This window comes from Antennarius striatus, chromosome 9, assembly GCF_040054535.1.
Source record: "Antennarius striatus isolate MH-2024 chromosome 9, ASM4005453v1, whole genome shotgun sequence".
In the NCBI taxonomy this organism is placed as follows: Eukaryota; Metazoa; Chordata; class Actinopteri; order Lophiiformes; family Antennariidae; genus Antennarius; species Antennarius striatus.
Genome location: NC_090784.1, coordinates 17461830 through 17747500, shown reverse-complemented (window position 1 = coordinate 17747500; position 285671 = coordinate 17461830). Strand labels below are relative to the sequence as shown.

Below are 285671 nucleotides of genomic sequence, written 5' to 3'. Positions count from 1 at the left end.
CGCCATTTTTCAAGGTGCGGAGCGCGAAAACTCCTCCTCCCCGGTCCCTGCTCTTTTGCCTCTTCCTCCCTCCAACCCATCTCCCCTCTCTTCTGAGTGCATATCTCTAGAGATATGGTGTGAAACAGGTCCCTCTCATCTCTCTCCACTCCTTTTCTCTCCCCATCCATCACATATTCCTTCACTATCACATGCTGTGCACTGTTGACTGAGTATGTGGAGTAAGGGTGAATCCTGGCATCTCTGAAACCAAATGGGCTTGAACTGATCTGGAAATGAAAGGGGAGCTGTGTACTTGGAGGGGAGGGGAGTGTCTGGCCCTTTAAGAGTCCATCCAAAGTGCACACCAGTCACATTTACGCACCATTACGCGCAGATACGCCAGTTGCTTTATGTATATGCATTAACAACTTCAATACTGAAGGGCATCAGATATAAGCCAGATGGCTTGACATCGTTTTTACCCTCATTCCACTGAACTCTGCAGTCCTTCATTGCGCGCATGGAGGACAGTAAACACATCACAGCTGCGCATCCTTCCTATCCTTAGGCAGCTGTTGCACGTCTAAGAAAAAGCCCAAGATGTACAGAACTGGATCTCTGTCACAGTGACACACTGAAGCCAGTCTGGCTGCTCCCACCATGCGTCCTTTTATTCCGCTTCAGCGCAGATAAAACGCAGACGGCGCCCCAGTCGGCACCCTCCCCCCTCCCTGACTCCACATCCCTTCTGCCCCTCCGTTTTCAACCGTGCAGCAAAAAAAAAAAAAAAAAACAGGCAGCAATGGGACAGATGTAGTTACTGGAAGTATCTTTTCCAACGGTGGTTACAAGCCTTGTTGTCTAGCCATGCATGTAAGTCAAACAGCACGGAGAATGAGATGGTCGGCATGCGTAAAACCGAGAGATTAATTCCTGATAAAGAATAAAGTCTAATTTTTTGGAACAGCGTGAATCAAAACGACATAAATTCGGCGTTTCGTCTCTCCCCTCTCACACGTTGGTGCTCCGTGCACCTTCTCTCTCCTATCTCCCCCTCTCCCTGCATCCACCGGCCCAGGAATCGATCTCCACAGGATCGATAAGTTGGCATGAATATTCCCTGCCTGCCGAGAGTCTAGTTGGGGAGAGACGGAGGCTGATACTCAGGCGCAGGCAGTGGAGGAGAAGGGAAGGATGGGAACGGAGACAGGAGGGAAAATACACGGAGGAATGAACATAGGCGGTGTGGAAATTATCCAACACACGAGTGGAACGGTGGCGCATCGCTCCACAGAACGGACTGCAAAAAAAAAAGGGACATTACGCAATTAATTTTCAATCAGTCTGGACAACACAACGCGCTCAGACAAGACATCTTTGATTCGAACCAGCGTCCCGCAAGTAAAGAACTCTGTTTAAGCCTTAAAAAAAAAAAAAAAAAAAAAAAAGGAGCCGGTGTGTGTGTGTTTGTGTGTGTGTGTGTGTGTGTGTGTGTGTGTGTGTGTGTGTGTGTGTGTGTGTGTGTGTGTGTGTGTGTGTGTGTGTGTGTGTGTGTGTGTGTGTGTGTGTCAGCCAGCAGTTCTCCCGGCTGCAAGTGCATCGGCACCGAGCAAGGCGGGGCGGGTCTGCATGGCCGAGTCTGACCGACATGGAGGACGTGTAGCAGACAGACGAGGGGGGAGAAGAGGAAAAAAAAAAAGCCTTACCGGAGTTGGAGCGCAGAGCCAGAGGGGATTTGAGACGCCAGGCGTTGAGGTCAGGGGCAGTTCTCTGAAAGACGAACGGCACCGGCAAGGGAACAAACATGGTCTTCCTCCGGCTTCTTATTTTGATGCAAATAATCTGAGAGAAGTACTGTAATAAACTCTGTCCTCTTCAGAAGCTTCTGTATCTTCTCTGGTAGACAGCTTTGGGGAAATATTTGGTGTGGTGAGCTCACAACATTCGCCGTTAGGTGTGTACACATGTAGCCCAGCTGCGCACTTTTATTTACATGTGTGGATGTCGACTGGTGGCCGGCTTTAGTTTTGGTGTAGATGTGCATAGAACTTATAATAAGATGGTCCCTTGAGTGCAGCGGTTAGCTCAGAGTTCAGACTAACGCACAGACGGATAGACAGGAGATCAGACGTCACTTCTACAGGATACAGCAAAAAGTTGATTACAGACCTAATGTATTAGTTTTATAATAAAAGGCTCTGTGTCACCTGACTATAATCGATGCACCTGTGTGTCTCTGTTACCTTTGCACTGTTAAAGCGTTCTCCTTGAGTAAACATAGAGGCCCGGGAGCTTATTTAATCCTCACCAGTAATGTTTTCCTATAGGTGCGAAAAGGCATGAGAACAGTCTGTAGGTTCCTCCTGGAGCATCAGCGACCGGGCTTAGCTTTGGTATCTGCTTTGCAACACCACGATAGAAATAGAAAGGCCAGCAGAGTTTAAAAAGACTTATTTGGATTTCTGTTGCAGTGCTATTTGGTTTGATCTATTGTATTTGGTCTCTAGCTGTACGCGCTGCCGCTCCTCTCTTCTTTGCATGAAGGCTGCATGCAAGACATTCATCCGCTCGCTCCAAAGCAGCGGATCGCGGCTACAGTTACAACAGCTTCATTAAAGGCTATAGTCGATAAATAATAATAATAACGATAGTAATAAAAAAGAATTTTTTTTAAAAAAAAAGTGGTGGAAAAGGCGACACGGACACACAAACACAAAGCGCGCGTTTGGCCCTGACGCTCCTCCTCCTTCGCGCTTGTGTCACAAGGCAATAATTAAAACGCAATCAATCGATAGGTAAATAAATAAATAAATAAATAAATAAATAAATAAATAACGAGCAAATAAATAAATAAATGCGGCGCGTAAATAAATAAATAAATTAAAATTAAAAAATACGACAACACAAAATAACGGAAACAAGAAAGCGCAGAGAATCCGGTTATGGTCTCCCGTTTTTTGTTGTTTTTTTTTTTGTTTTTTTTTATCGGAACACTTGCCTATCTCCGTCCATCCGTCTGTTATTCTTTTTTGTCTGTCTGTTTGCCCCCGTTTTTATTTGGGAACCCCAACAGCTCATTCGACCCGGCTCCCTCCAGGATTGTAGCGATCTGCCACTAGGCTGGCCGCAACATTGAGGCGAGAGAGGACCGGCTACTACTCACACATCACCACCCACCCCCGCACCTCCCTCCATCCATCCCCTCCCTCCAGCCTCCCACCAACCCACCCCCATCTCCCTCGTTTTCACTACCGCTGCAAAAGGTATCCTGTATTGATTTTCTGAACCCCCCCCCCCCATCCTCCTCCCTTCTCTTAATAATACCGGTTATAATGATACCAGTGGTGATCAGTGCATTACCATCGGCCTGTTTGAGAAGTGATGAAGACCCGAAATGAGGATCCATGGATACCTATAGGTGCTTGCAGCTCACCAGGGTATCCAGCGGGCTCACTATTAAGTTACTTCATCAGTGCCGTTTTTAATAAGCTGCTCCTGAGCTGACGGGGGCGGGTCATTAGTTTATTCAGATGTAAGGAGACAAGAGCGACCACTGCTGTTCCACATGTGGGAAAGAAGAAGCTGGTTAGAAGCTGTTTCTAGTGTTTACATTTAAATTTACATTAAACGCAGCGTTTTTGAGTTTGCATTTGGAACACGCACTAATTTTAAGTCAAAACACACCACATGGCCAAACTCTGAATTCTCGGGTAACCAGAGGGGATCACCACCTCTCTTCTCTTCTCTTCTCTTCTCTTCTCTTCTCTTCTCTTCTCTTCTCTTCTCTTCTCTTCTCTTCTCTTCTCTTCTCTTCTCTTCTCTTCTCTTCTCTTCTCTCCTCTCCTCTCCTCCTCTCCTCTCCTCTCCTCTCCTCTCCTCCTCTCCTCTCCTCTCCTCTCCTCTCCTCTCCTCTCCTCTCCTCTCCTCTCCTCTCCTCTCCTCTCCTCTCCTCTCCTCTCCTCTCCTCTCCTCCTCTCCTCTCCTCTCATCTCCTCTCCTCTCCTCTCCTCTCCTCTCCTCTCCTCTCTCCTCCTCTCCTCTCCTCTCCTCTCCTCTCCTCTCCTCCTGCCCTTTCATAGCCCTGTGCCGACATGTTATGCGCTGTCAATTACATGCCGGCATCAGTCAACGCCGGGCGCTTACACACCAGATTATTGTCGATATAGATTTTTAAATAGAAAAATCTATATCTTAAACATCGCAGTCAATACGAGCAAATCAATAAGAACGAGCGTAGCGCTCGCTCCTACGGGCCTTGAACGCCTCATACCGCAGGACAGTCACTCACTTGGTAATTAGGACAGTTTTAATGGAAATTGCCCATAAATAAATGACTTTCCCATCATCACCGGTCTTGTCATTTTCTCCGTCATCAACAGGCAGCCATGTTGTCGAGAAATGTGCGCTGCACACTAAATTGGCATATTCTTAATTATGAAGAATGTCTCATCTTCTATAGTAGTGAAGCAGGTTTTATTGTCCCTCTCCCTCCGCTTCACGTATGACAGATGACATCCGTGGGTCCAATGAGAGAGGAGGGGGGGGGAGAGAGAGAGACAGAGAGAGAGAGAGAGAGAGAGAGAGAGAGAGAGAGAGAGAGAGAGAGAGAGAGAGAGAGAGAGAGAGAGAGAGAGAGAGAGAGAGAGAGAGACAGAGAGAGAGAGAGAGAGAGAGAGAGAGAGAGAGAGAGAGAGAGAGAGAGAGAGAGAGAGAGAGAGAGAGAGAGGGGAGAAGAAGAAGAGGGGGGGAAATTAAGGGAGACAGCCGGGAGAGAGATGAAGGGTATAAGGAAGGATGGAGGGAGAGGAGGATGCTGATAGAAAGGAGTAAGTTGCAGGAAAAAGAGAGAGAAGGAAGGAGGAGAAAGAGGGAGGGAAGGGAGAAGTGACTAGTTGTCCTTCAAAGACCCCCTTCCATCCACAGAGGGATCCATGTGCGCCCCCTTTCCCTCCTCCCTACACTCCTTCCAGACAAAAGCAATTATTTCTTGTAGAATGTAGTGTGGTTGTGTGCGTCTGTGGAAGAGAGGAATGGAGGGAGGGTGTGTAAGATTGAAGGAGGGGAAAATAAGATGGTGTTGGAGAGGTGGAGGAGGATGGGGAGGTGAGGAGGATGCATAACACCTACAGCATCCATCCTTTCGTCCTCCACACATTCATCTAGCCAAACTCGCCTTTTTTCCTCTATCTAACTCAGCCACAAAGGCGACATAACAGAAGTTGGAATTCATATGCATAAAAAAAACCCCACAACCCATCAAAACACCTGAGCAAAAATTCCAAATGAATTCAGGCAGAATTTACGTTAATGTCATCCTTTACAGAAGATGTGAGACCTGAAACTTTAAAGGTGGAACCAAACTCACCTTTCTCCTCCTCTGACTGGCTTTTTGTTCTCATGACTGAAATATTCACTTTGCAACAGACTAAACACGGCAGCTTTGATACCTGCTAATGACATCCCTCTCCTTTTTATTGGATTGTGTCCATCTGTCCATCTGTCTGTCTGTGTGTCTGCGACTGCCTCCCTCATGTGTGCTTCTTGCCTGGTGCCTATAGGGCCCCCACAGCGAAACGGCTTCTACAGTTTCACTCCCCAGGGACCTGGAGAGACCCATGGGTCCAAAGAGACAGAGAGAGAGAGAAGAGGGCTCCCCCTGGGGGGCCGCTCCACCCAATAACCCCTACTGGACCAGTCTCATCAGGGGCCCACAAAGTCCTGATTGTCCACCTCCCTCCCTATCAAGCCTCCCAATCCAAAAAGAGATATATAGATGGTTCCATTGTTTTCTGGGCTATTTTCCCCCTGCTGTATCAAAAATTGTTCCTCCAAAATTCTCTCTGCCCCCCCCTCTTTCTTTCTACCTCTACCTCTCTCTCTCGCTCTCCTTTGCTGTCGTTTTCCTCTATTTTTTTAGATAGTGAAGGAGAAATACTGTAATTTATGTACTTTAGAGGATGATTATACTGTATGTACAATAAATACTTTTTAAACACATTGACATTAAAAAATACATCTCTACTGGACGCCTTCATTGAATCTGTACTTTTTTAAACTGCAGATGATGGTTAAGTTATGTTTCTTCAAATGATGCTGTTCTAACACAATCATAAAGGCTGTTTTAAAAATTACAAAAATGTCAGTTTGGATCTTTTTATTAGCAAGTTGGATAATGTTGGAAGAGAAACTAAATTATGTTTTAATTTGCTTATACTGTAATAGAAAATACAAGGTGCATGTGACGCCATTTTTCAGGACTGTAAGAAAATGTGTATATTAAGTTTTTTTCCTTAAAGTTTTAAATACAACTACGAAATTACACAGCAGTCGGAATTATCTAAAGAATTCTGACCTGCCTGACCCACACAAAACAAAATGAGGAACCTTCAGAATCACCTTAAAATCATCTTAACAATAAGGACTCAACAGGATTTGTAGAAAATTAAATATATCAAAATCCACAACAATATATTTTGTTTAATTGATGGAGTAAAATTTTGTAAAGCAAGAATATATAGTTTGTTAGATGTACTTTAAAAAAAACACCCTTCAGAGTCTTATAAAATAATATTTCCATTGTAAGTACAAAAATATTGGCAGAAAATGGAAAATATGAAAAGGCACAATATCACAATTGTTTTGATTTGGTAAAACTGAAACATAAAATTTACCAGATATCAACATGACCACCCTTTACCTTAAAAACCACTTCCTGACCAAATCAGAAAAATGGAAAATTAAGTATATTCTAAATATCAAAAGGCATAAATACTTATCCTTATGGTTAATATATGAGTGTGTGTGTGTGAGTAAGTTTGGTCATGACAGAATGTGGAGCTCGTGAGATATAAAATATTTTATACCCTCTCATCCATATGTGGTTCGGGAGATTAAAAAGTTAGTTTTTCTTTGGTTTTAATAATCAGTAATTAACAACATATTTATTGTTGTGTACTTATTTCATGTTGGTGGCAGTTGCCCAGCAACGACCATATGCAATTAAAACACTGTAAATAGATTTTGCTGTTCAGACACTTTTCAATTTACACTTTTCAATTTACACGTTACAATTCTTAACTTTTCTCTGTTCTCCTATTTATCTTACATTTTTAACCTATCTTTTCTTAACTTATCTTATTTATCTTATTTTATCTTATTTATCTTATTTATCAACCGGGCTTACTGGGACCTTCAGAGACATATTTCGTACTGTCATATGTAAACATGTGTCAGCATGACAATAAAGACTCTGATTCTGAAAATTTTAAAAAATGTGATAACATGGAGGAAGTGGCGTTAACCTCCCAACCTGAACATCGTCTTTTTGCAGACGGTGGTTATGGTGAGGATTTCATCTCCTGATCTCGTTACAGACAAATCTAATTGACAAAAACAATTTATTACATACTTCACCACAACACAATTGTTTTCCATGTCATGTCCTGTAGGTCAGGATGTGGAATGAAATATTTATCCAATCAGAAGGAGCCAGAAGTATCCTAAGGCCATACATTAGTCATAATAGGGGTCATGCATTAGTCATATAGCTTATTGCACTTCTGGTAATTGCCTGTTATTCAGTCTGAATGACTGATTTGGCTGGATGAAAACATGAATATTGAACAAACGTGTTATTTTTATTGTGAATGGTGGAAAAGAAAAAAAAAAACAAATACAACAGCAGCAGCTTGTAAATGAGGAATGAGTCTAATGGCTCCATGAGAGAGAGTTTATCTATCAGTCTGTGTGTGTTTGTGTGTGTGTGCGTGTGTGTTTGTGTGTGTGTGTGTGCGTGCGTGTGTGTGTGTGAATGAGAGAGACAGAGAGAGAAAGAAAGCTCTTGCAGTTGACTATTGTACACCTGTCTTTGTGTGTGTGTGTGTGTGTGTGTGTGTTTTCATGTGTGTGACCCAGCTCGTCGGCGGCTGTTCACATCCATGTCATGGTCGTAGTTAAATAGCGATGTCATGTTGACAAACGAGCTGGTTGAATTAAATTCTCACTCATCAATAACGCCGTCGGTCGGCAATCAATAGCAGCCAGCAGTGGCGTTACTGGCTCTGTCAGCCTAACAAGGCCCTATTAGAATGGACAACGCTCTCTGGCTGTCTCCCCATCCCATCTCAAGCCAGCAACACGAAGGACCAACGCACTGTTCTCATATCCTCTCTACACACACACACACCAGCAACACGCAGCAAAATGCAATATTCACACTGAGCCATGCTCTGACATGATGTATAGATTTGTCAAGATAATATGGATATGATGCATGGGCTTTTATGAGGTTTGTTTGTTGGTGTCTTTGCTCGTCTGTGTGTGTGTGTGTGTGTGTGTGTGTGTGTGTGTGTGTGTGTGTGTGTGTGTGTGTGTGTGTGTGTGTCTGGCTAAGCGTTGTTTGTGCATCTTGTTTAGTGGCAATGGCAAGGTTTGGTTCCCAACCACAGAGTTCAGATCCAACCAAGATTCAATCAATCCAAGAGGACACACATGCTGTAGAGAAAAAATGAAACGTGTGTGTGTGTGTGTGTGTGTGTGTGTGCGTGCGCGCGTGCGTACGTGCGTGTGTGTGTGTGTGTGTGTGTGTGTGTGTGTGTGTGCGTGTGCGCGTGCGTACGTGCGTGTGTGTGTGTTAACCTGAATGCTGGGACCACTTAGTCACAGCCCTTCCACAGAAGAAATAAAAGAACCAAATGTACAACAGGAGAAGGGTTTTGTTTTTTTTCTAAACCATGAAACAGAGGCTAATTTAGCATCAGATGACATACATTATGCTTTTACACAATATTTAAAAGTAAAGTAAAAGTAGTGAGAGTAAATAATGTGTATGTTCAGTAGAATTGCTTTAAAAATACTGTCTAACATTAATGTGACATAGACCACTAGCGGGCCGTAGATGACCCTGATCTCACGTCGCTACGACACCCTGCTGTTGTTCGTTGATTTGCCGTTTCGTCCTTGTTCAGGCACCACATACGCTCACCACATTACAGAAAGGATCAGCTAACTTTGAACGAGATTCTCACATCCTTTTGACCTTTCACCAGCCGGGCAGAAAGACGCAGGAAAACATGTCGCTAAGGATCAATCAAGCAAGAACACGAGACAAAACGATAACTTTCCTCCTCAGGTAGCCTCAGAACGATCCGTTTACACCGCAGCTGCTCAAAAACCCCGCACCACAAACTCACCCTGCTAAAAATAAATAAATAAATAAATAAAAAGCTTAGTGTGTGATAAAACTTACATCCTGACACACACATACATTCATGGACATAAATGCTGATATTCACATACAACCGTGTCCTGTCCTATCTTGTCCTTTCACTCTTGGCATCCCTCAACTTTCCCGTCTCCTTTTCTTCAGCCTAAAGCAGCTGATCCAGCTAAAGATCTTTTTCTTTCCGTATTCCTTGTCTTCTTTTTATTAGTTTTTATTAACTTCACCTCCTTTTCTCCGTCAGCATTCTCAATAATCAATGCTGATATATTGCCAATATCCAGCTCTGTCCCTCGTGCCATCTTTCACCAAGGCTCCGTTATTGGGGAAGATTGGCCCAATAATAATGATATTTATTATAGATATTTATTATCTGGGTTTGTGGCAGTGCTGTAGAGTTCGACTGCTGGAAACTTACATGCCTGCAAACTCACAGAGACACAAACACACACATAAGAACACAAATGTACACACTATGTCTCTGGGGCTCTTTAATTTACACTGGTAATATCAGGCGATTATTCCCCATACAGATAGTGTAGGGTTATCAGCTGTGGTAGCAGCGCAGCGGCCATAACCGCCCTTGTATTCGCTAAACATTATAGAGTCCACTGCACCTACGTGTGTGTGTGTGTGTGTGTGTGTGTGTGTGTGTGTGTGTGTGTGCGCGCTCAGGGCCTAATGTTCACCTATGGTAGCCTGCCGTTGCTGAACAGTGTTTAGGAGCCAGAGGAAGCTTGATGGGAGGGGTCAAGATTCAAACAGTGCTTGGTCAAGGGAGGGGATGCGGGAGAGGGGACTGGACAATCTGGCCCTTTGCCCTCCAACAACCCCCCCCCCCATCCATCCATGCACATACACACACACATACATGCAGACAATCTCCAAACCCCCCAGGCCTCATCTACACCCCCACCCACCCACCCCACCCCTCTAGTAGCCAGGGCCCCAGACGGTAATCCACCCCAGTGCTCCTCATCCTTTCATGTATTGATTTCCTCTCTTGCGCCACGGCTACATGTCGCACCCACGTCATTGGGTCCCGGCTGCTTCTGCTACCCCCCCCCACAACCCCCAACACCCACCCCCCAACACCATTTTCAACAACAACAACAACAACCAAGAAAATGGGAGGGGTGGAGGGGCAAGTGGGTATGAATAAGAGTGGGAAGGGGGGGCCAAAAGGGAGGAAAAAGAGGGTAGATAAAGCACTGCAGTATTTCAGCAAAGTAACCAGCATTTTACAGGGACAGAAACAAACAGGAGAGGATGGAGGGAGAAATAGCTGAAAAGAAATCTGCCCCAAGGGGGTTTCAGAGGATATTGTAGAAATTATCAGAGTGCGACACACACTGAAAGTCCATGGCGAGAGATTTATTTCGAATTTGTCTTTGACAGTGAAATTCATCACAGAGTAGGAATGGATGTGCTCTAAGACAACAGACACATACGGAGGAATACGAGCGGCTGTACTTCAGTTGAGTGAGAAGAAAATCTTGGATTCATTATCAGAGCTGCAAAAGGAGTAGTCAGTTGATTGGAAGATGTCAATTTACAATCAATTCTTTGCTGATATTTTCTAGAAATTTCTGCATTGAATCAAACTATACTACATATTATGATTATTAATGAAGGTAATGCCATGTTCCAGCTGATTCATAATGAAATACTCCAGTCGGCTAAAAAGATTTAAAAAGCATAGCTGGAATTTATAAAGTCAAGACAATCACCTACTTTTCCTCAAATACATCCCATCATCCAATACAGAGTTATAGGTGTGGTTTTTCTTCAAAGTTCTACAGTTTATGATAAAACTCTTGACACAAATATGGATAATTTTGCAAGGTTTTTGTTTTGTTTTTTTGTTATTTCTGGTTAATATTTGCTCACAACTGCGTCTCGGTCTATCGACGTACGGTATGTCGGCATCCTGGAATGAACAGATGCAGCATGTATGAAGCTGCAGCCTGAGCGTACCACAGGTCAAGGTTATGTTTTGAGTGTGTATTGGATGAGGTGTGAGTGTGTGAAAGGTGTCCGTGAGCACAAGGACCATGTATGGGCATGAGAGCGGCGCTGTCACACTATTGTGTGTGTGTGCGTGTCTGTCTCTTGATCATGCCTGAGCTGAGGAACATGCCTGTGTGTCAGATTTTACTGTGAGCGTATGTGTGTGTATGTGTGTGTGTGTGTGTGTGTGTGTGTGTGTGTGTGTGTGTGTGTGTGTGTGTGTGTGTGTGTTTGTGCGCGCCTGTGTGTGTGTGCTGAGTCTGCAGAGTCCACTACTACTCTCATCACTACTACCGACCATCAGGCGGTTGGAGTCTTCTTATTGTCTACGGGAGCCTGTGTGTGTGTGTTTGTGTGTGTGTGTGTGTGTGTGTGTGTGTGTGTGTGTGTGTGTGTGTGTGTGTGTGTATGTGTGTGTGTGTTGTAAGGTCATCCCTATCACCAGAGCAAACACCGGCCCCATCACTACAAGGTAAACAGCAGCTCAGGCCAGTGCATGCATTTTAAACACTCATCGTCTCACCAACACACACACACACACACACACACACACACGCACACACACACACACAAACACACACACACTCTGCAGCAAAATAATAAGTTACTTCACATTTTCTGCAGATGCAAAGAACGAATGCTTAATCAAAAGGCTTTTCTCGGCTGGTGTCATCACCGCCGTCCTCGCCAGCTTTTCCTTCAACTCGATAATGCAGCAATTAATGAGCACTTTTTAAAAGCACAACGTATTTAATGTCACTGCTGCACAGCGTCGCATTATCCCTGGTGACAATGGCAGCATTGAAGATTTGCCTCTTAATGTTACTGACAACAGTTTCTTTTTCTTGCTTTACATTTAAAAGCACTTATCTTGAGTGGATCTACAGAGAGTGAATTGTAATTGCAACACAGTAATGCTACATACGGCCCATATATTGTTTGCTGTGGTCGGCATTCAGCCGCATGCTGAGACAGAAATGCAGTAAATGACTTTCGAAAAGGTTAGCACAATTTGGTCAAGTACGGAGGCTATAAAAAGAAAATGCTATCAACTGAATCCAGAATTTGAGCCTTAACACTTAAGCTAAGAAAAGGTCAAATGCACAGACAGACAACACACACACACACACACACACACACACACACACACACACACACACACACACACACACACACACACACACACACACACACACACACACATAATACACAAACAAATGCAAAAACACATGTATGTTCCTTTTCACACATGTAGAGAATGATAGTTTAGTGTGCTTAGTGTTCGGCTTGTGCACATACAGGCACTCAGGCATGCACGGAGTTAACGCGCGCGCGCACACACACACACACACACACACACACACACACACACACACACACACACACACACACACACACACACACACAGGCTCGGATACAGCCAATTAGGTCCACCACCTTCTGAGAAACACCAGTGGGTATGTAAGATTCAGAGTCCAGCGGGCCTCTAAAGCCTAACACAGTCATAAGCCAGAAATAACACACGCATCTCCAGTAGGCTCTGCAGACCATGTGAAATAGCAAGGAAAAGACAAAACACTCCATTCCATCTCTGACATTTCCAATATCTGTCTATCCCTCATAAACCTCTGTTCACTCATAAAGTGACTCATTCTTCACAGATGAACATGTTCCATCCTGGCGGCTACCGGGGGCCGGCAACTCACCTCCTAATGCTTGTTATAATACCAAAATATTGATTCTCTTTACATTTTACTGCTTTTCGGTTGGGCTGCAGTCGGAAAAGTTAAAGATAAAAAAGCACAAGTGAAGAGAAGATATCGTAGGCTCGGCGTATCGACTTAAATTGCTTACTATCAACGCTCTTTTGTTTCCTCCATGTGTGTATTTACCTGGGAAGCCAACCCACCACTCACAGCTATAAACTCCATTGTCCCTCATCGCCTCTCTTCTTCTTCCCCTCTCATTCATTTAATTCACTACCCTGTGGCCGGTCAATGTATTTACCTAACACCAATCTCTTTCCTTTTCCCCTCTTCCTTTCTTCCTAATCCTTTTCTGCCCCTACAAACGGTGAGACCGTGTGAGTGAGTGCACTGGAGATTTAGAGCGGGGATCAATAAGAAATTTAAAAATCAATGCACTTAGCGCCAGGAAATCAATGGGCCTAATCGGGATGCCAATCGGCCCAGTCAAAACAATTAAGAGGGAAGAAAAATGTTTAACAACCTCCTCTCTCTTGCTTACATATAGACACAGGGGAGCGAAGGGAGACGGGGGAGAGAGGGAGGCCTAAAGAGGAATATCTGAGGCAGACAGAGAGGGATGAGATGGAGTGATATATGGGAAGGAAAGGCTCAGGAGGGAAAGCTCAAAGCTTAGACCCAAGGAAAGCAGGACTGGAGGGAGGGGCAGAGAAAAGCATGGAGCAAGGGACAGCAATGGAGATAAAAGACAGTAAAAAGGGAAGAGTATGACAGTCATGACGGACAACAAGAGAGGAAAGGAAGTCAGGCAGAGCTGGTTTTGTGATCCTCGTATCATATGGGTAATCTGGAATTTGTTCCAGAACAAAAAAAGGGGAGGGGGGAATGTCACAGAGTTTGTGATCCTTTGGGAAGCGGGTTCATCAAAACCATTAAAAACAACCAGCTGCTCCCTGTATGGTCACGCCCAGTACAGTCATCTTCAGGAGACAGCCAATCAGCTGTCAGCCGGATCGCAAACACCCAACACGCCCAAATCACCTCCATCGTGACGATGACATCTTTCTCACCGCCGGGGGCGTCCAATCAAATCCCAGTGTTTTCCAGTTCCGACCGTCCAATGAGGAAGCCGGGAGTAAGTGCGGGAACAGCAGAACGGGTTGGTGGATGGCGGCGGTGGTGGTGGTGGTGGTGGGAGGGGGGGGCTAATTTGGGGTCAATCAATAGATCTTCTCTCTCTTTATCTTCTGCCTGCTCACCACACTAAAATCAATAGGAAAGCCAATAGTTCCCCGCCCCAGTGTGGATTAGTGAACACACAACTAATCAGCCAGTCACTGAAACTGACATCTCAGCTATTAACCTATTGATACGGGGGGACACGTGTTGAACACACACACACACACACACACACATCCACGAGACACATTCCTATACAAACATCAGCTGTAATGACGAGACAAATTCCTTCAGTGTTGGACACACAAACCCACTGAAAGCTGTGTGTAATCGAAAAAACATTCACTGTCGGTTCCCCAAATGTCACGTGACACTACAGCTAATCCAGAAACGACACACTCCTTTGCTTCTATTAAACATTACATTATGGATGCTATTAAGAAAGGCAGCCTTTCGAGAAGCAGCGCTAACAATTAGGCTGACACACACCTTCCTCAATGTCCCCTGAATCTGTCAGGAGCCACTCAGATTTTTTTTTTTTTTTATCCCCAGCTTCACTCATCTCTCCAGGCCGACATCTCATCACATCACATCACATCACGTGCCTCATCTTTTCTGTGGGATCTCTGGCTTTAAGGGTCAGATCGGGGGGGTGGGGTGGTGCTGAAAATGACTCCGTGTGGATGCCAGCTTCGCTCTAATTCAGGTTTCAGCCACTGGTCAGCCATCACCAGGCTCCGTTAAGGGAAGGGGGAGCGTGTGCTGCAGAGAGAGGGTGTTTATTTGTGGCAGGGTGGCACTAATATATTGTGACTGATAGATAAATCTGACAGATAGAAGAGTTTTTTCGACCGAACGTCAATACAACCTGGTAAGAAATAGCAGAAATTTCTCAAAATTCCATGTGTTACCTGTTAATATAATTCACACAAGCTGATGGAAAAAAATGTTTCAAAGACAAGCTGATGAGTAATTTAAAATAAACCTGTCAAAAATCACATTAATGATGATAAATGGTGCAACTTAAAAGAAACCATGTGTGTTTTTGTGCCAGAAACACCTTGCTGAGTCTTCTCAGGAAGATAAAATAATATGTACCTGACTCTTAAGAGGAGCACCACAAGGATCATTTTTCAAAAATAACAACCTGACTAGCTTTCATCCTTTACTTTTGAAAGTCCTCTTGTTTTCTGAAATTGCCTCCCCTTCCTCTGTTTCCCCCCATCCTCACCCTCCCCTCTTCTTCCCTCTCTGTCTTGTTTTAGTTTTCATATGTTGGTTTTTGTTCTTCCTCATTTTCCCCTTGTGTAAAAAAATGAAAGGCTGGAATAGGATGAGTGAGGGGAGGCGACTGTACGTCAGTGAAATCACTGTCTGCAGTATTGAGATCAGTTTCTTCTCTTGGCTGACAGTTACGGACCACAATACAGGCCTGAATCCCATCCATCCATATACTGTACATCACACTCTGCAAACCAAAAACGTCATCCGCCAATGAGATGATGCAAAACAGTTCGCCCGGAGCTGAATTACTGTATACCAATGCGATATTCTTCCAGCATGACAAGAGGAGCAGCATTGATCAGCCACAGGCAGCTGCATAAAAAAACACCCTTTAAATCGCATTCAGACATACAAGACATCTGAAAATCTGAAGCCGGCCCATGCATGTTCTTTGAATTGGATATCAAGCATGCACATTGTAGTGTGACACGCGAAGAAAAGCGAGGATAACTGTCGAGAAGACAGACAGCTTCTTTTTTTTTTCTCCTCCTTGTTTCTCGACAGTCTTTCAGCAAGCCTTTTACACGTTAAACGCACAGAGAGAATGGAAGTGAAGTGGAGTGGATTTTGTTTTCTTGTTTGCCCTCTTTTTTTTTTTCCAATTTCTTCTCATCACACACTTTTATTTCCATGGTGGACCCGTACATGAGACGCAGCCAGTCATGGCTCGGCATGGCATGACTCTACATTTAGACCTAATCCACACCTCTTCCTCCACACTGTTGGAGGTTATGATGGAGATAGTGAGCGAGAAACTTTGTGAGAGAGAGAGAGAGAGAGAGAGATACATAGACGAAAAGGCAACAGAGATAGAAAGAGTGAAGTGGTATTGTTAAGATGTCCAGGCAAGTCTGGATGCATTGGTTCCGTATAACATTCCTATTCCACTTCACCAGACGGATCCCCGCCATTCTGGGAGAATGCAATCCTGATTTCTCGCTTGAGACCTAATATCTGCACAATACAAATAGGAGGATATGGTGGAAATGTGATACAGACTTGGAATATGGCTCTTTCTTCTTATCCTTCTCGGCCACATTGATGTTTTTTGAGCCTTTCACTGCTCAGCCAAAATTAAGTCTTTCAGGGCCAGAGCCAATGACAGATTAGGAAAACATATCCTATTTTGTAGAACATGACAGAGACTCTCTTGTTATCTGAATAATATGAGCAGTGCTGAGATGGCACGGAAACACTATTTCTGAAACGTTGTGCGGTTAAACTCCAGGGATGAAATTACCGAGCACTCTCACAACAAAAATGTTGAACCGTGGAAGTGAAAGTAGTTTTCGCTGTGGTTGTAACATCAATTTAGCTCCCCCCACTCCCACCCCGCCTTTATTTATTATTTTGCAGGGGGGGAAAAAATAATTACATTCATTAAAGTCATTTTGTTATATAATTGCTAATGGAAAAATCCATCTATGATTATGCTCCACTATCCACAACCACACAAAAAATTCACAGTCTGGAGGAAAGGCTTCGAGCCATACAGGGCAAAGCCGCCGCTGTCCTCGCACAACAGAGAAACTGATGGGCTGGAAATCACCGAGGCCAAATCACAGAAAATTGATCACATCCAACAAAATGGCTGTAGTCACTAAAATTGGTGTGAGGCCCGAGCTGGCACGGGATGGAGGAGAAGAATGTCTGGTATAACCGCAAGGTGAATGTATATACATATTCAAACAAATCTGAGATGCATATATTCTCACTTTAATTGTGATGGTGACATTTTAGGCACCAAATAGAGTCTGTGGTGGCAAAAAGAGGATGTGTGGATGATAACAAAAGAAAAACAACAAAGAGGAAAAACTGTTTCAAGAGATGACGGAAGGAAAATAAGGTGTGCTGCACTCATACGGAGTGTGTAAAGGGGTTATGCTGAGAGGTGGCGTGTTCACATGTGATAGACAGTAAGGAGGAAGAGGGAGGAGGTGGGCTCAGAAAAGGTTTGGGGAGAACAATTGAAAAGGGGCTATAGTGGAGAGGGAGGGAAGGAGAGATTTGGGATTAAGGAATGAGTGTGGGGTAACAGGAGGAGGATTAGGGGTTTTGGGTGAAAGAAGGACAAAGTGAGATGTGGGTGACATGGAGGAAGAGGAGGAGGAAAAAGAGGAGAAAAAGGGAGAGCAAGAGCCGCAGAATGAGGAGTCAGACAAGGCTTTTGACGGAGAAAGCGGGGATAAAAAGATGTATTTTTCCTGCTTCCTCTGTTGTCCTCGCTCTCCTCTGGGCAACTTCCCGCTGCACCCCCCCCCTTGCCCCCCCCTTCCTTCCTTCCTTCCTCCTCTGTCTGACACAGTGGGACGATAGGTAGGAAACCTAATGGAGCAGGACGCGCCGGCTGCTCTCTGCTGACACTCACAGGCGGAAGGTGGTCACTACAAGCGGTGCCGACAAGTCCGGCCGAGACCGACCTCACGTATCCCCGGCCTGAGCGCCCATCAATCCGGCCCCGCAGCCCGGAGGACACCGGGGGGAGATGGGATCAGAGATAGAAGGGGATGTGGTCCTGCGGTGCTTGATGGGTAACACGTGCCACAACACGGTCACGAATTAGGAACTTGATTCCTATGGGCATGTCAGGATTATATGTGTGCACTGCTGATGCCTGGCACCTCATGATCAATGTGGAGATGACCTGGTGTTTGTAATACTGGCTTGAAAAGGGCCTGATATGATGAATAACTCTTATCGCTCTCATAACCTTTACCACGACAGCATCGCTCGAACACATGATTAGTTATTAAATGATGTTATCTGTCAAGGAAATACTCAACGTGGTGGTTATTACAAATATGAAAAATGCAGTTTGATTTTCAGCATAAATTGCATTTGATTTTTTTGGGAGTAATTAGTTGTGGTTATTATAGTATAGTTTACCAACTAGTATCATATCAATTTGGAAACCAGAGGATTCAGATGTAATCTAACATTTCACAATAAAAGTTGCAGCTTGCGATAGAAACTGAGATAGAAACGGAATTATTTAAAATAATTAAAAGTTCATTTTAATTTTTTTTTTTGGAAAAAAAGAACTCAATAATTAAATCAAACATTAGCTGTAAAAGCTGAGATGTTTCGTATTAGATTTATAATTTTAAAAATGTGCGTTACTGGTTCGGTATTGAACTCTTACATTATGACAACAGATGTTTAACCAGGCATCTAGAAGTATTTTCATATTGTTAAGAATTTCTGTAAATGTAGCTGGTTTGCTGCTAATTTTGGAATATTTTAAGAGGTGAGTACGGTTAAATAAGCAATGGAAGCATAGCCATTGTTTCATATAATTCTATTTTTGTCTTTTATTGTGAAATGCTACATGTTATGCAGATTCTACATTTATGCTGACACTCTAATTCATTTTACGGGTGAAGAAACCAGACCGATTCAGATGTAGCCTAACGTGGTCAGAAGGGTACTGCTTGTGTCAGGATGCCACGATGTGGAGCCCCAAGTTCTGGCAGCGCCGAGTCTAGGCTTCATCCTACGGTTAAAGTGGATGAGGGTCAGTCTGAGGGGGGGAGTCTACCTCACTGGTCATTGTGTGGGGGAGGCAGTTAATTTAGATTGACTGCAATGCTTACATGTTGCAACACAGCGAGATGGAATTACATGGTGGCCAGATGATGAGCACAGGTCCTGTGGATATTTCATGCACAATGCATTGTTCTATTTTTACCCTCCATACATGAAGTAACTTTGTGTGTCCATGTGTGATTGTGATTCTGTGTTGCCAAATATGTGTGTCCAGGCCAGATAGTACTATTTGCTAATCTGGAGGGGGTAGGTAGAGGACGGGTGGAGGGTCAGAAGCCTGGGTCAGGTGTTAATTCGTTGCTTCAAACCAGAGCCAAGCACCAAAACCAGGGGAGGCTCCAGTGGAACAGATTGATGACAACCACCGGGATCTATATTTTCAAGGTCCAGCGTGGTAAACACCTGTCTCTCCCTCTGTCGATTTCCTCTATAGAGACCCTTTCGGTTTGACTTCCTTCCTTTGTGTCCAAAATTTCACCTCCTCTGATTCCATCTTTCCCTCTTTCTCCACCCTGTCTCCTCTCCCTGGCTGGTCCGGCGTGCTGCCTCCCTCCCCCAGCTGTTCCACTGCCCAAAGGTCAGCCAGTCTGCAGGGTCATCAGTCTGGGATGAAGCTGAACTCTGACCCCGACTCCTTGATGTATTCCAAACCACAAACCCGCAGACACACTCACATAATGGACATGTGTGGCCTCACAAGAGGCCCGTCTCATTGTGGTCATTTTTGATCAATTTATCACTTCTCTTTTGTCACTTATTGAAGTCCTGTCTGTGCTGGCCCGGCGTCGGTCTGTGAAGCCGCTCTGGCGGTTGAGCGATCTGGTCGAAAAGCATTGACCACAAGATCTTTTGAGATGATTAATCCAGCGCCATTTATCAGCTAATCGATGCAACAATGATCGTGAATTGTCAATTGATTATATTCAATAACCACAACTGAAACGTCATGGCGTGGGAAAAAACAGCCTTACATACAAACACACATGCACACACACACACACACACACACACGCAGACACACACATATACACAATACCACCAAAATATATATATTTTAAAGTGAGTATCACAATAAACGAGACTTTTTGGTTATCGTCGATGTTTCCTATGAGTCTGAATTAAATAATGTCTCCTATGTGACATATATCCAATAGATTTCATTTTAAAAATATCTTCTGTTAGTTCACAACAATATGTAAAAATTTTAATTCTAGGTAAACATATTTTTTTATTTGTGTATTCTTGTATTTGATAATATTAATCTACGTGTTTCTCAAAGTAATATTCAATAAGAAAACAGGTCATTTCAGATGTTATTGAGACCATAAGAAAATATCCTCTCTTTGAAAGCTATTCTCTTTCCATTTTGGGTTTCTCTGACGCCAGTCCTGTATCAATAAATCTAGTATATACTGGTCACTTCTGGCCCCTTCTTCTCACACAAACGATGCATCGTGCAATTGCAATCTTTCCGCCTTAATTGAGGAACTGGCCAAGCGACCTTTGACCTGCGGGTCATTACCGCATTGTGCACCGGCCGCGGAGAGCAGCCACACCATTTGGGAGGTGAGTCGTGCGCAGAAAATGGATTAATTTTGTATGGCCTGTGGTGCTTGATACGGACTGGAAGTGGCCGACAACAAAAATGTATAAAGAAAGCTTCATCAAAAGCCCTCAGAATCGGTCTCGCTTTATGACACCAAAAATGAGCCAATAAACGGTTTATGAAATGAGCTCTTGGACATAAACCATAAAATTGAATGTATCGGTCGTGTGGTCTGTTTCAAGTTGATAAGATCCGGGACAGTTTGTCAGATTCTGTTCAAAACGGTCCCGGCTTTGATCCGGGTTTCTCATCCGGAAAGTCCTAAAAAAATGATATTTTCCCCTCGAACACGGGGTTTTCAAATCCATACATGATTATTTGAAAGATAATTTTGCAAAGATTTTGAAACCAGCGTGTACTTTTAGAAAGCATATTAAATATGCGGTGTCAACTCTTGATTAATAGCCTGTCAGTATCCTGTTTGTTTGACTTGACTTTCATTATTGTAGAAACTTCATTTTAATCCTGACGATAAATTTAAGAGCGGTAGAATCTACATTTTTATACCTCCAATCTTTTCAAATTAATCCAGAGGAAATAAAAAGAAATTTTCGGTATGCATAAATATATTTTGATTTGACCCAAGCTTTAATCTGAAAATCGTCTCATGTTGAATATTTTTAGATTATGCAGAACCCCATATGAGCTTTGTTGTCTTTCAATGCGATAAAGTGTAACTCGAGCAGATTTAATGTTTTCTTTGTTCAAGTTGTGTTTCAAATTTTCTCGAGGACAAATAAAAACACTAGGAATATTTCCCATAAATAACATTTTCATTATCTTAATTGCTAAAGAAATGATCGGTCCACCAAAAGCGAATGGCTAACATGAATATGTGAAGGACGGAAAGGGCCTCTAATTTAAATACAGGAATAAACTTTAGGATTATTCCTCAGCTTTCTTACAATGGATTTTATAGAATTTCGAAATTAAATTAATAACAACCTTAAAATGTCATATCTGTTATACTTCCGGTTAACTGATGGCGCTACTGAAAGACTTTGTAAACAAATAAACATTTTTTGAAAAATTTGAATAATATGCATACATTCAAAAATATGCGTTTTTAAAGAAGATCTGCAATTTTAACGGCAATATATAAAACAATCGGATGACCTAAGAAAAGCCGAGATCAACATGTTTTTATATCTACAAGTATTTGCATAAATATTTACATATTCTCCGACAAAATTCAAAAACACGAAAAAATCGTCGATTTAAAAACGGAAATAATGTCTGATCGATAACTTTGGGATACAATAACAGATGTTTGATTGAAACAAGCTCAACAACACAGATTTAGAGTTTGTATGCAAAGCAGCGAGATTCAAAGTTCTGACCGGAACTACAATAAAACTCAAAGCCAACTCTTCTCTGATTTAAAGTGATTCAAAAAAATGATTTGAACCATTTGCAAGGAACAAATAAAGAATATTTCACGCTCAATGGTCTAAACACACACACACACACACACACACACACACACACACACACACACACACACACACACACACACACACACACACACACACACACACACACACACACACATATTTTGGAATATTGATATTAAAATAATCCTGAATGGAAATGAAGAGTTGCAAACATAAATGTGACGATAAATAGGACAACACACAAATTACTGGCGAACATCATCAATATTATTCCAAGAGTGAAAGAGACGAAATGCAAACAGAGAGTTTAAATCAAGTAGTTAAATTATTATTATTATTATTATTATTATTATTATTATTATTATTATTATTATTATTATTATTAGCTTCTTAATCTTATTATTCAGACATATTAGGGCGCCGCCTAAATTAAGAGAGCATTGTGTAATGATTGCGCTGTCACAAGAATATGAACCAGTCTGGTGGCTTTGAATTCGACCTCCCATATTAAGCGTATGTTTTCCAGATTCTAGGATTTGGTAGGGAGGACCACTATATATATATGTAAAAATGTTTTTCATAATAGAACCCCTTTAAAGAAGAGTCAAGAAATTCATTGAAACATATCATCGCATGAATAGTTTGTCTTTCGGCTTGAGTCTCAACGAGAACTGCTGTGTTTTGTGCGTCTTTCGAGGTTTGGAAAGTTTGATCCACACGTTGCTGCGCGTCTTTGCGTCTCTTGTGTTTCTTATTCATGTTTTGAGCTTTACCTGTATTCAAGGACACGATTACACTAATCAAACGAAACGCTCTCAATCGAACGCGTACGTGTATCAGATCAACCCACAAACTTGACAATCTCAGGTGATGGATGGACAATCCCGCCCTGTTAACAGACCTTTACATTTACCTCCTAAAATCCAAGGTGCCACCCGAACCCGGCCTGGTGGTGGAGAAGAAACTCTTTGAGATTTCGGAGAGTTGTCCATATGAGGTATCTGAACCTAAATGAATCTACTGTAATAATTTTAACAGCAAACTATGGTCAAGCACAAACTGACAGACCTGTTTGGAAGCCACATCCAAACCACCCCTATGACCATTCGGGGCCAATTTCATCTCTGATGTGCGCTTTTTTTTTTGCCAGATTTTGCGCAAATCCAATTGTTACAACTGTGCCAAGTGTGTTTAAGCGACATTCAGATGTAAAAACGACAGGACGTGAACACTCTGCTTTCACGGTTTGGAGGATGAGATGCTGTTTATTAAGGGAACATGGGGTTACAGCGCAGGCGGTTTCCACGGACAGCGGGAGCGCAGCGGCCAGAGGGAGGATGGCGCACCGGCAGGGAGGCGCCCTGCGTCCGCTCTGCTCCTCTCGTCTGCCGGTGCGAGCTACCCCTGTTCAGCCTTTAAAAAGCCCACGGATCCCCTCCTTTTAATTGATTTTCTCATAATTAACTCAGTCTGTCCATCGATTTCCCTTCGGCAGCGTATCAGCCCTCACTGTGCTGAGGTGTTATTGTGCTATCTGCGAGCGTCGGGATACCGGCGAGCCGTTATCGACCACCCAGATTAAAAGCCTCACAGCACATGTGAATTTAGCCGTAAACCGCTACAGGTTACATTATGCACAAATTAAGACACAAGGCGCCCGTTAGCGCACTGGTTTTTTACCCCCACCATTGAGTAAAGGGCTTCAAATCAGTCGTTACCGATCACAACTATCCATCAAACAACAGAGAGGGTAACGACTGCAGAGGAATCAGCGGAACAAAAGAGTCCAAATAACGTAAGTTTATTTCTAGTATCCTTCCTCCTATCAGACCAAACATCCCAGCTGCATGAGTGCTTGTCTTCAACCGATTGCGCACGAAATAAAAGCACTGGATTAACCAACAAACAAAAGCAAACACGTGTTTTATTCACTGTAGAGGCAAATAACGTGCATGTTCATATTCGCAAAAAGATAAGAGGGAACAATGCAGGTGCTGATGCTGATGCTGCAGCGCCACTTCCACTTATGCATACACACACAGCATATTCCGAATCAAATATTCCCGCGATACTACAACATGCAGAGCAGGCAAGAAGACACAACGCCATTCGTCCACAGTGCAAAGGAGCAAGGGAGGAAAGGAGGAAGAGAGTGTGGGGAGAGAGTGAGAGAGTCACAACACGAGGGTTGCCCCTGAATTAATTTCTATCTAATCAATAAAAGAGAAAAAGACCATCCTTACACCAAAAAAAAAAAGAAAGAAAGAAAGAAAAAAAATCATTAGAAGCGATATTTCTCCAGCTCCCTTTTCCCACTGCTTTTCCCCAGGATAGCTGCCGTCAGGACTGTCGGGCTCTCCCGCAAGAGCACTAAAATCTCTCGCTTTTTGAATTGACAGAACAGAAAGATTGTGGTTTGAGAAGGGGGAAAAAGACGGGGGGGGGGGAGTGTATGGTACACAGCTGAGGAGCGGAAAGAAGGGGAAAAGACATATGGAGGAAAAGAAGTCTACAGGAAACACATCTGAGCTACCTCTCGTGAGAATCATCTCCGTTTTTATGTGTTTTGTGGATGTGAGAAATTTACCAGTGCTTCCATCGGTGAACGTCTCCATCCCCGCCATGCGAGCAGCCTGTCTGGACAAGAGAGGGATGGAGAGCAAAAAAAGATGGGGAGAGAGCACGAGGGGGGGGCGGGCAGAGGTGTATGGACGAGGGACCAGTGTGTGGGGCGGCTGATCCGGGTTGGGGGCTCAGCATTAAACTGAGGGGTTAGAGGTGAAGGGGGGGTTTTGGGGGGCATATGGCAACATCCTAACCTTTCATGCCCCCCCCCTTCTTCCCCCCATCCTACTCCCCCCCCCCCCCCCTCTCTCTCTACCAGGGTCTCTCGTTGTCCCTCTTTCTCTATCTTTCACCCTCGACGTGTGCCTCTCATTGGTTTCCATGGCGACCCGGTGGCTGTGGCTGCTGCTGAGGAGAAAAGAGGCGCGTGCGTGAGGGATGGAGGGAGGGAACGAGGCGAAATGGTCGTTTGAAGAGCAACGAGTGGATCATGACACATCTGAGGTAAACGACTTTCAGCGGCATTTGTACCTGACATATTCTGCAGGTTAAAGGTGTTGGTGTTGTTGTTGTTGTTGTTGTTTTAGCAAAATGTCCCACACGTGACGTCAGATATGTATAAACCGTAAGTCCTGCAAATATAAATATGTAAATGTACAATCAGCTGGGGAAGGGTTTTATTCTGAGTTCTGTACCGCCATGATAGACATTTCTGACATGACAGTGGATCATCAATAGGAGGCCTCCTCAAATGGGTGTTTCATATGTATGCTGCCCCCTGCAGGCCGTACGGAGCAAGTCCCGTCCTGCCGCGAGGTGAAAACCCGCAGCTCCCTCTGCTCTCCCTCATAATTCAACAACTTGTGCATTTTGTGCAATGGAAAACAATGCTTTTTTTTTTTTAAATGAGCCCAAAATTTTTTACATTTTTCCTCACTTGTTGCCTCTTTAAAAATCTTGTTTGAGAGAACACTAGTTTCACAAGCAGACACAGTGCAGAGGTAAACCAAGCAAGGAGGCTAGAAGATCACCTAATCTAATTTTCTGTCTTCAATAAAAGCCGTAGAGATTCCCCCCATCAGACAGATGTACCATATGCTGCAGGGTATACATATAATAAAGGCAGCTGCAGTGGGGCGGGTGATGGCTGTACCGTCTATCGGGTAGATGACAAGTTTGGATAGGAGACTGATTTAGGCCCGAGTTACCCCAAGATGACTCACATCTCCAATCCAATCAAGAAGGTGCAAAGAACACCTGCGGACAGTGGAATAAAGTCTGCAGGAAGGTGATGACCAGAGTCATGCCACACAAACCCAGCATTACATTAGCCTTAGCAGCCCAATAAAATTTGGACCTTGGAACACAAACCTCCCTCTGATGTCTCTATGAAGCCTTTAAAGCAACAGAGTGAAGAGTCGCTTCACCAAATGTTCATAGTGACCCCATGTTACACCCTACTACTGCTACACAGAGTGAAAACACTGCAAACTGATCGATTCATTCCAAATCATCTAGCTTTATTATTTCCAATGCTGGCTCTCTTGTTTCTCTCTTGCCGTGGTTTCTCCTTGTTTGTTTGGTCTCCAGCCAACAGCACCACATGATTGCCACTGTCCTGCCTCAGCTTTGTTACCATAGCAACGGGATCTTTGACCCTGTCTGTGGAATCCTTGACCTGGATGTAGATCAGCGAGCTATCAAGGAAACCCAATTGGTTGAAAGCCACTGTGCAGAAACAGCAGAAGAGGGGTGACTGTGGCGGCGGTGATGAGGTGTGGGCTCTGGGGGTCAATAGCAGGCTGGGAAGATGGCAGGATCCTGGGGTTTGCTTTGGCTGACAGGCTTTATACCTTCAGACTTAAAACACGCCTGCAACTGCTGCTTCTTCTGCCTCCTTCACAGTTTTTGTAAAGTTCTTTAAGAAAATGCTCTTCTATTAAATAGCATGTGTGAAATAAATCAGAATAATAATAAATGAAACCCAAATAGAAGCTCATCAATCTGGCGAACTAAGCACTTGGATTGATTTTCTCTCCTCCATAGAGTGGCTGGGCAAACCCTTAGAGAGGGTGAAGAGCTCAGTCACCAGGGAAGAGCTCGGAGTAGAGCCACTGCTCCTCCGTCTCGAGCGGAGCCAGCTGAGGTTGCCCGGGCATCTGTTCCGGATGCCTCCTGGACGCCTCCCTGCGGAGGTGTTCTGGGCATGTCCTACTGGGAGGAAACCTCAGGGGAAACCCAGGACCAAGTACGACCAAGTGGATTGATTTTAAAAATATGAGCTTCTTTCTATGTTTGCAAGTGAAAAAATATTTGAAAGATGGAGAGCAAATTATAGTTGTGGGAGATGCAGTATCTGCAGTGTATCATTTCCCTACATTAAAACTCTTTTTACAACTTCATGAAAACCCAACTTGTATAATGAAAACATTATGAAGACTGCATTCATTTCCTATCCCTGATTCCTACACACTGGACCTTCAACCAGCATAACAATTGAAAGTGAGATGGAATGAGAGAATTGCAGAATTGATGCAGAGTCCAGGGTGAAAGGGTCCGGTTCTCTGAGCCTTATTGAAGACCCTGTTCCCCTGAGAGAGGGCAGCCTGGCCAGGAAAAGGGTGAAACCTGTTGGTGATGCCTTGTTCTTGGATATTTTTGAGCATAATGTTCTAAGCAAATTTCTCATAACGGTGGGAGAGTCACTGTTCAGAGGATGAATGTGGCACAATGCTTTGAGTTGGATCTCTATTGTCTTGCAGAATTTTCAGAAGGAGTGCCTCGGTCTCCCTGTGGGCATCACATCACTGGTCCTGCTTTAAGTTTGGGAGTGGTGAGGTCTAGGCTTTCAAAATCTCTGTTTTCCCCAAGGCGGTCCTGGGGCGGTTTAGCTGGCCATCAAACAAGCCATATTCTGAACAGGTTATAAATGGCCTTATCAAGATTTCAACCCAACGGATTACTTCCATACAAACTACTCTCCAAGATGGTGAGTCAAAAATTAAACTTCATTTATATATTTTTAAAGGATTGGTGTGATCGCTCTAAACCAGTTTAGTAATGGTTGTGTCTTTAAGTGACAAGAAGTAACAGTTGACAAAATATTTAATACTACAATGGAGGTCAGAAGAGCTCATACCTCCACCAAGGCTCAACTTCCTTTGAAATGAAACAAACCAAATTTAACACCCAAGACTGAGGGCTGGATATATTTCAGCTGTGCACAGATGGTATTTACAGGTTCCTTTTTCTTACCAGAGCTGACTAAAAAAAACTCTTGCATTTAAATTTAGTACATGTTGATTAATACACTCTAATAGATACCACAGTTCTTAAAAAATTGATGTCAAGATCAGTCTATGCTCCTCTGAGAAGTAAAGGAAATTACTTCTGTCTGTTAGGAGAACTGAACCATTGAGAGGAATGTCAATAGTTACAGCTTTGGTGCAAAGCATCGATGGCTACACTGTGTGTGTGTTCAATACATTAAATACATTTCATTAGAGACACTGCAGATCAGAATATTACCATGAAATTTGTTTTTTACAGTAAAAACCAAAAGAAAAAAAAAATCTCCCCAAGGAGATTACGAAAGGTCGATTCTTCTTCTTCTTAATAATGTTAAAATATAATTCATTTTTCTTTTTGCTATTTTCACATATTTTTGAGTCTCTTTAATTGGTTTTAAAAAGCCATCATGTTAGGCTGAGGTAGCTGTTGTTTGAGGTGAAGCAAAGAGGTTTCATGTAAATTACTAATAATCTCCTTGGATTCAATCATAGAATAGAAAGAGTTTATATCAATGCTGCTGCCCATGTCTTTGACTGGATTTTTCAAAATGCAGTTAAGACTTTATAATATCTAATTCACAATTACAGAAAAATAATACTGAGCGATCCAAGGTTGATTCACTTAATTTAACCCATCGCAGTGCCAGTACAGACTGTTGTCTTAGACTTCCAAGTGAAATGAGGCAACACTTCAAAGTGCCCTTTAGCCGACATTTACATTATTTATTCATGTGCTCGAGGACAGCGTTGATCTACATCATAGGATTTAATTAAGTCCGAAGAGGCCCAGCGATAAAGTCAAAGACCACACTCACTATTTACCACATGTATTTCAAATCAATATTTACTACAGATACTACACATATGGAATAAAATTCTACTTAATTGTCTTTGGCCTCAATGAATAGAGTTGGGGTGGGGTGATATTAAAAAATTGCATGAATTCTATTTTCTAGGCTAGAAAAGAGGCATATGATCTTGAACTTACAGGACTGGACTTAAACTTCAAGAATATTGGCAACATTAAAAAAAAAAGACCAAAGCTTAAAAAATATTGATGTAAAATCTATCTCAGAGGCTAACAGAGACTTCTGATGGAGGTTCAGCTGTGTCTCTGTTACTAAGTGAAGAAAGTAAAATGTCAAAAATATAATTAATGTTCTGATCTCACAGGTGCAGATGATAACATTAAAAATAAAAATCGTAATTATTTTACATTTTATTTAATGTTAGTAAACAATTCTTTGTGCGGATGTTGGTTTGTGATTGACATTGTTCAAAAGCCGTAAAGCAAGTGTTTGGTACAGGGACGGAATAAAGCACCAGAGCAGGTAGTCTGAAACGATGTTCAAGACCTTCTTGGGTTTCATCAGGCTGACAGCTTAGAGTAAAGAGAAGTAAAGATCTGATCTAAGGTGACCTGCATTCAACGGGCCTCAGCAGATCATTGGGGGCAGGGAGAGGGCACATCCCTGGTAATGCAAGTACTGAAGGTCGAAGACCAGGGAAAGCAGCAATTCAGAAAAGTGAGAAGAAAAAAAATAAAAACAAAACAAGTGCAAAATGTGAGAGAAAGCGATTTGAGACAAAATGGTCGAATTTCATAAGTGGAAAAGTATCAAAGTATTTTATATAATTTCTGAAATTCATATTCGACACAAATTTAAAAGAATTAAATGCACATTGTTCTAGAAATGTTTAAAATATTTTTAGATAATAAATAACTTTAAACCTAAAACTAACCTTTACTGTAACACGTCGACTGTCTTTTTCTGGCAACAAGATTGAATTTATAGTAATACAATCTATTGATACAACAAATAGTAAATTCAGTGAAAATGATCATAAACTTCTTTGGAGCACCAAACCTTTATTATTCACCAGAAATAATGCCCGACATAGAAAGACTTGGACAAAAACAATTGCCATGCCAATAACAAATTTTCTTTTAACAAAACATTTTGGTAACAGTTTCCTCCAATGAGAGCACATACATCAATAAACACAGACATAAACACAGAATATGAAATTCTCTCTCGTTGGCCCTGGCCCGACAGAACACTCGGCTTCAGACAGTAACGGGTCTTCCTGCTTAAGTCGTGCTTGTATGAGGGGACTTAGAAGAGGGCCCTTATTGATCGTCTTTTATGAGTGAAGTCCAGGCATTAGTTCCAGCAGGGTGAGGAGACAGCTGTCTGTGAGCCACTCTACTGGGCCTACATAGCAGGGCTGAGTGGAGCTGGGATGTGCACTTTTGATTTTGATCTCCCCAACATCACTTCTATTGACCGACGCACTGTCCTGTGCTTTACTTGCTGAGAGAAGCACTTGCCGAGGCCTAGCTGGAAGCCTGGAAACAAGCCTCTGCTGCATTATCCGGGTTGCTGTTGACAAGCTTTGGATGATGAATCTTCCATGGTCTGCTGAGACCTAGCCCTAATCAGTGCTGTCATCTGCTGGTACTGACCACTGCAATCACAAGTCGGTTATTGTGGTGCACAGAGCTCAGAATCTCAGTTTGTTATTTAGGTGTGTGTGAGTGGACGAGGCTTTCAGAAGTTATACACAAAGCTCAGTCCGTGCTGAGAGAAACCCACTTTTCACTCTGTGCTCTGTGCTCACATTTTTAAAGATCAGAAACTTTTCCGTCCTTATAATTAGTCAACTAAGGACGTGCCTGTTAGTATCCCATACAAGTCCCATAAATCACAGTAAAGTATGATTTCATGGATAAAGTACCTTTTTTGTATTTATTCTATATGTCAGTGTGTAGTCCTCATTTTTATCATGACCATTGTCAATTTAGTTATTTGAAGTATTTTCATGTCTTGCCACCTGCTTGCCTTAACCTTAGCCATCTAGAAGGCTTTGACACCTGCTTGCCTTAACCTTAGCCATCTAGAAGGCTTTGAGGCGCTTACCACACGGCCTTATGGCACATGCTTGCTTCGCTTCTTTCATCTACGAAGAAAAAAAAATCTTGATATACAGTGCTTCACCATGGAATCTTACAAAGTTGCACCTGAGCATAAATCCAAAGGAAGAGCACATTAAGCCACTATAAATCATCTCTCTCTCCGAAATAGTGCTAGTTTTTCAACTTAGAATTGACAATTCTTAAAATTTAAGGCATGTCATGAACATAAAGTAATGGTTAGTGGTGCCATCTTATGGCCATCACAAATATTGCATCAAAAGAAATTCAAAATTTGCACATAAGAGCTTTTCTTTCTAGACCATTCCTTGAAGTTCATACAATATACCAAAAAAAAAAAGTTTTATCAGTCTATATAGCTCAGTGAATCTCTCTGCGCCAATCTTTACTTGAAGATATTATTCCTCTACTGCTGAAAGCACTCAGAAGCTTTCTTCCCTGCTCGTAGTCGTCCTGGTCCACGCTGATCAGCAGGCGGACGCCCTCTGTGCCGGCTGCCATCCTCAAGGAGTCAGTGATGAAGACTCCCTTCAAGGCCTCCAAAAGATCTCCCTTCAGGTAGTCACTCCAGAAGGCATCGAGGTTGTCCAGCTCTGTGAACTTGATGTCGCAGACGATGGAACCCAGGTCTCTGGCACGAAGCAGCGAGTTGGCTTGGCTGAACAACTCAAACTGCCTCTCCAAGGGCTGCTCCTTGTCCGAGGAAACGCTGCCACGGAGCACCGACTCGTAGTCCAGGTATTCAGCCCGCACACGCAGGCGGACATCTGATAATGGGAGAGAGGAGGAAGCAGCAATGGAAAGTAGAGGTGACAGAGGGGTAGGGTAGAGTTTGGGGGTGAAAAGGATTACCGATCATGGAAAGGAGGGTGGAAAAGGGAAAAAATACAGAAGTAAAGGGTGAGGAAAGAGGAGTGAACAATCAAATTGGAGAAACCGACGCACCAGATAGAAAAGGAAAGAAGGAGGAGAAATGGGAACAAGACAAATCATCAAATGACAGCTCATTCAGCATATCAGTGTTGCATAAAGCTAGGGCTTCAAAAGGGAGCTTCAAGAGTACAAAAGAGTTACCAAAAGGAGAAAGTGATGCACGGCCGACTGATAACTGAACTGTACATAGTCCAGTATATTCTTTGTAGTGCGGCAGGGTGGAGCAAACTGCAGCTAAATCAACAAGCCTGTAAGCATTTTTGTGCTAAATATAGTATTACTGCAGTCACCTGAGGATTTTGGTGCTAAAGGAATTTGACGGTTTAAAAGAGTTGGAGAAAGACTGCAACTGAACTGGTAGCATAGTTAGCATAGCCTGGGAAGAAAACGAGGTAGCTACTGGTTCAGTTGCCGTCTGATTGTGAAAATTATAAATATATGGAAGAAACTGATAGGTGAGAATTTTCGGTGTGATTCCCTGAATAGCCTAAATAACTCATCACCCTGAGCAAATACCGTGGTGGCAGAAATAAAAGCAACTGAGCAAAGTCAAACACTGCAGTGGCATTTTGTTCCAGTCCCACGTTTCAAAACACTTCATTCACTCGTCTAATGCTGAATAGATGCTGGGGTTCCACAGTAACAGGATTGGTGGTCATGCAACAGCACAGCGAGAAAGATCAGAGGATACATACTGTACCGAGCAAGAGCACGGCTGAGATCGTCCCCCATGTCATTATTCCAGAGCTTCAAGTGGAAACCAGCTGCTGAAGACTTTTGCTGTAACAAAGACCCATCTCTCCCACTCAAGCCCCTTTAGCACAAGGTGAACAGCATTGACAACCAAAGACATCCAGTTTAGTAGAAACATTTCCATTAAAGTCTGTTGGCACAGGTGCTTAGGAAACCTTTTTCTGAACTGTCGTAAGGCCTTAATTTCATCATTAGCTATGCAAGGCCCGAGTCCGATGAAAATGTCTGCTGGTCCCCATCAAGTTTGAAAGAGAAATTTTGAGAATGCAACTTATGAGGGAACTTGTGATAATGTGCTAATAAGATGCCTTTAAAATGTGAGAAAATGAAACTATTCTGGAGGTATTACAGGGTAAAGAGTAGACCAGTGGAAAAACACTCAATCACTACTGCACCAATGGCGTGAACAAATATCAAGGTCCGCACCAGGTTAACCGTTAAATAGCTTTAATTCCACCGATGAATGATTCAGCTCAACAGTCAGGGCTCCTTGCTTTCCATTCACATTTAGTTTGGGGCTACTGGGAATGGCACAAGACTCGAGAGGGGTAAAGTTTGGAAAATGCCAACATTAGAAATGCAAATGTCGAATTAACACATTGATTTTGAATGTCTTAACATTTGTAGGAGACTGATAACCAAACACTGGCATTTGCATTCATGCTTCATAAGGCTCTAATTAATTACTATAAAAACAGAAGACTGGATTAAAAGGGACATTTAATCAATAAGGTTTAAATGTTTAAAAGATGCAGGTTTGGAAAGACAATCCAACTGAGAGTCAGACATCATTCAATTTACATTTTGGTTTGCTTATATAAGAAAATAACAGAATATTTTTTTCACGAGGGATCATAGTACAAGCATTTTAAAAACTGACATTTTACAGGTGTAAGACAGACTGATTTGCAAATTTTCATGTCTTTGTTTCATATTTTATCTATTATGTTTACAGTATTGACTGACAGTGGACAGTTATTAAAAAAACCCTAGATCATGAAGACAAACATTTGAAAAAAACTATTTCTGATTAGTCAGACAATGAGTACAAAAAAGTTATAAAACAATAACACCTTTGCTATAGTGGAAATAAATCATTAAATAAAAATGCTAATCTGTCATGAACATGCCACACAATTGAATTTTGGTACAAAAGATGTCAAGAGGACCAAGAAACAAGTGAAACAACTCTTGGGCAGGTGCAGAAAAAGTCAGGAAGAAATACAAATGACAAAATATCTATATGAATCATTAATAGTGATTTTACGTGGTGGCAAATCTGATCTGTGTGCAGCACAAGATGATCACCTCTCAAGAATAGAAATAGAAAGCCCACTTGCAAAGTGCAGTGCTGCAGCATCATGCATCTGTGGCGTTTCCCTGCAGCATGCCTCATATTGCTTGCGGTAGTAAAGAATGAAGAGAATGCAGCAAAAACAGAAAAGCCCTGCAGGAAGTAGCTGTTGCAGGGCAGTCACCATGACACAAATTTGCTTTTCAGCAGAACAATGTAAAAATGTGTTGATCCGATTCCACTTTGAAAGCCTTATCTATTAAATCAGTGTCAAAAATGCATCCGTACAAAGCAAAATAACACAAAAAATCCAGTGTGGAGTTAAAAATGTTGAGTATCCTTAAAAACATATTGACAAATTAGCAGTGACAGGACAAATCCATGTATTAATGTGCTTCAGACTTATTAGGTTAAGGCACATTTCAACCTCTTGGAAACCATGTGAGGGCTTTGGCTGTGATGAAAATCTGCCCTTCATGCAATTGCTGTCTTTATAGATGACTTAGACTTCTACTGTCCCATTTCATAGGGAACAGGATGGAGGTAGAGATATGGGCAAAGAAGAGAAGGCCATTTAAAACCACAGGAACACAATGATAGTCATTTTGTTAGGGTTACAGAGCACTTCACGCTTCATCAGACACAGAGACATCCACTTAGACAGGACATTAGGAAGCACAGCTTCCATTTTCTTTCTTTAAACACACCGGGTCGGTTTTGGCTTCCTCCGTCTTACCCCACCAAAAAAAAAAAAAGAAAAGAAAAAAAAAGAAAAGAAAAGAAAAGAAAGAAAAAAGTTTAAGTACCCATTTACGAGGAGTCACTTGGCACGGAGAACTTCAACTCTTTATCGATCCGTTTTTCTGCTGAATGACTGACCACGAGAGTGGAGAGTTAAGGGAGTACTCAGAGACAGGCAGACAGAACTCTCTTTTCCCAATAGACAAAAATCACTCTTTGTACCATTTTGCGTAGTTTGAGCATTTAGTGTTCGTTCTTTCCCTCTCATTGTGTGTAAGGAAACCGTTTTCCTGACACACAGGTTGGTCTGTTTAGAACTGCAAACACAGAGAAAGGAGAGAAAGAGACAAGTACAAGTGGGTTGGATATCCTTGGAGTTGTTGTTTCAACATTAAGCATGTCACAGCACTCACATCTCAAAGTTTTAATAAGATTTGGGAATAGCCGGACTCGTAAATTTACTGAGAAAGGCCTTCACCGTAGCTCCAACATTTACCACTGGTTATGTGCTTGTTTCTAACTGGGATGCCTGAGACCACTTTCACCTGGACCCCTCACTTTCACGTTATCTGAGCTCCATCCCTAACATTAACCAGATTTATCCACGTTAAAGCAGGTAAAGGCCGTCTCAAGTACACCATTTGCATAACACAACACTATTAGGGTACAAGCACCCCAAGGGTATTTGGAACAGCAGTCATCATTTTCAGAATTTAAATGACTCTTTGCTAAAAGTAATTTCAGGAATAAATTCTGACAATAAAGAGTATTGACGTCTGTTTAAATCTCACTGGACTGAACCGCCGTATCCATCTCTGCTCCCTCTTGATAATCTCACACCCAGGAATCACACAGGACACAGAGATGAGATACAGCTTCGTTCAGCAGAGCATTGTTGGATTATATTTCCTCAGAGCCGTTGTCATTTTTAAATAGCTGTATGCTGGCATCCATTTCAGATTACTTGAAATAGACCCCAGAGCATCCACAGTAGTATCTTTATAACTCCAAAGGTTTTATTGAGCCAGTATAAATTGATTGAATCTTAAGGAAGATGTTTACTACTTGGAATGAAGATAGCAAAGAAAGAAAGGAAAGGACTGATCCAAAATGTTCCCTGTGGTGAGATAATGTCTGTGGTATCTGGCACTTTCACAAGCATGACCAACATGTTTGTTCTATCTTCCATAAGATATTACTGTCGCCTTATTGTTCCTGGCTTAACTGGCATCCTTCACTGAGAGCCGAACCCTTAACATGATGCGATGTCAAATCTAAAATACAGATGACCTAAAATTACAGTTTTGTGTTCTCTCAAATTTCTTTCTTGTATTTTGTGACACATCCTTTCAGACCCCTCGAAAGCTGGACAGATCTCAGGTCAGTGTTATACTAGCATTGGCACAGATTACTGTTAAACTACTCAGTTTAACTCTTACAGCATGAAGTACGGTACTTCACTTGAAATTAAAAAAAAAATTTACAACATGGTTAAAAAAGGCTTCCTTTTGTTATTACCAATGCTACATCAATGGTTTTATTTTTATTATGTTAGACACTTAATTTTTTTTCTTTCAATTATTGTAGGAAACAATACAAATAAATTTTGTAAAATATTACTGAACTACTACATTTTTCCTGTAGGATCACAAATATTGAACTGAGAAACATTAGTCATATACTGTAATTCCATTTAGAATTTCTTCAAATTACAGTATTATATTACGTCTTGTGGTTGCCAAAATTAAGAGTAATACAGAATAATGTCGACACTGTGTACAACAGTCCTAAAGAAAAAGAGGCATTTTTGTTGGCCACATTTGTGAAAATGTACACAATTTACCAGATCACCAGTTATAACTATTATTATAGAATTTAATAGTTATATAACACTTAATTAACATGTATCTCCATTACCAGAGTTTAAGGGCTGATTTAAAACATAGTTTGTGCCGTCCACCAATCTTTGTCTCTTTGGAAAATGCTTACTGCTGAGGACTCAGTTTGGTGAAATACTTACTCCTGGGCAAAAAAAAAAAAAAAGTATAAAAGCGGTTGCTCAAATGTACATTGTCTTGTTGTGCATTTCAAAAAGACATAGCAGAACCTGCAAAGTTATGGTTTGAGAATCATTCTCTACCAGTCAGTCACCAGACCATGTGCTTCCTTTTTGCCCAGGAGTGTGCAGCACTTGCCAGAAATACAGAACAAATCTCAAACATATTACTTTTTTATCCCATAGAACATGACGGAATGTTTTTGAGAATAAAGTAGGTTTCCTGAGGGGGACGGGGTAGGGGGCAGCTACATGATGACACATAATCACTGAATAAGGAGCACAGTGGCTGCATCAACCACCAGTGTAACAGGGGCAGAGAGCCTCTTTTACCTTAGGCATCGGCCAAGACTTGTGAGAGAGCGCATGACTGACTCCAGCAGCCACACGGCAGTACGCATGGACTAAGTGGAGTGACAGACTTTATTGTTTTGTTCCTCAGTATCCCCCTCTGTCTCCATGATCCTTTGTCTTAGGTTACTGGATCTGAGTCACAATCCTGTGTGAACCTGGTGGAATCAAATGTGGAGTCAAGACAGCAACATGTTTATTGTCACAGATGCATCACTCATCCTGAATAGCAAGGAAGAGCTGTCTTCAGTGGTAGATGTCTTTGATTCTGAATCATTAATCACTGATTTTAAGTATTTTTGATCAACTGGAAATGATGAATTTTCAAAATAAATGCTTGAGAATGTGTGGATTTGTTCTGTCAAAGAAAACCTTACAACGAGGACATCATGTGATGTTAGGGTTATCTCAATTTCATTGAGAAAGTTGCACGGAGTGATTAAACACAGGCAAAAGTGGAAAAGCTGGACTAGAGATTGATTAAGGATTACATATTGCAGCTTTTAAGTGGAGTTAGATTGTTTCAAACATTGGTGCAGATCATCTCTCAACAGGAAACTTTGACAGCTGGCACATACTGAATTTTTGCATCAAGTCTGAAACTCAAAGCAGAATGGGGACTGTATGTGAGGATGACTGGATGACGTTCTTCAGATAGGCAAAACAAAAAGACATGAAGCAACCAACCAGTCTATTATAAGATATTATAAGCAGCATCTGAGAGTCCAATGGATTACAGAAAGGTAAAATAAAGGGAAATTAATGAAAATAAGGGTCAGATGGAGAAAACAACAAACGCTCATTGATGTTGCATGTTTAATAAGTTATGGACATGCCATGAGTCTAAAAATAGTCAACAAATTGGAATAGAACAGCGGGAGCAATGAAGAGAAGACAGCCAAATCTTGGGTACAAAAGCTGCAAATCAGAATGTCTTCCATTTTTAAAATGCAGAAGGAAAAGCTAGCATCTGCTGCCTCTGGAGCCATGAGACAAGGTGTATGAGCAAATGCTAAACAACTAAACAACAATCAATAACGTGCTGCACTCTGCAGTAAGAGAGTTAGATTTCAAGCACATGTGATAACAACAAATTTAAAGTTCCCCTTGACTGAGATTCTGCCGCTGATGTTTTTTAAAGCGCTTCAGTGGCTGTGAGTGACACAGACATAAAAAAAATCTCATGCAAAAGCAGGTGCGATTAGCAGAAAAAGCATGCTTGATATTTTACAAGTCCCTTCTTTGTATGTTTGACAGACTGTTAATGTGGCTTATTGACATCTGCTATTGAGAAGTAATTGAACTACTGTTCTTTTCAAATGCATTCAGAACAGCAACATGTTTCATAAGGGTGAAAGTAAGGATAGGGGGAAAGGATTACTAATTAAAGCATGGTGTACTGGAGAAGAGCCATGCATTCTGATTGCTTGCTCACTGCTGCCTGTATGCTCTCAGGAAACGTAAGTTAGTAAGATGTCAAACTATTTCCATTTGCTTTACATATATTTTCCTAAACAAAAAAATTTAAAATTTCACAGAATTATTGAAAGTACTATGAAGTTTTACATGGATGTTCAAAAAGAGTTGTCTTCTTTTTAAATGATTTTTTGAAAACATGAAGAAATTTGTAAAGATTCAGAGGTAGTATGCAAACAACTTAAACTGTGATAAAGTTCAGCTTTAACTCCACATCATCAGAATTTAGGAGACAAAACAGGAAATGAGGTGAAGCGGGAGAAGAGTGATGAATTGAAAAAGAATGCAGAAGTGGGATGGATAAATTATTTGACAAAAAAAAAAGGCAGGATGAAGATCATGGGCAAGATTAAAAGCTTAATGTGAAGCAAATTGTGAATACATGGGGGTTACTTACTGCAAGACACTTTTTGTGGTGGTGGTAATGGTAGCTGGCCTCTGTTTGCTTTCCTGGGCTTGCGGCTCCAGCCATTCCCCTTCTTCTTCCTAGGTCTCCTTGCGGATGTCCCAGGCAAAGAAGGACAAACACCTGACAGAATGTACATAAAATTAGTGCATAGATTTAAGACAAAAACAAAAGGGCACCAATGAGATCCTGTGTAAGCTTGTTGTTTAGGTGTTAAATATGTCTGTTCTTTTCTGTGTTGTTCATGTAACACTTCCATATAAGCTGTTTTGATCTCAACTTCCTTTTTAAGGGTTAACCACAAGCAGACATGTATCTTACTCAATAACTAAGAGCATTGTAATTTGGCCTGAAGAAACCACTTCAACTTGAAGAATGTGCATTCTTCACAGACATACTGTAAGAACTCTAAAGAATCTACAAAAAAACAACAACACTGGCAGTAATTTTAGTTTGAAGTAAATATTACTGCCACTTGAACAGAAAATGGGTTTGTGGAGACACCTTGGCCTCTACTTCCAGTGAGTTAAATAACATATTTCTCTTCACTTACCGTTTCTCATTTGCTGTGAAAATGATGGAAGGCGTGTTTCTGTCTGTCTGCAGCTGTGTTGCATTCCTGAGGCATTAACAAACTCTATGTTTTCCCTTCCAGAGCTGTGCCCAATTCTCGCTGGAGATACTGAAAAACAAAGAATGACAACCGTTAATCTATGACTACAAAGGCAACACGGCAGCATTGGCTCAGACATCCTGGCACATCCAAGACACAGACATCAGACAAGACATAAATGGCTGATCATGATTTATTCTCACCTGTCCTCCTTTTCTTATGAGTCACAAAAGGCAGCAGGTCATGACGAGTGAGCACTCTCAGTAGTTGCAGAAGAGGTTCCAGGTTTCCATCACTGACATATCCTCGTTTCTCCAGCTCTAACAGCAGCGTAAGACCACTTGTGGGTTTACATGAGGCCACTAAGGGAACTTGGGAGCTTTGAGGCTTCAGCCGCCTCCAGGCATTTGTCAACATAGGGTCTGGTGAGACCCTGTCATCATCAGGATCATCGTCATGGGGCTCAACTGTCCAGCCTGTTGGATCCAAGGGGTGCGTTACAGAGCAGGTTTCATTCAGAAGGAATGACAAGACCTCAACGTCTGTCACTGTCAGCTGACAACCAACTATTTCAAAAACCTCATGGAGAGACAACATCCCATAGTGGTTCAGGCACTCCATTTCTTCCCAGTAAAGGGAGTCCCTGCCTGGGCATCCTGGGTGATGAACTGCTGCCATGGGTCTGCCTAACTCCCCTCCTTCACCTTCCGACCAAAACTGTTTGCACTAAAAAAAGAAAAAACATTACATTTATCAACCACACAAACTCAAAAATGGCAGCTTGTGATTCTACTGTGGTGTACTTATTTTAGCCTGAAGAGACACGCAAACACAGGCAGCAATTAAATTATGCTGTGCACTGCACAACATACAACACGCAACAACAAATCTTATTTGACAGTGTTTTGTTCGTTGTTACAGCGACAGAAATTAGCGCGTTTCAACTATAGGCAGACACATATATTCGTCGAAAAATGACAAGTCAGCAAAAACAAAACAACAACCTCGTACAATATGTTCAGATTACTCTTTTGAGGGTGACGTCGAGACACTTCCGGGTTACGTACACTGTCTGGAACTCAATGTTCGAGCAATACGGGGCGACCCCGACTGGTCTAGCAACTTCAGTTTTCCGACACCGAATGAGTGGATGCCTGTCGTGACCTGTCGTTGTTTAGAAACCCGTAAAAACAAGGCGCTCCCCACATTAAAAAATAGGAACACAAAGCGTAGCCTAGCCGGGGATGCGAGGCAGGTTACGTAATGACGTGTTTCTGACGGGGGGGGTGGGGAGGGGGGGGGCAACCGTCAAAACATCGCGCTTCAAACAGCTGTTTAGCTAAAAAATTAAACACTCAACATAATAAAAAACTAACGAATAACATTTAATACTGTTAGATTATTACATGAATTCATATTAAAATCGTTAATTTAGTTTGAGTTTGTCATGACGTTAAATTTATAGTGCTACATACGCTGATAATGTTATGCTAGTGATAGTACGCTAGGTACGAGCCCCGAATGAGTGACAGCGATGAAAAAATGACAAAACGAACGGATGTATACATTCAGTGTAATCTCATCAATGTAAACAAGCTGTTGGCTTACCTGGCATTTAGCGTTCCCACTCGTTAGACAACCTGCCAACTCCCTCCGTGGCTTCATCGACTGACAGCAGCACAATAACACAGGAACAGGCTGAGCACAGGTATCCGCCCACCTGATGACGTCACGTCGAGTTTCGCTTCTGTCGGAAGTCAATCGGCTGTGTTCCTGTTTTATTGACATGCATGTTGTTTTCTTCCTTTCTCATACCTGCAGATAGCATAAAGCCCTTCTGATTTCTCTTTATTTGTCACAGGTTCCATCTTGCGTGTGAATGAAACGTGTTTCTGCTGCTGAAGGTAAATAAATAGAGATATTTTTAATTATTATTATCCCATTTGTTATGAACACTCTAAACATGTTTCTATGGCATACAAAGCATATGCAAATAATAGCAGTTAAAAATCTTTTAATTTGTATAATACTAAATTCAATTCAGCCATGCATATATCCATCCACGCTTCAGCCTATCACTGCTGCTACGGGGGAGACACCCCAACGCCTCGGGGGGCCTAAATTTCATCGTACATAATAATAATAATACGGACAAAACCATACAAAACTTCAGAAAAGTCTGTCAATATCTACTCATTGCACCTAAAAGCAATAGATCAATGATTGTGTGAAACTTTTAATAGAAATGCGTTATTTGTCAGGAAGTTATTTAAAACAAAATCTCACTTGTGGCCTGTGGTGGTTTTCTTCAGAATGTATCTGAGTAACCTCTGAAGATATAAAACATGATACCTGAATCAATATGGTTTTACCCGCAATTTGATCGGAGTTGCAGTTCTGTAGCATTATTTGTTGCCTCACATTTCTAAGTCGACGTACTGTATTTTATTTGTTAGTTCTTATGAATGATGGTCACTGATGTGCATTGTGTATTTAATGATTATCGATGTGTAATTTGATTCAGTGCATGACTGTAATCTCCTGATAGGTTCATGTAATTAACATTTTGTCCTGCCTTTGACATCTCTTCGGATGTTTGTCATTTTTTATTGATGGGACACGTTGTTTTTCCCTTTATCTTCACTACATTTCGCATGGGCGTAGTTACACAGAAAGCTTGATGTGGGGGGGAACTGAACCCCTGTTGACACTTAAATCACATTTTTATTGCTGAATGTCTTGTGTGTGTGTGTGTGTGTGTGTGTGTGTGTGTGTGTGTGTGTGTGTGTGTGTGTGTGTGTGTGTGTGTGTGTGTGTGTGTGTGTGTGTGTGTGTGTGTGTGTGTGTGTGTTGTGTGAAACGCGATAACCCATGGGCAACATGAACGACCACCTTTTTTAGCTTACTATTACTGCAACAAAGCACAGGTAACACTAAAACGGAAATATTTTAAATTATACCTTAATCGCAGTGTCAGCTACAAATTGATTTTAGCAGGATGTGCACGCAGGTAAGGAATGGTAAGTGTTCAAAAACAAACGTGATATCAAACATCTCGACAGAGGATGAGCGGTTCCTGATGTGGTCAGCAGGGGGCGCTGTTTGACCCCCAGATAGCCGGAAGTGATATCAAATCCGCATCACATCCGTGATCCAGGACAACCAGGAAGGGTCAGAGGCAGTCTCATCGAAGTTCAGCTGTAAGTGTTTTTGATTAATTACCGATTACCGAGCTGAGATTTTAGACAACGTTGTTCTCTTTCTCATAGTATAACGCATCTCCCCACAGATGTGTAAATTATACAGTATTGTAATAAAAATGTCATTATTACCAACCTAGATCTGTTTGTAGGTATTAAACGCTAGCAGAGAAGCTAGCTGTGAAAAAAAACTCGTAAAGTTGTCATTGGGACAAGTTATTTTTAGTCACTGCCCGCTTGCAGATGTTTTAATAACGCTAAAAACGTTACTAAATATTCGTTACGTTAATTCTGTGCTGTGTTACTATTTGCTGAAGGTGTTCTGAAATGTTGTGGTTAGGTGATGTGGCATCGACCGAGCCCTTTGCTGACACTGACGTATTCAGATTAGTGTCGTGTTCCGTCTCCCTTTCTTCACTCCGCTTTGAAAGTGATTAAATGAAATGAAATCATATCCAAATGTATTTATATATCGCCAAATCATAACAGGTTGACAAACTTGTTTATCACGACGTAATCATTCATAACTGAATAGTCTTTTAATGCAGATTTAATCTAACAGTAAGATGAGTTAAAAATACTGTATTCAATTTACAGAACACCAGAGTGGTCATTCATGTGTATTTTTTCTTACAGAATTACTCCCAAGTCACTACACTAGCCAATACATTTTTTATGTTTTATGTAATAAGCATCTTAGATGATGTGTTTTAATCTGAATTGAAAGTAATTAATTAAAGTTAATATTAGTTTACAATAATTTGGTTGCTGTTTTTGTGTGAAGTCGACTCAAAAAATAAATAAGAAGGGAAAATGGTGTTAGCGATGAAAATGTTACTAAACAGAATTCATTTTTCTGTTTGTGCTGTTACTGTTGTCTCATTGCAGACGTGCTATACATGTCATCCGGAGCTCCAAAAGGAGAGAACTGTCTTGTAGACATGGACAGCAAGGCTGGAGATCTATTCAGTGCAGAGGATGCTCATCCAACTGGAACTGGTGGAGCTGGAATATTGGCAAAGTAAGACTACATATTTATTAATTTTAGAGAGAGGTTCATCAAGTGCAGTAATTATGCTGTTATCAAAGGGGCTCATGTTTCTGTGTCTGAAATTACCTCGCGTATATCCAGTGTTAATATGCTGAAGTATTGTTAACTATTATTTATTAGTCTGCAATGCATAAAAATAAGGTTGAACAGTCCACTTCTGTAAGTTTTCAGTGTCTCTGTGTCATTTCATAGGCTGGGGCTCCCCAAAGGCTTCTCAGTTGGTATGGCTAAAGAGTGGATTGACAGGCGACGGGTGTCCATTCGACCGTGGGCCAGCTTCGTGGACCAGCGGAAGTTTTCAAAACCCCGAAACTTTGGAGAGATGTGCCAAAGGGTTGTTAAAAATGTGGAAATTTACAACAGCAACTATACCTTCATCTTCCTGGGCCTCATCCTCTACTGCATGTAAGGCTAACAGAGAGGAAACCACTTTTTCATTATTTACTCTTCCCACTGAAAAGCTCACCTACACCAAATACACAAACATACATAGGAACTTTAGTGGAGTGGTTTGGCAAAAGTAAAATATCCAATCATTTGAACTCAAATCTAAACTCCAATCTGTTTTTTCTCTTCAGAATCAGTTCTCCCATGTTGCTGATTGCTTTGGCTGTGTTTGTTGGTGCCTTCTACATAATTCACCTCAAGTCTCTGGAGTCCAAACTGGTTGTTCTTGGTGAGTATTGCTGTCAGGAACGCTTTGCAACCTATTCATTGTGTTCGTTCTCAAGAACAGCGAATTCTGAACTCACTGAGAACACCAGCACCTTAATGGTCATGTGTCTGAGAAGATAAATCAATCTCACCAGAAATATTTTGATTGATGCAATTTCCTACATAAATGCTTAATTTTACACTAGGAATTTGTGTGGAATTGGAATTTTTTTGCATCTTACCACTTGTACTTTTGAAGAGTAAATAAACACTTAAAATTATTCAACAAGTGTGTGTGTGTGTGTGTGTGTGTGTGTGTGTGTGTCATGTAAGATCATTAAATGTACTGTTGAGCTGTTGTATATGTATTTATTTCCAGTGATTTTTAGAAGATTTGCAAAGAAGAAACATAAAATGATTCAGATTAGTGGCAATATCTGTTTTTTGTCACCTATCAATGTCTTATTTTGGTGGATTAACAGGCCGGGAGCTGACCGTCCCTCACCAGATGAGCCTGGCCGGTGCCATGTCTCTTCCTGTATTCTGGTTGGCCGGCGCTGGAGCTGCAGTCTTTTGGGTCTTAGGTAAACCAAACCACATTAGATGTTTATTATTAATCTGGGCTTGCATTACTTTTTTTTTGTGGTGCTCATTAGGCTACAGTAATTTAAATGTTTGATGGCAGCTTCTATATAAGAATCACTTAAATGTTAACATATTGAAGTCATAGAGACATGGTAAGAAAACTTAAAAAAACAACCTCATGGTTTTTCCTGTTTTTCTCTCTTCGTCTGTTTTTGAAGGAGCAACGCTGTTCGTGATTGGCTCTCATGCTGCGTTCCGTGAGCTGGAGGCGTCAGATATGGAGGAGCTCCTCATGGAGCCTGTGTGAAGAGCAGGTTGAAGTCTCAGTGGGTGCTGGTCGACCATTGGTCATCACTTTGATGATGCAGTTGGGGTTGAAGAAAAACCTGCTCCCATAGCTGTTTTTAGCTACATGTTTATCCTGTATTTCCTATATCTTACCAATGCCATTGTATCACAAATATACCTTGTCTTGCCTCTCAAACTGTTATTTTAAAGTGCATTTCCTTTTTTAATCTCATGTAAATTTACAAATGCAAAAAATATTAATTTGATAAAATCAAGTACAATATCCTGATTATATTATATGCTTTCTCTACACATTTAAGTTAACATATCTGTCAGTGTATTATTCAGTTAGGATTATGTATTCTCTACTCTCTGCTGTAGATATCTTCAGAAATGACCTCTTCAGATAATCCATCCAAAGGTATTGCTCGACGTGTTTCTGAAAATACATTCACATTCAGCAGAACGACTTTTGTGGGTTTCAGATAGTTACTTGACATTGATGAGAATATTTAAAGGTCAGAATAAGGTTTTTCTTTTTCTTTTTTGGATGAGCCTGTACGCAGCTTACTGATTGAATGCATATTTGTCAGCTATAATTACAGTCAGGTATGGGGTTTTTTTCCTGCAAACATACAGATAATTCTTGATTCATTTGTTTACATTTTAATGTACGTTGGGTGTTTTTGTATTTAAATGACATTCTGAAGTGCAATAAATCCTATATGTAAAAATGGTGTCGCAGTGATATAATTTAGATTTTTTTTATGTAAACTTTTGCACTGAAGTAATTTTATCTACTCCATCAGAATTACTGTTGACTCCAGTTTGTGCACCCTTGGTAGCTCATGTGGTGAAGTCTCAGTAATTAGTCTGTATCCTCATTATTGTTACATACAAAACAAAACAAATACACGGTGGAATCAGATGGCTTCAATCTTTGAGATTATAAAGTACACCCAACACTGCAGCACTCACCAACCCCCTCTTGTCCCCCCCATAGTCCCACTTTTTTCATGTAACCCCTGTGACCTGTGCTCTGTGACAACACAGCAAGAGGACCCCATGCTCGAGTTGCCATGGCGATGACCTTGGAGGTCCCCAGTCAGACGCCACACTCTCCCACAGACACACTCGCTTACACACTGCGGCAAAGGCGAGCGATCGATATTCTATTATATGTGGGGTGGCGAGGTGGGGGGAGCGAGGAGAGTTGCACTGCAGTGAGCTCACTGCAGAGATGGGGGGGGGGGGATCAGAGAGAGGGTGAAAAGTGTCAGAGTGTTTGTCAGGGAGAGCGACAGGAAGTGTGCATGTGTGAGACTGCATTTGTGATCAGACAGTGGGGAGGAAAGTTTTTGTGTTTCTCTTTGTGAGGACACAGGATGAAGCAACCTGACCTCTCTGACCTCTTCATCACAGAAGAGCTGTACACTGTGTGATATATTGGATTTGTGTAGATGAACATCCTTTAAAATAACGTCTGTGACACAATTACTGTCTGTTTTCAGGAGATTAAATGCAAAGTACCTTTGTTTATTCACAGGACTGTAACTTCCTGGAATTAATGTTATTCTCAAGAGTAGCTTCTCCTTTGTGGTCATTTCATCCCTGTCTGATTTCTTTGGATCTGAATAAATGTGGTAGTGGAGTGTTGTGTTTGTCTGACAGGGCTGGCACATTTACAGAGTGGTTTGGTGCATTACGCTGGGCTGCTGCCAACTCTTCCTCCTATGCAGCTCATCGACTGGAGCGCGTATGTATTCACAACACTAGGCGGCATCCCATCCTTACGCTTACGCTCCTTCCTCCCTGTGCATGTCACTGACACGCTACACCTCGACGCACACCGGATGCAGTGCCATGTGCAGCGGATTGTGTCAGACCAGGTTTTTGAATAAATTAATGAACAAAAGGATTATATTGCTTCCTAGAACGGTAAAAAATAAACAAAAAAGAGAAAAAAATTTTTTATTCTTGTGAGTCAGACAGAATGTAACAGAGACAGAAAGACACAAAGACCATTCTAGGTTGTATTAAATGTTCTAGATGTTTTATTGTATTTATTTTGACACACATGTTCTACTAGTTGTGTTTTGTTTTTCTGGAATTTCAACACTTGCAGCCATCTGAGATAGACCCAGCCTGAGACAACTGGCCTTTCATTGGTCTCAAACACATACTGGTACACAGACCTGGTCCAGACCGGGCTACATCAGGTCCTGGCCTGAACCAGAGCTGGATCAGATCCGGGTATAGATAGATAGATCCCAAGCGTATGGCCTCATCACCACTCACCACATCACAGCACACTTCACATCATACTGGCACACCTGCAGTGAAAGGAGTCTGAAAGCCTTGGTTGGTGTTTTGTGTCTTTTGATAAAAAGACAACAGAAATCCTGCTCTGCCGTTACAGTTTTAGAATAGCCTCCTGAAAAACCATCAAAAAACTGAAACCAAACAACAACAAAATCAAAAAGAGACACGGATCTCTTCAAATTTTCTTGTCTCACCAATATCGCTGAAGTTTTTCGTCATGAACGTCTCTCTTGAGCTGTTTTATGTTTTTACATGTGTTTTTTTTTATTATTTCATTTAAATTCATCATATAATTATATAGATTTCCTAGAGCACACAGAAAGATCGAGTTGTATTTCACAACTTGGGGGAGGGGGGTACTGTAATATTAACAAGGACAATGATTCACACAGTGCACACAAACAGAGACAAACAGGGAGAGAGGGAGGGGAGGGGAGGGGTGTGCGAGACAGAGGGGGAGAAGTGGGTGGGGGGGGGCAGGACGTGTGTGGGGTGTGCTTTGTTAGACCTAAATGAGGACAAGCAGCTCTCACACACCCCTCCTCTCATCTTGGAAATAAAAAAAGACATGTAAAATAATTGAACCACCCCCCAGACCCACATATATATATATATATAAAAAAAAACCAACAACAACACTGGCCGTCGAGAACAGAAGAGAAGGAAAATGGATCCAACGAGAACATCAGGGAAATGTCCACTTGGCTGGTCCTCCACAGACAGGAGACGGAGGTGAGAGGTGGCGATCGAAATGGTGGCGGCGGTGGAATCTCACTGTGTGTGTTGCTTCTATTTCTGTGTGATCAGAGGACGAGCGAAAGGGCTGGAGAGGAGGAGACTAGAGAGGGGGATGGAGGCATGGAGGAAGAGGAGGAAGAGGAGGAGGAGGAGGAGAGAGCAGGAGAGTAACAGGAAGGGAAAGGAGCAGGATGGCCCTTTTTTGCAGAGCGTAGACACTCCCTTTGTATCCGTAGCTCATTCAATCTACATACACAATATGCAGCTGCCGTTTGGTAGATATATTGTTTTATGTACACAGCAGTGAGAGAACACATGCAAAGAGTATCATAGGAAATGGGAGGAAAAGGGAGGGGAGGCGGGGCCGATGTAGAAAGTTGTAAAGGTGCTTTTGCTGTTTTTAATCTTTGGGGCAGTTGTAATGAAAATTGCTTCAAAGCGATTTTTGTCTTTAAGAGGGGGCAGGGCGTTTGTAGGTGTGTCTTGCCGAGGATGAATTGACGGGTCAGGGAGGTAAGTGGTAGATGTAGGGGGTTCGAGCAAAGGATGCTCCATCGATCAATAGTAGGTCTCCTTTTCCACCCAACCTGGACAGCGAATGACAGACAGTGAAAGATTGGAGAATTAATTTAACAGCATTTGCACGTCATTGTTATCTAGAAAGTTTTACAATGAGATGTCATCAGTTAAAGGTCTGGTAACTTTAGGTCGAATGCTGCTGAGAAAATAAGTGACTAACCTCCAGGGTTCCGGCGGAGGAGAAGTTTTCGGACTTCATCATAAACAAAGATGAGAAAACTATAAGGGAATGCACAGAACCACCAGGTGGGCCTGTGAACAACACATGGGGAATAAAAATGGATTAGAACTCATGAAATAAACAGACAACAATCCATCTTAGTCTAACTCGCATCCATGCGATGGAGCTCACTTTAGAGGGTACATCCTGAGGGCCACATCCATGCCTGGGCAGTAAGACAGGAAGGCAGCCAGGGCCGTCTCTTCAAACAGGCCGAAGATCAAGATCTTATTCCTAGGATGAGAAAAAGAGTAAATATGGAAGATGGAAATGATATTGCTGAAATTAAAATACATGCATTATATTATGCTAATTCTTATTAGCAATAAAAGATCAATTAAGAGCCAGGACGCTGAGCAGCAACCGAGTCTGACTCACTTCATGCCTTGTTGGAACACAGAGTTACGTCTAGTCTTGCAGATGATGACATCAGCCCACTGCACGACCACAATGCTGACAAAGAAGGCCGTGTGGCATGTGAACTCCACGATCTTCCTCTGCTCGTATGTCTTGAGGAGAGGAGAAGACACACAAGTCAGGCATTAATATGTTCAACACAGCTATAAGTTCACTTGGACGTAAAACGACTCGGCGCTTACCCACTGCTGCCCATAGCTGTCCTCCAGATCATTGCAGGAGCGATCGTCCCAGTCCAGCCTGATGCCGACTAGTCGATTGGGCAGGAAACCGTTTTCAGCCAAGATAACAAAGTAGGAGAAAAATCCTCCCAGAGCTTGGATCATACCTGAAAACACAGAGATGAAGTTTATTAACTTCTAAAATGGATTTTTCCCACATAAAACAACAACAGAAAACCAAAACATTGCTTATAGCTCCAGAGATGACGTTGATACGTCTGACACAAGGGACACAGTCAACTTTATCATAAAATTACTTTCAAGCCATCAAGATCCAACTTTGATCCAGCTCAAATACAAGTTATAACCAGGATCGGTCATACACGTCTTCTTTTCACCCACCAATTTGTCCGTAGGCAATGCTGATAAGCCTCTCATTCACCAGCTTGTCCCTGAATGGGTTCCTGGGCTGACGCTTCATTATGTCGCTCTCAGCTGCTTCATAAGCCAGCGAGATAGCTGGAACCTGAGGGAGGACGATCAAATGTCGATTTTTATTACAGCATGATGTGTTGTATCAACAGGAGCTTTATTCACCGAGGCCGCGGCGCACAAACATAAAACAGTGTTTGTCATAAAGTAAACTTTTTTGATTAGCTCTCACCATGTCGGTTCCCAGGTCGATACACAGGATGGTGATGGTTCCCAGAGGCAGGGGGATGTTGACGATGATGAACAGCAGGAAGGGGGTGATCTCTGGGATGTTACTGGTCAACGTGTAGGCGATGGACTTCTTTAGGTTGTCAAAGATCAGACGGCCTGAAAGGTGGACAATAAAAACAGTCAGGTGTCATCATTGTTCTCGTTTGGTCTCCATCTTCCTGCTCGCGCCTTTTTGGACCATCTTACCTTCTTCCACTCCTGTCACAATGGAGGCAAAGTTGTCATCTAATAAGATCATGTCTGCGGCCTGCTTGGACACATCTGATCCCGAGATTCCCATGGCAACACCGATGTCGGCCTTTTTCAGAGCTGGAGAATCATTCACACCATCGCCTGTCACGGCTACAATGGCGCCCTGAAGGAGAAGGAAGGAAGAGATTGTAGCATCGATACTTACAGACAGCTGGAAAGACAAATTCTGTAACAAAATATGTCAACGTGAAAGATTAATACTCTTCCCTTATGTGAATGAACTGAATGAAATCAATACTTAAAGTATCGGTCACTTAAATCCACGAGCAACTCTATAGTTTTTGAATGAAATGAATTGAAATGCATTCAAATTTTACAAAAATATATAAATTTTAATCCTAATCAAACTAATATCAGACAATATTGCAATCGAGTCACCTGTCGTAACAAAAAAAATCGTGCAACAGACGACTAGCGCCCTCTGCTGCACTAAAAGTAAAATACACTTCAAACTACAGTTCCTGAACAAACCAGGAAATTTCAAATGTGTTCTCATGATGTCAAAGTAAAGCAAGAGGACAGAGCTATTTTGATTAAAGGTTCGGCCCTACTTGAACTATCTATCAGTCAAACATGTAAAGTCTAAGAGGCGTTTCCATCAGAACACCCCAGCTGTGCACCAACCATTCTCTGACAGCCCTCCACGATGATGAGCTTCTGCTGAGGAGAGGTCCTGGCGAAGACGATCTCTGTGTGATTCCTCAGGATGTCGTCCATCTGTTCCTGAGACAGATCCTTCAGGTCTGTGCCGTGGATCACACAGGCCTTGGCATCCCTGAAGAAGTGAAAACACAGGTTACTTTTGTCTGTTCGAGTATTGAGACTAGTGGTTTTTTTTAGAGTGGGGATTCTTTACCTGGGGTTCACCTGGCTGACAGGTATGTTGAGACGAGCTGCGATGTCTTCCACTGTCTCGTTGCCTTCTGAGATGATACCCACTCCTTTGGCGATAGCCTTGGCGGTGATTGGATGATCTCCAGTGACCATAATGACCTAAGCAGGAGAACAATATGAACTGTTTTCATGTGTACTTTGAAGCAGAACCGTATAAAACACTATAAAGAATCCAGGGGAGTTCAAAAAGCTCACCTTGATACCAGCAGATCGGCATTTGCCGACAGCATCAGGCACAGCAGCACGGGGAGGGTCGATCATGGACATGAGACCAACGAAGCAAAGGTTATCCGTCTGGAAGTTAACATCGTCTGTGTCAAAGGCAAAGCCCTTCGGGTACTGGTCCTCTGGCAGGAGAACGTGGCAGAAACCTGAAGGAAACAGAAATACAGTTTCATTTGATATCCCTGTCCTCACATAACATCATTCTGTACTCAGAATGTCACACTTTAATAGTGACCTCATAGATTTATGGTAATTCAAGTGTAAAGGAAAAAAATCTACCCAAAACTCAACTCTTAATATGAAGCTATAATCACAATGCAATGCAGAAAATCTAATTTCCTAATTTGATTTGAGTGATTTAACGTGATTAAGTTCCTTTTTGAGTTGATAAAATCCTTCTGACTCTTACATGAAGTAAACCATCATTTAAAAATTTTTTTTTAAAAAGTCATGAAAGCAGCCCTAAAATATTATAGATTTGTTTTTTAAGTAGAAGCTTTTAAGGATCCCATATTATGCTTTTTTAAATTCATTTCATTCAGCTGCCAGATGTCCACCTACAGTGTTTTTAAAATGTGTTGCCCCAAAGTGATCCGTGGTCCTCAATATCTTTGAATATTGCTCCCAAACGCTTGATGTTAATGGGGCGTGGCTCTCAGCTCCTTATCTCCACACCCTCCCCGCTCTGAGCTGCCTCTATCAACACCTCCATACTCCTCGCATTCACTTGCGTTTTGTTTGCATGAGCCACTTGAACGTGCACACTAGTGTTCCGTCTGGAACTTTTTTAACTTTCAGTAACTTTATTACTACGTATTTTGTTCTTATTTTTATGCTGTTTGTCTCTCTTGTTAATAATTGTTGATTTCTCTGCTCTGACCACTTTCTCACTCAGCTGAACGTGAGCCCGTTGTTCGTCATGTAAACACTACATGGGATGATCCTACTGAGACCGCCGGTAAACATCGTGGAGAATTTAAAACACACAGTGTTTGTTTACCAGATTCTAGGAGTTGGTCGGGTTAGGGAGGACCACTGAGTATATCTATAGGCCTGAAAAAATGTGATTTTCATAATAGGAGAGTTGAATTGAGGGGAAATAGTGGAAAGTCTTATTTTTCTGTAAAGAATTACTTCGTACTTCTCAGAATTACAATTTTCTCCTTTAGAATTTCAGGTCTTTGAGATTATCTCCCTCCATCTTTATCCCTATAGAGTTCAGTCCATCCTTACCCAAAACTCTCTCTCCCAGTCCTCCCAGCTCCATGTAGGCATTCTGAAAGGCTTCCTTCATCTCCTCATCCATAGGCTGCTCCTTTCCTTGTAGCAGGATGGTGCTGCAGCGGTCCAGAATCCTCTCAGGGGCTCCCTTCATCACCAGTAGGTACCGGTTATCATTGGGATCCTCTGTCTCATGCACCGAGAGCTAAAGATGAAAACAGGAAAGAAAATTACATTTATTAACATTTTGTGCGTATACGTGGTGGAAACATCTGCAGTCCCTGCTGTTACCTACCTGGTACTTGTTAGTGGAGTTAAAAGGAATCTCAGCAACCTTCTTGTTCCTGTCTCTCATGGCCCGGACCGAGCCACAGGACAGCTCTATACACTTCAGCAGCGCCGACTCCGAGGCGTCTCCGGCCACGTCCCGCTTCAGGATGGGCAACGACTCCTGTCCCGCTTTGAATTGGGCGCGATTGCACAGGCCAGCGATCCGAGCAAGAGACTGCCACGTCACCGAGCTCTTATCGAAAGAGGCACCTGAAAAAGAAGCAGGAAGGAAGTGCCTTCAGGATTCATTTATCCTACTACCCAGCAGCAGTGGTGTCTGCGTTCCTTCTCCTCACTAACCAGACTGGTCCTCAGTGGTGTCAGCCTCGTGGATCTGGTTGTCGAACCACATGTGGGCCACAGTCATCCTGTTTTGGGTCAGGGTGCCTGTCTTGTCGGAGCAGATGGTGGAGGTGGAGCCCAGAGTTTCCACAGCTTCCAGGTTCTTCACCAGACAGTTCTTCTTAGCCATACGTTTGGCGGTCAGGGTCAAACACACCTGCAGACAATCACGTTCAGCAAGTCAGACAATGGTGAAGTATCATTAATCAAGTATCGACAAAGAAGGTCTTACACCGATTTGTCTTTGGAACCTACACAAACTCATGGTATGATTACCGTTAATAACAAACAACTGAGTATATTTTTCATTTTTATAGCATTTGTTTAAGATAAGAGAAAGACAATAAAATCGAAACAAAATTAACAATTCAAGCTGAATTTTACCCAAATGGATGTATAAAGAAGGTCGCCACAAAATGTGCAAACAAACATTTACAGCACCTTAATTCAGGAGCCACTTACAGTGACTGTAGCCAGGAGCCCTTCAGGCACGTTGGCCACAATGATGCCGATGAGGAAGATGACGGCCTCCAGCCAGGAGTAACCCAGGGCAATGGCCAGGATGAAAAATGTGACGCCCAGGAAGACGGCCACACCTGTGATGATATGGATGAAGTGCTCGATCTCTTTGGCGATGGGTGTTTTGCCGGTCTCCAGGCCAGAGGTCAGAGTAGCGATGCGACCCATGACTGTGCGGTCCCCAGTGCAGATAACGATGCCACGAGCTGTGCCTGGTGTGGAAAAACAACAGGAGGAGATTAATCCCATACATGAAATGCATCTGTTAATATTATAATTTCTATTTCTAAGACCAACCAGACACATAAGCTAAAAAGCATGCAAACTATTACGTGGATGAACATACCTTCCACACAGTTGGTGGAGAAGAAAGCAACGTTCCTAGTCTCCAAGGGGTTGTCATGGGTACAGTCAGGTGACCGGCTCTGAGGTTCTGACTCTCCAGTTAGTGAGGAGTTATCAACCTGATGGGAAACAAAAGGAGAAAAACATGTGTTGTTGTCACAGGGAGAAGGAAGACATTAAACGTTAGTACGTATGTGTTTATGCGTGTGTGAGTGTGTGTGCCTACCTTGCAGCCGTGAGCTGAAACCACCCTGATGTCAGCAGGGATCCTGTCTCCTCCTTTCACCTCAATCAGGTCCCCGGCGACCACTTCCTCTGCGTTGATCTGAACCTTCTCGCCCTCGCGGATCACCAAGGCTTGCTGCACAAACACATCACATCACAAACACAGCAATTTTTTAAAAACTTGGTTCATTTAGAAATCAGAGATTACTGAATTCTTAATGAAGAGCTAGAAAATTCACAACCAGCTGCAATATAGAACATTTTTACATCATGGCGAGGGTGGAATCAGTCTGGTTTTACATCTGTACATGCAAATGCTTCCAAAAAACACCCCGAAAATTGTTTTTATCCTCAAGTCACTCCTTTCTAGAGATATTCAGATTAAGCTTTCACACTTCAGTTGGTTTATTTTTGGGAATGTATTCACCTGAGGAACCATGTTCTTGAAGGACTCCATGATTTTGGAGCTCTTGGCCTCTTGAAAGTACGAGAAGCAACCGGTGATGATGACGACGGCTGTGAGCACGATACCTAGGTACAACTGGAGAAACACAGTGTGTGTGAGTGACTGGCCAGATGTGATTCTGTGTGCGTGCGTGTGTGTGTGTGTGTGTGTGTGTGCTGCTCACATTGTCTCCTGCAGGATCGTCCTCAGTGGCAGCTTGGATGGCGTAGGCCAAGAAGCAAAGGATGGCGCCGATCCACAGCAAGATGGAGAACCCACCAAACAGCTGGCGACAGAACTTGACCCACTCCGGGGTGGTGGGAGGAGGCGTGAGAGCGTTAGGGCCGTCCCTCACAAGATACTCTGCCGCCTTGGCGTTGGTCAGGCCCTGGGGAGGGGCAGAAAGAGGGGAGGGGTGTGGAGGTGGGAGAGAAATGTGAATAATATCACGCATTCATGTTGTTGATGTTGATATTCTTGCAATCGTTCAACTGATTTTTTAAATCTGAGGGGCAGAAGCGCAAACAATCCACTGGAGATACATTAGCGCCATCTAGTGGCCAACCAGGAGAACAGTCTGAAAGCTTGGAGGTCATACAGAGATAAAATCAATAACAAAAAACTCACCTGAACAATGTCCGTCTGGAATTTCCTGCATACCTCCTCTACGGACATCTTGTGTTCCGTCTGAGAATAAAAAAAGATGCAGAAATAATCAGGAATCTGTCATTCAAGTCTTTTCTGCAGCTGACTTTTTTTTTTTCTTTGAGAAAACTTAAGATTATCCAAATCAGGCTTTTATTTACTCCATGCATGCGGTTCACCTGAGCGGTACGAATACCAGGGCAGCTAGATAAGGCGACCCAGGTACACTTTTCTTGTGCTGGGATGAAATCAAAATGACAACATCCTGATAACAAGTCAGACCTCTTACAGGCAAAGAAATCAATACTGAGAGGGATTTCCCCCTCTTTTTTTTTTCTCCAGAAAGTGTTAGTGGTGTTCCATAAACTTCAACAGGATGCTCTTCAAAATTAATTTTTAAAAAAATGTTTTCAAATAACAATGAATCTGTTTTTTGTCACACCTTACGACAACATGAAGGTCCACAGATATTCAGAAATAAGTGAAGTTTATACTCACAATGGGCACTTCCTTCTTCAGGTCATCCATATCCTTGGTTGCCCCCTTCTTCTTCTTGGGGGATCGGTCATCTTTGTCCTGTGTGGTGGCAACGCGGTAACTGTCTGACCTCCCATACTACAGACACACACACATGTTTTATACATGCCTTTGGACTAGATTAAGGAGATTAGAGCCCGTGTGCCTCTGTTTTCTGATCTTAACTGTTCAGGGCTCGTTCAGGTGGATTAGATAAACGTGAAGACACACTTTGTCTCTGCAAATTGAACATTTAAATTTTTCAGAGAGTCGATCTCGTGTGACATTCTGACAGGATTTACCATTCATTGGGTGCAACAGACATAAACTACTGGGCTTCATTGATTCGCCCTGGAGCTTTTCACTTTTCCACTATATAGTACACACATACAGTATATATATATATACAGTACATATAGTACATAATGTTATACCCCCATGAAGTGGCCTTGTGAAGGTCTGCATTTCTCGTAAAGCAAAAGCATCAATTATAGAAGTATAATAAGCACTTAACTCTGATAGATAGATAGATAGATAGATAGATAGATAGATAGATAGATAGATAGATAGATAGATAGATAGATAGATAGATAGATAGATAGATAGATAGATAGATAGATAGATAGATAGATAGATAGATAGATATAGATAGTTTGTTTATGCTTTATGTATATTTGAGGCGACGGTGTATTCTCGCCACAAATTACAGCAACGCATATAATCCGATCTGCTGCGTCTATTTGATCTCCACTGATCAAATAATTGTCTTTGTGATGTGGGCCTGACGGAACACGCCGCTACATAATACAGATCAGTTGATTCAACCTGGACGTTGAAGCGACCATTGAGCATTAAGGACACAAAGAGAGCAGACAGGGCAGACAACCAGACGTGATCTTCATCAAAGGCTTCCCATCAGACTCTGGTACATTAAACACCATTAGACCAGATACATCAGAGATGCTTTGATAGGAAAAAAAAAAATTAAATGACAAAATCACACATGCATAAACAGACACATGAAATGTCCTCTTCTTCACGCCTGTCAGTGTGGACACCCTCCTAACCTAAACCGCACCGCACAAGTGATTTTATGTGATCTAACAGGACATGCAGCGACTATTAATAACATGGCTTTCACGTAATAGTCCTTCAACTTCTATACCGAACTCTGAACTGCTTGTCTGAATAGAAAAGAAGCAGTGACACACACCGGTGTCTTGAGGCAAAAGGTTTTCAAGCATGACAGAGCAGAAGCGTCCAGCTGGTGTTCACTCATGAGTGACCATAAGCCTCATAATTTAAGATTAAGGTGTGCATCAAAAGATCGGATGATGGGTTAAAGGTTAAGATTTCATTTTGACCAATTTTTTTTTTTAAACTGCATTTAAATTCACTGTATAAAACTTTAACCACACCAAAACATACACGCATATAAACCTGCAGTGCAAACAACCTGCGACGGCTCAGATGGACTCGCTTTTAGCTGTGGTATGAAACTTGTGAAACATGTGATGTCGTGTTTCGTTCTCTTGTGGTTACAGAGACCTGTGTTTCAGGTTTGCCTTTGTACGAGCGAATGAAAAAAACAACAACATAAATATCTCATGAGGCTGCTGATCAGCCTCTGCTGAATGTGGGCGAAACAATTAAAAAACATTTGTTGTAACATGTCAAAGGGACGGACGTGTGTGTCGGGCGTACATGCAGCGTGAATTGTGCAACAGAAAGAACAGGTGAGACGATCTGTCGCTGCTGCAAGACCAGGCAGGCCTGGAGAGGACGAGGCTGCAGAGAGCAGACAAATACGATGGAAAAATACCGTCTCTCATCTCATCTGAGACAAATCCACTGTGTGTGTGTGTGTGTGTGTGTGTGTGTGTGTGTGTGTGTGTGTGTGTGTGTTATATTCATTCTCCTTCTATACCTTCTAATCATGTGTATGTTTGCTTTTTTTTTTACTAGTGTCAGGGCTGGTTTCTCTACTGGTGACAGAATACATTGCTATTTTGAGTGTATGTATGCAAATTGATTATATAAATATGGACTCACACACACACACACACACACACACACACCCATTGTTCTCAAACACATGGACGCACGTGACCAGACAATAGAAGTGTCTGATAAGGAAGTGAAAATAATCACGGTGATGGATGGTGATAGTTAGAGACACAACTTAAGAGGGTGGATGACATTAAGGGGTGGGTGGGGGGGGTAGGTGGGTAGATAAAGACAGAGAGAGAAAGAGAGACAGAGCTGTTGTCACCCTTCTATCATGCTTCTAATTAGATATTGACCAGCAGTCTTTGACCAGCAGTGACCCCTCCCTGACAGATTACACAACCTCAAATACATGAGCGCATAACTTCGAGTACGCATTCCCGTCTTTTAATAGACAACACTCACACACGAGTGTGTGTGTGTGTGTGTGTGTGTGTGTGTGTGTGTGTGTGTGTGTGTGTGTGTGTAAGACCTTGCACCTATGCAAAGTTGAATGAGAAGTCATCAGCGTGACTCACAGAGAACAGAGAAGCTGCTGATTTCTGGTTCCCCTGTGTTTACAATGTGTGCAAGAAAGACAAATCCACACCTGCTCGGCTCCTTCCTCTCGCCCCCGCCCCACCCCGCCCACCCCATGTGTGCTCAACTCGCTCTCGACGCATATCTGCTCTCGCCTCGTCTTCATTCGTTTGATTATTCAAGAGCGAAAGATGAACTTCAGATTGCATGACAAGCGTCCAATCTGCAGGAAGCATGGAGACGCGCCCGAGTGTCTGTGTGGACCGTCCAGCTGCCTCCTGCAGCTCTGCTGTAATGCAATAAGCTCCCTCTGTTCTGAGGAAGGAAACAGAGACTTGTGGCTGGAATTACAGACGCTCGCTCTCCTGCAAACACGCAGCCAAACAGACATAGTGTATCTATGACGTCATCAGGAACAGGAAACATCGGATGTTCCTCTACAGATTAAAAAGTTACAAAAAACAAAAACAAAACCACACATCCGGTCACATTCCGACCGAGAAAAATAAAAATCGATGTTAGCCCAACTAATCCTTGCATTTTGTCCTCCTGTGAAAGACTCCCATCACTTTTGCGTCTGCGTGTTTGCGAGGAACCATGGTGACCGCCACGGCTATTGGCATGGCGACGCAGCTCGGCGGCGGCCCCCGGGCGCTCTGAGTATCCCCGATGTGATCCAAGACGAGTAATAATGGATGCATCTGTAACTGGAAACTGTATTCACTGCAGAATAACCCTGGCATTCAAAGAACTCTCGTGTGCTTGTGTGTGTGTGTGTGTGTGTCTGCATGAGGAGAGGTGACTCATTGTGTTGGCTTTAGTCAGTACAAGCAGCGCCTGCACAAATTACAGCAGCGCCAACGATGGCCTGAATGAGATCAAGACGTACTGATTATGAAATAAATACAAAGACAAGACACAAGCTAAAAACCCCGACAGAGTCCGGAGCTGCAACTCCCCCCCATCCCCGAAACATTTCCTGTTCATGAAATACAGACCGACAAACGACAGCGTGTTTCTAAAATACCAGAAGACGACAATCGTTCATGTTGGTAAGACGTGGTATTTGGGCGAGTTAGGTCAAGAAATACCACCCTGACATAAAGTTCAAAATATGCATTTCCAAAGTGGTACATTCCAAGTGTTAGGAGTGGCATCTGAAAGAAATGTATTGTCTAAGGCGATAAGGAAAACTGCATGAGGCCTGAATGCCCGTTGATTGTGTTTGACTGGGATGTGGCTTTTTATTTGTCTTCCCCTTTAATTTGTGAATATAAAAAATAAAAAAAAACACACAAAAAACCCCCCCAGGCGGCTTCTGCTGGAACTCAGTTGAGGAAGTGGTTTGTAGTTGGAGGAAACATTGCAGTTCTTCACATGTTGTTCAAACTTTAAACTCAACAGCCGCCCTGGTGTTGCTCGTACTTCCTCTGCTTCCACGGTGCTCAAACGTCGCGCGTTTTTAAAGCAGAGATCAGTTTAAAAAAAATCCCTCAAAGCCTCACTGAAAGATGTTTGGTATAAAAAAAAAAGAGATGTAACCGTATAAACGCCTGTCATTTTTGCCCGTATGCTCATTTGTAATATGATTGTGGCGTGAGTACTGTATGTGTTCGCGTGTGAGTGTGTGTGTGTGTTCGTGTGACCTTACAAGGTCATTTGACCATCTGCTGTTTCTTACAGCAGGATGGCAGCGCTCTGGGCCATACTGGGGGGGGTGGTCTGGGGGGGCTACCAACGGACATAACTGTTGGATTAGTCAGACTTATTACTACTCTATGTCACTTCCTCTCTATTCTCTTCTGGATGCAAAATTCCCACTTTCAGTCTCCATATTTTTTCTCCATACTCCATGCTCTTCCTCTGTGGCGGTTGAATGAAAGATTCCATGAGTGACTGTGATGAACTGATCCAATTAAACAGAAAAACCTGTTTTGCTGAGGTGCAATTACAAAGACTGTGACTCACTGAGGTCGTTTTTTTAAATCCCTGAACCGCAAAGACACAGAGACAGATTTATTGTCTTTAACTCTGAAGCAATCTGTGTTGTGTGCTCATAAATGAAATTAAATACACACAAAGAAAAAAGCAAGACACACAAATAAACAACCCAGAACAAAAAGTTAAGTTGTAATCCCTCCTGGCCCCCACCACTTTGTTCCCTTATATCCTTCTGTCCATGCCGGCATCCCTTCATCCCACGGAGAAAGCAGCGGAACCACATCGCTCTGGTTCCCATTTGGATTGGGTTGTGTGTGTGTGTGTGTGTGTGTGTGTGTGTGTGTGTGTGTGTGTGTGTGTGTGTGTGTGTGTGTGTGGGAGACATCTGGGTTCACTGGGGCTTACAATGAAAATGGCGTCCTGTCACGATGTGCAAAAACGCACATAAATCCATAAAAATGCACTCAGCAGGGAGGAATCTCAACTAATATATCCCCTTACATGTTGGATCGTTGATCACGTGTGTTACCAAGGCGATTCCAAACAGGGATCTATTATTTCAGGAATATGATCTCGTCTACTCCAGGAATGTTTTGGCTGTGAATGTGATTCACGTTGTGAAATATCTCGTCGACGTTCACGAGCTTTTGTCTGCTCTAATGGCCTGGGGGGTCTGCATAGACATGTATATGCACTCACATTTACAGTCACACACACGTTTCACACACACACACACACACACATCTCCAGGACAACACCCTAAATTAATAATGCCGTTTTTAGTGCAGCCATCTAACCTCTCTGAATAGCTCTCATTAGGCGAAACCATCAACACGTTAATGTCGGAGACTAATATAGACTGGAAGTAATGTTTGAAGGAGAAAGCAGTGACCTTTACTTTTATTAGCGTTACACAAGCGTCCACCGAGCTCACGGCTCACACTTTGTCCTGCTTGTCTCACACTAGTAAGGAGGATCCTTCCAGGTTTTTTTGGGGTTTTTTTTTTTTTTGGGGGGGGGGTATCTGATTTTCTTGTGAAATCTTGTGAAACCTTCGGCGGTTCATCAGAAGGACATTGTCCTCATCACAGAGGCTATCTATTGATCGGGGTATCTTAAGACTCCTCAAGGTGACAACGGAGGTCTCGCCATATTGACCTTTCTTAACCCCTCGGGCAAAGGTCCAAAAAAGCCTAAATAAATCAGGGAATCCAATGCAGTTGGTCAGATCCGGCTTTTTATGGGCTGCTTACGATCTGCGGGACAAACGGGTTGTGCTCCGGTGCAGCTTCTCGCCGTCTGACTGCAGGTGCAGCGGTGAAGGATGAGCGGCGCTCTGCACCAAACGGAAGGCCTGGACTCTGCAGAGAGCACACACACATCCAGCTCCCCCACTACCTCCATCTAGATCCTTCTCTCGCTGCACACACACACACACACACACACACACACGCACACACACCCTGAATGCCCCACACCACATCCTGACATCGTCGGTCAAATTTTTCATCTCACAAATGACTCTTCGAACCTAATTTTAAGAGACAAGATAATTATCCACTACCAAGTTCGACGATCATTCATCGTCCGGTTAAGATCATCCACTCAACCGCGTCCCCCTCCGCTTCCTCCCATCTGTCACCTGTCCCCTTGTTAACCAATCCCGCGAGGCGCAGAGAGAGGAAACAAGAGCAGGGGTAACGTGAGCCTCAGGTCATTATCCTGTAACAGGATATACAAGCAAGCAGTCCTCCCCCAGGCATAGGCCTCATCCTTCATTTAAATCCCTCTCTCTCTCTCTCTCCACCTGCAGACCGGTCACTATTGCCTCTTTCTCTGTCTGTCTCCCTCTCTCTCAGCATTGGCGCCCCCCCCCCCCACCAAAACCTCCCATCCACCCACACCCATCAGCATCACGTGTCTGACAGCGATGCTGATCATGTGTGAAGCCCTTCATTAACATCTCACATTCCATTCCATCCATTGTCTCCACGGAGTCAGCGACGTTTAGTCGCCTTTAATGGAAGAGGCAGGAGTGAGAGGAGTGAGAGGAGTGAGAGGAGTGAGAGGAGTGAGAGGAGTGATCAGACCTCCACATCAGCACCTCAGAGCCTCTCTGTTGAATTTGGATCTGTGTGCCAGAGATGTGCTCTGTAGCATCACTGCTGCCTCTCAAAGCGCTCCTTGCTGCGTCGATCCTCTTTCCAGCCTATCGCTGCTCTTTATTGGGAATTTCCACAGCATAGACCCCGCCCCCGATTTGACGCAGGACGCACGTCGATGCCCCCAGCGGCCTTGGGAAAGGACAGCTGGCAGTGGCATCGCACATTTCGCTAGTGAGAAATTCTCCGATGAAAAACGGGAAGGAGACATGAAGAGATGTTGAGAGGTGGTCCAAGCGATGCGCGGGATCCACACACCGGGCGCTCGGATCCGTCGACTACCTCCGACTGTCTGTCCATCCTTTCCTCCCTTTCAGGGTGACCTCCTCGCGTACTGAATGGAACGTAAGGAAACACCCTTCACAAATCGCCATGTTCGCGCAGATTCTCTTTTATAACCCCAGTCTCCATGGAGCTGCGGCATCTTCCCCAAACGGTCTCTTCATATACTGCTTCTTCAAACTTCCATACGCCACTTCTTTATTTTCTCTTCTCTTCTTTTTTTTTTTTTTTTTGCACTCTCATGCGTTTTGACGCAGTGCCCACCGGTTTCCACATCGAGAACGACGCGCTCCGTCCCCTCCGTCCTCTCGACGTTTCTTGCGCACCGGCTTTCTCCGCCACAGCTCGGCATCACCCGCCGGTTGTTCTTGCGGATGTCACGTCACCATCAGACGATCCACGGTCGGTAATTCATATATACACACATATATATATATATATATAAAAAATTACAACTCCTTGCGCAGGATGATGATGATGATGATGATGGTGATGATGATGGAGCACAAATTGCGCAATAGTCACACGCAGTCGCCTCTGCGCCGTAGCGGTAGATCTGTTTTTTTCCACCAGCCTCCTCTGATTAATGGGCATACATAATGACTTCATCACGAAACAGATCAGAACGATGAATTTAACTTCATACATCTTTTTTTTTGGGGTGGGGGGGGGGGGTGGGGGGGGGGGGGGGGTGAGTTGGCGTAAGGCCTGCTGGACGCATTGCTCTCTTCATCTGCATCGTGTGCGTAAAACAAGTATTCACCGATGTCGGTTATCGAGCCCCCGTTATGTCACAAATTAAAGAGGAAATAAGCTGGTGAGGCGCTTATTCCCGGCGTTAACCGCATTATGACGCACGGGTCATCGCGGGTGCAGAGGACGAGGCTCCTGCGCCGCCGCCGTCCACCGGGGAGACGGAGAAAGCTCAGCATCCCCCCACCCTCCTCCCCCCCCCGTCCCACACCCCGGTTGGTTCACAGTAACCTGTCTAATCATTCGTGTTACTAAACCAGAGAAAGGTTAGTGCAGGCGATGTTAAAGCATGGGGGGGTGGGGGGGTGGAGGGGTAAAGAGGGCATGAAGGAGGTCACACAGAGGGTGTTCATCACTGGGAAAAGTCACAGAGAGCAACGGTGATAATTACGTTCTTGGGTGCGTTTCATTTGACAAAACCGGTTTGGCTGGAACAGAAAAGGTGTCTTACATTTGCACCCACCAGTCCACCCCCCCCACCCCCCAATCCTCCCCCTCCCCCTCCCTCACACCAGAGAGCTCTTGGTAAGAGTAAACCGATTAGGCCTACCATGGATGGCAAGGTTATACTCAGAGTCAGGCCTGTCAGAGACCTGAAATACATATGACACGCTGACCACACACACACACGCACACACGCACACACACTCCATTAATGACACCTTAGAATCAGTTTACAATCACATTCAATGTCGGAACCGGTGGGTTTAAAACACTCCAGAGCGCATTAGCGCAAATGGATGTGCGGCTGGTTTTCATCTCCAAAGCGAACCGGCGCTAATAGTCCGTCCGAATCGCGTCTCTGAATGCCGCTGCGCTCCTTTTAGGCGCACCACAGGCGCGACTGGCCGCATCCATTTGTCGCAGTGAGACCGGAGTAAAGCCCGGATCCGCATTGGAGTCAATGTCACTCCGACAAACGGGATTTCAATTAACGATAAAAAATGACACCGCGATCCGATCTGAAACATTTTTTTTTTTAAAAACATCTTAATCTCAGACTACTTCTCAGGGCCACTTCAGATTTGGGAGGGGGGGGGGGATACAAACGCAGTTAAAAAAAAGTTGGAATCATCAGTCTTACCCCCATGTTGGCGCAGTCACTCTTCTCCTCTCAGGTGATGCACAGCTTGAGAGGTGTTAGCACCTCACGTTGAGCTATATCAAAAAATAAATAAATAAAAAATAAAAATTTGCCTTGCCTTGGAAAAAAATAAAAAGGGGGGGTGGGAATGCGCTCAGTTGGATCTGGATCGTTTGACTGAGAACGAGCAGGAAAAGGACGTCAGGGGACGTTTACCCGATTGGTTTCCTTGGAGTCAAATAAACATTCAAACACATTTAGACTAACGACCGTTCCCTAGTGACACGTCTTTCAAATGAAATGCTGCGGTCTCAAGCGGAGCATCACGCCGGGATGCGTTTCCTTCCTGGGCTCTCTGATGCTTGCGGTGAAAGACCGGAGATACTAACGAGCCGAACAGCTACTTTTCCAACAGCGCGTCTCCTTCCGCGGCTCTGCCGCAGTACTCCGTTCCTGTATCTGCAACAACTCCGCCGGTGAAAGAAGCGCCGCCTCAAGCGGACGCGTAAACCGGTGGGAAAACCCCCACTCTCCCGTCGCTTTCCTGACCCGACCAATCACATCCAGGAGCGTCTGGTCGCGGATGACGCTGTTGACCAATCGCTTTAACCGATGCCTTCCAGTTGACCAATCAGAGAGCAGCCCTGCCCCTCCTGCTTTACTGCAGAATTCCGAGGCTTTTGCGGCGAGCGTCTCTAGACTGAAAATGTATAGAAATGGACGCACAAGGTTAGATTCCACTTGTCGTGGTTGTGTTTGTGCATCACGTGATGTATTTCTGTAAATGACAACAGTGGATTTGTTTGCGTGGCTGCATGTGATAAACACCCGTGAATGTCTGGTTGCTCGTGTTCGTCCCGTCATGACCATGTCGCTGCTCCTCATCGCGTCACTTCTCCTGTCGGGCCCGTGGGTGCAGCAGAGACGGACACACACTTACAGTCATTGTGTGTGTGGAAGTGTGAAAGAGAAGTGCAGATACCCGGGGGTGGGAGTGTGTGTGTGTGTGTGTGTTTGTGTGTGTCCTACCAGACAGCCAGCACGGCAGGTGGTCAGTTTAAATAATGCAAAGTCAGCAGTTTAAATTGATGTAGGAAGATACAGTGATTTTGAAGCTGCAGACTTATTTATTTATTTATTTATTTATTTTAGTCTTTGTTGACACGTGGGATTACCAGCATCAAGTTATTTAACAGCTCAGGTTACACCCTTAAATCCCAGACAGGAAGAAAATGACAAGACAGACCATGATGGAAGCATCTCTCTACCAAGATCAATGATAGTGTGGATGGAGAGAATATGAGGATGAGAGAAATGAATTTGTATGATGTATTTACATTAATGCCAAAGACATTCAATAATAGAATAAAAGAGAAATGAATAGATCATATCCAAAACCACGATGAAGCTGCAGCAGCAGGCCTCTGGTCACGTTTTTACCTCTGTTGCATTGTCTTCTGATGGGAAAATGCAGCAGTGACATAACACACACACACACACACACCGAGTCTTGAGAGTCCAATAAACACACCAACACAGACACTCTTTCACCTAAAGCCACGGGTGATTTGCAAGGCAAAAAGCTCAGAGTCACGCCTGAGATCTCTGCTGCAGATTGTTGCCATGCATCACCGACCTCACTGCTGCAGGCCCTGATGGTGATCAGTCAGCACCACGAAACCCCGGAGCATCAGAGCAGGGTTAGAGGACAGTCAGACGCATGCTGTTCTAGCATTCTGGGCTTTATTATTCCAGCTAATCTAAAATACTACAGATGACTAACAGTGCAAATTTGATTTAAAAAAAAAAAGTGAGTCATCGTGTTTGCGGTTATCGGATGTTTTTGTAACCCTCTTGAATGACCAGATGGGTGGGGTAAAGTTTCAAGTACACATTCTGTTCCCAGTGTGGAACATCCCACTCAATACTCACCAGGATGTGAAAGTGAATCACTCGCTAGTGTTTTCACCAGGGTTTATGAATGTGTGATTTTGCATGTAAATTCAGATGAATGTTTGCTCATGAGCGTTTACTGTCCATTATTCATCTTACAGAAAGTGAGCACCAAGCAGAAATACCGCAGATAATCCTAAATTCAAATTAAAAAAAACTTTATTTGTCTGAATGTTGATGGTGACTTTGTCAACCCGGTGCTGCTAATAAAGTTCATTTCAGTGTCTTTTCAACCAAAATGGCCACCAGTAGTACTCTCTAACTTCTGTCATCCCTCCTTGTCTCCCACTCCTTCCTGCATCACACCTCCCCTCCTTGCTGTACAAGTACAGAGGGGAGGGGAACCCCCCCCCACCCCATACACCCCCACCTTCCCACCCCAAATCCTGGTCTCCACAGCAACAGCAGTCAGACGACCTTGTCTTCAACTGTTTTGCTGAGTCAGAAATCGAGAGATGGGTGAGGGGATGGGAGGAAAAGAATAGCAGGGCGTAAGAAAAAGGGTGTTAGAGAGATGGGGGGGGGGGTAGAACCCATCGTTACTCTGACTGACCATCTCATGGACGCCGCTGTGTCAGACTAATTTACATGAAGCTCATTTTGTGTGCCGGTCTATGCAGGACTCAGCCAAGGCCGAGACAGAGGTTCCCGGTGAATGTGTGTGTGTGTGTGTATGTGTGTGTGTATGGGGGGGGGCATGTGTATTTGAAGTATGCCATTCTGTATGAGTCAGAGCTGCAGATGAATATCACATATCATGAGACTTATGAGCCGCAGTAAAGCATGTGTCTGTGTGAGCAAGATTGAAATGTGCAGCATGTGATAGTGCACCTATATATAAACATTCCCTAATGGACAAAAGTTTGTGGACAAGCTTGTGTTACAAAATGTTGTTAAAGACAACTTTGACTTCAATGGGAAGAATTTTCAATGGGAGCTGGTTGCAAGGGTTTGATCCCATCTAGGAAAACATCCGTGTTTGGTACTGATGTTGGATAATAATGTCTGATTTATAGTTTGCATTCCAGAGCATCGCAAAGGTGTTTGATGGAATTAAAGCTACAACTGTGCGGAGCAATTCTGTTTTTTTAGGCATTGCCATACTGAAATGAGAAGAGACCTTCCTCACGCTGTCGCTGTATAATCCAGAGGTCATTTTGTTCTTTAGCAATAAACATGATCTTATTTAGAATTTATAGGCGCCAAACCATGAAAAACAAACTAAAAATGCATAATGCAAAATAAGAAAATCAGATTGTTCACATATGTTTCTCCCAGTTGTCCATGAACAAAATTTATGTGTTGGTGTAAAGAGTAATTTGTATTTATGTGGGTGCGTGCGTGTAAATGCGCGTGTTTGAAGGTGATCCTAGCTAATCCGGTTTTATAAATGTCTGACATAATCTGTGTTCCACTCTCAGTGTCCAGAACAGAGGAAAAGAAACAGAGAAGACGTAGAGGGAGAGGAAGACAGATGAAGAGGGAGGGCTGAGATCACAAGGGATGGATGATGGATGGAAAGATGGAGTTTTGTAAGATGACATAACTGAGGCGTGAAAAGAGTCGGGGAAAACGGTCTGAAGGAGGAAAGAGGCAGGTGGGTGGAGGAAAATTCTTCTGGGGTAGTGACACAGGACTGTCACTGAAGGGTCTGCTATTATGGAATGGTAGACGTGATAAAGGACAGGAAAGAGTAGGGTAGATTCTATAATGAAATATTTAAAAGGAATGCAAAAAATCAGAAGGTCTAGCCTGTGTGTGTCAATATATTGGTTTTACAGATGTCAAAATCAATCAGCTGTGTTTGAGGGGTTAGAGCCACTGTCCAATTACTGGCGGGTCATTGGTTTGAGCCCCTGTAGTCTATAAGTACGTACTCTAGTGTGTGAGGGATTGTGTGAATGGATATCGCTTGGCACGCAAGGCCCCAACCTCTGCCATCACTGAATGACTATTGATCATGACAGTAGAATCTATAACTATGATAAAAATTTACACTGTTATTAATTTAAATGTTTTTGGTTTTTTTATTCCATTATTTAGCCAGAGATGTAGCTCAGTGGTAGAACGCATATACTGCTCTGGGTTCACTCCCCGACATCTGCAGCCCTACGGGGGCACAAGTCAGTATCCACTGCAGGGTGGTGCCAAACACAGATAAAAGCAGAGGGTTGCAGCAGGAAGGGCATCCAGCGTAAAAAACTTCACCAAACAAATACGAGCATTCATCTACAATGGAAAAAGAATGACACACTGTGGTGACCCCTAACGGGACAAACCAAAAGGGAATTTGTTTTTTATTTCATTATTTAAGATTTAATGATTAAATTAAATTAAATTATTTATTTTAGTCTTTTTATAAATATTTTAACATCCTGGCAACAGCTTTATCATTAAATACAGGAAAATAATATGCTGATAATATGATAATATGAATGACCATGTCATTTGATAGTCTAGTGAGCAAATCCAACAACACAGACAGCATAGGACAGCTCATATGAGTGTGTTATTAATCACATCTATGCTTTGAAAAATACCCATTTGGAGTTGATTAAGCAAAGAAAATTAAAAGAAAGGAAAAGGAATGGAAAGGAAGGAATGTCTTGTTTCAACTGGTGAAACAAAGAGCAGCGCAGCCGAGTGCACGCATACATGAATATACAGGCAGTCTATCAGAGATGTCCAATCAACCTAAAAGCTTGCATGATTTCCATTTGTCACTATTGTCAGTAATTTTATCTCTCGAGTCCACATGATTCTCAAGTACGTCCCCTCCTCCATCCATCCTCCCTGCCCCCTCCCCCTCCTCTGACAGCTGTTGTTTCAGCATCAGAGCAGCGAAACCCCTCTTTACTCACTCTTCCAATCTGCATCCCAGCTATATATTACATTAAATGAGTCATGTAAATAATCCCCTGAAGCAAATGCTGTACATTTATTTTTGAGGTGCAATTAGCATATTGGGGTGGCGGTAGCCCCAATTGAAGGATTGGCGGTTCGAATCCCGCTCCCCCAGTCATCTGTTGTTGAGTCCTTGGCCAAGACACTTCACCTTCCTTTCCTCCAGTGATGGCATTCACAGGTGTGTGTATAAATGTTCCGATGGTGGTCGGAGGGGCCGTTGGTGCCGATTGGCTGCCACGTTTCCATCAGTCTGCACCAGAGCCACACTTGTAGTCTACCATCACCAATGTGAATGAGGAGTGAATGAATAATGAAGCCATTGTGAGCACTTTGAGTATCCAGAAAAGCACAATGTAATAACTACTACTACTATTACTACTACTACTACTACTACTATTACTACTACTACTACTACTACTACTACTACTACTACTAATAATAATAATAATAATAATAATATGTTGCAAATGTGATGAAGGTGTGAAGTCTGTTATATTAACATGTCCGAAAAATAAACTTAATAATAAACTCAATAATAATAATAATAAATTATATTATTATTATTATTATTATTATTATTATTATTATTATTATTATTATTATTATTATTATTATTATTATTATTATTATTAATAATAATAATTAAGAGCATTTAAATGTTGACATTTTATTTTCCTTTCTGGTATGTTTTCCCACACTTGATGCATGCTGATCTTTTTTTTTTTTTTTAAGTCAGTGGATTCAGTAACATCATCAGAGCAATAACTGAAAAACTTCTGAGTCAAGAGCATCTCTCAGTCAGCAAGGCCATTACATGGAAAACATCCATCCACTTGTTTTTCTTTTATATAGCTCCCTTTTAGAGGGTGTTTAGTCTCAGTATGCACTAAAAGCACATTTACACTTGCATTAAGACCTCTTAAATTTTAATATGCCGATATCGTGCTATTAAAACTCCAAATGGCATATCGCTCACTCTGACTCTTGCAGGAATCTTTTTACAGTAGAGCGTTATTCAATATTTATATCATCTGACTAAAAATAATAAATATATTACAACCCTTTTGTACACAATAAAACTATGACTCAGTCAACTTTAATGGGTTCATCTTGTGGCGTCATCCTATGTTATTATCACTTCTCCACCATCCTAATCTTTTTAAAATTAATTTAGGTTCTCCGTATCACAAACTTGATGTTGTTTATTATGATTCCTAACTGGTATTTGTTTTTTGTGAGAGTATGTGATGCTTTTGGCCATCATCTACGTTTACGCCACATTTCACGCACCTCCTTTGTGGAAGGACCTTAGGTCCACTGTTCTGTAGATTGTGGATGTAGTTCGACTTTGGAGTCAGCTAACACACTCGGTATGCTAAAGTGTTTTCACAATGTGCTGTTAATCCTTACAGAGATGCTTCATATATACTTCTTTCATTGCACACATTGTTAGTTTCCCTCCTTCCTTTATAAATATTGTAGTTGTTTTGTTTGCAGTTGTTCATGTAGCTGACAGCACCAAGGGGGAGCAAGAAGGACCAATGGAAGGGAAGGAGAGAAAGCAAGATGGAGGCAGGAGTCAGGAAGGTGGATATGTAGTCAAGATCAGCCACAAGACAGCTACCTTTATGTATTATTGTGAAATATGAATTCACATCCACCTGTGCATTATGTCACAAATACCCTTTATCATTTACTAGCAGTTTCTACGTCATTTTTTATCTGCAGAAAATGTTTGCATGTGACTGTTAGTGCTAAAGGGGAGGAAGAGGATGGATGAAGATGGGGATTATAAGTGCAAACCTCTGTGTTGGTACTGACTTTAAAGACAGCATAAGAGATGGGAATAGATACAGCTTGGCTTGGTAGCTTTGGGCTGGAATTATCTTAGCATAGTTTAGCTTTAGTCTTGAAACAGGCCTGTTTGAGCAAAACAAAACCTGTCAAACAGCTTAAGTGAAATATAAAATCTTATTTCTTTTTTCCAAAACAAAAATCCAAATATTGAAAAATATGGTGTTCCACTCTTATTAGGAAAAGCATGTTCCTAATAATGTCTGATTATCATCAGCGGTGACAGTCAGATTTTCTTTAGTAATATTTGGACAGGGTAAGACTTGTAGTTGCACCATGCTGGCCGTCACTTTAAATTTGTAGTACAATTAAACAAAAGTGCATTTGTACATCAGACTGACATTTTGAGGTGACATGCCCACATCCTGCAAGGTTGGCAATTCTTATAAAAATTGTGTTTATAAGTAACTGCATTATTTGCATCTGATGTGTGCGTGGGATGCAGCTTTAGAAATCAGGTCACTAGGATGAGGGAAAAAGCTTTTAACTACTCTAGTTACTCAGCAGATTTGGAGATGAACTTTTCACCTTAGATGGGGACTGATGGTTTCTGGAAAACCTATTAACTCAACTTTTAATCTTTTTTTTTAATTTTTTTATTTTTTTACAATTGTACTCCTATCCATCCTCAAATCCTGCTTCTATTCCAGTCAGTACATTTTGTTCAAAATGTTTGCTGTGGTGACCATTTTGCTGAATGTCTATCTTCTCCAGCTGCTTTTAAGCTGTTTGCTTTGTGTTTTTCAGGTGTGCTGAGGTTGTCAAAAAGGTTTGCTTGGCTCAGACGGTCGCAGTTGTGTGTCAGTGAGGGCCAAGGATTTTCATCATAACCCATTTTGTAATGTATTTGAAAATTAACAACCTTTGTCACTCGAGTAAAAGACATTTGATGTAAAACGTAGCAAGCAACCCTAACCTTATATAAGAGACAAGACAATCTGGGAATGTGAGCGGGTCAGATATTTTTTCAGAGTCTCATGTTGGCTGAGTGTGTCTTTAGATTTACCATTATACGTACACCAGAGCTGCAAAATGTGTGTGTGTGTGTGTGTGTAAAGTACAGTGAGCAGTCTCAGCAGAGGTGGGAATGATGACAGCATTGTAGCAGCGTTGGAGGTGAGCCATGTGCTCCGTGGGGCTACTGGCCCTTTAATAGCTATCAGCCAATCAGACAGGGGATGCTGGGAGCATGCCGTCCTTGGAAACGACCTTGCAGGGGGGCCATGGGATGGAGCGTGTATAGAAGGGAGAGCACAGAGAAGGGACGGATAAAGGAGAGTGAAAGAGAGATTGGTATGGAGGGTATGGGAAGGATGAATGAGGCGGGAAAAGGAGATGAATATTTACACCAAGAGAACAAATTTAATTAATTTCTACTGCAAGGGTAAATGTACTAATAAATGAAGCAGCCAGATGGATATAATAAATAGATAGGTAGCTTGATAGACAGATGAGTAAAAGATAGATAGTAGAGGATGCTAAGAAGATTAAAAGTTGTGTCTCATTCCACCTCTTTGTCTCTTTTTCGCTGCAGCAGACATTATCCCATCCAGATTAAACTGACAGCATGCCTCACGCTCACTCTTGTGTAAGAATTTCTCTGAAATGGATGAAAGAGAAGAGGAATAAAAGGGCTCACAGCGAAGAATAGAGACTCAGATTTCTTGAAAGTCTTGCCAGGAACGTAAGGGACTATTTAAAAATGCTGTTAAATTTAAATAGGAGTTGCATGAGAGGAATGTTGTTACTCTAGTCCGTATGGAGCCAGGAGATACTTAGCTTAGCATAAAAATGGGAAACAATGGAAAGAAGTTGCCTGGCTCAGGACAGGGTTAAAAATAATCCACCCATCAGTGAATTTAAAGCTCGATTATTATACATTATCTCCATTATGTATTCATTCATACGCACTATTCCATCCCTATGCTTGCATAACCCATGGACACTACATATTCTTCATCTCTGACTCAGTGCATTATTTATCACATTTTTGAACATTGCATACATTCATTATATTTTATTGTGTGAGCACTGACACTGGGTCTCTTGGCATCTTTAAATGTTCTATGATTCCTTTCTTTGCAGGTGGACTCATGAAGATTTGTGGAAATTTGGGAATAGGCTTTACTTAGTCTTATTTTGAGGCTTATTTCTAAAATTGTATAGCACCAGAAATTATTTTTACCTCTGTGAGCTATTAGCCTTCACAGCCTCACGCAGACTTTTGAGATACTTCCTTCTTGTTTCTTAATCTATTTTCCCACCAAAAAGACCAAGGTCACTTTACAAAAAATCTTGGAAAGAAATGTTATACTGATTTTTTCTACATTTTCTTGGCTGCGATAGAAAATTAATTATATACAGTAAACCCTCCTGTTGGGCAATTTGTTTAAGATTTGGAGATTGCCAATATGGGTTTCTCCTCATTTTTTTCAGTCCTTAGCTTCCAAGCTGCTCATATTTCATATTTCTTGTCTGTTTCTCCAATACACCTAACTTTTACTTAAAAAATAATTAGGCAAAACCTTTTTAAACGACATGAATGATTTTTGCTTCAAAAAACATGATTAATTTCTGCATTTTACAGCTGTTGCTTTTTTTTAAGATCTCCACAGAAGCATAACATTATGTTAATTTCCTGAGTGTCAGGTAAGGTTTCCTGGCCTCCTCCAAATCTGGTGTCAGCATAAGACGCAGTGGTGCAGCGGTCCCACCAGATTTGTTGCTGTGCGTTTGGCCCCATTCTGTTCCAGATGACAGAGCGAGTGTATAGTCGTTGTTGTCTGCTTTAGTGTAAGTTATAGATAGCACCAAAGATACTGAGACCCTAGTGTGTCTCAGGATGTTGGAGCTGGTGCGTGTCAGCATTTTTTTGCATGCACTTTGTGCATCAGTCTGTTCTCTAGTTGTGGGTTTTATCTCTCTCTCTGTGTGTGTGTGTGTGTGTGTGTGTGTGTGTGTGTGTGTGTGTGTGTGTGTGTGTGTGTGTGTGTGTGTGTGTGTGTGCGTGCGCGCGCGTGTGTGTGAGACTGGGGGCCCACTGCTACTGTGCCCAATGAGTCAGTGTGATGGAGTATTAGCCTGACGCTATGCTAACTAGGCAAGTTCAGGGATGATTTCATCATCGGCGCACCCAGTCATCTCTGCAGTTGCACCCTGCTGGACCACGCTGATGAGAAGCACACACATTTTGCCTTTGCTTAGTGTGTGTCGTCTCTCCTGTCTCCTTGTGTCGTCCACTGCGTGTTTATTTATGTCCCTATCCTGACTCACACACCACACACTGCTGTGTGCTTATTACTATAACAGGCATTGTTCTCTTTTAGGACTGTGTGTGTGTGTGTGGGTGTAAGTTACTGGGTAGTAGGTTCTCCTCTGTTCCCTGTGTGTGTGTGTGTGTGTGTGTACTCACCTGTACAGTCACAAGCTGTACCCAGTAGGATGATGTCATGAGAGCCATGTTTCCCCCCCTCCCTACATTGCGTGCTCAAACTGTACTGTTGGTTCTCTTGTTCCTCCGCAGCTACAGAAGGTCTATGAGTGCAGAGTAAAAGGACCGCTCGCCTGTCAAGTGACCCGGAGACTGATGGAGGTCGTCCTGGCAACCATCAGACCTCCTCTATCCCATTCCCCTTTCATTTCACTCCTTATCACATTACTCATCTGTCACACACTTCACAAACACATCCACATGAGAGATGAGAGAGGGAACGAGTGAAGGTGATAATGTATGGGGCAAACTTCAGACATTTTTTTCTCCTTTTTCTTTTTATAAACGCTTGGCTAAACTAGAGATGCAGAGAAAGCTGCTCCATCCATCAGCCAGGAGACTCCAGCATCCTGCTATGAAACTAATGATAGCATGGGTTCAAACCCACTTTTCTCCACCAATCTTGCTGAGAAATACTTGCAGATTAGATAATTGCCACTTTGCCACATGTCCAAATAGCTAGTATGAGGTTACACCCAGGAGATAGCTATGAGAGCTTAGCACAGATCCTGAACACAAAGGGAAATAACTAGCCTTATGAAATAATATCTCATTTGTTTAATCCATATAAAATATAAATCATAAACAGTCAGTTTATCCTTAGCCTTGAACAGTAAACCTCACAAATAGTCTAATACATTATTCCATATATAAATTCACATCAGTAGGTGGGTTTTGTTAGCTTTGGAACATATGTACCTGTTGTTGTTGTCGTAATTTTTTTATTATTTATCCCTGTAACTTTGGACAGAGAGTTGATTTTCCAACCTGCTATCAGACAGATTTTAAGCTTTACTGCATCTCAACTCTGAGATTAATGTTTCTGTAGCTCTTTGTTTGGTAGTTCAGGCCTCGAGGGTCTTTATTTAATCTCCTAATCATTCTCCTAATTCTTCATCTAATTTTCCTTCTAATTCTTCTTCTCCTTCCTCTCATCCTTCACCCTTGTTATTATCATAAGAGGATAAATGTCAACTGAGCAGAAATACAACACAAGTACCAACAGCGGATAAATGCCTAAGTTGCAATTTTTCCCTTTTCTCGTTTCGTGTCCTTTCAAGACTTCTATATATTCCCTCATGCCTGCAAGGGGCTCAATAGTGAGTCTAATTTTAACTCTAAAACACCAGTGACATTCCACTTTTATTGCCCTAAATGTTTGCATCTGACATGCACATTTCCACGCAGGACATCTTCAGTTAATGTCTGCACAGCATGCGTGAACAGATGAGTTATTTGATGAGGAGTGAGATGTGAAGAGGGGGATGGGCAGCAGCAAATCTCCAGGGTCATTTGACTGGGATGACCCTAACAGCTGATTGGCTAATTCCTCGTCCTCTTAGCCATCCCATGATGCTTAGAGGACAGATAGCTCCCAAGGTTATGCATGCTAACACATAGGGCGAACGCACAGTTAGCAGCTACATACATACACAACACACATACACTCTCTCTCTCTCACACACACACACATTCACACATAGCCTTGTCCTTGGCAAAGGCCAGGGGACTGTCACATTTCCATTTAAACTGCCGTGGATATGTTATGACAGTAAATCACAGCTCAGAAGAGCAACATTGAAAACAGAGCGAGGACAGCAGAGCTGCGCTGTGAACAGATGCTTTTAGAGCCACACCAAACGTCTTTTTCTACATTTATTCAGTGTTGAACTAAAGCGTTGCTGAAACATCAGGCGCTGCCTCTTTGTGTGTTGTCCCATTGTGATAAAGATGACTGAGAATCTTACTTTTATGAAGCATTTTCACAATTCTCTGATATTTTATAGGCCTAAAAAAACAAAGGACATTTCTTCCTGACAAATAATAAAAATAAACACCCTAAATTAAAGTATTTTCAGTATGTCTTTGATTTTTCTTTGATTAAATATGATCTTAAAGTGATATACAGCTCATAAAGTGAACGTTTGCTTTAACTAGGCCACCATGCAGCACTATTAGCGGTGTCCAGTTGTTTGCTGTATTGCCCACATTATCCAGCCTGAGGAAAATGACAGAGGTCACCATGGATTAAGTTCTGCCATGCTGACCAGCAGTGGATGTGTAATGTGTCGAGGTAAAACTCAATCTGTTTGACAATAGAACTGAGGAACAGATTTAAATGTAATTTAGAGGAATATTGTTGTGTCCTTGTGACATCTGCTGAGTGTGTGGAGTTCATTCATAAATTCCAGCTCTGGTTTTCCTGAGAATTATGGGTATGGAGCTGTGCTTGATCATGTTTAGAACATCTGGACACATCCTGGCAGGTTAGCAGACCAGGAGACATACACATGCTGAAACTCCTAATTAAAATATGTAGTTAGTAGGTTATAGCATATTAAATAGGATGCGATAACATGTAATATTACTAAATCAATACTCACTGATAATATAAAATAGGGGACAGTAACGGGGGAGGGAGTTTGGGGGAGCGCCCGAGAGGCTCTTCAGATGTTGTGTCATCTGTCAGAAGTGAAACATCTGGTGTCATGCTGGCATTGAGTGACACATTTTACTCATCGTTTCACGCAGTCACAATAAAGTACAGATTAACCCAGCCTAATGAGTACACCTCTCCAGTCCTGATGAAATAAATGTTCAATTTTATTCTATTTTGAATTGAATAAATGGATTTCATCTGATTCAAGAGCCCTTTACTTTTGATTGCTTATTTATGTTTTAGTAGCAGAGGACAGATTGAAGGGTGACTACATGATTGAACAACAAAGACATACAGCACTTGTTCGCTCAACATTTTAATTCCTAACCTGTAATTTATCATCTATGCAGTATGTCTGGTTCCTCAGTGACAGATTTCCGTGTTTGCATAGAACACGCTGGATGTTTACATCACACTGAAATAACTAATCAATGTCAACTTTAGCTTTAACGTTTTCACTTCTGACAATCTGTAGACCTGCATTTATTGATGGATTCATTGTAGATCAATTAAGCATTAAGAAGAATGAGAGATTATTGAAGAAAAAAAAAAGCTCTGTCGTTTTAAACAATATTTGGAACAAAATCCCTCCATGAACAACTTTTCATTTTTACTGTGAAAGTCCTTTATCCCAAAATTCCATGATCTATGATCAGTGGATAATAAATTCCCTTCTTTCTTTAGAATTCTTTTGGAAATACATTTACTCTAACGGACAATTCACTGTTTAGGGAACACATGACAACAGCTTGTAACAAACTGTGGACTTTACCCTTAATGCTGAACACTGTAGCCGTGATGCTAACAGGATAACTCTGTATTGCCAAAGTTTATAAAGGCATTATTAACAAGCAGAGACTGTAAAACAGCAGAAAGAAGTTTTCCAATATGGCAACCATAAATACAACAAATGTCCACACTCAAGCCCTTATGTAAAAGTATTTTATCTCAGCTATTCACAAGAAAAAAATGAATGTGTGAATTGAACTATTAGCATCTTATATTCATTCATTCATTTCCTGAACCGCTTTATCCGCCTTAGCGGGTCAAGGTAGCATCTTATAGTTTTTCAAATTCTTTTAACCATTGCTAAATCATATTAGCATTCCTACCTCTTATGAAGTGCTATAATTAGTGCTGACTCAGTGCTGTTGGTTGAAATACAATTCAAGTGTGTTGGGTTTTATTGCATTTGACTGATCATCATAATGCAAGCATGAACCGGCACCAAGCACATTAAAGCCTGAAGGGTTTTATGACCTAATAATCTGGTGCCTCATCCTCCTGAATGAATCATACCCCCACCCCCACCCCCTCTGCTGTGAAGCATTTACATGAAGAAAAGGACTATATTTCAGCCCAGGCTTATAAACCTCTTCTCTCCTAATCTCCACCCCATCCTGTGCAGGTGGAGCGTTGGACTAACATCGTAATATCTGCATCTGTGTGCACCACCCCTCCTGCTGCAGGACCCAATGTCTGTGATTGTAGGAGGGAGAAGAAACACACCTGCTTGAATGGGCAAGAATGGAGGCTCAGCACAACGTGACCGGATTACGAGCACTCTCATGTTACTGCACGAGAATTGTGAACTGTGTTAATGGTTCTGCTAACACAAGCACAAAACATAAAAATGGATGACAAGAAAAAAGGAACATGGGGCAAAAAGTGATTTATGAGAATATTATAGGAGTAAGAATATGTATTAAAATTATCTCCTTGTTTCTCATTTTGCATCACATCCTCACAAACATTCAGGTATTATCACAGGAAGGATGCAGAACAATACAACATGAATTATAAATGAGCGGGTAATCATGATAATGACATAATTTGAGTGATTAAAGAGATTTCAGCTCCAAGAAAGGCTTTTAAAAGGCATGTTGGACACCCCACCCCTTTAAATTAGAAAATGTGGAGACAGATGAAGGGAATTACTCAGCAGGTACAGGAGAACTCAAGCCGATGGCATTAAATATTAAACATCATGATAAACCCACCGGCATCACGACTGTCCCGGGGAAAGAAGCTGTAAATGTCACAAACAAACACACTGCTAACCCACCACTGACAATACTGTGATGAATTACTAGTGTTGATGTACATTCCTCAAATTCCCACTTACGTCTTTCAACTTGGGTTAAATCTTCAATAAAATTCCCAATTCTTGCTTTCAAATGCACATTAGAGATTATTTTGTAATCATATAGTGTTAAAGTTGTAGCGTTTCACCACACAATTATATGTAGGGAAATTAAAAAAAAAAAAAAACAACAGGATTCCTGCAGCCATCTGGTGATTTGCCAGGAATGTAGAGAGAAATTGAAGAGTGGTTGTTGAGTCATAATGATAGTCGTTGAAACCCAGTCATATAGATTCCACCTATGGTTTCACCTACAGGTATATGATTGCATTTCCACCCCTCCCAGTGGGTTCAATATCTGGTACACCCCATCAGCTCTTCAGACCTGCAGAGGCCTCTTTGATGGAAGCTTTTCCTATAAATCCAGATGACTTGTTTCAACACAAAGATCTCTTACAGTTATGCTTAATAAGGTTTTGATCGCTGGACAAGCAGCAACATAACACTGCAACATTTAAACGCTCCTCTGGGGGATATTTAAGCCTTCGTTTGACCGACATTAAACGCAATTTAAGCTAGAACACCGTGAAACAGTAACATATGTGAAGCAATCCGTAATGAATCAGGCTGTTCCAAGCTAACCCAGCCCTCCACCTTCATCTCCACTTTAATCCCAAAAGCCTCTCTCTCCCCCTCCCTCCCACCTTCACCACTTGCGCCCCTTATCTACTTCACCCGCTCTATCAGTTTCTCTCTCTTTCCATTGCTCTCCAGAATCACATGCCTTCCCCGTTGCAAGGGCGCCTTGACTGTATCACTCACCATGCTGCCAGCATTCGTGCCTTCCTCATCCTCTTGCTCTCCTCTCACGCATTCTAGCCTTCTGGCCTGGTGTTAGCAGAATTAGCCCCATTGACAGATGATGAAGGGATGAAAACGATAGAAGGGGGGATGGGGAGAAATGAACAGGGAAATGAAATGACTACTGGGTTACTTTCTGGAAAGTGCAGAAAATGATCATGATTGCTAGAAAGATTTATTCTGCTTTAAAAACATCTATAGGTCATGGGCCCCTGGGAGTCCAGTCATGTTTGTTCCATCATCTTACAGTGTGTTAAATGTTCAGATCTACATGTGAAGAGACCGTTCCATTTAAACAAAATATTTTCATCTTATTGGTGAGGTTTAGATCCAGCCTTGACAAAAATGACTGCTTCAGCCGTTTAATCTGTATCTTTCCAGCTCTTAAAATAGATCTTTGAGGAAGGAGACTAAAGGTTTCATCAGACTTGCCAAGCTAAAACAGGCCTGCATCTGTGTGTGTGTGTGTGTGTGTGTGTGTGTGTGTGTGTGTGTGTGTGTGTGTGTGTGTGTGTGTGTGTGTGTGTGTGTGTGTGTACTTACCAACCAAGCCACCACCACACAGCCAACAATGCTCATCATTGTCATGCACATGACGAGTCTAGGAGAAGTTTGTCCATCAGGTCAGGCTGCTGGTGGCTCAGGACTAACATGGAGGCATGATACGTTTTTCTCTCAGTGACTTTAACGTGTTGACATGTGTCTGTTCGACACACAGTCAAGGTCACCTGATAAATCCCTACTCAAAAACTTTGGGAGCATATCCAGCAATTTTCTCCTATCCCCCATCTTTTCTGTCCACTCCGATTCTCTCAATCCTTTTCTTCTGCCCCTATTTTTAGCCAGCTTAGCAGCACTGAAGGCATGAGAGGTTTATTCTCTGCCTTCTCTCTCTCACTCATTACCTGGCTGCTGATTCACATAGTCTGTTAATCCCATAATGCTGGAACGGCACAGATCACTGCTAGTTTTCAGAAAAGCAACGCAGCGGAAGGTAAGAATGGCTTCTCATCAGGTAATAGTCTGTTACTTTCAACTATATGAGCCTTAATATATTACAGAACAACATTATTGAATGTTGATGTGTCAGTCTTGTCTATCTTTACATTTGGGTATTGCACTGATGGCGTGATGCATCCCTCTTTCGATCAATACTGAGAGCCATTAGAGATTCACAACTCCTGCATCATTCCCAGCTCATGCTTATTGATCCAGGTTTTTATAGAGCAAACACGTTAATATACACTGCAAAGTCATTATGGGACATGAAAACCCAACTTAAATTAAAAGTCACACTTTAATATTGAAGTTTTACTTTAATCATGGTTACTGTATTAGTCAGAAAGGTGTCAGTGGTTGTGCAGTGAGCTGACACTGGTGTGGAATATCTCTCAAAGTCTTTAATAGTCTTGCAGTCAGAAATAAACCCTTTTACTTAGAAATCCCCTTTTTCATGTGTGACAGGATGTTGATGGCCTTCTGGTCACGACTCTACTTCATCTGCAATAGCTAGATGCAAATCTGGAACAGGCCCGGCTCATTCCAGACACTGTTCTTACAGCATAACATGGATGTACCACAGGATGTGAGTCAGCACTGCAGGAAGGTGATGCACACAAAGCTCCTATTGTGGACATCTTAGCTTCTTCACTGCAGCCACTGTGCTGGAAATGAATCATTCTGAGCTAAATATTACCCTCTTCTCGAGCCAGTGGTTTTTCATGGTTTGGGTTTAAAGGAAATACAGCTTAAGGCACAAAGAAATGAGTCAGACAAGAGGAAATCAAGATGACAGCAAGTCCCTGTCACTGAGTGAGGGGTGCTAAAGCCCCGTTAGAGTGTCATTGACCCCCAACTGGTGCAGGTAAGGCAGCTGGACTCTCCTTTAGATACATGCAACCAATTCACAACACTAAGACTATAAAGGGACCACTTTGTCTTTTCCCATATTAGATGTCAGCATCAACTAATCACAGTATTACATCAGTTTGACTAAACCCTCCTTACTTCTAGTCCACGCTGCCACCACGTGGTGAAACGACAGAATTACAGATCTGCTTAGTCAAAGTTCAACTGTAGAGAATAAATGAATAGCTCAAAATAATTAACATAACTTTGTATTTTCATTCAAAATTTATTAAACTCAGGACACAAGTCTAAAAAAACCAAACAACTAAAGCAGAATGAACAGATAAACACCAACATCATTTATTAAAAGAAATGCTAAAAATATTTGGCACAAATACAGATTATACATCTTTGAGTTTACGATAGAATACAAAGTCTAAGCATTGCTGACTTTAACTTGTTTAACCCTTGCACCTTGTATAATCAATGGGCGTATCAGACTCTGATGGCCTCTTTTTAAATTACATTAGGAACAGCTTAATCTTTCACTATAGAGATAGAATTTATGGACATAAGCCAAGTTTTCAGTGTATAAAAAAAGTAACAGATATACCAAAAGAAAAACTGTCCCGTGTCTGTTTATCTTCTGAGTGACTGATGATTGTTTTAATAAGTAGTAAAAAAGGAAAACAAAAAAGTAAATGTTACAGTTAGAAGGCGATACGCAAATCAAGTTTCATCAGCAACAAGCTGATTTCTGCTCCCTTCCACCTGAGGTTTGCTCACTGTCACTGACTTCACGCGAGGAAGGCAAAGACCAGAAACAGAAGACATAAGAAGGCATAAAATCAAGCACAAATATAATATTGGTCAACCAGTTCACCTGCAGTAGTTGATATTCTCTTCACAGTTTGCGAGTCTAGCCTCAGTACGGTGCACGATAACTGCAACTGGCAGTGTCTCCACTGGGTGCTGGTAATACGTCTGACTAGGTACGTTAAAGGCTCCAAATCCGATAATTATAATTATATTCTGACTTTGATTTATTAATAACTTAAGTAATTTTATAATATTCCACTAACTGTTACAGGCATATGTGCATACTTGCATATGGTGGCTCGAGCTGAGCAGGGTTTTAAATGAAAACCAAAGCATAGCTGCACTCACTTATCTCCTAGTACATACCAGAGCTGAGGAGTCAAGTGTGCGACACCGAGACTTGAGGACCGTATACACGAAATGTCTAATTGAAGCTGATGTTTGAGATAAAGGAATCCTGCTGATACAGTGAAAGCTCATGCAATCCTTAGATACAGCTATAGATCAATACAACCAGACCGAATCGAATGCAGTGGCTGAAACATTCATCACAACCACAGAGACTTGATTTGGACTTATGATCAAAGATTTCAGACTTGACTTGGACTTCTAAAATCGACTCGATTTGATCATTGATAAATATTTGAATAAAAAGAAGCAAAAACAGAACTCTGTCACTGCTGCGCACATTTGAAAACTCACATCACAGAATAAAATGTTCACATTCACTAGTCATCAGACTTCACAGAGGCCTCTCTCTGTGACGAAGAAGAGAGAACTCTTCATCGAGTTATAACTTCCTATCAGCATGTGGGGATTTTCCCCTCTTGGATCATAATTCTCTGACATGCACACATATTTACAACAAACATGTTATCCTGGGTGGTTTCTCACACAAACATGGCCGAAGACACAAAACTATCCCCGCGGTTGATCTCGGGACCCCGGTGATTGTCCTGGGGGTCGTTGTCTGTGCGCATGTAAGGAGGCGGGACCTCGCTGTTGGCGGGGTCATCCCAGCCGGAGGGCGCAGCAGAGTAATAATGTGCCCTGTCTTCACCTGGATAATCCTCCTCCTCATCGTGATAAGTATCCAGGTCCTGCCAGGAACAAGACAACAGACAGTCAATGAATTTTATATTATTCTAAGACATTTGAGTAACTGTTGCAATAATATTTATGATGCATTTCCCTTATAGTTGGTTAAGATTGCTTAGTGGTGAAATCTGCAATGCATCACATGTTATAAAATAATCATGTGTTGGTTATATCCGTGTCCTGCGATGTATTTTCTAGTTATTCCAAGGGGGTTTAAAATAATTTAACTTCAGATAATGAAAAATCAAATCTATCAATCACCTTGAATCTGCATTGACAGGTACAGGGCTTCCATAAATGTAATAAGGTACTCTCCACCACTGGCTGTTGTGGATGTTATCCATTTATCTTTCAATAACTGAACTGAATGTAGCAGTGAATCACATCTCCGAATTGTGGCAGAACGTAATAAGTGAATAATTGCTGTTGTGTCCTTTGCAGACTAATGAGTGTATTTCTAGCCTTGATGCAGCAGACGGCATTACCTAAAGTTTAATCAAACTTGAGCTGGTGGTGTCTGAGATTAGAATGTTTCCAGACCTCTAAATTCACTACCCACAAATAGAGTGGAAACTCAATGGCTTTTCACTCTCCGGAGAAACAATGAGGTTGTAGCTCATCCAATTTCATTCTCGGGGACGGGATAATGAAATGGTAAAATGGAATAAATTAAACATACTCATCTTAACTCGCCCATGAATTCCCAAATTCAATACAGATGAAGTACCCATTAACCCTTTCAACCTCAAATTCCAAAAATTGCTTCAAATAGAATTCCTTCTAGTCCACGTTTTATTATGAAAATTAACCTCTAGATCACATTTCAGCTCATCTCTTGGAAATGATTTTACTATAGTGTTATATCATATTTTGAAGTGTTTTATTTTTCTGCCCACTGACGAAAAATTCTGCAGTTATAATCGCAAAAGTGTTGACAGACTGATGTAACATCAGACATCGAGTGAAGCTTAGCTGAAAATGTTGGATAAATAAAGCATGTTGGACTGAAGGAGAGTTGTATTTTCATTAAGTCATAGTAATATGTATGTATTTAGTCTTTTCTCACCGTGACTGGCTCAGCAGTCTGGGTAACGTAGTACAAGTTCTGTAGGGGCCTGTCCTCGGTCTCCGGGGCGGGAACTGTGTTGAGCTGCTGGCGACACACAAACCAGTCGGTGAAGTTGAGGAGATACGAAGTTCTCAGATTTACTCTGATCAAAACAAGCTGACGCAAAAATGTGTCTGCTGTTCAGAAATGTATGAATGATGACTCACCCTGTTGGCAGAGCTGGTGGTCTTCTTAGGAGGAGGGGGCTTGTACTTGGGTGGACCGCTGAAACACATACACACAAACAAACTGTGACTTTGCAGCTAATACAGAGAATAAATGTCAAAATAAATAGAAATGAAGTGGATTTGAAGGCAGTGAGTCAAACAGATACTGACTCTCCATTGAGTTTGTCGTTGCGGTGTTTGCGGTACATCGCTATGGCTGATCCGATGATGGCCAACAGCAGGATGACTCCAATAATGCCTCCGATGATGCTGCCTGTAGCAGGACCCTTCTCTGGAAGACGAGTGCCTGGGAAAAACCAGGGGAAACAAGGAGAGAGATGACACCGTTAGAGAAGATGTGTCTGTGTGTGTATAAGGAGGTCAAAACAGGACAAAGGTGTGACTTTTGATAAAAGTAAGTTGTGAATTAAGAAAAGAACGTGAAGTTAGGAAGACATTTGGCTAAGCCAGACGTGTGTCTGTTACCAAGTGTTCAAGACTCTCTGAGGCTTCTGCTTGATAAAAGCACCACCCATCTACTCTCTGTCCTGCATCATCCTTTATTCTGATCTTTAGAATTAAATCCCTTGAAAAAAACAGGGAAGGTAAAGCAATCAATTTGTTTTCCAACAGTAAAAAACAAACAACACTTAAATGGAGAGTTTGACATTTTGGAAAATACGTTCATTTGATTTCCGGTACAGATGGAGACAAGAAAATAAATACCTTCTCATGTCTGTCAGTTTAAAATGATTTTTTTTAAAAAGAGCAAGCAGCCTTTCAGTTCAGCACAAATACTTGAAATGGGGGGACAGGTTGGCTGATTGTCTGCACAGGTAACAAAACAAATGACTAAAGACCAACAGACAGATGGGAATGGTGTTTATCTGCTTTCATTATGCCTCTACAGAAGAACAAGATATCGTCTGTGGGATGCAGGTGGGAATAAGTGAACACTCAGCTCAGAATTTAAAGCAGGACATTGTGTGTATATATATATATATATATATATATACATACACATACATACTGTATATAACCCCAAACCTAAAGGCTAAAATTTAAGCCAGAGAAAGTTAGACTAACTATTTCTTTATCAGCACAATGATATTTGTCATCGTTCATATTTCATGAATTCTTAAATTTAATCCTTAAATCTAACAAATATTAAATTAAAAATACAAATCAATCATATATTAAATAATTAGAATCACTATAGTACCACAATACACATGTAAATTTCTCTTCAATGCCAAACCTAAGATCGTGTGTGTGTGTGTGTTCGTGTGTGTGTGTGTCCTCAGAGAGGGTCTTGATGAGGGTGTTGAGTGACACGTGTGATTAAGATGAACCAGGGGAATCTTGCGGAGGCTCCTCTAATGAACTGAGACCACGCTGAGCATGAACTGACCCACACAAAATCACACACACTCATACACACTCTGCATTTACTGAAGGCGCAACCCGACTCATTATCCCCCCCGAATTCCCTGGGAATTATGCTAATGAGGAGGCCGTAAAGGGCAGAGAGGATCTGAAGCTCATCTGATGAGAACAAACCCCGGTTCTGGTAATTAGGAGGGTCATGATCGAATGTTGTTATTCCTTTAATTACAATTCTCCTCTAACAACAGGGTGCCTGGAATATGTCTTATATATTTCATTCTTTATCACATCTGAATGTGTCCTAATGATCATTTCTTTTTCCTTTTGCTCATAACAATCCAGCACATCATCTTTCTCTGCTGACCATATATATGTCCCCGCACACTCTAGATTTCTCTCTTTAATTATGAGCGTTTCATTGTGGCAACTGCTTCATAAAGCCTGGATTGGGAAGTTTCCACTCAACTTACTTTGACTGTAACTCTTTTTTTTTTTGTGTCCTTTTATTAATTTTTTTATGGATTCTATTAAATAACAGACTTTTCCTTCACATAGCAGCGGTATTTTAACAATTGTTTTAGAATAAAATACTATTTGTTAAGTTTGACATATTTTCAGTAGATAACAAGTTAAAAAAAAGTCATTAAATTTGCTCTGTTTCCAAATATTGTGTTTAACCTCACAGGTAGTTCATGTATTTTAGTTGGATATTGTTTATTGTAATATAACCAACATATTTCTCCTCTTGAATAATAAAGTGAGAACAGATTACTCTACAAATAAGTCTCAGATAGTACAACAAAATTATATCCAAATATAATGCAGGAACTACACAAAATATAGTTTCATTTTGTCAAGATCACCTAGGAATAGATTCTAGGAATAGTATTCTTATATATCTTATATATCTGTTATAAGTAGATGTTATGCTGAAAGGAATGTCAGGCTGAGCTGCAGGAAAGTAAAAGCTATTCTTCATTCAACAGTGTTGAACCAGGACTACATAAAATTTCATTTTGCTTCAGCTCACCCATAAAACACACACTTTGCATGATAAAATAAATAAATAAATCTGATCTTAAAAATAACAATGCTCAATATCTTATAGAAGGACTGTCATAAAAGATGGTACAGAACATTTTACTGTGGTATTTTCAAAGCAATTGTATGCCAGAAGTTTTTTCCAGTTATAAAACCTTGAGATGAAAACAGAGGCGAATTAAAGGTCAACGTACTGAGATGAACAAGTAATATATTAGGATTCCTTCCTGATATTTTAGGTTTGTGAAGTGAAATCTGGCAACAGACACCACACCCATTACATTAAATAGCTTGTAATAATACTCTTCACCGCATGGGGGTGCTGTGTCTCTTCAAAAACCCATCATTCAACAGCTTCAAAGCAGGTTGATTCTACAGCCGATACCTGCCTGGTCTTTCAAGTGTGTTTGCTCCCTCATTCCAGTCCCTGTGTTAGCACACCGCCCCTCCTCCATTTTGGTTCCCAGGATTATTCTCGAATGCTATTGCAGAAACACCCTTTCCTCTTTGTCTTGCCTTACACGACCAAACTCATCGGTGTGGCAGGTTTAATGAAGAACCCTCTTCCTTCCCTTCAGGCAAGTAAGAAAGAGCTGCAGGTCGAGGTTTGTGTTGTGTTGCTCGAGTGAATGTGGCGACGTGAGGGCATGACCTCCACGTCCTTCACTGGTGAAGTATCCCAGACAAAAGACAGACGATGTGTGTATCGCTGATTTAAGCATCTGCTCGATCCTTTCGGTTCTATTTTTTCTTAAGGACACACAAGCATGGGCCCACACACACACATTAAGACCATACACACCTGTAAACACGCACACACGCAACCACACAAACTTGTACCAAAGAGCAGCTGGTATATTCTGCTGTAACCTCATCACTCAACACGACACATTTACACAAACACCCACTGGTCTGCAGCGTGGCCTTTGCCCTGCTGCCGTCTCATGCATACCCAAAGACACATCTACATACATATTTAAACATTAGGGTAGACACACAAACAAGTGGACGCACAAAAATTATTTCGGTGGTTCCCCCAAGGCGAGAAGCGATTCTGTCTCTCCGACCCGACCGTATGGTGTTTTCTATCTACTTTTTCAGTGTGAAGGAGGAAATGATCCACAGTTGAGTCTCAACAACAGTTAAAGGTCAGCACCATTCCTGTCAGCAGATCAATGCAGGCGACCATTCACTCAGATACCGATCCATCCCGTCCTATTTGAGAGCCCTCCATCGCTCGGTCGTGCTTGCCTGACCAGCCAGTCACCCGTAGACCGCCGCTGTCGCAGAGGGGGAATGAGGAAGAGGAGAGGGGGGAGGGATGGAGTGATGAAGCTGGACGGTTAGCTGAAACAGTCTGAAATTACCTCAAATCCACTTCAGCGACGAGCAAATGCCACCAGAATCTCTGGAGCTTTAGGCTGCGTGTCTGAATGCCGGCTGCAGCTCTGAAGCCCAGTTGTTCAGATATACTCTATTCTCTTCAGATTTATCTCAAGGAACTTAACGGGCACTAAAATTTCTGGTTTCAGCACTCCTTGGTAAACCTGGTGAGTATGACACGTCGAGTGTTAAATCAAGTCGAGACTAGGGTGTCCTAACGGTGGAGTGGTGGAGTGACATTGAGTCCAGAGGAGAGGGAATCAAAAGAGGAGAAGAGTGCAGGGTACCAGAGGAGTCGAGCGAGATGAAGGCTGTGATTAAGACACTCGCTTCTGTGGGATTTCCCGGCTGCTGCCTGCAACTGGCTGATCACACAGCGAGGGGATGAAGGAGCGAGTGGGAAGACAAAGATCTCACATCCATCCCTTTTTCACTCAATCCCTTGTTCTCTCTCCCTGCGCGTTTACGCCTCTCCCTGAAGGGATTAAGGTTAACATGCTGGCCTATCCTCAGCTTTCCCCATACAGGCCAGGCTTTTTTGCTGCATTTATCCCTGCCTCCTCCCTTTCTCTCCTCTTTTGCCCCCCATCATCTCCTCCCCCCCACTTCTTTCCTGTCATCCCCGCTCCGTAACCAGTGTAATTTGGTATTTGCTTGTTTGGCCCGGGTAATACGACTGCACAAATCTGCAGCGTCCCCCCTGCGCATCTCTTATCTCCTGTGCCTAACGAAAAGAGATAAGCCTGTTTTTATTACCTTCTCTTGACCTCTTCAACAAATTTACCACCAATATACACGTGTGTGTGTGTGTGTACAAACCCTGCATTTTCACACACACCTACAAAAGTTATGTCAACGTGGAATGCGGCCGAACAAATATGAAAAAAAAAATCGGAAACATCCGCGCTGTGGAAAAGGTTCAAGATTTACATGTGGCTGGTCTTGGTTTAAGAGATTAGCAGGCCACCGGTCACTGGAACAACAATCTGACTGCAGCTGATGATCACACTCATTCCAAATGGGTTAGCTAGACCTTTTTAAAAAGGGACAGTTGACCAAAAATATCCCCAAGCCTGAGGCGTCCTGTTGGATCAACGGCCCGCGTCCTCGACCATGTGGCGCTGATCTTACGGAATTGTTTCGTTTTTCTTTCTCACATCTTCACAGTCACTCTCAAGTAGGCTTTTTTTAGTAAAGTGAGAAACGACTGTTTAATTATACAAATCTTTGAAGGAGCAAACAGTTTTATTTTTTAAATTTAATACTCACTTTTAATACAAGCAAATTCCTTTGTTGTTTTCCGTCAGTAGAAACTTAAGCTTCTGTCCTTAATGTGAAACGGGACAAACTGGTTTTCTGATGAAATTGGAGCCTTTTGAGACACAAACTACAGCAAACCACCTCCCAGTATAGAAAAAAAACAAGGCTACCAGAGTCACAGCAGAGTGCCCAGAGATGAGATTAGGGCTGAATGAATTGATGGCCTTTGAAAGAGATTAAGATAAAGAACAGTGCATGTAATCTCATTGCTCTCTAAGAGAAAAGAGAAATCCTAGCCTTTAGATTCTGAGGTAAACTCACTAAAGCAAGTACACTCTGCGTGTATTGACGTATTTATTCAGGTTGAACTGTGTGCACGTCTGCCTAAGTCTCTGGTAATACAGTAACCCAATAACAAACCAGAGGTAACTGCAATGAATGGGCTGAGAAGAAGAAGACAGGAGGAGGTTGAGGAGTGAATGGAAGACGGCACATCGAGAGAATCTGACTCCCCCACCGCTCTGGAAAAACCTTGATTTGTGCTGATGTGGACAGACCATAACCTCCATTATTACACACATTGAAGTAAAAGGTGGGGATGTGGTGAGGCCTGGTCGATACCGATGGACAAGGGTCACCGGTTATGCCCCATTTGGTGTGGGCATAAAAAAAAAAAAAAACGAGGAATAAAAGTGGCAAGAAATGGAACAGGGTAAACCCTGGGTTGCACTGACAGAGTGCATGCATGAGCTGCAGAACTGACACACACACGCACACACACACACACACACACACACACACACACACACACGCGCCTAAATTATTCACGATCGATGCCAATGCTGCGTCGTTGAGTGCTGCGGCTACCTCTGACATTAATTTTATGATGGTTGAAGACCTGCTACACCCACCATCACAATCACCATCGTCATTACTGTCATTTACTATTCACTGCACTCGTAATGCCGTTACAATTCATTTCAGAACAAAGCAAATCATATTGAATTGATTGTTCTTGTTGGCAAAGCTCGGCCAGCTGATCGGCTGAGGGGAGGACAAACTGAAGGAAACGCTGACTCTGTGCGCCCGACTGAAAAGACGCTGCTGCCGGGGGTTCTGGTTGTGGCAGATCGGTGATGCTGGTCATTTCTAATCTGATGTGATTCTGGTTGCTCAGCGTCGTGCATCTGCATCTGCATGAAGAATAAATTCATGTCACCGACACCATCTGTGTGAGTGCGTGTGCCAATGCTTGCACATTGGTGTGTTTGTGCACATTTTGACATTTTAAAAAGCTGTGTGGTGGTATGGGAAAATGCTATATGCTTGGGCATGAGTGTGTGTGTGTGTGTGTTCTCCCTCAGTGGGAGACAGTGTGTTCCCTGCCACAGTGCATCAAAGCACACTCAGCTGCCTTGGGAGAAGGCAGGAACTCTCCATCTATTTTTCTCTTTCCATCTTGTCCCCCCTCTCTCTCCTCCCATGCCTCCATCGCCCCCCCCCCTCTCCTCCAAATTCTTCTTTCTCCATCTGACAAGGTCGCTGTTTGCCTCTTGCTGTCTCCCCTGTCAATATTTACAGTCCACTTTACACTGGCACGGAGGTGGTTGGCTGCAGCCAGCGGAGAAAGCAGGGTCGCATTAGCCAAATGTAGCTGTCCCCTCAGAACATGAATAATCTGTACTACTACAAGCAGCATGCTGGTTCAGCTTCCCCCTATCTCACCATCTCTCTCCCTCTCACACACACACACACACACACACACACACACACACACACACACACACACACACACACACACACACACACACACACACACACACACACACACACACACACACACCCGGTCAGATTCTCATTCCATTTATAAGAGCACACAAACGCAAAGTAAATTCTAGCCCTTACTATCATCACAACGGATTAATTATGATATATTACACAAAGCACGTTTTTAACATGAGAATAATGCAGAATAATTGCAATAATACAGTTTTAATTGTTTTTGCATTGTTCATAATGATCTGAAACCAAAACCATCATTTCTAGGAAATGAAACGTTTCTGATTACATCAGTAATGTTTGTGAAACCAAACCGTAAAACAAGTCTAGCCACCAGACAACTGTGCAATGTTCACAGATCGCTTACGCTATTATTCCACTACAACAACAAATCTCTGTTCACATTTCATAAAAAAGATAAAACAAAACTAATTTAACACTAATTAGCTTCTTTTTTTTCTTTTTTTTAACTAAAACTGAGTTTTAATCATTTATTTAAATGACACAAATCAGTTTATGGGATTTCCACTGAATGTTAAATAATCACAATATTGGTCGATTCCGTAGTCTAAAACATCTAGAATAGTTGGACACTCAAACACAAATTCACTTTCTTCATTGGTTTTGTTTTGCTGGAAAGCTCATTCTATTGTCATATCTTTATCTTTAGTACAGATGGAGTTGTGTGGTGATTAGCTTAGCTTAGCATCAAGACTGAAAAGCAGTAACAAACTGCTACCCAGGCTCAATCGGCACCGCCGGTGCTCAACTAATTAACATGTGGAATCTCATTTGTTTAATCTCCACAAAAACAGACAGGTAAAAAGATGTATTTCACTTGCCTCTGCTTCTTTATGATAAGCTAAGCTAAACACAGCCTGCTTCTGCAGCTCCATACACCACGCATATTTAAAAAAAAAAAAAAATCGGTTTGATCTGCTCATCCAAGTCTCTGGGAGGAAAGCAAATAAGCGACATTTTCTCCAAACGGTAAACTACTCCTCTGAGAGTGAAAGTGAGAAATTTAAAAAAAGAAAGCAGGTATGCTGCATTTTTTTTTGCAACACAGGAAAACATGCTTTTATGTAGACCTGAAAGGCGATTACTTATTGTCGCATCACATTTAAAAGGTAAGTAGAGGATGCATTAGAGTCTGACTTAAAGTAGCAACCAGGGTACGCAGTCGCAATTTAAGATAAATGTCGCACTCTGGTCATATCCAACCACCGCTTTTTACTTCAGAATGCCTGTGAGCCTCCCATCCATCTTCTTGTCCTGCTTTTTTCTGCCCCCCCCCCCCCCCCACACACACACATACACACCCCAACCCCCCCATCCCTTACACCACTCTCCCCCCCTCGACCAGTGTCACTGCGGCCTGGAGGCCAAGCAGTCAGGAGAGGCTGGCATGTTTACCTGCCCTCCTAACCACTGCTAACCTTTGGCTGGAAGGGTCTCTCACCTCATTACCCACCACTCAGCCACACACACAACCTCCAACTCTGCAAGCCTCTCAGACCCCCCCCCCCCTTTCAGTCAGGATGCTTCATTGTAATAGCCTCCGTGTGCGGCAATTAATTCAGAAGCCCGCTGTTAAGAAATGTTTTATATATAATGAGAAGTGAAGAAAAAAAAAAAACAGCCTCTAAGACTTGGCTACTGCTCCTTAACCCCCGTCTCCCTCTATTCCTCTCAACTCCCGCCGACTCGCACAAGAATCCTCCTCGTGTCGCCCTCCTACTAAGTTCCTCACGCAGGCTGCCAAAAAGGAAACAACACGCGGAGGAAGAAGCACAGATGACGAAGGTGGGTGGAGGGAGGAGGGAAGAGAGCGTAGTGCACGCAAGGGGAAAAAAATCCTAAAAACAACAACAACAACAACAAAAAAACAACAACTTTAGAACTGAGAGAATTGAAGATTCAAGCTGGAAGGTGGAGAAGTAGAATGAAGATGTGAGAGGAGGTTGGATAGGAGAAGGTAAAGTATTCCGCACAAGTAAGGCAAGCAAATGTCCCAACTCTTCTTTCAGCTTGATAACATATAAAACTAATGATCCTTGTAAGTCATTTGCTGTATTTTCTTTTTTTCTTCTTTTCTTTTCTTGGGAGGACGATTTCCTTGAAAGTGTTGTTTACTGTGCTTTTACCGGCTGCATTGTTGACCGCCTAGAAAAAGAAACCTCGCAGTGCTGGGAGTGCCGCAGCAGTAATGGGTCCCATCTCTCCCTCAAGCTTCCTCTCATCAGCGACTGATTAATGGCACACGGAGCCATTCTGGCCCCGCACGCGTTCCACAATTCATTCACTTTCCTCTTCATATCATGACCCTAGAGAGAGAAACCACAACAATGCGAGCTGTCGGGGAAATGAAAAAAACAAAAAACAAAAACAAAACTACGCTCTCATCGCACTCAGATTCAAACGGTCATTAAGAAAGATGCCTCTTCCATTGGCGTTCGGTCGCGGCCTGACACAGGTGACAAGTGGGTGGAAACAATGGAATGCAGAGGAGGGAGGAAAGTGGAAGAGAAAAAAACATTCAGAGCTCAATTTATCTGCGTGAGAATAAAGAATGATTTCATTAGTGTTTAAACGCGGCTGATTTGCTTCTTGGCATGGAGTGCTGGTGATTTATGCAAGAGTAAAAAGGATGGAACTAATATACCAGCACAAGATGCACACACACATCTACGCACATATTCGTTATGCTTCAAATATGTGCCTCTAGGTAGAAATTTGTAGGGAAGTGGATGGTTTTTGGAACCCATAAACGTGTAGATCACATGAAATCTTCAACTGTTGCTCATGTGTCAGAACCGCCGAAGGTCGTCAGCGAACAGCTCCGACGACACGTGGCACCATTCGGCCGTAACTCACCGGCGAGAGACGTAAAATTGGAAAGACAAGCACCTAAATACGAGTGTGCCTGCTAACAGGCATATACATTAAGGCTTTGCATGAGCAGGAGAGCACAAGCACGTACACGCATCATCATCACCGCAATGAGAAGCTTTCTAATGCATCCTCACTTCACCCATCAGGGATGAACGGTCTCTAACTGTCAGACATACATCAAACAATATTACAACAAATAGCCATTGTTAAAAACGCCTCAAAGCATCAATAACAAGTAAATCTAGATTTTCATCCCATGATTGCACTCAATGCAACGCCTCAGGTCCCGTTATTCCAAAGGTGAAATGAGCAGAGGTGCAGGATGGTTAATGAAAAAAAAAAAAAGAAGATCTTTCAGACAGAGTTCATCTGAATATTCAGATTACACCAAAGTCTTCAATCTCTTCCACATCACACTGCTACCGATTCAGATCCTCCTGCCTTTCCATCTGTGTGGGGGTGTCTGTTTGTGTGTGCGCCTCACAGCAGCACTATTTGTGTTCAGCATTTGAGAGTGTGTGGGGTAATCAATAGTGTTAGTGAAGGACACTTGGGAGCAGATTGGACCCCGAAACTGAGGCAGCATGAAAGACAACATGACAGAAACACTCGCTGCTCGACCTGAAGGGGCTCAATGTGACATGCAGGCCGTCTGCTGAGAGAGAATGCACACACACACGCACACGCACGCACACACACACACACACACACACACACACACACACACACACACACACACACACACACACACACACACACACACACACACACACACACACACACACACACACACACACACACACACACACACACACACACACACACACACACACACACACACACACACACACACGTTGACATGCCTGCGACTCCATGAAAGTGACTTCAAATGCAGTTAAAAACATTTACACACTGCTACAAAGCAGACAAACTAATGAGTTATTGACCGATGTGTGTGCACTGACGCAAACGTGCACACACACACACACACACACACACACACACACACACACAAACCCACACACACAATATACAACACATTGCAGTGCATCTACTCCCTTCATAACAAACGTGACTAGCGTCCTTGTCACAACTAAGCAGCATGCTATAATGAGTATTCGTGTGTGTATGCATGCGTGTGTATGTGTGTGTGTGTGCATGTAACTGTGTGCTTGCATGTGCTGTGTGTACACAAGTCATTATTAGGGGTTTAGTGTGTGCTCACCAGTCAGTCAGGCTCCAGTCAGAGGAGTCAGCTTAAGGGCTCATGGTAGCTCCCTGAGGAGTCACTAAATACCATCAGCCATTTAAATCCATCCATGACGATTTTAAACATGCAGCACACACTCATTCCATTTTTAATAAGGGCTCTGAGCAAGACAGAGGGAAGGGGGGGTGGGGGGACACAGAGAGAGAAAGAAGGGGGCAAACTGAACTTGAGGAAGAGGGAGGAATACGAGGGGAAAGGAGGGAAGCCGAGTCTGTTGCATTGATTTCTTGGCAGTCTTGGCACCGGCCCTGATTTGCCTGGAAAAGCCACAGATGTGTCAAAGCCAGTTAGGCACGCCAGAATAGATGGAACATGCATGCACACTCGACTCAGTTACACGCATGTACATACGCAACACATGCACACAACCACACACACACACACGCACACACGCACGCACATCTAGAAATATGCATAAATAGAAGGAGAGAATCTGAAGTGTGCACTCGAAAGTGTCTCAGAGAGTGTTGGGATTACAAAAGCACCTGTGTGAAGTGAAAGCCCAGAATGATGCAAGAGGTTTTGATGCCTTTTTCAGGAAAAACCGTGCATTTCTCTCTGAAGGCAGTCAGAAATAGATGCTATTACACACACCTAGATGGCCAGTGAAATTCTCCATAATCCATGTCTCAGCTTCACTCAAAAACCTGCTCTGCTCCGCTTTCAAAGCACACCTGACTTTATGCGAGGCATGCACAGTCCGGCGGAACAGTGGGCAGCAGTCGGATGTACGTTTTGATCCGAGGGCGGATGAAGCATTAGGATCAAAGTCGAGGGACTGGGGAGAATCAAGTGATATTAGCTCTGAATCCATGAGCAACCTGCGGACAGACTTCCTGATCAGAAAGGCATTTGTGGCCTATATCCAGCAGGTGAAGCCAAGCCTGGGGAAGAATTTTATCTATATCCTCTTTTACCTCAAAAACGGTGCAAACTAATGTCGAGATTAACGGTTTCATTCCACCGGCTCGCCTTCACATCATTCTGTGATGAGCTTTGAATAACACTTCCAGCAAATATTTGGTACATCTGTTGATGCATTGGGAGGGGGGGGAACCAGGTCAACAGGCGTTATTAAGTATGATGCTTTCCTATCTATGTACTGACATCTGTTTATTTATGGTTGGTATTTCTATCGAGGGAGACACTCTATATGTATGATACGACTGACAACAAGCAGTTAAAAGCGATGTGTTGCGGCTGGTTGGTAAAAGGATGAACCGGCATGCAGTGCCATTACTTTCATTTCATTGCAATCTATCAATATCATTAAAGAAAAAACCAGCTAGTGTTGATCTGCTGCATTATTGATGGTGCTATAACTCCCCCTGAAGATGCAGCTGTAGATATCGTCGGAAAGACAACATGGGTGAGAGTGAAGATAAGAAGCTCAACATGTAGCCGCTATTCTAATTACAGCTTTAATCCTAATTATTTCGTGTTAGGTTTACTGATATTAAGCATATTAATGGATATAGCTAACAAAAATGGAGACTTATGTTATTCTACATTTAAATATATTTTGATATTCTTTCTTTTTATAGCCTCAGACAGAAAAAAAAATCCTTTGGTGCTATATGACTCTGTTTATTACATCAACAGGAAATGCAAACAGCATCTCCACCACCTCTCTCTCTCTCTCTCCACTGGAGAGTTTTGCCTTAAGGGGTATTCTGGTCGACACAGCAGAGTAAACCCAGTGACAAACAGAACTAAACAGAATCCTTTTGGTGCTATTAACTCTACAAAGAGAAATCATTGCATTTATTTGATTAATGAGAGAAAACAAACAAAAGATTTGGTTTTGTGTTAATTGTCGGGCAATTTAGATCAAGTAAAGTGTAGACTTTGAACCTCAGTCTGTGTCTTCCTCAGAAAACACATTAAATTAAAGCTACCACAGCTATTTTCATTCATTATTTATGATTATTGGCCCAGCATTTCTTTATTCATTGATTCATGTTTTGCCTATAAAATTGGAGAAACTTTCCCCACAGCCAAAGCTGTCATCTCTAAATTGTTTGTTTCGCCCAGCAAACAGCCTTTAACTGGTGATATGTTTGTTATTCCTTGTAGTAAAACAGGAGGAACAGCAGAAAATCCCTATAATTGAGAGTCCAGAATTAAGCATTCATGTTTGAAAAACTGCTCAAAGTTCAGGATTAATTTTTATTTGCTACTCATCAATGACTTAATCATCAAATTGTAGATAAAACACGGAGTTTATGGGCTATAAACTCTGTACGGGCTTGGATTTGACAGCTTAAGTGGCTATTTTCTACTTTTGAAAAACAGGGAACGACGTGTTGTCCGTACACATTCACGAAGTGCTTCTCTTTCACCAGCATTTGAGTTAATGACACAAAGGAGGTGTGAGCTGTGTGCACAACACTCACCCTTTCAGTAAATCCTGTATGTCAACAGCATTCACTCAGCAGGAAATACAGAACGGTGGCTGACCTAACGCCAGTTCCAGTTTTGGACAAACACAAAGAAACATGGAAACACACACACACACACACAAATCGGTTGCTCAGACCCACTGGCTCTAGGTGACAGGTGTATCACAGAAGCATGGAAGAAACCTGGTGATTCCTGCCCGGCAGCGAGTCAGAAAGCCGTCTGACTCACTGACCGAGAGGATAAAAGCTCACAGCGGAAAAGCTGGTCTGTTTTGAATTTTTTTGAAAGAAGAAAATGGTGATGCACACATACAAGAGGAGCGGCTCAGACATACAGTCACATCCTGGCACCTGAGATGCAGATGAGACATGGTATGTTTATTACCCTCTATGCAACAAATGAAACTAGTCCCCAGACCTCTGTTCATTAGGATGTCAGTAAAGACACAATAGGACAGTCACACTGTCTTTGACACGCCACTCTGGAATGTTAATCACCCCAGAAACCCATTATCTTCACATCCTCTCATCCCCCCGCCCTCCATTTGTCTTCCTCTGCTTTTAAAACCTGACAAACTCAATGCTCGTTACTAGAAACTACCATTGTTTCGTGGAGCGCGCATGTAGACGCAGACAGAGACACGAGGCAGAGGAGATAAGAGGAGAAGCAGCAGAGAGGGGACGCCTGCCTGACTGCTGACATGAATTGGGGATCATAAAAAGTGTCGTCCTGGAATTAATCTGCAAAAAATGAATAAAGCGAAGTACCGCAGGGAGAGGAGTGTGTGTGAGTGTGTCTGTGTGTGTGTGTGTGTGTGTGTAGGTGCTTCCTTTTGAATCCATAATGAAGACAAGAATGGGAAGAGAAATTGTACACTATTTTTAAATGTATTCCTAAGGCTTTATGATGTAGATTCATGAGGATGTGTGTCTTTATACAATAAAGCTACTGTATAAGCTATATGTGTGTGTGTGTGTGTGTGTGTGTGTGTGTGTGTGTGTGTGTGTGTGTGTGTGTGTGTGTGTGTGTTTTAATGTGTGTCCGTGCCTCAGCTGTGACATACTCCTCCGTCCCCACTGCAGTGCCTACAGGAAGTGCCACATACATCATGAATTTTATGCATAAGGCTGAATGTCAACACTGATGCATAATTTTTGTGGTAAAACGCTAAATGTCACCAAACACCAGGCTCCGTTCCCACTGACGGTGGGCCTGGAATCACCAGAGGACGCGCCAGCAGCCAGCAGTCACCACAACAGACGTCACACCACGACTGAGAGGCTTGGACTGCGTGGCAGGAGTGGCAGAGCAGGCGACAAGAGATCAGGAGCAAAGGAGGGTAATGAAAGCAGATTTTAAATAAGATGGCAGTGAGACCAGAGATATTTTTTTTCTCCACATTTCTGTTTACAACCTACCTCCTAAATAAAAAGAGCAACATCCCCTGACACAAGAATTAATTCCTCCTTATATTTCCAGTTCCGCTTCTTCCCGCATGTAATAAAAGCTACACTAAATATCACGTAATTTTATTATATTAAAATTTCACTCATATATCCGGCATAAAATAATGTTTGAGCTGTGTTTTCTAAATGACTGGCCAACCTATTTGAGAAGGTTTCTCTGGGTAATTGGTATGGAAGCTCAATTCCCTCAAATGATTCAATATTGCTGTTTACGTGGAAGCAAAAAAAAGATAGTTTGTGTTTTTATTTGGCTAGAGGCAAAACAAAAATGTAAAGGGCAATCATCAAAATTTATTTTATTAAGGTTGATTGTGTTTGTCAGTCTGCTGTAACTTGTATTACCTGGATGTGAAAAATTGAGCAGAACAAAAATAAACAAACCACAGAGCGTAATTATAAAACCAATAATGAGAATCATATCTTTTATGATCAAATATTTTTATGCTTATAATAAAAAAAAGAGAGGTTTTGTCAGGTTTGTGAAGAAACACTGCTTTTGTAGTGATAGCGTGTGAATAGAGTGGATGAAATTCCCAGTATGACAAGTACTGTAAGCCAAAATCGATTCACAGCCCAGCGCCACTCCTCGGGACTTCAGCATGAAAAAACCGAAGCTTTGGTGACTTTGTGCATGCTGATGGATCTTTTTCTTAAGCATGTGGTCACATTGTGCATAAAAGTCTGGACATATAAAAAAAAATCTCAACCACAGTACATGCATAGCTGGATATCCTAAAAGTACATGACAATATTCTGGTTTTTTTATTGGGCTGAATGGACAATTTAACACTTTATGTCTTTCATAATGCGCAACAATACTTAACGGTTATCGGAACAAAAGAGAAGAGAAGCCACACAGACACGGAGTGTGAGAACAGAAGGATGAGAGCAAAGAGAGAGAAGGAGTGGCCAGTGAAGCAGACATCCAGCTTTAACTCATCCTCCGAGGCAGACCACCAGATGAGCTACCCTCAAAAACGAAAAAAAAAAGAAAAAAACCCACACTATTAATATCTATGTGGAAAATCTGGCATCAAATACTGTCAACGACACACGCAAAGCGACACGCGTGCAACAGTTACATAAAGAACTTTGATATTCTTGCGTTTTAAAAAAAAAAAAAAGTGCCAAGTTAGTGCTTGTGACCTTTAAGGTTGAAGGGGTGAGTAATGAGGAGTGAGGCGACTCAGCTAGGACCGCCTGAGAGGCTGCCGGATGAAGGACAGGGACGGAGAGATGGGTGAGAAAAGAAAGATGGAAAAAGAGGAAGTTAAAAAAAAAAAAAAAAAAAGAAATACGAGGGCGCTGTCATCACTTTTTTTTTCTCCCTCCGGCTCCCCCAGCTGTTGTTCTCTCTCTCTCCCTTTCACAATTACTTTTCACTGCCACTCATCCCTCCAATCACCCTTAGTCCTCCCCCTCCCTCGCTCACTCATTCTCTCCCTCCGCTTCTTTCCCTCCATTCTCCATCCACACAAATGACTCAGTGAAACAGGTCAAGTGTTACAAAATTCCCCCTGCAGCTCAACCTGCCTAATACAAGGCCTGGCTCATTGCATCAAGACAAGTAATACGCTGTCTACTCACTAAGAGGGAGGGACGGACGCACAAACACACACACGTCTGTACAATCAACATTAGTCGGCCTTAGTTAGAGCTTATTTACTTTTTGTTTCTATCATTACAGTGATGGGGAGTAAAAAAATAAATTTTCATTGCTTCTAGCAGTCTGTCATTAAAAACAGGATTTCTACATAAAAACATTGCATCTGTGTCCTGTAACAACCGATTAATCATTTGTCAGCAAAGAAAAAAAATTAAACAGTTTGAACAAATAGTCAAATTCGAAGATTATTCTGGATAAATGTGTACAACCACTAACAGAATACATCAGCTAATAATATCATAAATAAAATGATGTGAAGATCAATCAAGAATGAATATATTAATACTGCAGTAAAGCATACATAAAGACTGTGAGGAGGCTGCATTAAAACACGAGTCTCCGTCTGGTTCTACCTCTCCCAGCCATCCACGCTAATGAACGGTGATTGGGTGACATAAAACCCTTAGGCAAGAAGTAAAGTGGCATTAAGAGGAGGACAGCTGAGTAAAAAGGCCTTAAATAGGATCAACAACTGGGGCAAGTCAACGCACGCTTACCCTTTAACACACCTGGACACACACCGTGACAAACATTTTGGTCAACGCTTCAGTATGGAGGTGTATTTATTCTGCAAGCAAAGAATCGTGATATAAAAAACATAATGGCTCCATCTATCAGCATGGTGGGAACCTATAGAGGACAACAGCACCTGGACAGCGTTTGAAATACCCAGACAAATAACTAGGAGTCATCATATGATGACAAAAAAACTGGGCGAGAGCATAAAACCCACCACGCAAACACAAGACAATAAACAGAGCAGACATGAAAATCTGGACAAAAGTGCACACTTGTTTGTTAGAGAATTGTTTGCCTCAATCTCCCGTGAATAACAGTCATTTGGGAGGGTAATGGCCTAGGAAAACTGAAATGTACCGGAACATAAATTAATCAGAATGCGAGACCTGCATCTGTGTGCCCTGTGAGTGTTCAGTGCCATCTATTTTTGCAGCTTATATCCCATTGTTGGCGAGCAACAAAAGAAGTTCCAGCTATTACACACACTGAACAGAGCGTATTTCCACGGCTCCTGTTGCAGGCAGGCCAGGCAGATTAAAAGACCCGCGGCCGGGGGGATGAAGCACTTATTACCATCAATGTGACAAAGATCACATCAAATCCATGCCAGGGCGATAATTGACTTCTGTTTTCTAAACATTTCACGTACAGCCGCTGTAGTGCCGAAAGCCAAATTTGAATAACATTTAATTTCCTTTTGCTAAGATAAGACCTTTTGTTCATTCAAGACTATTTTATTGAATCATTGCCCCAAGATGACACTTAAAGTGGACAGGGAATGGTGCAGCGTGGCTGTGCCTCGCATGGTGATGATGAGTGATTTTCTGAACTCCCCCCCCCCCCTCTCTCTCTCTCACACACACACACATACACTGTAGTGCATTCAAATGTGAGTCATGACTGCTACCCATGATGCCTCAGCTGTGGGTTTGAATGACAGGTGACAGCTGAAATGGCTGAAGACAGCCAGGAGGAGAGGAGGGATTGTTGGAGGCCAAAATAGGTGCTGCACAAATCCACATGAGGACCTCACATGAATGCACACAGGCTCAGGAGCAGACAGCGTCTCTGGCAGTGACTTAACGTACAGCTTGGAACAGTCTGATGTCGCGCAAGGAGATTTATGTTTCCCAGAGCAATAATTAATGGTATAAATCAATAATGTATTTCCGTTTTTTTTTTTAAATGACCCTTCAGGGATCAATAGCAAGTGATTAGAGATCCGGAGTGACTGAAGATTTCTACACCAGGATTGACTGGATGGTTTTGGATGCAGAAGAGTAAAGGTTGCATATTCAGAGCTCCACAAAACACACTCTTACAGTTCCCTGACTGATTCCAGACGCTGTACCATTTAGTCTGCAGCAGACGATAAGAAGACGGGAGAGTCAGAGAGGAGGACGAGGCAGAAGAAGTGATTACAAGAAAAGATGTCCAGATAAGATGACAGACAGATGAATGGGAAGGCAGTCTGGATATAAAGGAGGAGCTGACACGGACAAACACACGCAGGCATCATTTTGAGAGGCTTCAGCTGCCTTCTCCTCACGACGGCTGTTATTTAATGTGAACAAAGAAAGAAGACTTGAAACTGTACAGGGAAACCGGCCAGAGGAGATTACATCACTGTTGACTCTGATGAAGGCATCCAGTCCAGTCCCCTACTGTGTGTGTGTGTGTGTGTGTGTGTGTGTGTGTGTGTGTGTGTGTGTGTGTGTGTGTGTGTGTGATGCCCAGGACTGTAGAGTTAAGCGATGACTCAAGATTGCCTTTTTTTTTTTTTAAAGATACCGCAGAATAATATTCCAAATTAAAAGTCTCATTAAATACACCGCACTGATCTGCTAAAGTGAGATTTTGCGATATCCTGACATTGATATTCTGTACAGTTGATCTAAACCAAAGGGTGCTGAAAAATAAAAAGAGAAATACACAAAATGTAAACACTGTACTGTAGCAATCAAAGCATTATTGTGGAATTACACAAGCAGCAACATGCAATGCTGAATTAATCAGTGACGTTATTAATACATAAACTTCAAATAGTCAATTCTTCTCATGAAAAACTTAATTAGAAACCTAAAAAAACCCAGAAAAACAAGATTATTGCCATTTTGCGTTTCATTTTGCCGGCGCTAAACATTTTCTATTCTTGCTGACATTTTTCATCCTGTGACATAAAGTATGATTCAAAGCATTTCCCATCAATAAACACACAATGGAAGCTGACTTCACAGGCTGGGTTAATTATAATATCATGGGTTGTGATATGATTCAATTTGAAAGGGAAATGTGAAACTTTGTGCAGGGAAAAAGAGTAAAGTGTTGTTCTGCAGCACTCAGGAAATATTGGTGGTACAGTCCTGCACAGGAGGAAAAAAAACCCAAACATTTGCATGCATGTTCCGTACCGTCAGGCAGACGAACATCTGCACAACAGTTACACGCACAAATGAACATGAACACAATCACTGATGATTTACTATAGACTTGGCAGTCCCCAGAAGTCCGTCTCAAGTCCCTCAGACCAAATATTTGCAGACTTATTTAGTTTTCATTTCCATATTCATGTCCCACTCTGTATGTATCTAAGGTTATGTGGACGTGCATGTGCCAGCGCGTGTATGTACTTTGTAAGAGCTGCCTGTTGAGATGGTGAATTAAACAGCAAGTGCATTTGATCTGCAAAGCACTCCAGGGCAAATACACAAAATGACACACACACACACACACACACACAGGCTTGCATATAGCATCAAAATCATTTCCGTCACAGAATCTATTCTTAGGAGCAGCATCAAACCATTCTTTCCCTGATATGAATCTCCTTTATTCATACCCAGCGCTACACACACACACACACACACACACACACACACACACACACACACACACACACACACACACACACACACACACACACACACACACACACACACACACACACACACACACACACACACACACACACACACACACACAGCTCAAAGATACACTCCTTGGTGGTCATAATGCCTTCACATAAGGCTCTTTGTTTTTTGCATCTTGGCGAACAGGATTAGTTCCAGGTAAGTCACAGCATAAAGACCTTTGGGGGTTTATTAATTCGCAAACATTCAAACACATAGGATGTAAGTTGGAGTGCAGTAGGGACTGTAGAAAACTTCTTTTCCCATCTCTCTCTCTGTCAGATAGCCACACTCTGATCTGTGAGGAGCTAAATCAACACAGCTGTAACAACTCAGCCCTCATCCTCCTCCTCTCACTCAAGCATCTCTGCTCCATCTGTAATCAGCTTTCTCCTCCCTTTTCAAAATACTTTTTGTCCTCTTGCTGCCTCCATCCTCCCCATCTCCTCCTTTCCCTCTTTCTTCCCTTGCATTCAATCTAGCATAAGCATCTATAAAATGTATATGCCGACAAAAGGCCTCAGATTTCCACATCCATCTCCTTACCCCTCCTCACACCATCACATGCTCTTTATTCTGCCTCCACGCTATTCCTCTCCCTCTATAACTCCAGAACCTTCACTGCCCTCCCAGCTGTTGGCCCATGTGCTACTCCTTGAGAGATGAGCCTCCCAAAAATGCACTGCACCCACCCAGATACTCTGAGCCCTGTCAGCAAGGAAGAGAGAATGTCTGAGTCCTCCAGGGGAAACAAGAGCTTCCACTTCCCTCTGTCTGTCTGACTGAGTCCGTCTTTATACGAGACTGTGTGTGTGTGTGTGTGTGTGTGTGTGTGTGTGTGTGTGTGTGTGTGTGTGTGTGTGTGTGTGTGTGTGTGTGTCCGAATGACCAGAACTCAGCCCGAGGATCAGATTTTATCATTTACTGCTTGAGGATGAGAAATGATACAATTACCAATTTCCAGTGATTATTTAAAGATATTACTTCTCCTTGCTTTCACCTTGTTCAACACAATAAACTTTTTAAAGACATTTGCTGGTCTGGTGCCGGTACTTTAAAAAAAGATACAGATTCTCATTATTATAATGTTCATTACTTTGACATGAAATCAATTAGCGGGGTCGAAACTAGGCAAAAGTTGTAAAAAATGAATATCTCCTCTCCACAAAACGGACACCAACAGAACTGTGTGAGGTGGTGCCACTAAAATATACATTAACATTCACAAACCAGTTTAGTCAGAAACCACATTGGTCAGTTACCCATGCTGTATCTCAAATAGTCAACAAACCCAAACTGGCTCAGATGATAAAATAATTATCCACAAAAGATTAAAAAAATATTAAATTAAATTATATTTGCCTATAGCAAAAGTGAGGAGAGTAAACAGATGTGTGAAATAAAGCATGGATCAGTGGTAACTTTAGTACAGCAGGTGGGTGCCTCCAATCCCAGTCATGACAAGCCTCCAATCAGTGACCTCAGTCAGAAAGCCGTCCGTGGCATTGCCCGACACAAAAGAACAAGAACGTCCACCAAGTAGGTGGCAGCAGCAGAATAGTGACAATCAAATAGCTCCACTGCCTCCGTCGCTGACAGCTAGTTCAAGCCAACAGCAATCAGACAGAAATGGAGAGCAGTCACCTAACAGAGCTGCAAACCGACCTGGGACTGATATGATCATCAGCCGCTGGCTGAAGGAGCTAACAGACCTCCTGTCTGAAGCCTGCACATCGCTTAGTAATAATATGAAAAAGTATTATTTTGAGACAACATGAACAACAGAGCCACACGAAACACAGGATGTTCATGTTAAGACAACAGCAGAAAGCAAAGAGAAATGAGGGATGAATTAAAAGATTGAAGGATGATAAAGGCCCATAAAAACAATAAAAAGACAATAAAACAGGGGACAATAAAAAAAGGACCACATCACATAACAGCATGTCAGTGAAAGTGACTTTTAGGAAGTAATTTAATTTGTGTGCGAGGCCTTATCTCCTCAGGCAGGTCGCTCCAAAGCCGAAGGGTCCTAAAGGCAAAGGCACGGTCATCTTCACATGAAAGCCTTGACTTAAGATCAACCACAAGGGTCCGTGTGGAAGATCTAGGCCTGCTGGTTGGCCGCCATGGTGTCAGGATTTCTGTTACGCAGCTGGGAACCAGATCCCAGCATGCTTTAAAATTGATCAGGAAAATCTTGAAATCAATTCTAAGATGTAGAGGCCGCCAGTGAAGAGACGCCAGGATTGGGTCGATGTGATGTCTGCGGGAACCGGTGAGAAGACCAGCTGCTGAACTACAGCAGCAGCAGGTGAGAGAGGGATTGAGCTTTATGCCAGACAAGAGGGAGTTGCAGTAACTAATCTGGAGAATATAGGAACATTAATGTTTTTGTTTTTCCCAAATCAGAGTGCAAGAGCACTGGTTTGAGTGGAAATGGTTCTTGGGTGAATAATGAGACAAATAAGACTCCAAGGTTTTTAGCAGTGGGTTTGTTGTGGGTGGAGAAGGGACTGAGGCTGAGGCTGATTGATATGCTTGTTTTTTGGTGGAAGCAGATTTTGTGTCATTCAAAATGTGGACAAACAGCATCGAGGTTTCTTCTATCTATATAATATATATTTTATATATAACATACAGTATATTCACACTAATAAATGAAATAGTAATTAATTGAGTGAACTGAGCAAAAATATTCCAGCAAAACAACACTTTAGCATGTTGATATTACTGTTTAAATCCGAGGGCTGCTATGCCAAAGCAGTGGAGTAGTAAACCTGCAAAGGATGGCTGTAAACCACTTGGTCTTATTTATACAGCAGATAAAGGAATGAAGAAAACAAATATGTTAAGTCAACCTTTGCCATCTCCCCTAGTTGTGTACCATCAGGCCTGTGCTGCAGCCATCATCACATCGGGGGACTTTTTTTTTTTCCTCAAAGGCTTTTCACCTTCAGTTTAGCCTCCAATAAATTAAAGCTGAGTTAGTACTGAGGTCACATGACTTGGCTACTGAAGAACATTTCACCATTTGTTCTGAAAACTGCAAAACCACTTCATTTGCATGATAATTGTCCTAAAAATTGAGGACAATCTACTATATAAAGTGCTGTGAGTCAAAGGATGTGCACAGATGTGCAGGACATGAATAATGAAGAGTTAATCACAGACGGTTAAGAATGAGCCATTTATAGGATATTGTGTTTAACTCAATTATTCCAGTGGATGTATGACTCACACAACCGAAGATCTAACGATTCACTACAGGCGAGAATGCCACTCATTTTAAAGTGACTAAAAATATGCAGGAACCTTTTCATAATTAATGTCAGAGGTAGGCACTAGCTTTAATCCCAGTGAAGGCTCCGGTTCCCTCATCTGTCACTCAGACATGCGTGTGACGCTTTGGGCCATTTGGTCATCATTCACTCTGGGATTTATTTGTCAGGTCTGGTGCTGAAGGTTGAGAGGTTAAATGAGGAGCATTGTTGTAGAAGTTATTAGCAGAAAGATGCCACAGTGGTCTGTATATGTGCACACACACACACACATGCTTAATCAACACTGCAGCTGCCAGAGATGGACGTTACACACACACACACACACACACTTCAGGTTGAAAAAACATTTTCACACACAGATATTGTATCAAAATATGATCAATTTATTTATTTATCCATTTATCTGTGTCTAATATATGCATACAAAGACAACACACTTGTTGTAAACAGGGCCACTAGCAGTCAATGAGAGTCAGACGGTCCAGGTTGTGTCACATCACGTCTAGTAAACGAAACACACGGAACACAGGTGTAGCTGGTGCTGGTTTGGCTCCACATCCAGGTTATTTGCTCAGAGCTCATAAAGCCGAAGGTTCACACAAAGTGGATATTTTATTAATTTTTTTCTTTTGCTGTGACAAACGCAGACAAAAATGCAAGTTTTGCACAAGCTGTTATTTCTAGCGAGGGCTTAAAAGCCTTTCTGCTGTGTTTGAGTCTTTCTTACATTCAGCTAGAAACCCAGGCAAGATTTTGTATGTCTGTGTGTGTGTGTGTGTGTGTGTGTGTGTGTGTGTGTGTGTGTGTGTGTGTGTGTGTGTGTGTGTGTGTGTGTGTGTACATGCTAGCACTCTATCTCAAGCCTCAAATCCAAAGCAATTAGAGAGGCCAGATGGTGGATTGGACTCGCAGTAAATAGCTGTGCATTGACAGAAAGAAGTGTGCAACAAAACCGAACTGCAACAAGGAGCCAAGATGACACATAGCCACACGACGCAATCACAGCACAAAGAAAACATGGAGGACACGCTGCCACAGCAGCCATAAAGCGAGTGTCATCGTCACGGGGAACTTGGCGACAGAACTTGATTGTATCATTTGGTGAGGACACAAAGACGGCACTTGGGTGCAAAGAAAATGTGGCAGGTGTATACATGAATTTACTCACATACATGAACCTACACACACACACACACACACACACACACACCTCTACATGTCCTTCTGTTAAAATTTGACCAAACCAGTTTGGTTGAGTCAGAGTTCAAACAATGCGGCCTTTGAGAGTCATTCCATTCACCGAGTTTCAGCTTGGCCGGCACATTCCCCCCCTGAAAACACAAACTGCCTCCCTCCAGGACAACCACTGAAACTACAGGACCACATTCCTCCACACTATCCTCAGCTCTGTGTGTGTGTGTGTGTGTGTGTGTGTGTGTGTGTGTGTGTGTGTGTATGTGTGTGTGTGTGTGTGTGTGTGTGTGTGTACAACATTTGCCCGAAAGGTGTGATTATACAGAATATTGTATGTAAAGAAAAAAAAGTGTGCATGTTGTGCACTTAGTATAATCCTGCTTCATTATGGAGAGAAAAAACATGTCCTTGAAACTACTATCAGTTACCAAGGCAGCAAGTTTACAGCAGCCAATCAGGACAGCTACACATAACCACTAGCACAGTTGAAAATCGACAAAATGGCTAGCGCAGTTCCTAATTCCCATAAGATTGCTATCACACCTCTGGACACACACACACACACACACACACACACAAAAGTAAATGAGAATGGGGAAGACAACATGAGGGCTGCGTGTCTAAATGGGTGACAAGGAACAGAGAGACCACTTCATATCCTGATCAATTAATCTATAAATCTAATCAGCGACGATCAATGACTTGCACCAAGACTCAATCTGTTTCCTCCGTCATCCCAGCCACCCTCAACGGTTAAAGAGACAGGTGGAGTAAAAGGAGAAAGAGACAGCACTGGAACATTATAAAAGTCAAGGAATCTTTAATAGCAACCAAATACGAAAGAATTTAAAAGACAAGACAAAATTGTGACAATTCTATTTCATTTTTTTTTCCATAGACCAAAAATTAATTCAAAAGTAAAAAAAAAAAAAAATACAAGAAGATTACAAAGACCACTCAATAATAAAAAGCACATTTTGGGGTAAGACTGTCATGTAGTGCGTACAGTTCATTTGTATAGAAGAAGCACATTTGCCAGTTTTGGCAGCAATCACAGCGCAGCAGTCAAGAATAAAGCACTCGGAAAACATAAATTATAAAGCACTGCAAAATAACAGAAAAAAGCAGAAACTGTAATAGGAGAAAATAAATCCTTCATGCTTGCTGTCACTGAGCAATACACAAATGTGACACCATAAATTAGTAATTCCTTTTCTCTGCTACATATTTATATATTTATACTATATACACACAGGAGGGGTTTTGCTTTTTTCTTCTTCTATGCTAGTGATATGGGAGATGTTAAGGCTTTTATTAGTCATCAGATGTTCCAAGCCAAAAGAAACAGCAACAATACGCAGCTTTCTGGGAGAAAAATGTGGAGCATTTTGATGGCCTAACCTCACGCTAGACCCCGGCCAGGATCATGGACTTCTCTAAAACCACTTAGTCTGACAAGCCTTATTTGGGTGCTAAGGTGGGTGGCAATGGTGTGTCTGCGGAGGCAGTGGCGGAGGAGGTGGGCGAAGTTGAGAGAAGTAGGAAAAAAAACAAAAAAAAACATGAGATGAGTAGGAAGTTGCAACTCTCTAAAAGCATTTTGTGGGATCCGGGAGAGGGAGGAGGTCAGTGCGGTGGCATTTTCATGAAAGCTATATTTCCCGTATAGAATAAAAGCAGAATGGAAAAGCAGTTTACTAATAAGCCCATTTCTCTAACACTGTGTGAAAGGTGTGCTGTGCCCCCCCCCGAAATGCACAGCCGTGTCTGATCCAAATGGTCATTGTTCCAGGAATGGGCTGGACAGTGTGGGGTATATAGACGCAGCTCTTTCTACAGTAGCAGGGAGCTGTATATGTCCTGACAGAGCCACTGAGCGAGGAGATGATAAAGAAGTGTTTTGTGTGTGTGTGTGTGTGTGTGTGTGTGTGTGTGTGTGTGTGTGTGTGTGTGTGTGTGTGTGTGTGTGTGTCTAGCTATGTGAGCGTGTCTGTGTGGGCTTATGTCAAGAGATGGCAGAGTTTGTCAGGTATGAGGTGTCTTCTGCAAAGTTTGGCTGTGGGAGGGAGCATAATGAGAGTGACTGAGGCGTGTTTGTGTGTGGGAGAATGTTTCTCTGCATTCTGCATATGCATATGTGTGTGTGTGTGTGTGTGTGTGTGTGTGTGTGTGTGTGTGTGTGTGTGTGTGTGTGTGTGTCTTGGAAATACACAATAATATCTTCAGTTTGCCAGTTCTCCATGGTGAAAAAAGGGGCGTCTCTTTGGGACACAAGAACTAATGGCAGAGGAGGATGTCTGTCCCTCAGATGTCCAAAAGACACACACTGGCACTCAACCACACGCACAAAGCTGAGTCACACTTGTGGTGTAACAGTCTACATGATGAATTCTGTATACTGTGGGTATTTTTGCTTTGTGCAAAGTGTCTGTCAAGGTGAAGCTAATAGTGCAAAAAAATGTGTGCTTATTATATGGGATAGCAGGCAATGCTTACTTCAACAGAATAATTATACAACATTTAGAATTTTCTTCCAAAGGCAAATTTACTCTCAGGTTTCGGGTAAACTTGGTTTAGTTTGCTAAATCTCCCAAACCACTAAAGTATTCATTAGATTTGATTACATTCTTAATGCCCTCTGAGATGTTTGAACTTTAGAATGAGCCTGGAACACATTCCTCTTAACCTCCTCAAGCACTGGCTCCATCAATATGATATTTACATTTTCATAAATATCCACATTTTCACAAGAAAAATAAAGATGCTTACATATATACTACATAGATACCTCACACCAAAATGTACATATAACAGTTTTTGTCCCTTATCGCCATTCTTATCTGAAAGTATCACACTCACATTGCTTTGTAGCGGTGACAGAAGTGCAAAAATATGTGATATTTTCATTTTGAGTGGACATGAAAAATAAGTTGTAAATGCACTTTAGCTCAGGTTAACAGGTGCTTCATTTATGTTTAAGGTAACGCTGTTAATCCTGTTGAACTCTAGACGTTTTTTTTTCTCTGAAAGCTGTCTTTCTGCCATTTGCCTCCCCTGCCTCTCTCCTGTTTAAGGTTTAAACTCGTCATTGTCGAGAAAGATTGACTCGCCCCTTATCGACACTTGTGCTGTTTGTGTTTCTCCATCAGTGGTTCAAGTTTAAAAAGCAGCCGTCTAAGTATGTGCAGCCATTCTTGCCCTCAGCAATGGGTCACCTTGCAGTTGACCTGAAAGCCCTGCAGCGCACTACATATAGATCTGAGCTGGGCCTTACAGGTCAGTGCAGACATACAAAGACGCATTCACTGCATTCTCAGCGGGTCAAAGGGGAGTTTGGTAGAAAGCAAAAAAACGCTCGATTAAAAGGGATGCAGTGGAGTTTCTCTCCAAGATTGTGCCTCACTGTCATCCGGTTACTAGAAATGCACAATGATGCATGAAAACACGCACCTCCTGAATTGTAAAGACAGCAATGCACGGTATCTATAAGTCATATTTGCCTGAATCAACCTCCAGCGGCTCATTAGAAGGATCCATTAACAGTCAGGGGACTATCAGCCATCAAGCTGCATCACAAAGAGCTGCTTCATTGCCTGAATCTTGTTAGTCAATATTGCTTCCGCAACTATGCCATGGATTCAACCTTTTATGCCGATCAATGCGCCACATTTAACGTAAAATCCGCCGATGGGAAGACAAATTAGAAGATCTCATTGAAAATATATCCAACCTAACCTTACCCAGGGAAGAGGTGGGGCCGCTGTGACATCCAGCCGTTTAATAAAGTATGGGAGAAGGGGGGCGGGGTGTGAAGGTGGCCACTCCAGGTGGATTAGGAAGTCCTGGCGTGTCAGGGCAGGCTGGGCTGGAATAGAGTAAGTGGGGCGTTTGACAGATCAGGAGCAGTAAAATACTCCCCCCGCTCTCAGCGACCCTGACCTCAACCACGGCCTGGATAAATCATAAACTCCCTACCAACACTGGGAGCAAGGTGCCGAAGAGAAGGAGATGGAGAAAAAGGAAGGGTGATGGGGAGATAGAGGTGGGTGGTGGTTGGGGTAACGCTACGTCATAAGCGATAAGTGGCGGCAATCTGTTGGTCCCGGCTAAGCGAGCGACTTCACGGCTCATTACCAATCAAGCTCCTCCTGTCAGGAGCGCTCTGAAGAGATGAGGATGAGGTAGAGGAGAGAAGAAGAGACGTGCTCCCCTCTCGTCATCCTACATCCGTCTCGCTATCCCTTGACCTTGTCAGATCGGCTACACCTCATTCTCTCGTCTCCCGTTTACCGTGTCTTACCTCCAGGCGAAGCGCAAAAGTTTTCATGAGTACTTTCTGCGGAACTTGATCTCTCTCTGCAAACCTACTTTGTCATATTTAGCTGTTATTGTATTTGTGCTGCGCATGAAGACTTAATGTTCTCTTTAAATTCTGTATGATTCATGAGTGTTTATAGTCAATCATTTGCAGAATCGAGGAGGGGGGGAGAGGGTGGGAGGGTTGTGTAAAAATGAGAGGAACACAGAGTGGAAATAAACCCCCCCCCCCCCCCCTTAGTCAACATGAGGAAATATATTGATCTCTTCTACAAATCATCTGATGGTGACTGTCAAAGCCTTAAAATGTTTTCAACGCAATCTACAAACTACCCACCGGCTGTCACCGCACAAACGCATTACCAAAATAAAAGCTTTCCCACAGGAGCACTGACAATGGCAGGCAACACATAACCGCTGTTTGGGTGAAAAGAGAAGTGGATATGCAAGTGAGTTGTCTTCTCTATACCAGAGCTCTTGTCATGATTTCATTCATCTACTTTCGCTCTACATAGTTTCTCTCTTTCAGTCTTTGTGTCAAGAGTCCTGGTCCTGGTCCCGGTTGATAGAGATCTCATGATCAGAGGTGGAAGGAGGTGAGTTGTTTCTTCTCTCCATTTGATTCTCAGTTCTTAGGGATGATTGCAATACTCCTTTGGGAATATCCCACCACCCTCATCTTCATTCAATCCATTCTTGGAGGGGAGGGGTTACACTGTGATTAATAATAGGTCGCCTTTAAAATTTATTTTCAAAAAATAAAAGTGGTATTATTTTTCTCTTCTCTATATCAGAGAGGGGCTGGAACCTGGAGCCGTAAAATCCAAGGGAAGGAATCCCCTCCTCCACCCGCACTGCTCTTCATCCTCCTCTTCCTCTATACGTAAACAGCAGTCCGTGAGATGACAGAACCATCCCGCTGGGACTCCATGTCATCATCCAGGTAATCACCAATAATATCGCCCTGGTCATGCGGTGGGCGAAGCTGGAGGATGGGGGCTCCACCGCTGAAGTGGTCGTACCTCTCCTCCTCCTCCAGCTCATCAAACTTCCTCCTTTCCGCATCATCCAATTCATTGCTTAGCAGGATATCTTGGGCGGTGGGTGTAGTGGCAATGATTTCAGGCCGGCCCCCCATAGTGAGTGGCTGGTGGTGGTTGTTTTTCTCTCCCAGACCCTGTTGGGATGAGCTATCGTAAACGTAAATAGGGCCGTTGTTGCTACCCCCCACGCCGCCGCCGCCGCCGCCCGCGCCTCCTCCTGTGCCGTTCTTACTGGCCTTCTTGCCGCCACCAAATATGCGTGTCTTCATGTCGCTGCCTCCATTGGCACGGTAACCCTGCTGTTGCCTGCGGCTACGGGTGACAAGCACACCGATGAGAGCGGCGACCAAAAGGAGAGCCAGCAGGGAGCCAATCACAGCTCCCGCCACCACACCGGCATTGGATGAGTTCACTGAGGGCTCTGTAGGAGGGAGGAGAGGCAGGGGGGGTGGGGCAGGGGGAAAAAGAAGAGTGTGAAACATGGAGGGAGAGCAGAAGAGGAAAGGGAAGAGAGGGGAAGGAAAGGGGAGAAAACAGATGACAGGATCACAGAAAGAAGGCAGGAGTTGATGTCAGCGGTGCTGGTCTAAACTGTATTTACTGAAGTGTGTACGAGTGCTGAGGTGTTGCTGTGTGTGTGTGTGTGTGTGTGTGTGTGTGTGTGTGTGTGTACTGAGGCTCTTTCAACACTGACATTTTCTCCTCTTCCTCAAAGCTGCCTCTGTCCCCATTCCCACAGTCACGTCAGAAGCAGCATCACAACCACTCACGTAACCCCCCTCCCCGTGTTGCCCTTCCGTGGTCAGGGTCCATCCGAGGCCCGCCACAAATCACACACAAACACACACTTTGAAGAAGCAGGGTACGGTATGTACAGGACAGAACAGGTGGAGGCCATGCAGAGGGGAGAGGGGGTGTGATGGATGGATGGATGGAGGAGAGTGGGAATGAAGAAGATGAGGAGGAGGAGGAGGAGGAAGAGGAGGGGGGTTGGTGGCAGAGTGAGTGAGTGACAAAGTGACACGACGAACTGACAAGTCTTCCTGGAAACCATGAATGTAGAGCGGGGGGAACGAGTTGGCACCGTTCTGTCTGGCCAGACCTACGTGAGTGTCCATTTTTACTCCAACACTACTGGTTTTTCTCACGGCTAGAACACACACACACGCACATGCACACACACACACACACACACACACGACAAGAACTCCCTTTTAAACAAAGAGTTTCTTGGAGGCTGTGTAGGCTGAGTGAAACTAGGGCTCCACAATTAAGTACACAGTATGTCTGTTTGTGTATCCGAACTCCAGAGAGGAAGTGGGATGTAAATCAGGGTCGTGAAGACATCCCATATGACTCCTCAGCCATTCAAGCGCTTGTTCTCTGAACTCACACTCCCCTACTCTCTCGTCACCCCCCTCAGCAGCAATATTAATGCAATATATTAAAGCAGGCACTTGAACAGACAACTGTTTTTGCAGGAAACGCAAGATTAAGCTAGGTTTCTGTTTGAAATGTTTCGATTTGCAGTGTTAATAAGAAATCTGGGTTCCGTGCCATCAATACCAAAACTACAGTACTTTCATAATATATTCATGTTTTAAAAGGAAAATCCTTTATTTCTATTTTGTAAAATCAGAATAGTAAAATGCAAGTGGTGCCTGCAGTCATCCAAAACTTTGCCTTAATAAAATGCCAACTAAATAGAAGAACTATGATTTAAAACAAAACACCTGGTTTAAAAAAAACAAAAAAAACTACACAGTGAGCCTGTCAGTGAGCCTGTCTAGTCATTGATTGTCTTGGACACATTTGAGGAGGAGCTCAAAATTATTGGGGTAGGGTTAGTTAAGACAGCACGAGTGAGTTAAGGTCTTCTGAGTGAACCAGGAGGTTGTTGCTGCCTGAAAATGCATTTCAGGGCAGAAGGATCAAGACTCTAAATGCTTTCTGGGAGTGTGACAACTCCCTTCAGTACTTGTGACCACTTTCCCCATGTGGTCATCATTTATAACTCAGTGGATATGGAGTATGGCAGTGACACGAGGGTCACCTCCACCCACATGGCTTGCAGTCGCTTCACTGTGTAGCTCATGGACTTAAAAGCCTCAAAATGACAAAGGTGACTTTACAAGGACATCTTTAAAGCATGACATATACAAAAACCTCTGAAGGAAGGAGAAGCACTTTGGTGGGATGGATACACGATGCTTGCTTCACAGGAACACACCCTCTTCAGAACTTTGGACAATATGCCTTAATTGAAAGGAAAACTGATGCATGGATGTAGCATATAGATATTTCCACTTTCAAATGCTTTAAGGCACTTAAAGTTTAGAAGTTTGATTTGTTTTATATTTAAAATTAAGATATATTTTAATGCTATTTCTACAGTTCTGTTCATTCAGGCGCCCCATAAGAAATACGTGACATTCTGTGGTAAGGAAGGAAGTTTGTGGCAGAAAAATAATCTCAATGCATTAATCTGGTTTTCATCCGTGATTAGAAAATTCTCCTTCGGATCTAAGTGCACAAGATCCATGATAAGGCTAAATTAATCCTTAGCTTTAACCACTTGTTGAAACTGATCAGGTATTCTCACCTAAGCCGATACACTTTTCCGCAGATGTAGCTTTCTTTTCCACTTCCTGCGCTTCCACCAGCCGCAGCAGCGGATTAACCAGCGCTGTCAAAATCCCTGACTAATGTTGAAAGTTGCACATTACCCCAATTCTTATTGTCACTCCTTTCTGAAATCCAACAGGAGCCGTTCTCTCTTGTTAAGTGAAAAGAGAGCAGACAGAATTACTCTTGTAACACTGATTCTTGTCTGGAGAATGGCGGTTAACTCCTGTCTGCACCTGTGCTCTGCTGTACTGCTCTTAATTTCTTCCCCTCTTCTCCAAACCTTTTCCCCAACTCTGCTATCGCCTCACCGATTGTGTCCTGCATGAACTCCTTTCCATTTTCTCCATATCATCCTTGCCGTTTCCATTCATATTTCATTCATTGTTACTTTTCTCTCTTTTCATCTCCTCTGTGCTTCACTGTAAAATAGGAGGCGATTTCTGGCAAGACTGCAAAGGAAGATCAGCTTCCCCTAAAATGTCAAAAACACTCAAATATGTACTGTTGTGTTAACATTTTAGTGACTACAAATGTGTAGTCAAGGCAAAACTTAGAATAAACCAGGGCAGATCAACACCTTAGATCGATTTGGTGTAAAAGTAACGGGTCTTTTCAGCTTTCCTGGTATGAAAACGTTAGACTGAAAAAATTGTACTGTTGGCCATGCCTCTTAATGGAACACTCAGGGATGTCTGGTCAAAATTGGGTTTTGGAGATCTGTCAAATTTTATGATGCAGGCCGACAATAAGCTTTCCCTCTTTGAAAGACCAGCAGCCTCCACTGCTTTAAATACATGCCTGGGGATAAAACTAAAAAACATTCTTTCGAGTATATTTCTCTTCTTTTATTTCACCTGCCTCCCTTTATACATTTTCTGGCTCCCCTTCTGTTACCCCACCCCAAGGCAGTGCTAAACATTTCTATTCACACACATGAGAGTGAGAGCTAGCCCTAAATGTCCACTTGCAACAGGAACACAAGAAAAGCATTATCACCTCAGGCTCCATGGAGTTCCATCGAATGAAACATGGCACCAAACACTAGCAGCTTCTGTTCTGAACCTGATGCCTCCACCGAAATTTAAATGCAAATTCTCTTTAAATTCCACTCATTCAATTATTTTGAACACATTGAGCGAGTTCACAACTGCCGCGCACCAGGTTTATGCTGGTAAAACCTGTGGTGGATGACAATTCATGTTTTATTCCAACCTTCTGGAAACAACAGTTGAAATATTCAAGAGATGGATGCAAAAGAGCCATCCCAGAATGCCAGTACCGGCCACTACAGACCCTGACACATCTTCACAAAAAACTGGCAGAATCTAAGTGGGTGAGGAGAGGACATCTTATAAACACATGCTGTTGGATGAGGCGGCAGGAAAACTGCAAAATGAATGTTGTGTGGATAACAGGTTGAAGGGAAAAAAACGTGAGTTAATACAGTAACAGCAGACACACACACACACACACACACACACACACAAACACTGCACACTGTGGATGCCAAAAAACAGCATGCTTCTCATGAAGTCAGGTCCAGCATGACCGTAAGCTCCAAGTGACCGCAAGTAATGAGGGAGATGGAGCAAAAGTAACAACTACTGCAGACTCCACAGAGACATGCATGGTCTCACACACATAGACACACACTATTATGATCATCAGTTGTCCAATGTGGGGCTGAGCTGGACCTAGAGCATAGCTGAAGAGTAGTTTCTGACAGCATATTAACTTATTGAACACAGCAGTGTGGCTACATGTGAGCACGAGTGTGTGATTGTGTGCACAAATGTGGGTGTGTGCTAATGAGAGATGGGCAAGGGGCCAGCTGCAGGCTGGAGGGAGATTTGGCTCCATCAGACCTGTTCTCTGGCTGGTTGTGCATGGCCGGCCAGACACACACACACACACACAATGGATGAAGATGGCCCCTTGCCCTTGAACTTTCTCCTTCGATGAGTCTGAATATGGACGTGTTTTTTCCATCGAAATGAAGATACCCTCAGCCAACGTGGGGAGGATTCAGTCAGGGACATTTAATTGTAGGATGCTGAGCCTCGTCACCGCTGTAAGCAATGATGGGGCAAACCAGAAACAGGACAGAAGATGGAGGATAAGCCATGCAAGAAACCCCCCCTAAGAAAAGAAGCTGAAATTGAGGGACGGATGGAGAGATAGAGACCACTAAGCTGTGATTAAGGAAGAGCTACTGGTATTTAAGTGTTAAGCTTTTTGAGAGAGAGACAGAATGCTGGGGGCACGAATGTCTTTGAGCAGGGAGATCAGCGCTAGACTCGCAGAAGCTGAGAGACAACCTGAGAGATAAGGAGGATGAAGAGAGAGAGCATATGCTAACAGGGAGAGATGCAGTGAAAAGAGCAAACTGAAGCCAGGGAGATAGCGAAGGAGAGATGAAGAAAGAAAAGACTGGACAGCAGGGTTATGACTAGTTTGTGTGCGCCCGAGCAGCAGGATGAGAGGACGAGAGGAAAGGGAGGACATTCATCTCTCTCACATCATCCGGGGGCAGGACAAAACTGAGGGGCAAAGAATACATGCAAACACCCACACAGACATGGAAGAGTGTGTAGTTTCCAGCATGTGTGTGTGTGTGTTCGTGTGTCGTGCAGCTGTTGGATAGAATGGTGGGGGACCTGCTATGTAACAGGTGCTGGCCATTTCACGCCTGTCGGCACCTTTTAGTCCTGTTTGTCTACACGCCTTCGTATTAGTCTCCACAGATCTGGATCACATGCCCATCTGGACTCATCCCATGTGTCTCTCTGCTCCATCTGAACCACCATCAACAGCTCTATTTTATTGGAAACAGTACCAGTATCACCTCCTTTCTTCCCTCCACCAACCTCCCTCACCATGACTCTTACTGGTTGCCTCAGTCTCCCCTCAACTGCCAGAGAATTTAGCTCACATCTTATTCTCCTCCTCCTCTTCTCCTGCCAGTGAGTAAGAGAAACTGTGGGAAGTTCAACACGAGCAGAGACTAGAAAGACCAGAAAGAAAAAAAAAAAAGAGAAGAGAAGAGACGAAGTGGGATGAAGAACAGGAGTGAAAGTGTAGGATGAAAGAGTGAGAAAGGAAGGGATTGTGGAAGGAGGAGATCCAGGAGCTGAGGCAGCAAAAGCTGACTTATCCTCTCTGAGAGGTTTGGAGACAGACACACGCTCTGCTGAGAGATAGTGGAGACCAATGGCAGTGGAGATGGGATGTGGTGGCACAAGATTCCTATGGGACTTTTAAATGCCATCAGCATCTGCTCTCTCCCCATCCCTCACGGCTCGGCTCTGCTCCTCTCTTAGCGTGGATGCTGGCACTGATTTATCTGGTGCATGTTCCCTGGCTTTTTTAGTCTAAAAGCAGCAGGCTCCATCTTCGTGCCTGCGCCGCCTGGATCTATGCATCTACTCGCTTGCTCGCTCATAGTACAGAGCAAAAGACGGTGACATCTTTTGTGCTACATAAGGCAGTTATAGTACTATGAAGCAGTACAGAATGGCCCCAGAGGAGTGGTGACAAATCCTGTGGCACCATAAGGAGCTAGGGGACTTGAAAGAAGACAGAGGGTGGGAAGAGAAGAAAGAAAATGAAAAGCACAAAACTAGAATGGTACTCATTAGAGCTCACACTACTGCCAAGTCCAAATAGTCCTGCACGGGTCTATCTCCCTCTTCAAATGGGAAAACAAGAGAATAGAAGTGGTTTTAGAACATACATGATTTCTCTTTAAAAACTAGTAGGTCATAAAAAGCATTCATGAAAGACAAATATAATAAATTGCTTTTCATTTCAAATTCATCTCTGTTAAATTACAGCTACAGAACAGCTGTAGATTAATATAAATGTTTATCCGCTACTGCATAATACAGACGTCTCATTATTAAAATCATGAATACAGATGATAGTTTACATCATGAAGGGAAAATAATTTAATATAAAGCCAAATAGATTTTATCTATATCTATCTGGATCGCAGCTACAAAGTAATTCCTTTTTTTCCGACCCATGCCTCGGATACTCCAAGAGGTTTTGTAGGAATCTGCTCATTAGTCGGTGTATTTTTCTGTTAACAAAGCAACATAAAAACAACAGACCAACAGGACACAAAGGTGAACACTTCACCTCCATACTGAAGGTAATAAGTAGAGCCTTCGCCAGAGGATAACCAAACGGAAAAAAGGAGCAAAAATGAGGGCATGAAAAAGCTGGGTTGCTCTTAAAATGTGGTCGCTAGAGAAGTGCACTTTTTCCCCCTCATAGCCGTCAAGGTTTAGCTCAATGTCAGCTGGAAATAACTTCCGGTAAAGTGCAGGCATATGGCAGAGCAGGTGGAGGTAGATGTATTTTCTATGAGGTGTAATGCAGAAGTGAATCTTTCTCAGCAACGCAGCTGAAACTATAGAGTGATGTAGAATAAGGGAAGGACGGATCGGGATGGAACCGATTGGTCTGAGTGGTTTAATGCACTCCAGTTGTTATGACGATCTACACAACACACAAACCTGACTATATCCACAGACATCTATCAAGATGCAGTTTAGAAGCGTGAGACCACTTTCGGCTAAACCTGAGGCAACACTGAAATCCACTTCATTCCAAAGTCAATGGTGTAGCTATGAGTGGAATGCATCAATTTTACTGATTGGACCCGTGTGTTGAATGGATTAACTAATGAACAACACTCATTTACTATGATTCAGTCTCTTCTATCAGATTGATGGCTAAGGGTGCTGAAGAAGAAGATACTCAGCCTCTTTGTGAAAAAGAATTTTAATGGCCGACCTGCTCTTCCTTTTATTGTAGAAAAATAGAGGGAAAAAGAAAATATTGCAGAGACGGATCATCCTGTCTGGCATTGGGCACAATGTGAGCTACTCCTGGGGACCTTGTGAAAAAACTATCTGGTTAATGTCCTGTGATGTGTGTCTCTTTCAGACAGTCCTTTATCTTTGTAATTGCACAGATGTGTCCTCAACACGGAGTTGTTCGAACATTTGAAAATAGAAATAAGTAGCATGCATTATTAGTAGAAAAAAGATGAAAGAAAGAGGTGGAAAAAGTTAAGTGAAGAGCCATGAAAGCACACAAAGGAATGCATATTCACACACTGTGAAGTCCCACACATACACACACACCACGGACAGAACAACTTGACCCACTAGCCCTGCGCTACACACCGCAGACAGACCTCAGCACAGAGAATGTGAGTGTGTGTGTGTGTGTGTGTGTGTGTGTTCCTGTGACATGTGAAGCAGTGCGACGTGCATCCCTAGGGACGATATGGTAACATAGCACACACCAGGAAATGTGTGGCATGTGTGATTAAAGTGCAGTTGGTTCCAGTTCATCAGTTCAGGATATAAATATTTCCACATACAGACCAGGGGAAGCTTAAGGTGATGAACGGTACCCCAGTGAATCGCAAATGTGTTTTTCTTTTCAATTCTGAAAGGTTCACTGCTTTGCCGACACATTTTCAGTGTTTCTGGACATTCGTATGTCTCACTTCATTTGTTTTAACCTGCTCAGAGAAGCAGATGGGGGAAGTTAGGAGGGACTGTTAAAAACAGAGAGTTCCGCTTAGTTGTTCCATGTGAACCAAGGCACTCTAAGCAGGTTAAAATAGGCTCTAAATGACATCTGAACAATACCATGAGAATGATTTTTGCACATGCGGTACACTAATCGATTTTTGGAGTGAATTTTGTGGTGTGTTTGATCCTGTTGTTCTACTCACCTCTTACAATGGCCGTCACCTGGTCCCTGCCAGTCCCAATGCGGTTCTTGACCTCGCAGACAAAAGTGGTGTTGACGGCATCGTCCACTTTAAGGACCTTCAGCTCTTTTCCATTGATCTGCACCGTGTCTGGCATCTCCCCTGACATACTGCGGGGGAAGCAGGATATCGACATGAGAAAGCAGGAAAAAGGGCAAGGCAAAAAAAAAAAAGATTATTTTTTTAATATAACGAGACAGTGCAGTTGTGATTTGTTTGACTTTGGGCACAATGAAGAATGTGCTCTATTGTGCAATGTCATCAAATTCTATTTATCTTGATGGCTGATGCAAACTCAATCAGTTTTCCCCTCCCTCAAAAGGAAATCCATTATCACACATTCGAGGAAAATACGATGAGGGCAAGGCGTAAATCAAATCTACTGGATCGAGGTCCAAAATCCCATTTTTTCCATTTACAATTTAAGACTTTTATACAAAAACAAAAAAGAAATTCCAATTCTGTCACAGTCATGTTAACAGTTGATAATATGGAAAAAGAGAGGGAGAGAGTCATATCGAGTTTCTCATTATACGCGGGTTAAATCTCGAGTCACAGAGTACATTATGAGAAATTATGTGTCTATCTCTATAATCAGAGTACAGGCCTGTAGTGGCAATAATAAAAGAGCTGATTACAGCGCTGTGGACTCGGGACTGATGGGTAAGACGGGGAAAAAATTAGGGGGGGAGAAAGAAATCCGGAGACATTGGTAAAAGATTAGAACGATAAAGTACCGGGGGTGCTGATACTCACGTCTTCCAAAGGACAGACAGTGGGACGGGGTTTCCAGTCGCCTGGCAGGTGAGTATCACATTTGTACGACCCACGTACCAATTATTGTCGTAACCTACTATTGTCACCTGAGGGGCGTCTGGGGGAAGGACAGATAAATGGCAGAAATGAGGAGATAAAAAGTAGCAATTAGTTCAATTAATTACCCTAATCACGTTGGAGCGTGAGCAGCAAAGGAATTTATGGAATAACAAGTGAAAGCTTGAGCGGGTGACGTCTTACATTGAACAGCTAACTTCATCGGGAAGCTCTCTGGTTTGGTGAGGGTCCTGTGATCCACAATGCAGCTGATGTCTTTCCCGTTGTCTTTAGCTGTGGGAACCATGCGGTACTCGCTGCTCACGGTCACAGTGTTGTCTATGTTTGTATTAGACACTGTTGTCGCATTGCCATTTGCTGTGGTAACCCAGCTAATCCGAGCGGGTGGACGGCCATCAACAGACTCGCACTTTGCCACGAGAACTGCCTGCGTGCCCGCGTCCACTGTCACGATGGAGGCCGAGTTCTGAGGCTTAGCTGATGGATGGATGAATATTGGCGGGGAGTGGAAGACAGAGGGAAGAGAGCAGATTAAATGATACAGAAATAGATAAAATGGAAATAAGACAGCTGAGGGAAAAGATAATATGCACCAGTATTGATAAACAATTTGAGTCAAGAGCATTGAAAAAAATAGCAAATCCAAAATCTCATTCTCTAAATGTGCTCCATCACCCCGCTCACCCTACTCGATTTTTTTCTCCGTGCCCACATTGATGAACATTTACGACCACAAGTGCAAAAATACACAATCCATAAATCTTTTTTCACTCTCCCTTCATTTCTCTAATCTATTACCTCTCTTTCCCCATCAACTGCTATTGACATTCAATTTCGCTGAGGAGTGTGGTGGCAGTTTGAAAATGAAAATTTCTAAACACACCTGTTAAGTGCATTTCCATGCACAAAAGTGACATTGCTACACAATCTCCACCATCCCCCATACGCCTCTCTACCTCATGCCTGCTCGCTCGCCCTCTGATACTAGTGTGAGATCAGAAGAGAGCAAGCCCAACAGGAACTGACAGCAGGCATGACAAGCAGCGGGATCAATAGAGAGCTTGAGGCGAAGGCAGAGAGGTATTATGCGCTAGAGGGTGAAAAGAATGGAGCAGAGGCACTGGTGTTGGGCCAAGGTTAGACTAATGGTTCCATTGCATTAACAAGAACACAATTGATCTGACAATACCACTTATAATAGCAATTAAGACTATCTGGACATGCTTTTAACCTGCACGCTACCTTTTGGGGGGGAGGGAGAGTTGCAGTCAGAGCAAGGCTTATGCATATGTACGTACACACACACACACACACACACACACACACACACACACACACACACACACACACACACACACACACACACACACACACACACAGGATTCCAAAATGCATCTTGGTTCTCTAAATGCTATTGGATACAAATACAAGTATATTAAAAAGGTAGACAGTTGGTCATTTAACTTATTGAAATGAGTCCGACCACTCATAGCATTCATCCTGTGAAAGTAAATGAAAAACTTTCAAACAGAACAGACTAGAGAGGATGGAGATGGGTCTGATTCCTCTGCGTCGGACAAAGAGGCAATGTGGGGTTGAAAAGCGGTAGTTATCCTTTTGGTATAATGAAAAAAATAATTTTGCAGGGAGTCTTTTATAATTTTGAAGTCCTTGGGAGGCACCCAAGAGCACAAGTTGGTAAACAACAATTCCAACAGCTTAGGTGTTAACCTTGACAGACGGAGCCATAAAACGGCAAACCAGTGTAGTGCGTAATATTTATAACCACTCCTGTGCATCTCCAAGGCCTGATTTCATAAGGTTGGGGGAATTTGTGCACACCAGACTGGAGCACATTGTCGATGTTTAATGGCAGCATGAGTATTTCTTGTTCCACGCTGCTGGAAATTTGGAATCAGTCACCTTGGTATATTAAAAAATAAGTACCTCAGATCTCACCAGAAGATCAAAGTGGGGCTCATGAGAAGCTTGTTTGGGATTTGCTCACACTTGAATTGTGTCATGAAGGTCGGCTTTCAATTTGGACCTTAAAATGCTTTCTAGCACTTGAGGGGGGAAAAAGAAAAACTCATGCAGGTCGGAGAGCCGGTCTGCATGCACGCTCTCATGTTTACATTGCATGGTTATACTGTTGCCTTGGTTTCCACACAACTGCATCCATTTCTTTCTGTTAAGGACCAGAATCTAAATGCAGAAGGTCTTCAACCGCATTGCATCCTTGCTTTAAATGTGTGAATTTGTGTGACTGAATGCCTTCACCTCAAAAAGTGAAATAAATAAAGCATTATTCCATCACACTGAACTCTACTTACAAACACAGACTGTTTTAATGACCTACCCAGTGTGACCAGGTATGTGATGCCTTGCTCGTTGCCACTAGGGTAGGTAGCATACTCGCAGATGTACTTCCCTTCATCTGTCAACCTAACATCTGTTATCTGGATGGATGGACTCTCCAGAGTTGGGGGGATAGTGGTGAAGCTGACTCTGCCTTTCACGGGTGAGTCCGGGTAGTTGGGGTCAAAGTTGGGATGAAACACGGCGATGTTGATCCTATCTCCATCCTTTGGCTCGTAGATCCACGTGACCTGCGGTGGAGAGGCACGGCAGACGGAATATAAAAACAGCAGGTCGCATTTAATGCAGCGCAGATGAGCATCGCGGAACAGCGTTTCAACACATCCACATTTTAAACACACAGCGACACAATAAATAAGTGGAGCATGTATGAATATGGATGTAGTGATTTTCAGGAGCAGTACCCTCTCTCTCTCTCTCTCTCTCTCTCTCTTTCTCTCTCTCTCTCTCTCACAGCTGCTCTTAGCAACTAGGAATGAGAAGTGTTTCCATTACCATATTCAATCCCCTGAAGCAAAATGAAGCTTTGCATTGTTTGTTTAGAGTAATAAAACATTAGGCCTAACTGTGATAAAAACCTAAGACTAGCCTTAGGATTATTTCTGCGGGCTATGATTTGCTAGATTAATGTTTTGTGTGCTACATAAACAAGGCACATGGACCTTTATTATCATTTAATGTTTATTTTAATTGCAATGTATTGTTCTTGTGCATCTGTGCAACTAACTTTCAAGCATCTGCAGAGCCGGGTCAACACATACCTGACAAATTACTTTATTTTACAAGAAATTAAAAACATATTTGAGTGTGTCTTAGCTTAATGTCTCTGGTCTGCTTGCTTTGATTGTGAAAGCAAATCCTATTCCCTTGCAATTACAACGAATTGTGCTGTGTCAAGTCAGCACAATGAGCAGTAATTTCAGTCTGAAACAGACATTTTTATTAGAATCACACCGCAAACCACATTGAGAGTTGATAGGAGAATGGGCAGTATACAGGAGTAATGAAATCCTAACTGAAATGAAAAACAATTGTGTGGTATAAGTGTGTGTCTGACCATTGTGAGGCTAACTCCAGTGGGATCGCTGAAGGCGCAGCGCAGGTTGACCGTCTTGTGCAGGAAAGACACCACCTCTGGTTCCACCTTCACCCGCTGACCCGAGGCTCCTGGGAAAAACAGAGAAAGACACGTTAATGTTTCCTTCCAAAACTCAAGGAGGGGCAAGTTAAACAGTGGAAGAATGGTGTTGGTAGGAAGCCTCCTGATGATAAATGAGGACAATGTGGAAGTGTCTGGTACAACAGAGGACAGCATTAGTGAACCTAGGCAAGTAGGCTAAGAGTCTGATATCTCTCAATGACTCTGTGTGTGTGTGTGTGTGTGTGTGTGTGTGTGTGTGTGTGTGTGTGTGTGTGTGTGTGTGTGTGTGTGTGTGTGTGTGTGTGTGTGTGTCAGAGAGAAAGAGAGAGAATTGGCTAAAAAAAAAAAGAGGAAAGCCTGCTCTCTTTGCGCACAGGTCATAAATCATCTGGATGGGTTATACTTTTGCCAGCCATTTGCTGTGCCGACACATTCCAGTGTAACGGCAAAGAGTCAAAATAAATATGCTTTTCATCATGTGTTGTCAGTGGGCGTGTGAGAAACAGTAAGACCAAGGTTAGAGCTTTAGAATGACAATCTGTCCGTGTGTTTGTCTGTATGTGGCTGTGTGTGTGTGTGTGTGTGTGTGTAATCCAGGTCTCTGTGAAAATGTAATTACTTGTATGAGTAAGCGCGCATTAGTGTATGTCAGCAAGATGGTACCTGTTTTAAGTATGAGTGGATTACATACGCATACACAACTTTAAATGTCTGCAGCTGGGGCTGTGTGTGTGTGTGTGTGTGTGTGTGTGTGTGTGTGTGTGTGTGTGTGTGTGTGTGTGTGTGTGTGTGTGTCTCCTGACACGTGTGTTTACCAGGAATCTACACACAGTGTTTCACTGGTGCTACTGCCTGTTTCCCTTAAGACAAACAATTACTTGCAGAACCGGTTCCACCGGTTTGTGCTGAACCAAACCTATTGTGTTGAAACTAATGTGATCTGGAGGCCTGATCAGAGACGCGCGCGCACACACACACACACACACACACACACACACACACACACATGAAAGCCATTGGCTAGGAGATAAATGGAAAGGGCAGTTCTGTCTTTCCTTTTTGGAGGAGCAATAAACGTCACACCTTCTCTTCTCTGGGGAGATCCAAGATCGCAACAGAGAACAAGACGAGAGCCGGTAAGGAACGACAGACAGGAGGAGGAAAACAGGCCTTTCCTTGAATAACACCAGCTCTCCAAGGACCAGCCCTACTCACAACCACAAAACAACCCCCTTGTAGCCACAGAGGAACCTCTGGACGACCACTAAGCTGCCTGAGTGAGCAGCGCACAGCATTATTGGGCTGGATGGTGGAACAAGCTTGCTATTTTTCCTGCTGCCTTGGGCACACATACTCACAGAAGCATGTCAGTGTGAAGAGACACAAAAATATCATCTGCACAAATGCATCTCCTGACTCTCTTCCTGTCAAGTTCCTGGCTCGTGATCAATCAGACATCTATAGTATAAGTTGAAGATAAAGTTAAAACTATTTGTCAATCCACCTGTACTAGTCCAACTCGTCGGACGGAGAGGTTTGGGAGTGGAAACAGGACTCTGTCAAACGATGTAGCAGAGCAGGATGTCATTGATACATCCGATCACTAAGTCAGCTCGACATGACACGGGTAGCTGCCGCTTGTGTGCGTGAGTAAATTCATTCCAACACAGGCACAGCTGTTGTCTCCGCACGTCATATAGGGGGTGGGGGCACAATAGCGCTGAGTTGGACTGGTTTTCTGTCATCTGAAGGCAATAAGAGGAAAGCCAGCACAGGTCAAGTCCTGCCAGAGCTCGGATGAGGGGGAGGCACGCCTTATGAGACTATACAGCCCCAGGGAAATGAATATGACACACAAGACATACCAAGCTTTGCAAGGCTTCATCTGCTATGATGGTCCCCAAACCCCCAGCTCTGAAGATTCTGAGCCTCCATGTCATTATTGCAGCAGAATCAGAGCAAAAAGTCAGCATGTGCATGTGTGTGCGAGTACATGTACACAACGGAATTTAGAAAATCCTGAGGCAAGAGGGCATTTGAAATAGTAATTGTCAGTATAAATATTTAGAGCGTATTGGTTATATTAAAACAGAAAGAGAAGTGAGGGAGGGAGAGACAGAAACAGAGAAGTCAAAGAGAGACAGAAACAGAGGCGGGGGGTTCATTCCCCTTCATTCTTGTTGGGAGGACTAAAATGAAGGGATTTAGGGAAAAGGCGGTTCAAGGGTAAGACTCAGAAAAAAAGCAGGAGCAACAGAGGGGGAGAGAGATGGTGGGAGAGAAAGGGAGGGTCGGAGGGGAGGAGACTGAGAACAGAAGCCTTGTGTCATCCCTGCTCTACTTTACAGTAGCTCTGCTGCCTGCAGGTGACACACAAGAAACACCACCAAATGTACACAAAACACACACACGCACACATATACAAGCTGCCCTCATCAAAATCCGTCAACTTGTCAGATGCCAGCATCATTAGAACCGTTGCCTATCGTTATGTCCTAAACACCCACATCATGTGCATGTGTGCACAAACACTTACTTTGCGCTGATGGTGCCGCGACAGCCCTGCCATATTAACACAGTGCTCTGATCCCGAGCCTGGCCTCGCTAACATTTCCATATCTCCCACCGTTCGTCTGTGAAGACGAAAATGAATCAGGAAAGACGAAGGAGGAGGAGTGTGGCAGGAGGATAGCATGATGAAGTGAGGCAAGGAGGGACAGCCTGGGAATGCCAAAGTGATGGAGGATAAGAGTGAAGGGTGGAGGGTGGAGGGGAGGATGTAAAGGAAAGTGGGGATGAAAGTGTGTGACCAGAAAGCAGTGCCAGGAATGAGAATGAAAGCTAGAGTGAAAAGAGAAGGGGGTGAGAGAAGAGGAGAGGAGGACTTTGAAAGGAAGTGAACAATAAACAAGGTTAATAGGAGATAGCTGGGGGGGGGGGGCGTTTAGATGAGACAAATAAAGAGATAAGGAGTGAGAGGGGAAGCACGTGAAAAAGAAAGATGTGATGGGAGAAGCTAAAAACAGCAAGGATGTGTGATGGAGGGAGGGAGAGGAAAGGAAGATGAGAGGTGAAGAGGAAGAGAGCTATAAAGCAGCGAGAGTCAGGGTAGACTCAACACCTGACCTTGTGCAAAACAGAGTGGCTGTGAATCGACAGATGGAACAACCAGAAACCCAGCCAACAAGCCAAAGAGCAGCGAGCAGGAAAAACTACAAATCCTAATTTCTCTGCAGCCCATTGGAACCATCCGTGGCTGAAACAACCAAAGACACACTTATGGACTTCTGTCAACCTACCTGATTGTTATGTCTAATGGTACCCATGTCCTCTGCCTGATCCTCCCTATAGTGGGAGAGAGCACTTCAAGGGGGACAAGGAAGTGCAGGCCATCACCTAAAATATCGAACGGCCTTCAGAGCTCACTGACTCTCTGCCATTTCATCAAGCTAGTGGTTATGCACTGTCAGGTGCGCTCGAATGAAGCGTGCCCATTCTCCATGTTCCTGGAGATTGCATCCAAAGCACATATGCACATGATTCTGAGAGTGAGAGAGAGAGGGAGAGCGACAATGTGCAAATTTTGAGAGGCCAGAATGAAAGGCATTCTGGCCTTTCATTCTGGCCTTTCATTATTCTTCCAGGACTGTGGGAGTTTCTGCTTTTGTATTATTATTCTCTAGTTGTTACTGTTGAGCCCACTCTCTCCACACCAAAAGAATATTAGCTTCTCTCAAGCACAATGGAGCGCAGAGTTGAGTGTCATCGTTCTCTCCTGACGGAATCAGCCTGACTTTTCTTCCTCGAACATAATCTTTTTCTTACAGGAGAATTAGAATGAGTTGTAGCCCACCTCTTAAACTTGATATGTCATGATGAGTTTTGGTCCCTGGGGTTGGTGCTTGTGATGAATGGGAATTAGTTTGGATTCTGAAAGGCCCACCTTGATCAGACTTCACAATATAAAGAACTTTTGTGCAGCATAAAAGCACCTCTCTAGACTTACTGCAGGTTTAATGAAGCTTATAACCAAAATAATGTGAGCATCTAATCAGCTTATAACCAAAATAATGTGAACATCTAATCATGTGTAAAACGTTCACCTTTACAACCAGAATAATGTGAACATCTAATCATGTGTAAAACGTTCACCTTTACAAACGCCTCTAATCCTGTTTGGGTAGATATGTGTGTCTGGATGAAATTACCACTTAGTACTCCACAAATAATGAATAATATCAATTTTTTTTTAAGAAAAAGGTTCTAGCTCTTGTTTTCAAAGGCCAATCCCTTGAAAGTGTTTTTACTTTTTAAAGCCAACAACACAAGAAATGCCTTCCCAAGCATGATAAAATTCCAAGCAGCGTTCACCACCTTATTTAACAATAACCAGACGAAACTGTAGGTTGAGGTCATCCTTGAACTTCCTCTATGCAAGTCCCAGCCTGAAGAAAAAATGGTAAAGGACGATCAATGAAATTAGTTTACTGTCATTTTTCAATCATGTAGGCTTTATCTCAATGCGACAGTGTCTGTTTGTGTAGTGGCCTTGGATACGAGTGGTTTGTGAAGGAAAGCTCAACTAATCTATCTTGGTGAGGCTTATGATGTGCAAACTCTTCCAAAGCATTGGCAACTGATTCAGTTCCACAATTATTACCTGGGCTGTTTTGTACAGCACAGTTTTGAGAGTATTGGATATTTTTTGTTGTTGTTTTAACTCTGTACTTCAGTAAATTGACCTGAAATGAGAATAATAGCAGAGATAAAAGAGCAACTTTTCAGCTCGACGGGTGTTTGAGAGCCTTTTCTAGGTGCAAAAGTCCATTCTTTGAACAGTGCCCTTATTTTTTTTAAATATCCTGTCCATCCCTGGTAAAGAGTACGATCACCTAATGTGGAATACTTTTACTTTCTCAATTACTGTCCACTGTGACAGATGCACCTGCAATTTGGATGGCAAAAATTGATCTCCTTAGAGCTCTTTTCACTCCTTTGTGCAGCTAAGAAAAAAACCATGTGCAGTCGGTCAAACGTGATTAAAGCTGACATACTCCATCTGACATTCTAGTTAAAATGGCTTGCCTGTGAAGCCTACCTTATAACAGTGAGTTCTGCATGATGTTAACATTTATGTGTCCTAACTGAAATAGGAACACTGCTGTGGCTGTGTCATGTCCGAACTGCTGCATGCTTTCCGCTGCTGCTACCCGACACTTGCAGCATTGGATGCTCTGACCTTGACACACACACACACACACACACACATACACACACACACACACACAGCCCTTCAATGAACGTGCATACGCCATGCGTGTGCACACACATTTAGATGTGGCTACTTTGGTATTCAGAGAGCAGAGTGGGAATGCAGCTTAGCTTTGACAGGAAAGGCAGTTTGACAAGCCAAGAATAAAACTAGGAAATGAAGACTTGAAATGTGTCTCGTCTTCTCATTGACCTTTCCTCTGGGCTCTCTATAAAGGACCGATCAATAGCAAATGGGAAAGCTACATTTAGAAGTAGCCACTGCTCATTTGGACTTCTCCAATGACATCCAATAATAAAACTTCATTCATGTTGTAAGTTTTAGTTGAGAGTCTCCAGCTTGATAAAGACTCCAAACCCTTCAAGGCTATCGCCACACAAAAACCACCCTAGAAGTTCAATTCATCTGGAAGTGCCACAAAGAAAAACCTGCAAAGGGGGCTGGGGGGGGGTGTTACAGGAAGGTTGCATGCAGGAGATGGTGGAATAAAAACAACTCCTGTGATGCAACAGGAGCAAAGGGGGAGGAAAAAGGTGAAAACAGGAGGGAGTGCTACATCTCACTTTGTTCACAGTGACATGATGAAATATTTGATAACTGTGGAAAGAGAAGGGGAAGCAGACATAGGGCACAAATGAGGGAGGGAGGTAGAAATGCATGAAATGTAACAGAAGGGGAGCGAAGGAGAAATCAGGTTTCGGAGGGAGGGGCGAAGGGAGACATGAACAGGCTTCAAAGTGCCAAGGAGAAATGAACAGCTGGAGGAGGAATCTGCATGGTGAGTTGTGTGTGTTTGGCTAGAGTGTATACATATGCAACTGTATACTGATGCATATTTAGTTGCCTCTTTATAAGTAACATGCCCCAAGACTTCAGTGAATATCATTTGCAGGGATAAGCAGTTGCCAATTCAATTAAGTGTGTCATCTTAATGGAGAAAGACCCAGCGGGGGAAGTTTAAAAACCCTTAGAAAATGCAGTTTCATACTCTCAAACTCTCAAAACTGAAAAATGGAAGAGGCATCCAAAGCAGGATGATGACCTCCTCTGTTGGAGTACACACAGCATACGTGAGTCAAAGCGAGAGAGGAAACGAGTCAAGTTAGGGAGTTCACAATGGAACCTCATTGATCTCATCAGGTATCTTCCATTCTCAGTTCTGCAGATACAACAACATTAACAGAGAGGTAGTTTCTAAAGAAACTTACAACCAACAACATACATGGCTCACTCAATCATTTTTACATCTTATGAGCTAAAGGAAAAAGTATGCAGAAGAGATAAAAATGATTTACAAAACTACTTAAAAGATGATGCATGTGTGGTCATGGTTTCCCAATGTGCAGTTGTGAGTGTAGGTAAAGCATAACCGCTTTGGAAACACACACTCACGCGCGCACACACATGCACAATCCCAGGGTAGAGAGGCACTCGTCTCCACGGGGTGAATAATTCATCCACGGGTAAGAAGGAAAACAGTGTGCTCTCCTCCTCCTCCTCTCATCTCTTCATTATTGATAAACGCCAACATCTACACTGCGCTTGACCTGGGGGAGGCAAGACGAAGGAGAACAAACAGGGGAAGTGACGAACTGGTCCTAAAGAAAAGACCCTGAGAATGAATGACTCCGGCTCTTGAAGAGATACAGCTGCGACTGTGTAAAAGTAGAGGCGCGTCGAGCTTTACAGGCAAAACGGAAAACGACCAAAGCTGCAAGACGACAGCATGGTTTATGACGTTGAAGGCTTTCGACTGGCGCTCGGCCAGTTTAGGGTCAGTAAAGTCTTGTAATATCCAGTTTACTGGCAGACAGGACACTATGACTGCTGCTTCTCTACTGCCCTGCTTCTTCCATCACTCCAACCTGCTGAATAAGTGACTGAATAACTTACTGGCTGGATGGCTGACAGTCACCCAACTCCCCTGAGGCTCGCAGGTCTGCTTTGTCTTTTCGGGATCATTCTACCTCTCCCAGAATTGCTCACTTTTTTTTCCCCTCCCCCCCCCCCTTTCTGTGCCATAGCCCTGTCCTGTCTTTTCATTTTGGAATAAATCCTTTTCATCCTTCTGGCTTATTCTCCTCTTCCTTGACTGCTTTTCTTTTTCCACTCTGCTAGTTCTTTTTCTGTCCGACATCTACACTGTAACCCCATGTGCCATCGCTCCTCATGGTAATTGCACTGGCCATGTTATTTTAGCAGACTGCATGTAATTTTGGGTCTTTCTGTCAGATGACCATAGTGACAGATCTGCAAACATAAAATGTAAATGTGAGGCTGTAGGAAAACATTTTTTCAGAGGGGTTTGGGGTCAGTGTCGGGTAAATGTCTTGATCAGTTGCCTATTGTGCATTGTGAGGCCTTGCGCCTATTAATCAGTTTTAGCAGCGAGCTTGCAAAAAACCTCCTTCAGACATCAATAGCTAAATGAATCTGGAAGTGCATGTGTGTATCTCATTTTGAGTCTGCCGGCTTCACTCACTTCAGAAATAACTGTGCATTAAAGGATCAGGCTAAGACAGAAGTTCACAGCTGGAGTAAAGTGCCCGGCACTTCTGCAAATGTCCGATGCAGGAAGTGTATGTGCGCATTTCACTCTTCATCCGTCATTTTGTGTGTGTGTGCTCACATCCGTCCCCCCAGTGTGTCAGCTGTTAACATAATGTGATTATACGTGCTATTTTTGCTTCCCTAACAACACTTGGGTGCGAGAGTCTACCACGGTGTCAGAGACGATATATCAGGCTGGGTGTGATCCTTTCCCAGAATTAAAAAACCGAGCCGCCTGTTACAGCGAGAGGAAATCCATGACAACCCCACCCCCCGGGCCCAAACACAGCTGCGTTACCAGGTTTTTCATCGTGAACGTTCACCTTTACTTCACCTTGGGTGGATGGAAGGGTTTTCATTACCCCACCAGATGCTCTTCCTACAGTGTCAGGGTTGCCACTCAGCTGGTCACTGATGGTCAACAAATGTGTCAACAAGCAGTTCATTCATAGCGGAGGCTTGAGAGACCAATCCAATTTAAATTACGTACACATTAAAAGATTATATATTAAACAATATAAGAGAGACGTCTGCTGTGACAATCAAGAGGATGAAAACAGTCACTTATAGTTATTTAATCAATGACTACCATATGGATGACAGTAGGTCAGACATCGCGGGATAACTGAGAAGGAAGCACACACTAATATTGTGATAAACTGATTACCATGTCAGTCATAACACCCTGCTGAAATGAATTACCGATGGTCTCTGCAGGAGCATAGAAAAAACGTCTGCAGGGAAAGATTTATAAGGATGTTCAAAAATACAGCCCATAAAAATCATAAAAAGTTATGCTTTATTATGATTGTGACTTATTACTAGAGAACACGACAGTATTTTTGCTCAAGAATATAGATAGCTGCTTAGTCCGCCTCTCTTTACAAAATCAGACAGCTTTTAAATTAGATCCTTTTTACATAACATGGGATGAGAAAATAAGGTGGGAAGATGGCAACAATCAGCAAACACAGGGAGGTGAGAAAACAGGTTGAAAATACAGTGAAAGCTAAAAGATAAGAAACAATTAAAAACAGAAAGAATGCATCCTTTGTTCGAGTCAGTTTCCTTCCTGCATATCTGTAGCGAGCTGTGAGGGTGGAGGTGAAAGAACCATTGTCTTCAAATCCGCCATACGAAGCAGGTAAAATGAAACTGCACTTCAACACATACGTCGTTTTGGTTCTCCCACAAAGGAGGAAGGGAAAGGTGATACCGAGGAGGGAGGGGATGCAACAGGAAAGGAAAAGAAAAGGCTTGAATCAGAGTTTCTCCCAGATACCATGAAGCAGAAAAATAACACATTGCAGGGATGCATTGGGGGTGCCGAGCTTCCCTTTGTACTTACAGATCAACTTTGATTACGCTCTGAATGGCAGTCGCAATGACACCTCGTCTTGGCAGCACAGCAGATTATTTTGATGCTGACAGACGGGTTGGATGCACAACTAACAGATCGACACACAACCCAAGTCAACAGATCAAAGAAGAACTGTTCCACAACGTGACATTTCTCTCTGAAGTATTTAATGAATAAAAATAAAATCGTAAAAAAGGTGTGGCGGTCCATACAGCTCCAGTCAAGACAAAAAAAATTAATAATAGGATCTCCCTGAGGACCAACATAGTGTATATAAAACAAAAGAGGATGGAAACTACAAAAACATGGAATTACAGTACACAAAAACTAACAATTAAAAATTAATCTGACAAGACAAATATTAAAAGATTTACAGTAAGTGAACAAAACAAAAGTGGCCCACAATTAGCCAAGAGAGATAAAAGGTACTTAGACAAAGCCTTAATTACTGCATCAAAAAAAGAAATGTGTCTCAGCACATCTGTGACGTTTAAATTTAATTTCCTGGTCACAAAGGAATCCGGTCCTATGTTTCATTCCAGTAAGTAAAGAGTCGTCAAGTCATTCCTGTCTCAGAGCGATAGAGAATACAAGCTGAAGATTACGAAGAAGGTCAAAAGACTTGATAGAAGATTGCAAAATGTGACGAGTTTTGTTGATTTATTTTCAGTGATTTTGGTCTTTACTGCCAGTTTAATCATTACTACAATTGTGGGATGCGAGAAATAGGAGAAAAAAAGATAGTTGGCTTTTCCAGGTCATCAGATCCCATCAACCTGGAAATGAACATCCACCATAAAAGATAAAATAGTGGTTCAAACTGAGCCAACAACTCAAAGCTTTGGTATATGAGATTCGACAATCGACTACTTTGTCCTGAATCGTTCACCTCACCTTTAACTAATGGATTGAACATCTAAAAAGACTCATTTATACCCAATCCCCTTAGAAAAGTAGAGGCGTCCATCAATGCTCACATACTTTTACACATCTTTGTGGCTTAAGAAGTAATGGTTTTGATCCACTTATCAGAAGGTCAGTGGTTCGATTCCCAGCCCCTGGGGCCTACCAAGCCAAAGTATCCTCAAAAAAGCAACATTTAATTTGCTCCCCAGGCAAATTGAAAGCTGCCCACTGCGGATCAAATATCGAATCCCAATTTCATGTGACGAAAAAGCTTTTTCTTCTCTTTAAGATGAGAGCGATGGTAGAAAAAGTTGTGATGAATGGAACCTACCTCGTCAATGAAGAGCACCAGGAGCAGAGGCGACGTGGACAGATTTGGTTTGTTTTTTTTTAACTTTTTCGCTCCCAGGAGTCATCATATGAAGGATCACAACAATTCACACACACACACACACACACACACACACACACACACACACACACACACACACACACACACACACACACACACACACACACACACACACACACACACACACACACACACACACACAGACACACAGACTACTTGAGCTGTCCCCTGTCAGGTCCTCATTACAGCTGGTTGGAGGAGCCTTTGTTTACCATCTACTCCCTTAGGACAGAGTGACACAAAGAACTGAAAAATGAGAGATAGGTAGCGGGGCTATGACCAGACACAAACGGCCCTGCCATGCTCTAGCGGCCAGCTTCAAGGACAGAAGAGTCCTTCAATATCGGAGCCTCCGTGTAATTAGACAACGCTCCGTCACGCACCAAAGAATGGCTCCTTCTTGAGTCATATTAAATTCAGTATGGATATCCCCAACTGTGCTTTACCACCGAGACCTAATAGAAAAGAGGAGAAAGGAGGGATTTGTTCCAATTTAATTATGTTCATAATTCGTCCATCTTTCTCGTGTTAAGTAAACCCACTTCTCAGAAAGCCATCCCCACCCTCATCTTGTCTAAGCGCTGTGTAATATCAGGTGCAGGATTGGAATCTGATTAACAGGCTGAAACTATCGGACCGAGAGTAAACATTTTTCTTTCTGTGCAGTGGTTAAATATTAACAGCTGTGCTCTTTCTACTGAAGTGCTGCATGTTCTGGTTTGAAGCAAAGTAACCCGTGTGTTTGTGAGCCTGTCTGCTGGTGTGTGATACGGTGTCTCCGAGGCCACCTGCAGTGTCTCCTGAAGGCAGGGAGAAATCTGTGTATGTGTGTGTGTGTGTGTGTGTTTGGTTCACACCTCACAGCCAAATGACGGCACAGGCAAGCAGCATTTTTTTTTCTTCTTTTTTTTTTTGACGAAAAGGGAAGGAGTGAAACAGATCAAACACAAGCCAACTAATCACAGACACCGGCTAATTAGCGCGGTCCTCAAAGGGGAACCAGGAATGAGTGATGATTCCCCCTTATGAATTTCCCAGTGACGCTCCACCGTATGCCACCATGAATAATCACAGGTCTGAGCGAGGAGGGAATCGCACGGGGGTAAAGTGCAGAGCAAGCCACCAGCGATCTGGCCTTACCACAATCTTATCACCTGAGAGCACAGTGGCACTCAATATCTCTTATCTTGTTTCAGTCATGTGCACACATTGCGCGTGCACACACACATATACACACCATTATTCCCACTACCTTACACACACACACAAAGTTTTATCTCGGCATCAAATTAGACTTCATGTAACGTTTCCCATTAGGGGATTTCTGGAACGATTAAATCCTGAGTGCAGCGATATTCCAGCCTTCACATCAGAGCACAGGTTGATATTCCTGAATGTGGGCTCTGAATGCTGATTAGCAGGAGGATATGCCACACTGATCCCTGATTTCCACAAGATCACAGGCCAAGCTGCAAGTGTGTCGGCAGCAGCTGGAGAAGCCAATTACAGATGTGAAGTTCTGTGGCATGCTTGTGCACACAGTTGCATGCGTAGGCCCACCACACACACACACACACACACACACACACACACACACACACACACACACACACACACACACACAGAAAACCACACACAGAAAACCACACACACACAACCGCACACCTGCCCAGAAACGGATTTCTCAAGGCTGAAGTCGTCAAAGTGACACAAACTCCACCCCAACCCTCCTCCTCCTCCTCTTCACACCCCCCCTCTCTTTCTCATCTCAGACAAGAGGGCACCTGTCAGAAGATGCTCTGTTAATCTATCAGCCAATCGGCACAGAGGAAGAGAGAGAGCCTATCGACACGGAGAGGACCAATGAGGGACTGTAATGAGTCAGAGGAAGCAGGGGCCACTGATGGGAGGGACTCAGTCTAAACAGAAGCTGCTCCTCAAGTGTCTAAATCCCATTTCATCTCCGTACATCAAACCGAACAGATTTTCTAATTCTAGCTTTGTATCCTGCTTTGAAAGGTTAGCGTTTTAGGAGCTCAACAACAACTCCTCAACAAGAGCAAATGCAGAAATTTGCATTCCTTCCTTTATGAAAAAAACAATATCCTTCCTCTATCATTGGCCAGCAGTTGTCTCACATGGTTACAATCTGACAGATGGCCAACCAGATTTACTAATCTTAATTTGCTTTGAACGCAAACTGTCGCATTAAGGAGACTGGGAAACTGAAACAAAGTGAGGTTGGTCAGGGAGGGGGAAAAAAAAAGATCTGAGAATGAAGATTAAATTAAACTCGCCAATTTGCAGTTGAGTAACGGCGTCTGTGAAAACACAATGCAGTGTAGTTAAGAGCATAAGAGAAATTGGAATTGGAGGGGGGGGGGGCGAGAGAGAGAGAGAGAGAGAGAGAGAGAGAGAGAGAGAGAGAGAGAGAGAGAGAGAGAGAGAGAGAGAGAGAGAGAGAGAGAGAGATATGGCGGGGGAGTGATGCTGCAGAACAGAGCAACAGCTGCTGTGCATCACATCTGCTCCAAGTGGAGTCATCAGCAAACAGACAGACTGGAACCGACCCACCGAGGCAAGCCCCAGGGAGAGGGAGGGATGGACGGCGAAAGAATGGAACCAGGGGAGGGAGGGTGAGGTGAGGTATTAAAAGGATGTGATAAGGAGGATACAATTAAAGAGATGGAAGAGGTGGACGCGCATAAAAAAAAGCAGAAAGCCTCTGAAACCTGTAACTCTTTCCTCAAACAGAGGGTGGGGCGGTTTGGTTGTTCATTTCGCAGGAAACGGATATTTCGCAGTCCTTTTCTTTCCCCCTCCCTCCTTTTACTCAGCACCCTTCTTGGTTCTCACCCCTTCCCTGGCATCCTTCCTGCCTCTCTCGTCTTCTTTCTCTTCGCTGAGACTGACAGAACAAGAGAAGCCTGTTAGGCTAAAGATGAAAGGCCTGTGATGGCAGTGGGTGTGGGTGTATGTGTGTATGTGTGTCTGTGGGTGTGTGTGTGTTTTGGAGGGTGGGAAGCGAATGAATGACCCCTCTTGTACCTCACTCACCACTAGAGTCATTCTGCTTTAACACAATAGCAAAAACACACACACACACACACACACACACACAAACACTACAGGGGCGGAGCAGAGGTCACACTGAGAGGTACATGAGTTTAGATTTATCACACCATGTGGCCACACTAGCATCACTGCCTCAACATAAATGCAAACTTATGTCTAGCATCACGTCCTGTAGTGTAATCCTCCACCCTGTGGAGCGGTGGGGACCGTGAGCCGTACGCATTGTTCATTCATGATCGCAGCAAGGCCAACCCCCTTAGCAGAGCATGCAATGTCATTTGGCAGCAAATGAGGAGGAAAGAGCGAAGCAGTTTACGCTAGCATCTCTCCAAAGGTCTCACAGCTAGCTCTAACATTAAGTTAGCCTGGGCGATGGACAAAGCTCAGTTTGTGTTCGAGCCTTTTTTGCAACGCCGAAGTCGAGAGTCACTGCTCCTTCACGGTTCCCTGAGCTCGCTTTTTCCCTTTCCTTTCATTTCTCCCTCCTACGTCGTCGTCGCCCGCCGCTGCCAAAAGGAACAATCTACAGACGCAGCGTGCCCTTCCAAAATATTTACCCCCATTCAGTCTTGGCTGAATACAAAAGCCATTGTCTTCCCCTTTTGCTCTGATGTCTGACTTTCAAACAAACCACACACACACACCCACATGCACTCGATGACACGCACCGGCTGACCACACCTGCTCTGGATCACGTGACGATGCTCTAACTGCACCACGAAAGTCCACACACTCTTTCCCTCCCATTCACATGTCTGGTCCATGCACGGCTTTGAGTGATGTTGAAGTTTGGTGAAGAGAAAGTATCAGAGTCTGCCCCCCCCACCCGTCTGCAGCAGGGAGTGACGCCGCCCGAACACAATTCCTTTTGCAGACTTGCCTTCACTTCCTCGTGTTCCTTTTATCTTTTACTATCTCAGTCTGCCACCTTGCTATCTCCCCCGGATGCCCTTTAATTTTTTTTCTCTCATTGCATCTTGTAACCAATTTTCAATTTCCCAACAGTTTATTGAGTGAAAACCCAAATATAACTTCATTAACAATGAGCGCAGAAATCAGTGGCAGCGTTCCAAAGCTCCGGCTTTTTCCTGGCTCCAAATTCATTAGCATATGTTTGAAAACCGAATAATCACAGCTGATGATGCACTACAGTACAAAATAAAATAAATAAATAAACAGGAATTATTCCTATGATGTGCAAGGGTGTCATTCTTGTTTTCAATGTGTTGCACTCATGATTTTTGTTTTTTGGTATTTAAAACGAGACACTCAGAATAGATGCAAATGAACCAAGAGCCGGAGACAGTCTGGTCGCCCAAAGTAATGACACCTCCCCAAGGTACCGAGTGTTCTCAGGTGATTGTTCACAAACTCCTATGGGAGCGTTAGTTCTAATAAGTAATCATGTACTATGAAAGTGAAATATTTCACTGTCTCTTTCGTCATGTAGCTCTGTGGTATTCTTGACTACAGTACTTTCCAGCCTTCCCCTCCATCTCTGACAGGGAATGTGATTCCATGGGCTGCACCTGTTTCTCATTACCACCACTGATGGTTCACTAACAGCCTCCTTTCTCCTCTTGCCATTGTGCTCTCACTCCTTTCCTCCCTAAAGCTACTGCCAACATACATTTACCTCTAAAAGTGTGGCCTGCACTCGCCTTTTCCCCATGCTTATCCCACTGCATGCCAGTCACATGATCTCTGCGGTGCTGCATCTCCTGATACTTCTGACATTACAGACTCAGCACAACAGGGGTTTGATTGAATACCTTAACGCTAGATTGGAGCAGGAAATAACCAAGAATTCTTCTGAACAGTCTTTCACTTGAGAGGGGATGTTTCCACCTTCTAATAGTTGTGCCCATGAAATATTCGTTACTGTTGGTGTTTGAATTACAGGTAATGTGATTCTGGTATTTTTATTATTTGAAAAAAAAACCCAAAACCCAACCAATTCAAGCATAGCAAATAACACTAAATTTAATTAATGATTATTTTGCCAATTTAAATGCTTACAGTCGGTTAAGAAATCTCACAATAGTGAAAATGCTTCCACTTAAAAGTTTTAAGTGACCTGTTCAACTTGTCTTGTGAATCAATGAGTCCAAAAGTCAAAGCAAGAAACTGAAAGTCAGAAATGTTCTCGTCTTTTTCCTTTTTTCTTTGCAACCAAATTGCATCAGCTCTTTCAGATATAATCACATTTGCTGATTTGGTTTAATTATCAGAACACTGTTTCAGAACAATGCTTTTAAAAAACACTTTGAAACCACATTTGGCAACAGCTTGCAACCTGGGTCTCTTTGGTGTCACTGAAAACTGTGCTAGATTCATTCAAGACTTTTTTTTGTCTTCTAGGCGCCTAAATCTGCGTCTGTTTTGTTTTGTAAGCATGCTGAGGTTAACTTAAATGAAGATGGCTACACCGTCTGACAGCAAGCATTAGGGAAATCAGTGCAATATTCACAACCACCGCCCTCTACAATGTCATGGTGCGATGACTTCCAGCTCAATACAAGATGTGGCGAAAAAGGAAAAAAATCAATTTTGCTTTCAGTTGTTCTGCTGCCATATGTGCCTTAGTGACTGTAGGCAGTTCCATGGTACATGACGACATGCAGATGCCTTCTTTAATTGCCCAATCAAAATATGCTCATTAAAACCTGTCAGTCTTAACTTTACAAGTGTGATAACATAGTATAACAGGGGGAACACTATAGGCACCATCAAGAGAATCTGTAGTTGGGCTCATTGAAATGATCAACAATGGTTCCTTTATACTCATTTGCATTAATGTGCATTAATGGAAATGGAGCATGGGGTCATTGCATATATTCAAATACAGCAAAGAGGTGATCATGATTCAAAATTTCTAATCTCTAGCATGAAATCACTGCTAAAGATTATAAAACTACATCCTCTTTCCTGATTGAGGTTGAGACAAACAAAATAAATATTCACTGTTTTGTTTATCTAAAATGTAAAGAAATTGATGATACATAAAAACAATTTTATTCCACCTATCAATCCAGTAAGTGAAATCAGGTGAATGTTGAACAATTATATTAACCAATAAAAAGTGTTTTTAGAGGGACTCAAATAAGAGCTTCCTATAAAAATTGATTCAGGTTTAGGACTTACATAAAAACGCTCATATTGAATTATGTATTCAATACATAATCAGATGCTTAGCTATGATATCATACCCTATATCTGATTTTTCAAGGCAGTTAATCCACCATCAGTATTGAACGATCAAGCAAAGCTCGAGTGCATTTGTTATGCTTGACAAATGAATACAGTATAGATGGAGATTACGAGAGTGTTCGAAAACACTACTGGTTAGGGGGGAAAAGCATCATTAGTACTGATGACTTCAGAGATAACTTGCTCCAGAATGTGATGACTTCCCAAGAAGAGTGGAGTGGAGTGAGTGGCTATAAACATTAGAAGATCATAGACAGGCTGCCTCCTACGCCGTGCATATTAATACTTCTAATGCTGCAAAGCTCAGTTTGTCACAAGTTGACACTGCATAATTATGTCATCTACAAGGGACCGGCTTTTTAAAGGGCAAACGAGTAGTGCAGTGTGTCTGTTGAATAGGCTCTACATTTTATAATATCAATATACACCCAAAGAAAGGCTTACTTTAAGCTTGTTAGTACCTTTAAGGGTACATTATGGAGATAACGTCTGATCTAGAGTTACCGGAAGGGCAGCAGCACTGAGAATGGCCGCTCTGGTGAATATCTTAATATAGCCAGTCATTCTTCTGTAGGAGGTCCTTTAACAATAAACAAGAAGCCAATTCTTTAAGTAGCATCCTGACTGACAGGAACACCCATCAAACACCCAGATCCCATCACCCATGGCCTCTCTCCATCTATCAATCCATCCTGAGCGCTCTACCTCCATCTCTCTCTGTATGCATAAACGAGAAGAAGATGGGAGGAGAGGAAAAGAGCGAGAAAATCAAAGTAGGACGCTCACACCTGATAAAAACAGGCCGATTCAGGTCCAGAGAGGAAAAAGCTGGGGGGGAGAAAGGCAGGAAGCAAACTCACAATGGACTGAGGTGATGACAGGAGAGACAGGAGAGAGTCATCTGGAAGGAATGAGGAGGAAAGAAATCAGAATGGAGGAAGGGAACTGACTGGCACGGGGACGACAGCCAAGTGAACAGACATACAAGAGGGAGTCGTGTAAAAAGAATGCAGAGGAGATGGAAAGAGGAAGGCGGGATGATGGAGGAAAATGGATGACATCAATAATCTATGACTGATAAAGCAATTCTGTGTTAGAGTAAAGAATACAACAGAGTGAGACGGTGGGGGGAGTGGGGAGTGAGAAAGAGAGAAGCAAATGAACAAGGTAAAGTTGAAAGGTGGTGCCTGGGGGACTTCTATTTAAAGCCAGAACAATTGAGAACACTTGTGTTAGTTTACACAAGCAGAGGAACCACATCCTCTTCTTCCCCTCTCACCCCCCCCCCCCCAAAAAAAATCTTCCTGAGGCTGCGTCTATTTAAATGTGTGCATAAAAGGCCAGTGCTACTGCTCTAATCATGGCTGGCATCACAGATTTTTTCCTCACTCCTCCTCCCCCCTCTACCTTTCCTCCCCCCCCCCAGCATACAGTTTTCTCTGTCACACAGACCCAGCGCACTGTCGACACACACATCCATGTGTGCAACCCGCGTGACTGTGCCTTGCTAGGGATGAATTCATGAATCACTGGTGCACGAATCAGCCGCGAGCTGGATGCAAGAACAGGAAAGTGAGGAAGACAGGACGAGGACAGAAGTAAGCGGTTAAAGTGTTTCCTTTAAAAGCTTTTCGAAAATGTAGGGTTCAGGAGATGGCTTTTGGGAACCTGAGGGAGTAAAAACACACCCATTGGGCCTCGGTGATAAGTACTAGGCAGCAGAGAAAATGTTGTTTCTCCTTGCCTCGCCTGTTCTCCCTCCCAGGTCTTCCTTAAGAGCCCAAGACACCCCCCCCCAAAAAAACTGAACAGCAGCCAGACGAATAACGACCAAGTTTGTTATGGATAAATGCGGTCCTGGAAATATCCAATTTTCTGCATACAAGTATCAAAGCTTTGTGTATCTAGAAATTCTTTGAAAATAAGACAACACAGTGGTCCATCCACTCACACACACACACACACACACACACACACACACACACACACACACACACACACACACACACACACACACACAATCAGACCCTCTATCAGTCTCCTTTTACAGAAGAACTACCCTATCATCTCTTATTATAGACACTTTCCCTCTATGACCACCACTCAAAAGTAGGTCTGCCCACCGATACAGGTGGATGCAGAGTGGGAGAAGAAAGTATGTTGGGGGGTAAGGGGAAAATAGATGGCCTTTCCAATGGTCTCCCTCAGCTCACCTCGATTATGGGTTAGAGTCTGCAGGGCAGAAAGAGGGGGGGGTGGTCTCTAAGTTTAGTTGAAAACAATAGTGTCTCTGTTTTCAGTAACACCAAGTGCATTATTCTGTCTAGGATCAGACAGCTGCCTGCCTGGGTAGAAAACATTTCAAAATTGCTGCCCGTGAATGACGTTGTTTTTTTTTAACAGTGCACCTACATATATACAAATATACAGTATATACGTAATGTACATATGGATTCTGAATGTACATTTTAAAATGCATTAAAACAAGTCCAAGAAAGTTCTAAAATGCATTGATGGCACAAATGGAATAGGAAACCAATTTGCTTGTTTAACACACATACAGCGTTTATTTTAATCATTGCTAGATCAGCCACTTGCTTCTTCAAATAATGATTTTGCCTCATCATAACAAAACATAATGTAGTAGATGTAGTTTCAAATTGCTTGTATTATAGATAAACAGTCCAAAACCCATAACAATTCTTTTAATAATGATGGAAGTCAGAAAAAAAACTACAGGAAATAAGCTTAATAAACAGACTTCAAGGTTCTGTGAAATCAATGACTAATCAAACCACTAATCACAGTTATTTAAAAGTGAAATGTGTATAGTAACTCCTGTTTTCCAATCTAATATTTTGCCACATCAGCGTGTTGGTCGCTCAGGGAAAAACATAAGTGTCATTATTGAAAAGTGAAAGTGTTTTGGAACAGCAGCAACCAAGACATAAAGCGACAGAACCTGTAAAGTCACAGAGAAAAATCACCGACTCGACACTCTGTTGACTCTGTAACTACTGAGTAACCACGTTCCTCTGACATCAAAGCCAGCAAAAAGCTTCATGTAGTCGAGCAGCTGCATGTAAACCTTGCGTCACCATGGACAATGCTCAGCATGCCATGCAGTAACGTGAAGCATGCCACCACCGGACTCTGGAGCGGTGGAAATATGACCTGTAAAGTTTGGTGTCGGGGGGAGGGTAATGGTCGAGAGTTATTTTTCAGGGATTTGGACCCGTAAACCCTTAGCCCTAGGGATAGTTCATCTTCATGCTTTAACATATCAGGACATTTTGCACAATTCTATTCTTCCAACTTTATGGGACAAGTTTGGGAAAGCCCTTGTTCTATTCCAGGATGACAAAACAAGGTCTGTGAAGACATAGTGTTGGTGAGCTGGGTGTGGAAGAACATGACTGGCCTGGAAGGAGCTCTGAACCTCAACTCAACACAACAACTTTGGGATGAACTGGAACACCAATTATGAACTAGGCCTTCTCTAACATTAGTGCCTGACCACGCAAATGCTCTTCCACATGGATGGTCAATAAGTCCAAAAGACACATTCTAAAACCTAGTGGACACAGTTCTCAGAGGAGAAGACAAGGGACTAATGAATTTCTATGAATTCAGTAGGTGAAAGGGAAAGGTGTTGGCAGGCGTGGGTTTGAAGACACAATGACAAAGTGAAGATTCTTTACCAATCAGTGGTCAGCAGTACATTAACGCCACCTTTTACTACCGGCTCAACTTTTATGGACTCTGCTCGGAGGCGAGACTGAAAAGTTAGTACCTTAATGAAAAACCAGAAAGACGTGTAGTGAAAATGAAATGAATTGTCATTAAGTCTGTTTTCTTTGTCATAAACTGTAAATTAATCCCTGAAAATGTCCTATCTTTGATGTGATATTCTTGTAGGATGAGTCAAGCTCCATTACTGGCCTGATAACTGCCAGTGGGGGGGATGAGTGTGTGACGGTGCCTCGCAGCAGGGGAGTGGACACCGTCAGCATGATCCCATCGATGCACAACACGTTGGCTCTGTCTCCATGAAATAAAATCCTGCATCTGTTTCCATTTCCCTGCCTCGCCCTTCATGCTTAGCTCACTTATGAGATTTTGTTCTGTCACTTTGCTTTTTTCCACCACATTCTCTGCACGGCAATCAAGTGATTCAACCATCAAATCAGCCTAACATCCCTGGAAGTTCAATGCACACGTGCATGCGGTGGGTGGATGTACTAGTTGTTTGCTGCACGTTTGCGGTCCAAGGAGGTGGCGGCGATGATTTGGCAAAGGAGACAGAGGAAGAGCAGTGTGAGATAACAAAAAGGAGGGGCGAGAAGGAGTGAAACACTGTAAAAGTGTCACAGCAACTTAACCTTCAAAAAATATCCACCAGGAGGGAGTGGTAGGGGGTGTTTGTGGTCATTAGTATGGAAAGAGGGAAAGAAGGAGGGCTGTCCATGTGAGAGAGACTGACTGATGGGTTGAAGGAAAGAATGAACAAAGTTGAGATAAGAAGATACAGATACAAGTAACAGAAATATCTATGCAGGAGGATGGGGGAGGGCTGTTAAGGAGGTATGAGAGAGTATGAGTATGAGAAAGAACAGCAAGAGTGGGAGCAAATCAGAGGAGGAGAGATAAAGCAGCGAAAGCTTGAACAGAAACTCTGGGACTAATATAGGTGGAACAGACAACTGGGGAATTGGACAGTGGGATGGGAGTGGAGAAGAAGAAAGAGCAAGAAAGGATTAAGGAGAATGAGAGTAAGAGGATAGAGGAAAGTTACAGACATTCCAATTACAGAAGCAGAAATGAGGGATTGATGACTAAGAACAGAGAGACGGAGAACAAAGAACAGGGTGAGAGGAGGAAAAGTGATATAGTAAAGTAGTTTACTGAGCAAATTGATCAATTATGTGGACCAAATTACAAATTGAAGGAAGTCAGACCATTAAGAGCGGAGGTAAATAGGAAAGGACAGAAAAGGAATGCATTAAGATTGACGAGCGGACGAGTGAGTGGCAGAGGGGTGAAAGTGGTCATTCTGAGAGCATGTAGTCAGCTGAGGAATGAGACTAATAGCCTGAACAGAAGGAGGACCTGCTCCTCAAGAGGAGCCACACCAAACACTCCATGTTGACAAAACACAGGCCTGCCTTCTAAGCGAAATCTGCTTCTCTATTTGACCTTAATGTGCCATCGCCTTCAGGGAAGGATTTAAACGTTACTGCCATTTCAAGGCGGCAACTGCGCAAGCTTTATCAGCATAGCGTGGCAGCACATTGTGAAAGCGAAACAAATGATGGGATTGATATCAGTAGTAAGATAGTCATAGGGTCACAACAACAAGAGTGTTACAGCAGGCTAGTATTGCGAAATACAATACAGACTCTCCGATCGAAAAAATAAATCTGTTGTGCATTATCTTCTCATCTCACATTTCTGAGATGACATCTGTGGAATAGTATGACAGTAATCAGTGTGTGTGAGTGTGCAATTCTTTTTCATTACTTTTTTCCCTCTTTTCCTGGAATCGTGGTGGGATCAGAAGGAACTGAAGGCATTTAGTGAGCAGATTTTGGGGATGCATGACTTTGTATCCAGCTCCCAGAGCCCTGACACGACCCTGTTGCACCAAATTCAATTTCCTCCTGTAGTCAACTTGTCTGCTGCTGCTGATAAGTTTGAATTTGGCATGACCTTGTCAAAGTCAAATGTGACATCTAGGTGTTTCAGTATTTATGGTGGAACAAATGTGGGCAGAAAGGTCACAAAAAATGGTTGTTTTGTTGCTAGTAACTGATGAAAAGCAATAGAAATGTATGGAAACAGAGGACAAGAGGTCATAACAGAAAAACCAATTTGATTTCTCACAAATTACGAGCACAGAGGACACACAGGAGGCATTGGTGGAGGAGGAGGAGGAGGGGAAAGAGAGATGTTTCATAGTGCTGTCATGCCCACAGAGCGAACCCTAAATATTTTCAATATCACATAAGGGCACTGCATCATCCACCATTCAATACTGGATCGATAACGCAAACCACCTTCCACCTCGCAAACTACATTTAGACACATTAAGGTGACTGCTAATGAGCTGCCAGTGTATATGTAAAGGACTCGCAGAGGAGGACACGGTCAAGGGCCTCCGTGCTGAGTTGCAGAGATCTTCTGAGTACACTATAGGGAAGATGTTAGAAATAACAGAACGTGACGAAGACGAAAGAAAAAAGGAGGTAGACGTCGAGGAAAGGGCACAAGTGAGGACACAAAATGGAAAAGAGAGACAGTGCAAGCTTTCTCCTATTGACAACGGAGGGCTGTTAAATATATTTAGGCTCTAAGAGAGAAAAGAAGAGGGGAGGGAGGTGCGACTAAATTACAAATGAGCTGATAATTCTTGGCCTCTTTGGTTCACTCCTTCAGTTTTTTTTTAAATCCTCCTTCATCCCCTCTGCCAAGATGCTGCAGCGTGGAATTTGAAAATGTCGACATCCTAAACCCCCCACTCACCGCTGTGCTCCTCCTCGCCGATTTTACTACAGCAGGGTCACAGAGACTTCCATCTCCCAAGTCTAGTTAATTAAGGGGATTTCATTTTAAAGAGTTTGGCTGCCTTTCAGTGGATCTTCAATTGGAATCACTTCTCATTTTCCACGTTGGCTGAGCCGGAATGTGTTGACCTGCATCTCACTGAATTCCGTGTAGGGTTTGTTAGATGTAGGGAAATGCAGATTTGGTAGAAGGTAACTTGACTAATGGTGTGTAAATGTGTATGCTACTGGAAAATATACCAAGCCACATGCCTTATAGCATTTTTAGAATAGATAAGCTGCTGGCATGCTACTTCCGCTAAATGCACTGTTTTCATACTCACCATTATCTAAAAACGTGGGTGGTTAAAGCACTTCACAAATTGGTCTCCTGTTGCAACCTCACATCAGTGTGTGTGCTAATCCACGCACATTCCGCATATATAGCAGTTTAACCCAACGCTTCTGCCAAGAACACCATTGACCCATGTACAGTTGTGTTTCTAAAAAAAACCCCAGCTGCTTCTATTCATATTAATGACATTTGGCATGTGTTATAAGATGAAGATTTCTGCTTATTTTCCTTTGAATCAGATGGGACCAATTCCAATGGTCTGGTAAACACGGGAGGCAAAAGTAAACATCCCTGGGGGGGGGGGGGGGGGGGACTCAGTGCAAGATTGCCACAGGCCGCCCCACCCCGTGCAAGCACGAGCATGTAGGTGGAAGACAAAACATGAGACTTGGGACATGGAGATCAAGCCGTTAAAGATACCCGTGTTTTGGCTCCACCGTTGCTTACAAGTTGGAAGAAAGGCATCTTCAGAGAGTCGATTAAATGAGCAGGGAGCTGCAAAAATTGGACGTGATAAAAATTTCTGTGGAAAATAACAGGGCTGCTGATGAAGATGATGCACTGCTTCCTCAAAGATGCAGCAAGGCCAGATTCAGACAAAATCGGGCGTGTTGTGTGGCAGCGTGGGAGGACACAACTGAATGAGCATGACCATTTGGTCAGTGCACTTCACTTAAATGGCACCCAGGAGGCAGTTACACGTCCGAAAAGTTTGCAAAGTTACTAACTTCTGCCGGTCACACAATGTTTTTTGGGGAACTGAGTTACACAGCAGAAACTTGGGATCAAGACTGCATGATCACACTATTGACCAGCTGTTGTTATTATCAGGATATGTGATTGGCCAACGCAGCTACAAGTTGCACTCTTGCAAGAGTTCAAACTCTCTGGAAGGATGTTGCTTTTTGTGTTCCCAGAAAGGCTCACAGCCCACATAGCCACTGCCTAAGTGAGCAACCAACTGTAAAAATGAATGGCGACTGAAAAATATGTGCAGCAGCATGGTGGCCCCGTGGGTAGCCTCACAGCAAGAAGGTCTCAAGGTCTCAAGTTCAAATCCGACTGAGGACCTTTCTGTGAGGAGTGTGCATGTTCTTCTCCGGGTTCTTCCTCCCATCAGCAATTACATACAACATAGACAAATTGCAAATTCTAAATTGAAGACTGTTTAATAAAGTTTAAATAAAATCAACAAATTAAAAAAAAAAACTACAATAAGATGCTGCAACGTGTGTCAGAATAGCCGTGTTATCATATACACATAGTCCTGTGACACATGCAGCAGGGTTGAGCTAATTACCACACACATGCCGGTGAAAGACACTGAAATGTGTTAAGTTAAATGTAAACACAATAATTATTGTCGACTGTCTTCCAGCCTACATTCAAGGGCTTCAGGAGAAAAAACTTTCTTGTCACTGTTCACTTCATCTTCACCGCGAGGCGCAGGAACAGTCCATTAAACACGGGCCTGTGGGGGTTATCTGTCGTTTGTGTCTAAATATCATTACTCATTCTCAAGTTTGAATACTCTTGACTTCAACTGAATAAACAAACAACCCAATAAACAGATGCAAGAAGCAAACACAACATGCAGTCAGTCTCAAATGTCAATGCATTAATGAACATGTGGTGATTGCCATACAGTTAAGGCTTATTGACATGAATGATTCAACAATAGCCAGGAGTCGGATCAATACGTTAAGAGATATTAAACTGCCAATGTGGACACATTTTAGAGCCTTAGGACAACGAGCAGCTGCTGAACATCGATGAGGCCATATCAAAAATTTAAGGGTGGAATAAATGACAAGAGGAAATGTGTCTAATCTGTGATCACATCCGAATTAATCCCCTTGCAACAGATTTTCGGAAAACAGCAGGCACGCTTTGATCAAAAGTGTTTTTCTCAAACTACAATCGCTGAAACAAATATGAGAGATACATCCCTGGTTGTGGCAACATCAGTTGGATTCTGGAGAATATCCACTGAAACTGCATCATCAAAATGTCTGTGAGACGTAAACCTCATAAGATGTTGAGGATCAACATCAACTTCTGTAGAAAAAAAAACGTGCTTCCAGCTGAACTGTTTAATATATCCATAAAAATATTTCCAGTTATTGCTAGTCCACTGTTGAACACGTCATTTCTAGGCACCCATTAAATATTACCACTTAAATTAAATCACTCTCTCCACTAAATAGTGAAATGACAGGTAATAATAGAAAGCCATTTAAATCATTAGACTCATTGAGTGAAATGCAAAAATATTTGCCTCAGTCTTTTAAAATTTGGTTCTTTAAAATTAATGGGACCAAATTTGCCTCACAATGTAGGCAGACATCCTCACCTGGTGTGAACCACATTAACTTGTAAATTTAAGCACACTTTTATCTGTGAATCGACTAATTCTAATGATGGGGTGGGCTATTGATGTGTCGTTTAAGCAAGAGTGTTCCCTCAGTGTGTGTGTGGGTGTGGGTGTGCGCGTGCGCGCGCGTGTGTGTGTGTGTGTGTCTCCATGCATGTGCCATGACCTGAGTTATATTTCCTTACACTTGTATAGACAACCACATATGACCTTTTCAAAATCCTTCTGACATTTACCGGGTTGGTGCAAATGGGCAAGGACAGCTCATTTACATAATGATGAAACCCAACTATGACGACCATTAGCAAAAACCAAACCTAGACCAAAGTCCCGCGCTCCGCTGGGACTAATGAGATACTAAGCACTTACTTTTTCATTCTTTTATTAGGGAGGCGAGGGAATAAACTGCAGCCGTGATCCATCAACTACAACTCTCCTCATAGAGTGGAACGTTCCTTTTCTGTTGTCGTGATGAATGATCCCCGGCTCGGAGTACAGTGTTCACACAGCACCTCTCCGTTTGGCTGAAGAAAGTTACAGCTAATAGTTTGAGCCATTGCACAAAGACATTAATTTCTCAGACTTGCCGATTGTAGGAAGGGGGGGGGGGCGTTGTGAGAATACTGGAGACTTTCCAGCCCTCTCAGGGGTCTTTATAGCACGAACTGGTATGAAACACACACAACTTTCAAGGGGCTAATGCAGCCCTGACCAACAACCAATCCTATAGCCAAGGTGACAGACTGCGATGAGGTCACAAGTGGTTAATTTTCCTGTTCACATATTGTTCCTGTCATAAAGAGCATGGCCTTCAGCCTCCAGAGAGCCTGGGGGTGGGGACGGGGGAGGGAGGCCGTTGGAATAAACCAATGACTGGTATCACTCAAACAAAAGCGCCGCACGGGAAAGAATGAAACACGGCTGGAAATAAAAAGAGACGAACAAGGCCTCCCCTCTACATCAACAACATACAGACGTGGGGGAGGGAGGAAGGGATGGCGGGAGAGAGAGGCGAGGTTTCAAGTGGCGGGTGGGAGAGGGGAGGTGGGGTGTCGTCTGTCTTAATCATTTGCTGCCCCTTTAGTTTTCCAGCCAATCCTAAACATCGGGCACGAAGCTGCGGCAGGCCGCCGGAAAGAAAACACTTGTTCCCTCCAAACGGAGGACAGCCATCAGGAGAAGCTTTGCATCTGAATTAACCTTGATGGAGGCTTTCAGGTACGGAGACAAACATCGGTTTATTTGTGTCAAGAGAGGGAGGCAGCCTCCTCCCCCTGCCCTGACCCTGCATGCCCACCAGTCTCTCAGGCAGCCAGCCAGCCAGCCAGCCACCCCCTGCATGGACGCGGCTTACTCAGCCAGAAAGACAATGCGGTCATAGCCGCGTACCCCCCATCCCAGACTCCCCCTCACATAAGCTCACCCCTCTGCCAATAAAAACATCACCATGGTAATGGCCCAAGCCTTTTTGACCCACATACATGGCCCTTCACAAATTTGACTTCAGGGCAAAGGGGGGGGGCTTATTATAATGTAATATAAGAGCTTAAACTGGACCCCCACCTGTAGCTTCTATTACATTTCACACAAACACATGCACTTAAATATAAATTACAATCCTGTCAGACAGTGTTGAATTTCAGATTAACGCTAGGCCATATTAAACTGAAAACTTTGCAGGGAATCAAATTACTTCTGTCAGGCACAGGGTGGAGGTGGAGGTAACTGGTGGCTGTCAGAGCTTCAGAAGAAATGTGGGGAGGGGGAGGGGGAGAAAGATGGAAAACAGACGAGTGAAAAGTTTTAAATACGTGTCTGCAGCTTAAGTGGCATGTCTTTATTATCCAAAAAAGGAGGTCAGGGGGTTTGCTTTGCAAAATAATTGAAGGAAGGAGAAAAAAAATGTGAGGAAAAACTAAAAAGCGGTGGTTCTGCTCATTCTGGTTAAGCCTTGCATTTTTTCCTCGCTCATAAATATGTAAAACCTTTTGTTGTCTCCCTCCCTTAAGCGCACTCCATGTTCTGTAAAATGAAATTGGACAAAAAAGGTCCACTTCATAAATAAATCAGACATGAACATGAGTTCAGAGCAACGATTACAACAAGACCACAATCATGTACATTAACACACACTGCTGACTATATATACTGTGGCTGTGCCAGAACTGGTCCTACATTCTTGCCCCAGTTACGACACAAAACACATAGCTGGGCCTACTGGTAGGGAGAGGAAATGTTGAACTGGTTTCATGACACACACATTCATGTGTAAATGGATTCGATGCATGCCGGGAGTGTTTTCACTCATTTTTTTGGACCTGCTCACCCTGACACTGGTGTCTGCAGGCATCCAAGAGAACTTGAAAACCACCTGAATTATTAACCTCTCTAAGGTCAGGTTACCAAAGCAGTGGGGGTGGCTTGTTTCAAATACTGACACCTAACTTACAGTAGAGGAAGAGGTGGCCTAAATGGACTAACTAAATAAGTTATAGAGGTAAAAAAAAAATTTTAAAAAAAGGGGAAAAAACATCCTGGTTGTCAAACAGTTGCAGCTGTTACATTAAGAGCTGTTTCAAAGCTTTTTTGTTTAATTTTTTTTCAACACAAGTGTCACTAATGGAAGATAGAGTGGATAAAACGAGCTGCGGTCGTCCAAAGAGGAAGACTCAGTTCCAACACTGCCGGACGTGCACCTGACGGGAAAAACACCTTGCCCAGTGGAGCCACACCTTAGACAACCAAATATGGCGTTGAGTCACCGACCGAAACTCGGATCAACGACAGATATCGAATCCTCGTGAATACCCGAAACAGTGAGGCATAGTTAATCCTGATAATCCGGAATTTAGATGTTTGCACTTATAAATTAAGCATTTACAGTTTGGATTATAACCTCGTCAGTACATCGAGTAAAGGAAATCACCTGAGGGATTTTCTATTCCCGTCTCCGCTCTGACAGGTTGTTGGTTTAAATTCTCTGAATTTACATTAACAAGACGGACATGTTTATTTATTTTAAATAAAAGTGATCATTTTCTTACCGTGTTGAAGAAGCATCGACGCGACCAAAAACAGCAGTCCGATCATGTTGAATTCGTCCCTCATTCGGGCGTCATTTTTCGCCATGGTCCTTTTTTTTAAATTTTCTTTTCTTTTCTTTCTTTGTTTTCTTTTATTTTTTGGAAACCAGATGGGTCAATCGATCTGAAATAACTCTGAAATCGACTTTCAGGTGCGGGTCAGTTTCGGTGACAAATCTCACTCATTCAAAGCGGAGAGAAAAAACAAAAAAAAAAAAAAAAAAAAACTTCCTCGGCTACAGGACAAGACCAGAGGTCCGACGGAGGTTGGTTCGAGTCCCTCACTAACACCGGCTCTTTTATTCACTGTTAAGAACGACTGACAATCCGCCAGAACGGGTCCCGGTGACGCGCAGGTGAATATGTCCCTCAGCTGGTGCGCTCGTGCAATGAAGTGCTGCCGCGCTCGCGCTCCACATACAACTAGTTCCGCCGAGCGCGCGGCTGTCAGACTGTGTGTAAGTGACTGGGTGACGTCATCAGGCTGAGAGGCGTCATAGCACCCAGAGAGACAGAAAAAAAAAAAAACCAAACAACTACCAGGACTTGTTGAAATCGATAAAAATGTAACAACCCCCTAACTTGCAAACTTAACTTCCACCGATGATTTCTAAAAATGATCAATAAAAAAAAAAAAAAAAAAAAAAAAAAAAAAAAAAATTTAAATAAATAAATAAATAAAGTGAGCAATAGGTTTTTTTTTAACTTGTAAACACAAATTACTGTATGTTAAAGCTCGAACTCTATTCAGAAAGGTTTCTTTATAGCTTTGTTTTTCTGCTGCTCAGATCCGTGCATCCACGCACAATACTACTTAAAAGTCACGCAAAAAACAAACAAACGTGCACAATCAAATTACAATGCATGTAAACGGTGTACCGGGAAAAAGGGATGTTCCGCCAAAAAGCAACACATTGGCTCAGTTACTATTTTATACCATGTAACCGAGGCAGAAGGCTGTGTTGCGTTGGGTTACGTTAAAACAGATGGTCCTTACGCCCTCTGCTGCCTGTTTCTCACAACAGAAAAGAGAGTACATATAAACAGCAGATGCCAAAGACAATAAACACTCATTAATGAACGGCAAAATACAAATCCAGTTGCAGTCAGCAAAATCAAATCAAGAGGAAACAGCTTGTCGTGTATCTATTTGCATACTCAAATAGATTTTCTTTTCTTCGCAAAAAATAACTTCCAATTCATTTTGCCCTATTTTCTGTGGAGCAGGGTGCATACCAGCATAGCGAAAGCATTATCTGGTTTAGGTCTAATCCCTATACCCAAGTGTTTTACAGCCAATGTAATTACATCTACATAAGTCCCACAGTTAAATAGTGCTGCTTGCTTCTTCCTGTTCTGCTCCATTGCTATGTTTCCGTCCTCTTATATGCAGACTCTGAGCAGAAAAGTGTGAATAAGCTGATATTGATCAAAAGTCAAACAGCATTTTGCACTCTAGAAAGTAACAGTTTTACTGTTAAAATATACTTATATTTTAAGATTGAGTCTTGAAAGAGACATGATGGTTTCTTTCTACTCCCTGCCACCATTGGTAAATGCACACTGCAATAATCTGCAATGCAAACAAAGCAGCCATGGGTTTGAAATGCCAGAGGCACTTTTCTATTGGATCCTATATAGCTGAATATTTGAGCGGCAACACATTTGGAGAAAGTGTGCAGGGACCACCCATATGGCCTTTTGCTACTTTGAAATCTTATGCATTCATGAAACAGATTAAGGTGCTTTAAAGAAAATAGTCACCAAATAGGGGATTTCATTCTTTTCCTCCCCAAAGTCATCAATTTTTCATGAACATACCAAACTGACCTTCACACTTTCCACTTTCTGGCCAACACCCACTTCACTTATACATTCCTCATTTTTAACCTTCCCATACTCCACATTACTTTTCTATCTTTTTCCCTCATTCCTCCTTTCTTCTCTCCCTCTCTCTACCTCCTCATGTGTCACTCAATTTGTCCACTTGTCCTTCACTTCTTACTGCCATTCATCCTGTCCTCCATCCTCATGCTCTCCAGGGTCTGTGGCAGTGATAATGAAGCACATATTTAACAGATATTAGCTCATTGGCACTGGATTCATTAGACAGAGCCAAGGCTTATGATGATTATTTACCCACAGAGGAAGGGCCACAGTGTCAGCGACAGGGTTTTCTGAAGTCACACCACTGGGTCGCGTCCCTGCTACACTCTCATACTCTCCGTCTTTTTGAACACCTTTCCCTCCATATTTCTCACTTTCACTGCGATCCCATCTTTTTCTGTTTCACTGTCATTAGACACCCACAATACCCGCAATCCCTCCTTTTCTCTATCTCTCTCCACCGCCCCCTTTCACCCAATGGTAATTATGGAAAATCTGTAATAGTGCTCAGAGGAGCTGATAATACCTTTAGCTTAATTAAAGACATTTATGGGATGTAAAGACATGTAGCCTGGGGGCTGCCATGCACCCACACTAACCCAAACTCTTTATTTCTTGCTTTTTCATCTCCCATAAACCCTTGCTTTCTGCTCCTCTTATCATTGTTTCTGTTTCATGCACAAATTGTGATACACAAAAGTACATGCCTATTCCTTTTGTCTAAATGAATGTTAGGGTCAGAAATTCTGCAACTAATTGCCTAGAAGTCTGAGCTATGAGACAGGCATATATTAAATATGGGGCTATGGTAATATCAGTATATTTTATCAGCCTCAAACACACACACACACACAGACACAAGTGATGGCAATGACAGTCCTTTCCTGCTGATTATCCCAGTGTTGTTGGTGCTGCATCCTGTTGGGCACAGTGGACTTGTTAACATGTCAGTAAGGGACACTAGTACTACTGCAAGAAAGTGAACAATACTCGACATTTTGTAGCAACCTTAGAAAGGTCGCCGTGTTGGTGAGACACCTGGTGCAGTGAAAGTGATAATTTTTTTTTCCCTTCAATGCGTAATGGAGGCTGGTTTTCTCACCTTTATTCTCATTTCTTCCTTTTCGGTATATTCCTCTCACACTGGCATCACAGGTATGATTCTCTTCATTTTCACTGTGCTTGAAACTGATGTTTCTGGTAAAGGAATCTACATTTCCCAGCTAATTTTAGGTTTTGAGTGCAAAATATAAATGAACTTGTTTCGTTAAAAGTAAAGAATGAGTCAGACAGAAAGTTTTTCAGCACCCCGGGTTTACAGTTGGAGAAGTTTAAATATGTCGTATTAAGTTAAGATGAGGGATGTCTTGTGATTTCTTGGGGCTCCTCCTGGTGCAGTTTCAATCTTATCTCCTAATTATCTTTAATTTTATCTTTAATTATACAGCCCTGTTAATCTCGAATGCACGTCAGTGCATTTGAAATCATTCACAGCGATCCATTTTATACAAGACAAAATACACGGTTCTTTTTTTAATGTGTTGAAAACCATTTTCAGCTAACAAAATGCTTTCTCTGTTTGCCAGTGTTCATCAAATCTAATGGATATTTTTCAGTCTGTTTAGCAGCCTAGAAAATTATTTTTTTTCCTATCCACCCAGTGCAGGTCAGCAAAAATACAAACAAACAAACAAACAAACTCTGTCACAAGAGAGAATCTGGCACAGAAAAAGATTAACTATGGAAGACGTTTTCCTTCTGAACAACTTCTACTGCTGAAGCCACAAATAAGCATCTGCAAAACACCAGGAGAAATTTTTACAAAGAAAATAGAATGTGGATTCTGTTGCTTACATTGTAAATACCGTTAGACGGCATCTCTTTGTGGCTCAGTGTGGGGGAAAGGATTATGCCAACACATTAAATGCACTGTAAAATAATACTAATTTTAATGCAGTCTTAGGAATTCAGCAATATCGTTTCCATGCTTCCACTTTACCCTCTCCTGCTCAGACTGGCATGATGTTGTGGTGGCCAGAGAGGACACATCTACCACCTTGGTCTACACTGATGCAACAGTGAGGGGTGCTGTGTCCATCAACTGGATGGCAAAGACAATCGGTGCAGATGAATGGCAACTGGTTCTATCAGCCAACAACAAGAAGGAGTTCTCTGGTGGCGCCTCAAAGTCATCCATGCGACTGACTGATCCCAACTTTCAGGACACCGGGGTTTTCTCTCTGTTCTTTGTTCCTAAAATGCAGGATGGCGGTCTCTACTCATGCTTGATAAAGCAAGAAGGTCGGAAACTGAAGGAGAGGATTATCCTCTTAGCTATCCTCACTGGTAAGAAAACAATCATCAAAAGTAAATCATCAGTATTACGTACAAATAACTAAGTGCCTCTAATAAAGTATATTTTCTCATACAAAATATTTCATCCCTCTGCAGCTAGTTACGTTTAATATTTTATAACAAAATCACATCAGGTAATAAACCTTGTTATATGTTGTTTGTTTTGAACTTTTAACTTCGTGTAATGGATGGGTCTTTTGCAAATTTAAACTTAATGGAATATTTTTTTTCCATCCCTGATTTCTTGCACCATCCATCATCTCCAGTCACTGTTGAACCTGCTGCACCCGTTTGGCAATATAGCACCCTACAGCTGATCGCCCGTGTGACCCCTGACTTTGCCGTCGCCATGATCGCCTGGGAATCACCGGGGGGGATGTCCATGAAAAGCGAGAAACAGCCACACCGGGGCACTGTGGCCAAATTGCCACAAGTCCAGACGAGCGACAGCGGGAGCTACACCTGTAGGGTTCACCCCTCAGGGAACTGCAGCACCCCTTTCTTTGCCTTCAATGTGGATGTGACTGTTGATGGTGAGATTGGTTTTAGAGGGTGAAAGTGAACGTAGCGAGGAACAGAATACATCTGTTGTTGCTTCTGTTGATGGTTTGAGTGGGCATCAGTGGCAGAAACTCCAGCAGCAGCATTATTTATTTAAGAATCCTGTCTCTACAGTTCTTCAAAGTATTTACTTTTATAGAACAGTTCAAAAGTCTACTGTGGGTCTCCACTAAAATTCTCCAGTGCTCCTGTGAATATTATAGCGTCTACATTTATATATTATTCATCATTTTCTCTCCCCCCGCCCAACCAACTCACCCCATTCTCATCTTGCCTCCCTTCTCTCCTCAGCTAACAATGTGGCCTCATTCACCAATATAACACATGGTGAGTGACTTTGTAACACAAGCAGTCTGAAAGTCCTGCGTCAGCATCTTGCTAATCAGGCAGAGCAGAAAGCATATAAGAACGTAATCCCTATTGTTGCAGGAATTTTCACCCTATCTCTGTTTCAGCGCTCCCTTACTTTCTATTCTGTTTCGTCTTTCTGCCTTCACCTCACTCTCCATCCAACATCTTCTTTTTTCAAAATTCCCGTTGATGTTTGCTTGCGCCATAAAGTTTTCATACATTTCATCTTCCTGTCTCATGGATTTAAACATTCCGATTTCTCTTCTTTTACCTTCTCCCTGCTGGTCTTCAGGTACTGTTATCTCCACCGCCACTCAGGCTCACACATCCTTCACCCTTACCTGTCATGGGGTCCAGGGAGACTATGTCCTGCTGTACTGGAGACATCCAGATGTGAGGAAGCAGAGCAACTTGAGCCTGGTGTACCAGTATGATCGATGGAGGGGCTCCTCCCCGACGACTAAGCAAAGCAAGAGATTCCAACTTGCTGGCCCACCCTACAACGCTGAGGCCGGGAGCTTCGCCTTTCTGTTCACACCTGGTTTGAAAGATAGCGGGCTCTACATCTGTGAAGTGTTCCTCAATGACTATGCCTACAGCCAAAGGACTCTTCTCAGCGTGCTGAAAGGTAAAGAAAAGAGCGAGGAAAAGGTGGATGAGGGGAATGGATTTTTAAATGTCTATATATATAATTTAACATGACATTTTCTGCATGCTAAAATGCATACCCCATTCAAAGAAAGCTGGAACACAAATAGATTTATTGCGAATGGAGAAACCAACAAATTGATGTTCAGGATGACACCAGAATAGCTTTTATGCCCCTGGAGATATATTCTACAACACCTACAGTAGGTGTTCAATTAATATCTGGTAACACAAGGCTAGTAACACATAATTCATGGAAGTGTTATATTGATATTCATCATATCATTGATTAAACCCAACTGGTTAGAGGAACATGCATCTGCCAACATTTAGGGAAATATGTTTATGTTTGTTTGCACAGGAACCAGAAATATACAATCGAATTTAACAGGGAGAATATGATACCATGTGTGGCACATGCTTTATAGCACACCTTTGAATGGAATTTATACTCAGTTGTTCACATGAAGGACTAATAAAATAGAGATTGAGAGAAGGGGATGGGGGCTCCTGGGGCTATTCCATCCAAACGGCATGCTGGCATCCTAAAGATGAAAAGTCTATAACAACAGTTCCTACGTTTGAAAATATATCTTATTTGCTAAGCTTGGCTGATAGCAAGTATAACATAATTACAATACAGCATCATTATCATTATTGTACATATTTGATTTATTTGTTCTATTCATATATTGAAAGGTAAAAATGAGCAAAACACTTGTTGATAGTTTTTCTTTCGATTTAGGCAGATTTCACCCATGGCAGAAAGAAGTATAATCCAGCTGCACCTACACGAACACACACACACACACACACACACACACACACACACACACACACACACACACACACACACACATACACATACCCAACATACACACCCACTCTCATAAGATGCGCTGTCATGGTAGCCTTGGAAGGTTTTAATAATTACAACCCCAGTGGCATCCATCACAGCTGCCCAGACATGACCAGTCGATCCGTCACTGTCACTGCCGTTGTCACCCTGCTTCACACATCTGCATCCTTCAGTCATGCACGCACGCACACACACGCCCACACGCCAGTCATGTGAGGCATATATTTTTACCTCACCTCATTATAAGTATCATTATGTATGATTATAACTGCTGCCCTCCTGCTATGACTGTAGGTGGCCAACACTGTTCGAACTAATCAAGGTTGAAATGTGTGTTGTTTTGTGCATGTGTGGGGGGTCTGTGGAGCTTGATTACACCCAGATGGATTCTCATTTCAGTTTGATGAGACACTAAACATCAGTCACAGTCAACCAATGCATTAGCAGCAAATCACTTTAATGAATATATATTATTTTGATCCCACTCTGGATTGTTCTTATTTTTTAATATCACTTTCCCTTTGCCCCATCACTCTCTATCTGTCCTTGGCCTTTTCTATATTCACACATACCCTTTCACTCACTTTCTCATCTTGGTCCTCCACTTTGTCATCCCTCATGCCTCCTTTTTTCACCTACTCATCTTTCCTCGGCCGTCTTTTCATTTGTTTCATCACTTTTTAACATTTCCTATTTATTATCTTCCCACATTCCTCTCATCTACCTTTTACTTTTCTGCATTCCATCCTCAGTTAAAACCAGCCTCTCGCCCTCAAAGCTGGAGTTGGAGTGCTTGTACAAAGAACGGTCCCAGGTCCAAAGGGCCCATTGGAATTACCAGGAGAAAAGTCGTAAGCTGCGCCAGTTAAGCAAGGGTCCTGGCAGCATCGTCACCATTCTGCCCTTGCCCATCACATCTGACACAGCTGGGAACTACACCTGTACCCTACAGCTGACAAATGGGCAGACTGTTGGGGCTACGCAAGCTGTAACCATGCAGAAAGGTGAGAGAGATGGTTTAGTCTTGCAAGTATTGTTTTCTGATTTTCTCTGGCACACTTCCTGTAAAGTTAGCAGAGATAATGAAGCGTGAATGTGAATGATTCTTGGATATTTGTTCTGTGAGGCATGTCATGGTGCAATGAAGACGACCGGTCATAACAGCTGACAGAAAGCCCATGAATTACAGTGGAAAACACTTCTGAAAAATACCATCTGTTACATTTGCTTAATGTAGGCAAAAAGGTGACAGATCAAGATTTCAGTGGAGGAATATGTTGTGGTTTGTAGATCATTTCCAGTGGAATTATAGTCGATGTCCCATTTTCCTTAAAGTCCACTTCAGTTCAGAATCCTCCGCTTAGCTTCCACTTCTATAAAATATAAAGTATAAAGGCTATCGTTTTTCTCATCACACTCACCCAGCTGATATGCGGATATAAGAAGACCTTAGGACATCTCTCCACAAAAACTAAATTATTCAGACTTATTGTATTGGTGGCTGTGGGGGAGCACAGCAAGACGTGACAGCTGAATGGATCCCTTAGCAGAGATGGGTTCACTCCCTGTACATCAATAGATCACTCGAGCTGAGGGGACCAGAACTCATCAAGATGCACGCTGATAGCGAGGCCATAAGAGTAATAGACATGGAGGTAAAGAAGAAGAGGGTGATTAAGACAGGAAGGATGAAATAGTAAGCAAAATTTCACCTGACTGGAGAAGTTCGATTACCAAAAGAGAAAAAGACACACACAATGGATGGCATATTTACCCTGGGATGGTAATGAGGAATTTAAAATGAGCAAAGTCAAAAGTTCATATGTGTGGATGACCTAGACTTGCAAGCGGTTATCATGAAATATAGAACAAAAGATCATGATTAATAATTAATAGCAAGACAATAACCAGTGACAGTTTTGTTTTGTTTTTAAAGTCGGGAATTACAATCAGTTTTATTTTTAATGCTTGAAGGTTGGCTTTAAAAGTTTCTGTTACTTATGGAAAATTTAGAGCTTATGGTATGGAATTCAGAGTTATCTAATGTGATCTAAATCAAAATTGAAATCAATGCATTATTGCAGAAATTAGAAAATTACAAAATAAAATTCCTTTCATGTGTGGCACATTGAAGAGAATGCAAACATGAAGCAGTCTCTTTGTTCTGCAGCTCATAAAATATATTCCAGTGTCAATGATGTTCTTCAATCATTTGATACCCATCATTAGTCAATCATTTGCAAAGCATTCAAGCGGTGTTTTGGTCTTCCTCCTATCAGTTTCCCATCACCTATTGCGCTTTACAACAGAGCAGATACAATTTTTACCTCACTTGAGCTCAAATAGGCAAGGTCATGAGGTACGGTTGACTGGGAGGAGAGTCGATATAAGAAAGGAGGGAAAGGTGTGCTGGATAACGATGAGACAATGTTGGATAGAGAGAGAGAGAGAGAGAGAGAGAGAGAGAGAGAGAGAGAGAGACAGGAAGGGGAGATGTGATGAGAAACTGGGGAAATGTATCCCTCGCCACACTCAATTAGCATAAATCATGTGTTAAAGCTGGCAGGGAGAACTGAGCAGGTCAGTCTTGGGGTCAGCACTCACCACAATATTCCATTAGCAACCTCTACACACACTTACTGATCAATTATCCCCTCACACAGCCAGTCATGATTGATTATGATGAAGTGAGTGAAAAGCTGTGAAACCAGGGTGAAGGTGGAGCACAAGGGCCAATCCTTTTACAAATAAATAAAATTTGTGGAAAGTTAATAGGATGCTTGGGCCAACTTAATATGTACATGCTTTGGGCGGCGCGGGGGTGCAGTGGGTAGTGCTACTGCCTCACAGCAAGCAGGTTCTTGGCTTCATTCCACCTGGAGCTTTCCTATACGGAGTTTCAATGTTCTTCAGATATCTGTATGGGTTCTCCGGGTTAAACTTAGGTGAATTGGCCACTCTAAATTAACAGTTGGTGTAAATGTGTGTGTGAATGGGTGTTTGTTTGTCTGAGAATTGGTTCTCATTTGACCTACCTGGTAAAAAAAAAAAAAGGTTTGAAAAAATTCATTTAGTCTCCAAAGATGCCGAAAAATCTGATTTCAAAAATCTGATTTCATTAAAAATATAAATTGTGTTAATCCTGAGGAAACTTTTTTGTGTAACGGACTTCTCTCTCTTTGTAAACCAAAGATGTCTGATTGCTTTGTGCTCCATGAACAGTGAAACAGGCAGCGGGAGAATACTTTCTCAGGCACATTAAATTACAGCAGTCTCTGTGGAAACAAGTACCTCCCTCTTGCTTCTCTTGTCGCCCCGTGGCTGTGTTTTGCAAGACTGATGTCATCATCATTATGCAAACAAACCTGACAAGTTTGATCACAGGCGTGAGCTCTTCCCACAAAACCTGACTGGGGCTGCGGCAAGCAAATGACTCGCTTGTATAATGCTTGTCATAATCATGCCTACGCATCCTCATTACCTGTTTTCTGAAGCTGTGCTGTCATAGTTTGGTTGAACAACCACTATTTATATTGGGGGTTTTTTTTCAGTTTTCCTACTGTCAGATACAATTTTCAAAACTACACCATATGAAAGAGGCATTTGTGAGGGTTTTTTTTGTGCTGCAGTCTCACAGTATCTGCTCTCTTTGATACCAGTGCTTTTCTTCTTGTCCACATTTCAAAATGACAGCGTTTACTGTCAATGCTGAAGGTCTGTCAAATCGATGTCTGCACAGTTATCACAGACTATTCACTTTGTCTGACAGAGCCTAGATTTTACCAACTTCTGCACTGCACACATTGTCTGTGACTGACAGCAGCATGATGCAAATGTATGTAACATGTTGATAGAATCTCTACTGCAACATGTCTTTAAATTCATCGCTCCAACCGTTCACCTGAATCACGGGTTGCCCCTTCTTGACTTGAATATGAACTAGGAATAGCTCCACTGCACATGACAGAACTTACCCTCGTAACTCTGCAAGTTTTTTATTTGTACTGTTCTTGGAAACATTCATGCTTTAATTTTCTGTCACTTTTATTTTGCCTATTGTAGAGAGTGTCGGTGTGACCGTGCACTCCCTTTCCCCTTCTCTTTCTGCTTTATTACTCCTGGTGCCCCTGGTTGCTGCGACTGTCTGTGTGTTGCTATGGAAACAAAAACACATTTCTGATCGCGGTGAGTCTTCCAGCATTTTCTGATTTGACAGCTTTTCCTGTTATGTCCGTCTTCGGCCCCTGACGGCTGCTGCTGACTGATGTTGGACGTGACATCCTCTGGGCATCTGTGTAATTAATCTGCCCTACCTCCTCCCTTCCTGTGTACTTCCATGCTTGTGGTTGTGTGTGTGTGTGCATGTGTGTGTGTGTGTGTGTGCATGTGCGCGTGTGTGTGTGTGTGTGTGTGTGTGTGTGTGTGTGTGTGTGTGTGTGTGTGTGTGTGCGTGAGCGTGTGTCACTCTATTCTTAACATTTTCAGGTATTGAGCAGTCACTGTCTGTCCACTCGGGTGAAGCAGAGAACATCTACGAGAATCCAGAGAGTGTCAGACAGGTGATGAATTCAGACATTTTCAAATATCCTGTGATGAATTTGCCTCCTCATTTTGTCCTTATCTCCCCCCCTGTCCCCTACCCACCGGTATTTCTCATCTCTTTTTTATTTCTCTCCCCCACCTTCCCCTTCGTCTCAGTTGTATACTTTTTCTCTGTTTTTCCTTTGATTACCATCATACCGTACTCCCTGTCACTTTATTAAACTTGTTTTCTGTGCTCTCCCTTCCCACCAGGCTCCTCTCGAGGGCTCAATCTACATGGTGAGTTATTGTCTCATCCCCTGAGCACACGCGGATGCGTGGTGCATATCTGTGTTCGAGGAGTTGTGATACTCGAGTCCACCAATGCATACAGACTCTCACTCCCTCTATTGGTCCTACTCTACGCTGTAAGCACATATGTCTTCCATCTCACCTCAGCTCTCTCAGACACACCCATCGCCTATCAGCTGTCACCCTTACATTAGTGGTATTAACAAATCAATCTCATTTCACAAGGTGCAGACATAAATCTGGCCTCTGGAGCATGGATCTGGCTCTTTTACATTCTCTTCGATATGCCAGTTCTTTTTTTGTTTCCCTTACCTATTTTCTTTTTTATGCAAGGATTTGAAGCCAAGAGGGGAGGATGATGTCTATAAGGAGCTGGAGCGGTAAGCAAAAAAGTCTTGCATCAGTCGTTTGTGCTTTTGCATATTGAACTATATGTGTGTGTGTGTGTGCTTATGCTGTCACTCATCTTGCCCCTCACATTCTTCTCACACTCACCAATCAAGCTGGCCTGAACATCACTGTGACACCGTGGCATAATATCACACCATGTGCTGACAGGCAGCGCTCCTTTGCTTGTGTGTTGTTGTTGCATGTCCTGTCTGTGTTTGTCTTCAAGGAAGAATAAAGACAGACTAGGGAGAGGAAGATTTTTGTGTGTTTGTCTTTGTGCCCTGATTTCAGATATGAACAATGTCAGAGTTGATCACTTACCCACATCTCATCCTCATCCAGCTGTCATATCCATTCTGTTCCCAGCTGCAGCAGAGAGTAAACAAAAATAACAACTGAATGTCAGAGTTGAGATGTGAAGACAACTTCAGTGCTTCAGGAAAAATGATCCTCTTGCGGACATGTGGTTCTCTGAGTAATTTATAACTGATTTGCTTTGATGTAATTATTTTTGGCTGCATGTATGAAATAATCAGATTTTTTTTTTTTTTTACCAGATACACCATTCAGAGTATGTGGTTGTAGCTGTTTTTTTCCCCACAGATTTTCTTGGTAATTTTTTCTTTAGCATTTTATTTTGTATAACTTGTACCAATAGGAATTTCTGTACTGTAATATAGATGGGTTAAATAAATGGTTGTTTTAAATGTTACTTGTCTCCGCCATTGTTTTATTTAAGAGGGAGAGGGAGAGGGAGAGAGAGAGAGAGAGAGAGAGAGAGAGAGAGAGAGATAGAGAGATATTTCTATTATTAAAAACACGTTTATTCACAAAAAACAAAATTACAAAATAATCACATTCACACAAAATCCAAACAAGATTCACACAAAAAGGAATTCACATCCAAAAACAAATATTAGTAGGAAAATATAATCCTTGATGGGGAAGAGATTGGCATCATCTGGTTTTCTGTTTTCATTTTTTCAAAATGTCTTTTTTCTAGAGCATTCTGCAAACCAATTTTCAATTGATTCATACTTCACAAAAGCAAAAGTAAACAAACCACAATGTATTGTACAGTATTACCATTTTATTTTCTTTAGTTTTTTTTAAATTATTTTCCTACTATTAATTGTTTTTGAATGTAAATTCCTTTTTACGTGACTCTCGTGAATTTTGTGTGAACGTGATTATTTTGTGAATAAATGTGTCTTTTAAAAATCAAAATAATCTGGACTGCATAATAAAAATGGATCAAAGTCAGTGTGTGTGTGTGTGTGTGTGTGTGTGTGTGTGTGTGTGTGTGTGTGTGTGTGTGTGTGTGTGTGTGTGTGTGTGTGTGTGTGTGTGTGTGTGTGTGTGTGCGCGTGTTTGTGTGAGAAGAGAGAGGCGCTTCGCTTTTTGAGTTTCTTGGTCCGCGCAGGCTTCCGTAATCTTCCTGGTGGAAGAATGGCCGGCTTGATGTGGTTACGCTGTGTTTTAGGGCCTCATTTGCAACGAATTCACCGTTCACCGGACCAGTCTGTGTCCGACGGCAGGGTGGGCAGGAGGGTAGGAGTTTAAAATCATTTATATGTTCTACAACACCGACTGGAAACACAGAACGGTGTCTGGTTCGGGTTTCGCTGCGGCTCTTGCTAGTAGGAAGTAGCGTGTGTTTATTTTGGAGCCGCTGCTGTCACTGCTGGAAGCGGATCATAAATGAATGAAATGACCGGTGTAACTCTACAGGCTTGTGTTTTCACCTTCACTTCTCTCTTATTTTGTATTAAGACAGCGACAGCTAGCCTCATTCACTGCTTTTCTAACGTAAATTACGTTGTTTTGCTCAAGCTAGGTAAAGGGATATTTTTGCTAAGACGATAGAAGGGGCTAAACTGGAAATGATTAATATTGAGTATGTAAAGGCATGTTATCTTTAAGGGAGTGTCTGTGTATTATGTAATATATACATATATTACCAATATAAATAAATATATTGTAGTGCTACTAACTAGCTAGTCTTGGCTTCCTTTGAAGTAAATGTTAGCTGCAGTATTCATTAAGTCGGTCTGCTACTGTTAGCAGGGATGGAACTACCAACCCAGGAGTCTGGAGAAACACACGGACAGCATCCTAGCTTGGGTCTGTATTGTTGTTTAATTGCTTACACTGTATGAAAGTAATTTACTTGTTCTGTCCAGTCAAGTTTCTTTTGTTTTCCTCCAGGCTTCTGCTCTCTGGTCTTTGTCTTACTACAGCTCTCCTCTTCTGCTCTGCTACCTGTACAGGAAAGGTATGTTTGCAGGGGAAACACAGAGGCTTATCTCCTCCACACCATCCAGATGTTATGAGTAATCATTTCTATTGATCTAAAATGAATCGGCAGTAATTTGGAAGTCATCTGGCAAGAAACAACATTTGTTAGGTTTTGCATCTCTTTTTAAAAAAATGTTTTTTTCTAAATTTCTAAAGTAGACACCTTTGGATATTGGATGGAACAAATCAAGGCACTTGATGATGTCATCCTTTAGAAGCTATGACAAATATTTTTCCCATTTTCTCATGCTAATAGATCAACATAGCTAATCAAATTATTTGAAAATGAATATTATTTGCTGCAGCCTCCGTTGTGCCGTGTAATTGTGACTTGCCTGTAGAAAAAGAGACAGTTTCGACATGATTAGTCAGCATTGGCATTCATTTTTTAATTTGAGTTTTTAATAATGACAAAATAATACAACTTCAAAATCATGTCAAATTAATACCTCTTCTGAATTGGACCAGAGGTCCTGAAGACAATTATGCAAAAACTGACTCACCAGCTTACTTTTAATGGAAGTCAGTAAAATTCTTTGGTTTTCTCAAAAAACTCAGAAGCACTCAGATTTTTTTTTGAAAAAATTACACCAAATGCATTTCGACAGACTGTGAGTCTTTGTACAACTTATTAGGATGCATTCTCCGTACAGAACTCTTGGTTATTACAGCATATTTAATATTTATTGATTGATTTTTTTATTTAGCTGCACATCTGAAAATATCAGTACTACATTGAATAATATCAACCTCATTGACAATCCTACCAGTAAACTATCAGTACTGGTTTCAAGAGAGGATCATTGACATGCATACAGTATATCAGTTATTTTATCTTTGAACCCAACTTTGTTTTGTTTCAGTGATTTTAAAAAAATTTTTTTGTCAATTTTACAGTGATAGACGTTAAAATATGTATTTTTTTTTGTCTGGGTGGCATTACGTTCTCCATCAATGGAAAAAAAAGTGTCATTGGGAGATGTTCTCGAGAAATGCCGTTCACCTATAAGTGGGATTAATATGCAGTTAATCAACTGAATCATTTAACAAGACTATGTATGAATAGAAATTAATTGCCTGAGGTTGTTCTCTATTCCTCATTGTATAATTGAGCTTCCGATATTGATTTATGCAAATGGTATAAGGTTGTTGCCTGACTGTGAATGTGAAGTCTGGCATTGAGTAGAGATGCTGAAGTGAATATCTGTAGCTCTGTTGTGCTTTTAAAGGTTTCATCTGCAGCAGTAAGCTGGTTCCAGTTACTCAGTACTTGGGAACAGTGCTGCTGTGTCTTGTAGGAGTGGCGTGTCTTAGAGGTAAGGCTGCAAATTTTAACTGCCTGGTGGGTAATGGCTAATTCAATTGATTCATCTTTGGATATCATGACATGCTGCATACAGCACATGCTAATGAGGTTTAACTCCACTGAGAGGGCTGAACAGCTTCAACACCTACAAAGCAAACTAATATCACCCTTCAGGCTGTGCAATAAAATGTTTGCAGTGTCTCCTATGCAAACCATTCATTTGTTTTTCACCTCTTCCTACCATCTTTTCTCATGAAGGGTATGGGAGATGGAAAAACTCAGAGTACCTTCAGTTTATCTCAATTCTTGAGGAAACCAAGAAGAATCACACACCAGCAAACAAGGTGAGGTCATGGCAACTTGATGCAAATACTGAAGAGGATATTCTCTTTGTATCAGGACAAGGTTTTTGAAAGAAGTGGACCAAAAAGTTCTCTTCTTGTCTGTTCTTTTCACGTAGAAAAAAGTGAGATGCTATGACTTTGACTTCTCGTACTGGCCTGCAGATTTCAACTGGACAGAAGTTAACAGTCCGTAAGTACATTGAACAAATTCAGCCACTCGACATCAAAATGCTCATCATCTGTTTCAATGTAAGCCTTTTACTCTGTTTGTGAAAGGAAACTATCCAAGGCTGGTGTGTCTCTACTAAAACCAGAGCCCAGATTAAGAGGGACAGCAGACAGCGTCCTCCACTCTGTGCGCACTTTACCCTGCCACGTCATTGGGTACATTCAGTTGGTAGTTTTCTCTGAAGTTGACTCGCTTCATCTTTCATGCAAAAGTCTTTAAAAAATTGCCAGGGAAATATTTACATTTATTGATTTTCATCGCAACTATTTTACAGCTTTCTTATTGCTCATTCATTTGGGAGGAGGATGCTGTACCCTGGTTCTGTAGGTTTACTTCAGAAAGCCATGAAGTCTATGCTCCAGCAGGGCCAGGCCAGGTTAATAGAGGAGGTAAAGAGCACACCTTCACCCTCTGTCTAAGCTAACTTCAGTAATCATACAAATATTATTATAAATCAACTGTGATCCATTTTGTCTTAGCTTGATGGCCAGAGGAACAAACTTGTGTCTTGTGATGGGAATGAGATCGACACAATGTTTGTGGATCAGCGGGGAGGCGAGGGGCAGAATGGCCAGACCCTGGTAAATGCCTTGTTGTTTTTAGGGGGGGCCTTTTTTTTTGGTCCAAGAAAATAACTTTTCACATCCATCATGTTTTTGAGTCTAAAAATATCTGAATGGTGCTACAGGTCATCTGCTGTGAAGGGAATGCAGGTTTCTATGAGGTGGGCTGTATGAACACGCCACTAGAGGGTGAGGAATCCTCTCCATCGCAAGAGCCAAGATCATCCATAATGATTATAGCATTTTTTGTGGAAAAGCTTGTTATATCTATTGTCAATCAGTTATCATTGCTGTAAAGTTGTGTTGATGTGTGCTGCAGGTGGCTACTCTGTACTGGGCTGGAACCACCCTGGCTTTGGAGGCAGTACAGTAAGAGAGATATGCTGTCCGATTGGCTATTTAATCCATACATTAATCTTAATTTACAATATAACTGTTGTAGTTGTTGTTGGTGTTAAATAATGTCTGTGTATTATTGTTAGAACGACTTCCGTTATTTGTTTTCAAATCATAACTCAAAACCAGTTGATTATTTTTTAAAGGAACTTTTTGGGAATTTTAAGATTTTTTTATTCTCAAAATTGAATGTTTTTTTTAAATATATATATACAATGAAGAATTCATTTTAACTAACATGGAACGCTTGAATATTTTTTTCTGTGTTCCTGAGATCGGTCACCTGAGTCCTTCATGCTTGTTTTACTTTGTCTTGTTTCTAGGGAGTTCCGTTCCCCCAGAATGAGGCTAACGCCATGGATGTTGTGATCCAGTTTGCAATACACAAGCTCGGCTTCCAGCTCAGCAACATTGTCATATATGCCTGGTCCATAGGAGGATTCACAGGTACACACACAATATCTGATGGGCAGTATTTTGTGATCTCAATATAAGTCATGTTATATTATCCATTCTTTCTGGATCTGTTCATCCATTCTTTATTTTCTCTCTTGCATCTCCGTATCATTTCACAGCCACTTGGGCAGCGATGTCATACCCAGAGATCCAGGCAGTGGTGTTAGACGCCTCCTTCGATGACCTCCTACCTCTGGCCCTCAAGGTCATGCCCGACAGCTGGAGTGAGTCCAAAGGATTAAAGGCCAGAAACGCTTACAGCAACTAGTTTTTCCTTTTAGTAAATGAAACGCCTTTGCTCTTTCTCAGGACCGCTGGTACAGCACACAGTTCGGCAGTACATGAACCTCAACAATGCAGAACAGCTTCTCAAGTGAGTATGTGAGCCTGTTATCAATCTATCTTATCTATCTATCTGTTATCTATCTTATCTATCTAAAAAAAAAAGTGCAATTTCCTCCGGGATTATTAAAGTATCTATCTATCTGTTATCATAAATATAGCTCCATATATTAGGGAGAAATTGTGGTTAAAAATGTTTTTGTTTGCAAAACATGAAGATGTAACTGACAATCAACGCAATTCTTTTTCTTCATCCAGATATCAAGGACCCGTCCTGCTGATCAGGAGGACCAGAGATGAGATCATCACCACGGCGTAAGTCCCCCACAATGCATCTCAGCACTCCTCCACAGGAAGTACAAAGCTGCTTTCAACTGATGTTACACTGACACAATTTGCTTGTAATATCACCCCTTTTCTTTGAAATAGCATATTGCAGGGTGGCATAACAGTTAAACAGATGATATTCTTGAAATTTGCCACTTTTATCAGACAAGCTTGTTTGTAACCTTTATTTAAGCTGTAAATTGCGTTACAGGGGTCCAGAAGACATCATGTCTAACAGAGGCAACGACCTCCTGCTCAAACTGCTCCAGTTCAGGTAAGATCTGCAGACGTCTAAATTCAGTCGTCTTGTTGCTGAGTTTGCTCGATGTATCCGAGTTGACATGAACGTGCTGAAGTAATGTTTCTGCCCAGGTACCCAAAAATAATGACAAATGAAGGGATTAGGGTTGTCAGACAGTGGCTGGGAACTTCCAGTCCTTTAGAAGAAGGTAAGCGTGCGCGTTGTCGCATCATTATTTCAACGTTGCCTTAAATTATGTTGTAAATTTTATTTAATTACTGAATTACAAGAGGAAAAACTATTGATACCTGCATTTAGTATTTCAAATTCTTGCCCTGCAGCGTCGTTGTACAGTGGCTACGAGGTGGATGATGAGTGGTGTACATGTGTGCTGCTGTCCTATCAGGCAGACGGAGAAGTTCTGTATCCATGGAATGTCGGTAAGTCCCAGGTGTTTTTAAACTAAATATAATACTACTCTCGTACGTTATCATCTAATCGTCAATATACGTGGGCTAACACACTCTCAATGTTACCAGGTGCGGACATGACGCTAGAGGGAAGACGGCAGCTGGCGCTTTTCTTGGTAAGGCTCTTATCTGTACACTCAACGTCGCCGTATGCAGTCGTTTCTCATTTCATGTTAAAAGGGAAGGAGCCACTTGTTGTCTTTGTGTCATCCCTCACAAGTTATCTAAAGAAACATTTGTTTTTAAGTTCCCTTTTCTAAGTTCCCTTTTCTATAAGTCAGATTTTCTTGTCAAAAGACATACATTCCCCTTTCTCTCACACTCCGTTACCAAAGAAAAAACAAAAACCCACACACTATTCATACATCATTACTGCTGAGGAACACTTCTCTAGTAGCCATAGTAACCACCTCACCTGCGCTCTCAGGTTGACTGATGTAATGTATTTCAGCGCGCTCTGCTTATTGAAGTCATTTAACACCAAACAAGAAGAGTGCCATCAATTACAGCAAATGCTATGTTCTTCTTCCCTTGCTAATACCTTTTGTATTGGGCTTTATACACCTCCAGTGTAAACCCTTAACAGATGGGAGAGATCTGCATGGCACTGAGCCAGATAGACGGAGGCTAATATAATCAAGATCTGCACTATTTGTTCATTGCCCTCCCACACCTCTCATTCTCCATCTCTGCTGTTTTTTTTCCCCTTCTCCTATCCAAGGCGCGGAAGTACATGCGAAACTTTGAAGCAACACACTGCACTCCTCTCCCTGCCACCGAGTTCCATTCACCCTGGAAACTGTAGAGACAGACGGATGTATAAAAAGAAACAAGCAAACAAGCATCAGGATGGCCTGTCGTCAGAGCCAATTCCTTTCATGGTGTGAATGTATTACTGTGATTTTGTTCCTCGTTTCTTCCCCACAGACTGTTTTGTGGTCATGTATATTTTTAATGCGGTAGCATCGGTAAACATCTGGTCTACTGCATCCCCATTTCCTGATAAAAACCCTGTAAAATATGGTACCACTGGGGGGTTTTTTTTTAGTCTTTTCAGACCAAGAGTGCATTTCACAAAAACCCAAAAGCCATCACTCCATCGTTCTGTTTAGCCGTGTTTGTAAAGAAGCAATCAAAAGTACAAATATCCATGTAGTTGAAATGATGACAGATGTTAATGGGGTCAGGTGAGGAATTTTAATATTTAAAAATGCAGCTAAAGTGTGAAGGTTTTTCAGATCTATTTCCTCCATGGATGTTGACCTGATGAACAAAGCTGTGTTCCTCTAACATGTTCTATAATTATGCTGAATAAAACATTTAACATAATAGACTGAATTAATTTGTTCATCAGACAGACATGACTTGATTGCTACAGGACAGCAGAGTGAAGAAGACAACTGTCTAATACAACAGCTTTATTGAGTCCCTTCTGCACAAACTTAAAATTAATATGAAACATTTTGAAAATAGAAATAGATCCTTTTTTTTGCATAAGGCTAGAAGGAAAGTTACATCATTTTCCTGAAGTTTTCTGTGGCTTCTTGTACTTTTTCAAGTTCAGTTTGGCTCTGCCGTAGCTGTGGAGAAAAGGAAATTATTTTCCAAGAGTTCATCCATCACACCTCAAAAAATGCTCAGAATTTTTTTTTTCTCCACACCTTCTCAGCATCCTGTTCCTGCACCTTCACTGGCACCTTTTCCTTGTAGTCGCTCTTTGCCATTTTCTCTCTCAGTTTTTCCATCTGTTTCTCTAAGTCACATTTCTTTGACGTCAACTTAGCCACTTCCTTCTCAACATCAATGAGACCCTAGGAGGACGAAAAGACACGGATATTTAAGTTTTGATCTTGTTATTTCAGGTCAGTAAAAAAAGAAGGGAACCTCTTTTTTTGTTCAGAATAACAGAAGTAAAACTACAAAATAATGCTTTTACACATCTGGGAGACATGAACTGAAAACCTTCACCTTGAGCATTAGGTTGACAGTGCATCTGTCAGAGGCGATAGCCACGGCACAGCCTTCTGGGACAGGCTGGTTGGCCGTCAGAGGGATGATGGCTTGAGAGTAAGACAAGGTCTGAATCTGCAGACAATACTTCTGCAACAGGGACGTTGTCGCAGAGTCGATACATTGGAGGTAACCTTGAAGAGGGGAAAAAAATATGATTGGCCAAAATCAAAGTGATTTGACATTGTTTATGTATGTTTATATTCACTGGCTGGAGAGAAATCCATGTGGGTTTTATTTTAATAGATGTTGTTAATGTATTCATCTGTGGAGGAAGTAATTAAAGCACAGCGACCACATTTTACTTTCAGAGCTCCTTTGTCTGCCACCAGGGAAAATCCCTTTTAAGATATGCTTCAAAATTTGTCTGTAAAATTGTATCAAGATTTTATTTCTCCTCAGGCTGAGATGCTGCAATTTAGTTACTGGATTTTTACCAATGATGCAGTCATTTGTAGAATTTTATGTCGCAGCTTGCCGAAGCAACACCAACATTAACTTCTTCACACAATTATTTTAGCGTCTAATCATCTATATCAAAATTTTAAGCTGATCTGTATTTGTGAAATTTTTATCATCAAGTAACAAATATGTGAAGAAAAGTTCATTGAGATGTAATATAAAACAAATAATTACGTAAGATAGGTTAAAAAATGATAAAGGTTACTTTACACCACCTGTTACAGTCATCAGGGCAGAGTTAGTAACCTCCACTGTTTCAGTAGATTTCACTTAGATGACGAATAGTTCTTGATCAATTATTTCACAGTGACTTTCAGAATTTGCTGTATTTTTGTCTTACAGTCAGCTCTGGTCTTCGTTAGGTTGTAGTCGGCCCTGAGTGACCGGATGGTCTTGACCACAGTCATTACGAACTCCATGTCGCGGTCGACCTCCTCACTTTGCCAGAAGAACTGCAACAATCACAGAAACACTTATGGCTCATCAAGACAGAGTGCCTCAGAAAAAATTATATTCTAGAATACGAATATTAGGTAAAGTGTATGCTGCTGTGGTGAACTGGTCATATTATACACGTCTAATTTTACTTTTTGTCACACGATAATTACAGATCCACGTTATCCTGAACATTCAGACCACCAGAGTTCTCTATAACCGCAATTTCATCTGCAAACACCTTCAATTCTGTTTTAGGAAAATTCTGTTTCTTCCTCACTAATGCTGCCACAGCTCACAGAAGAAAACAACATTATTACTCTGACTCATTTCTAAGCATCAGCATTCAGGAGGTGCTTTGCATTAACCATTTATAGTTGAACGTGGGTGTGTAGAGGGCAGGAAGAGCCAGAGCATGCATACAATTCCTAGCTGATACAAGCTTCATAAAAAAGAACATGTAAGGTTTTGGAAATGAGAATATTTTTGTGCAGTACATCAATTTTAAAATTTCACTAGGCAAAAATATGTGGTGTGTATTTTTAGACTTTCACAAACGAGGGTAGTGAGTTGAACGATCCCGTCGTCCTTTCCTTGCTCACCTCCTGGCTGTCGGGGTAGGATGTGACGGAGATGCTGGGGGGATCTGTCTGGGGTCTACGTCGCGGGAGCCTCTGGTACAACTCCTCGGTGACAAAAGGCATCAAGGGAGACAAAAGACGCAGCCCGACTTCTAAACAGGTGTAAAGAGTCTGTCTGCACACCAGGGCCTGTCTCTGGTTGGCGCTGTCTTCCTCTGCTTTACTGAACACCGGTTTCACGCTTTCCTGAAGGGAGAATAAAGCAGGAGGCAACATGTGAGGAGCAAGTTGCAGATTATTTTCCAGATGTACTTGTGTAAACTTATTTAAGGTCACAAAGTTCCTTACCAGGTAGACGTCACACAGCTCATACAGCCAGAAGTTGTAGATGCTGGTTGTGATAGCTGGGAAGTCGTAGGACTTAAAGCCAGCGTCACAGAGAGCAACAGCAGCACTCAGTCGAGACAGAATCCACCTGTCCGACACGCTCTCCTCTCCACACAGCTGAGAGGACGGAGCAGAGGTTAAAACACATTCAGCATGACGACCAGACTGTCTACCACACAAATGTTAACATGCACAAGTGGAAGAATCCAAAGCACATTGGAAAACATAAAATGGAAAGAGTGTTCACAGTTTAATAGTATTTACTCAGTCAAAACATGGTTGTTATTAATGATTTTCTCACCTGAGCCGTCTCTGATGGTACGAAGCCGTCTCCCAGTGTCTTCATGGCAAACTTCACAGCGTTCCACAGTTTGTTGCAGAAGAACCGATATCCCAGGATGCGATTGACATCCAGGTTGATATCCCTACCTACAAGACAAACATGAGTAAATAGATGTTTTAGTACCTGTTTAGTATGTAAGCCTCTACATTTAGGTTTACAATGTAGACTCTATGGGCCCGTGGAGACACAAAAAAAGAATGTGACACAAAATAGAGAAAATGGTTGACCTTGGCTGGTGTAGGCGCACAGGGCGAACCTCAGAGCATCTGTGCCACACTCTGGGATGCCATTTGGATAGTCAACCTTCTGCCCCTGCTTTGCTCTCTCCTCCTCCAGCGGATCCAAGTTGCTGTTCATTAATTGTGCATGAAGACCCTACGAGATAAGATGATGGGGAATAAGCTAAAACTCTGGAAAACAAAACAAAGTGTGCAACTGTAATTTAATTTCATCTAGAGATAAATTAGAAGCCCCTTGCGACTGCTTGATATTTTTATCAGGCAGACAGAAAAAGACATTAGTAGGGACATGAAGTGCAGTTTACACCATCATTTAGTACATCATTGCCCTCTAGAGGACAGGTCTGCTCCACCTGATGGAGCAGCATCCCTCGAGCTGCAGAAGAGATTGATGGCTTCAATAAAGCTTGTTGGAACCAGAAAAGGGTACTTAATAAAGCTTACATAAGAATATGGGCCTGGGGGAGCAATGATCATGTGGTGGAAAAGACAACCCAAATGGGAGAACCTTAAACGATGTGTACTTCTTAACAAGCATGAAGGCAAGATTGGGTTTTACCTCCAGGCTGATCCCTGAAATGACATCCAGGGGATCAATCACGTTGCCGAGGGATTTGCTCATCTTCCTTCCGTGGGCGTCCCTCACCACCGCATGCAGATAAACCTGTGAGAGAAATGCATTGTTGTTATTTAGTCTTGTCCTGCTAATAATACACAAGATCACACCCCGTTTCTTTTGAACCGCACCTCTTTGAACGGCAGCTTGCCAGTCAATTTGAGGCCCATCATCACCATTCGAGCAACCCAGAAGAACAGAATGTCATGGCCCGTCTCTAACAGGGTGCCGGGGTAGAACACGTTCAGGTCCTGGGTCTGCAACGAAACCACAAAATAACGTAGTTGTGAATAAAAAAACCCCAGAGGAAACCCGATGTAAGGCATATTTTAGCTGTAACATTTAGAGCGGCATAGATGTGGCAAAGACAGACAGACATGTTTAATACTTTATGACATGATTACCCATTTCAGAACTTTGTTTATGCTACTGTTTTCTACTGTTTCTACTGTGTCTATGGCACATGGGTAACATTTGTGTCAGTAGGCATCTGGCTGCCCTCAGTCTTTTACCTCATTCGGCCATCCAAAGATGGAGAACGGGAAAATGCCAGACGAGAACCAAGTGTCCAGAACATCCCCATCTGAAAAATGAACACAGCGACATCTAGTCAGTAGGAATGTATAGCTGTTGACATAAGTGTTGTTGCATCAGCACATACTAATTTAATATGACAAATAACTTTCTTCGAAGTAATATATTTTTACAATTAATGATTCATTTATAGGGCTTTCATATTAATAACTGTCCGCATTTGACAAAACCTTATTTGGTATAGTCATCTAAAGATTTTGCCTTTCATATAAACCACTTCTGATTCCAACTGATGAACTTCACATCAACTTATTATTTGTTGTTCCTAAAATATGGATGAGTCAAGACTTTTGTCAGTGACTGTAGAACAGATTTAATTTAATTAGGTGTGCAAGTCTGCTGAAGCCAAAATAAAACTGATAACACAACACTGACAATAGCTGAGATAATGAGAACTGAATAATCTCACCCTGTTTGAGGGTAATTTTGTCACCAGGCACATTGAAGCGTTTTGCTGCCTTCTCTCTGGCCTCTTCCTCTGATCTGCCACTCACCCAATAATGACCATCTGTGTCCTGGAGGGAACAAACAAACAAAGAAAATGGTAAATAAATAAAAGAGACAGTAAAAGGAATAATGGACACAAACAACTTTAATGTAATGTATCCTCACAAAGCCTCCGGACCTTGACAACAGTGACATCATCTTACCTCCCCCGGTTTCACAGAGGTATCGTCGACAGTGATGAAGTAAGCAGGGATACGGTGACCCCACCACAGCTGCCGAGAGATACACCAGTCCCTGGAAGGAAGACGGATGAAATCGCCTCAACAATAATGTATTTTCCCAGCATAATACAAAAAGTCAACTAGTACATTATCTGAACAATGAAAAATGTACTTGATATTAACCTTTGGATATTGAATTATCTTGAAATTTTTGAAGCCAAATTGAAATGTATTCCCTGGTTGTGGAATATGATTTGCAGCTTTTCTTCAAATTTTGTAACAGGAATTTTTAGTGTGAAAAGTAAAAGTGAATTTCTATATTTTTTCACTATTTTCTGACATTTTCTGATTAATAATCTCCCTCCGCAAATTAATAAAGTTGATTATATTTATATTTCAATTTTACATTTACATTTTCCCTCTGCAATATTAAGTTTCTTTGAAAAGAATACTAATATATTCAAGTGCTTGTACCTTTTGTAAAGATCTCAGTGTAAATGCCAAATGTTCAGTTATTGCATATAAATAAATTAGTGAAGTCACTTTGATTGGAATGAACTCAACACTTTATGCAGACTCTGAAGTCTACAACAAAAGAAAGACATTACCTGATGTTGTCCAGCCAGTTGAACCACGTCTTGAGGTGGTGGTCTGGGATGATTTTCAGCTGTCCGTTCCTGACAGCATCTGCAGCCTCCTTGCCCATCTCTGTGCAGTTCACATACCACTGTGGCTTCATCAGCGGCTCAACAATGTCCTTGGAACGGCTGATAGAAGCGCAATGAAGATTAAAAGGGTGATCTTGAATAGGATGAAAAGCTCTAAGTCACAAATAACACGAGGAGCACTTGTGTAGGGCATCTACCTGCACACGGGCACCACCATAGGGTTGTCTCTGATCTCTTTGAACTGGCCTCTGTCCTTGAGAGCTTGGAGTACTGCCTTCCTGGCCTCAAAGCGTTTCATACCCTGGAGGACAGAGACAAACCATTAGAACACGAGAAGACGTTTTCATCAATTTCATCCAACACATGTTACCCAGTTCTAATGGGCAAACTTTAGTGAGGAGAGACATTCTTGAATGATACAAGACCATGAAGACAGATGACAATGTTATTGTAAATGTTTGTTCAGCATGGAAACAGCTGCTGTTAACATAAAAGTTCAACATTTAAGAAGCTAGGAAGCCATCTGTTTGGGATGTTGTTGGAGATGCTGAAGAGGGAAGTATGTAAATATCTGCTGATGAAAAAAATAACTTTATTCTCTCTTCAACAAGGGCAAAATTTAAATCTAGAGCTATAGCTCCACTAGTCTTTTTTTGGTAAGTTTAAATTGTTTTTTTTTACAATATACAATAAATGTTCTTAAAATTCTAAACCTTTTTTTCACACCCACTCATATAAGGGACAATGTTGGTCACGATTGTCAGGCGCTCCAGCATTTGGATTTTGTAAAAACTAGAGTTTGCAACACTATGTGAAAAAAAGTTCTCAACTTATCGAAGGTAGTGATCATTATCGACTGCCCAAAACATTTCATCCACCTAAGTCACGTCGAAGTTATGGGTTCCATGAAAACTTGTACCCACTTATATGCAAGGAATGAACAGAGACAAAATTCCGTATCTCCCAGTCCAGTTGATGTTGAGGGGTAATTAAGAAATAAAGCTGATATTCCGAGGAAACGATGAAGAAACCTGACATTTGATGTCATAGTAGGAATGCATTGCAAGAGGAACGAAGATAATGAGACACTGTACCAGGAAGGGGGGAGGCACATTAATGAGCATGCCATTCTCATCCAAGATGTTGATGAATGCCAAATCGTGTCTCACTCCAACCTCGTAGTCATTATGGTCATGAGCAGGAGTAATTTTGACAGCACCTAAAGAGAAAATGTCACGCAGGGCCAGGGAAGACAGACAGAAGAAAAAAGAAAGTGGCCTGGCTTAAGAACTTGTTCTGATTAGTTCTCCACTTATCACAGACCAACAAGCACATGATCTTTTCCGGTAACCATGCCTACCTGTTCCAAAGCTCATGTCTACAAAGTCATCAAAGACAACTGGCATCTTGCGGTCGCAGAAGGGATGCAGCACCATTTTCCCTTTCAAATGCTGGTATCTAGAGTCAGCAGGGTGGACAGCGACAGCAGTGTCTCCCAGCATGGTCTCAATACGGGTTGTTGCCACAATGACTTCCTCGTCTGAAGAACAGAAAGAGGAGAAATGTAAAGAACAGCATCGAGACGTGGTGCACAGTGTTCTACTGTAAATACTCTTGATCAGCTCATATACCTGATCCATCCACCTGATAAGAGAAAGACACCAAAACTCCAAACTCCACTTTCTCTTTGTAACCAGGCACAGGCAGCATAGTCCTGCCAGTCAGCTCCTTTTTATCCACCTGTACAGCAAACAGAAGATTTGATAAGGAAGGCACAACATTGTCAGACATCTCATCTTTGTCTAATACTAAATGTCCTCATTCTTAATTACCATAATTTCAATGTATAATCACATTTTTCTGATAAGATTAGATTACTTTTGGACATTCAGATGTTTTCTTATTCTTTGGAAGTATGCAGTTCAAAGCAAGATGGGAAATTTGGACTTTAAACAGGAACATTACAGCTTGTACACATGTTTTATTAAAATAAAACATTTTGTAACTGCTGTGATGAGATCAATCCTGCCAGTTTCTAACAAAATACTTGCCTCTATGTCAGAGATGGCAGAGTTTAGTGTGCAGGACCAATTGACAAGCCTCTTGCTTCTGTAGATCACTCCTTCTTCATGCATGCGTATAAAGGCCTCTTGGACAGCATAGGAAAGTTTCTTGACACAGACATTGGTGTAGACATGAGAATTAAGAACATACAGTATTTTTAGGATATTTTTAAGTTAGATTTACAATTTCAGAAAACTCACAGGGTCCATGGTGAAACAGGCCCTGTCCCAGTCCAGTGAAGAACCTAGTTTCCTCAGCTGATGATAGATACGGTCTCCCTTCCTAGAAGCCAAACAAGGAACCTTATTACTGCATATTTATTTAAATGTCTATCCTAGGTTAAACCTCTCTCATTTGTTATCTACCTCTTGTTTCACTTACTCATTCTTCCATTTCCAGATTTCCTCAATGAACTTCTCCCTGCCAAAATCATGCCGACTCATACCCCGCTCCCTCATTAGTTTTTTTTCCACCACCACCTGGGTGGCAATACCAGCGTGATCACAGCCCGGGTTCCACAAGGTGGTCTCACCTCGCATCCTGTGCCTGGATAGAAAGAGGGAAGCCCTGTTTACTCAAACACCTCTCACAGATTGCAAGAAGAGAAAGTGAAATGAATAGAAATCAATCACCTGACACAAAACACAAAAAGTCTTCCTTAAAATAAAGTGTGAATTCCAGACTGAACTTCAAAACTGTAGTTACCATCTTGTCAGAGTATCCTGAATGGCATTGGTGAGGGCGTGACCCAGATGAAGTGATCCAGTCACATTAGGGGGAGGGATGCACATCATGAAGAGGCCACGAGGATTCTGATCACAAATACTTTTCCTCTGAATGAGGAAAAAAGAAAGGCAAGCATGTCATTGAACTCAAACATCTTCTGATTTCATCAGTGGCACAAACGTGAGACGGGGTGTGTTTTTTTACCCCGTACTCGGGCTTGAAAAATCCCTCCTTTTCCCACCAGGAATACCAGGCAGCCTCCACATATTGAGGACTGTAGGAATCAGGCAGCGGGCTGGTGACATCTGACACCAGAGGAAAAGAAAGAACGGACATACAGACCTGAAGCTCAGACCAAGAATAGAACTGGTTTGGGGATTTTCTAGCATATATACTGTATATATACTCAAATCATGTACCGGTAATTCTGAATAAATCCTTAAAACCAAAAGTTCAACATTTATTCATGATGTACTCCTTCAATTACTAGAGAGAAAACAAATCATAAATCACCTTTCTTTTCTCCAGGAAGCGTGGGGGAAGTGTAAGTGGTCACTGCCAGCTCTTTCTTATCTGGCTTGGCCTTTTTCTGCGAGACAAAATCAGACTTGATATCAGGAGGTATGCAACCTATTACATACAAAGTTGCTAGGGTGCATCAAAGAAGCTTAATTTAAATAATTTAAATGTCCTTACCTCAGCCGGTGGCTGAGTCTTTTTCTTTGCCTCCATTTCCTTTTTCTGCTGGAATTTTTCCAGCTTTTCTCTCTTCTTTGCTTCCTTCTTTAACTGAGCTTCTGTCTTTGGTGGACCTGAAGAAAGATAAGAAAGATGACATAGGTGTTTGTATTTGTGTGTGTCAGTGTATATACAACATATGTATAAATAAATTAATACAGTCTTTGGCACAGAAGTTGCTCACCATTAGTGGTAACACTGTCAGAATTAACAGAGCTTCCATTAGCCACAGCATTCTCCTTTGGTGTAACTGGCACCATCTTTTCACAAAGATCAGTCTTCCCCAGAACCTTCAGAAACTCTGGCTGATTAACGCAGGTTGTGAACCACCTCGTAACGTTGGTCAATACCTTCCTGTCTGACGGCTCCAACACCTAAAAGAGAAGTGAAACAAAACTAAATCAGAGCTCAGTCAAATGCTGATAGAAAGTGAACAGGTTTCTCTGAGCTACATTCTTGATACAACGGGAGATAAGCAGCAGACACTTATATAGACACTTATAAACCACAGTGTAAAAATAAATATTTAGAAACATACATATCTAAAAGGTAGAAGGACAGCTGCAGCTACAGCCATGTCAGCCAAAGTGATGCTCTCGCCAACCAGGAAGGTCTTCGGTTCCAGTGCCCGATCAAAAGCCTTGAGAACACGCATCAACTCTGCACGGGAACTGTGCTGAACCTGAGAATGCAGAAGACATTTGAGAATAAAGTGTCACTATAAATCACATACAGTGTACATGTCAAAGTATAAGTATTTAAATACTTACTTTTTTTTCCACTCCCATCACACCCATCAGTGGGAAGACCACAGCACAGGACACTGGGGTGAGTTCATTGTCTGCAAAACTAAGCCACTGCCACACTTGGCTCTGCTGCTTAGCATCTACACCAGCTCTCTTCCCTTTTAATGCCAGGTACCAGGACACTGCAGTGGCCCCACTCAAGACGGTGCCACCTTCCCCGGGACTCAGCACCAGGGTTGGCCTGGAGCGGGCATTCAAAGATGCAGGAGGGTCCTCATTGATGGTCTTTGGGCGGGATGATGGGCAAAACTCTGCAGCAATGAGAGCCAGAAGGCTACGGAAATCATCGGGATGAGGGGACACATAGAGAGAGGCCATCTCTGGAAGAAAAAACAAACACGTACAACCCTGTTTATAAGAAAAAGTTGGGATTCTGTATAACATATAAATGGAAACAGAATATGATGACTTGTAAACAACTGAAACCTCATATATCATTTCAAATACCACAAATAAATTGCCAGTCAGTAACATTGTTAGAAAGGGCTTACTAGGGTGACTAACTATAAGTGAAGATGGTTGGAAGCGTGGCTCTGCCTACAGTCCCAACTTCTCACCAAACATAGATAGATAGATATACTTCATTTATCCCAAACTGGGAAATTTAGGAACATTTGACACAATATGACAAAGGAAACACTTAACTTGAGAGCAGCTGAAATCTTGCATCAGAGAAGGGGAAAATAATCCACTTTCAAAACTGCACCAACTTTAGAAACTGTTTACCTTAGTTTCTAAAACACTCTAGTGTTGTTAAAAGATGATGTGATGCAACACAGTGGTAAACTAACCCTGCACCAAGATATATTGTTCAAAACCGATTACATTTTTTCAATTCAAGCTTTGAAATATGAAAATCACTCATATGTGGGGTTTGTAACAATCTACAAGTCATTACATCCTGATTATGTTTACATTTTACACTGGCTGACAAGTTTAAGTTCATCAAAATTGCATGCTAAATTTGATTTGTGCAAACTCCATTATGTGAATGATAAGTAAGAGCCCCTAAGACATTCTTTTTCATAATTGAAACTAGGTTTATTGGACTAACACAAGATGTGCAAGATGCATCAAAACAAAATTACAGATTAAATTTTTTTTGAACAGCCTTGTCATTTTGCTGATTTGAATACCCATAATTTATTAGCACTGGTGAGCTGGAACACAAAATGAATGGCTTGTTGAGCTCATCAAGCCAGTCTAAGCCAGACAGGTTTGTGTCCACATTCCCCAAAACTGTCAAATGCTAGTGTCACGCCAAAAGACATTAGTTAGCTTTAGCTAATCAAAATAAGAGTTAAATATTTGAGTATAACTGTTACTCCTACCATTACTAACCTACATAGTAATTGTTTCAAACTGTTTCTAAAGTTACTGTTTAGGAATCGTGCGTCTTACTGCAGAACAAACCAGTAAGAAATGACTCGTACCTTTGAATGAACGAGACGTCAGCTTAAGTTAGCCCCGACAACCAAACACATGAGCCTTCTCTGCCGTCTGATGCAACGACGCCCAACAACCTCTTCCGGGTTTGAAACGTTACTTCCGTCACAAAACGGAAGTTTGTAAAACGTTTATTTTATTTTATTTATTTTTTGACATTGGTGGAGAATTATTAACAACAGCAAGTTGGTAAAAAAAAAGAACCCCAAAAAACCCAAAACAACATATTCCTCCACACAAAAGCAGATTAATTGTTATTATGATTATGATTATGATTATGATTATGATTATGATTATGATTATGATTATGATTATGATTGTGATTATGATTATAATTATGATTATGATACTCCTTTCGGCTTTCCCCTTCAGGGGTCGCCCGAGCAAATCAATTGCCTCCATCTAACCCTGTCTTCTGGGTCCTCTTCTCTCACACCAACTACCTTCATGTCCTCTTTCACTACATCCATAAACCTCCTCTTTGGTCTTCCTCTAGGCCTCCTGCCTGGCAGTTCAAAACTCAGCATCCTTCTACCAATATATTCACTATCTCTCCTCTGGACATGTCCAAACCATCTCAGTCTGGCCTCTCTGACTTTATCTCCAAAACCTCTAACATGTGCTGTCCCTCTGATGTACTCATTCCTGATCCTATCCTTCCTGGTCACTCCCAGAGAGAACCTCAGCATCCTCATGTCTGCTACCTCCAGCTCTGTCTCCTGTCTTTTCTTCAGTGACACTGTCTCTAGACCAAACAACATCGCTGGTCTCACCCCAGTTTTGTACACCTTTCCCTTCATTTTAGCTGAAACTCTTCTATCACACATCACACCTGACACTTTTCTCCACCCGTTCCATCCTGCCTGTACACGCTTCTTCACCTCTTTTCCACACTCTCCTTTGCTCTGGACTGTTGACCCTGAATACTTAAAATCCTCCACCTTCTTGATCTCTTCTCCCTCTAACCTCACTATTCCACTTGGGTCCCTCTCATTCACACACATGTACTCTGTCTTACTGCGGCTAACCTTCATTCCTCTCCTTTCCAGGACAAACCTCCACCTCTCTAGCTTCTCCTCCACCTGTTCCCTGCTATCACTACAGATCACAATGTCATCTGCAAACATCATAGTCCATGGAGATTCCTGTCTAACCTCGTCTGTCAGCCTGTCCATCACCATAGCGAACAAGAAGGGGCTCAGAGCTGATCCCTGATGCAGTCCCACCTCCACCTTGAACTCCTCTGTCACACCTACAGCACACCTCACCACTGTCTTACAGTCCTCATACATGTCCTGCACCGCTCTAACATACTTCTCTGCCACTCCAGACTTCCTCATACAATACCACAGTTCCTCTCTGGGCACCCTGTCATAAGCTTTCTCCAGATCTACGAAAACACAATGCAGCTCCCTCTGGCCATCTCTGTACTTCTCTATCAACATCTTCAAAGCAAATACTGCATCTGTAGTACTCTTTTTTGGTATGAAACCATTTTTGGCATGAAACTATACTGCTGCTCACAAATGTTCACTTCTGCCCTTAGTCCAGCTTCAACTACTCTTTCCCATAACTTTATTGTATGGCTCATCAGCTTTATTCCTCTGTAGTTGCCACATGTCTGCACAATTTCCTTGTTCTTAAATCATCCTGACTAATCTTTGCTACCTCCTGGTCCACAACAGTCACCTCTTCTAGTCTTTGTTCTCTCATTTTCCTCATTCATCAACTCTTCAAAGTACTCTTTCCATCTTTCCATCACACTACTGGCACTTACCAATACACTTCCCTCCCTGTCCTTAATCACCCTAACCTGCTGCACTTCCTTCCCATCTCAATAATAATAATAATAATAATAATAATAATAATAATAATAATAATAATAATAATAATAATAATAATAATAATAATAATAATAATAATAATTATTATTATTATTATTATTATTATTATTATTATTGTTGTTGTTGTTGTTGTTGTTGTTGTTGTTGTTGTTGTTGTTGTTGTTGTTGTTATTATATATGAATCACTATATGAATCACTAAAGTTACTATATTTACACATATGTAAGAGTACAAAGAATAATATTTCCCTCAAATTAAAATATGCAGTTACCTCTAAATTGCACTAAATTATCCATTTTTAGAGGCTTTGATTGAATAAATATTAAGAAATACAATTATGTAAATGTTTTTATTATCATGAGGACAATAGTTTCATGATACAAAAAAATGTCAAGTATGAGAAGCCAGCATTCCATTTTATTCAAATGCACATCTAAGTAAACAGTTATGACAGCAATTGTCACATAAAGGCAATTTATAAAATAATTACATCCAAAAAAAACTTGTGCACAGTGTTGTTGTTTTTTAATGTTACAGTTGGGTCACTTATCCCAAATCTAAAATATTGCAGATAATTTTCACAATCAGCAACAGTGGGGTGAAAGACCAGCTGCAAAAATTTATAATGCACTCACTATGATTATCTATCAAAACTAAGGATTTTCAAATGACATTAATTCAAAGCAACTGTCCTTCATTCAGACTCCTCTGAGCTAAAGATATTTACAAATCAGAACTGGAGAGAATATTTGAAAAAAAGTTACTCTTCAATTGGAGGTAAACTTTCTGTCCAACTTTCAGATTCCTGCCCAAAAGCCTCACTCGCTGCGCCAATGAACATATTGACCACCCCCACTATTAAACCCCCCCCCATCCTAAAAACATTAACCACACCACTCCCACTTCTCCATGCTAGTCTCCCAAACCCTCCACCAATAGATTTTGCCTGACCCCCCATCTCTGACATCACTGATCCTACATACCCCTCACTCTGCTCCCATAGCCGGCCTCCAAAGAACTTAGTCACCCACCAACTGTTATCTAAAGCGTCACCAAAAATCCCAAGTGAATCTCCAGTCAGTGTACCCACTCCAGTGACCCCAGTGTAACAGCTGTCAAATAAGGCTCCAATCATGGAGGAGGTGCAGTAATAGGTACCACAGAAGCATGATTCCCCAATACCCAGTAGCATTTCTGCAGCTGAGCCCATCCAGGACAAAATATCTGATGTCAGGAGGTAGAACACAGAGAAGATATCTCCAGGCAGGTTACTGAGAACTCCAAGGTCTTCCTGAAGCACATACGTGACCTGAGTCAAGATGAGACAAAAAAGTCACTTTTAAGGTGAGAGTTAAAAGAAAAAAAATCACCTCTGAAGAATTTACACATTCTACATGCCTTGAACCTGATTATTGTTTCTAGGAGAGCAAATTAGAATGAGGAGATTCAAGTTTTTCTGTTGTTGCTGCTCTTTTCATCTTTTGGTTGTGAATTTGTTGCCTATTAAAATTTCATCTCACATTGTTAGAAACAGTGAATAAATAGTAATTTATTTATTTTAACTTTCAGTAGTAATAATTGAAATAATCCCAAATAAATACCTGTGTTACAAATATGGTCATTACATGGCTTTTGAAAAAGTATCATGCATTATGTAGGATCTTGTCATTTTGGATAATCAGGATATATCAGTCCGTACTGCATTGCAGGTTGAGTTGCTGATATAATTTTTCATCCAGCAATTAGTAAGTCAAATTTTCTGACTGGTTATCCCTACTCTGTTACTAATTCACCCATTTATTTCATCCAGCTCTCAATAAATATTGCCAAATTCTTCAAAAGGGCTAGGCAAATACATCAGCTCCTTGTAAGCCAGTAGAACAAGAATGGCAGCTAAAGTATCTTAACTCCAACATGCTACTTTGACAGCTGTGAGTACTAACAATAGCCATGTCTGTCACTTATATTAATTGTGATGTTATAAGGTTCTCCCTCGCATGTTAGGGAGAAAGGAGGTTGTTGTCATCGGTTAGCAATGGAATAAATGTCATTTTTTACACACTTTTGATGTTTACCTGTTACACCCAAAAAGCCCTGAGCTAAAAAATAAAATCGAGTCACTAGAACTAAGGTGTTCACTCAGAAACAGGAAGTACAAACCCATTGCAGTGAACAGCAGCTGCCAAGCCAAGTAGTGTTTTTTTTTTTAGTTTAACTACTTTCAAGGTAGCTATTTTTTTCTTGCATCTGTAAATAATACAGATGGCAGTAGATCGGTTATTATATTAGTCATATACATTAAATTAGACTAAGAGTATTTTGAACAAGACAAAAACGTCTCTATCTCCAGCTGAAGCCTCATGGCACTCAGCCATTGTTTGTTCTTTGATTTAGAAGGAGTGGCATTGGAAGACGGAAGAAGGGAGGAGCTGGGATTTTTGTTTCAAAAACTCCTACTCCTATTCATGTTTGCAATCATTTTTAGCCTCATGGAGGTGTGATTATTTATGTCAAGATGGCACCTTCAAGTTCAAATACAACAATGGTATCACCTGTTCAGGTAGCTGTGTAATGGTGGAGAACACAGGCTGCAGCGGAGCTTTGAGAATGGATAAAGTTGTAGAAAGGATGTAGACCAGAGAGCTACTGGTGTTTGCGTCTATCTCTTGTTCATCCACAGTCGTATGTTCATCTGAGGATTCTGGAGACCCCCCTTCAACGCTACTTTCTGATGTTTCTTGCTTCACGTCTGCAACATCAGCTTCCTTGCTGTTGGCACTGCCACTGGGATCCCCAACCAACTTTTCTGTATTACCAAGTAGTAGCCCCTCAAGGAGACCCGCTGTGATTCCAACTGTTTCCTTGTCTGTTCTTCCACAGCCTTCCAAGAACATCTCTTCCACTCCGAGCATCTCCTGAAGCTCCTTCACACTCACTTGCCTGACTGCTTGCCCTGCATCTGTGATTAACCCCACACTGAAGCCACTCTTCCCCTCAGCGACCGCACAGCACACTGCAGACCACAGCAGCTTTGTCTGATGCTTATCATCTCCGTCCTCAGCAGCCCTGAGATCTCCGGCCCCAGTCAGGATGTAGAGATCACCCTCTGAAGTGCTGCACTGGGGACCGATGCTTGACTTGACCACAGCACTAACAGCTGAGTCCCAGTTTTGAACCAGAGAGTCTGTTGGTAGGACGCCGCCACGTCTGAGCAGGGCTGGTACGGCTACTGTAATACTTCCCTCCTCCTCCACTGCCTGGCAGAAACAATCATCAAAACCATGTTAATGTATGACAGCATACAAATTTGATTACATTACCTACATTACATCACATCATTGCATTTATTACATTTACATTTGATTTCCCTTGTTCTTGCATTTAATTACTTAACAGTTAATAAATCCAAAAATTTTGAAAATTAATGAATCTACATTATTTTTAAAACCTTTGAGACATTTTATTTTTGCCTTGTACAATTATTTATATGGATTTTAGTAGTCAGTTATGTTTAGAGATGGAACTACTCACAACTGACTATTTTCTGCAAGAGGCCACAGTCCAACAGAAAGCATAACTTCATTACATTTTATTATAATTTTGGATAAAAGCTACAAATTATATACCACACATAACTATAAGTAGAAAGTACCATAAAATGGAGATACCTCACAGTACACTACTGGAGTAAATGTATATGAAAGCAGTTTACTGGAATAAATATGAACACAGTTACTTCATGTGATTTCCATACAGTACTGTAACTTCCATCATTCAAAAACAGACTGTACAAATAAAAACAGCTGCTGCATCCTTACCCCAGGCTCTCCCTCCTCCTCTGCCTCCCTCTCCAGCCATCCATGGCTGAGGCAGAAGGCAGAGTAGACAGATCTGTCACAGTCCGGTTTGGACAGAGTAGCGAACGCCTGCCCTCCTGTCAGTTCATGGCAGACTGGGCGCAGCCCTGACCCTGCAGAGGCTGCCTGAGGAGGCAGCTGTTTGTAGAAACACCGCCTGCAGAGGCTGAAGACCGTCTCTGAGTTGTCCTCAGCTGGAAGAGACGAGCCTGGGCCCAGAACTGCCAGGAGCCAAAGAGCTGCAGCTGCTGCACTGACTGTAGGCTGCAGCATGGTGGTAGTGAGCTCAGCAAATCCTCTGTCTCCCTCGCATAGAAACTCACAGCAAGGAGAGGCTAATAAATTATCCAGTAGTTTCCGTATATAGATGGAAAAGATAAGGTAGCCAAGGTTGGCCGCTAATGGCTTGTTTACCTTATTCGCTACCAGTTCTGTTGTCCACTTTGTCTCCAACCATGACTGTCTTCTTTCACTGTTGCTGTAAGAGTGAATCTGTGCTGGAACAATCTTGCTTACTCCTTCATTTTCCCTGACAAACTAACCACCCCCTGTCAGTTCCACCCTCTTTTGACTCACCCTCTGGCTGTACCTTCACTCTACCCCTCCTTCTTATACACCCCTGGTTACACCTTAAACTCCCATAGCTGGTACTGGTACACAATCCAAAGCAACGCCCATTTAATGTGGTCAGTTACTGGTATGTCTGCATTCCCAAATGACTGTTGTACATTTCCCTTTTGTCTGACATTCTCTTCATATGTATTATTGTTGGTACAGCACATTGCTCCAAGTGTTCATTCTGTGTCAAGTCAAACAGTTTTTTTGATACACTTCCATATAAAGACTTCTATCTTGAAACTCCAGGTAAAATGTGAGCTCTAATAATAACCATGTTAGCTCAGGAGATTCTCTTAATCCGGACAAAGCCATGGGTCACCGTCTCTCCTAGAAAGCAGCGACTCTTGAAATCTAACTTCTTAGACGAAACACAGTCCTTTCATGGCTCACAGATCACAACTACTTTCCCTTAATATTAAGATCAGCAAGTCATGACATGTTGCTGACATAATAAAAACTCACATAGTAAAAACAGCTATCTGCACTCATTAGAGTGCACAGAAAAAATATCTTAATCCTAAATCCAGACAGGCTGCCTTGATTTTTACCAAGGTGTGTGAGCAACATGAGCCAAATGTAACCCCAGAACCCCAAGATGTCACAGACACATGATACAAGTTCACATGAATTAAGTTATACCTTGTTGTAGTAAATTCTGTCAGTGTGAATATTGAATACCTCCAGACTACAACACACCTCATTGTCTGACTATGCTGCTCTGGAATGAGAGCTTTAGGGTGCAATGCCTTGGGTGGGACATCAAGCTATAGTATAACGTGTGTTTAACACTTACACTAACACTTACTGCATTTCATAAACTTTAAATGATACAGTGACAAAAAAAAAAGCAAACAAACACACATCAGATAACCTCTTCAAAGGTCAATGGCTTTCATGGCACATTGTCAGCAAGACCTGTGAATTTACCACACATTTGAATTTTAAAAAATCCTTCAGTCATTTGATATCATACTACTTTGCATTACAATTTATTCTTCTCTGATCCACAATTTGATTTATTCAAAACTAATATCTCATATAAGACAAAATAACACTGATTTCTGATGAATTGTTTTTAAAAAAAAGTATAAATAGCTGGCGTAAAAATGGTTTGTAACACATAAAGATGTAACATTTAAAACACAAGAAACCATACTAGGATAGTTTTAATGGTGGCTCCACAATGCAAGAAGAGAAATAAACACAAACTGACACAGAATGCACCTAGCTGTAGCCTCAGTGCAAATTATTTACACAAAAAAAATAACACCAGGCAGCATACAACTGCTTAAAAAACAAATAATCAAACATCACAGTGCACATAGATTTTTCCTTAGCACTGTACTTTTGCCACAGATTTCATTCTTAACGTAAATATCAAAAAACGGAAGCCAGTTTGTGAAAAATTCGGTGTTGACAATGACACTACAATTTGGTAAACGTCCACAAGAGGGAGCTTGGCTCTCTCTTCTGTTTTGAAAAGGTAAATTTGCCAAGCGTATGAGAAAGATTTTTTTTTTGTAATGTTCTGTCTGCAGGATACAGATGTACAACCTCTACATCTCCTGGTTTGAAGTAAGTGTCATCACAGTCAGGCTCACTCATTGGGAATGTCAATGACGAGTTCAGCCTCATCTCCTTCACCTCTGTCTTCATCCCTATCACTGTCTCCATCACTGTCTCCCTCTTCCTCAGCTGCATCTCCACTGAGCATCTGTCTGGGGACCCAGCTGAAGGGGCCGCTGCCTGCTGAGGGGGCAGTGGTGGCTGATGGGTAATTAGCCGTCATCGGGGCAACAACCTGAGAGGCAATAAAAACAGATTTATAATTGTGAGAAGTCAAAAAAGATGTAAATATGATGAATGACTAACGTATATAAAGAGGTGGCGATCGGGACACGAATGCAGTACATTTGAGTTAACAGGCATCATGATCGGATGGTTTTTCCAGTGTAAAACAGACTGATCAGAAACTAGTATAGCAACCCCCTTTGGTCATGACAGAGCTAAATCTCTGGACCCTCTTGAGGTTTCAAACACTCAAAACTGGGACAAAATAATGACAACTATGGCACATTCATAGACAATATGTAGGAACTAAGCTGTATATCTACATTATTACTTTGTCTCTGAGCAACATATTTCCCTTTTCCTTTCTCACCTTCCCTGTAGTCTCTTTCTTGTTTTTAGCCATCTTTGTTTTTTTCTCTTTCTTCATTCGTTCAGCTGGTGGAGCCAAATATTCTGGTGGGAATGGCATCTTCCCAACACACAGACCCCAATTTCCAAATGACCACACAAACACACATGCACAGGCAATTTACAAGACAGACAAAGATATAAACACAAGAACATACACAGAAGAATGAATAACACATGACCAGTGAAGCCATTATTAGCAAAACAACAAAAAACAGAGGAAGAGATAAAAAAAAGACTCATGAATAAGATGACAGTCAAATTACGGATAATGTCAAATCAATACAAGGATTATGTCTGCTGGTGAAGAAATGACCATGGAAGCAATGTCATGATTGATAGTTGTTCTTAAGGTATAAGAATGGGCAACAGCAACTCACAGTGTTGAGGTAAGGCCCAACGCCAGACGGCTGTAGAGTATTTACACCGGGGCGAGAAAGAACGGACATATGAGGGGACGATGACGATGGAAGAGATGCTGCAGGACTAAGTCTTCGTCTGAAAAAGAGGATTAAGAACAAAACTCAATGTCAAATTCACAACAGCACAAACTTTCAGAGCAAAAAGTGTTTTGTGTACGTGGGTACCATATCTATTTTTACAGATATCTCCAAGTGTGCTGGTGATAACAATACCAGACAATCTTTCCTTTCCAGTTGTCTCCAGTCACAAACAAAAGCAATGGTTTGTTGGTAGAGATATTTTTTTTAAAAAAAACCTCCCACAGGTATAGCAGGATATGGTTTGTTTTTTATGTTTATTTAAAATCACATTAGCTGCCAAAGTGCTGAAATACTCAAGATATCGACTCATCATTTACGTTAAATCACAATGCTTACTTCTTCACCACCTCTCGTTCTCTTTCCCTTTCTCTTGGCCCTTCTATTTCACTGTTTTCTGAAGAAACTGTGGCATCTGAATCTGAAACAGAAGATTAAAAAAATACATAAAATGATGCTACAGTCAATTGCTTTCAAATTTTATTGGAAATATCAACACATATAAGACAGTAATAAGCACATTCTCCAGTACAATCTTAAGGATGAGGTCATAACTACCTGAGGAGTCTTCATCTATCCTCTCATACTGTAGTAGTCTGTCCAAGAGGAAGCTAAAAAAGAAGACTTCGCCATTACTGCTCAAACATAGTATTTCTTTAAATTACACACAATATAATCTCACCTTTTGTCCCTGGAAACTTTAAGAAGTTTTCTCTGTGCTCTCCTCAGTTCCTCCTGGAAGCATTCCTGTTCCTGGAATGGTGAAACCAAACACAGAACCAGTGAAGATACATTATTGGTACAAAATAACCAAATAAAACAACCCTAAACATAAATATAATCCTAATCACGGTACTCACATAAACAAGAAATTTTAGTTTTCGTTTGAGATTTTTGTATTTCCGCTTGTAGTCAACGTCAACATCTGCTTGACCGTTCAGTTCTGAAACACAGAATACAAATTACGAAACCATTAAATATGTCGTCAATAGTCCTAGAGCAGGAGTAATTCTTGTTGAACAGCTTTATAAACGACGTGAATTTACGAATTTAAAACTGATTACTGGAGTAGTCTGCAAACGAAGCTAACGACAGTTAGCTTTTGGGAACACGTTAAGTAGCTAGCACGGTTCGTTCGCTGGGCTCACAGGACTAAAAATAATCCAACAACACATGCTACAAATATTCCCCGTAATTTCAACAATTTGCGAGATTATTTTCATTTTTTTTAAAAATCAATTTACCTCTCGCTTGAGTTTGTCTGTGCGACATGCTGTTGTTTACTATCGTGACGTCATCTTCATGCGTCGGGATAGGAGGAGACTTTCTTCTTCTTCTTTTTGTTCTTCTTCTTCGTTTTTAGGACGACTCAGAACCATTAGTGCCACCTATTTGTTTCCCCTTTTTCTGTTTTGAATGCGGTTGTCAATCCTCCCATTATTGTTAGACACGAAGGCCTAATAGGACATTCACCGCCACCTTATTCAAACAATAATTATGATGCCTTGAAATAATGAACCATCAATCCATTTCCATCTGTCCACATTGTTGCCTCGTACAGTCATAAAGGTGCTTCTTAAACAATTACAGGTAAAGGTCAATGTATTGACAAGCAATTATAATCTTAAAATCAGATATTGCATGATATGTATTTTGAAAATTAGCATTTCAACATGTTATATGAACAATCTCAGAATGTATAATATTGCAAAAGATGTAAAACACACATGCAAATAATAAGACAACAAAAACAAAAACTTTGTAGAGGAGTGGGGCATGAGTCATGCAATCTGAGTCGACATATCTAGGCTCATTTTGGCCTCATATGCAATCTACAAAGTAAAAATCTGATGTGCTGTTAATACACACATTATGTGTAACTATTTAAAAACATAAAAAAAAATTCACATCAAATCTGTGGAAATTGGTTTTAATCAAATACTTTTTTTCCCCCAATCAAGTATCCAATGTTCATGAAGAGAGAAGTCGATAGCAACACCACAGATCAAAGTTTGACTGCTGGAACCAATACAAGACCAAGATTTGAGGACAAATAAATGAGTAGAAAATGATGATCACTGAAAAAATCCCAAAGAACACTTACTCAGAGGTCACAACATTCTTATACGCGTCAAAGCCAATGACATGTCTCAGTTACAAGAGGATTTTGGGCAGTGAGCAAAGAAGTGTTCATTCCCCCAAAGAATCTGTTGACCTCCAGCCAAAAAGGAGATGAAAAGCTATTTTGTGCTTGTTTGCCAAGTTATATGGAACAAGCAAATTCCTCTAGGTGCGGAAGAGAAGGGTGGAGTGGGAAGACATTTGTGAGGCATGTGAACAAGACTAAGAACTGCTTGTCACTGTTCCACTCGTGAAATGAAAGAACAGTTTAGGCATCTCATCTCGTGTATTTTAACCTATTCTCCAATGCACAAGAGACTAATAAATCTGGAAGGCTGAATTATATTTCTTTATTAAGTTTAATTATGTTGAAATTTCTTTGAGAATTCTGATCAGCTTTTATCAGTTGTACAGAAATCTTGCATTTATTTCAGCATTATTCCTACCCATAACTATTTTATTGATCTCTAAACACTATTTATAAATTTTATACTTTTATTCTGACCCATTCAACTCTTCATTCCCCTTCAAACCAGTATGTGGTGGAACCCATATAAACAGAGTCCACTATAATTTTTCTGAATAACAACTGCACTTGAAGGATTTGAGTTTCATGTGAAAAGTGAAAGTTTTTTCTCTCTCTATTTACTGTATTTGTAATACTTCATATGCACTAGCAGAGCCATTTTCAATGGAATAAATAATGTTCTGTCTTATTACATAGTTATGTTTTTCTCTCTTTAACATAATATTCCATGAGGTGTTTTGTCATGTGTTTGTGTCTTTATTACTGTAATATACTGTGTTTATTTCTTAACTCTATAAAAACACAATTTCCTTGAGATAAACTTACCTTATAAGGTAGTATTATATCACAAAAAGTAGGACAAAAAGTCTCCTGAATCTTATCATTTGTTTTGGAAGTAAAGTCCTCAAAAACTATATAATTTAAAGGTGTGTTATTAAGTGTTAAAATGGAAGAGCCAACTCCAACAGAAGCTGCTTTGATTTTAGGAATTGCTGCATCATGACCAGTCAGTGTCCCTTCCGTCTGCCGCATGCTGTAGTGCACTGAGTTTGCAGCACAAACTTAGCTCAGCACAGTCACTTGCCAGGACCCAGCACCATGAATTATAGATGAGGAAGATTTGCAGGGATGAGTGATGTTGCTCCTTCAGTGTATGTCTGGGTGTGGAGAATGATGGGGATTGGGGGTTTACAGGTAATGACAAGGAATAAGCTAGCAATATTAAAAGCTGAAAATTGTAAAAAAAAAAAAAAAAAAAAGAAGAAAAAAAGCTTGTAACAAGGAGAGAATTTTGGCTAAGCAGTAAGATGTAATACTCCTTAAAAGATCTGAAAACAGAAACACTGATTGCAAATTTTGATCCAGCATAGAGGAGGCAGACGTATCCTTTAACACGGACATCCAAGCAAGTAAGCACTCTGATACCTAATAGCTGCCTAATAGCTTCTCTCACACCCCCAGACATTTAGAGCCACCTCAGAAAAATACATACTGTATGTGTTGTCTGAATCAGTAACTGACAAGCTGCTTCTTCTCAAATGCTAGTTTGTCTATTTCCAAAGACACCGGCAGACAGAAATAGACTCTCAGGTGTCTGATGTAATAAATCCCCTCTGCGGACAACCAGCAAACCCTCCCGGCAGCTGCTGGCATCAGTCTTCCTAATGAATCCACATACCTGCAAGCCAACCTCTGGGTCCAGATCTTTAACAATGCCTTTTATTTTGTTAATTTTCTGCTTGAATGTGTATCCGTGTTGGTCTATTTTATGGATTGACAGTTGTTTATTAATGTGTTCTATTAGGATGTGTGTTTTCCTCCTCGCACCTGAATTGTTGTAGTTCATGTCCTCCAGTCTTTCCCTGCCTCTTAGCCCCTATAATGCTTTCTGAAAAACCCTCTATTTTTGTTCTAACGTGTGTAATTGGGATGTACCAACACAAGACTAGAGACACCAACAACAGCCAGTATGACCACCAGGTACAACGATCACAAAGAAAACTTCGTATTAAATGGTTTTCTTCTGCTGTCCTGAAAGCACAGACACATTTACGCTCACAACGGGTTAGTAGTTGCTTGAAAATTCATATTTAAAAGGCAGAGAAACTCCATTTTTAGTTCTGTTCAATGTGTGTGTGTGTCTGTGTGTGTGCGTGTGCGTGTGCGTGTGTGTGTGTGTGTGTGTGTGTGTGTGTGTGTGTGTGTGTGTGTGTGTGTGTGTGTGTGCGTGTGTGTGTGTGTGTGTGTCACAGGAAAAGCTTGTCCAGGCTATTAAAAGCATCAAGCATGAGGTAGACGTGTGCAGTGAAGCAGAGAGGGAGACATATATAGAGTCAGAGGAAGTAGAGGTTCTGTAGCTGCATTATTAATCCCTTTCTTTCTCAGAAATACACTCTTTTCATGTACAGTGATTCCTGCTGATCTCCTAATGAAAGAATTTTTAGGAACACCCTGGATGAATTGATAGTTGTTCATCTACACCCCTCTTCATATCTCAGAACAATTTTAATGTCTCAGTGAGAAATTGAGCTTTGAAACCTCCATCATTTTCCGGATGAGGACGAGTGCAAGGACCTGGAACGACTGAGGAGGGAGAGTAAAATTAAACAAAGCAGCTGAAGCAAAGTAGAGCAAAGGGAAAAAGTCTGGAGATAGCAAGTACAACTAACAGTAAACTTGATGAAGAGGATGAAGAGGATGGTCTTAGACATAAAAACAATAGATTGCATCAGATTAGTGCTGAGATTTATCTTCTAAATTAGAAGAATCAACTAATGTGTGAGGGAATAGACTAAAGAGGGGGTGGATAGTACTTTGGACTGTATCCATAAAGCATCCTGTGGGTTTAGCCTGGGCCATTACAAGTACTCCCTTGGGCCCATGACAAAGCATTACTCACATTATTTGTGCCTCGTCCAAAAAACTGTCTCTGATCTTTCCTCCAGGTTTAAAGAGACCGGTTCCCAGAGCTGTTAGCTGTTCTGTGTGTCATTATCACTACTTGTTTAATTTGATAGACATCGATTGGATAAACAGTGGCCTGGTTTTACACATCAAAATCAAGTTTGCAGTTATGGGAACAGACAGTTTAATGGATTCCAGCAGCTTTCATACTTTTGTCATTAAATTAATTCTAACTAATTACAGTTTTTTTCAACCATAAAAAGTCAAATGCATTTTCAGCAGATTAACTGTTCCCATTCTCTTTCCCCTACATCTCATTGATCTTGTTTACTTGCAGGCTCAATATTTCCTGCCATTTCTCCACATCGATCCCTCTCAATAATCCTCAGTGTCACATGTCAACAAGGTTTACTTTCTACCATTCATCACTTAGTCCTCCCCTCTTCCTATTTTGCCCATGCTGTCTGTCTTCATCTCTACATTCAAACATAAATGTGTTGAAATGTGATGCTTTCAATAAAGCCTGAGCTGATGGTCTGTCAGTTCATAAGAGGGCAGGAAAACACAACATGGAGGCGGTGATTTGCCATAAGGGATCTTGAAGGTGCCTTTGCTGGGTTTATAAAATGACTGCTTTACCAAGATACATCCTAGTAATAATGTTCTGGAAGCCCAAAACAAGGCAGTCGAAGTGATGGTGCTTATAGCTTACGGCTGAGGAAGTGAGGCGAGACACTGAAGACAAATGACAGGTGACAATGCGTGAGGTGACTCGCTAAGCGGGATGGACAGCTCCGCGACAGGCCTGTCTGTCACCGCGTTCATTCACCAAGAATAAGAAAAGAAAGACAACAAGACAGACAATTTCATCATTGCGTGTTTATTCTTAGTATTCCTTGAAACATGAAATAAAGAAAACAAAATTACCTTTACAAAACATCAGTGTGAAGTGTACAGAATTAACATGTCACACTACACCAAGGCCAGAACAGCAGAAGTAAACAGTGAGGTTCAGGGCAGAGACAACTAACATAGTGCAAGAGGTGCCAGTGGAATTAAAAGATGTGGTTTCTATTACTGGATTATCACTGGTGGGTATGAAACCAAAATCCCTCTGGCACCAGTTTGATGTAATAACTGCAATCCCACTATGCGAAGCTATCCTCAAGATGCTGGTAATGCTGAACCAATTTCTTCTCCTGCCCACCTCACACTATCTGCTCCTCACGATCACAGCCCGGCTCACTCTGACTGGCTTGGAATTATAATATCTTTAACAATATACAAGCACTGATATGGTGATGGACCAAAATAATGTTTTACATTGTTATTCATCTCCTGCTATCACAAACTGAGTCACATTCAACATACTGTGCCTTGAACTATAATTGTTGAACACAGATTCCTGCAAATACAGCAGGACCTGCATCCCTTATGCTAATCACAGTCATTTGGAGAGGACTTCCTCTCATCCCTCACATATCACCTTCTTGTTAACACATCGCAGGCCAGTCGGGGGCATCGTTTCATTCAGGTGGGTGTGCAAACAGCTTTTGACATCTGTGAATACCCTACTTATCAAGAAAAAGGTGCCATAAGGAGTGTCGGCTCATGATGCAACACAGACCAATTATCTGATATATGTTTTAGGCACTAAACAAAGATGAGCGTCACAGAACTATCTCAAAGTTACAATATCATTTACAATATTTTGTGGCTTTAAACACATCCACACAAATAACTTGGAACACAGCACTTGTTTTCTTCACATTGCACGATGATTGAAGCAGGCACATGAATACCATACTCACAACAGACGGAGAAGCACACGTACAGGAGGTTTTTTTTTCATTCTGTACAAACTGCCTACGCATCGACAGCACACACACACTTTAAACCATAAATCATCCATCCTCAGACATTATACGCATCCTTAGCATACACACACAAGTTCCAAATGCACAATGATGCCCATAATAAAACATCACTCATCTGCTCACACACACACAGACACACCAGAGACAATAAAGGACCGTTAGCAGGATGAGTCATGTGCATGCTGACATCATTGCTTTAGGTGGCATAGGTTAAACATTTCAATACATACAAAGACTGTGACAGACACTGTGTGATGTGAGTTTTATTAGGTTGTAATGGTATTAACAGCAGATAACGGATATAAAATATAGTCTAATATAATCATGACGGATGGATTCTTTAAAATATTCAGGTGTTTAGTTCAAGACGTTTGTGAATATCAGTCTTTTGAGTATACAGTAATGTATGCGTATATATATTTTATACTCTGGATTTAATGTTTGTGAGAAATTCAACTTGTTACTTATTGATAATTCAGCATAATACAACCATTCAGTTCATTTAAACATTCAGGCTTAAAGGATTTAACATGCAATATTTACAAGGCTGGAATGTGTGTGTTGGGTTTGTGTATACATGTATGAAGAAAATTTTTAGTATTGAAATATGAGTTTATGATTCACCAAGAAATCCAGGCTACAAATTAGGCATATTCAGTGTCTTGTAGGATTTAGCCTTATTTGTAATGACATTGTCCATGTGTAATGTACGCTGTTAACTCACGAATGAAGCCCCTATGATTTTTTTTAATTTGTTTTAGTTCATACATAGAATTTACTGATATTTGTATCAACTCTGGCATCTAAACCCATGTTGTTTATAAGGCTTTTTCAAATGCTGATCTATCAACTGTTTAAGATGTATAAGAAAAATTTATCAAGCAGAAAAACTACCAAGAAAGGCCATTTGGTTGCAAATGGATCTATCTAATATAAACTACAATTCACCAAACGTTTGACTAAATTTTTATGGCTGTCACTTTGAGCTTCTCTCCAAATTCCAAAATGATTTTTGTTGATTTCAACGCACCAAACCAAAACTGTCATCCTAATGTTCGTTAAAACATGAGGTAGAGATTATTAAAGCAATTATTATTAAATGTATCTGCCCCCCGAACATCCCTGTATCTCCACACTAATGGGTCACCTCTGGACAAACGGCAGACAGGCATCCATAAAGGCCCCAGGGAGGATTCTGGAGCCATGGAGCATTCTAGGCATATGCTTAAGGCTTTTAGAGCGCAATAGGCCCTCAAAAAGGATTCTTAATTTGTTTCAAATGCTTTCAATTTTTAGAAGCTACAAAAGAAAATGAATGACAGAATGAATGAAAGACAAGGGATGATCAGCGAAGAAATGGAAGTCAAAACAGAGACCCTTTCAATCAGGCTGGCGTTTGTCGGAAACCCCAACATACAGCTGGGACATGGTGGGGCATGAAGTGTCTAGAGGTGCTGCTGACATAAGCTTCCTAACACACTTCAGGAAATATGTTTTTTTTGTCATGTTTGCTTTTTTTTTTTTTTTTTTTTTTTGGCATGTGCAAAACACATTTTAATCTAACATATCTACCAGGAGTCTAAATCTCATCTCACAGTCCTTAAATAGCAGTGTTAGTATTTTTAGTATATCTTGTGTGGTTTAAACTATGCAAAGTATTATTTATATATATATATATACAGTACATACGGGATAATGTGATTTACATGTTTCTGTGTTTAACAGCTGCGTTTAAGATATGTACAAAATTCAAACAATTCTTTTTAGTGATTTTGTGTCCAAACCAAAGACCATCATTATAGGATTTAGTAGGTTTGACCAAAAATTTCTCATGCAATTTATCTTGTTTATCCACGTGCTGACAAGGAAACAAGAAGTCAGATGGGAAATGTGATTACGTAAATTCAAAATTATGATAGCTTTTCTAATAATCAAGATAGTCTACTTAAAAAAATAAACATTATTCATAAAGAATACTTGTAGACCAACAGAAGTATATGGTGTCTATCTCTAAAATTTGCCTGCCCTCGACGTGTATCTTCCTGTTTGGCTCTATTTGTGATGTTTCTGAAAGTTAAACTTTGGGCAGTGACTGTACAACCCCCAATCCATACCAGCAAGAAGGAACTGAATGCAGCAGTCTCTCCAAGCATAGCATCCTGGTGCCAGATTGTCAGAGTACGTCCAAGAGGAGCTATCGAGCTGAGGAGGGTCAATATCAAATGTTGTGGTCACACACTGCAAGCAACAAATCCTACTCCTTCTGCCTACTGAGAAAGTTTTTGATTCAATTGTTGTAAACAGTTGTAAGGACATCATTGTGTTAGAGAAGACCTTATGTTTAATTTGTAAACTATTCAAAGGTCTTAATGTGCATTCTGACCAGTTTATGATTAATTTATCAAAAAATTAGCCATATTTGTAAAGTGTAGTTTCTTTTACAACTGTAAAGTCTTAAAGGTCGTGTTATAGACAAGTGAGATACAATAATCAAATTAATATGTTCAGACGACTGACACAAAGCTAAAATCCTTGCCCCAGGTTCACGGGTGTCTTCATAAACTGCTAGGAGATGTTCAATTGTCTACAGTGGTGGTTGGTGGAGAAAATCGGCGGGGCTTCCCTTGAATTTTTTACCAGAGCAGTTCTCAAGTGGTGGTTGTTGAATCCTCAGCAACAACACCATCTTTCTTGGCCTCCAGTGCAGCACCGCTAGACTTCAATTCTACATCAGGGGTTTTGGGTGCGGCCGCTTTAGGAGAGACTCCAATAACATCAGTGTGATCCGGGCTTGGCTTGCCTGGCTCAGGTGTACCGTTGGTTATCGGTTCTGGTGTGGTCGGTTTGGGGGGCTCAGGTGTGGGAGTCAGGGCGCTCTTAGCTCCAGGTGCTGCAGTGGTGGCTTTAGGAGCAGTTGATTTAGGCTCTGGGTTTGGACTGGATGCAGGCTTTGGATCAGCTGTAGTCAGACTAGCTCTGGGCTCAGGACTCGGGGCTGGGCTAAGCTTAACATCTGCTGGTTTGGACACGTCCATCTTTGCTTTCTCTGGCTGTTCAGGAATCGTCTTGGTCTCAGGTACTGGGGATAGTTTAGTGTCGGCTACAGGACTGGGCTTCATTTCTGCAGTAGGTGGAGCACTTGGCTGTGACTCGGCAACAGTTGGAGGACTTGATTTGGTCTCAGGGGCAACAGAGACAGTTACAGCTGCAGACTCGGACATTTGATCGGGGGCATCAGTGTCAGTGTCCAGTGGGAGGGCGGTGTTAAAGCCAACGCCAGAGTCACTGGTCTCTAGATTGTTGATCCCAACTTCTTTAGAGGAAACCTCCAGACCCTTCAACAGACAACAAAGTGTGTTTGTATGGCACATTTCACCAAGACAAATCAATAGGTTCACAGATGACGTAAAAACGATAAAAAAAGACATAAAAGACATACAAGGAAATATAAAGATAACATTTAACCAAGTTGTAAAAGGAGTCAATACAATGCAGGCTGTCAGGAGGCTACAATTGAATAAAACAGAAGAATAAAAGTCAAAATTCAACTACAGTGCAGGGCAATACGGGAATCAACAGTTTCAAATTTTATTTCATAAAAAGCAGAGGCAAGCAGAAGTTTAAAAAGATTTAAAATAACTGAGGATTGGAACAGGTTTTCTGGGAGTTCTGCAAAATGTTGCTTCTTTAGTTTTCACTTGAGAGAAATTGAACAGACCTGTCCCAAAAGACCTGAGAAGGGTTCATGACATAGCAGGAGATCGGAAATGTGTTTTGGCCCTAAACCATTCAGAGCTTCATCAACTAATATTAGCATCATAAAAAATGATTTGCTTTTCACACAGGAAACCACTGCAAAGACCTGAGACCTGGACTGACGTGATCCGCTTTGTCGATCTTAGAGGGGAGTCAAGTAGCATCGTTCTGAATAAGCTGCAGCTTTCTGAACGCAGAGAACAGCATAAAAATGGAGACGTCATTAAAACCTAACAGAGAGTCTGCCTAAAGCAAAGAAATATCACATATCCTTACTTTAATGTCAACCTCGGTGCTCTGAGATTTCTCTGTAGTGTCTGCCTGGGAATGCTTGGATTCCTCACTGAGTTTGGTGATATTCTTCACCACCTGTGAAAAGGCACACCAAACAGTCATTGATTGTATACATATAAAATATTAGAACATCATCATCATCATCATCATCAACATCATCATCATCTCCACATTGTCAGCTGTCCCTCCAACCTGTCTGAAAGCCTCTCCCTCATCATCTTTGCCGGCATTTTTGGCGATCTTCTCCAGGGCAGCAGCCCTCTTGGCTCTCTTCTTTATTCTGATCAAGCAGGACAGCAGACAAACCAACAGAAGGAAAACCAGTAGGCCCAAAAGGGCAATGATGGCCACATAGAGTGTCTCCAGCTTGTAGGCTGCAAGGAAGCAACGGGGGGAAATGGAAAGAAGGACAGGATTGGGATAGTCGATAATTCAACTGACCTTTCATTGAATTGCTCAGATTCCATTGAATTAACAAAGAAGTGAAAAGAGAGGAGTTTGATAGAAGAAAAGGGAGACGGGGTTCAACAATTCCTTTTCAGCCCCACTCCCATTCTTACGTTGTACTTCCAGGTGGATGCGGGACACTGTGAAATTCTGGAGGTCGGTAACTTTGAACTGGCCTGCATCCGAACGCTTGACCTCATCCAGGAAAACCAGTGATCCATCAACGGAGAGGCGATTCTCCAGACCCAGTTCAGTCACCGCCTCGAAGGAAAAAAAAACAGAAATAACTGAAAAACCGAGGAATACAAATAGAATATAAATAGATACAATTTAAAACAAAACACATAATAACTAACAACTGCTTTCATTTGATGATAACTTATGGAAACATACTGGAGCAAAGTTGGTGAATAACGGAGATAACTGTGTTGTTGATAAATGTGAATATCTGTATTTTGTCTTTAATTATTAAGGACACATTAGTGTACTAAGTATTATTCCATGTTACACTGTGTGTAAGTGCCCTCCAGATCTCATTACATCTTGCAATCCACTTTAAATCTGATCAAAGGAAGAAATCAAATATAATGTTTTTATATCCATTTGACACTGTCCAAACTTTGATTGGTAATGTTCATAAATCATTGCTGCTGGTTTACCTCTAGGTAATTTTATATTATGAAAAAGCAAATCAAATATTTGTGACGTCTGTCTGGGCGCTCCTTATTTCAGACAGTGTGACCAACTGCTATCAAATACTGTCAGACCATCCTGGTATTAGGTTTGTAGACAAAAAAGTATATTAGCTATTAATGGTCATATCACATGTGCTTTTTCTAACACATACAATATGCAGTACAAAATAAAGTCGTTCTTTTGATATTTATTTTCTGTCTCTGTTGTAAAATGCAGGCAAAAAAATTATCACAATAGTGGTGGGAAAAATAAGATGCTCCATTTACACTGGTGAATTCTCCTCTGTCCAGCAGCAGGTGGGATTTGGGGTCATTATCAGACATATAGTAGAGGTGAACCAAGGTGCTGTTGAGTATCAGGTTGATCTTCAGTCTTTTACCATATGGTAGGGTCACAAAGTTCTGGTGCTCTAAAACAGACAGAGGTGGACGACGGACATGAAATAAATACGATGCTTTTTTTCCACCGCTGATCATATAAAATGCATTAGCCTGTTGGAGTCCATTAACGTTTGGGTCTTTAAAAAGCCATTATGGCCGACAAAAGGAGCGTTACAACTGGGATGGAAACGACAACATCCTGATGGAAGGTGCTGCTGGTCAATTAAAACAGGTGAAGCATGGAAGAGGAAAGAATATACAACCTGTCTCACCTCTGACATTGAGACACACTTTCCTTCGGACGGCACCTTTGAAATCACTGACGGTGTAACTGCCCTCATCGGCACCGGTGACATCACTGAGGGTCACATGACGGTCAGTGACGCTGATTCGGCCCTGGTAGCCCTCAATGGACGTCCCTGTCATGGTCAGCAGCACCAGAGCAGGTCTGCAGGAGTCAAAAAGTGTAAACTTTCCTCAACTTTTCGATTGGATTGCGATTAAATATCCGTGTGATTTTGCTGACTCTACCTGGATGTCTGGTTGGCCTCCACAGCACTGGGCTTGTACTCCAGGGTGATAGGAGGAGTCACTCCTAACAATGGAATGTGGTAGTTTTCTCCATATTTAATGATCTGCTCATGGGAGCAGTCTAGACAGTAAAAAACAGGGAGGTAAAGTGTTTATTCTTGAGGAAAAGGACTCAAAGCAATAAAACCAGCCAGAAATGGAAAGGAATGAAGTAATAATGAGTACAGATAAAGGTTTCAGTGACAGAAAGGACCAATACGAGAGAAAAAGAAAGCATGTGAGAGGAAAAGAGATGGAGAAAGAATGAGGTTAAGAGAGGAAGATGAAGAAAAATGTGACAAAGAGGGGGGGGCAGATTGAAGAGAAAGAGAACTGATCTAGCAATGTATGGGCAAAGAAATGAAAGGGTAGGGACAGAACTACAGAAAGAAAGACGGTAAAGACAAGATAAAGACAGGAAAACAGTAGGGAGGAAAGGAAAGAGGAGTGGGTTGGTGTATAATAAGCTGCATAATTACTGGCTGGCAGCTCCAGCATGCTCTCGACACAGACATCACAGCACATTACTCCCCCCATATCCACATATCGCAACACTACAGTTGCCTTTATCCATGCTGGGATTGAGCCCACTCCTCCTTCTGGATGTTTAAATCACTCCATCCGTCTCTCAAGTTTCTGTGTGTGTGAGGCTTCGTGTCTAATCTAGTCAGAATCAGAATTAATAGTTCAAAGCAAACACTTTGAACCAACAGGATGTGTTACTGAAAGGTTTGTTCTGCTGCTGACCGCATGATTAAAGCAGGAGAAAGAAGCTTCTTCTTCACCTTGAGGCGGCGACTCTGATGTCATCCAGGAAGATTAACTGATAACAAAAATAAATGATGATAGTTGCTGCTTTACTTCAAACTCAACATTGAATGTTTGAAGAAGTTAAGAGTTTGCAGCAAAGTAAATCTTCTCTTCAAACAGAAACATGCATATTTATATCTCATTTTAGTTTATAAAACACAATTTATAATGCCATTATCAAACAAATATAATGCTGTTAAACTTGTAAAGTAACAATGTAGGATTAGGATTAGATGAAGTCATTAGAAATGGAATTTAGTGCAAATAATAATAAACTCCAGATGATTTTAAATTCTTCCTAGGAGAGTAAAATAGGAGGTTAGACTATAGTAAATTACCAGTCCTCATGTGCCATACACTCATTGCATCCAGTACCTCGAACTATAAGCGTGATGTGTCTGATGTCCTCAGGGTTGTCTGAGTTCTTCACGGTGTACAGACCCTCATCTCCCTCACCCACAGCATCTATGACCAGATGGCTGAGGTAGCGGTTGAGTTTGGCGCGACCGTTGAACACGATGCCGTCCCTCATCAGGACCACATCTGGCGACCGTGGAGAAGACCTGTTCCGAAAGGTGATCTCAAACATGAGCGAGGGCAGAAAGATGTGGAAATCCTCCCCATGGAACAAGGTCATGGACTGCTCATTGGCTGGAGGGTGACCACGGGTAGAGGAAGGAAGAAGCATCGACACATTTGTTACATATTCACATATATATTTGATATTTCATGAGTCCACTCTGTGACGCACTAGATCATCAAGGCTTACTTTTCACAGGGGCAGAAAGAGCTGTAAACAAAAAAGAAAGAAAAAAAATTCATATTAAAAGTGTCCTTTCTGATATCATAACTCTTTGCAATAACTAAACGTAATAAAGTGTCTTGAGGAACTCACCTGTGGTGAGCAGAAGGCTGAATGCAATCACGCTGATTGTTGCCATCATGGCTTATTCGTCTGTGCCGAGAGACACAAAGCAAAATATTAATATCAAAAGGCCAACATAATAAGCAAAGAATTATCTTCACTTGAATGTGTGTGATTCCTTTTGCAGTCTTGTTTTATTTTTTTTTACACATGCAGATGAAAGATCCGTGCTTATTCTCATGAAAACTAGTGTATGACATCATCACCTGGATGATAACACCGCATGATAACTGAGTCATCCACCTAGAAACACAAGACTGTAAAAACATTCAACCTTGCAGATCCTGACCATGTCTTTTGGTGATTTGCAGGTTAATTTGAATTTGATTTGAATTATCACTTGTTTGTCATATTAAAAGGTAAGATAAGATGAGAGTTTATGTATTACCACTGTTGCTGTTTGTTTCAATGGTGATAAATATACAATTATGACCTCATGGTTCAAATCTTAAGTGAGATCAACCCCAAAATGTAATCAGCTCATATGTTCATCAATTGTGAGAAACTAAGTGAGAATAAACTGACACAGGCTCCTTCATTCGGTGATCTCATGTGTTGTAAGAGTAAAATATTTCACACATTAAAACCTGAAACACTCTCTTATTTAAAAAAAATCAATAAGTAAGTGAATCTTTTTTACAGCAGGAAATTAAACTGTCTTTAAAGTTTAATGAAAGTCTTCACTCATGACACACCGGAAACATTAAGAATGTGAGATTTTTACAAGCATCTGTGAGGTTCTCCGACACGAATCCCAACTACAGCACTGAGGGAATATTAATGATGGGATTGGCTTTAGTCTATGAAGAGACATCAGAGACATCAACAGGCTGGGACTTCATTTTGAAAGCACAGGAGGTGAAAATAGAGGAAACACCTGCAGTGCTCCCAGTCAGACGGCACTGAAGCCAAGAGGCATGCCGTCCAGACTACACTGTACATGCTATACAAATGTATTCATTAAGTAACCGTATAACAACATAAAATACTTTAAAGTAAAATAGTCTTTTCTTTTTCTCTTCTTATTGCATTATGAATTCCTTTAGGGTATTAAATATCACAAAAATAAAACAAAAATAAAAAAAAGGCAATAAATACATGGACAAAATCATGCAATCTCTACATCGAAAAATTTATCTGCTGTGTCTTGACAGTTCTTGGAATTCAGATATAAAATATGAAATAGTCTGTGGTGCAACTTTCATAATATTTTTGTAACTTAATAGAATACCTGAGATCAATGTTGAGATCGCCAGCAGGCGTTTACATCTTAAAGTCCATTCCCTTTTAAGAGCATTTTTTTAAAGGGAACACCTGCCTTTGGGTGGCTGTAAAGGATTGTAGATCGATAATGTGGATAATTTATATATCTAACTGTGAGTTATATAGAGATAAAACCGCAGAATATCCAGCAGGAAGTGATCTGGATGACAGGATCTGCAAGGCGAACCTATTTTTGCACCTTTTCTGAGAAGAACGCTGATGAATGGCAGCACTGACAGTATTATCATTGTGAACTGCCTTCGGCTATATCCAAGCATATGTGGCAAAACATTTAGAGAGGTTGCGCAAAAGAGGTTTTTCTGCCATTTCCATTTACAAAGCCCAGGAGGGCTCTGGGAGGAAACATCTGCAGTGCTCACAATCACATTTGGATGCAGCTAATAACCGTTAAATGTTCCAAAAATCTCATTGCAAATAAGAGACATCATTCTATATGAAGTCATAGTCAGCTTGTGTGTGAGTTCTGTGTTTCTACCACCTCTCTGTATTTGAGTTTGTCTTACATGAACATATGCTTAACAAGAGAGCAGCCTCTTTTCCTGTTTGTTTGGTGAAAATCATTTCACAGCATCATAATCTGACAACTAAAGTTGCTGTTCCACAAAAGGCCTCACACAATCCTCTGTATTGTATTAGTTCCATCTGCGTGTCACACTCTGGGCAGAACGCCTAAAAGCCCACTGATTTTATTGCATTTGAAACAAAATACGGAACAGTGCTGCGTCACACTGAACAGGGTCCCTTGACAAATAAGCCATTAGTGTTGTTTGGCACGTTAATCCATGTAAGTCAAATTATACTTGACTTCTGACTGCAGTTCGTGTCCTTGTTTCAGGAAATTTTTGCCTTCCTCTCCCGGTTTTGAACCCTAGCTTAAGGTCATAATATTATCCATTGATCAAAAAATACAGCTGAAAAGGTAAAATCAATACTGTGACCTGAGATGAATGAGTTGCTGGCTCTGAAGAAAAAAGTTAACTGTGTCCATCTGTCATGGCAATAGGCCTTGGGGAGTCATCACAGACAATCTGGTGTTTCTATGCCAGATCTGAGGAGCAAGAAATCTAAAAATTCTCCTGCATTTCTTTATAATTGTAAGCATTTGAGGCTCCTTCATGGACCGATTTACTGAGCAGAGACATGCAAACACATGAAAATATGTAGTATTATGTTCACAACACGTCCATTGGGTTGAAAAACATTAACAAGCTGTTCTTCCCTCACTTTCTCCTCTGAAGTTAGCTTCATCCATTCATTCTTTGTTGGATTCTCCACCTCCTTCCTTCTCTTTTCTCTTGTTACTTCTGTCACCATTCTCACATCTTCAGGTGTTACTATCAACATTACAATCCTGCTCAAGTCTGCCTGTCAAGGTCTACTCCTTCCTTCATTTCCTGATTGACAGCATCTTTACATTTTCTTTGCACATTTTTTTCTTCTCAGCAGGATTCATTTTAACTTGAATAGATCACTTCCTATTGTCGAATCACTTTCATTTACCCTCTTTATGCATGTTTCTCTAAGGGTATCTTTCACTCTATTATATAACTCAAGCCACCGCATCCCACTCTGAAATCAAAGCCCGTGTCAGTGCCCCCTCTAAATCCAGACTTGCTTACTGGAAGGACAGATAGGTCTTTGTCCGCAGGCTTTAAAGAGGCGGAAATCACAGCAGATGTGGGGACCACACAAAGCAATCCCTGTCTTTACACATCATCATTTCCCTTTCATTTTCACTGTTTCTCTTCGCACAAGCAATAAGGAAAGGTGGCTCTTCATTAAATCTTAAGTATGCTGGAAGTACGCTCCAAACACACATGCACATACTGCATTGTTCTCACAGCACCAGGTATTTATAAATCATGAAACAACATGAAAAAAAGAAGAGCTGCAAGAAGTGACACAGAAGAAAATGGATCAGTGTTTACTTTAGGTGCAAAGTAATGAAAACTCTTCAGATTTCCACCCGTAGGATCCCAAATATGTCCCAACAAATGCATTTAAATGAAATACGACTACAAATTTGAAAGTTTAATCTTTGGCATGAAGCCCGTAGCATTTCCCTCCATGCTGGCTGCGGTGAACGAAAGGATAGGACACATCTGCAGCGTACTGGCTGCATCCGTCTCATTCTTAAACATCAGTGACCCAAGAGGGAGGAAAGGGAGGTGGACGGGTCGTGTGCATTATTGACAATGTCATCAAAGCCCAGATGGCTTTAGATTTGTTTCTTGACGAAGATGAGGTTTTAGTAAAGACATTTGCTGCTGTGTGTCTGGGCCTCTATGCAGCTCTGGTCCTACAGTCTGAGCAGCACTGCAGGTGGGAGACAACACAGCCTGAGAGCCTCCAGGCTGGAGCCTCCTGTCAGATAATGGATGCTATTAGGCTCTTTTTTGGACCAGTTAACAGCATTATATGACGAGATAATAGCTCTAATAGAATAAAACAGCATAATAACACACAATATAACGATGTCATTAGTAGTAATGAAAGTGAGAATAATTTTTTTGTAATCTTTTCAATTAAGATGGACTACTATATTACTGCACAAGAGGTTAAGTGTTTATTTCAAGCTGTTTACACGTCCAGTAAAAAAATAAAAAAATCATCCGACATCATCTTTCATGGAATAAAACACAACTGTTCTAGATTTTGGAGCGCTTGAATCCCAGCAGGAGGCTGATAATGAATAAATCTCATGTCTATCCCGGGACTGCTTAGTCAGAACGACGATCCGAATTTCAACACCTGGTGGTCAGAGATGTTAGGTGGTGACCAGCCTCACAGCTCCGGGTCTAATCCGTCACCCCCGGGACAGCCGATGAGCGCATCCCCCAGAAAACTGCAGAATTTAACCCATCGCGCACGGACCAAAATGTAGGACGCATATAACCGCACACGCACGGCAAGCGCAGAAAAATGCGCGCAGAGGAGCTCACCTACCTGCAGCTGGTCGCTCGTCTGTGGTCGGAGGTGAAAAGACGCGTGGACGTGTCCGGTTTTCTCTCTCGTCGTCTCCCTCCCAACCTCGCCCCCTCAGTAACGGCGCTCGGCGACAGGGGCTTAACATTTGGGAGATGCTGAGAATACGTCGGGCTCCGCTCGGAGTCGCTCGTCTCGTGTCGGGAAACACCGGCCACACTTCGTCCGCCCCCCATCCCCCACCCCCACCCCTCCATATACCCCCAAAAGACACCTGCGGTCATCCGATGCTGAGGAGGGGGTCCGATGAGAAATAACCCACGGTGCTGATTCAGCACAAAGAGGTGCGTCTACATTTACAAAAAGTGAACATTTGGATTTTTTCTTTCTTTCATTTTGTTAAACATTTCCTTGTGTGTGTGTGTGTGTGTGTGTGTGTGTGTGTGTCTAAATAATAATGAGTTTCTTTAAATATTTAATTGTACATTAAATATTTTAAACATTGGACCATGACAGGGTTCTTTTAGTGAACGCAACTTGGATATTTACTAATAGTTCCGCTCATTAAACTTTAAAACCGTCAGGTATTTGATGCAGAAATAGAATGTTTAATACAATTTAAATTGTGGTAAGAAAATACAAATCCTTATGATGTGTGACACTTTATTTAATTGATTTTTCTTTTCACCACTTTCCTAAACATTGCAGGTTTTTTGTAAGAAAACAGTCTGTGAATTAGGAATGACTTGACATATTTGTACGTTCAATGTGTACTAAAGAAAGGACCTTTGAATTTGGGAGTAGATGTGATTGGAAGTGGATCAATTTTTCACCTTCCCTAGTATTGGAGGAACACTGAATCAGAATTAAGGCGTTGTTTTGTTGATATTTGGAGATGGCTTTAATGATTGGATGAACCACCGGGGCACAACAAGGGTTATAGTTTTCTGAGCGTTCTTCTGGTTATAAAAATAAATTTAAAAAAACTTTAGGAAAAAAAATGAACAAAAAATGGATCATCATAAACATAAAATAAACACAGCAGTTCAAAGCATGGCAAAGACAAAACACTTCAAGGAACTGCTCCAGAAACAGCGTCAGCATTCAGGTGCCGATAACATGTCTCATCCCTGTGGGTAATAGGCTGAGATGAAGCCTTAATGGAGTAGGTAGTGATAGTTAATGGACACACACACACACACAGACACACACAGACACACACAGACACACACAGACACACACACTGATAGATTCATGATTACTTTGGCTTAAAAGGCAGTACAAACTTCCTATCAGGACAGGAAACCTCTTTTTAATCCGTTGGATGATTGATTCACATCTAACTCCATCAGTTCCACCACCCAAACATGAAAACACAAGTCCCACTTCAGACCTGATTACCTGCCAAACCGACTGAGTGATTTCAAGTACTTAGTCCATGCACTCACATACGCGCGCACACACACACACACACAACAGCAATTTTGCAGCATTAATTGCTCATTATTGTTGTTCAAAAAAAGATGAGTGGAGAAAAGGGGTAAGGCGTCAAGGATGGTTAATGAGGAGTCATTTCCCACCCTGCATAGCACTGACATTACTTTTAGCTTTTCCAACTTTAAAACTGAATGTTTTTCCCAAACATACAAGGCAAAATTGTGAGAGGAGATGACATCCTCTTAGTGGACACTAAATTTAATTTCAATACAGTAAAATTACTTGACATTTACAGTGGGCTTTCCACTATGTAGGTAAAATTGCTGTAAAAATAAATACATTATTCAGGTTTTTCATACAGACAACATCTGACTCACTAGTGTTTCTACTGGTCCCTGATTTGGAAGGGATTTTATGAACGTAGATTCATGTAGCATACCCTGGTGTTACTAAATCTTCTTCCTGCTCTTTCCTCTGCCTACTGCAGGTTGCAGGTTGATTGTGAGGGCAGAGAACCGGTACGTCTGAAGGTCAAGTTTCTGCTGCAGGATCCCTGTGAGAATAAACTCAGCTGTGACGACGGGCAGCGATGCACAGAAAGCTGGGCAGCACAGCTGCAGGTCCTCCTCGCACGAAATCACTACGGTCTGAGGCTAAGAGGGTGGAAATACAGAACGAGGTGGCGACATATAAAGAACAAAAAATGTAAATACATTGCGTGGGACATCTGAATGACAATGGCTTTAAGTTGAACTAGTACCTTGTTGGAGGTAGGCATCTTAGAAAGGAAGGTGGCTCCACTGCAGGTGAGTATGTCCTTCATGTGAGGCGGCTCTGGCTTCACTGACTTTGTAACATGGATCTGATAGCCCTAAGAGAAAGCAAGTAAGTAAGTAAGTAAGTAAACAAGTAAGACTTTGCGCTATCTATTGAATTTCAGCAAGGTAATCAATCCATGGCTCTTGGGAATGTAACTTGGTATTGGGATTTGGCTACTATTGCCCACTTTAGCCTTATCAGCATAATGTGTGGTCAAACTGCCTCTTTGCAGCTTTTATGAAATACTGGAAGGTAAGAAGAGTGGAAACATTACTGCAGTACCATCTATGTCAAGTACAGGCAGTCCTCAATGTATGAACACAACTGATTGAGGTTGTTTGTAAGCTGAATTGTTCGTAAATCGTTATTTATACTGATAAAATAATTCATTAAGACATGAGGTACTGACAAATATACATCAAAAATGTAGAAATGTGAGTATAATTAATAAGAGTGAGCTAAAAATAATTCTAACATCGTAAAAAATTTCTTCATAGATAGGGATGGTTAAAACATGTCGATACAATTTACCAAACTCATCATGTCAACATCTTATTTATAGAATAATCAAAATAAACATGATGGCAGAGCATGAGTACCTGTAACAGAGGTTGGCTGCTGGCCGTCCTCAAAGACTCCTGCAGGCAGAAATTGAACTTCCTCTCCTGCTCCGGATCCTTCACAATAAAAGCATCAGGAGACAGGAAACTCCCAGCCTTGCCGCTCTGTAAAACAGACATAGGCCCCTCATAAGAGAGCTGAACCTGGTCTGGGACCAGTTCAAATTGATGAGAAATGCAACCAACCTTTTCCAGCCAGTTTGTGGTGACAATGGGGACCCCTTTCGCCACCGCACACAGGAACTTGACGGTCCTGCGCACTTTATCAGTCACAAGACAGTTCATGTCTTCCACACCTTTGGCCATACTGCCTCCTAAATGAGCCAACACTTTCTCACCTTCTTCATCCACCACGCCAGTGAACAGCACCTGAGAGAACGGACACACTGTGTTGTCTAAATATTTAAAAAGCAGAATCTTTACTACACATTTTTGATCCTATGTTTTCAAAGATGTAAAACCTTGTAGGTCTGTCTGGCAGTTTGTAATCGACCACTAGCTGCCGGGGAAGCAGAGGAGGAGCGACGGGTCTTTGCCACAGGCGAAGACTCCACAGGGGCCTGTCGCTTCCGGGATCCACTACTGGATGGAGTCTGAGGATGCTAAATGGGAGAGGAAGAGCAGAAAGGGAGGATGAGGTATGAAAACGAAAAAAACCAAAACAGCAGCGCACAAATTAGAAAAGACAAGGTCGAAACAGGAAACACACAAGGAGTACGGTGAAGGAAAGAAGAGAACAAGAAAGGACAGATAGATCTAAGAGTAGGAAATGAATGCACGAGCACTAAAGTACTTCATTAGTGTATTAATGGCGATTCAGGGCCGGTCAGACAACTCCTGATGCTATGAGAGTGAGAGACCTGGACATCCCTGATGTTGACTGCAGTACATTATGATCTTTGGAAAAGGTTGACTCACAGACACAAATGCCCAGGGGCCTTTAGAGAAGGTAAAAGCTTACCCTGCAAGGACAAAAGTTTATGGACACTAAAGCTATTACTCAGCTTTCTATTTGATCTGATTTATGCTCTAACTGTATTTTGTCAAATCACATGAATCCCAGTCAGCAGCTGTTTCACTTACTTCTGTCTGCTTTTCCTCCACCACTGATGGCTGACGACATCTGCCTCTCTTCTCAACAATAACCTCCTCTATTGTCACTTTCTCTTCTTTCACTTGCACTGCAGTTTGGGAATTTTTTGCCAGCTTCTTTCCTTGAGCGCTGGATGTTCTTCCTCTTCTTTGACCTTGGACAGGAATCACATCTTCTGCTTCACCTTTCCCATCATCTTCAGCTGCATGTGCTGCTTGTGCTTTCTCTTGTGGTTTAGAAATTTTGGAGTGACTGGTGGAAGCCTCGTCTACATTTGCCTCCAACTCTCTTTTTCTCCCCTTTCTTTTCTCTTTAGAATCATCTTCATCATGAACAGCTAGCATAACTGGTGCAGCCACAGCCTCATGTTTTACTGCTTTTTGGCCTCTGGCGCTGACATTCCCTTTCGGCAGACATGATTCTTCTCTGGAACATCCTCCCTCTAGATTCGAAGACTTTTCCTCAGCTTCAGGTTCACCATCATTTCTTTTGCCTTGCCATCGCCCCCTTGTGGTTCTAGCCTGTTGAGACTCAGCCTTATCTTCAGGCTGTTCTGGAGGATCCTTGCGTGAAGATTCCTCTGTTTTTCTGCTCACCCTGCTTCTGGCTGTAGGTTTGGGAGCTGGATTCTGATCTTTCTCACTAGCGATAGGAGGGATTGAGCAGGCCTCTGATTTCCTTCCTCTCGCATTATGCTTTCCTCCTCTTCCTCTGCTCTGAGCACCCGAGCTTGAAATGTCTGCACTGAGAGAGTTGTTGGAGTCGGATCTCAAAGGGAGTCCCTGAAGAGAATCATTACTGTTCTGTTCTTCTGCCTCTGTAGCCACCGTCTTCCTTCTGTTGCTCCTTCTGGCGATGGCCGTCTGTGGCGGCTCACTGGTCGTCTTTGCTCCCCTGCCTCTGCCTCGACCCCTGCTGTCCTGGACACTTGAAGCAGATCTCTCTGAGTTGACAGAGTTGGATGAGTTGGAACGTGATCTGGTTCTTCTTGCTGGGACATCATCGTTGGTTGACAGGGTTGAGGCTTGTTCAGCAATTGTTCTTCTGGTTGTTCTTCGGCTTCTCACAGGACCTTTAGACGTACTTTCTTCTTCCATTTTTTCTTCTTGTGCCTCTCTTTGATTTTCTTTGGTCTCACGTTGTTTTTCTGTCTCCAGATTTCCGCTGTCTTGCATTTCATTTGCTTCAGTCTCATGTTTTCTTTGGTGTTCTTGATCTTTCCTTTCATTTGCTCTTTCCTGCTCAAGATCTTCATTTTCAAGCTGTTTTCTTACTTTTTCTTCCTCCTCTTTTCTTTCCCTCTCCAATTTTTCTTGTTCTTCTATCTGACAATGATTCTCTTCCTGTTCCCTTTCTCTTTCATTGCCCTCTCTCTTTTCCTTCTCCATTTGTTCTGTAAAATCCTCTCCACTTTGCAATCTCCCTTCTTCCTTCATCAGGCTAACATTTTCACCTTGATTGTGCCTGTTGGGCTCTTTGTCTTCCTCCTCTTCATCATCTTTCTGCTTTGTCAAGGTTCTTTTCCCTCTAACTTGTTTAGTCTGCACTATTTCCTCCACGCCATCTCTTGCACTCTCATCAGACCTTGATTTGCTCACTGACAAAACTTTGTTTTTTGTCTGTCTCTTGGAAGGTTCAGAACATTTTGCCCGCTCTTCCTTTTCTTTTAATTGTGACCTTGTCGCTCTTTTACCTCTAGTAGTGATCCCACTGGTTCCATCTTCAGACTCTCCTTCACTTCCCTTTTGAGGCTGCTGGCATTTTTTTATTTCTATAGTTTCAGCAGCAGCCTCAGAATGTGTGAGCGGTTTCTCCTCTTCTCGGGTTTGAAGTGCTTTTGCTTTTCTTTTTCGCAGACTTGGAATTGACTCCTCATCATCACATTTCCTGTCTTTACCCACGACCACGGACACCTCGGATCTCATGAGGGACTGTGTCTGCTCATCTTCAAAATGCAGTTGTTTTGCTTTCCTTTTTCGTGGACCTGGAAATGAATCCTCTTTATCGCTTTCTCCATGTTCACTTGTATCCATTGGCTGAGTTTCCACAGCTGTGACATCAACATTTCCCTGTGTTTGTGTCTCATTTTCTTCAGGTTGCAGCGGTTTTGCCTTTCTTTTTGAACGACTTTGAATCAAGTCCTCTTCGTCGCTTTCTGCAGGTTTTCCCATGTCCGTTGACTGAGCTTCAACCGCAGGGAGTGCAGAATTTGTAAGAGTTTGTGTCTCCTCTTCTTTGTTTTTCCATGTGCCTGGTGTTGTATCCTCTTGATCACCCTCTTCATTTCCACTCATGAGCTGAGTTTCAGCTATATCAATCTGTAAGGGCCTCCTCGTTGCCTCCACATGATCTTCAGTGTTTTTTATTTGATTCTGCAGGCTGAATTGAACTTGAATCGAGGAAACAGGATTTTCAACTTCCAAACCATCTCCTTCCTCAAAGGCAGACATTGGCTGGGTTTCAGCAAAGGCAAGAGTAGATGAGGTAGCAATGTCTAAAAGCTGAGTCTCAGCAGTCGCAATTTCTGTTGTCTCATCCTTGTTTGTTTCATCATCTGAACCACAGTAGGGCTCTGAGATATATGCTTGTGTTGCTTCCTGAGCCAAATCCACTTGGTTTTCTTTTTCAGATGTTACTAAACAACAGAATTGTCCCTCATTTTCTTCATAAACCTGGGTAGCCTCCAGACTGAAATGATTCTCTGAGGCGGTTCTGTCATCTGTTGAGATTGCTGCATATTGTTGGGTGTTTTGTGCAGAGACATAAGTTTGGGTGCTCTCCGTGGCTACAACATGGGCTTGACTCTGCATGTGACTGCTGTCAGACAATCCCAGCTGAAAAGATCCCCCTCCGTTGGCCTGGTCAACTTCTTCATCAATAGAACTCTCAATGCAGAAAGCCTGGGTAGAGTCCATGGTGTGGTCCACTGGAGCGTCGCCCCGGCAGTCACTTGTCTGAAGGACAAAGGACTGTGTTTCAGCCACGATCCAGTCCTCATCCTCCTGATTATCTGAATGGGAAGACAAAGATTAAAATCTTAAAACAAGGGCTAGTGCAACCGGCAGAAGAGTTTATTAAAGGTAAAGAAGAACAAAACCTCTTTCATGAACCCACTGCACTTGCAACGAGTAAAAAATTATTTGCAATTTGAATTAAAAGTAATTGCAATCCTTTAAATGGATCTGAAGAGCCCCAAATTTCCACATCTTCCTCTGAAAAAATTAAAGAGCGAAAAGACAATTTTGAAATTCTATCATATCAAAAAAAAAATTGCTTGACAATCCTTGAGTACAGCATCTATAATGTGAGGAACTGTTGGTTTAATGAATAATGAAAAAACTTAATTTTAACCTATGTAAATTTCATTAAATGTTCATTTGATAAGATGAAATAAGAGAGAGGGGGAAAGGGAGGACTGGTCAATGGATGGAAGATGTCATTTACCTGACAGCTGTACAGGAGTGGAGCAGTTCTGAAGAAGAGGAACCAGCATCCCAGGGGTATTTTCTCTGCACAGGTTAGGAATCTGGTCCTGCCGGGGCCTGCAAAAGTCCACCTCCTCAACTGCAGCATCTGTGTGACTGTCCACATGACGGTCAGCTAGATCGACTCTGTCCTCTAAAGAAAGCCTGGTGGATTCATCCACATCGGTGTCTGCATCAGACCCTGCCAGAAGAGCTGCTGGTGCAGTAACAGGACTAAAAGCCGGAGTTGTAACAGCACCAGGTATAACCTCATCCTCAGCATCTGTGTCACTATCAGAAAGAATGTCTAACTCAGTTCCTGTCTCAGCAGCGGTGCATGATTCTGTGACAGCAGACAACACTGGGGCTTCTCTAATGCCGGGAGCGGGAATTGCTTTATCATCGATGTAATTGTCTGAATGCAGGCTGTGAGAAGCAGCAGGAGCAGAGTCACGCTCAGTTGGCTCAATACTGAAACTAAGTGGAGTTTCATCTTTTTTAGCACACATAGTGATTGTTCCGAATTTTTCTTCTTCCTCGTCAACATCAGTGTCACTGTCTAGGTGAAAATCTTTTTGCTGCTTTGAAAGAGCAGAGTCAGCTGAGTGTGTGATCTGACAGGGGACAGAAATAATCTCATCATCTGTGATGCTGTCTAAATGCAGACTATGAGGCATGACAGAGGCTGCTTCAGGCAACGCTGACTTGATATCTAATCTAGAGGGAGTTTCATCTTCTCTAGAGCCTCTATGAATTGTTCCGTTTTCTTTTTCTGCATCTTCATCAACATCTGTGTCACTGTCCATAGCAATGGCCTCTGACTGGATGACTGTAATAACATGAGGAGGTTTGATGTTGGATGATGTTTCATCCAGAGAAGGCACAGATTTGGGGACTTTGTCTGAGGCATCATCATCCTCATCAATATCTGTATCACTGTCCATGTGAAACTTGGGTATGTCTGATGGTAGATCCGCTTGCTGATGTGTACTCAAGGTCACAGGAACTGCAGGTGTCACTGATTGATCTTGTCCACTTTCTGTAGACATTCTCCCCCCTGGTGCTGCACTGTCTTCCTCCTTGCCTTCTTCTCCTTCACTGTCATCCATATTTGCAAGTGTCTTTTTCTCCCTCAGCTGCAGTCGCCTCACATCTTTTTCTGGCTCGTCTTTGCTGAAGCTGACATGTCTGTGACGCCCGACGTTAGTGGAGATGGGACTTTCATCCTCACTGCAAAATAGTGGATAAAAGGATGAGAAATATTTTGATTCTTGAGTAAAAGAACACAATATGTGCATTTACATGGGAAGGTTATGTCAATGTGTTACACATGATAGAAAATCTAAAAATAAGAAGATGTTATGTACCTTTCAGGGACAATTATGTTTGAGGGACTCAAGAATGTTGAACAAGTGGGACTGGATTTATAGGAGTCACATTCACACACTGTAAAAGATGACAACATGAGGTTATTAAAAAAAAAATCATATGTACAAAAATTTAGGCTTGATTTCAAGACCTATTTATACTACTTTTGTACCTTCATTTCTGCACCTCCTCCCACCTCGTTTTTCTCTATTTGCACATGATTCTGAATCAGATTCCGGAACAAGGGTCCCTTCTGGCTGGATAGGTGTTTGCTCAAAGGTTAGGCAACTGGTTCTAACAGGAGTTTTGCTTGTGTCCTCTACATCAAGTGTTGCATCTCTTGTCTCTGTACTTCCATAGGTATAATTCTCGCTGCCTGTACTGATGTCACTTCCCTTTTCACAAGGAGCATTTAGTAATTTGCTCTTCATCCCTGATGTTCTGCTCAGAGGAGTCTTCAAATGCTCTGGAGTTTGTGTCTGTGTAGCGCAGATGAAAAATTGACATGGGATATCCGCCACCATCAAACTGTCGCTTTCACTGAGGGCATAGCGTACATTAGGAGTCAGCTTGAAGTGGCCTTTGCGTGTCCCATTCATGCTTCCGAGGTCCCAAATCAAAGCCTCCATGTCTGCCTCACTCAGACAGCCTCTTCGCCGAAGAACAGAGATGCTGATGGTAGCATGCTGCTTGGATATTGAAGGAGATGGTAAGTGCACTGTGCAGATGCCAGGATCACGGCCCAATATGTTGTCTCCCAAAAAGAGTGGTAACTCTGGATGATAAAGAACAATAATTATTTGAAAACAAGCTATTTATAGTGTTTAGGCATGAAATAAAGAACTGTGTAATAGCAATAGCTACGATCCACTCACCTGATTCAGTTATGTGTTTATTTTTTAGGATGCAAAGTTTAGCCATTGGTTGTCCTCTCTTGTTTTCATTCTCCTCTTCTTTGTCTTCCTCGTCTGACTCCAGGATGGAGTCATTAATCATTTGAGTCGCATCCATTCCTCATACAGTTGAAGACAGGACCACAGCTGCACTTCGACAGAAAGAAAAGCTTAGTCAAACTGTAATGCTAACGTAATTATTCCAATACGTTAAGTTAGTCTTCAGAACAGTTAATAACGGCAAATAATGCTAGGCCATCCCAGGCTACAATTAACTTGAAATCTCTGAAGAAAGTTTGAACGATACATCACGTTTCCGACTTGACCGTAAGTAACAATGGCAGCGATCTAAATGCATATTGAATATTACATTTTCTTTATATATGTTTACATCTATGTGGTAAATATTGCATTGCGATACCCACCTCACTATGCTTTGAACGGCTATGGCGGAAATAAACAAAAACTTCCTGTATTTCCTGGAAAGAATCAGCAACGCCTCTATGAGTCCCTATATCCACAGATGATTGGACAATAGATCCATCAATCCAAGTCAACTCTTGTTGTGATTGGATAAATAAACTCCGCCCTTCTCTTATAGCCTCTGATTGGTGCAAACGTTATCATTCATCTTTTTCTTTTCGCGCGCTACCCCAGTGCCGTAAAGGGACCGAATAGATCTCCTGGTTGTGGGCCTGCACGAACCATATTTTAATTATCGAGTTAAAATAATTGCAATTGTCTGGTATATGGGATTCTACTACAATACAATAAGATCAAGAGTAGCCATAATGATTATTAATAATGTCATACCATGTTGTTGGATTAATTTAATTTTAATGTTTTTAATTTTAAAAAACTTTAAAAACTAAAATATCTTGCACAAATCACAACATGTTAGACTTGTTATGGCTACTACTTTACTAGACTTACAGTAGGCTATCATGAAGCCCTGAAGAGCAGCCCTGTGTAAAAAGGTAGCGTAAATCCATTATTTTCTTTATGAGGAGTGATCCATGAAGGGATTGTTGATTGTGGGTGTGTAAGTATGCAAGCGTAGGTGTGTCCATTTTCATTAGAATATTATAGCTGCTAGAATCAACTCAAGTAGTATACGGTATTCTGTTGCAGATATTTTCAATTTGTAATGCTAATTTTGATATTGCCTTCCCCTCAGTTACCAGTTATCATACAGCTGACACATCCAACCACCCAACATTTACTATCCACTATATGCCAAGTGTACTCTTCTAGTATTTCGACTAATTACCAACAATCTCTGGGTCTGTGTGGGAAGAAAGTTGGCCCATCTGAAAGAAAGCCTGGCTTTTAAATTGCAAATTTCTGAAACCGTTCTCCAGCACAGAAATAAAAAACACTTTACACTGCATCTGGTAGACATAACTTAAATGTCTGAAGTAAAAAGGGTTCAAGTTCATGTAATACTGTAACTCACTGATGAAAGAACCTTTTAATCCAGCCACATCAAAATGGACTGACAGCTTTTTTAATGGATGGAGGAAACCACATAAATTCACTGAAGATCAACCACAGTACCGTAGTTGTTAACATGACATTTACAAGTGTATTTTTTTAAATCTCTCGAAAACCCCTCTCCCATCCAGTCCTCTATATTCACACAGAATGAAATGTGATAGGAATTTTAAAGGTTGAATGGAAACTAATGATGCATGCATTAATGAAAGACAAACAAGATTTCATTTGACAGGTTTATTTGCATTGAATCACAAGGAATGACTAAGCTAAGCAAAGCTAAAGTTTCATTCTAGCAATAACACTGTTTCTTCCTTGGTTACATTTGTTTCCTTTTTTTCTTTTTTTTTGACTACCTCATCCTCTTGTATCAATGTCTTGACCCCTACATTTTCATCTTCAAGCTTCATCCTCACCCTCCTCCTCAAATTCACCCTCCTCCTCAGCAGTGGCATCCTGGTACTGCTGGTATTCAGACACCAGGTCATTCATGTTGCTCTCTGCTTCAGTGAACTCCATTTCATCCATACCTTCACCGGTGTACCAATGCAAGAAGGCCTTACGACGGAACATGGCGGTGAACTGCTCAGAGATGCGCTTAAATAGCTCCTGGATGGCTGTGCTGTTGCCGATGAAAGTGACCGCCATCTTCAGGCCGCGGGGTGGAATGTCGCAGACAGCAGTCTTGACATTGTTGGGGATCCATTCGACGAAGTAGCTGCTGTTTTTGTTCTGGACGTTAAGCATCTGCTCATCGACTTCCTTCATGGACATGCGCCCGCGGAATACGGCAGCGACAGTCAGGTAGCGGCCGTGACGTGGGTCGCATGCAGCCATCATGTTTTTGGCATCAAACACCTGTTGGGTGAGCTCGGGGACTGTAAGGGCTCTGTACTGCTGGCTGCCTCTGCTGGTCAGAGGGGCGAAACCAGGCATGAAGAAGTGCAAACGGGGGAAAGGCACCATGTTGACAGCCAGTTTGCGGAGATCGGCGTTGAGCTGACCAGGGAAACGCAGACAGGTGGTGACCCCACTCATGGTGGCAGACACCAGGTGGTTCAGATCTCCGTAGGTGGGTGTTGTCAGTTTCAGAGTGCGGAAGCAGATATCGTACAACGCCTCGTTGTCAATGCAGTAGGTTTCATCTGTATTCTCTACAAGCTGGTGGACTGACAGGGTGGCGTTGTAAGGCTCAACCACTGTGTCTGAAACCTGAGGACACAATACACACACTCCTTTAGTTTTACGTTCTTAGAGGGGAAAGGTAATGGACTACAATTAATCGTATTCCATTACAGGGGTATGTCACCTTGGGGGAAGGCACCACACTGAAAGTGTTCATGATGCGGTCAGGGTACTCCTCCCGGATCTTACTGATGAGCAGGGTTCCCATACCAGATCCAGTTCCACCACCGAGTGAGTGGGTGAGCTGGAAGCCCTGCAGGCAGTCACAGCTCTCGGACTCTTTGCGAACCACATCGAGGACTGAGTCCACCAGCTCAGCTCCCTCTGTGTAGTGACCTTTGGCCCAATTGTTTCCAGCACCGCTCTGGCCTGGAAAGAAGCGTATGACATACAGACGATCCAGTCTTTCCTTCCAGGTCATGAAAGAAACGACTCATTCTTTGTAAGAAGAAAAAACTTTATTTCACTCACCAAACACAAAATTGTCAGGTCTGAAAATCTGTCCAAAGGGTCCAGACCTCACAGAGTCCATGGTGCCAGGCTCCAGGTCCACCAGAATAGCCCGAGGAACATATTTACCTCCTCCAAAAGAAAGAATGAGAATAGATGAGGTGAGGAGAAAAGAGGGAGAAGGGGAAGAAAAAAACACAACTCAGTTATGTTGGCAACCACAGTTTTTGTGCAACACTTGTATTTTATTCAGGATATATAAAATAAAAACCATGCTTGACCACCGAGATGTGAAAATGTCTTACATTATGTGCAAAATTCAATAACAAAGCTGAATATACCAACATATCCTTCATTTATGTACAAGTCAGTGGTTAAAACGTCAGCTAACCTGTGGCCTCATTGTAGTAGACACTGATCCTGTCCAGCTGCAGGTCACTGTCTCCGTGGTAAGTCCCAGTGGGATCGATGCCATGCTCATCGCTGATCACTTCCCAGAACTGCAGAAACGAAATGGCACTTATCATATGACAGCACACATCCATCTATCCATCAATTACCAATGTGGTCTACAACGTTGGGAATGAGGAAAACAGCAGTGGCTTCACATTTTTGAATTCCACTGAAAAATTTTCCCTTTGATGAAGTCATAACTGAACCCATTTCATGGTATGCAGTGGTTAATGTTTCCATAGACATCAACTGTTGACTCAGCAGATTGCAGTTCATTTAGAATGCAAAGGAAGGAGCACAAACGGGCTACAGATCACCCCACGGGAGAAACTAAGAATAAACTTGATTTGCAGGCTGTCACGTTACACTGAGGACACTGATCTCATCTGCACTCACGCCTTGTTCTCCCCTCCAAGGGTGTGTACTTTAAATCTCAACAGTTGCATAGCAGGCAGTTTTTAGTGTGCACATTTTTGCTATCCTCCAAATGAGGTTCTTTTCTTTTTTGGTCAGAATGATTTTCTGCAAACAGCAGCGATAGGAGGATTGGGTTTAATCTGGATAAGATTAGAGATTGGGTATTAGAGCTCAGTACTTGAGAGATTGAGGGGTCAGCTTGATTTAAGGATCGAGATCTTTAAATGGACCATGTTAAGTAAAAATGACCAAAAAAGGCCCTAAATATAAAATTCATCCATTATAAAAAGAACAAATGGCCAAATTATTACAAACAATACATTGAGGAGTTATCCATTTATTATGTCACTGCCGATAATGGTTATCAGTAAAAACTGCAAATAATCTTTGTGAAAGAATGAGGACAACAAGTAGGAAAGGAACGACACCCTGACCCAGTTCACCACAATGCAGCCTTTCAGTTCTACTGTCAATCATATCCTCTTGGACATCTGAGTCAGTAAGTCCCCAGGGACGGGAAACAAATGGAGATTCTTTTCTCTCCAGGTCAGCATTAGTCCTTTCAAATAGTTAATGCTGTAGTTAATTTTTTTGCGTTGACTTACAATTAATAAATCACTGCAAGCACACAATTGACTGATATATAATTGAATTTTTATTTAAATATGTGTTCTGTATATCTCCAATAGGCATTTTTCCAAGATCTTTGCATATTAGCCCAGTGACTTCACCCACTGTGCATCAGCTGTTTCATCCATTCCTCCCCCACCCTACCCCTAATTTTGTACGGGGAGGAACGACATCGGTTACAAAGACAGTCTCTGATTTAATGGGATTTAATTCAGCAGAGCAGCATAATGATAATGATTTATACTGATAAGGGGGCCACAGTCGATGTAGTCTCCAAACTACGGGATAGTTGCCAGTGTCATTCCATTTAAACATACGTTGTCCGGAACAAGCGATGGTTGTGAAACAGCAAGATAATAAGGTAGGGATAATAATGGGCCACGAAGACATTTACTGTAGGATGTTGCAGTAGTTTGAACAAGACAGGGTGAGTGATTTATTGTTCTTGTAAGGTGGACTGCTGAGGCCTATTATTTTGCATCAAAGGCTTAGAAAACAATGTATGACTATAAAATTCTAAAAGTAAGGATGGGGGGGGGTGTTCATTTATTAAAAAGGAGTGTGGATGCAACCACAAAATGAAAAACAATCAGTTTTGGAAAAGCAGTTCTTCACTAATTATCCTTGCCACACCCTTTCTACATTTCCATCGCCTTCTGGCCATCTGAATCAGAAACTTACAGAAATGGAATCAAATCAATACTGGCTATCCCCTCCATCTGTTATTAGAGATAAAATAACCAGCCCTCCCATTCCTATTGTCTGAGATCCCAGACATATCTGCCTGTGTGAGACAAAGACTCCAGAGGATAGACTGACTGGATCTATGGGATTCTTTATGCTTTATTATTTTCCCCTTTTCAGTATTGATGCTGGCTAAATCTGTACTGTTGAGACACAGACACACCCGGTGTTGTGGGAACAAGACCAGTCCAGACACAAGAGCTCCGTTATATCGATGAGAGTATTGATGGTCCTCCGCTCCACACCCACCCACCAGTTACCGCAGTGCACAAGAGTCAGACAGAACAGCACAAAATAAACCTGAACAAAAAGCTTCTATCACATACGTCTGAATTTTTCAGCTTTATAGTGCGTTTATACACAGAAATATAAAACAAGTATAAAAGGAACAGTTTAAGTTTATGAACAATGAGACAAAACGGAGTCCCTTGTCTGAAAATATAATCATTAGTTTGGTTTCATAAAATAAAATTAATATTATCATGTTCTTGGTCTTCAACCACGGGGTTCAATTCACATTTTTTAAAAGCATCTATAGATTTTAAAACTATTGTTTTTCCTTACCTTGGCACCAATCTGATTACCGCACTGACCGGCCTGGATGTGAACGATTTCCCTCATGGTGGATGTGAAAACTTAGCTAATAGGAGCACAGACTTTACTTATCAGAGACAGGGAGTCACCCGCAAACGAAGCGAACGAACCGGACAATGGATTTATAAGATTGGAGCGAATCCAGAGGAGGCGGGGCGGGGACGAAGGCGTGGCTACAAGCAGCTGTTACGAGCGGGGATTGGCTGAGCTAGAGCGACCAGAGCACAAAAGAGGAGGGGCCACTGGTCAGATTAGGGACAGGAAATTAGATCAGAGATTGACCAGAGTTGTACCAGCTGGTGTCCAGACGCTGCACATTATCTATCTATCTATCTATCTATCTATCTATCTATCTATCTATCTATCTATCTATCTATCTATCTATCTATCTATCTATCTATCTATCTGTCTGTCTGTCTGTCTGTCTGTCTGTCTGTCTGTCTGTCTGTCTGTCTGTCTGTCTGTCTGTCTGTCTGTCTGTCTGTCTGTCTGTCTGTCTGTCTGTCTGTCTGTCTGTCTGTGTCTGTCTGTCTGTCTGTCTGTCTATACATACAGTACATGCACATAAAAAATAGATAATCAACCCTTTATTATTTTTCCGCTCTAATAATTATCACACACGTATGTATAGCAATCGCTCACACAGACAAACAAACAGACAAACACACAGACAAACACACAGACAAACACACAGACAAACACACACACACACACACACACACACACACACACACACACACACACACACACACACACACACACACACACACACATTCAAGGGGCATGTAGAGGCAGAGCAGCAGGCAGTTCTTTCGCTGGGTGCACCAAATGAGCAACTTGTAAGGGAACGGTACCTTGCTCAAGGGCACCTCGGCAGTGCTCGGGGGGTGAACTTGCATTTCCCATTGCCACTTCACACTCAAAACTGTTTTGATCCACTTGGGTCTTGAAACAGCCACCAGCCCAAGACCCAGTGTACTGAGCTATTGTCTTTAATTTTAGTAGCGTTGTCTCCACACAGCAAGGCGGTTCCCAGTTCAAGTCCCACTCTGTGCGGAGTTTGCATGCTCTCCCCATGTCTATGTGGGCTCTCTCCGGGTTCTCCTGCTTACTCTCAACTTCAAAAACATGCACTTAAATGGCCATTCTCAAATTGGCCGTAGGTGTGAGTGTGTGTGTGCGTGGTTGTTTGTTACTATGTGGCTCCGCGGTGCACTGGCATCACGCCTGGAGTGTTCCCTGCCTCACACCCCCAGTCAGCTGGGATAAACTCCAGCACCTCGCGACCTGCGACAGCGGATGAAGCCGGTGTAGAAAATGAATGAATGAATGAATGTTTTTTCAAGAGTCTTCTCTAAACCCTGCATGCCATCTCATTCTTGTCATCTGTGTTGCTCAGACACATGCTGCTCGTCAGGCAATCAAACCCCAGTACTTACAGGTATTGTCTGTCAGCCATTTCTTACCTGCTAGGCTGTGACTTGGTCTGCTCTATAGCATTCCTGTTTCATGTGATTACCATGTTGCGTGTTTCCTAGATTCTGCCTGTTAGCCCACTCCTTATCTGCTCTTTTGATTACCTGTATTTTGACTCTGTATTTATGACTTATGTATTTAGTATTAAAATTGATATGCATGCATGCATGCATGTATATACTGCATATATTGTATATACTGCTTATACTGTATATACTGCATATACGATAACATTCTCCAACTGTGATAAAAGCTGTCTGATACACTGCGTGAATAACTGCTACTGGAGGATTCCATTTTTAAGCTATTGTGTAGAATAATTTAGTCAAATAATGTTAGTTTTTTTTCAAGACAAGCACTGACATTTAAAAATGTAACATCATATAATTCAAGATCATGTTTAATGTAACCCACATACAAAAAACTAACATCTACCTTTATAATTCCTACATTTTCAAAGCTTGGTATGTGGAGTTTTTATTGATATTGTTGAAAACACAACTCATAGTAGAAAATAGTTGTAGTTGAATATAATAGGGTTCCCAACCATTGCTAATTAGCACTAAATTATTTAGTCGAATCACACGCGAGAAAGCAAGCAAGAAAGAAAGAAAATAGTGCAGGTGCAGTTATCAATGTCGACCACTAGGCGGCGAAAGATGACCTCCGTGTTGATGGGCGTGGTCAATGAGCACTTCCGACAAACGGACATTTTTATCATTCCATCTGACGAGAAACGGCCCTCCGTTCCTGAGACCAACCTGTCCTCGGTTTACTCCGAAAAGGATTGCTAGTTATTAACGTGGTATCGGTAAGCCGAGTTTAATAATAATATATGGTTTAGTAGCAGCTCAAAACTTTTATATAAATGCTGGCCTGTTTTTCATGGACATAGTCATGTTACAACCCAGGCCCGATTTTGCTGCCTTGACGCGTTATAACTACTGTTGTAAGTCAAGCTAGCTAGCCATACGTGTGTCCCGTTATTCATTGTTGTTTCGTATTAAATGTGAGTTAAGAGGTGCGTTTAAAGACGCTTTAATGTTTGACGACACAAGGGACGACACTATTAGTAAACCTACCGACGGGAGGGCATTTCGGGTTGTCCGTAGAGGGTGGAGCGTTCAGATTTGTAAATGCGTAAACGTAATGGCTCCGGTTGGTATTTCGACGGTCCTATGTTACACATAACACCGAAATAATAATAACTCCTAAGCCTATTCATTGCAGATATTATGGTTAAAATGATAAACATATAAATGTTTATTGTATTTCGGTGGTGCGTATTTTATACAGGGAGGAAATAAACATATATTATGATGTACAGCTTTCAGTTTTTACACAAAGTGTACACTATGTTGACTAGTAATTCTATTACTACACAAGTAAAATGCGCGTTAATGACGATGGGATGATGTCCTTTTCTGTGCTTATTAATGGTCGTATTTCGACATGGTATTCATTTTTTTCTCCCAACTCAGAATTCAAGATGTTTTACACCTGTGGACCCAATGAAGCCATGGTCGTGTCAGGTAAGATTTCTCATCGGTGTCTGTGTAGATTCTCAATTATCCAGGTTATGGTTATCCAGAGCTGTTCAAATCAATCCACTCGACTTAAAGAAAGTTTCTCGAAGCCGTTTCACCTCCCATCCAAAAGAAACCTCTTGGATGGGAGGTGAAACGTCTTCAAGAAACTTTCCAGTGGATTGATTTAAACATCTTTGGATTGCTCATCATTGTATCTGATATGATAATCTGGAAACCATTATGCACCCTGAAGGCCGATGAAACTCCCCCAGCCTCCAGGATAATGTGACAAATCTTCTGGAGAGCCCTAAATTGTTTGTATGTCATTAACATCTTGTAAACAAAGGAGCCAATAATGAATCAGTAATCCAGTGTCATGTGATGTGAGTGATTTCACATTACCACAGGTCTTGTGATTCAATGGGATTGCGCAACATTTGAAAGTAACATTGGAATTTTCCAGCTTTTAGTTACGGGGGTTGACTCCAGCTGCCATGAATTGATTGTACTGATAATGTTATACTGGATTGCATGTTAAATTATGCTTGACCCTTGTGCAAGTAACCGTTCATTACTGAGTCATAGTGTGATGTTTATATTGTGTGTTTTCTTTTCCTTTCTTTCCACCCAGGCTTCGGTCGTTCTCCTCCTGTAATGATTGCTGGAGGACGCATTTTTGTCTTACCATGCATTCAACAAATCCAGAGGTGCATATATTGTCTTTTTCCTCCTGTTTTTTTTTTGTAGCTCAAACTGATTACTTTATTTTATGTAATAGTTTTTATAAAAGGGAGACAACTGTTAATGCTAAGTCTTATATGGCAGATGTGTTTTATTAATGTCATTTATATTTCTGTTTCTGGCTGCATAGAGAAGTGATCTCTGTGGCTGGTAATTGACAAAATTTCCTGTGTCTCTCTTTCATTTGTACTTGTTTTATTACCTCAACATGTACTCCTCCTTTTTCATGTCTTCTCAGAATCACGCTGAACACTCTGACTCTAAACGTAAAAAGTGACAAAGTCTACACCCGTCATGGTGTCCCCATCTCTGTCACGGGCATTGCACAGGTATGCTTTGAGAAAGGGGAAACTGACATACCAGTTTTAATACCCACTTAATGAATTGATTCACCAAAATTTGTATTAAGATTAAAGATTAAGGTTAAATCATTTTTATTAATCCCCGAAGGAAAGTTATTTACCGGTATTATATGAGAAAGAAAAGTAAATATCATTCATTTTAGGGCTGAGGGTCGAAGTAAGCACAGTGAGATTATTTTTGAAATATATAAATCAATGATATTTGTGAAACCACAGCAGGAATATGGATTTCAGATATAAGGTTCTTTCCCGTTGGTTAATGCAGGAGGAGAAGTTTGGTGGTTCAGCGGGATTGATAAGGAAAATAAAAGTTGTAAAGTGCAAAGAAAAAACAAAATACAATATCTGATTGTGTTGTGCTTTATTATTATTAAGAAATTTTTGATTTCTTAATAATAATAATAATTAAACCTGAGGCTGACTTCTTCACCATTCTATCCTCCTGTGTTTTTCCAGGTGAAGATCCAGGGCCAGAACAAGGAGATGCTGGCCACAGCCTGCCAAATGTTTATGGGAAAGTCTGAGGCCGAGATTGCCCAGATTGCCCTGGAGACACTGGAGGGACACCAGAGAGCCATCATTGCCCATCTGACTGTGGAGGTTAGTGCGCTGATGGGGTGAAATGATTTTGCTTGACAGTTTACACTCATAACAGATTGATAAGAGGCTGTATTGTTATGATTCATTAAGAACATAATGCTCATGCACACTTAAGTAATAATAATGATGAAATATCTTCTTAATGTGCAGGAGATCTACCAGGACCGTAAGAAGTTCTCTGAGCAAGTCTTCAAGGTGGCCTCCTCTGATCTGGTCAACATGGGGATCGGTGTTGTCAGCTACACGCTCAAAGATGTTCACGACGATCAGGTATTCCATGTCTGTCAGGCTCATGTTCTACCAGTTCTGTGGCAAAAATCTGGTGGTCAAAATACTGCAGTCAGCTATATTTACTGAAGCAGCAGGATTCTGACGAGTCACTATGAGTTTGTGTCTTTATATAGTAAAGCTTTCAGTCTCATATGATTTGCAGTAATGCACTTAGGTGATGGACATTGACTTGCTGTATCTGATTTAACAGACTCTCAACCACTCTGTGCAATAATTATGGTCTAAGTGCTTCAGTGGTTACCAGACCATGTTGTGTCTTATTTTTTTTGTTAATGCATATCCTCTGTTCCTTGCCTAGGACTACCTTCACTCCTTGGGTAAAGCCAGAACTGCTCAAGTGCAAAAGGACGCCAGGATTGGCGAAGCTCAGTACAAACGAGATGCTGTCATCAGGGTAAAATAAGATCTTTTGTTTAATCTTAATTCATTTTTCTTCAACTCAAAATGAGAGTGATCTGTCTTAAACAAAGTAATATCTACTCATATCTGTTTCTGTCCTGCTGCATTCTCTGTACAGGAGGCCCATGCAATGCAGGAGAAGGTTTCTGCTCAGTATAAGAATGAGATTGAGATGGCAAAGGCCCAGAGAGACTATGAGCTGAAAAAAGCAGCCTATGATGTTGAGGTCAACACCAAGAAGGCAGAGTCAGAGATGGCTTATCAGCTCCAGGTGCAGTTTTCTTTTCATATTTTCCCTGAATGGCTCAAATTACATTTATCAAATTTAAAAATTGATTAATTTTTTAATAATTGTTTCATTTTTAAAATTTCTCCTGTCTTCCACATCAGGTGGCCAAGACCAAGCAGCGCATTGAGGAAGAGAAGATGCAGATTCAGGTGGTGGAGCGGACGCAGCAGATCACACTGCAGGAGCAGGAAATCATCCGCAAGGAGAAGGAGCTGGAGGCCAAAGTTAAGAAGCCTGCAGAAGCAGAAAAATACCGAATGGAGAGGCTGGCTGAGGCTCAGCGGTGAGTGCTGGCTGAAGAGTTCATCTGTTTAACACAAAAATAAACCAGAACAGCAGGAAATAGGACAAAACCTGACACAAAAGTATTTAGACAGATTAATAATGACAATTCTCTTTCCTTCCTGGCAGCCTGCAGCTTGTCATGGAGGCAGAGGCTGAGGCCGAGTCCATCAGGGTGAGTCCTATCATATCTCCTTTGTTTTTCTTAGAATACTTCCTCAGGATCTCATGTCCTTTTTGAGTTGCTTCCATGAAATACAGTACATGTGTGTGTGTGTGCAGATGAAGGGCGAGGCTGAGGCTTTTGCCACAGAGGCTAAGGGTCGCGCTGAGGCAGAGCAGATGACCAAGAAAGCCGAGGCCTTCAAGCAGTACAAAGAAGGAGCCATGGTGGACATGCTGCTGGAGAAGCTGCCACTGGTCAGTCTGACTGGTGCATGAATGCGTAGATTAGATGGTACTGCATGGTGAAACACTGTGTAACCCTGTTTCTCACCCTGCAGATGGCAGAGGAGATCAGCAAGCCGCTGTCGGCAGCCAAGAAGATCACCATGGTGTCCAGCGGAGGCTCAGAGGTGGGAGCATCCAAACTTGCCGGTGAGGTGCTGGACATCATGACCAGGCTGCCTGCCACTGTGCAGAATCTCACCGGTGTCAGCATCTCCCAGGTAAATAGGAGCACAGTTATGTGACACACACATAGACAATGGATGAAATGGGTGTGTTTAGTAATCTTTTATTTTACTTATTCCCTTCCCAGGCTACGGGAAACACATCTGCTGTGCACTAAGAAGAGGAGTACGAGTAATGGTGTCAACCCTCCCTGTAGCTATTATCACTGTAACTACTCTGCAACATCATAATCTGAATGTCTTTGCATGCACTTGGTTCGATTGTGTGTTTCTTTTGTTTCTTCCTCCTTTATATAAACAGGAGGGGATGTTGTGTCTTCCTCTCTGGGGATCCTGCAGATTTTAATTTCCTCTGTGTGAGCTGCTCTGTTTGCAGTGATTAAAAACGAAAGCAGGTATAAGACATGCATTTATTAATGCTAACTAGTTCTTTTTTATTCAGCTTGGTGATAAAAGCTGGGGCCCGTTATGAGCTAGTGACAGTCCAAGACATAGGACCTGTCTTTGCGATCATTACTCCTTGTCTGTATGCAAATGTTGAGTACTTTATTAATTTTACTATAATTAGCCTAATTTTCCTGAAATTAGTAAACAGATCCTAGATTTCTCAGTTTTAATGTAGAATATGCTCATGGGTGAATGCTTTTTTCAAAGAGCAGAGTCTAATAGTTTTGTGGCTGTGGGCGCATTACTACCATTATTGTAGTTCCGTACCGCTAACACTATCTAGTTTTGTGTTTAATTTGGTCTTTGTTGTACTTCTATTAAAATGAGACAAAGTCAGGGCATTCATAACAATACCACACCGACAGATTTATATTAAAAGATGCGAGGAATTGGTAAACTAATTAAACTTCATCTGTAAGACATAAACTTACAGCCTCTGACATCTTGCCAAAGGCTGTATTTTGAAATGCGAAAGAGACCTGAGGGTGTTCTGTGAAGGTTGACATGTTTGTTATATAAAGAAATGTTACTGGACTCAAATTCGTATCAGTTGTGCTGCAAGTTGTAGGATTTTCTGTTTCAGAGACAAGTTGAAGGAAGTGGTTGATGGGAACAAGTTAAAGAGGTTTCCTTAAAAGTAATGAAAGCATTTTATGGAGGAAGATTTTGACTCGAGACTTTGCTGCAGTTTTGAGGCCTTTCTACAGCTTGAAGAATTATTTTATCCAACATACCAATGGACTAACTGCTTTTTACCTCCTGCACAGTTTAAGTTGACTCACAGGATGTAGTTTGATTTGTGATACTTTTTTTGGTGAACTGATTTTCAATCAGTTCTGAGTATTACAGATTCTGGCTGAACGTTGTTCTTAGTTACAGAAAGTTTTTTATGACATTTTAGAACCTCTTATTTGGGGCTGTTATCTTTTTCTGAATCTTTATGAAGCTGCCAATCCTCATGTATTTTGTTATTGCCAAGTGCCTCAACAGTGAAGTTGCCTTCTTTCGCCTACTATACTTCTGGCAGGTAATATTTCATATGCAAGTGATCACAAGCCATTGGCTGTTAGTAACGATGGTTGTAGATCGAAACCAAAATCTCTGTCTACTTCTTTTGTACGTTCTCCTGACTAATCTTTTTTGTTCTTTAAATGTATGCTTGTTCAGGTCTTTTCTTACAGTTACCAGTGAGCCATTTTTACATAGTGTGGAAGATGTATACATGTCAGTTATTTAAAAATATATCTGTAGTGAAATGTTCTATAGACAATAAAATATGGTTTCAACACCAAAACCTGTTGCTGTGTATTTTCAAGAAACGGCCTAGGAATTTAAAATGTCTTCAAATGCCAAGAGTGGATGTTTATTTTACCTTATAAACTTGTGATTAACAATTTTTATCATCAAACTGAATGCATTTGGACAAATCAACCAGAAAATTGAAAATGTCAGCCTTGGCTCTGAGAGGTGATGAACTCCTGGGCATATTTTGACACAGTAAATAGTAATCAAACCAAAAATCAATCTTTATGTCAACCAGTGCTCAAGTTATTTGGTGGTTTCAGCTCAAAAAGAGCATCAGATTTATTTGAAAAGGTTAACTTTATTATAACATCTACAAAAATAGACAATGAATTACAATGGTAGCAAGCTTCCTACAGAGATACAGAAGACCCCAAGTGGAACAAAGAGTTTTCCATGTACAGTATTAGTAAAGGCAATTATGATTCTGTCCTTAAATATGTACAAAGTATTATGCTCAACTTCAAAGAAACAAAAGGATGACATCGGACACCATGAAGTTTCTAAGTACATACAGTATATATAAAAAATATGGGTTTGGCTGAACTACAGTGTATCAAAAAAAAGACAAAACGGCACAGTAAACAATTATTACTTGATCATCCTAATCAAGCCATGACAAATTTACAGTGCTATACAATCAGTAAGGTAGATGCATTGATTCTACCCAAGTCAGCTTAAGGTGTTAACATTGTTTAATTCAGAGGTTCATATTGATGTGTTCAATAAATGTCATGGCTGTCTCGACAAACCGCTATCAGACATCTAAAAGAGATCACCCAATGCCAACATCACATTTTTAAATAATATTTGACATCTAACAGTTTGGTAGTGCCTTGTGGAAGAAGATGTGAAAAAAAAAAGACAGATTGTCTTGAATTTAGATCTCCCTCGGCAAATATCAGAAATCACTGCAAGTAAAACACATCTGAATCCACATGGACAGGAATCATATCAGGCCGCTCAAAAGACGTCCGTCATGGCCAGATAGAAGCATACAGGATTTTAAAGTGCAGCTGATAGTGGAATTTTACATTTATGTTTTGCGTCTGGATCACAGCCAGGTACAAAAATAAAAAGTTGTTAAAACACCTGAGCAGGTGCTTCTGAAGACGTCCCGTTTCACACGTTCTAGTTTCCTCCACAGCAGAAGGCTGTTCCCCACCTCAGCGTCCATTTTTCTCTGGTTTGAGAAGTCCATTTGGTTCAGTGTGGGCTGGGGACGCCCTTTGTTTTGTCATTCATGTCACAGTAGTCCACAATAACGTTGACTAATAGCTGTGGATGTGGGGCATTAATGGTTTTATGGGGCATAGAAGGAAGGATAGAAGGATAGAGAGAGAGAGAGAGAGAGAGAGAGAGAGAGAGAGAGATACTTTAATAATCCCGGAGGAAATTGCACATATCCACTGCTCAGCCAAACACCAGGAAAAAACCAAACAAAACCAAACAAAACAGGACATACCACAAGACATACACTACACTAACAGACACATGTAGCATTAACAGTACATATACTACAAAATAAAAATATAAACAGTATAAAATTAGACTAAATTAAATCCAAATCCATTTAACCGAAATCCATTTAACCGATGACTCACGTCTGAAAGTTACAAACTTCCCAGTAAGTGGATTACCATTTTTTTTTGTCTAAAATGGGAAAAAAGGGGCTGACGTTTGGAGTAATCCCACTGATTAACGTGTGAAGTGTGAGCTGTAAGACAATCCCTCCTGTGCAGCATCGTGGCTGAGTGATTGGCGTTCATGTGCACAGTGTGTGTGTGTGTGTGTGTGTGTGCACCATCACCTGTTCCTATGCATATAGCGCTAGAGAAGCTTAAGAAACATAATTGATCAAACTCAAGAATGGTACATTTCCTAGCTTTGTCTGGTCATGCATTGCAGTATATCCTGTCATTTAGTAGCTTCTCGTGACACAACTCTCCATCACTTACTCCTTACTTAAAGCAACCCTCCTTTAAATTAATTTCAGAAGAGAGAAAAGTTCCTATGCAGACCGCACCCACCACCAACCATTGTAAAATGTAGCTTGGATTGTTGTTTCAGCTAAATCAGCCTTTGGGTTTGGGGTCTGATGTGGAAAGAAACCGAACCAGCGGTGTCTCAGCCCCATCCACCCAAAAAGAGCACATATAAAAAGCAAGCGATCCACCCTTCTTTCCCATCAGCTGCTTGTGTGCAACGCCTCCACAACAACTTCCTGCTGCAGCATGGAAGCATGAACGCACACGACGTTTCCCGTTTTGACACAGGTTGCATCCCTCCTCGTGTTTATTCTCTCTCTACACCATGTTCATGGCGTCCTCGGTGAGAAAAGAGTGGATGTTGGAAAAGGATGGCCGCAGCTTGCAGTCTCTGTTCCAGCAGCTCAACATGAGCTCGTAGAGGCCCTGTGGACACACGGCCGGTCTGCTCAGATACACCTGCAAGGGAGATGAAGAGGTGGCATCGTTTGATTTAGTGAGACTTTTGTTTTGGGAGGGATTAAGCCTGCTGAGTTCATCAAAACAGATTCCATTATTCTATCATATCTGATTTTCACTGCTTTTGGTTTTTCAACTCTATATTTTCCATTTAATCAATGGAAGTTTCATGATTTGAAAGTCAATGTGCATCTTAAACTGGTTTTAATGGTCCGTTGTATAGGATTTAGATGAATTTCGGGGCATAAATGGTCTCAGTTTCATGTATTAATTTCAAACATGAAACTGAGACTACCTGTGCTTTTGGTTCCACAAGGGCTTCTTCCATGGAGTTCACCATGTTGCATTGATCCGTTTCTACAGTAGCCGTTCAGGATTTAACAGCCCCCCCAAACAGGATGGTTAGACTGTGGAAGCTGAGCTGTTTGAAATGCACAGCAAAACCACTAGATGGCACTGCATCACACTCACAGGATTTAGGGTACGTGACTCTGGAACAATGTCTGTTGTACTGTATTATTAAATCTGATGAAGAAGAGGTGTGGAACACAGATTTGACAGTCTGACATCACAAACTTCAAATAATCTGGTAATGAATCAGAGATCTGTAGATCATAAAATGAACACACGACTAAGGGTTTTTTTGCATAACTTACCTGTCTGCCCTGGTCTCTGAAGAACTCCCCAGCGTTGTCGATGACCTGTTCATCTGTCAGGTTGGAGTACGGCTGCTCCTGACAAACACTCAGCATTTCCCATAGAGTCACCCCAAACGCCCACACATCGCTGGCTGTAGTGAATTTACCCTGCAAACAACGAATTAATACCTCTTAATCCGCAACATCACGACCCCTGTCTAAATAACTATCAGAGTAATTTACATTGGATGGCAAAGAGTTGATCAGGAATATCAAGTTTATATCAATTCATTTATGATTCTGATTATTCAGTTGAGATGGATTTCTTTCATGGAAAATAATCTCTGATTTTAGTTGTAACTCTTCACAGTTATACAATTTTATTGGTAAATTACTGTAATACAAAGGTTGTATTTCAGCTACACTTCCTGGGCATTGTAATTTTGTTGAATTAATTTGCACTATAATCATGTTTTTTTAACCAAAAGTATAACAATGATGCTTATTTGCTGCAGGCTGCCTCTGCCATGACCCCATCTCAAAATTCTGCACAGAACAATTTGTCCAAGGGGCTTTCTTGACCCTGCTGAGTGCACAGCATGTTTAATTCCAGGGGAAAAGAATCAACTTCTTCTACTTATATTTATGATGCATGTTATAGAGAGTTCCACAACTTGAGAGCTCGAGTAAACCTCAGCAAAAAACAAAAAAACACCACAGCAGAACCCTTTTTAGTGTGACTGCCATCTCCTCCATGGTCGTAGGCGTCGGGGTCAATCCTGTCACAAAAACAGATGGCAGCAACGTTCCTCTTCTCGAAAGGGAATACGTGACTTCACATTTCTTGCAGTGCATAAAGGTTAATGGGATCGATTCACATCCCACTCACATGCTGTATCCTGCTACATTAAAGACCTTCCAGGTGTCTATAGACAGTGTGTTTGGGCAGCTTGAATCAATGAGCAGTCCTGATTCATCTGCTGCTTCTATGTCCCAGACAATCTTAGAAGTCCGAGCAGGAGGGGAGTTGGGAGACGGGTTGTTCCAACCGCTGCATTTTCAGAGCAGTGGAACAAGTTCATATTGAGAAAAACAATAGCTACTTATTTTGGATTCCTTTTCATAAAGAACTGCACACAACTAACAGAAGATGGGGCCCGGCCTGCCGTGACAAACCCCAATCCCTGCTCTCAGAGTTGCAGTTACATGGATGTGTGTAGTCACTGTCACCCAAGAGAAATAAAATGTTTTATTCATTTGATGTTATTAACTATGACAACTGGTACATTAAAGTGTGTGGGGGAGCATTACCTCACAAGCAATTTCACTAACAGCCATACAAATATACCCTGAGTGCCGTGATTCCAACTTATTTTCCAGCCACCTGGCCATTGATGCCAGTTTCTGTTTCAGCCAAACCAAAAGTGTGTTCATATGTCGCTTGGCAGGAGTTCATTTTGGATCCCCTATCCTGGTTATTGTTTCAGCACTTCAGAGTAATGCTATGTAACAGGATGAGTGATATGTCGAAGGTGAATAAAAATGAACGTAATATGATTTCCGTCACCCGAGTGCCAAGAAAAAGCCTCAAATGAATGAAGAAGCTAAACTGCTCTTCACCTGGTTTTCCATGTCTCAATGAATCTTAAAGTTCCAGCTGGAAATAAAGACACTAACATAAAGACACTAACATAGTTTAGAGCAAACAAATTCATGTTGGTGCAAAAAAAAAAACCAGGTTCTCACCATGAGGATACACTCCCAAGCCATCCATCGTATTGGCAGCACAGCTCTGCCCTGGATCCTATAGTAATCTCCAGCGTAAAGGTTCCTGCTCATGCCAAAATCGGCGATCTTGATGTGACGCTCGCCACCGCAATCCTCCCCATCCTCACCCCTCTCACCCCCCACCAGGCAGTTACGAGTGGCAAGATCCCGGTGCACAAAGTTGAGAGAGGAGAGGAACTTCATTCCTGACGCAATCTGACTGGCCATGGAGATGAGGGCGGGGTAACTGGGAGAAAACATCCACGTCAAATGGAGGAACAACAAACTCATCTACGACTACTGTTCGTTTATATGTGTGGGTTTACCTGATGGTCGGGGAGTTGTGTGAGGGACCTGTCTTGTCCAGAAGCACTCTGTGTGACAGATATTGGTTCAAGTCTCCACATTCCATGTACTCAGTGACCATACAGAGGGGGTCGCTGCTCACGCACACCCCCAGCAGACGGATGATGTTGGGATCCTTCAGACGAGACAAGATCTTAACTTCTTTCAGGAAGTCATTCCTATCAGGATGAGAAGGAAGATTCGGATTTTAGGCTCAAAAATTGGTCACTTAAAATATTAATGCAGAGCTGCATAATAGCAGCAAAAGTAGACACTACTATAATATTTCTCTATGAAAAATTCAGGCAATTCTTCCAGATACATGCAGTGTTTTATGCATGTCTCCACATGCATAAAACATCCTGTAACAAATCAAATCCCCCTTTACCACCTCAATCACCACCTGTGTCTTAATGAACTTGTCAAACAGACCAAAGTGTCATAATTATGTTACTTTATTAGGATCTGGTTTTTTCTTGTTGAAAACTTCTTTATTTCCTTTTACATGGAGCAGCAAAAACTTTTTCTCCTTGGTGTTGTGTGTCCTCAACAGCATGAATGACATCCAGTTGTGCAGCCCTTTATCACAACTTCATCAAACAACATATTTGAAGTCAACAATGAAGTGAGAGGACTGCTGATTCCCTTACAAACCAGCCCCCCCAGGCTATTCACCTTTCTACTTCATTGATTTGTTTCGCTGGTCAATATGTTTGTGCTGCTTGGTCACTCACCAATTTCCCATTTATACCTGCAGACTTCTATTCCAAGATGCCCAACAAGCTGATTTTACACCCTCAGCAGGAAAGGAGTAGAGTTCAAGTAAAGCATGCAGGCAAAAAATGTGGCAAAACATTTGATGTGTTGGTGTTTGGTGCATTTGCCACTCTTTGGTTTAACACTTAAGCAATATCAAGTAATTGATCACAACCACATCAGTCATAAAGACACAATAAACTGATTTATTCTGTTTTTGGGGTGTGGCTATGTTTTGGGATCCACATGGTGCTTTCTGCAAGTCAAACATCACCAACTAAAAATTCAACAAACACCTCTGCCATGACCCGTACTCAGCACCAGAAGCAGAAGACATTTAAAGCATTAAGCTGTGGAAAACCACAGTGAGGCCAACTTTACAAACCTGGCGTTCTTCGACGCGTCAGGCCGCAGGATTTTCACCGCTACCAAAAGAGGGCGACCTTTTCTCACGTTGAAGGGGAACTCCAAGTTGGGAAGGTCCTGTGGGTTCTCGATTTCACACAAGTGAACCTTTCAGGGAAGAAATAGATATTAAAAAACAATCACACACCCACACCCACACACCTTTCCCGGGTCTTTTCTCACCTCTCCAAACTGTCCCTCTCCCAGTTTCTCCTTAAAGATGAGACACTGGCGCGGCAGTTCCGGCAGCGGCGCGGCGTCAGCCCCGGGGCTTGAGGAGGCCAACGCCGGCACGGCGTAGGTGTTGTTACCGCTGACGCCCTGCAGACTGACTATATCAGCTTCTGCATAGTGAGGAACACTTGGAGGCATCGGGGGAGACACTGGGGGAGACAATGAGGGGTAGGGAGGGGAACCAGGGTAGGGGGGAGGCTCCTCCTGGGCCTGGGGGAAACCCTTCTCCATGTCCATGTCCAAACCACAGGCTGGAGGAGGAGGAGGAGGAGGAAGAGAACATAGACAGAGTGGACGAAACAAAAAGATTACTAGGAGTAGACTAGCGATTAAAAAGCTGCTTTGCTTTGAGGCATTCTGTGAGTGAATGACTTTTACAGACAAACTGGAATGAAGGGATAGTCTGGATTTAGGAGAATATTCAATGATGAGTCAAAAAAAAATTTTTTTCCTAAATAGACTTGGGTCTAAAAATGAAAGTGAAAGAGAGAACAAAAATAGAGCAATAAATTACAGGACGATGAATAAGTGTCAAAGTGATGTGTAAGACTAATAACTGAACACAATAAGAAATGATTAAATAAAACCTCATAAAATGGTGAAAACGAAAATCGAAAATTTGGCAATGGTTTGAAATTGCCTGTGTATGCTTTTCCTGAGAGTGGTCATTAATCACTGACTGTCAGAGTTTTTAATTCATGTTTTAGACGACTAAAAGACCTTCCTGATTAATTCTGCTAAACGGTACATTAGGGTTTTGAAATGTATGAAAATGAATAAATCAAATGATTTCTACAAAATAACAGACTCCATCTGTCTCCAGCTGTAATCACTGACAAGAATCTAGCAGCTCTGAAGATAACCATTCATTAAAAGTTACAACAACTTAATATTTTACACAATTAGCTGTTTATTAGGTTCTGTCAGCACATATAAGTCATAAAATGTAGGGAGGGTGGCCTTTAAATAATGAATTGTCAGTAAATCAAAGCTTTTTAATCCACTTCAGTTTGCACACTGCCAAAGGTCATGTATATGAAAAACATGTGTAGTCTGTAACGGTTGAGGTTTATGGTGTTTCTATAAAATACCAGACAATAAAGATGGTGGAAAAAAAAAGATTTACAAAGTGCTTGGAGCTCATTCTAACGTGGACATGGACGTGTAAGTCTTTAATTTGATCTCCAATCTCAAGGGAACAATTTGGACATTTCAATCAAAATCCCAAATATCAGCCTCATGGTGGCGCTAGAAGTCAGGACACATCATCTGAGCTGAACGTTACCTCAATCCACCTCATAGGAGATATTTTAGTTTAGACCAGCAGATATTGCTGGTATCCATAAGTCAATCTTTGGATGGATTTTAAGACACATACAATTCCCTAAACACCAAACTATCCCTTTACACACAGTGAACGTGTTACATTTAGTGGTGAGTGGATGAGTTTCTACTTATGTTAGTACCACATGCAAAATAGACTACATCTATACTCTGAGGGCCCTTCTAATGCCCCAACTCTGCACAGACTGGTATTTAGGTAAAGCCCCCTCCTGCCTGCGTCGGTTCAGCCTGAGGTCTCTTACCCTGGGGCACATTGAGGCTCTTTTCCTGAGCCTTAGCGGGACGGGGGACGGCTACGTGTCTGGAGCCTTTTCTGTGATCTGACAGGAGCAGGTGATATGCTGGGTTGTTTAACAGCAAGGCTGGGACGGCACATACAAATGAGCATACACACACACACACAGAGCCACAAATACACACACAAAGAGGACGAGGCGGGGTACACGCAGGAACCACGATACGAGTCAGACAGATGGTACAAAAGTAGCGGCACGTCACACAAAGTGCACACACAACAAAATAAAAGAACAACCATTAGCACAACTCATTAGCATTTCCTTTACAATAAGAGGGAAGACAGAGTCGCACTGATGCAACACGGAACAGGATGAGCAGAACAAGTACAGGCAAAGTTAACGGCACATCCAAACATTAGGAGCAACAATGGGTGGAATAATGTTTCTGTTACTCATGTTATTTCAAACTCACACAGGCACTGACTAAAAACAGCATGCAGACCTCCTGGGGTGTAATGTAAGTGAAGGAATGCCTTTACTCTTTTTATTCCTTTCTTCCTCCTCCCCTCATTCCTTTTTCTTCCCTTTTCTCAGAACAATAGCGCTTTTGTGCCCCTCTGCTGTGCATCATCTTGGAGCCACTCTTCCTCACGGGGTATTTGGTTTTATTTGATTGCGTTTGCTTGTGCTGAAATAGGTCATAATGCCAGTGTTTTCTCGATAAGCACGCAAGATTTTTTTTCGCCTGCTGTTTCTCCTTTGCGGAGGGGGTTTGTGCTCGTTGGAATGATCAACAGAAGTTGAGAAACACGAACACAGGCATGCAAAACAAAGCAGTATGTACGACTACATGTTTGCAATGATGTAAATTGTGTGCAGATGAAAAATGATGTTGTTTCATATGTTTCACTGACTCCAATCCAACCTTGTGTGGACTACAGTTCTACTATCCAACCGGTCTGACTGCATGTCAAACTAAACATTCAAGCTAAATTTGAAACTCTATCGGATTGCCAGCTAAGTTAAACCAGAATTAATGAATCTTATCTCTAAATGTGTATGTTCATAACTTACCTGTGCTGTCTCTGTGGTCACGCGGTCGTAACAGAGCGCTGGGCTCTTGATACTCTCCCTCTCCTTCTCTCTCGTGGTCACGGTCGTCAGGGAAGGTGTGGATGCGTTGGTAACGGCTGGAGTAGCTGTGTGTGTTGTTGATGACCACGTTGTCTGAGGGAACCGACAGGTGAACCCGCAGTTCGTCGCTGGACAGACTCCCCTGGGCCTGGGAGGGCAGAAGACACACATGAAGAAGACACACATGCTAGTTTATTACTTAGAGCTAGCTGCAGTTCAGGGAGTCTAACACAACTATCCTGTTATAAATCATCCTTTCATGGTGGTTTGGTTAAAAGGTTCAGTTGGTGTGGGAAATGTCCTAACAACGTGACTGAAAGCAGACCATGAGGTGGAATCAGGACTCGCCGGAGGGATCGCATATCTCATCCGGTCAGGGGGGCGCCTCGGGTGAGGAATGGAAATGTAGCTGGAAGAGGGATGTCTAGAGTGCCCTGCTAAGATCGCTTCTCTGATGGATGGATGGTTCGATGGACAGCCTGCTAACCCATTTCTATCGAGAGCCTTCATGAAGTTTGAATTTACTGCTGGACTACTGTATTATCCTGAAAACGTGTTACCCAGCTGTGTCTAATAAAGCGGCAGCTGAATGCGAGTGTATTGTTTGTATCCCTGGAGCAGATGGTGATCAAACTGTGGAAACAGCCTCTAATCTTTGAACAATTAGAAGTAAATGTGAAAGGATTCCCTGAACACATCCAGATGGAGAGACACTGATTCACTGCCAAAAGACTGGCAGTTATCTCACTCCCCCATCAATCATTTTAACTTGGTTAAAAGGGACATTTCAGCCCAATCGCATGAGAAAACATTTTCTCACTTGGGGTTATTTATTCTGCAGAACGTTGTAGTAATAAAACTGTGGACAGTAAGATACATGGATGGGCTGGAGGACTTGGGGCGATATAGAGTTTTTCTAAGTACCACAAACAAAAACTAATTCACTTTAATTGTAGTGAGGTGGTAAGAGGGGGTAAATCTCTGAGATAGAAGTTCCAAAGAGAAAACCAAATCTGAAAACCACTAAACGCAAACCTAAGAAACCTACAGGCAAAGTTCCCTTTACAGCCAAACAACCTACAGCGCTCAGGAATTTAGTGAACATCAAACATGAGATGTGACGTCAGGCTGGACTCACCTTGCCCAGCAACTTTTTCCAGTACTGTCTCCACAGGATGACAGCGATCACAGCCAATAGCAGTAGGATAATGCCCACCAGACAGCCAATCAGAATAGCTGTGTTACTACTGTCATCCTTGGCTACAGGGAGCCCCGCCCTTGGAGTGTTAGCAGCGAATTCTGGATCTAGACAGAGCAAAAAAAAAAAAAAAGTGTTGATGTTTGTCTGTGTAGAACGGTCATTTTCTGCTGTTATTGGTGCATCTGATGTTTTTTATCTATTCATTATCACATTTTTTTTTTTGTGTGTGTGACCACACACCGGCCTGACAGGACAAAACAGTCACACACTTGTTTGGGTACTAAATATTAATTTAGTTTGATCAGGGTTAGCAGCTGATGGGTACTGTCTGAGTATGCAGTATGTCCACTCAATACCACCCGACTACTAAGAGCCAGCTGCTCTGAGAACAGATTGTAAACACTGTTCAGCTTCTCAAAGGCTTTAAACTATTAATATGAATCATCCTGCGTCCTTACTTGAAGTTCAAATATAACGTGTTGTTTGATTGAGGGATCAAACTAAACTAATTTCCTCAGTGCCGTTTCTAGCACAGAAACAAAGTGACAATTACGTTAAAGGAATAAGTGATGGTGTGGAACATGAAGAACATCGACAAAGACTGAAAAACAAACACAAATACTATATATGATGCTTTTTACACACACAAGCCAAACACATACACACTATCCCAACAGCAAACAACCCGTCTTTCTCCCTCCGTCAGTTCATCACCACGTGGGTAATAAATAAAGCCAAATAAAGCTGTTCAACCAAAGCCGAGGACGAGGCGGCACACATGCCACAGAAAACCGTTTACAGCTTCTTTAAAGACCTGCTATTGTTTAACTGTGAACAACAGAGCTCGTTCCCTGGAAACAACATGCAGCGCGTCAGCCCGCAGGAAGCCAACTTGTTATTGTACATAAATATAATGTACCACAGCCCTGTCTGTTCTCCCTGCAGCTGTATATCTTTAAACCCGGGGGACAGAGTCCAGTGCCAAAGCCTGCCACTTCAATCCCTCCTTCATTATTGCTTCATACTCTCTGCTGGGCAGTGGGGCAGTTTTAAAATGCTGGAGGAGGGCCAGCATGGATGGAGCTGGCTCCCGTCCCTCTGTTCATCTCTATTTGTCTTTGGGTTGTTTCTTTTTTACACTCTCTCACCTGACAGCGTCCAGTTACCAGTGGTGTCCATCATGAAGGAGGAGGTGGTGATGGGGGGTTCTGGAGAAGCGAGGAATGGATAAATGAGGAATGTGTGAGAAGAGAGGAAGAAGACTCAGAGGAGGGCGATGAACAGACAGGAAATCATGAAAAGCAGAATTCCTTAGATTCCCATCTATCGGTATGTGGGTTTAAAAAAAATAAAACTTCACATTTGACCTTTAGCTTTCAAGATTTATCATGCCCTTCGAGTATAATGAAATCTGCATCCGGCATTGAATTTTGCTTCAGCAAATGTTGGCTCCAGGCCTAAAGATTTTGGCTCTTGTGATAAAGACAGAGGCTCGTCAGACATGGACCTCCTGGTGCTACTCGCCTCGGGCTCTGCTTGAGACACAGGGCTTAGACACACTGCTGACATGCTCACACTCATCACAACTAGAGAGAAAGAGTGGAAGGAGAGTCAAGATGTCTGGAGAGAGACAGGGAGCAGAGAAACAAGAGCGAGCAGTAAGGAAAGGAGCATGACGGGCGGAAAAAGGGGAAACAGACAGAATGAATTGCGGAAAGAAAATTTAGTAAATACAAGAAGAAGTGGAGGGAAGTGCAGGAGAATAAAAAAAAGAGGGGCAACAGAAGGACATACCGGGGACAGCGGTGCTGTTGGAGGAGGTGTGATTGGATGTGGGAGAGAAGGACGTTTGGACGACCGGAGGAGGAGAGGAGCTGGTGGTGGGAACCTTGGGAGGATGAGGAGGAAATGAATCAGTGTCTATGACATCCTCTTCAAACGGCTCTGCATGAAGAGAAAAAGAGAAAGAGAGGAGGAGATGATTTTATGAAAATTATTGTTTTCGTGCAGTACAGCAAACCATCTTCTTGTTGGTGGCTGCGTAGCAACAGTCGATGTGGTCACAACTGGTTGCGTTTCAACAGAGTGTTCGTCTTACAAAATGATGTCATGTTGTTTTTGACAGGGAGCTGAGCCACTCCTTACTGACTGATGTCAAACATCATGGAATGTGTGTGGACTATTTGTGACCACAGTGTTGATTTGCCAGCTGACCACCGTGTGCTGTAGCAACCACTGACACTTAAAGAAATAAAAGGACGAATAGATGGCTGACAGTTTGTCACAAATGTAGATAATCCAGCTGATGTCATTGTTGCTTAAGACCTAATATGTTCTGGTCCCAGAAGTCCAAACTAAAGTTAAGGCAGTGCCACGAAATAAAGTTGTGAGTAGTTTTGATGGTGTAGACCAGGGGTGTCAAAATCATTTTCATCAAGGGCAACATATATTAAATAACTCTGAATTTATTACTTATTCAAGTTAAAACATTACAGTTACATAGAAAAAATATGTTTGTTTCTCTGTTATAACATAAATCGTTTTAATTTGTCAGGTTATTAAACCCACCAAACTCCATCAATCAAGGATCAAACTAGTGAATAAAGAAAAATAACATCAAACACGAGTTAGGAAATGAACTTTGTTCAAAACATGTCTGTGAAAGTTAAAATAGGCTTAATGACCGTATTGTGGGAAGTGTAGTTTTTGGTCAGAGCACACTTTTGAGCTATTTATTTTTAGACTCTTTGAAATGTGGCCCCTGCGCCTTGAGTTTGACACATGTGTTGTAGAACCTACAGGACCCTGAAGCAGACCAGACAACAGGTTCAACAGTCTGGCTCTTCTCCAGCAACCAGACACAACAGCCCACTTTTGAATCATGTAATATTTTCTACCAGAGTCCAGTTTGATTACTGAGCACTCGGCTGACACTCATCCCACTACAGCTGACATTGTTTTGGAGGAGAGAGGACAGTTTGATTCGTCACAGAAATCCCATTTGGCGAGCAGAAGAGGACTCCTGTATCTAACTTCCAATCAGATTAACCCTTATGGGGAGATATTGAAACCCACTTCTCCATCTGCAGCATGGGCCCATTTCAGTCCAGACTGAAAGATAGAGAAGGTATGACAACAGATGGAGCGGATACAGGCATTTGTTCTGTTGATTTTGACCTTCTTAAAAATAATTAAGTGACCATAATATTGTGGTTCTAAATGATAGAACACATTATGATTCACTTGTTTCTAAAATTGTTTGTTTAATTGTTCAATTAATTTAGGCACAGTGTAATTTTTCTGAATAATGTCCTTGACTATAAATAAACACTGGAACCTTAACTCAATTAAAAGCATCTAGAATCAATAAAAACTTCAGGAAGTCTCACGTCATTTGATTATTACTGTACTGCAAAAGAACACATTTATCACATATAGACAGAAATGATTATGTTTCCCACCAGAGAGGAAAGATATCTCGCTGATGAGTAGCCAGCGGTCGGCGAAGTAGAACTTGCAGCGGAGGATTTGAGCCGCCCGGCCACCAAGAGGGAGTGAAATGGGTCGTGAAGAAGGGTCTTTCAGATCCTCCAGGGGTACGGGCAGCGAGAGGGGACTGGACCACTGCCGGAGGATGCCAGGCTTAAAAAGACACTCAACTTTACTGAAGACTCGCACACCCTGAGTGTGACGGTTGTTACTGTGCACCTAGAGGAAAAAGAAAGGAGGTAAGGATATACATAATGATGCAAGATGTTAGACAATCCCTTCATCATCCACATATTTGAATTAGCGCGACACTTGTTCAAACACACGAAAAATTCAGGGAAAATTAAACTTGTATTCATTTATTATTCATAGAGAAGCAGGAACAGATTCAATTAAGACACAAAATTAATGACACATTCTCATCTTGTTCAAGTATAATTACTTTGGCACAACTTCAAGTGGAGCAGGACTACAAATGGACCAAATCAGAACAAGTAAAGGAAATGAAAGGATGGAAGAAAAGAATGTGAATGACAGGAATGAAGAGGATATAGTGACTTGGTTGTTTCCACAAGCAGGGAGGATCCATAAAAGACTGTCAAATATATGAGGGGTCGTTGAGGTCGGAAGGAGCTCGAGATAAAGAGGGAGGGGTGTGGAGGAGGATGGAGGTGTTTAAATCAGACAGATAGAGTCCAAAAATGTAGTTCTGACTGAGGAAGAAGATGGTGGGAAATTTTGTTCCTCCAAGAGAGAAAAGGCTGGTGAGTTGCTGTGATAGGTTAGCGATTATCCTGACACTTATTGCAAGGTCAGCCGCTCTAACCTACTCCACATGTTAATGCACACACACACGAGACACAGGCAGAACAGCTGCACCAGATGCAGAGGTGATGTGTAATTGATTCAAATGGGGGTTGGGGTTTGTAGTCCATGTTGATGGCAGGGGTGGGGGTCGATTACGTCAAACAAACCAAGGTAATTCGCTACTCCTTTAGGAAAACAGCTCCACTGACCACCTGCACAAAACTTCATTTGAGAGTCTAGTGTTCCGTTCTTTATGTTTTCTTTCTTTCACTAACCTCTATCAGGAATTCTCTCAAGATTTTTTTGTGCAGTTGTGTCTTTAACACGAGCTGACAAAGAAAAGTTTTACACATATTCCCAAAGGAACGAAACTTCGTAAAGAAAAATCAGAGGGCATCGCCGGTTTGTTAAAGGTCCTGTAGGAAGAGCCTTTAATGCTTGATGAGAGGTCAAAGAGCAGTTTTCCCTTTGGGAGCATGAGAGAGTGATTAGGTGCAGGTTAAGGAACTACAGAGCCAAGTCGGGCCAGCATTATGTTCAGGTTTCCTCGTGTTATTTATGTGACGTGTGTGTGACATATCCGCTCTGCCAGGCGAGCTTAACGGTGTATTCAAGCTGAGGTTGGGGAGGAGAAGCCACAAGGGAATAGACAGGAAAAACATTATAAGTCAAGGAAAACACGTGAAATACCACTGGGAAAGACTTTAAAAGGTAACTGGGAAACACTTGAACACTAAAGGGGAGAAAAGAAGTCGAGGGAGAGCAATCAGAAAATTTGGATCCAAGCAAAATCAAGACTTCTAAAATGTTATTTTACAACTTCATAAAAGTGACTCGAAGTTAACGCTCTACACGGAGTGCATTTAAACAAATCAAATTCCACTCCACCACCAATAGGAAAACATAGTTATGAGTCAAACTGGGTTGCTTCACATTATCATCCCCCGCTGTTGTTTCACCACCTAAACACCAAAAGTAACACCGACACACAGACAGACAGTGATGCAACTCAGCGGCAAGGAAAGAGTGGAGGACAGACAGTCTGGCAAATGAATGCAGAACTATTCCAGTCCAAACACACACACCCTGCATTGGTTGGAACTATTGGAATTTCTAAGGAGATCCATCAAATGCACAGATAAACAATGAAGCTAATGTTCTGCAGAAATATCAATTTCATGCTTATCTTGTGTTAATGAGACATTTTACCAAAATCAATCAAGAAAGAATTATTGCTTTGCCTGCAAATCTTCACATTATAGATAGGAACCATTATATAAGACATTAAGGAGTAATAAAAATTAATGACATTTGCTTAATATGCAAAAATATGCCTGAAGTTTGTGCTGATTTTTTTTTTTTAATTAGTTTTTTCTTTCACTGGAAATTTGACAAAGATACGGTCAAGGATCAGGAGAAATAGTCAGTACGATAATAATCAATACTACCCGCTACATGATGCATTCTTTGATAATAAGAAACATTTATTAATGAGGAAATGAGGAGGACAAAATGTGATGATAAATGTTAGTCTGTAAGGAAGCAGCTAATATTAGCATAAAACATTTATTAAGCTAAGTGGCTTTCTGCATTGTATAATATTGTTGTACTGATGATGGAGAGAAGTGTGCATCTATTAATGGATGATCAGAGAGATACTTCATTCAGACGTTGACTCAGAGTGTTTGAGAAACATGATATGATACAAACAAAATTTGAATCATGTATTACAGTCGATGATAAATTGATGATATTTGATGATGCCACAAAAAAGAAATGTTAAAACCAAACCCACACAGACAGAAGGAACCGTTCCAAAATCCTTCAAAAATTTTGTAGCAGGGGATTAAAGTGGCTGGGGGTTTCAGATGAAACTGATTTCAGCTGAAACCAAATGAGGAACTTTGAATGGATGAAGCCTGAGTATGCATGTAGACACGGTATTCACTCTACTTGCTCTTGACATTCTGCAGATCGACCGATCGCTGGCATGAGAACAAATGGAGCTGCAGTGCTTTACCGTAATTAACCTGACATAATTTAGAGAGATAGTCTCTAAGAAGACACAGGCCAGGAAATGGAGACTTTACCAACAGTGAAATATATTTTTACTAGCCACAAACAGTTTTCAATGGTGCAAAAAAAGTCCCATGTAATCCCCCCCAGAATAAATCAAATCCAGATGCACCAGGACACACAACTTTCACCGCTTACCTGCATGTTGTGGAAGATGCGTGGTTTCTCAAAGTGGAATTCAATATCTACGCTGCCTTGCCCAAGGGCTTCCCGACTCCAGCCCAGGTAGTCGTACCCGGGCCACACCCTCAGCTCCTTGGTTTGAATGAAGTCATCTCCTCCCAGGACGCCGTCACAAAGCTGACCCAGACCACCAAACTGCATCCTGCACACACAGCCCTGCATCAGTTAGCACGTAGCTACAAATGGAGTCTGGTCTGCTCATCACTTCCTACAGTCACTGACATATTTGCTTACGCAAAGGCCCAAATTGGCCGACAGTCATCGATACACATACAAACATTCTGGCACATATATTCACATTTGCAAACAAACTACACAATGCATTATGGCTTCCTTTATTTCACATACATTGACAGAAACGCAGCAAGAGAGAAATCAAATGGGTCTTGTCATTCCCAGCCTGTCACGTCTGTCACCCAAACACACACACACACGCACACACACACACACACACACACACACACACACACACACACACACACACACACACACACACACACACACACACACACACACAACACAAATTACACCTGGATTACATCAAAAGAGTTAGCTCACCTACTAGAAATATTTCAGCCCCATTAAACACACAACCCATGGACGTGTGGACCCCCACCCCATTTCCTTGTTCGCCCCTCCTACACTCCCTGCCAAAACACTGTGGTCAGGAAACAAGCCTCAAATCCCAGAGTGACTAAGAAAATAATGTTATTCCCTTTCGATTAGGCGGACACCAGAATAATGTTTCAACAAAAGATTTGGCTGAGGCTCCGCTTTAGTACTAACAGATGTGATGAGCTCTGTGGGTAAGCTTTTCCTATTCCATTTACACAAACATGTTTCACTCCACATTGTTTATCAAAACACTTCTGTGACATTTGTGTAATATTTGCAAAAGCGGCATCACTATTTACAATCCACGACACATGAATATCAAATCTAAGAAAGTATATTATGAGAATTATTACAGGAGATGTTTACTCCTAAATTAAAAAAAAAGAATAAAAAGCTCAGGTGAGTTGAATATCTTACCCTTGCTCAGTGCCTCCATCGTAGGTGGAGTCATTAAGATAGACAGGCATACCAGATAGGTGCATTACGTGACCCACCGGAGCTGTATAAGCCTTCAAGCCGTCTAGGTGAGAGACAGAGAAGCATGTAGAAGTATTCAGTAACAGTCATGTGATTGCTGAAACAAAACATGCACACGCGGTATATGTAACTTTGCTTTTTAATTTGAGCAGCTATTTATTTTCGTCGTGAGCAGCTACGCTTTCCCTGAGCCAACATTCAACAGTAATCACTGCCACAGGGAAACGGCTACAGATGGGTTTTAAGTAGGAAAACAAACACAGGTCCGCTGCTCATGTCTGCTCAGCTCCAGCCGCCATTAGCTGGTGAAACTCAAGCCTCTCTGCTAAAATATTCAGGTAATCAGCCTGTTCCATGAGGACAGAGGTGACGTCAGCAGCATTGCCCTACAGCCCACTGCTCCGATGCCAATAATAAACAACGCCTCATATTGGATTTACGGTATGCGTGAAGAATGCTCTATTTGCCCATAGATAGATGTCTGCAGAAAGGATCATGCACTCGACTGTGTTTCATTTACTTGTGTGAGTCTACATAGAAGGATGACGCACCTCCGAAGTGCGACAGAGACATCATATCTGATATGAGGTAAGATGAGAGGTTGAACACGTGTAAAACATTTAGAAGATTCGGTGTAAATCTGAATCCATTCGATGGAACGATGGCAGACGGGGAGCTTTTAGCCTCGGCGACACGTCTGATTTAAAGGCTGCTTGATGCAGTCTGAGGGATGCAGATGAGGCAGGGGCAAAGGTGAGCTGGTAATAAATACTCAGCAAGTCGGTGTTGTGCTTCAGGAAACATGGATGCCAACATCATTTATCACGGTGCGCCTTCTTTTATACAGAAAACCCCCCAGTGAGGATGTAAAACGCATGCAGAGCCTTCGATGTATGGTGAAAACATGCACTTGTAACCACTCAAGCCCTTCTTCGCTGAACACAGGATTGACTACAGGATGATAATGGAGTTGGTCATTTTCACCAAATACCAGAATTATATCAAATAAATATCCAAGAATTCATCAAAGCAGAGACAGTTTGTTGTTTGTGTTGCTTTACCGTTCCACACACAGCCGTAGAGCTCCACGCGCAGACACACACTCATCACCCGGTCTGCCAGGGGGTAGAAACGGACCATTCGGGCCACAATGGGAGGACCAAGGTCCTTCAGTACCACATCGTAGGTGTTCTCATTGCCTGACACCACCTGGGAGAGAGAAGTACAAATATCTAAACACAGTTCATAACTCGTCTTCCCTGCTCATCACCAGGAATGGCTGAAGGAATCTGGCCTGAAGGCTTGAACTTCTCCTTCAGCCTGTGTATTCTAGTTAAATGAACTGGCTGAATTATTTATTTATTTATTTTACACACAAAGTTGCAAAGGACTGATTTTAAAGTGAGAGCCCCAGGCACAGAAAGTAGCAGCCTTTACCGGAGGATTTGCAATTTTTATGTGATGTCTAAAATAGTTTCAGATTTAAACTCACAGGATGTTAATGTAGGAGAGAGTTTATCGCCACATGACATACTGGATAACTACTAAATAAAATTAAAGGTGCTTTTATCCATAGAAGGTAAGGCATTCATTTTATAGTGTTGAAATCTCAGGTGCTGCTTGAGCTGAAAAGTGTGGTTTGGCTGCCACTCCAATGCCTACAAAATAATAATTCAATCAAATTTGGAATACAGTATGTTTACAATCCGTTGACATTAATTTTAAACAGCCACAGGTTAATCAACTATTTCCAAATTTGTTTCTCACCCCAAAATCGTTCAAATAAATTGAAATTGTCACGTCTATCATTTGTGAACACGTGAAATTCCCAAAATGAAATGACTCTCTTACCTCCTGGCCCCAGCGATCTTTCCAAGTGATCCATTTCACTCCATCTCGGGAATAATGGAGTCGATAACTTTGGGCAAATTCCTGGCCGTGGCCGTCGGCATGACGACCCTGAGTCCCAACCAGGGCCAGGAAATGGAGTTTATGCAGGTCTACCTATAGGAGATAGTCAATGCATGATTAAAACATATATCCCTATGTAAAACATAGATTAACATACAATTAAATTATATGTCTGTCATGACAGGTATATCAATATGTAGTCACAGACATGGGTCTGTTAGCTTAGCTTAGCATAAACACTAGAAATAGGGTTAAGTAGCATGTATCCTTAAAAAACAACAAAAAGACAATGGGAGAGCTGTTTAGAAATATATTACATTTTATATCAGCATCAAAAAGTTTTAAAAAATTTGCTTTAAGGCCTGAATCCAAATGAAACTTTAAATATGAGGGGTCCAAAACAGAACATCTGACCTGGAGGTACTCTGATCCTCTGGGGAAAACGGCTCCTGCAGGACACCAAGCTCCATCCCCCTCACCAGTACTCAACCTGAGAGAAACAGAGAGCTACTAGTTAGATAACAACCTGAAATACGTCAAAAAGTTCACCACATTGGGGTCCCACGCTTAAGATTCACACTACCTAAGTGTGAATCAAACCCCCAAGTGCCAGCAAGATGTGGAGTTAAAAGTGCGCATGACAAATCAATACAAACAGTCCAGTTCTGAACTATCACAGTGAATACTGGACTCCACAGCAGCCAGATATTCACAGAAAAAATGGGCCTGAAAGAGACACATATATAGTGACAGACTTGGCCACAGCCACAGGAACACCACTGGCAATGCAGACAGAACGAGCATCTGATGACAGATGGAAAATAAACAGAATACAGGAAGAGAGAATAAGAGATTAAAAGAGATGGGTGAAAAGTTTTCTCTTTCTTTCCCTTCAAACCCCGCGACCAGATCTGATGTAGAACGTCACGACCCATCCACTCACAACTCCTCAGGCCTTCTCATGATCACACACACATTCACCAGTGAAGGATTTTCCCTCAGTTTGAACTTCCTCGGCCCAGTTTGAGAAGAAAAGTCCACACCACCAACACATCTCAGCCACAGAAAGAACAAACAAACGTTTGGCTTGTGATGTGGCATCGACTCGTATGTGGCGCTTTGGTGCGGATGCCAGCCCGCGGCCGTGTTTCTGACCACCAGTGGGCCTCCTCTCAAAACGAAAAGCCGCTGCTCGTACCGCAAGAACAAATCACCGGATCCACTTGGTGACATTGACAGCGGTGGTGGTACTTAATCAAAACCCGTTCTCCTCCTCGTCGGGTGACGTCATACAGCCAGAAACCACGAGATGATATCAACACATTAGTGCTCCGCAGAGTGTCCTGTGACTGAAGGGGGTGGGGGGTGGGGGGGCAGAGAATGAGGAGAGAGGAAAGAGGAATGTTTCTGTGGAGAGTTGCGTCCAGCCTGCACCAGCCAGCGGGATAACGTTACAGCACACTGTTCCGCCAAGAACCTCATTTGTCTCCTATTTCTCCCTGGGTTTGTCTTGTGCTTCCTAGTTAAATACCAGCCAACATTTCATTCCTCTTCACTTGCTCTCATTTACCTCCTTCTTTCCTTATTTGCCCCCCCCCCCTCTCTCTTTTTAGACCGATATGATGATAATTCACTGCTCCAGAGAAGTTAGAGCCAAGAAAAAGAAATATTTACCTACTCTGGGTCCCTCTCTACCATTATTTACCCAACTCTTTCCACTCACACACTGGTTATGTAGTTTAATTATTCTCCAGCATTCAGTGCACCATCATTGTGATCTATCTCTCACTTTTCTTTTTTTAGTGTCCACTATTCTCTGTTTTCACTCTCACTGTCTCCCCGATGCCTCTTAAATAGAGTTGGCTAATAATTATTTCCAAATGGTTAGACGCTCAGCGAAGAGACAAATCCCAACAGACCAACATACCAAAGTGCACACACACACACACACACACACACACACACACACACACACACACACACACACACACACACACACACACACACACACACACACACACACACACACACACACACTATACCACGCTGCACTTGGCTCTCTCTCGTGACTCTGACCTCTACCCACACAGACAAGGCGGTAATGCAGTTAACAAGTGGTCCTTACAGAGACACCCACTCTCATTTTCTATATCGAACTGACTTCTGAAAAACCGGTTCCTTTGGGGCCAAAGGGCCAAATCAAGAGACATCCGAGGATGAAATATCCCCCTGAGCCCTCACAAAAAAATTCAATAACTTCAGTAGTATAAAACAAATCCTCCATTCTGTTGTTGAGCCTCGAGCACTGATTGTTTTTGATATATGCAACGGAGAGAAACTTAATATTCTAAAATGAAACAAAATATTACGATGCAACAACCCTGTAGAGTTTTATGAGGCTGGGATGTTTAGTTTAAGACGCAGTGGACAAAGAAATGTAGAGGGACAGGTGGATGTACTGATGACGCTGCTCCCTCCTCCCTCCATAATTTCAAGGTCATGCTTGTGTTCCTGCACCAGAAATCATGAAGTTACTCATCGGTCACACAAACAATACAGAAAAGGTCCTCTTCTGGGTTGCTCCTTTTCTACCCAGTGCACGGACACCTTTACACATTGCCTACCTTCCATGTTTGGCCTCTGTGGAATCTGACCAGGCACTGGAGGCAGTGATGTCAGCGTCTGGGATGGTGCCATCCTCCATCCCCAGGGCGTAACGACACTGAGCTTTAGAAAAAAGAAAAAAGAAAGATGGAGATGAGGATAGAAATGTAGAGAAAAATGTGAAACATTCTCATTTGTATGAAGAATTTTTCCCGAGGGAAAAAGTAATATTTCCATTAGAATGTGGAGACATCGTTGGTCACGGAGAATAATGTTGTTATGTCATCCCTGGAAAATCATCAGGACTTCATGCTTCATGCATGGGAGGTGGGGGTGGTGTGTGTGTGTGTGTGTGTGGGGGGGTGTCTTCAGCGACTCCATCCTAATTTGATTTCTTACGGAATTTCAGGGTAGAGTTCATGTCTTTCAGAGGGAACGACCGTGTTTCACATCGTTTATTTCTTCGTCCTGTCAAGAGCAACTCCATCAGTGCCAGTCATTAAAACTCAACTGCATCTTTAGAGCATTGAGCGACCCCACAACCCCCCACCTTCAACCCTCTTTTGTATTTATTTTTTCCATCTCCTCAAGGCTCCAGACATCCAGCACAGACCCTGTTCTATTTACCACTATTCAGGGATTTGCAGGAGGAGACGAAAAGGGGAGAAATAAATAAAGGAAAAATGAACGAAGACAAACGGGTCTCAGATATCTGCACTGTCACCCCGATGGCGGCATTATCAAGTCAACCAGACAGGATGGCCCCGGGCAGGAATTACCAAATGCCCCAGCTATCTGCACTGAAGTCATTCATGCTGACAAAATGGGCGGGGTGGAGAGGCTCACAGGTTGGGATGGTGATAAAGTGGGTGGGGGTACTGACAGTGATATAGAGAGGAGGGCTGGGGGTGACAGAAAGAGGCGGGGGCTGGGGGGGTGGGTAGGCGTCTAACTCAGTTTCTATCATTGAGTAAACGGACAGGAATGTTGGGCTGGATGGCAAACACTAAAAACCCCACGGGGTCCAACACACACACACACACACACACACACACACACACACACGCAGACAGGTGACCGTTTCATTACATCAACCCCCTTGACACATAACATCAGTCAACACCCTCCTATCTGCAATATTTTCCCCGCTCTCCGTCTCGTCCCTCTCCTCGTCCTCTGTTTTCACTTTCTCTTGATGTAATTTCTAATAAAAACATCGGCCCACCCACCGAGGCTCTCCGCTCACGCCGTCGGGCTATAAACAACACAGGTGTGTGAGTGTGTTTTGTGCCACAGTCTATTTCCTTCCCATCAATGTAGCAACAAACCCTTCAGTAAATGTGGAAACTAGAACATCTGAGATGAACTACAGGACGAACGACTGAAGGTTAACCGTTAGGGGTTTTTCATGATGCACGTTTCAGAAAAGAGGTAAAAGCTTTAAATTGACTGCAGGAAATGCTAATGTTAGCATGCTGTCATGATCACAGAGACAAGACTTCCTCATGGATTTCTTACTAGGTTTAAGACTTGGCCATTTACACTAATAGGAAGAATAGCGGAGGATTGGGAATACTAGAGGCATAAAATAACACTGATGCAATATTAAATATTAAAAAAAAAAATTCTGATGTTTTAAATCTTTTTTTTGGCCTTTATTATTTGAAAGGCCAACGGAAGAGGTGACAGAATGGGTGAAGGCACGCTGCAAAAGAGGCTGAATCAAACCCGTGACAACTTGTGGAGGACTCAGCTTCTGTTTGGGCCTCGCTTTCTACTAAATTAATTCAAACACACACGACACACAACAATAAACGCCCATCTCTTCTGTCCCATTCATGGTTTGGGCCGTTCCAGCCAGCAAACCGCCTCCTCTGATTTCACCTGGCCGGTTCTCAATCTCTAACCTCTCATGCTCGCCGCTCCCTTCCTTGATATTTTGACTGACACTTTCATGAGCTGCCTGGGCATTAACGGTCTTGACGAGCTAGGGGTGGAGGGCAGTGGGGGGGGGCACCTATCTCATTCTCCTGTTACACACGACTGGCTGGCAGATGCGGAGCGGACACAGGATAGCCTGTTGATGGCGGACGCAGAATGAGCATTAAGCCCGACTCGTGTTACAGGACTTTCTAAAATCCGAACTGATTGTTGAATCGGGTTTTATGACAAGAATCTCCACAGATTATCTTCTCTTGAATGTCAAACACGCAAGACCTGCAAATAATGGGGCCATCACACACAACGAGAATTCAATACGATTCTTGTGCCTGGGGGAGTGGGGAATGCAGTGTTTGAAAGTACTGGAGGAGCTAAGAAACTACAACAACAGGGGAAAAGAGTGTAGATGAGGAATGGGTTAACGTGGGCCTCAGACTGGAAGGTGTGAGGCTGGATCGATAAGAGCTACCAGATAATCTGGGCAAAACATCAGATCCAATCACAGTTCCGTACCAGTATCCTCTCCTGGCTATCAGGGTGAATTTGATGAAATCAGCTTTATTCCTATACTGTGAGCCCGACCTTATTTATCTGGGAGGGTCAGAACAGCAGGACGGGAAGAATGCTGCACTAGAAGAAGAAGAATGCGGCATGAGGTTTTTAAAAGCGTGAGTTTATGTGAAGAACGAACCAGCAGAGCTCTTCCATACGTGGAAAGTTTTTGTTGACTAAAGGAAATTAACTGATCAGATTTAAATCCTCTCTTGGCTGCATGTGTGTGAGTGTGTGATGTCTTACCGGGGTTAAAGTGCCACTCATGTTCCTCTGAAGACGACCCCAGCATCACCAAGACGGTGAGCAGAGTGACGGGAAACAATCGCAAGGCCATGACAGCATCAATACACCCGGTTACCTGTCTGGCGACACACTGATCCTCACAGGCATACCTGTAAAAAAAAAAAAGGAAAAAAGAAGAGATCTATTCGGATCTGCACTCTTGTCTGTGCTTGTTGAAAAAAAAAAAAACACCAACCACCATCGCTAGGCTTTATCTGCATTGTTAAGTCGAGCCTCAATCAAATCTTCTTAGTCCAAAGCATGCAGCTTTGTTTCTCAACAACATTCATGCCAAGCTCAGCAATGGAAAAAACCCCAAAGGAGAGACACAAAGCTGGGCAGCAAAGCCCACTTTCACATGCTAATTTGTCTTTTTTCCCCCTCTGGCAGCAGAATGTGGAGACATAACAATAGTTTTCTGCCTTTTGAAAAAGTACACACAGCATGGTAATTAAGGGTGGTATGATTAGCCAACCCCGTTTACGGTGACTTAATTTTATTCCTTCTGTATTTGAAATGCCATTAAATTCTCCAAAATAAAAATGGACAGAGCATACTTGGCCCATGTGGTTGGAGATACTTGGTTGGAATGAATAAATGGATTTAGTTGTAAAAAAAAATGAAGAAATGAAAGCAAATGAGTGAAGAACGATACAAAGACAGGTGTCCGAGTAGAGAACAGAAATATGTCCGGAGCAGAAATGAAAGATTTGATCAGAACAACATTAAGGGGATAGACTTAAAATTAATTTTAACAGTACACCAACACTATTTTTAAAATGGCACGATACTCCATGCTTTCTGTCTTATGGTTTTTGTCTGACACCAACAATATTGTACTGAACAAATGTAATAACAATTTTATTTTACTTTTACCATGCCTTGTGAAAACTTTTACTATTGACTCAATTCAAATAAGTTGGAGTAAATTTCATGATAAGTGGGAGTAACAGCTGGGACAGAGAGGCCAGGCTGTCTTTCCTGTAGACCCGCTGTGTTTCGGCTTCAGCTCTGGCTAGACTGGGACAGGCCGACAGCTGACACACAGCTGTAGTGACAAAAAATTGAAGGGGGGGTGCATGGATAGAGAATGTATGGAAACAGTGTGGATAGTTGAGTAAGTTGAGGCACAAAAGAGAAGAGATGATGGAACAAGTGTGGTGATGACATGGCTGCTTGTGTGTGTGTGTGTGTGTGTGTGTGTGTGTAGTCAGGAGAAGAGAGGTGGTCTGGAGGGGGTGACTTATGGCCTTCTGCTGTGTGTCTGCATGGGTCCGTGGGGCGTGGATGTGGGCATGGAGAAGATCTCAGGCGTAGCCAGTCGGTGCAGCTGTCCAGAGTGGAAGACAAAACGCAATCGATACTCGATGCATGTGTTCCGAGTGGGGAGGGAAAAAAATGAGAGAAAGACAAGCTGACAGCTTCTTTCCTTTACAGAAAAAAACACCCACGTTGCCCGAATATGCGTGCAATCGAGCCAGATGACAAAATACTGAAAAATGGACTAAGCTGTGTGTGCAAAAAAACAGAACTGAGAAACTGATGACTGGGCCCCAGTGGGTGTCAACAAACATCATTTTCAACACTGTTACATGAAGGGTTCGTCTGTGGAGGAGTAACACAGAGAGAGACGAGGGCGTTGAAGACGAGACAACAAACTGAAAAGAAGGAACAAAAGTTGCTGCAACCATCCAAGAGCATTGCTGTTGGAAATGTCAAGTGATGTTGAACAGCTGTGGTTAGCGTTCACAGGGATGAGAGCGGGGCCCGCTGCGCTCTGGAGAAGGCAGCTCAGCGTGGAGCCCAATCTTCATTCTCACGTTTTTTCGTGCCTAATCTAAAAGCAGACTAATGAAAACGTACGAGCAGAAGCGTTCGACAGCAACACGTAACTGAAGAGAGTCGAGAGCAGAGAGACGTGCAGAACCTTTTCTGTTAGCGGTTGTTGCATCATTAAAAGATAGTTTGCCAGAGTCTCTATAATTAGATTGCTCTGTGAAAAACTGGCAAGACTGCGTTGGCGCTGGTTAGCATCTTTTCTAGCGCTTCCCCAGTGTTGGAATGAAATGTTTGCATTCGTTATTCTTTCCAGTTAGTATTAAGCCCGTCCAACAGTTAGTTTTGACCTGGAGGGCAGATGGTTTTTGCGTGTTTTAGCCCATTAACTGCAAGTCGTGTTGCCAAAGCTTTACATCAGTGCAAAGGATTTTACAAAACCTTTCGGTTGTTTTGTCTGGTGATTTCCCCGCAGTCCAGACAGTCATTCGTTTAAATTATTACATAAAGACAACATGGTGAAGTTGAACCCTAAAAAGGTAATGAATCACAATTTAGTGCACATTCCTTAAAGTACATAATCTGAGAGCTGTTGAACAGGAAGTACAGTGAGCCCTCGTTCTTTGAGGTTCATGCGTTTCAGGAACCAGACGCAATTAAGGAATCCGTGAGATCGAGATCGCAATCTATTTATCTTATTATTTACGGTGAACATTTATGAGCTCTCCCCATACTGATATTAAACCACCTTCTATCTGTATTACCTTCTCCCACACTCTTATTGACTGTTTAAAGCACTTCTGTGTCTCACAAAAGTCTGAGACTGACGGAACGGAGCGCACTTCCGGATGCCGTCAGCCAATACGTACGGTATCACATGTCTGCCGACCAAAAATCCGCGATGACATGGAGTCGCGAGCGTTGATGCGCGAGGACGCTCTGTAATCAAGATTTTGAAATTACAATAAATGACAAAATAATAGTTTATTACTATATTCTGTTATATTTTTCCTGACAAAACATACATTGTGATTTCATCTCGTAAAATGCACCAACGACATCATACCTGTAAAACGTGGCCTATGCTAAACTGAATTTGCCGCATCGCACTGATTAACCCTCATGTTCACTGTGATGGTTACAGTCAGTTCAAACAGGCAGTGGCATCAAGGATATGTACTGTATTTGTCCCATTTGGGAAGCAGCGATGTGATGGATGTGATTCGTGGTTAATTTGCTAAAACCTCTAAGGCTTGCTTCTCTGCTGCAACGTCTGTCTTGTCTGTACACGGACCTAAATGTGTGAAATCTCTTATCACAGCCGGTGAGTAATACTCATTTAGACATGACTAATGGCCACTGGGAGATAGACAGTCGGAAGCTCTTTGTTTTTGGATTTCCGTCAGTGTGTGGGGAAGCTGGTGAGGTCGCACGCACCACTAACCTCCCCGTCCCGGAGAGGAGGAAGCTGGAATTAATCTTCAAACTTCACAACACACTGAAGGGTGACCGTGCCAGTCAAACAAGGTCATTTTACGCTTTCCCGAAAAACAAGACTTGAGTGTGTGCATTCGGGGATGTTGTGAGTAAAGTGCTTCTCTCTGAAGGGCGACGGGTTCATTGTTTAAGCTGAGTAGGATAAAGATGAGCTGTTTAGTTGCACAAAACCGTCTGCGTTCTTCTTTTTCCTCTTGGAAAAAAAAATCCTGCAGTTCAGTTCAATATTAAATGTGAAATTACAGGCAGTGCATTTCTCATAATCAACATCCCGCCCATCCACAGATGAGCCACAATATATCAGGGAGCTGCGGGTAACGTCTGATGTTAGTGGTCATACGTTGGTCATCAAATTCTAGAGTTATGTGTCATAATATTCATCTATATAAGGAAGCGCCAGTCACAACCATGGAATCTGATTTCACTGAGTCTTAGCAGAGGTAGGGGAAGCAACAGGGAAGAACGGATGAGTCAGTTAAACACGGCAATGCCGAGTCAGATGAACAAATTAATCTGCAGGAAGGGAAAGGAGAAATTGCATGACCGAAGGAGGTGAATCATTGTGGAATTTGGAGAGCATGGTAAGGGGATTGAAAAGGACAAAAACAGGTTTCCCAGAATAGTTAAGTTGTACTGAACTTTGCATGACTCATTAAGACCTTAAAAAAAAACACCTTCCTGGCAGTGCGGTTTAAGCAGGGCAGTGTCATAAAGCAGAGATGTAAAACAGCTCAGCACACAGAAGATCCCATTCACAAGTTACCTCTGGTGGTAGGCAAGCACAGGCACCTATTGGCCCAGTCTAAAAGGTGCTGCAAAAAAAAAAAACTTAAAAGAAAAAAAAAGAGCTCATAAGCGTGCAGCAACACAAATCTGAAATCCTATTAATCATAAATAAAATGTTAAACCACCACCAGTCTTTCCTGCTCATACTTGAAAGCAGATCTACTTGGCCCTTCAGCCCATTTGGAGCAATGCTCAGCATTTTAAGTGCATGGCAGAAAGAGACAAATGGTGACTGATTACCACAGGTTGGTCTGGAAAATGAAGAATGCCCTCATCAACACCAGACTAAACCTATTTTCAAATGTTGAGACAAAGCCTTACGCTAGGCTGATAGCCAGAAACACATTTTTCTTGATTTTCTTTCCTTTTTTCTAACGCTTTGGAGTAGACAAGACATATTACGGGTTTGTGGAGGTGGTATATATTAAAGGAAAGTACACAAACATCTACTGTTTAAAATGCATCAATCAATACTGAATAGGCACATGTATCCAATTTTGCAATGCCTTCAAAAGAACAAAAACAATTTAAAAACTTGAGACTCTTAGGAACATGGTAGTCATTTGGGACAATAGCCAGAGGGAAGGCAGCTTTTTGGATGTATTGTCAGCTTTTTGGTAGATGTAGACATGATTTACTTACTCCCCAAGAGTAGACACGCACAATGTTGGCTGTTAGCAGACAAACACAAAAGATAACACTGAACAAGCTAGGAAAATATGTTAAATTATAACAAAATAGTGGTTTATCAACAATCTGTATAATCTGCTCCAATATATTTCAGTGCCTTGAAAGTAATGTTGGTGTTACGTTGGTTGTAATTTTCTTGGTGATTTCATTTTTGACAGCGGCTTTATATCAACTGTGTGCCATTTAAAAGCTTGGAAAATGTGGAAAAATTTTACTTCACTTCTAGCAATAATCAGAAAATGAGTAAGCCGTAAATCAAAAGGTAACGACGAGATAAAACCAACATTTCTCTAACTGAATGAAGATAAACAGAATATTAAGTCTGGACAGTTGTTTAGTAGAGCCATCATTGTTCTCCAGTATTATGTCATCATCAAACACATCATGTATTGACGACCAGTCAAGGCAATTATAATTCATTGAGATGGTTTCCTTCAAGATCTTTCTCTGACTTTTCAAGAGAGGTCAAATTTGATATTTGATCATCATTGCAAAAACAAATAAATTTAAAATTCCTGAATTATCCAGTTAACAGTCACACAACACAACCAGTGATGCAATGCCATTACCTCATTGCCGGAGTTAACAAATAAAGGTGTCTGGGAGTTTAAATTTGACAAAGACTCTAAGTTATAACAATGTTTGTCACCAAACTGAAGTCATGCTATTCCTCTTATCTCATTTTCACCACCTCACTCAATCAATGGGATCTATGGTGAGTTTGTTGTTCATTAGCTGGATCAAAAGCGGGATAAAAGAGCAAAGTCCTCTCTTCACAGTCAGAAAAAAAGAAGAAAAAAAAGAGGAGAGTGTATCTCAAGTTGTTCTGGGAAATAGGATTTGAATACCAAAAACCGTCATCAACGGAAAAGCAGTTTTTGTAAGGGCTTGAAGTTTCATGCATGTCGGTACATGTATTCGGCCCTTCTCAGCACTTTTCTGTCTGCATTCAATACCCCTGGAATGAAAAGAGAGTCATTTCACGTTTCAGTGAAAGCAAGTTAATGAGAGACCTCTGCTGAACTAGTCATGTGGTGCAAAAACACAAACCATTACGTTTGACCTCATTTGAAGCATAAACGTGAAAATAATATAGAGAATCTAGCATATATGTGGTAGCATTAGCGCGGCAATATCACAGTCTGGCAGCAGAGCGTATTTGGCGCTCGTGTGACGCCGGGGCCGTTTTATGGCTGTGGTGTGATGGCAAGCAGCAGCCCGATTCCCCGAATTCAATTTGCACAGTCTCACTGCCACCTGTCAGAGCACCAGTGAGAAGCAGAGGGATGACAGGGTGAAAGGAGAAAGGAGAGGCATGTGACAGCACAGTGCTAGTCTCACAATGGTTGGAGAGAAAATACACAAAGACAGACTCAGGAATGTTATGATTGAGGAAAAATGCCCTCTAATAATCAAATGAAAAGGCCCAGAAAAGATGGAGAAAGAGTGGGGCAAAGGCTTTATCGTCTGAGCTGCTATTGAAACAAATATAAGGAATGGAAAAGCAGGACAGAGGGATGACAGAAGGGTGGGAATGAAGCTGGGATGGCCTGGAGGAAAACAGAACAGAATGAAACATCACGGAGATCGGGTTCAACGGGAGTGAATTGAGTGAGACTAAGCATTTTGAGTCAGGGAATAACAGCCCAGCCAAACCCAACCCTCTCTCAGATATCTCCATCTCATTTCTAATGAACAACAGCTGAGCAGTGAAGGAAAAGATTGTCAGATGTCTTTTGAGCTGTTTAATGTTCCGATTTGGCAGCGCACGCAAAAAAAAAAAAAAGAAAAAGAAATACGCTCAGCAAAACCTAATTAGGACACAAAAATTTGGTGGTGGCTTCATTAAAGCTCCAAACAGCAACACACAGAAGCAACTGATCTCTGTTAAAAGCCTAAGGCAATCACCTCCATCACACTTCCAGCCCACCTCTTTCAGAAAAAAAAGCCTCCTAAAAAGAGCTAAATTACACATCACACAACAGCTTCCTGATGCTAACGTATCCCTAAACCCTGGGAGGGAAACACTCAAAAAGTTGGCCCCGTTCGTGGGGACGTCGTTACCATACACATTCATCACACGACGACAGGACATTTTAAAAAGACAGCCATGTTTGATGCAAAGCATAATTTTCTTCTCTGTTCAAACAGGGTTTCAAAAGCACTTCTTTTGCCAGGAGCCATTAGTAGTGATTCACGAGAGGAGCAATACGTGCTCAGACAATAACAACACTGTAGTGTGAGGATTTGATTAGGGATGAGAAACTACAATCAATTTTTTCTTAGGAAAAAAAAAAAAAAGCCGACAGAAAGAAAGCAGCAGTGCTTGCATCGACTTCTAATTAAAGTTGGAACGTTTCCATTTTTCATAAGGTCCCTCTACTTTTATCTGTCGTGACAACTTCATCTGCCAGTCGAGCTCGATGTGAAGCAAAGGTCGGTGTGAACACGCTGGATTCGGTGGAATCCTTTGTTAATTAGATCCTTATTTTAACACCAGATGCTTGCTTTAAGTTAAAATAGCTCTCATCTTATACAATCCTTTTCCTTCATAAGGGTTGGGGTGTTATTACACAGGAAGTTATTTAAAACCATGTGTCTCCCAATGGAGGTAGATGAAGTCTTACAGATTGCCTCAGGTTGGAGTCTGTTTGAGGAAAATTTGGTTGTAGATACAAGTTTTAAGCCAAAAATATCTGAGAAAGTGGTGTGAGACAGAACTTAGTGAGGTTCCCAAACCTCTGCTGCACATCAATTATCACTAATCGCTGCTCAAAGCTACGTTAAATGCTGCTAGCACAACACCTGACTCTGAATTAATTATTCACAGTTCCGTTGAATTATGGGCAATGATATAGGTTTTTAATAAAGAAGAAGAATGCTTTGAATGCAAAAAAAAGACTATTTCTGGTTCTATTAATATTTTTTTTGATAAATTATTCAACAAAATCTGACAATATTACAAGAGCAGGATGCTAAATATGTGCAGAATTCTTTACAAACATATATTACAGCTCAGAAATTATACGCTAGCTGAATTAACATTTCCCATTTGCTGATAACCTATTAAATTCTATTTTGGACATTAGCAACTCCAAAATTGAGTTGATTTTAGGTCATATGCAGAAATATTCTGCATGATGTCGAGTTTCACTGAAGTCAAAGCCTGACATACCTTGATAAGATATTGTGACAAATTCTTTGAAGACAGAAAACAGCTAAAATATGGCCCCAGTTTGCTCGCATCCAAGCAGCAAACATTGTTATCTATCCAGGACACCCTTGGCATGAAGAGCAAACAGATAAATGAGGGAAGATAGGAGAGAGAAGGCTGGGGATGAGATGGATGAGTGGAGGGAGGAGGTGTATAAATGAAACATCTAGTGTTGCTTCAAAGGCACGGGTGAGATATAAGATGAAGAAGTATGTGTGTGTTCCATGTTAGATGCCGAGAGAGACACAACCACGGAATGATCAATTAGGGGATCAAAGTAGGCTAGATGAAGAGATGAAGGCCCACTGTAGTGGAAGGGAGGGCAAATCTGAAAGATGGTAGGACTTTAGAGATGGAGATTCACCGCACTGACAACTAAATCCCAACCCTCTCCTAACCCCAAATCCCCCCCCAGATGGAGCTTTGAAGCGTCACAGCCCATTACTTGATGATTTTGTTTCTTCGACATCGGTGAAGCTGGTTTTTCAAGTGACCACACGTCTGACAAATGCAATTTAAGTGTCCGGCTGTCTAGACTTGAAGGAAGATTGGTTTAAGAAAACATGGTGGACAGTAGGGTCTGAGCTTCATTTCATTTCAATTGGAGGGGGGACAGAAAGGAGACAAGTAAGCGTAAATGAATTCTTTCACTCGCCTCAAGGTTCTTGCTCAGTCAGTTGGGATCCAATTACTAGCAAAAAACAGAAATGGAGTTGTTTCCTTATACATGATCGCCAAAGAGAAATGTCGCCTGAGAGGCAGCTCCTGTGGACTCAGAACACCAGTCATCATTGTGCTCTTTCATGTGGTTAACAACCGTTTGCGCTCCAATGCTGTGAAGATCAGGTAACTATGCAAGACATGAAATTAAATGATTGTGCCGGATCTGCCTTTGTGTTTTCAATGTGTATCCACCTGCTAAAAGTCTTTTCAGAATACCCAATAACCAGAAACACAAAGTCACAAAGCCTGGCTGCCACCAACAGAATGACCCAGATAGAGGACAATAGACTGAGGTTAATGATCAGCCAGACCAGAAAGGCCAGACCTAAGTGTAAGCTTGTGTAAGCTTTCACACAGACAAACATCTGCGTGTTTTCATTAACACAAACACAGTCATTGCACAAACTACAAGATTCAATTCATTTTTCCTGCCTTGTACATAAAATATGGCTTTTGAAGATTAACAATACAGTCTTTGAAGACTATTTTCACCTCTTAGATATCCTAAATAACAAATGACAGAATAAAATGCCATAAAATAAGTTGAGTTGCTTGTGTTTCAAGTTTTGAGCAATTAATATAATTGTCTCCTTATTGTACCGTGACAAAAACACATCAATCACCACAAATAGCTGTTCCTATGTTCCCTCAGCAAGAACAATTATACTCATGTAACAGATATATCCAACTATTTAGTATATTATGTGTCTCCTCTGCTGGACTACAGTGCTGATAAAATGCAGCTATGCGGGGCCAATGGCTCTCGTGGGATGTTGTGGGGGAATTAGCTGCCAGATGCCCATTAGACTGGGATCCAGCAGTCCTGTGCTTGTGGAGAGAGCCTGTGCACCTACACCCAGGGCTCCACCTCACTTTATATCCCTGCCTTTGCTACAAAGAGGGACAGACCAGGAAGAGAGAAAATTGCCTTTTATTGCCTCTTTATCTATTGGCAAACTCACCCCCTCCCCAACGACACACTAACTTCCTCATCCCAACAGTATAACAATCCTGCAGCTTGTCTGGACTACCTGTTCTGTCCGCCCATATGTACCATTTTCCTGTGGTGGGACAGACGTTGGCTTCTCCAACCGCTGAAGCCGATTGTCAACACACGGAAGCACAAAGAAGCTGACCACAGAAACTCGTCATCACACCCACATTTCAACTCTCTCCTCCTGTCCTACTCCTGCCTCACAGACTGTTTGAAATGTCTCTAAGCTGAACTTCTTCTGCTCTCACAGAGCGGAGAATCCATCCTCACAACTGTAGCCCTTCCTATGGAATTGTGAACATTCTGAAAGCGCTCCTGGCAGCTCCACCCCAGAGCCTGCAAATGTTTTCTGTATCAACACAGCCGGGCCACCCAGCAACGAACTCAGGTTCTGAATTTATATGCTATAGAAAGAGAAGCACCACCTCCAGGGCCACGGGTGAATGAAACCAGAGCGGATGCTCTTACAGGAGGTCACCTGTGGTGCTGCAAGGTCACAAGGTTAATGGTGGGGGGGGTGATGACCAACACCTGGATGTAATGGGGTCTTCCTGGCCAATATAATTTACTGACCCGTGCTTTGGAGCTGCTGCAGCTCCAAAAGGAATATGTCTTGTTAAACTTGTAATGCTTGAGTGTGTTTTTGTGATGCAAGGCTAATGAAGAGTTACTTTTATAGTCGGGAGTAAAGTGTCCGTGGATAATAAAACGCACATCATAGTTAGGGGGTGTCACAGGCGAAGAACGATTGGAGATGATGGCTGGTACAAATCACGATTCTCTGCTGCCAAGTGTCCACATTTAAAATAAGTACACATATAAATCGGTTTCAGACTAAATAAATCGGATTATTTCCGCAGCATGGTCGATGAGAGCCGGGATCCACACGGACGTGCGCAAGGAGACCCGGGGCGCAACGTCTCACCTCACATGCGCTTCCCAGCAGCCCGTGGCCGGCGTCCAGAGCCGGGATCGTCACGCAGCGAGACACATAGACGCCAAGCCACAGACGAGAGGCAGACAGACAGGCAGACAGGCAGACAGACAGCTGGACATATCCGTTGCAATATTATTGCAGTCGCTTATTATGGAGTCTTGGAAACGCGCGAAGGGTTTTTAAAGAAGTAGGATACTTACCTAAAATACGCGGAGAGAAGTGCGCTGTGACAGTGGTTTCAAACTTTTTAGATGAAGTCTGTATCAAATGTATGAAACTTGTCCTGAACACGTCCAGTAAATAATCCAAAACCGTGTTCTGGAGTCAGTTCTTGCGCTCAGTGGTTCGATTTCTATAAAAAATAAAGATGACACTGATTTATCTGAATAAGCTGAACGCGCCGGATGATACCAGACCCGCAGCCCGTCTTGTACTTGACGTGCTGAGGTTGAATAGTTGAAAAACTTGTCGACACTTGAAGAGCTGTGAAAACAGTGTCACACCGTCCTGGAAATGCTCAGATTCGGCCGTCTCTATCTCAGCCCCGGGGCGGCTACGCAGCTCCAACTTCTCTCGGTGCTCAGGAGCCGGGGTAGCAGCAGGCGCCACCAGGTGCTCATTTACATAACTGCACCGGCTCTGCCCAATCACAGCCCCGAGCAAGGTGTCTGATTGAATATTCAAGTAGGCGCATCATCCAATCAGAGCTTCCTGTGGGCGGGGTTTGTGATCTGAACGACACTGTAGAATGAAATTTCAATGTGGAGCCTTTGGGGGCAATGGGAGTTTCTTTGTTACAGCAACACTGAGATTTGGGGAATATGACATCCGATACAGCAAGCATAGCGCTCTCAACAGATTAACCCTTTGCATGTAAGAGTAAGAAGATGTCTGCTGTTTTTAAACATATATTCTTTGATCATGTTAACTTGTAAAACCTGAACTATCCTGTGCGCTTAGGCTCTTTGCGCTTAGGCTCTTTGTATCTGAATCAGTAAATGTAGACCAATGCACTCTGGGTTGGTAATTAGCTCTAAAGGGAACTTCATTACAGAGTACTAGTGGTGGAACACCATGCTATCACTGCCCTGGGCTATAATGAGTCAGAATGAAGGGTTTGCAATGAAACTCAACGATAGATCTGACAGCAAAAAAGCTTTTAATATGAGACCCTGAGGCAAGTTAAGAGTGAGGTGGACATTTATGTTATAATAGAACCACATGTGTGGATGTTTAACGATTTCATCAAAAATTAAACCAGTCATACATTGGCAGTTTAGAACAAGGTCGTGCAAATGTTACAGTATGTGTTGGTACTTGCCTGCCTGACGGAGGGGAGGGAAACTTTAGACTGTGCTCAATCAGCAGCAAGGGACAATAAAGGTCATTTAACACACTCAGAGCTCCACCTCAGGAGAGGAACACAGATAAACTCCCTACTGCCTAATGTTCTCTCCTTCTTCTGTGTGTGGAAATGCATGTGCATGTAAATGTGTTTCAGTTCGTCTAACACACACATATCACCTCAGGAACTCTTTGCAATGAGGCAGTCTTGTTAATAAGAGAAAGATGTTTTGTCATTTTGTACGTTTCTTGTGGGAAAGCAGTGCTTTTTACTCTTCTGCATTTGCAATAACTAGATGGTTTCCAGATTAAACAAATGATTAGTTTAGAAAAGTTATTTCTCGCTCTTACATGAATCTGTTCAGTTTTTTTATAACACTGAAGTACTCCTAATGTTTGGCAATAACAATATTTACAATACAGTAATATGATTGTATAACACAACAACTAATCTGTACATGTCATGCTTCAAGTGCTTTAAGTGAAATATTCAATATTTACAACACTAGTATGTGTGCTAATGCTTCTTCATAATGTTTTTAAATGATATATTCATAATTACATGTTAGAAAAATGATCAAATAAAACAGAAATATACAATTGTAACTTAGCACGTAAAAGCTGCATGAGCTGCATGCATATAGACACAAATACAAAATATTTGAAAGGCTCACTAAGTTTTATTGATATGTGCTCTTGATTATTCTTTATTGTTTCTGCTCTATTCAATCCACCTCCACCTCAATCCACCGTCTCCACTTCCCCATTCCTGCCCCGTAGCCATTCCTCCATCGCTCTTCAAGTTTCTCTGTTTGTAAAGACTTTAGCTGGACTTTCATCTGGCCTCATTCTCTCTGCATATCATTAACATTCTCTCACTGCCTTTCAATTTAGAGCCAAACCAGACCAAAACACTCATCACTCCTCATGTTTAATGGTTAAGTTTTCCCCCGTTTCCATTCTGTACATAAAAAAAAAAGTCTTGTGAGAGCGGAATTTTATTCCCTGTTCAGCCGCAATGCTTTCATGATTTATTCATGTTTTCTGCTTCTCTGGAGTCAGTTTCCCCTTAACTTTGTTTTCCCATTATGCTCAACAATTTTTTTAAAAAGAGTGATGACAAAATCACAGCAGATATTTGAGAGCTATTATACACAACTTTGACAGGAATGATCCTGTAGATGAACACAGTAAATCTTAGTTCTTGCTCTCTCACTCTCCCGAGTCTTTTCACATTGCTTTACAGTCCTTTCTGTTGTGCACATTGCCCAAGTAGCTCTGCTTTGTTCGTTGTCCGGGCAACTGCAAATCCCCTGGCAGAAATAATGACCTTTTTCAGAATTATTTCCTCTCCACCCAAAGTCTCTTCTCTCCTTTTCACTTTTGTCTGAAATTCTTTTTGACCCGATTCCTTTAAATGCATATTTTTTGACTTTTTCACAAAATATGCACACTTCCTCCGTTGAGTTTTGGTTTGTTGTTAGTAACCCCCCCGCCCTCCTTCCTTCTCTTCTCATTCTTGCTTTGAGTGAAAAGCAGTGAAGCATTAAAAGCAGGTCTGATCCTGTGAGGAATTCATTTAGTGAGAGAGTTCAAGTTGAATTGCAGTTATGGGTTAGCAAAAACACACTTTGCTGTGAAGAGCAAAGAAAGAAGAAAAAGAACAAGAAAGAAGCGCTGTAAAAAAAAATCAATGGTCTCTCATGAAGAACAGAAAAGAGGTTTTAACAGATAAATGTGTTTAAAGTTCAAATAAAGTCTTTAGATTTAAAACAATTATGGGATTCAGTAGAAAAGCTCTAGTTTCATCTAGAGTTTACATTCTGGAGGGATAAAAATGATCAACTGCCTGTCATTTTCAGTGTGCTGCTTGAATTTATCACCCCTCTGATATCAGTTCAGTATGAACAACAACCGAGTAAGAAACACCTGAATGAGAAATGAAAGTGCTCATTGTAAAGACATGAGACACGCACACACACACACACACACACACACACACACACACACACACACACACACACACACACACACACACACACACACACACACACACACACACACACACACACACACACACACACACACACACACACACACACACACACACAGAGGCAGCCTGTCCACCCCCTCTCCTAGTCTGACAGCTGTCCATGGCTACAGGATTCAGACAACACAGATCAGTTGCAGAATGCGAGGCTTGCAGTATGTTGGGAACCGACGTAAAAACCGCATACCAAGCATACTACCTACTGGAACACCACCGATGTCACTGGAAATATCCAAAACTAGTAAGTGTCTCAGATTTGTTATGGTCAAATTATAGTCCCCCAGAGAGCAGCGCCACACCTGCCGCCCCAAAAGAACTGTTGTTTTCCTCGCTCATGTGTGACTACAGGTAGATGTTTGGTTTAAACATACATGAGTGTGTGTGTGTGTGTGTGTGTGTGTGTGTGTGTGTGTGTCCATGAAATGCACAACCCCCCCCCCATGTGTGTTTACTGTCTATTTGTCTGTGCTCTGTCAGTATCAGTGTCACGGGCGCATGGCAGGTTGTATTTGATTGGCCCCTGGAGAGGAGCTGGGAGTGGTGGAGGTGTCTGGGGTGACAGGGTCAGTGCCTGGCCTGGGGACAAGTTCCTGGCTGGAGGGGTCAAGTGTTCATCACAAGCCTGGAGCTTTGTTTTTAGGTCATCTGAGAGAAAAACGGTCATGTCAGCTCCTCTCACTTTCCACAGAGCACTCTTTATTTTCTGTCATCTCTGTTTGATTGCTGGTGTTCCTATTTTTTGAGTAAAGATTGTCGGTATTGTCATCAAGATTAAATGTGCACAGTAAAGAATGCAGCTCTTTGATGCTGTGATATAAACAACACATTTTTGTTAAGCTTGTACTTACTACTACTAACATTTGCTATTCGGCACTGAAATTAAAAAAAACCCTCTTTCAGATTTATTCATAAATGAAACATTTGGATGATTTTTTAAAATTTTTGATAACACTTACTAGTTGTTAGTTATTAAGAGACATACCATAATCCACTGATAATCTCAAAATAAGGGGCTATCCTGGTGCCTTAACATCTCCTCACTGACTTGTTTGAATTTTGTTTTCTGTAGTGGTATTATAAGAGGAAATTAAACCCCTTTTTCGATCCATCTTTTCTCTCTTGGTAACACCATGTTGCATTTACAGGCAGGGAAATTAGTGTGCATCAAATAAATGGAGCACTCTGATGCCATGCAGAGTCTGTCGATGATGGAAGGAATCACATCCTGCCTGTCCTTGTGATCACGCAGCTGGATGTGTGATGAGCGTGATGAACGCTGTGTTGTCAAGGGAATGTGGGCAGAGAGGGTCATGGGTGACGGGGAGGCTGAGGGGTGGGGGGAGGAGTCGATGGGTGTTGGTGGTTGTCGGGTGGCATTGCCGATGACCCCTCACACACAATCAGGAGTCCCTGGAGACCCACCAAGCCCCCCCCCCCATAGCAGGAGTGAAGGAGAGAAGAAAGGAAGGAGGGAGGAAGATTCAAACTCTTTTTTGAGTATCAGCCACCCCCCCCCCCAACCCCTCCCCAAATCCCCTGGTATTCATTTGTACACTTGCACACACACACACACACACACACACACACACACACACACACACACACACACACACACACACACACACACACACACACACACACACACACACACACACACACACATCTGACAGGGTAGAGGACTGCAGCCTCTGCTATGGCATTTGGGAGGCTCCTGTACAACTGTCGCCTTCTGTTCAAACTGCCCCTGCAGCCCCTCTAGAATTTGACTTCCCTTTTCTCACCCCTCCCCTCCCTCCTCACCTCACCTGTCTGAGCCAGCCGTTGAATGAATAGCCTCCCTTTCTTCTCCAATCTCTCTGCGTTGCTAACAATAGAGCTTTGGGAATTATTCGTGGTAGCCACCATTGGATGTGCTCCCATCTTATTTGTCTGTTCCGCCAACCTTCTGCCTTTCCCAATTACATGTTTAGTCTTTCCACGCAGCTGGTCTGCAGCTCAAACAGTTGTTTCATTTGGATGATCGCTACCTCCAACAACCATGTGAGGGTTCCCAGGGTCTGTGTGTGTATGTAAATACCTATAATTACAGATATACTTTTATTCATTTAATTAATATACAAATTGGTCAAAGCTCAGGAGAGAAACAAAGCTTTACAAATTTACTGGTGACATAGTTGAACACCTGATATGTCTGATCTGCCCCCCCCCCCCCGTCTCCATTCCTGGAACTCAGACTCCCACCCTTATGCAAAACATTCAGACTCCTGCCGGCTCTTTCCAGTGAGAGTGAATGTTGTGGCGGATTGAAAGGCACTGAAGAAATCGTGGGTGGGTGGGTGGGTGGGAGAGGAGAATTAGGAGGATGGCAGGGGGTTGTGGCTCAGAGGGGTGCAAATGAGTGTCATTGCAATGCAGTGAGAGGTGGTGCTAAAAATATCTATTGACACATGGACTCCAACTCTTAAACAGGGTCACAAACACACAAGGCAGTGACTTGAAGGGGTCTCATTCATGCGCCAGTAGCCACAGAAACAGCACAGAAATGCATGTATATGAGTGAAAATGTGCACACTCAGTCATGAAACTGTTGGAATATATTGATGCTCAGACTCACCCATGAAACATTGAATCCATCTGAGTTAGCGTTGGCAGCGCTTTGTGTTTTAGAAAGCTCCATGTCTAACGGAGAGCAGGCCACTTCCACACTCAAGTTACAAGCACTCTAAACAAACAACCTCAGCTGCCATATTGTGACCCTCTGCTGGAAGAATATGGGAAAGGTGCTCTGCAACACACTGTGATGAAAGCTCTTTGTGGCAAATATTGTTTCTGAGCTTGCCTCAGATGACATATTACTGGGAGAGTTTGCCAAGCTTGATCCCCTTAAGAATAGGCAAGCTCGGTTTTCAGAGCCATTATTACAAATTCTGGGTGTGGCGGGCACAAGGGCGAGTTCTTCAGTGACAAAAATGTGCCTACACCACCCAGTAAAGATTAATCTGGCGCAACATCTGGTCTGGAAAAATTTGTTTTAACCACCCAGGAAAAATCCTGACACTTTGCCACCAAAAACTTCAGATTCACCGATTTTTTTGTAGCACCGAATGGTTTTGATCAGAAAAGCAGCACTCCAAACCCTTTTACTGAAGAGAAATTATAAATGACAAAGAATCGTTACACTGGCTGGAGTTTGGCTGAGAAGAAGCTCAGTTACTTTTATGTAGTGTCAAACTTTAATTTACTGTTTCTAAACTGGTGGTTTAGAGCTCTCTGTGGGCTCAAGATTAATCTCCAGTGCTTTGATTATTGGAAAAAGATATAAAAACTTCTATTGTATGATCTTATATTAAACATTTGTTCATGTAGTCTTGAATATTTATTTAATATCAAGTGTAGAAGTGTAGATGTGTTGAGGAAAAATGAAAAGAACAAAAAGAATGGGAGTTATTTCAACAATGCATCCTTATGATAAAGTTTAATTTGACACATAGAGGAATAAAATCTGTTTTATAGCGACAATCCTACAATTTGTACTCACATAAAACACTTCAGTAACAGTACAGACTCCAGACTGCAGGCAAACCAACATCAGAAGAAGTTGAGGAGGACGCCGGCCCCGCCAGGTCACAGAAGGAAGGGACAACTGCCAGAGCTGTAAATCAGAGTGTGTGTGTTTGTGTGTAAGTCTGTGTGTATGTGTGTGTGTGGTCTTTGTATATGAGTGAAATGTTTGTGTGCTGACATAGAAATATTGAGATTTCTGGCATACCCTCTACTACTTCCATGGTGGATTAAGGAATTGTGTGAAGAGATCTCTGGTGAGATGTTACGTACTGTGTTCAAGCTAACCTGTGTCAGCTAAGTGTGTGATTTATTCCTAAAGCATTGTGCATAAAGGAGCATTTCACACAAAAACAAAACTGCAATCATTATTTAATCACCCCATGCTGAAGGAAAATAGGGTGACGTTTCTTAGACCATAAAACTTTTATGGAATTTGATAGAAGAAAAGCGTCCGGGACCCTCTAAAACAACTGAAGAAATTGGGGACTTGTTTGAAGATATAACAATAAAAAAATTTTAAAAAATAAACATTTAATGACTCATAAAGTGTTTTTGAGTCACTTCTTATTACAACTCCAACGTATTCCAGAGAGAAATATTGTTTTCTACTCCAGAACATGTAGATTTCATCTTCGCTTGATCACATAAACATTTTTTGTTAAAGATTAAAGTGGTTAAGCCCATGAGTTGTTAGCAGGGAGCATTTAATCTAAAAATCTTTTTTAAATCATCTTCCCACCTCAAAGCCTTTCTGAAGAGTCCAACTTCTTATTGAACCAGCTAGATGTAGCTTCACCCCACAAAGCTACAACAATAAAATAATGAAATGGTTATAGTTAAAAATATATGAGTCACAGGGGATCTTTTACTCCCTAAAGAGTACAGTTCCATGTAGTTGATACCATTTCTACAATTTTACTTACTGACTGGTTTTACATTACTGTACCAGATTTTCCTGGTGTGCTATTTGGCTTGGCCTGCCTTTATTTCAGTAATCTGAATTAGACCCTCATCACAGTTTATGACCCACTTTTTTCTAAAGGCGATAAATCTAATCATGCTTGTAATGCCATGTAAAATACTGCTGAATATACTCAGTTCTACACCATAAATGAGATGCATGTGTGCAATGAAGTTGGTGATTATTTATTGCAGCAGGGACTCAGGCTAATGCAGGCTTTGATAGCCCTCTAGTGACCACAGTGGTGTAGCTGTCAGCTGAGATATAAAACTACGATATAGTGTAATGAGACTTACTACAATGTAGTTGTTTCTATAAAACCAACTGGGACTTTTTATTTAAACATTTTGTCTGACACAAAAACATTAATATTAATAGCTATTGTTGTTCTGCTTCTTCTTGAGAGTTTTTCCCCCCAATACAACTTCCCACTCCTTTCCACCTTTGTGTGTCTCGGAAACATAATAACCAGACTAATGAATCTGACTGTTCTGCTGGAGCTCATATGAAACCAATTCTTTACTCCCCGGTGTCACCCACATTTTGTAGGGGTCACATAGGGAGCAATAATGTGGCAAATAAGCGTGATGGGGGGGTAGGGGGGAATAGTCTGCACAACAAACTGATTGCATCATGAGAAAGCTTTCCAAGAAAAAGAGG

At 42.0% G+C, this 285671-nt stretch overlaps 15 protein-coding genes across 33 annotated transcripts in view; 4 read left to right on the top strand and 11 right to left on the bottom strand.

Moving 5' to 3' along the window:
• The window catches only part of pou2f2b (POU class 2 homeobox 2b), a 40801-nt gene extending 38208 nt beyond the window's left edge, over positions 1 to 2593 (bottom strand). For all 6 annotated transcript variants that reach the window (XM_068324257.1, XM_068324258.1, XM_068324262.1 and 3 more), the window contains exon 1: positions 1689 to 2593. In XM_068324257.1, coding sequence (XP_068180358.1) covers positions 1689 to 1788 — 100 coding nt within the window. In that variant the 5' untranslated portion in view covers positions 1789 to 2593. The remainder of the gene's footprint in view (positions 1 to 1688) is intronic.
• A 27967-nt stretch (positions 2594 to 30560) lies between these two features.
• dedd1 (death effector domain-containing 1) lies at positions 30561 to 41071 on the bottom strand. The gene is made up of 5 exons (XM_068322909.1): positions 40949 to 41071; positions 39544 to 40066; positions 39281 to 39409; positions 38719 to 38850; positions 30561 to 31484 (listed from the first exon to the last, which is right to left on the bottom strand). Exons 1-5 carry the CDS (start codon positions 41003 to 41005, stop codon positions 31078 to 31080), a joined length of 1248 nt encoding a protein of 415 aa, XP_068179010.1. The 5' UTR covers positions 41006 to 41071; the 3' UTR covers positions 30561 to 31077.
• A 36-nt stretch (positions 41072 to 41107) lies between these two features.
• Positions 41108 to 45846, top strand: rabac1 (Rab acceptor 1 (prenylated)). Of its 2 annotated transcripts, XM_068322910.1 has the most exons (7): positions 41108 to 41244; positions 42403 to 42540; positions 43429 to 43561; positions 43784 to 43996; positions 44170 to 44267; positions 44728 to 44829; positions 45049 to 45846. In XM_068322910.1, exons 3-7 carry the CDS (start codon positions 43440 to 43442, stop codon positions 45135 to 45137), a joined length of 624 nt encoding a protein of 207 aa, XP_068179011.1. In that variant the 5' UTR covers positions 41108 to 41244; positions 42403 to 42540; positions 43429 to 43439; the 3' UTR covers positions 45138 to 45846. The 2 variants fall into 2 exon arrangements, with proteins under 2 accessions (XP_068179011.1, XP_068179012.1); XM_068322911.1 differs by lacking the exon at positions 41108 to 41244 and having other exon boundaries at positions 42296 to 42540.
• Positions 45847 to 47073: 1227 nt separating this feature from the next.
• atp1a3b (ATPase Na+/K+ transporting subunit alpha 3b) lies at positions 47074 to 65438 on the bottom strand. Of its 2 annotated transcripts, none has more exons than XM_068323452.1 (22): positions 64986 to 65438; positions 56220 to 56336; positions 55704 to 55763; positions 55261 to 55464; positions 55059 to 55172; positions 54633 to 54767; positions 54408 to 54525; positions 54005 to 54273; positions 53501 to 53699; positions 53166 to 53410; positions 52883 to 53075; positions 51620 to 51795; positions 51387 to 51523; positions 51155 to 51305; positions 50465 to 50633; positions 50220 to 50374; positions 49958 to 50081; positions 49577 to 49722; positions 49356 to 49486; positions 49110 to 49211; positions 48918 to 49009; positions 47074 to 48765 (listed from the first exon to the last, which is right to left on the bottom strand). In XM_068323452.1, the coding sequence occupies exons 1-22, from the start codon at positions 64989 to 64991 to the stop codon at positions 48737 to 48739; spliced, it is 3072 nt and encodes a 1023-aa protein (XP_068179553.1). In that variant the 5' UTR covers positions 64992 to 65438; the 3' UTR covers positions 47074 to 48736. The 2 variants fall into 2 exon arrangements, with proteins under 2 accessions (XP_068179553.1, XP_068179554.1); XM_068323453.1 differs by having other exon boundaries at positions 56220 to 56297; positions 64986 to 65437.
• A 17283-nt stretch (positions 65439 to 82721) lies between these two features.
• Positions 82722 to 158291, bottom strand: LOC137601293 (nectin-2-like). 3 transcript variants are annotated; one of them, XM_068323426.1, is made up of 10 exons: positions 157305 to 158286; positions 128121 to 128230; positions 127044 to 127293; positions 124868 to 125161; positions 124607 to 124724; positions 123812 to 123960; positions 85785 to 85920; positions 85614 to 85671; positions 85405 to 85491; positions 82722 to 84340 (listed from the first exon to the last, which is right to left on the bottom strand). In XM_068323426.1, exons 1-10 carry the CDS (start codon positions 157387 to 157389, stop codon positions 84131 to 84133), a joined length of 1497 nt encoding a protein of 498 aa, XP_068179527.1. In that variant the 5' UTR covers positions 157390 to 158286; the 3' UTR covers positions 82722 to 84130. The 3 variants fall into 3 exon arrangements, with proteins under 3 accessions (XP_068179527.1, XP_068179528.1, XP_068179526.1); XM_068323427.1 differs by having other exon boundaries at positions 85405 to 85488; positions 157305 to 158284; XM_068323425.1 differs by lacking the exons at positions 82722 to 84340; positions 85405 to 85491; positions 85614 to 85671; positions 85785 to 85920 and adding an exon at positions 109275 to 115849 and having other exon boundaries at positions 157305 to 158291.
• Positions 158292 to 160168: 1877 nt separating this feature from the next.
• On the top strand, positions 160169 to 169897 carry g6fl (g6f-like). 3 transcript variants are annotated; one of them, XM_068323995.1, is made up of 11 exons: positions 160169 to 160385; positions 161244 to 161576; positions 161852 to 162118; positions 162438 to 162473; positions 162790 to 163125; positions 164757 to 165008; positions 168067 to 168189; positions 168490 to 168563; positions 168799 to 168825; positions 169171 to 169217; positions 169570 to 169897. In XM_068323995.1, the coding sequence occupies exons 1-11, from the start codon at positions 160313 to 160315 to the stop codon at positions 169607 to 169609; spliced, it is 1608 nt and encodes a 535-aa protein (XP_068180096.1). In that variant the 5' UTR covers positions 160169 to 160312; the 3' UTR covers positions 169610 to 169897. The 3 variants fall into 3 exon arrangements, with proteins under 3 accessions (XP_068180096.1, XP_068180097.1, XP_068180098.1); XM_068323996.1 differs by having other exon boundaries at positions 169594 to 169896; XM_068323997.1 differs by having other exon boundaries at positions 160176 to 160259.
• Positions 169898 to 170662: 765 nt separating this feature from the next.
• On the top strand, positions 170663 to 177059 carry abhd16a (abhydrolase domain containing 16A, phospholipase). Of its 2 annotated transcripts, none has more exons than XM_068323931.1 (20): positions 170663 to 170778; positions 171295 to 171351; positions 171436 to 171502; positions 172755 to 172841; positions 173090 to 173175; positions 173292 to 173365; positions 173452 to 173559; positions 173679 to 173793; positions 173884 to 173985; positions 174093 to 174156; positions 174287 to 174336; positions 174687 to 174810; positions 174939 to 175043; positions 175129 to 175192; positions 175420 to 175476; positions 175700 to 175762; positions 175861 to 175937; positions 176071 to 176169; positions 176269 to 176315; positions 176921 to 177059. In XM_068323931.1, the coding sequence occupies exons 1-20, from the start codon at positions 170677 to 170679 to the stop codon at positions 177002 to 177004; spliced, it is 1632 nt and encodes a 543-aa protein (XP_068180032.1). In that variant the 5' UTR covers positions 170663 to 170676; the 3' UTR covers positions 177005 to 177059. The 2 variants fall into 2 exon arrangements, with proteins under 2 accessions (XP_068180032.1, XP_068180031.1); XM_068323930.1 differs by having other exon boundaries at positions 170677 to 170778; positions 171292 to 171351.
• vars1 (valyl-tRNA synthetase 1) lies at positions 176920 to 189060 on the bottom strand. The gene is made up of 29 exons (XM_068323929.1): positions 188970 to 189060; positions 187501 to 187856; positions 187269 to 187412; positions 186915 to 187104; positions 186689 to 186804; positions 186506 to 186581; positions 186197 to 186297; positions 185972 to 186099; positions 185648 to 185812; positions 185467 to 185548; positions 185254 to 185373; positions 184834 to 184942; positions 184563 to 184742; positions 184297 to 184421; positions 183400 to 183503; positions 183143 to 183301; positions 182517 to 182607; positions 182276 to 182381; positions 181785 to 181855; positions 181404 to 181529; positions 181216 to 181320; positions 180645 to 180792; positions 180376 to 180503; positions 180036 to 180191; positions 179709 to 179933; positions 179012 to 179123; positions 178168 to 178343; positions 177861 to 178010; positions 176920 to 177779 (listed from the first exon to the last, which is right to left on the bottom strand). Exons 2-29 carry the CDS (start codon positions 187852 to 187854, stop codon positions 177711 to 177713), a joined length of 3816 nt encoding a protein of 1271 aa, XP_068180030.1. The 5' UTR covers positions 187855 to 187856; positions 188970 to 189060; the 3' UTR covers positions 176920 to 177710.
• Positions 189061 to 191221: 2161 nt separating this feature from the next.
• On the bottom strand, positions 191222 to 195228 carry si:ch73-54f23.2 (uncharacterized protein LOC107988037 homolog). 2 transcript variants are annotated; one of them, XM_068324195.1, is made up of 4 exons: positions 195098 to 195175; positions 194645 to 195018; positions 193379 to 194083; positions 191222 to 192135 (listed from the first exon to the last, which is right to left on the bottom strand). In XM_068324195.1, exons 2-4 carry the CDS (start codon positions 194954 to 194956, stop codon positions 191587 to 191589), a joined length of 1566 nt encoding a protein of 521 aa, XP_068180296.1. In that variant the 5' UTR covers positions 194957 to 195018; positions 195098 to 195175; the 3' UTR covers positions 191222 to 191586. The 2 variants fall into 2 exon arrangements, with proteins under 2 accessions (XP_068180296.1, XP_068180295.1); XM_068324194.1 differs by having other exon boundaries at positions 194645 to 195228.
• A 1224-nt stretch (positions 195229 to 196452) lies between these two features.
• ino80e (INO80 complex subunit E) lies at positions 196453 to 199306 on the bottom strand. The gene is made up of 8 exons (XM_068324016.1): positions 199245 to 199306; positions 198861 to 198943; positions 198683 to 198753; positions 198559 to 198611; positions 198340 to 198421; positions 197881 to 197998; positions 197463 to 197561; positions 196453 to 197102 (listed from the first exon to the last, which is right to left on the bottom strand). Exons 1-8 carry the CDS (start codon positions 199270 to 199272, stop codon positions 196899 to 196901), a joined length of 738 nt encoding a protein of 245 aa, XP_068180117.1. The 5' UTR covers positions 199273 to 199306; the 3' UTR covers positions 196453 to 196898.
• Positions 199307 to 203917: 4611 nt separating this feature from the next.
• On the bottom strand, positions 203918 to 217208 carry si:dkeyp-77h1.4 (uncharacterized). Of its 2 annotated transcripts, none has more exons than XM_068324453.1 (11): positions 217035 to 217208; positions 212779 to 212838; positions 212653 to 212673; positions 212259 to 212534; positions 211035 to 211155; positions 210776 to 210951; positions 210390 to 210532; positions 209541 to 209688; positions 209173 to 209354; positions 208963 to 209055; positions 203918 to 208265 (listed from the first exon to the last, which is right to left on the bottom strand). In XM_068324453.1, the coding sequence occupies exons 2-11, from the start codon at positions 212825 to 212827 to the stop codon at positions 207579 to 207581; spliced, it is 1896 nt and encodes a 631-aa protein (XP_068180554.1). In that variant the 5' UTR covers positions 212828 to 212838; positions 217035 to 217208; the 3' UTR covers positions 203918 to 207578. The 2 variants fall into 2 exon arrangements, with proteins under 2 accessions (XP_068180554.1, XP_068180553.1); XM_068324452.1 differs by having other exon boundaries at positions 217039 to 217208.
• A 468-nt stretch (positions 217209 to 217676) lies between these two features.
• On the bottom strand, positions 217677 to 227191 carry mdc1 (mediator of DNA damage checkpoint 1). Of its 2 annotated transcripts, none has more exons than XM_068323198.1 (11): positions 227137 to 227191; positions 226694 to 226858; positions 225991 to 226593; positions 225818 to 225896; positions 224431 to 225680; positions 220977 to 223996; positions 220355 to 220495; positions 220080 to 220262; positions 219873 to 219998; positions 219215 to 219325; positions 217677 to 219107 (listed from the first exon to the last, which is right to left on the bottom strand). In XM_068323198.1, exons 2-11 carry the CDS (start codon positions 226827 to 226829, stop codon positions 218904 to 218906), a joined length of 5853 nt encoding a protein of 1950 aa, XP_068179299.1. In that variant the 5' UTR covers positions 226830 to 226858; positions 227137 to 227191; the 3' UTR covers positions 217677 to 218903. The 2 variants fall into 2 exon arrangements, with proteins under 2 accessions (XP_068179299.1, XP_068179300.1); XM_068323199.1 differs by having other exon boundaries at positions 217677 to 219007.
• A 1236-nt stretch (positions 227192 to 228427) lies between these two features.
• tubb5 (tubulin, beta 5) lies at positions 228428 to 232806 on the bottom strand. The gene is made up of 5 exons (XM_068323200.1): positions 232649 to 232806; positions 230232 to 230340; positions 229862 to 229972; positions 229515 to 229759; positions 228428 to 229417 (listed from the first exon to the last, which is right to left on the bottom strand). The coding sequence occupies exons 1-5, from the start codon at positions 232703 to 232705 to the stop codon at positions 228605 to 228607; spliced, it is 1335 nt and encodes a 444-aa protein (XP_068179301.1). The 5' UTR covers positions 232706 to 232806; the 3' UTR covers positions 228428 to 228604.
• A 2036-nt stretch (positions 232807 to 234842) lies between these two features.
• Positions 234843 to 241020, top strand: flot1b (flotillin 1b). Its single transcript, XM_068324282.1, has 13 exons — positions 234843 to 234965; positions 235636 to 235686; positions 236315 to 236390; positions 236663 to 236753; positions 237243 to 237386; positions 237537 to 237656; positions 237976 to 238071; positions 238195 to 238347; positions 238467 to 238648; positions 238777 to 238822; positions 238930 to 239067; positions 239151 to 239315; positions 239408 to 241020. The coding sequence occupies exons 2-13, from the start codon at positions 235644 to 235646 to the stop codon at positions 239435 to 239437; spliced, it is 1284 nt and encodes a 427-aa protein (XP_068180383.1). The 5' UTR covers positions 234843 to 234965; positions 235636 to 235643; the 3' UTR covers positions 239438 to 241020.
• Positions 241021 to 241260: 240 nt separating this feature from the next.
• On the bottom strand, positions 241261 to 277659 carry ddr1 (discoidin domain receptor tyrosine kinase 1). Of its 4 annotated transcripts, none has more exons than XM_068323125.1 (20): positions 277293 to 277659; positions 266437 to 266585; positions 263718 to 263820; positions 261508 to 261583; positions 261034 to 261186; positions 260244 to 260391; positions 259123 to 259225; positions 258046 to 258232; positions 254997 to 255243; positions 253330 to 253479; positions 252684 to 252743; positions 251473 to 251639; positions 250275 to 250482; positions 249207 to 249326; positions 247570 to 247871; positions 247367 to 247494; positions 246207 to 246404; positions 245860 to 246127; positions 244132 to 244281; positions 241261 to 243475 (listed from the first exon to the last, which is right to left on the bottom strand). In XM_068323125.1, the coding sequence occupies exons 2-20, from the start codon at positions 266525 to 266527 to the stop codon at positions 243335 to 243337; spliced, it is 3000 nt and encodes a 999-aa protein (XP_068179226.1). In that variant the 5' UTR covers positions 266528 to 266585; positions 277293 to 277659; the 3' UTR covers positions 241261 to 243334. The 4 variants fall into 4 exon arrangements, with proteins under 4 accessions (XP_068179226.1, XP_068179227.1, XP_068179229.1 ...); XM_068323126.1 differs by having other exon boundaries at positions 249207 to 249284; XM_068323128.1 differs by lacking the exon at positions 249207 to 249326.
• Between the last annotated feature and the right edge of the window lie 8012 nt (positions 277660 to 285671).

Coding starts and splice junctions, on each gene's coding strand:
- dedd1 (XM_068322909.1), bottom strand. CDS start 41,005: ATGAAGCCACGGAGGGAGTTGGCAGGTTGTCTAACGAGTGGGAACGCT. Junction 40,067..40,948: donor GTGGGAACGCTAAATGCCAG/GTAAGCCAACAG, acceptor TTCTTTTTTTAG/TGCAAACAGTTTTGGTCGGA. Junction 38,851..39,280: donor TTCACAGCAAATGAGAAACG/GTAAGTGAAGAG, acceptor ACATTCTGTCAG/GTGTTTGTCCTTCTTTGCCT.
- rabac1 (XM_068322910.1), top strand. CDS start 43,440: ATGTCATCCGGAGCTCCAAAAGGAGAGAACTGTCTTGTAGACATGGAC. Junction 43,997..44,169: donor GGCCTCATCCTCTACTGCAT/GTAAGGCTAACA, acceptor TTTTCTCTTCAG/AATCAGTTCTCCCATGTTGC. Junction 44,830..45,048: donor TGCAGTCTTTTGGGTCTTAG/GTAAACCAAACC, acceptor CTGTTTTTGAAG/GAGCAACGCTGTTCGTGATT.
- atp1a3b (XM_068323452.1), bottom strand. Junction 51,524..51,619: donor GCCGATCTGCTGGTATCAAG/GTGAGCTTTTTG, acceptor TCTCCTGCTTAG/GTCATTATGGTCACTGGAGA. Junction 50,634..51,154: donor TGGAGGGCTGTCAGAGAATG/GTTGGTGCACAG, acceptor CTTCTCCTTCAG/GGCGCCATTGTAGCCGTGAC.
- LOC137601293 (XM_068323425.1), bottom strand. CDS start 157,389: ATGGCGAAAAATGACGCCCGAATGAGGGACGAATTCAACATGATCGGA. Junction 128,231..157,304: donor GTCGATGCTTCTTCAACACG/GTAAGAAAATGA, acceptor TGTTTTTCCCAG/GAGCCTCGGGTCAGCGGGTG. Junction 125,162..127,043: donor CACATACCTGGTCACACTGG/GTAGGTCATTAA, acceptor TCCATCCATCAG/CTAAGCCTCAGAACTCGGCC.
- g6fl (XM_068323995.1), top strand. CDS start 160,313: ATGGAGGCTGGTTTTCTCACCTTTATTCTCATTTCTTCCTTTTCGGTA. Junction 163,126..164,756: donor TCTTCTCAGCGTGCTGAAAG/GTAAAGAAAAGA, acceptor TTCCATCCTCAG/TTAAAACCAGCCTCTCGCCC. Junction 169,218..169,569: donor GTCTATAAGGAGCTGGAGCG/GTAAGCAAAAAA, acceptor ATCCTCATCCAG/CTGTCATATCCATTCTGTTC.
- abhd16a (XM_068323930.1), top strand. CDS start 170,677: ATGGCCGGCTTGATGTGGTTACGCTGTGTTTTAGGGCCTCATTTGCAA. Junction 170,779..171,291: donor ACGGCAGGGTGGGCAGGAGG/GTAGGAGTTTAA, acceptor TGCTACTGTTAG/CAGGGATGGAACTACCAACC. Junction 173,560..173,678: donor TTACCCTGCCACGTCATTGG/GTACATTCAGTT, acceptor ACTATTTTACAG/CTTTCTTATTGCTCATTCAT.
- vars1 (XM_068323929.1), bottom strand. CDS start 187,854: ATGGCCTCTCTCTATGTGTCCCCTCATCCCGATGATTTCCGTAGCCTT. Junction 186,805..186,914: donor TGACAGTGTTACCACTAATG/GTGAGCAACTTC, acceptor ATCTTTCTTCAG/GTCCACCAAAGACAGAAGCT. Junction 184,422..184,562: donor AGACATGAGCTTTGGAACAG/GTAGGCATGGTT, acceptor TTTTCTCTTTAG/GTGCTGTCAAAATTACTCCT.
- si:ch73-54f23.2 (XM_068324194.1), bottom strand. CDS start 194,956: ATGCTGCAGCCTACAGTCAGTGCAGCAGCTGCAGCTCTTTGGCTCCTG. Junction 194,084..194,644: donor AGGAGGAGGGAGAGCCTGGG/GTAAGGATGCAG, acceptor TGTTTCTGCCAG/GCAGTGGAGGAGGAGGGAAG. Junction 192,136..193,378: donor TTACACAGCTACCTGAACAG/GTGATACCATTG, acceptor ATCTTGACTCAG/GTCACGTATGTGCTTCAGGA.
- ino80e (XM_068324016.1), bottom strand. CDS start 199,272: ATGTCGCACAGACAAACTCAAGCGAGAG. Junction 197,562..197,880: donor TTGGGCCTTACCTCAACACT/GTGAGTTGCTGT, acceptor TGTGTTGGGAAG/ATGCCATTCCCACCAGAATA. Junction 197,103..197,462: donor AGAAAGAGACTACAGGGAAG/GTGAGAAAGGAA, acceptor ATTGCCTCTCAG/GTTGTTGCCCCGATGACGGC.
- si:dkeyp-77h1.4 (XM_068324453.1), bottom strand. CDS start 212,827: ATGATGGCAACAATCAGCGTGATTGCATTCAGCCTTCTGCTCACCACA. Junction 212,674..212,778: donor CAGCCTTCTGCTCACCACAG/GTGAGTTCCTCA, acceptor TTTTGTTTACAG/CTCTTTCTGCCCCTGTGAAA. Junction 212,535..212,652: donor TCTTTCTGCCCCTGTGAAAA/GTAAGCCTTGAT, acceptor GTCACCCTCCAG/CCAATGAGCAGTCCATGACC.
- mdc1 (XM_068323198.1), bottom strand. CDS start 226,829: ATGGATGCGACTCAAATGATTAATGACTCCATCCTGGAGTCAGACGAG. Junction 219,999..220,079: donor CCACAAACTGGCTGGAAAAG/GTTGGTTGCATT, acceptor TCTGTTTTACAG/AGCGGCAAGGCTGGGAGTTT. Junction 219,326..219,872: donor GCAGCCAACCTCTGTTACAG/GTACTCATGCTC, acceptor GCTTTCTCTTAG/GGCTATCAGATCCATGTTAC.
- tubb5 (XM_068323200.1), bottom strand. CDS start 232,705: ATGAGGGAAATCGTTCACATCCAGGCCGGTCAGTGCGGTAATCAGATT. Junction 229,973..230,231: donor CTACTACAATGAGGCCACAG/GTTAGCTGACGT, acceptor TTTCTTTTGGAG/GAGGTAAATATGTTCCTCGG. Junction 229,418..229,514: donor GTGTGGTGCCTTCCCCCAAG/GTGACATACCCC, acceptor TTGTGTCCTCAG/GTTTCAGACACAGTGGTTGA.
- flot1b (XM_068324282.1), top strand. CDS start 235,644: ATGTTTTACACCTGTGGACCCAATGAAGCCATGGTCGTGTCAG. Junction 236,754..237,242: donor CTGTCACGGGCATTGCACAG/GTATGCTTTGAG, acceptor GTGTTTTTCCAG/GTGAAGATCCAGGGCCAGAA. Junction 238,823..238,929: donor CTGAGGCCGAGTCCATCAGG/GTGAGTCCTATC, acceptor GTGTGTGTGCAG/ATGAAGGGCGAGGCTGAGGC.
- ddr1 (XM_068323125.1), bottom strand. CDS start 266,527: ATGGCCTTGCGATTGTTTCCCGTCACTCTGCTCACCGTCTTGGTGATG. Junction 261,187..261,507: donor GAGGATCAGAGTACCTCCAG/GTCAGATGTTCT, acceptor TATCTCCTATAG/GTAGACCTGCATAAACTCCA. Junction 250,483..251,472: donor GGAAAAAGTTGCTGGGCAAG/GTGAGTCCAGCC, acceptor CTGCCCTCCCAG/GCCCAGGGGAGTCTGTCCAG.